Source organism: Salmo salar, chromosome ssa01 (assembly GCF_905237065.1).
Source record: "Salmo salar chromosome ssa01, Ssal_v3.1, whole genome shotgun sequence".
Taxonomy (NCBI): domain Eukaryota; kingdom Metazoa; phylum Chordata; class Actinopteri; order Salmoniformes; family Salmonidae; genus Salmo; species Salmo salar.
In genome coordinates, this window is record NC_059442.1 from 143316010 (window position 1) to 143604367 (window position 288358).

The 288358-nt window shown below is 41.6% G+C and overlaps 8 protein-coding genes and 7 long non-coding RNA genes across 30 annotated transcripts in view; 1 reads left to right on the forward strand and 14 right to left on the reverse strand.

Annotated features, from left to right (window-relative positions):
- The first annotated feature begins 26524 nt into the window (after positions 1-26524).
- LOC106566171 (nodal homolog) lies at positions 26525-32795 on the forward strand. The gene is given in 4 exon segments (XM_074112237.1): positions 26525-26608; positions 31412-32161; positions 32295-32373; positions 32376-32795. Coding segments are annotated over 4 exon segments (984 nt in total). The 3' UTR covers positions 32447-32795.
- A 12382-nt stretch (positions 32796-45177) lies between these two features.
- ank1b (ankyrin 1, erythrocytic b) lies at positions 45178-156556 on the reverse strand. Of its 11 annotated transcripts, none has more exons than XM_045691524.1 (45): positions 155876-156556; positions 84813-84911; positions 76274-76375; positions 72922-73020; positions 72285-72383; positions 72072-72170; positions 71447-71632; positions 70925-71023; positions 70695-70793; positions 70485-70583; positions 69994-70191; positions 69622-69720; positions 69315-69413; positions 68935-69033; positions 68482-68679; positions 68042-68140; positions 67661-67759; positions 67318-67515; positions 66924-67022; positions 66479-66577; positions 66181-66279; positions 65879-65971; positions 65661-65733; positions 65264-65284; positions 64223-64346; positions 64007-64070; positions 63768-63880; positions 63288-63512; positions 56992-57146; positions 56580-56791; positions 55468-55672; positions 55110-55206; positions 54608-54836; positions 54314-54442; positions 53133-53252; positions 52357-52441; positions 51350-51418; positions 51117-51248; positions 50637-50792; positions 50349-50420; positions 46834-47470; positions 46435-46591; positions 45971-46057; positions 45699-45790; positions 45178-45289 (listed from the first exon to the last, which is right to left on the reverse strand). In XM_045691524.1, the coding sequence occupies exons 1-44, from the start codon at positions 155999-156001 to the stop codon at positions 45722-45724; spliced, it is 5817 nt and encodes a 1938-aa protein (XP_045547480.1). In that variant the 5' UTR covers positions 156002-156556; the 3' UTR covers positions 45178-45289; positions 45699-45721. The 11 variants fall into 11 exon arrangements, with proteins under 11 accessions (XP_045547480.1, XP_045547477.1, XP_045547479.1 ...); XM_045691521.1 differs by having other exon boundaries at positions 67661-67762; XM_045691523.1 differs by having other exon boundaries at positions 68042-68143.
- A 4207-nt stretch (positions 156557-160763) lies between these two features.
- LOC123726097 (uncharacterized) lies at positions 160764-161437 on the reverse strand. Its single transcript, XR_006758396.1, has 3 exons — positions 161423-161437; positions 161279-161322; positions 160764-160900 (listed from the first exon to the last, which is right to left on the reverse strand). It is a non-coding gene; the product is annotated as an uncharacterized lncRNA (long non-coding RNA).
- A 4256-nt stretch (positions 161438-165693) lies between these two features.
- On the reverse strand, positions 165694-169596 carry LOC106567203 (uncharacterized). The gene is made up of 10 exons (XM_045692473.1): positions 169313-169596; positions 169099-169134; positions 168527-168826; positions 168133-168426; positions 167909-168007; positions 167565-167667; positions 167430-167457; positions 167297-167337; positions 167178-167209; positions 165694-167038 (listed from the first exon to the last, which is right to left on the reverse strand). Exons 1-8 carry the CDS (start codon positions 169338-169340, stop codon positions 167326-167328), a joined length of 900 nt encoding a protein of 299 aa, XP_045548429.1. The 5' UTR covers positions 169341-169596; the 3' UTR covers positions 165694-167038; positions 167178-167209; positions 167297-167325.
- Positions 169597-173151: 3555 nt separating this feature from the next.
- On the reverse strand, positions 173152-173785 carry LOC106567198 (uncharacterized). The gene is made up of 3 exons (XR_001320015.2): positions 173677-173785; positions 173463-173498; positions 173152-173196 (listed from the first exon to the last, which is right to left on the reverse strand). It is a non-coding gene; the product is annotated as an uncharacterized lncRNA (long non-coding RNA).
- A 2305-nt stretch (positions 173786-176090) lies between these two features.
- LOC106567191 (uncharacterized) lies at positions 176091-178164 on the reverse strand. Its single transcript, XM_045701068.1, has 6 exons — positions 178049-178164; positions 177835-177870; positions 177269-177568; positions 176875-177168; positions 176651-176734; positions 176091-176323 (listed from the first exon to the last, which is right to left on the reverse strand). The coding sequence occupies exons 1-6, from the start codon at positions 178074-178076 to the stop codon at positions 176091-176093; spliced, it is 975 nt and encodes a 324-aa protein (XP_045557024.1). The 5' UTR covers positions 178077-178164.
- A 19005-nt stretch (positions 178165-197169) lies between these two features.
- On the reverse strand, positions 197170-198125 carry LOC123725527 (uncharacterized). Its single transcript, XR_006758044.1, has 4 exons — positions 198108-198125; positions 197990-198014; positions 197846-197889; positions 197170-197459 (listed from the first exon to the last, which is right to left on the reverse strand). It is a non-coding gene; the product is annotated as an uncharacterized lncRNA (long non-coding RNA).
- Positions 198126-198452: 327 nt separating this feature from the next.
- On the reverse strand, positions 198453-200193 carry LOC123725525 (uncharacterized). Its single transcript, XR_006758042.1, has 3 exons — positions 199101-200193; positions 198945-198974; positions 198453-198651 (listed from the first exon to the last, which is right to left on the reverse strand). It is a non-coding gene; the product is annotated as an uncharacterized lncRNA (long non-coding RNA).
- Positions 200194-201020: 827 nt separating this feature from the next.
- Positions 201021-201758, reverse strand: LOC123725526 (uncharacterized). Its single transcript, XR_006758043.1, has 5 exons — positions 201685-201758; positions 201550-201577; positions 201417-201457; positions 201298-201329; positions 201021-201158 (listed from the first exon to the last, which is right to left on the reverse strand). It is a non-coding gene; the product is annotated as an uncharacterized lncRNA (long non-coding RNA).
- A 22415-nt stretch (positions 201759-224173) lies between these two features.
- On the reverse strand, positions 224174-224704 carry LOC123725528 (uncharacterized). Its single transcript, XR_006758046.1, has 3 exons — positions 224439-224704; positions 224304-224331; positions 224174-224211 (listed from the first exon to the last, which is right to left on the reverse strand). It is a non-coding gene; the product is annotated as an uncharacterized lncRNA (long non-coding RNA).
- A 524-nt stretch (positions 224705-225228) lies between these two features.
- On the reverse strand, positions 225229-228545 carry LOC106566474 (uncharacterized). Of its 4 annotated transcripts, none has more exons than XM_045691576.1 (10): positions 228402-228545; positions 228188-228223; positions 227621-227920; positions 227227-227355; positions 227011-227094; positions 226655-226744; positions 226520-226547; positions 226395-226435; positions 226276-226307; positions 225229-226136 (listed from the first exon to the last, which is right to left on the reverse strand). In XM_045691576.1, the coding sequence occupies exons 1-10, from the start codon at positions 228427-228429 to the stop codon at positions 225975-225977; spliced, it is 930 nt and encodes a 309-aa protein (XP_045547532.1). In that variant the 5' UTR covers positions 228430-228545; the 3' UTR covers positions 225229-225974. The 4 variants fall into 4 exon arrangements, with proteins under 4 accessions (XP_045547532.1, XP_045547526.1, XP_013990023.1 ...); XM_045691570.1 differs by having other exon boundaries at positions 227011-227109; XM_014134548.2 differs by having other exon boundaries at positions 225442-226136; positions 227227-227523.
- An 18051-nt stretch (positions 228546-246596) lies between these two features.
- Positions 246597-253209, reverse strand: LOC106566501 (uncharacterized). Of its 2 annotated transcripts, none has more exons than XR_006758049.1 (16): positions 252800-253209; positions 252581-252616; positions 252009-252308; positions 251615-251908; positions 251390-251473; positions 251047-251151; positions 250912-250939; positions 250779-250819; positions 250660-250691; positions 250384-250520; positions 248433-248501; positions 247664-247998; positions 247465-247572; positions 247347-247371; positions 247203-247246; positions 246597-246818 (listed from the first exon to the last, which is right to left on the reverse strand). It is a non-coding gene; the product is annotated as an uncharacterized lncRNA (long non-coding RNA). The 2 variants fall into 2 exon arrangements; XR_006758048.1 differs by having other exon boundaries at positions 251390-251488; positions 252800-253202.
- Positions 253210-254794: 1585 nt separating this feature from the next.
- Positions 254795-257486, reverse strand: LOC106597681 (uncharacterized). Of its 2 annotated transcripts, none has more exons than XM_045691596.1 (6): positions 257347-257486; positions 257133-257168; positions 256560-256859; positions 256166-256459; positions 255942-256025; positions 254795-255614 (listed from the first exon to the last, which is right to left on the reverse strand). In XM_045691596.1, the coding sequence occupies exons 1-6, from the start codon at positions 257372-257374 to the stop codon at positions 255472-255474; spliced, it is 885 nt and encodes a 294-aa protein (XP_045547552.1). In that variant the 5' UTR covers positions 257375-257486; the 3' UTR covers positions 254795-255471. The 2 variants fall into 2 exon arrangements, with proteins under 2 accessions (XP_045547552.1, XP_045547551.1); XM_045691595.1 differs by having other exon boundaries at positions 255942-256040.
- A 14320-nt stretch (positions 257487-271806) lies between these two features.
- LOC106567175 (uncharacterized) lies at positions 271807-274367 on the reverse strand. Its single transcript, XM_045692523.1, has 9 exons — positions 274104-274367; positions 273937-273972; positions 273537-273824; positions 273163-273459; positions 272996-273070; positions 272741-272842; positions 272584-272611; positions 272449-272480; positions 271807-272352 (listed from the first exon to the last, which is right to left on the reverse strand). Exons 1-9 carry the CDS (start codon positions 274129-274131, stop codon positions 272303-272305), a joined length of 936 nt encoding a protein of 311 aa, XP_045548479.1. The 5' UTR covers positions 274132-274367; the 3' UTR covers positions 271807-272302.
- Positions 274368-279610: 5243 nt separating this feature from the next.
- The window catches only part of LOC106566467 (putative tRNA (cytidine(32)/guanosine(34)-2'-O)-methyltransferase), a 10001-nt gene continuing 1253 nt past the window's right edge, over positions 279611-288358 (reverse strand). The window contains exons 4-11 of the mRNA XM_045691597.1: positions 288233-288335; positions 287013-287091; positions 286790-286842; positions 286628-286685; positions 284744-284845; positions 284511-284594; positions 284307-284410; positions 279611-280303 (exon numbers count right to left, since the gene is read on the reverse strand). Of these exons, the coding sequence (XP_045547553.1) occupies positions 280124-280303; positions 284307-284410; positions 284511-284594; positions 284744-284845; positions 286628-286685; positions 286790-286842; positions 287013-287091; positions 288233-288335 (763 nt within the window). The 3' untranslated portion in view covers positions 279611-280123. The remainder of the gene's footprint in view (positions 280304-284306; positions 284411-284510; positions 284595-284743; positions 284846-286627; positions 286686-286789; positions 286843-287012; positions 287092-288232; positions 288336-288358) is intronic.

A 288358-nucleotide genomic window follows, 5' to 3' on the forward strand; every position in this document is an offset into this window, starting at 1 on the left:
TGAGTAATCCAGGAGACGGAGCGGCAGTGGAGGTGAGTTGATGAGAGTAAATGGGTTGATCCAATGAAGTCACTGTATCCACCGACGGCCAGGCAAGGGAGTTGAATGTTCCGGGAGAAAGACTGTAGACAGAGTAAACGGGAGAGTAACCAGTAACAACTACAAAACAAACTCAGGAAACATGATGCTGATACGCTGACACAACATACTGTTCGTTGCTAACGATCCGGCAGGGAATGGATGTCAGCTCAGGGCTTAAGAACAGGTGATGATCAGGACCAGGTGTGCAGAAGGTTGATGAGATGCAGGTGCGGGTAATTACTAGATCTCCTGCCTAACTTCGTTGCCTAGCAACCAGACAGGGTGCGTTCAGGAACCTTAAACAACACACCAAACAAAAAAAACTGTCAGCTCAGGCAGAAACAGACTTAGGAAGCGGGATTCCTGACAATACCTGTTACAAGTGTACAGAAATTCTAGTTAAATATCTATCTATCGAATTTGACTGAATTCGCCTGCTGCTGTGTGGAGAATTTAGCCAACGTAAACTAGTTTATCGGATCGGGAGCTGCTTTGTCCGAGAGAAGTAAGGACTTTCATGATGCTGGACATCTCTTCTGTTGCATGCAGGCCATGAATTACAGATAGGCATTGGCCTTGGAATGATTGATTCAGGGGGGTTTGCTATGGTACTGTGAATAACACTGGATTTGCTGAATTCGTCATACCTTCATTGAGCTCCAACACCAGCTAACGCTAGTGACTGAGTTTTAAGAGTACACTCTATACCCAGGGTTTTTGTTTTATTTCTACATTGTGAATGATTGTATTTGTGTGCCTGATCATTTATTTATAATAAGTTCAAGTTAAATTGCATTCCATGTGTGGTTGTATTTTCTTTGAGTCATTTATTCTTGTTGCATGGGGGAACATTCTGGAAATAGTTATCTAGTAATAGTCACTCGTGTTTCCCCTAGTGAGTGAATACCATACAAGTTAATTTACTGAGATGTCCTTTTCACCAATATTCCCATACTGATCTATCCGAGTCTGTGGTGAGAGGGTTATATCTTCTTTCAGCATGCGGAGTAGGAAATGCCACTAACGCCTAACACAATCACAGACACGGTGGACTGATGAGGCTCCAGATATAAGAGGGTTGAAAGACGTGTTATACCCCCACCCATCCTACCCGACCAACCTCCCTCCTTGTGTAACCATACTCATTTGAAAGTCACATATTTACATTAACTATGTTACGTCTAGTCTTTGAGGCCAGGCTGTTTAATCTGGAGTTTAATAATTATGACTGATAACTGAACTCACTCAAGCAAGAAACACTGCCCATGAGAGAAAATAATGACCTGCTATGAAAAACAGGGAAAAGGGGGAATACATTCTGGTAAATAATCCATAAGTATAAATGTATTTATGAGTCTCTAGTGAGGAGTAACCCAGAGGTTTTGCATCTAAGCTGGTGTGCTGTGGCTCAGAGGGGCCAAGGATAATTGGGAGGCTGATTGCGCTATGTCCTGTCTGCATCTGAAGACAGCTCCACAGTTAATACCAACCAGCCAGTGCTGACGCCATAGGCACAGTCTCTACACATGTGTGTGTTTCTGTGTACATGAATGGCTTTGGGGGTCTATTATCTGTAAATACAGTGGCAAGAAAAAGTATGTGAATCCTTTGGAATTACCTGGATTTCTGCATAAAATGTGATCTTGTCTTCATCTAAGTCACAACAATAGACAAACACAGTCTGCTTAAACTAATAACACAAACAATTATACGTTTTCATGTCTTTATTGAACACACTGTGTAAACATTCAGAGTGCAGGGTGCAAAAAGCATGTGAACCCTTGGATTTGATAACTGGTTGACCCTCCTTTGGCAGCAATAACCTCAACCAAACGTTTTATGTAGTTGCGGATCAGACCTGCACAACGGTCAGGAGGAATTTTGGTCCATTCCTCTTTAAAAAACTGTTTCAGTTCAGCAATATTCTTGGGATGTCTGGTGTGAACCACTCTCTTGAGGTCATGCCACAGCATCTCAATCGGGTTGAGGTCAGGAGTCTGACTGGGCGACTCCAGAAGGCGTATTTTCTTCTGTTGAAGCCATTTTGTTGTTGATTTACGTCTGTGTTTTGGGTCGTTGTCCTGTTGCATCACCCAACTTCTGTTGAGCTTCAGTTCGCGGACAGATAGCCTTATATTCTCCTGCAAAATGTCTTGATAAACTTGGGAATTCATGTTTCTGTTGATGATAGCAAGCTATCCAGGGCCCTAAAGCAGCAAAGCAGCCCCAAACCATGATGCTACCTCCACCATACTTTACAGTTGGGATGAGGTTTAGATGTTGGTGTGCTGTGCCTTTTTTTCTCCACACATAGTGTTGTGTGTTCCTTCCAAACAACTAAAATGTAGTTTAATCTGTCCACAGAATATTTTGCCAGTAGCGGTGTGGAACATCCAGCTGCTCTTTTGCGAACTTCAGAAGTGCAGCAATGTTTTTTTTTGGACAGCAGTGGCTTCTTCCGTGGTGTCCTCCCATGAACACCATTCTTGTTTAGTGTTTTACGTATCGTAGACTCGTCAACAAAGATGTTAGCATGTTCCAGAGATTCCTGTAAGTCTTTAGCTGACACTCTAGGATTCTTCTTAACCTCATTGAGCATTCTGCGCTGTGCTCTTGCAGTCATCTTTGCAGGACGGCCACTCCTAGGGAGAGTAGCAACAGTGCTGAACTTTCTCCATTTATAGACAATTTGTCTTACCCTGGACTGATGAACATCAAGGCTTTTAGAGATACTTTCCAGCTTATGCGAGTCAGCAATTCTTAATATTAGGCCTTCTGAGATCTCTTTTGTTTGAGGCATATTTCACATAAGGCAATGGCTCTTGTGAATAGCAAACTCAAATTTTGTGAGTGTTTTTTATAGGGCAGGGCAGCTCTTAACCAACATCTCCAATCTCGTCTCATTGATTGGACTCTAGGTTAGCTGACTCCTGACTCCAATTAGCTTTTGGAGAAGTCATTAGCCTAGGAGTTCACATACTTTTTCCAACCTACACTGTGAATGTTTAAATGATGTATTCAATATAGACAAGAAAAATACAATAATTTGTGTGTTATTAGTTTAAGCACACTGTGTTTGCCTATTGTTGTGACATAGATGAAGATCAGATCAAATTGTAATACCAATTTATGCAGAAATCCAGGTAATTCCAAAGGGTTCACATACTTTTTCTTGCCACTGTATATTAACCGACTGAGATGAGTCTGCCACTCTGTCTCTTAGGTAATCTACAAGGATTTATCTGATTTAAACTTCTCTAGAAAGTTGTGTTATCTCAAAATCATGGCAAACAGTGGCTTCCAACCGGTATTGTAATTAGATGACAGCCAGTCTGTCTTGTGATTGACAGAACCTTCAAAACTAATTTGTGTAAATCTGTCTGAACTATCAAAGTTAATTAAACAACATGTAAATTAGAATGTTCAATTTGCAGTCTGAATTTGAATTTTATTCGCATACTGCAAATGTTCCTGTTAATTGATTTACCATCATTACAGTCAATCAGTGGCATGTCATAAAAACAAATCAAAATCTGAGACAATGTAACAGAGGATGCGCAGTATGTCTCACTTAGGATGGTTATAGTGCACATTAAAGTGAACATTTCAAAACCCTGAAATTAAAATACCTTACAAAAATATTCCTTCCTTGGTTATTAACAGTCAGGTAATGACCTTCTAGAAATGTATTTATCTGTGTGTTTGAGTGTGTGTGTGTTCGTGCGTGTGTCTGTCCGTCTGTCCAGAGACTGCAGGCTGTCTGTCTGGGACCTGCTGGTTGTGCTTTCAAACGTGGGCCCAGGGCTCTGAGCAGAGTGCTGTCAGATCAGCTTTACAGACAACAGATAGGCAGTCTGGACAGCAAGGTTATGAGAGGAGCACCCATGGCCAGGCCTGCCCCGCGGCCTCCCAGCTGTCTGGAGACATCCTCACACAGTCATTGACTGCTCACCGGCTGGGGGCACGCGCCCCATCTAACATTCTTCCATCCCAATGACCCACCCACCACAAACCACCCACCACCAGCCGCCCAAACCCTGACAACCCCAGACATACAGTCATGAAACAGCTTAACTACGTTAATATGGCTTTTACAAAATCCTTTACAACATGTGGATCTCAAATACCAGAGTTGGCCACTCCTGCTTTAAATTGTAAAAAACATACAAAACTGTACTGAAATATTTGTAAAGAAACTTGGTAGAGTGAGCTGCATGTAGCCAAGTACTGTATGTCACTTTAGCTGTGCAGATACACCTTCAATGAATAATCAGCTTTGATTCTAGTATGAGGACCGACACTGGAGGGTGAGAATATAGAATAGACACTTGATAGTCAAGAGGAACACGAGAGTGTAATTTGAGACGTTTAGTGGCAATCAGCAATCTTAGATGGAAATGTGTGTGTGTTTGTGTGCTGGTTAAATGTCTCCACAGGGGCAGAACTGATGACCACTTTACTTCTCAATGAACACACACAGACACAGATGCATACATAGGCAACCACACACACACACACACACACACACACACACACACACACACACACACACACACACACACACACACACACACACACACACACACACACACACACACACACACACACACACACACACACAGTGACTGTGGCTATGGAGTCAGCACTGGCTGGGTGTTTGACCTCTGTGATTTGTCAAGGAGTGGGTCCAGAGTCATGTTTCAGCTGCCTCTTCTCCTCTCCTCCTCTCGCTCATCCATATTCATCTCATCAGTGAGAAAGGGCACCTTCTCACATTAGTCACACTCCACAAAATTCAGTCAGAATAGTGTGTGTGTGTGTGTGTGTGTGTGTGTGTGTGTGTGTGTGTGTGTGTGTGTGTGTGTGTGTGTGTGTGTGTGTGTGTGTGTGTGTGTGTGTGTGTGTGTGTGTGTGTGTGTGTGTGTGTGAAGATAATAATCAGATTTGATACATCCAAGAGGAAATAAGGAATAGATTCAATTGCATATTCTCCTACTTAAAACACAGCCAACTCCCTCCCTCCAGACAGCATGCATCATCTCAGCATCTCTTCTACTAGTCTTTATGTTTCCACCACATCCTACAGTTCATTTCCTGTTCAGACCTTTCCTATACTCCAGCTATAGTGAACCTCTCCACTAATAAGTCAGAATCAAACCACACTGCATAGGGCATTAACTAAGAGAAGAAAAAGCTGCAATATGAAATCCGAGGAGACGAGAGCGAGGAGTTATTTCAGTCTCAGCATCTTGGCTGTCAAGTCAGTTGGTGTGAGGCTGTGTTGGATTCAGCCCGAGGACGAGACGGTGGCTAAAAGCCTTTCATTTGTCCCAATGAAATGCCACAGACTCTTCATGCAAACTTTTAAGCAACTTCCTAAATCAGAGCAGATTTCTATATTCATGATGCTGAGACAAAGGCCAGCATTTGAGTATGTGCTGAAATGTTCTTCTGCATTGAAAAACTGATCAATACTATCAACGTAAGGGAATTTCATATTTTATTCACCGAACTTTTAATTCACGTTAGTTGAAAACTCAACCAAATGTAAATTCGCTACACTGCTGAATCGTGACAGAACAATGTCCAGAAAAGTCATTGTCTTAGTTTGACTATTAGTGAAAACGGTTCTTTGAACTCTCAATTGCTTTTACTAGATGTAGGTTAATCTCCATGCAACCACTACCATATGATGAATAACTCAAATTCACATATTTCACATATTAGGATATCATGTATGTGTCGTTGTCACGTCCATTCTCGCTCCCCCGCTCCGGAGTTCAACGTCACCGGTGTACTAACCATCCGTCCTGGCAACCCATCTTTACGCACACCTGGCAACCATCATTACGCTCACCTGCTTCTCATCATCAGTCACACCTGTACTTCATTACTCCTTTTATTTCCAACCCTTTATTTAGCACTCTTTTGTTATCAATCAGCAGGTAGAATTGGTTGTTTCCATGTCAGATGCTGCTCGTGGGTTGTATCGGTCCATGTTCATTGTGATTAAACTCATTAACTGCACCTGCTTCCTGACTGCCTGTGTCTACATTACATAATACTACCTCAACAAATGGAAGCTGCAGTTAACCTTTTCATGCGTGAGTTCCAAATATCTCTAACCGTCACCCCAGTGTGAGTTAAAAAAATAAAATAATTATGCACATGATGTTAGAACGTTCTCTCCATTCCAGAATGTGATTGTTACGCAATAATACATTTAATCCGCGCTGCCCTCAAACCAAGGCACGCAGCCTGTTTTTATTTATAGGCTGTTTTCAACTTGTCAATTTCAAATTAGTTTCTAACAAGTTTTTTTATTTTTTTAAGAACAGTTTGAATTGAGGTGTGTTCCGCCTCATTCATTCACATAAAAGTATTAATTTATTTTACTTTTGTGGACCAATTAAATTTTTGGGACATTTCTGACCTGGACAAAATTACCCAAACACTTCCCAATTGTTTGTGCCGTTTTTGGTGGCTAATTTATGCATTACCAAATGAGGAGAGTTAAACACACCAGTCCGAGTTAACTACATCTTTAATAATTAAGATACTTTTGCAAAAGCACTTGACCTTCAATAATGCACTCTCTTGAATGAACCATTGAATAAGGTGACAACACCTTCAATACAAAGAGCTTTTATACCCATGGTCCACCCCTTTCTATGTACATGACAAATCACAGATACATAGAATGGGTCACAAGGTTAAGTTTTGTATGACAGATATCCATAAAACACAGCAGGCAGTAACTGCTATCTCAACAGGGTTCATTGTCCTCCATGTAATGCAGCATTAACGTTTGCATCCTGACTGACATCCCGTTTACTCTTAAACACCGCCACTCTCTTGTGAGAACCTGGACAAATGTAAAAAAAAATCTTACAGGTTGACAAATGCTTTTAGTAACCATGGAAACGGTGAGAGGAATGGTACATGTCCCATAAAAGACATGTAAACCAACGTTCCTAGAATCTAGGCCAAGTGGGAGAAATACCGTGATGAGAGTAGGCTACACGTAAATGATGTTCTAAGGAAACATACAGTATGTCGGAAGAACCATTAGGCCATGTAAGAGCACTTATCCGTGTGATTGGCTGATGGCTGTGGGTTTGTCAGTAGCTCTGTAGGTGGTTATGAATGTGCCAAGGACTAAAACCACAGTCAGCCTGAAGACATTTTTATTTAACTAGGCAAGTGAGTTAAGAACAAATTCTTATTTACAATGACGGCCTACTGGGGAACAGTGGAGTAACTGCCTTGTTCAGGTGCAGAACAACAGATTTGTACCTCGTCAGCTCAGGGATTCAATCCAGGAACCTTTTGGTTACTGTCCCAATACTCTAACCACTAGGATACCTGCCGCCCCATAAACATATAAACACAGTAATGAGCTACAGTAGCAAACCTAATGACAACAAGGTCAGTGCAGTGGTCTCACATAGAAAGGAGACTACAAAAAACAAGAGCACTGGAGAAAAGGAGTCATGAAATAAATTAGATGCAGTCCAATGTTAGCCTGCTGACTCTCACTAAATTATTCTGCTGCTCTTTCATTCGCTACATACTTTAGTCTGAGACTGCCATCATTGAAGTCGTTTGTGGTGACGAAGGGCACCAAGGGCATTGTACGAAACAAACTCCTCAGCAATTGGATCGTCTCTAACCAATCAGAGAATCAAAGCCAAAGACTCATTTTCAAGGTGCTGCTTTAGCCACATGTGTTCTGGCTCTGGCCCAACCCATCGGTTTCTGGACCAATCAGATGGCCTCTAATGTGTTCACATTCAGTAAAGGGTTGTGGAGGTACTCAGATCTAGACTCATTACTGAGAAGAAAACGAATGTCCGTGGGCGTGGCGTTTGGCCGGAGCAAGGAGTGTGGGTAGCCAGGCAAGTCCATTGTGCCCTGAGATGTAAAGAGCAACAGCTAGAAAACCCGTAGAGGTGGAAGATGGATCCTGCCCAAAGCAGTCTCTCAAGGCTTGGAGCAAAATCAGTATTCATCGACAGACAGGCACACAGATTAATTAAGATGGTCAATGAACAAAAAGGTTGATTATGATGATGCAAGAGGGGGTTTGACACCTTATTAACAAATGCTATATGAATGTCTCATCAGCAGGACAGAATATAGATTGTTACAGTGAGTAATGAGTAAAGAATAAAGCATTCCATAAAACAATCCCAAACATTATCTAATGGAGTCACAGCACAACAAGAACATATGGACCCACTGTGTCAATTGATCTACCTTTCTTTGTAAATATAGAGGGAAGAGAGCATAAAAACACTGAAAATGTATAGATTTATTTTAATCTGGGACTGAAACTGGCATATACCTGGTAATACCACAGAGACTTTCTATCGATCCAAAAGTGCAGTCTGGGGAAGGATTCAGAGGCTCATGTGTATTTTGTGTTGAGCTAGATGATATTTCTTAATGTTGGGAGGTTACAGGGGGGAACGGTTTGTTCCTTTATCTTGTCTGGAAAGATTCAGCAGATGGCCTGTTTCTGAAAGACAGAGATATATCATTGTTACAGGTGATGAGATGGCATAACTGCCACTCCAAGCTCAAGTTTGGACGACTATCACAAACTACCCCAAAACACCCCCGAAATACCTTTAAAAACACCACAGAATACCACAAACTATCATAAATGCCCCTAACGACCGCAAGCTACCTGAAAATCTCCCCCCAAAATACACCATGAATAAGTTTGAGTGATTGACAGTGTGTGAGTGACTGAAAAAGAGAAAGTGATGTCACTGTCAAAGGCTGTCTGTGTCCTGATCAGGAACAGGAAACTAATTTTCCCTGAGATGAGTAAGCCACAGGAGAATGATGACATATCTCTTCCCCTGTGGTGTAATTCAAATTGTTGAAGCTTTAATGAGCTCTGTTGAGTTTGAAGAGCTGCCAGAGCTGCCAGACTGCAATGGCTGCCAGTTGACTGCAATGGCTACCATGGATAGTTATCACTGATAATTCCTCTGGGTCTGATTGCACTGCTTCATTGTGTAACACCCACAGGCACTCACCTACTCTTACCATTACACTGCCTGATAATTAGGCTGTCATCACAACTGACACATCCTATCACTGATCTGAGACTGACAACCATAACACCTGTATCTACACAAACACACACACACACACACAGACACACATGCAAGCACACACACGCCGCGTTCGTGCACACACACACACACACACACACACACACACACACACACACACACACACACACACACACACACACACACACACACACACACACACACACACACGCATACTCACTCTGAATAAGTAAACTTCTCAGACACATAACTTCCCAGACCCTACCAAATTAGTAACAAAAGCACAAACATGACATTTGCATAAATCAGGCTGTGCCTTTCATACTGTCTCTAAGAAATGTTTAGACATCTGAAGCAAGTTCATTCTAGTTCTCATTACTTTTATCTACAGATATGCTATAACAGAATGCAGGAGCAAAGCAGTTTCAGTTTGAATATAAACCCAGGTAAATGCTAATTTAAGAGATGAGAGTCGGGCAGCTCACCCACACACCGCCCAGCATTATAGCTGCAATCAGGAGAAGGAGGAAAAGGACACTGAAGAGGCTGATCATTGTGTCTGACATGGCCTTTTACTGCTCGCCAACACTGACTGAGTCTGGGCACTTGGAAGGTACTGTAATGATAGTCTTCTGAGATAATGTGTGTGTCTGTGTCTGTGTGTGCACGAGATAGAGAGAGGGGAGTGTGAAGACTGTTAACACAATTTCTCACAGTTTCTTCATTGAGCAAATGCACATAACATCAATACACAAAAGTAACAAACCTACAAACCGTTCTCTCAATGAAATCAATGTGTGAAACTTAATGCTCCATTTTCACCTAAGACACTCTCATCTCTGTGACAGTGAGAGACAGAGAGATTGAGACAGGGAAGTTTGCACTCATTGTTCTATTTTAGAAAGGTGCTGCAGAGCTGAGGAAATATTCTCTTTGACTGCTGACTGAATGTGGATCATGGTGTACACAAGTTCTGACTTGCGTTTGGCAGCAGAGCAGATTAGAAACCTCTCTGGCGTCAGGAGCTGTCAATGGAGAAAATCAGAAGCACATGAGCACACTGCTAGCAGTCTTACTTAAGGGAAAGCTGAGATGCAGTTAAATATGAATTAGACAGAAGTAGAGGTTTGTTTGGCATTTTATTCCTATCATTAGCGGAGTGATGAAGACCAAAAGAAATTGCTTTTGCCTTGCCTAAGCAGAATCCAAGAACAACATGCTAGGGGACATCATTTCTTGATTTTAGCCTGCTTATCATCAAAGGAAGTTATCAGTACATATACACATGCATAAACAGTGCATGAACTATTCATAGGGAATTCCTTTCCCAGTGGTTGGGTGGTCAACTGGTAGAAATGGGTTTGAGTCACATTCAATATGTCAGCAATCAATAAGGACCATGCGGATAGAAATACAGTACAGACAATCACGACTCAGAAAATTAAAATACACACAAAGAGAGATATTGTAACAGGCTTAAGGCAGAGTGAATGGATACATCGTGAACTGTACAGCTGAGGCTCAACCAACCCAAGATCAGTGGTCGACAGACAACAGTAGGATGAGGGAAAATGAGAAGATTTCTTGGAGAGGAGTACTTTTTACGTTCAGCATTTCAAATTCAGATTTGTTTGGTCCTCCGGGTAAATTTTCTCTTCACTTTACTCTCAAAGTTTCTCAAGTCACTTGAAATTTCTCCTCTGCTCAGATATGGAAATGACGGGGTGTTAGAATATTTTATAGACTCACTAGTAATCCTAAAGAGTTTTACAGGTCTGTGGAAATGATATTGCATTTCAAACACTGGCAAGATTTGAGATCTAGGCCTTCATCTCTACAGTATTTGTCTTTTTCTAACTGCATAAGTCATTATTATCAGGCATGCTGTGAATGATATCAAAAGGCCATGAGATGACACAAAAATAATATTATATCGTTACTTTACTCTACTGGAAATGTCTTACGATGTGCTGCCCCAGTGGCTGGTCATTTTATTGAGGGACAAAGCTCTGTGGCGATCTCTCTATCGAACACACTTGCATGCACGTACGCACACACGCATACAGTACACACAGAGACACACACACACAAACTGAAAATTCATGTGGATATATAGTATTTGATGATCACCACAAAGGGTAGGCTGTAGGTACCTAAACAAATAACAGATAAATAAACTTTTTTCAGAAGGACGCTCCGCTATTTGGGTTGGATAGAGTGTTTGAATGAAAGACAAATCTCTTGATTTTGAAAATAGGCTGGGTCCTTTCATCTTTGGAAGCTCAGAGGAGGTTAGAACTCTAGATTACTAGTATATGGGGTGGCAGGCAGCCTAGTGGTTAGAGCGTTGGACCAGTAACCAAAAGCTTGTTGGATCGATTCCCTGAGCTGACTGTTGTGCTCCTGAACAAGACAGTTGACCTGCTGTTCCCCGTTAGGCCGTCATTGTAAAATAAGAATTTGTTCTTAACTGGCTTGCCTAGTTAAAAAATATATATATGTTTACACTTCAAATGGCACTCTTCAGATACAAAGCTTTGACAAACAGGTGGGAAATGATGATTCATCTGAACAAAGGACAAACTACAAACAATAAACCTGGCACTCTAGATTTGTTTAATGTTTTATTTAACCAGGTAAGATCCAATGAGGTTAAAAACCTTTTTGAGAGGGCGACCTGGCAAGAAGGCAAAACAGGGAAATATCAGCGTGTACATAAAATATTGTAAAAAAATACAAAATACACACAAAAGACAAAGTGTCACAAGTTACACATACTGAGAGGTTTCTCCAGAAGTTCCACTAGATGTTCCATCTATCCATCTCACTACAGAGAGTCCATTCTTCTGGTAGTGTACTGTACTTAAGGTAAAGCTAGTCTTATCTATGATATACTTCATGACCAAAAGTATGTGGACACCTCCTCGTCAAACATCTCATTCCAAAATCATGGGCATTATTCTGCGTTTTAATCTTTTGGCCAAGGACCTTTTGATTTGGCGCCATCCAATGGCTGTTTTGTGTAGCTGCAGCTAACATGTACTATGCCAAGGGGGGCAAAGTACGGCCCGCTGAGTACTTCAATCCAGCCCGCGAGACATAATTTCATGGTATCCGACTGGTAGTTACAGTCTTGTCCCATCGCTGCAACTCCCGTACAGACTCGGGAGAGGCAAAGGTCGAGAGCCGCGCGTCCTCCTAAACACAACCCAGCCAAGCCGCACTGCTTCTTGACACAATGCCTGCTTAAACCAATGTGTCAGAGGAAACACTGTACACCTGGCGACCGCATCAGCGTGCATACGCCTGGCCCGCCACAGGAGTCGCTAGAGCGCGATGGGACAAAGAAATCTCAGCCTGCCAAATTCTCTCCTATGCTGGGCCAATTGTGCACTGCCTTATAGGTCTCCCAGTCATGGCCAGCTATGACACAGCCTGGGATCAAACCCAGGTCTGTAATGACACCTCAAGCACTGCGATACAGTGCCCTAGACTGCTGCGCCACTCGGGAGGCCACCGGAAATTGATTTTAACAAACAATTGCTCCCCCAAAAATGCATCCCTCTGTTGAATTTCAAAATCCCGATGTGGCCCTCGAGCCAAAACATTTGCCCACCCCTGTCACTATGCTGTGCTACATCTTTTTTGGTGGTAAAACAGGAAATAGGAAATTATGCAGTTCAGCCTCATTGTTGGAAAACAGCGATGTACAGTGCCTTCGGAACGTATTCAGACCCCTTTTTCCACATTTTTGTTAGGTTACAGCCTTATTCTAAAATGGATTAAATGTTGTTGTTTTTTCATCAATTTACACACAATACCCGATAATGACAAAGCAAAAAATGGATTTTAGAAATGTTTGCTAATTTATTAAATATAAAAAAATATTACAGGTTTCCGTCTGGACACTCTACCATAAAGACCTGATTAGTGGAGGGCTGTAGAGATGGTTGTCCTTCTGGAAGGTTCTCCCATCTCCACAGAGGAACTCTGGAGCTCTGTCAGAGTGACCATCGGGTTCTTGGTCATCTCTCTGACCGAGACCCTTCTCCCCCGATTGCTCAGTTTGGCTGGACGGCCAGCTCTAGGAAGAGTATTTGTCATTCCAAAGCTAAGTTTTTTGGTACCCTTCCCCAGATCTGTGCTTCGACACAATCCTGTCTCGGCGCTCTACGGACAATTCCTTCGACCTCATGGCTTCGTTTTTGCTCTGACATGCACTGTCAACTGTGGGACCTTATATAGACAGCCGTGTGCCTTTCCAAATCATGTCCAATCAAATTAATTTACTACACCCCTAAGCAAAACACAGCTATAGGAGACCAGACTCAAGCTCCTAACATGATAAATATCTAGCACATCGTGAGTTGGTTAACACAGGACTCACACAGTTTTAGGACCAGCCTGAGAGCTTTAGGGCATGGCATTACTCATTCAACAATGCTACTAAGGGCCTGGACCTCACCGCTAGTGAGGAGCTGGATCTGCTAACAAAATGGCTGGGTAAGAAGTCGTCACAACATGTAAAGAGGGTCCACTCAGTTCACGTAACGTGCAGCCCTGAAAAAGGCCTGGGACAGACTGAAGCAGTGTTACGGCTCATCAGTAGTCATAGAAACTGAACTCTTTAAGAAGTTGGACATCTTCCCCAGAATCTCTAGCAAAGACTATTCTAAGCTAATGGAACTTGGATATCTCCTGATGGAAGTTCTGTCTGCAAAAGAAGATGGAGCTGCGCTAACTGACCTCGACACCGCCAGTGGTATCAGCCCCATAGTGGAAAAATTGCCACACAGCCTTCAGGAAAGATGGATTTCCCATGGTTCAAAGTACAAAAACGAAAACAACCAGTGCTTTTCTTCCATTCTCCTTCTTTTCAAAGTTCATATGCAATGAAGCAAGAACTAGAAACGACCTGAGCCTTGCCCTTTCTAATAGTGGCGGCAGTGGACCTGTGAGAAGCGAGTACCCAGCCATGAGGAACACCTATATCGGTATACAAAACGGACGTCGCCACCGCTGCTGACCCCAACACAGTAACCACAGAAAATAAAGAAGATTGCTCCATCCACAATAAACCACATCTGCTCAGAAAATGCAGATGATTCATCGATGAGTGCAAGGCCTTTCTCAAAGAGAAGGAAATATGCTTAAATTGCTGTACTTCATCCTCCCACCTGGCAAAAGACTGCACCATAGCATTGAAATGCAAAGAGTGTGAAAGCGAATGGCACAGCAATGCATCCAGGCCCTGCCCCCTGGACCAGTCTGAGAATGGCAGGGAGGGGGAAGGAAACCCAACCAATGCACCGGCAATCAGCTCCCAATGTACTGAGGTATGTGGTAAGGGTCAAAGATTTGCCTAGTGAGAGTATAACCCAAGGGGCAGCGTGAAAGCGCTTTCAAGCTGTACTTTATACTAGTTGACCAGAGCAACTGCTCATTGGAAAGATCAGACTTCTTCAATCTGTTCAGTATTCAGGGCAACCCATCTGCCTACTCACTGAGGACCTGCGCTGGAGTCATGGAAACAGCAGGAAGAAAGGCGGACAGCTTCCAGATCGAGGCAGAAAATGGAGGGGTAAGCCTAGCCCTTCCTTCACTCATCGAATGCAATGAGATCCTCAATAACAGATCAGGAATACCAACCCCCAGAGGTAGCCCTTCACCACGCTCACTTCAAGTCTGTGGCCACCCAGCCAAGAGACAGCCTACTGGGAGGAGGTGAGGGCTCTCGGAGTGTGGTTCCAGGAAAATAACCTCTCACTCAACATCAACAAAGCTAAGGAGATGATGGTGGACTTCAGGAAACAGCAGAGGGAGCACCCCCCTATCTACATCGATGGGACCGCAGTGGAGAAGATGGAAAGCTTCAAGTTCCTTGGCGTACACATCACTGACAAACTGAAATGGTCCACCCACACAGACAGTGTGGTGAAGAAGGCGCAACAGCGCCTCTTCAACCTCAGGAGGCTGAAAAAATTTGGCTTAACACCTAAAACCCTCACAAACTTTTACAGATGCACAATTGAGAGCATCCTGTCGGGCTGTATCACCGCCTGGTACGGAAACGGCACTGCCCACAACCGCAATGCTCTCCAGAGGGTGGTGCGGTCTGCCCAACGCATTACTGGGGACAAACATCCCGCCCTCCTGGACACCTACAGCACCCGATGCCATAGGAAGGCCATAATGATCATCAAGGACATCAACCACCTGAGCCACTGCCTGTTCACCCCACTATCATCCAGAAGGCGAGGTCAGTACAGGTGCATCAAAGCTGGGACCGAGAGACTGAAAAACAGCTTCTATCTCAAGGCCATCAGACTGTTAAACAGCCATCACTAGAACATCAGAGGCGGCTGCCTATAGACATACATTAGGAATCACTGGCCACTTTTAGAAATGGATCAGTAGCCACTTTAATAATATTTCTGTCTAGCATTACTCCTCTCATATATATAAACTGCACTCCACACTATTATACGGTATCTTAGTCACTTTCACATTGTGTTTACTGTACATATAGCATCACCCATCTCATATGAAAATACTGTATTTTATTCTATACTACACCACTGACTGTTAAACAGCCATCTCCATTACATCAGAGACTGTTGCCTATAGACATAGATTAGGAATCACTGCCCACTTTAAGGAAATTAAATACTAGCCACTTTAATAATGTCTCCGTATCTTGCATTACTTATCTCATATGTATAAACTGTACTCTATACTATTCTACAGTATCCTAGTCACTTTAGTTGTGTGTAAATATTGCATCTGTCACATGAGTTGACGCTGGAGAGACGAAGCAGGTACGGGGAGTAAAACATTTAATAAAGAACGGACATGGAACGAGATAGGAACAGCGTAAGCAAACTAAGAATACAGACAAAAAACAATCAATGCAGAAGCGGGGAACAGAGCTGGGGAACTGACAAATATAGGGGAGGTAATAATAGATAATGAGTGAGTCCAGGTGAGTCCAATATCGCTGATGCGCGTGGTGAGGGAAGGCAGGTGTGCGTAATGGATGATAGGAGTGCGTGATGCAGGGCAGCCTGGTGCCCTCAAGCGCCAGGGGGAGGGGAGAGTGGGAGCAGACGTGACAGTACACCCCCCTCTAGGGGCGCCACCTGGCGTCCCACCTGGGCGAACCAGCTGAGACATGGGCGCTGGGCAAGCCAGTTTGGGCATGGAAGCCCAATGAACCGGCAGGAGCGTGAGAGCCTGGCGAGCTGGCTGAGGCATGGAAGCCCAACGATCAGGCTGAGGCAAGACGCCTGTCGATCCCGCTGCAGAGAGGGAGCCCGAAGATCCGGTGGAGTGTAACGTGGGACGGGAAGCCGCCGAGCCAACCGAGGCAAGGAAACCTCTCGAGCCAGCCAGGGTGTGAAAGCCCGATGGGCTGGCTTAGGCACCCCCGGTTCCATCGGTGGCGACCCAGAGCCGATGCCACCATACCAACCAGAACGCCAGTACTCCCCGATGCTTCGTGTGACGGCTTCTGCATTCTGTCACATGGAATTGACGCTGGAGATGTCCAATCTCTAGATAACAAGGTGGATGACATTAGGGCATGAGTTGCCTTCTAGAGAGACATCAGAGATTGCAACATTCTCTGTTCCACGGAAACATGGCTCACTCGGGATATGTTGACAGAGTCGGTACAGCCACCCGGTTTCTTCATATCACGCCGACAAAAACAAACATCTCTCTGGTAAGAAGAAGGGCGGGGGTGTATGCCTTATGATTAACGACTCATGGTGTAATCACAACAACATACAGGAACTCAAGTCCTTTTGTACACCCGACCTAGAATTCCTTACAATCAAATGCCGACTGCATTATCTTCCAAGAGAATTATCTTCAATTATAGTCACAGCTGTGTATATCCCCCCAAGCAGATCCCTCATCGGCCCTGAAATAACTTCACTGGACTCTATGTAAACTGGAAACAATACATCCTGAGGCTGCATTTATTGTAGCTGGGGATTTTAACAAAGCTAACCTAAGCTAACCAAATTCTATCAGCATATCGAATGCGCGACAAGAGCTGGTAGCTTTCTGGATCGTTGCTACTCGAACTTCTGCGATGCATACAAAGCCCTCCCCCACCCTGCCTTTGGCAAATCTGACTATGACTCCATTTTGTTGCTCCCAGCCTACAGACAGAAACTAAAACAGGAAACGCCCATGCTCAGGTCAATACAACGCTGGTCTGGTGGTGCGGTCTGCACAACGCATCACTGGGGGAAAACTACCTGCCCTCCAGGACACCTACACCACCCGATGTCACAGGAAGGCCAAAAAGATCATCAAGGACAACAACCACCCGAGCCACTGCCTGTTCACCCCGCTACCATCCAGAAGGTGAGGTCAGTACAGGTGCATCAAAACTGGGACCGAGAGACTGAAAAACAGCTTCTATCTCAAGGCCATCAGACTGTTAAACAGCCATCACTAACATAGAGAGGCTGCTGCCAACATACAGACTCAAATCTCTGGCCAATTAAATAAACAGACTTAATAAAGGTATCACTAGTCACTTTAAATAACGCCACTTTAATAACGTTTACATAGAGGTATCACTAGTTACTTTAAATAATGCCACTTTAATAATGTTTACATATCCTACATTACTCATCTCATATGTTTATACTGTATTCTACATCATCTACTGCATCTTGCCTATGCCGCACGCCATCGCTCATCCATATATTGTATGCTGTAGCATTAAGATTTCCTGTGACTGGAACTAAGGCGCCTAGCCTGAACCATAAAAAAACAGCCCAGACCATTATTCCTCCTCCACCAAACTTTACAGTTTGCATTGGGGCAGGTAGCGTTTTTCTAGGATCCACCAAACCCAGATTTGTCCGTCGGACTGCCAGATGGTGAAATGTGATTCATCACTCCAGAGAGTGCGTTTCCACTGCTCCAGAGTCCTCAACCTTCACGCCACTCCAGCCGACGCTTGGCATTGTGCACGGTAATCTTAGGCTTGTGTGTTGCTTCTCGGCCATGAAAACGCATTTCATTAAGCTCCCGACAAACAGTTCTTGTACTGACATTGCTTCTAGAGGCAGTTCGGAACTCGGTAGTGAGTGTTGCAACCGGGGACAGACAATTTTTACATGCTACGCGCTTCAGCACTCAGCGGTCCCGTTCTGTGAGCTTCTATGGCCTAACACTTCCAGACGTTTCCACTTCACAATAACAGCACTTACAGTTGACTGGGGCCGCTCTAGCGTGTCAGAAATGTGATGATCTGACTTGTTAGAAAGGTGGTATTCTTTGACAGTGCCACGTTGAAAGTCACTGAGCTGTTCAGGAAGGCCAATCTACTGCCAATGTTTGTCTATGAAGATTGCATGGCTGTGTGCTCGATCTTATACACCTGTCAGCGATGTGTGTGACTGAAATAGCTGAATCCACTAATTTGAATGGGTGTCCACATACTTTTGTATATATAGTGTATATTTTGTGTTTCGAAAACTACACCATGCATTTGTCTACACTATAAATGCACTGAAATTGGGTACCTTGCCTAACCTCAAAATAATGTGCAACTGACCTCTCTTGAGACATAACCCAGATTGACATACACAGAAAGACTTTCAACAACACTTCTAGACATATGCATCACGGACCCCTTTTCAACTGACAGCAAACAATCTTTTTCAACCTTGGCTTGTGAAGTTCCTAGCTCGGAGGTCACAAATCTTTTTCCCTTTTTGAGCGACTGAAAAATAGATGAGTAGAAGAGGTGAGATCCTCTATCCTCATCATCATACATGTCATAGCGCTGACATTTTTATTCATGTTCATCTGTCTCCCTTGGCGATGTCTTGAAAATGCATGTATCACTGTCAGCCACCAGTTCTCTCTGTTACCTAACACAGTCTCACGGAGCTCTTCATCATAGATTCAACAGGAAAGACACCTTAACAGACAATACATCTCCCAAAACAAGTAGTAGGAGATCAGCTAAATTCTCGAAGGTTTGGATAAATAAGAAAAATAAAGTAAATGAAGGTCTTCCAAATCAAATCACTAATATTTTCTGGTCCATACGACACAGTGCAGCGCATAGCAACCCATTGGCAAACATCTCTAGTGATTCAAGGGTCAATGAGAGTTATCTACAAAAGGTGCTGCTGAGAATCAGGAATCAGATAGGACTCATATTATGAGAGCTCTTAAAACTAGAAAGTCAGATCAAAGAGATTCAAAGAGGGAATCACAGGGAGTGGGGGTGCTTGTTTACCAGGGTGACTATACCGTACTGTCTACATGGCAAACTGCCATTAAAAAGAGTCTGAAAACACAGATACATGGGAGAATTCTCCCATTATGTCAATTAGCCCCATACTACGAGAGAGAGAGAGAGAGAGAGAGATAGAGAGAGAGAATTACTAAGTGGATGTTGAGCTAAACCATAATGGGTGTGTGGTTGACCAGGGTCAGCTGGCCTGATGCAGTCATGTTAGCTGTTTTGCTGAAAGTGTGTGTGTTTAGGGATGTCCATCACTTTGACAAGCAGAGAGAGTAGAGGAGGGCCCAGGGGTGTTGTAGTGGTGCTGGAAGGGTGGGCAGCTGTGGTCAGATCAGGGTTCAGTGTGAGAGATTAAAATCTACTGGAGTGAGACCTACAGCTGAGACGCACACATACAGTTGAAGTCTGAAGTTTACATACACCTTAGCTAAATACATTTAAACTCAGTTTTACACAATTTCTGACATTTAATCCTAGTAAAAATTCCATGTCTTAGGTCAGTTAAGATCACCACTTCATTTTAAGAATATGAAATGTTAGAATAATAGTAGAGATAATGATTTATTTCAGGGTTTCTTTCTTTCATCACATTCCCAGTGGGTCAGAAGTTTACATACACTCAATTAGTATTTGGTAGCATTGCCTTTAAATTGTTTAACTTGGGTGTAACTGAGTCAGGTTTGTAGGCCTCCTTGCTCGCCCATGCTTTTTCAGTTCTGCCCACATATTTTCTATAGGATTAAGGTCAGGGATTTGTGATGGCCACTCCAATACCTTGACTTTGTTGTCCTGAAGCCATTTTTCCACAACTTTGGAAGTATGCTTGGGGTCATTGTCCATTTGGAAGACCCATTTGCGACCAAGCGTTAACTTCCTGACTGATGTCTTGAGATGTTGCTTCAATAAATCCACATAATTTTCCTCCCTCATGAGGCCATCTATTTTGTGAAGTGCACCAGTCCCTCCTGCAGCAAAGCACCCCCACAACATGATGCTGCCACCCCCGTACTTCACGGTTGGGATGGTGTTCTTCGGCTTGCAAGGCTCCCCCTTTTTCCTTCAAACATAACGATGGTCATTATGGCCAAACCGTTCTATTTTTGTTTCATCAGACCAGAGGACATTTCTTCAAAAAGTATGATCTTTGTCCTCATGTGCAATTGCAAACCGTAGTCTGGCTTTTTTTTATGCCGGTTTTGGAGCAGCGGCTTCTTACTTGCTGAGCGGCCTTTCAGGTTATGTCAACATAGGACTCGTTTTACTGTGGATATAGATACTTTTGTACCTGTTTCCTCCACAAGGTCCTTTGCAGTTGTTCTGGGACTGATTTGCACTTTTCGCATCAAAGTACGTTCATTTCTAGCAGACAGAACGCCAGGGGCGGAAATCCCAGGGGGGACGGGGGGGGACACGGCCCCCCCATCCTGGGAAAAATATGATTTGTCCCCCCCAATATATCACTGAAACATAACTATGTAATTTAAATAATATTAATAATACGCAATGAAAGCAATTGTGCTGATTATAGACACTTAATAGCGCGTTTTTAAGTTTCAAAAGATTGCGACCCCCACCCTTTGCCTCACAATGGTTTGATCCACTGCCAGTTCCTTAGCTTGCTAGGTAACAGAGAGGTCGTATCTACTGTCTGAAAGGCACTCAATGCACGTAACTGACGTGAGGTTAATCCAGTCAATCGCGCACACACACTAGCTGAATATGCAGAGCTAGCACGCACATATTAACTATTAAGCTAGCTAGTACCTATTCCATTTATGTGGCGTCGTCAAAGATGGAATCTTTGCTATCGTCAATTTATTCCAAGATCAGCATGCAGATGATGTAAGTTATTGCTTCAAAGTCCCTGTGATAAGGTTAGCGATAAACTGAAATCCAAACTGAACAGAACTACACTCTCTTCTACCATTGTCTTAAATATATTTAATGGTCTCGATGCAAAAGCTAAATTGTCGCAAGGGAACTTTTATTTATTTATTTTATTTCACCTTTATTTAACCCGGGTAGCAAAGATTATAGCAAACACCACTGAAACTGAATTGGTGCTCGCTAGCTTTGCAAATTCAGCTATTGTTGGAAGCCAGCCTATATGAAACAAACTATTAAAATTACAAAAGGTTGCAGCATATGTTGTGTAAATGGTGAACTCATACAGCTGTCAACTCTTGTCATTTTAATCCGTTTCACATTTGCTAGCTACCTTTTAGATCGAAGCCCAAATAGAATGATTGAAGATGATAGAAGCCCATCTCCTACTGTAAATAACCTACACACTGTGTGTGTAGCCAGCCAGCCAGCCAGGTAGAAAAATGGCAGAAAAATAAAAGACGGACATCAGAGTACATTTACATTTAAGTCATTTAGCAGACGCTCTTATCCAGAGCGACTTACAAATTGGTGCATTCACCTTATGATATCCAGTGGAACAACCACTTTACAATAGTGCATCTAAATCTTTTAAGGGGGAGGGTTAGAAGGATTTTTCAATACACCAAAACGCATAGCAAGAACCCTAGTAGCCTAATATCTCGAAGACTAGTTGATAAAATGTTCAAAAGAAAGAAATGAAATTCTAATGGAAATGTTTCACAATGATGTCTTTAGGCAGAGCAGGCAACAGATGGCACACAGACAGCAGAGTTGGGGACAGATATGCAGGGACAGACTGGCAGAGACAGGGAGTCTCAGGTAAGTTTGTTGAGTCTTTGTTTGGCAACATTATGAAAGGTTCTCAATTTTTTTGACTTGTAAAATAGGAACATAATTGGAAAATGCCATGGATACCCCCACTCTCAACTTAAACTGGTGACTGAACAAAGATTTGTTAAAGGCAATGGTATTGCTGTTGTGATTAGTTGTGTAGTTTTGGGTACCGGTAGTTAGGAGTACGGCAAACACCTTATTTCTTTGGTTCCTCAATATACATTTACCATATTACAATGTAGGCTATGTGTTACAGCACTACTTTTGGTGTCCCCCTCAGGAATTGCTCTTGAGAAAATTTCATGTAATTGTCCCCTCCAAAGTTGATATCAGATTTTTGCCCCTGCAGAACGCGTCTCCTTCCTGAGCGGTATGATGGCTGCGTGATCCCATGGTGTTTATACTTGCATACTATTGTTTGTACAGATGAACGTGGTGCCTTCAGGCGTTTGGAAATTGCTCCCAAGGATGAACCAGACTTGTGGAGGTCTACAATTTGTTTTGTGAGGTTTTGGCTGATTTCTTTGGATTATCCCATGATGTCAAGCAAAGAGGCACTGAGTTTGAAGGTAGGCCTTTAAAAACATCCACAGGTACACCTCCAATTGACTCAAATTTTGTCAGTTAGCCTATCAGAAGCTTCTAAAGCCATGACATATTTTCTGGAATTTTCCAAGCTGTTTAAAGTCACAGTCAACTTAGTATATGTAAACTTCTGAACCACTGGAATTGTGATACAGTGAATTATAAGTGAAATAATCTGTCTGTAACAATTGTTGGTAAAATTACTTGTGTCATGTACAAAGTAGACGTCCTAACCGATTTGCCAAAACTATAGTTTCTTAACAAGAAATGTGTGGAGTGGTTGAAAAACGAGTTTTAATGACTCCAACCTAAGTGTATGTAAACTTCCGACTTCAACTGTACATACTGTTGGGTTCTAATTTTCAGAGTAAATAACTTACGGACACTAGAAAAGCTTGACCAAGTTTAATTCTTCCCAAAGGGTCGATACTGCTGGATTCAGACAAAATACATTTCACACAAACACTGATATTTAGCCCTTTCTCCTAGGCTGAGTCTCCTCCTACTCATCTGTACAAACATTGTTCTTTACTGCAGGACACTAGTGATACAGGCCATAAACTTCTCCTTCTCCATTAAGGTGACCTGACCTCAACCCCCCTCCATCACTAATCCATGGCTCTCTCCCCTTATCAATTCCTGCCACATGTAATCGCTTCCCTGCACTCAACACATTCCAAGCTAAGTTGCACACATTATATACCTTCCTCCTATAACCATTAACTTCTGGTGTAGATCCTCTAACCCTCAGCACTCCATCAGTGACATGAATAATTATATTTTCATATTCTTAGAATCAACAACACAAACTAATGTGCACCTGACCACATGCTTGCACATACAAGTCCAAAAAGATGCACAAACACACACACACACACACATACACACACACACCTTATCAAATTTCATCAAATCATACAGTCCTCAAAATCCCTCTCATAAACAACCATTCCAAAAGTCACCTGTCCCCTCAGATGGCAGCCTGAAAGCCCCAGGGTGTGAGAGAGGACCCTCTCACGGTCGCAGTGACAGGCAATATCAGAGGCAGCTATCTCTCAGGCCAGTCCTTCCCAGCAGCAAATTCATCAGGAGTTGACAGGTCTTGCTCCGCTTGGCTATATCACTGGAACCTGTGGCTCCAGATCAGAACATTGTTTAATGCAGGTATTAATGATCCATGTGATGACCTTGACTGAGCTGATACAGACAGTGCCAGGGAGACTAGTACTTCTCTGCACAGATATGACTGCTTTACCATAGATCCACTATGGATCAACTTCTAACCAGCAGCAGCTTGGAGAGCAGCATGATATACAAAGACATGACTCATTTTCATCTGTTTTGTATTTGAAATATATATTTAAAAAGAATGCAAAGAAATTATACAGTTCCCTTACAATTCCATCTGTCAAATACTTGTTATTACCAATACTGATAGTCCCTATGATTCAGGATATACTGAAAGAAAAAAAGCACCTATTTCCTGTGAAAAAGTGTTTCTAACACATATCCTTTCCCTGCAATTTCCTCCTTGAGATTTACACCATCCTGTTGTGTTTTCTCTGAACTGTCTCTGTTCTCTAGGTCCAAGCCACCTGGACAATTACAATAGACCCCTCGTCTATTATTGGGAACCTTTCCTATAAATACACAGCCAAAATAAATGATCACCAAGCAGGGTTGGTTGGGATCATTTATTTGAACTTACTCACTTTGAAAAAAATACAAATGAAATGAATGAGACGAGATGGTATTGACAACAACTCTGTCTCGTGAAAAACAAAGAGTCTGTGATGTCACAGATATGCGGACAAACCATCATATAATTTAATATCTGGGGGCCTGGATATGACTAAGTTAAGCATAAACAAGATTGGCATAACATGACTCATGTCAGACTAGTTTGTTCAGAACATTGTTAGCCCGTCTAGAAAGAGATACACTAAGCACACGGCTGAGTGTGGTTGCTCTAATGGCCTTTAGGTTTTCATCAAAAAGCCCTCCAAATAGATCAACAAGTGAGAAAAACATGTTTGATTCCGACCAGTGTCTCCAAGAAGCTCCAAGACACTCCAAACACCACTTAACAGACTTTGGCCAGACTGCAGACACTATCAGCTATGCTACTGCTACAATCATCATATTCCTCCCATCAATATAAATGCAAATTGTACGGCCTGGGGGCTGTGGATTATGGGTTATAAATTGTGTGTGACGCTGTAAAAGATTGTTGACTCATTAAAAGTAAAGGCAATTGGCAGGACTAACAAGACTGGTATAGTTCAGAAAACTTTCAGAAACATTGCTGGGAGTCTCGCAAAGCTTGCAGAATGCTTGCAAACTACATACAGAGAAACCTTATAACTTTTCTGAGGCAAAGAAAGATACTTCCCACTGTGCACAAACTGGTTAAATCAATGTTGTTTCAATGTAATTTGTCAATGTATTGGAAAATATATTGGATTTCATAAAAGTCATCAACGTAAACTGTTGTTTTGATGGTGAAATTTCAACCACAGGATTATGTCATCATGGTAAGCAATTTTCAACATTGACAAACCTTGTGTAAAATATGTTGAATTTGTACTTTAGAAACAACGTCAGATCTTCAATGTAATATCCACTATAAGTGTCACGCCCTGACCATAGAGAGCCCTCTGGGTTCTCTATGGTGTTAGTTCAGGGCGTGACTGTTTTTTTCCAGGTATTGTGTTTCTATGTTGGTAGGTGTGTATGGTTCCCAATTGGAGGCAGCTGATAATCGTTACCTCTAATTGGGGATCATACTTAGTGTTTCCTTTTTCCCACCTGCAATGTGGGATATTGTTTTGTATGAGTGCCTATGTGCGCTACATTTTTCACGATCATTATATCTTTGTTGTTTTGGAAGTTTCACTATTATTAAAATGTGGAACTCTACTCACGCTGCGCCTTGGTCCAATTATTTATACAACGATCGTGACAGAATATCTCACCATTACAGGACCAAGCAGCGTGCCCAGGGGGTGAAGTAGAGTTGGACATGGGAAGAGATACAGGGTGGATGTGAGACCCTTCCTTGGCGGAAGTCGCCGAGGAGTAAAGGAGGACAGCGACGACGCCGGGGTCCGTAGCCACAAACAGCCCAAGGGCAACCCCAAGTTTTTTTGGCGGGGGGGGGGGCACAAGGGGTGGTCGGCCGAGGAGAGAGCCAGAGGCCATCTGGGAGTCGATGGAGCAATTTCAGGAGGGTTATCGGAGAGAGGTGTTGGCTAGGAGTATGCTGCAGCGCAGGTGTTTTGAGGAGCGTGTCATCAGTCCGGTGCAACCTGTGCCGGCTCCACGCACCAGGCCTTCAGTGCGCCTCCCCAGTCTGGTACGTCCTGTGCCGACTCCCCGCACTCGCCCTGAAGAGCGTGTCATCAGTCCGGTGCAACCTGTGCCGGCTCCACGCACCAGGCCTCCAGTGCGCCTACCCAGTCTGGTACGTCCTGTGCCGACTCCCCGCACTCGCCCTGAAGAGCGTGTCATCAGTCCAGTGCAACCTGTGCCGGCTCCACGCACCAGGCCTCCAGTGCGCCTCCCCAGCCCTCCAGTGCGCCTCCCCAGCCCGGTACGTCCTGTGCCGGCTCCCCGCACTCGTCCACCAGTGCGTGTGTACGGTACGGAACCTCCAGCGACGGTTCACAGTCCAGAGCTTCCAGCGACGGTTCACGGTCCAGAGCTTCCAGAGACGGTTCACGGTCCGGAGCTTCCAGCGACGGTTCACGGTTCGGAGCTTCCAGCGATGGTTCACGGTCTGGAGCTTCCAGCGACGGTTCACGATCCGGAGACTCCAGCGACGGTCCACGGCCTGGAGCTTCCTGCGCTGGTGCCATGGCCGGAGCCTTCCACTGTGCCGATGCCCAGTCCAGGCACGGCGTCAAGTCCCGCTTCATGGTCGGAGCCTTCCTGTGTGCCGGTGCCCAGTCCGGGCACGGCGTCCAGTCCCGCTCCATGGCCGGAGCCTTCCTCTGCACCGGTACCCAGTCCGGGCATGGCGTTCACCCCGGCTCCATGGCCAGATCTGCGGTCTGAGCGACTGCAACGTCCCGCACCGGAGCCGTCACCGACGCTAGTTGCCCACAATAACCCCCCCCCCCATCTAGTTTCAGGTTTTGCGGTCGGAGTCCGCACCTTTGGGGGGAAGTACTGTCACACCCTGACCATAGAGAGCCCTCGGGGTTCTCTATGGTGTTTTAGGTCAGGGCGTGACTGTTTTTTTTCCCTAGGTATTGTGTTTCTATGTTGGTGTGTGTGTATGGTTCCCAATTGGAGGCAGCTGATAATCGTTACCTCTAATTGGGGATCATACTTAGTGATTTCTTTTTCCCACCTGCGATGTGGGATATTGTTTTGTATGAGTGCCTATGTGCGCTACATTTTTCACGATCGTAAATAAATATGTTGGGTTCACATCTCCATCTCAACCAACAATTCCCTGTGGCTCACTTGGTAGAGCATGGTGTTTGCAACGCCAGCATGGTGTTTGCAACGCCAGGGTTGTGGGTTTGATTCCCACGGGGGGCCAGTACAGAAAAAATAAATATATATATATATATAAAAAAAAAAGAAAATGCATGGTATGAAATGTATGTATTCACTACTGTAAGTTGCTCTGGATAATAGCATCTGCTGAATGACTAAAATGTAAGAATATGACTCAATCAAATCAAACTGTATTTAAAGTGCATTTAAGTTTGATTTGATTTAGTCCTATTAATTAACTTGACGTGAATCCAACATATCAATTTTTAGTTTGTAGACAAAATGGAAATAAAGCCGGACTCAGTGGCACAGACGGAATTATCCAAGCACACATCTTCAAATGTTGATATTTGGTTGCGTTGACAACCAAACTCAATATCACTTTTGCAATACAGTAAATATCCATTAACTTGTCATTAATTTAACAAATTATATGATGGATTCAGGTCTCCATCTCAACCAAAAATAAAAGTTAAAGAATAGGATTAAGCCAGTGGCTCAGATGAAACTATACAAACAGTAGATACATCTCCTTTAAATGTTGATATTTGGTTTCATTGTCAACGAAACAGAATTCAATATTACTTTTGGTAATACAGTAAATAGCCTAAAGTTAAGACTATCTGACAAGCTAATGTAACAGTATTTACTCAACTTTTAAATGAGTAACACATCCCTGGCCACATTGAGGTTACTGTAACAATAAATGTCTTATGTAATCATAGAAAGCGTACATTTTCAACATAGCATGCAAATGTCGCAGGTCTGTGGAGATCTTCACAAATGCTATAATAATCTTTGCAGAATCTCCAACGGCATTGACCACTTGTACCTAAATTATCTAAATTGCAATCCAGGTAATTTGGTTGTGCTATTAGATGAACCACAGTGATAACACATAAAATTGTATAAATAAACAAAATATCTAACGTTATATTCAGATTTGGACTTTGTTGTGTTTTTAAATTGTTGAAAGCGTAGTGATATCACATTTAGGTGACAACTAAACCAAAAATCAGACATAGATTTTTCATTGGAATTTGTTTTTGCTTTTTAGATGGTTGAAAGCATAGTGATAACACATTGGGAATTCAACTAACTTTTGACTGTATTTTTGAGTGTGTGAAAATAGGTTGTAATCTCATTCAACGTACCAACCAAATATTACTCAATTCTCCATGTTGAAATGAAGTGGTGTGCCCAGTGGGTTTGTTCTCTGGGGTTGAGGACGTACATGTAGTGAACATGTCTCAGCTCTGTAATCTCAGCTCTCTACAGAATCGTGACAGTGGGGCACCTAGTGATAATAGCTCAGTTACTCACTAGAGGAACAATTAATGATAGTCATGAATATGATACACTGAGTGTACAAAACATTAGGAGAACCTGCTCTTTCCATGACATAGACTGACCAGGTGAATCCAGGTTAAAGCCATGATCCCTTATTGATGTCACTTGTTAAATCCACTTCAATCAGGGTAAATAAATGGGAGGAGACAAGTTAAAGAAGGATTTTTAAGCCTTGAGACAATTGAGACATGAACTGTGTATGCGGTGCCATTCAGAGGGTGAATGGGTAAGACAAAATATTTAAGTGCCTTTGAATGGGGTATGGTAGTAGGTGCAAGGCACACCGGTTTGTGTCAAGAACTGCAACGCTGCTGGGTTTTTCATGCTCAACAGTTTCCTGTGTGTATCAAGAATGGTCAACTAACCAAAGGACATCCAGCCAACTTGACACAACTGTGAGAAGCATTAGAGTCAAAATGGGCCAGCATCCCTGTGGAACACTTGACACCTTGTAGAGGCCATGCCCCGACGAATTGAGGCTGTTCTGATGGCAAAAGACGGGGGTTACAACTCAATATTAGGAAGGTGTTCCTAATGTTTCGTATACTCAGTTTACACACACACACAAACACCACTCCCTCCCAAATGAATCTTTATCAAACAGCGGTCTAACTGAATTGAAGTTCCTATCAAAGGGCCCAGTTTCAATTGGCTGCTCCTCTCCGCTCAGTAGATAATTATCCCTATTATTCTGTTGAAGCAGGGGCCACAGGAAAGCCCTTTAATATTTTATAGCCTAGCCCCCACCCACCACCACTATAACTGGTTCTGTCCATGGAAATGTAACCCATTGTAAATAAGTATTGGTCAGTTCACCAGCGCATATTATAGCACTGTAGAAGCTTTCATAATCCCCTGGGCCCCTCACTCCTTCCAATGAACACACACATACTCTCTCTTTCTCTCTCTAAATTACTCATCAGAGAGGATTAGTAATGCTTCATGAAAACTAATAAAGATTTAAATGTATTTATAAAGCCCTTTATACATCAGCAGATGTCACAAAGTGCAATACAGAAACCTAACCTAAAACCCCAAACAGCAAGCAATGCAGATGTAGAAGCACGGTGGCTAGGAAAAACTCGAGGGTGCAACAGGTCAGCACCTCAGGAGTAAATGTCAGTTGGCTTTTCATAGCCAAGCATTCAGGTTTCGAGAAAGCAGGTGCGTTAGAGAGTGAGAGTAGAAATCAGCAGGTCTGGGACAGGTAGCATGTCCGGTGAACAGGTCAGGGTTCCATAGCTGCAGGCAGAACAGTTGAAACTGGAACAGTAGCATGACCAGGTGGACTGGGGACAGCAAGGAGTCATCAGGCCAGCTAGTCCTAAGGCATGGTCCTAGGGCTCAGATCCTCCGGGAGAGGGAGAGAGAATTAGAGGCAGCATACTTAAATTCACACAGGACACCAGATAAGACAGGAGAATTACACCAGATATAACAGACTGACCCTAGCCCCCCGACACACTATTGCAGCATAGATAGTGGAGGCTGAGACAGAAGGGGTCGGGAGTTACTGTGGCCCCGTCAGATGATACCCTCGGACAGGGCCAACCAGGCAGGATATAACCCCGCCCACTTTGCCAAAGCACAGCCCCCACACCACTAGAGGGATTTGCACAGACCACCAACCTACTACCCTGAGACAAGGTTGAGTATAGCCAATGAAGATCTCCTCCACCGCACGAGCCCGATTCCAATATGAACTGAACTGTGATTTCAGTTTATGGAGAATAGTGTGCAAAATTACAGAACATCACAAACAGGCAGCAGTAATACACACACAGGGTGTGGCTGACTGCTCATCAGATTGTTGTTGACTCATAGCCACACATTGCCCCCTGCTGGATAGATCCGATAATAGATGGATCAGATGCCACATCCGTTCAGATCAAGGTGTAGCTTACATGTATGCCTGTGTGTGAGGTGGGCCTATGGGTGAAACAATAGCCTCTCACCATACAACTCACAAAACTGATTTAACATGATTTATTGAGCTCATATTAAGGATCCTTGGCTCGGTCTATACCTGTATCACAATTAGGCCTACAATTTGTTTTTATTGACCATGAATAATTGTTTTTTTATTGTCCACTGAACAGTAGCCTAGCACATATTGCAGATTGTTGATTTGATCATTGATTAAATATAGTCCAACACAAGACAAGCTATAAAAATATATTTGTAATTTTAATTAATTTTTTATCATGCGAGGACCATAGAATTTTATCTGTGATGGGATAAAATAGGTTATAAATACTGTGGTTATAATTAGCCTATCATATTGTACGCCTAGTGTAGGCCATAACTCTGCGCCCTGACATTTTATTTTCGTAAAGAGAAGTTGGGTAAATTGTTGTCAGCTTTCTCGATTTCCTAACTAGGTGAAAAAGAGATGACTTTCTTTTATGACGCGTCATCTAATAAAAGTGGCATGGAGTGATCAACTCACGTGTTGTTTAGTCCCCATTAATCAAAGTGCAATGTTCAACTACTAATCTGTTTAACTAATTGTCGCGGTTCCTTACCAAAGAGATCTCTAATTTACAACACTCAACGCAGAAGTATTTAAGTTTTCACACGTTTCCCACTCCAAAGAGCCGTTGGTTTTGATACACAACACTTTGACAGATTTAACCCTTTGAGCTCTCTGTTCTCCGCTGATCACACCATCTCTCAGCAGACAAGTAGGATAGAGCTCCTTCTCCCAGCTTGTCTCCCAGTTGAGAACACCTCAGGTGAGATATGCTGTCTGCTGGAGTAAGAACACTTATAACAACCCTGTGTCTTTCTTTGCAAGTTCTGTCATGCGACGGGCTTTTGCCTGCAAGTTTTGCGTGCAAGTGAGAACATCAAGCGCTCCGAGCTGCGGATCCGCCTGCCTACCTTCTCTACCTCTGAGCATGTCACTGTGGACTTGTACCCCTCTCAGAGTGACCGCTGCTCCAGCCCACCGTGCCCAGAGAGCCTCTTCCTAGGATGACTGAGGGCAGAGCCCAGCTCCCTGACCGCCACATCCAACTGGAGGGTGTTCAACGTCACCACCCTGCTCCGCTACTACTGGCTGCACCAGGGAGGCTCCGCACCTGGCCATGAAGAGGGAAGAGCAGAGAGAGAGGAGGGTCTGGAGAGCGTCCTGCACCACACAGCCGACCGGGTCATGATGGTGGTCTTCTCCAAGCACCAGACAAAGAATAGGGCCCCCACCCTCATCCGCACCGCTGAACATTCCAAGTACGTCACTCTGGACCGGGAGCGAGCTGGAGCTGGCCCTGCTGTCAGCGTAGAGGGAGGAAAGGGAGCCCGGCGCAGTAAGAGGCACGGGCATCACCAGAGAGCAGGAGCGGCTGGGGTGGCCCCTGGCGTGGCCCACACGGAGAAGAGGAAGGGCCCGCTGTGCAAGAAGGTAGACATGTGGGTGGACTTTGACCAGATAGCCTAGAGCGAGTGGATTCTTTACCCCAAGCGCTATAATGCCTACCGCTGTGAGGGCAGCTGCCCTACCCCAGTGGACGAGACCTTCACCCCCACCAACCATGCTTACATGCAGGTAAGACTACCAACATTACATTATCACTGCTGAAAATGTACATGCTTGATTTGTTTCCTATTACAATATTGTATGATTTCCTGTTTGTTTGTGAATTCACTTGTACTAACATCTCTTTTTCTTCTCTTTCCAGAGTCTACTGAAGCTTCACCGCTCAGACCGGTTCCCGTGCCCGTCCTGTGTGCCCACCCGCCTGGTCCCTCTGTCCATCTTGTATACGAAAACAGCGAGGTGCTGATGCAGCACTTTGAGGGCATGGTGGTGGACGAGTGTGGCTGCCACTAATCAGCGTCTGCCAACATGAACACCCCATAGGCACTTTCCTTCCCAGAGAACATCACTCTGTACCCGTTTCTGCTCGACCTGCAGGCCTCACAAAGACAGTTGGGGTGCAAATGTGTGGGCTCACTCTGAGTGTAGCCTCAAAGTTCAGGGCTATTCTAGTAGGGCAGCTGCTGCCTTCAGCCATGCTAAACTATATGGGTGTACTGGACACTGAAGCAGACTCTGAACACAAGCACTGAAAAGGATCAAGAGAATCACTCAAAAGGATTTTAAACTGAGATCTCCTGACTGCATACATGTATTATGCATAAGGACTCATGATTGAGACAATAGCAGATACAAGGACAAATTTAAGTTGCCATTGTCTATGCTGACCCCTAAAGCGCTTTAATTCCACTGTGTGACCTGGTAATCATATGGTATAAAAAAAGAGTACATATTCATATTATTTCATAAAAGATTAAATATCTTTAAAATGTCACTTGAACCTTTTGTTTAATAAATCCTCAATTTATTTCAGTCTGCGTCTATGGTTTTCACAGGACTTGTATTTTTTAACAACATGGGATATTTTTGAAAGTCGCATACTCTTATTATATTTAATAGTAACACGAAAGGATAGTTGAAAGTATGTTTGTCTTTTATTAGTTCCTCTGGAGAAAAATAATTCTGCAAAATGTAGCCCTAGTTTTACAATCAACAACGTATTACACGAATACAACTTAACAAAGAACCAGACAAAGAACAAGCCTGAGAATGGTATGCTTACAAAATGCTACTGGAGAAGACTGAAACATATCATTCAAATGCTTCATCTTTAAGACAGGATAATGACTAACAATTAATAAATAATATTAAATCAATAGAGGAGAGATTGTATGTACATTTTTTCCCTTCCTGAGCGATTAGAATTATGACTGCACATAATAATGCAGCACTTCAATAATGCAGTCGTCATTCATTTCAGTATGCTGTGATGTTTCCAAAAAGACCGTTTAAACATGAGTCACGCTTTCATTGTCATCCTCAAGGCTCCAGATCCAGCAGATCCATCAAATGGCTAAATGTCCATTTCAAATTGAGCATCCTCCCCTGCAAAAACAAGATGAAAGCAAAAACATGATGAAAATACTCATCACAAATGACACAAAATCTCATACACACACACACTCACACCTACCCTTAGACTCTTACCTGCACTCTTGTCCGCTGGGGGATTGTGGTTGTTGGGGATCTGTTTGGGGTGGGCTGTGTCATTCGTAGTGTTGTTTGAGAGGGGGTTAGTTACCCCTGGAATATCAGGAAGACAGAGAGGGGTGCGTGTCAGAGGGGAGGCTTGACACTACAGGAGGAACTTCCGGTCGTAGATGATTTGTGTACCTGGGTGGGTTTGGTGGAGGTCGATCGACAGTGAGAGAGATCACAAACAGGATTCTGTGTTTCACGTCATGGCAGCAGTGTACCTGTGAATGTGTTACTGACCCACATTGGATCTCTGTCAGGCTTCAACAACCAGTCACCATTTATCTGTTCAGCATGTGGCCAGATGAGTTAAGTGCCAACATTCCCACAACCTGCTAATGAAAGGGGATTGGTTAGAGACCATGCTCTGAGCTATATTCTTTATATCTGTTGTCTTTCACCTTGAAATAGTGCCTTAAACAGGATACAGAAACTTGTAATTGTTCACAGAGAAAGGTTTTAGCACTTTGAGTGTTTGTTTGGTAGCCAAGTGCTTGACAGTAAGCCAACATATTTCCATAGTGTGTCAATGGCAGTGGAAGGAAATATATAAATAGGATAGAAGTTTAGAGTAATAAACAAGGTGCTAATTAAGCATACTGTCACAGGGGTCGTGAAATGGAGACCAAGATTGCTTCATCTGTGGATCTGTTGGGTTGGTATGCCAATTGGAGTGGGTCTAGGGGTCATACTAAAGAGTGTTCCTCCTGGTGTTGTAGAATACTCTTGATGTAAGGGGTGCGTAACCGGTGGCAGGGAAGTCAGACGCAGGAGAGCAGAACTAGGTAATAGCCGAAGCAGTTTAATAGCAAAAACCAACGGCTTAAAAAGTAACAGGACATGGGTACAAAACCCGTCGCGCACCAGTCAAAATGTGCACAAGCACTTACAATAAACAATCTCACACAAAGACATGGGGGGAACAGAGGGTTAAATACACAACAAGTAATTGAGGGAATTGAAACCAGGTGTGAGGATAAACAAGACAAAACACATGGAAAATTAAAAGTGGATCGATGATGGCTAGAAGACCGGTGACGCCAACCGCCGAGCGCCGCCTGAACAATGAGAGGACCCGACTTCGGCGGAAGTCGTGACACTTTGTATTCTTGATGGTGACACTGTGGGTGATAGGGATTCCCCAACTAGTAGTCTGACTCCCAGTACCTGAAGACATCCTTCAAACGATGAAGACAAACTACTAAACAGCTGTAAACCATGCACTTCGTAAACAAGATCAAATGTAGGCCTATAGCTGCTGACGGCGAGAAAAATGTGCATCTAAATGTCACCGTTTTTCTTGACATTCAATTGTTCATGATCTGTCGTAACTGCTTGCCCTCCACGTGCCTCCAATACACAAACAGCAAGTGGCGCTCCTCAAAACAACACTGCCAGGAGTGCCAGCTTTGATTGGCTGAAATACTGGAGATGTCATTCATGTTTAAACCAAAGAAGGGAGAGGTTACAGCAAGTTGTAGTTTTATTTAATCCTCTAACTGTCACACCCTGATCTGTTTCACCTGTCCTTGTTATTGTCTCCACCCCCTCCAGGTGTCACTTGTTTTCCCCAGTGTATTTATCCCTGTGTTTCCTGTCTCTCTGTGCCAGTTCATCTTGTATGTTCCAAGTCAACCAATTTTTTCCCGTTCTCCTAACTTTGCTATTCTCCTTTTTCTAGTCCTCCCGGTTTTCTAGTCCTCCTGTTTCTTGGCTCTGTACCCGCCTGCTTGACCATTCTGCCTGCCTTGACCTCGAGCCTGTCTGCCACTCTGTACCTCCTGGACTCTGAACTGGTTTTGACCTTTTGCCTGTCCAGGACCATTCTCTTGCCTACTCCTTTTTTGGATCATTAAACATCTTAGACTCCAACCACCTGGCTCCCGTGTCTGGGTCTTGCCTTGTGTCATGATACTAACACCCATGTAGAGGAATATAAAATAGCCTAAATAACTATGTAAACTGGAAAAATGAAGATAACAATATCCCTGTGAGAGTATATGTATAGCCTATGTGGGCTATACATAGTCTTTGAAACAAGAATAAGATCCACTCTCTGCCTGAAATGTTTTGCACCAATGTAATTACCTTTATACCAGTGGAGGCCATCCTTTTCAGTGAATTTCATTTAAAAAAATTGTACATTTAAAAAGTTATCCTTTTTAGATAAAACTATCCTAAATATAATCACTTCACCCAATAATTGATTAAAACACACTATTTTGCAATGAAGGTCTACAGTAGCCTCAACAGCACTCTGTTAGGTAGCACCCTGGTGTAGCCAGAGGACAGCTAGCTTCCGTCCTCCTCTGGGTACATTGACTTCAATACAAAACCTAGGAGGCTCATGGTTCTCACCCACTTCCGTAGACATAATTAACACAGTAATTATAACAACTTCCAGAGGACATCTCCAGCCTATTAGAGCTCCTGCAGCACGAACTGACATGTTGTCCACCCAATCAATGGATCAGAGAACGAATCTAGTACTGAAAGCATAAGCTACCGCTAGCTAGCACTGCAGTGCATAACATGTGGTGAGTAGTTAACTGAAAGAGAGAGAAAGACAATAGTTAAGCAGTTCTGGACAAATGAATTTCTTCCATAATGAAGGAGAAGCAAGCAAGAGAGAGATGCGAGAGACTCCATCATGTTTTTCACTTACTTAGCTAGCAAATGCGGCTAGCTAGTTTAGCCTACTCAAACACCCTGCTCAAATAGAGGGATACTATGTTAGCTAGCTGGCTATGACTATCCAACACAACACTGGAACTTTTCTAAGTCAAGGTAAGCTTTTGGTTTGACCAATTTATTGCCACCGGGGCCCGCCGGTGTAAGTGCTAAACTGCTTACTGACTGTACACTGTAACGTTACTGCATGATTGTAGCGGATTTACTAACTCGTTAGTTCTATTAGCTATGTTGACTATGACTTTACTTTAGATAATATGGTGACAACGATGTAGGCTGTGTGTACCGGTTATAATATGGTTTGGCTTGGAAAGTTTGTTTCGCCTGGTCACATACAGCTGATGTGTTGTGCATTGAAGTCCACAAATGAAAGGAAAAGGTGAGAGGAGGAGAGTGCATAGATGTGAGAAGAAATACAACGTGGCTGCTATGAAAGTGTACTGTGTTTACGTGTGATCAGGGGTGTATTTATTCCACCGATTCTGTTGAAAAACGTTTCTTAAACGGAAGTAAATGGAACAAAACATACCTGAAATTGTCCAATAAAAACTCTTGTTTGCAACTGTTGGACTAATGATTACAGCCTATATCAGCTAGATGCAGGCAAGAGTGTGCAAAGCGGTATTGAATGTGTCACTGTCTGTGCATGTGTCACTGTTTGTCACCTCAAATCTTTCTCTCGACCGGTGTGCACCTACGTTGTAAACTTTCATTCATAGGCTAGGTTGTAGCAACCTCATGATGGGTATAAGGAAAATTAGAGTATCATGTAGTAGCCTAAACCTATCACTGTTACATTGAATTGGGTGAATGGAAAATGAATGACAGTCATCCAATATGCTGTAAAAGAAATACGACCATGCTCATGAAAAAAAGAATTGTCCTCCCTCATCTTAAACGGCACCGACTGCCACTGCTTTATACTGTACACATGCCCATAGAGTTACATTTCCAAACGTACATCAATTTACATTTGATTCTCAAACACATCAAAGTGTGTAAGACAACACATTAGTTATGTTCACATCTTTCTTTATTAATTTCTGTAAATGGTTGGAGCTGATGTACATGGTAAATGATCTACACCAGGGCTCATCAACTAGGATTCAGCCGCGGGCCAATTTTTTTCTTGAACGGATGGTCAAGGGGCCAGAACATATTAAAAGATCATTTGTAGACTGCAAATTGACCGCAAGAAACCCAAACAGATATAACATTTGACTAAAACATAATAATTTCAAACCTTACTTACATTTGTATATGATCACATCTACACTACCAGTAAAACGTTTGGACACACCTACTCATTCCAGGGTTTTTCTTTATTTTTACTATTATTCTACAATGTAGAAAATAGTACAAATAAAGAAAAACCCTTGAACGAGTAGGTGTCCAAACGTTGTTCTGGTACTGTATCTCTATTATGCGTGGGAATACTTGGGAACACATTTCCAAAATTAAAATCACTTGGAGCTGATTTGCTGGTGTTTTTACACTTTTATGTCCAAACAAAAAAATTAAACGTGTCTGAGCTCAGAAAAATGTGTGTGTGTGTGTGTGTGTGTGTGTGTGTGGGGGGGGGCAAATAAAATCACCCGCAGGCCACAAGTTGGGGAACACTGATCTATACGTATCTTGTCAGAATGAATCTGATTGAAACAAAGGTTTGTATACATATTCATGTTTGTTTTTCCCGCTCTCCATGACAATAAAAAAGAAAAGTAAACAAGTTGAAATACCCACAAAGCCTCTACAGTCCCCATGATGTGGGCATTTGCCTATAGTCTAGTTAATATGCTTAAAAGAACACCTATAACAACTCTATAAGGGTGCATAGCATTCTAATTCAATATATTTTGTAATATATTTTCATAAAAACATTTTCTGTGCATGTGCGCAGTTGCATTCCTTAGTAGAGAGTAATATGATATTGCGTTAATATTGTCATGTATCCATTCTAAAGGAGTATAGGTGATCTCTATTCTTTGCAACAGTTAACAGTTAACCCTCCCATCAACCTCTTGAACACAGCAAGCACACACACACACACACACACACACACACACACACACACACACACACACACACAAACACGCACAGGTGGAGTCTACAGTTCTCACAGTGTAAAGGGTTGTGGACCGGCTCAGTTTGATCTTGGAAATTAAAAAATCCAAAACCTCTAAGCCAACACACAGTTACCCTTAATCTGAGACTCATCCATTTTAAATCCATTTCAGACTGTGGTCTCTATATTTCATCCATATCCGGTCTCAGTGTCTTGTTGTTGTGGAAAATCTGATTGATACATTAATTGACTTATCCATTGCTGATTGAGAGTTTCACTTGTATTCATCATCAGCCTATTCAGACCCAAAGCAGCAACATAAGTCAATCATCTCCACTGCTGTTTAAACAGAAAAATGACCTGGAGAGTGGAGGCTCACCTGTAACCCATGACATCTCACACACACACACACACACACACACACACACACACACACACACACACACACACACACACACACACACACACACACACACACACACACACACACACACACACAGAGCTAGGATCCTGCTAGAACTGAAACCTGAGTTGAATAAGAGTGAACGATAAGTTATATGTGATAAATCTGGCATAACAGATGAGGTTTTAATGTGCACTGATTGGCAGGTAATATGTGTCTGTGATGTGTTACTAATCTATTCACTCAGTCATTCATGTGACACAAAAAAGGAACTGTACTATGAAGCAAAGATCAATTATATAAATAATGATAGTAAAATGCTTTGGAGCACCTTAAATGAAATTTTGGGCAAAATTGCGAACTCGACAACATCATTCATTGAATCAGATGGCTCATGCATCACAAAAGCCACTGATATCGCCAACTACTTTAATGACTTTTTCATTGGCAAGATTAGCAAACTTAAGCCTGACATGCCAACAACAAATTCTGAACCTATACATCCATGCATAACTGACAAAATTATGAAAGACAAGCGTTGTAATTTTGAATTCCGTAAAGTGAATGTGGAAGAGGTGAAAACATTATTGTCGTCTATCAACAATGACAAGCCAGCTGGGTCTGACAAAATTGGATGGACAATGACTGAGGATGATAGTGGACGACATTGCTACTCCTATTTGCCATCTCTTCAATCTATGCCAACAGGAAAGTGAAGCAAAAGTAATTCCGCTACCCAAGAATAGCAAAGCACCCTTTACCGGCTCAAATAGCCGACCAATCAGCCTGTTACCAACCCTTAGTAAACTTTGCGAAAAAAATAGTGTTTGACCAGATACAATGCTATTTCACAGTAACAACAGATTTTCAGCATGCTTATAGAGAAGGGCATAAGGGCATTCAAAATGTACGACACTTACACAAATGTCGCTATCAACAAGGCAGGTCCTACAGGCTCCAGTTTTGTCGCACCTGGACTACTGTCCAGTCATGTGGTCAGGTGTCACAAAGAGGGACATGCCACCAGAGGCAGAACAGACTATGGGAGGCACACAGTACTACATAGAGTCAGTCCTACATGAAACTCTATTCTACAAGTAACTCGTGCATGCAGTAAAATCTGATTAAAAAAAAGAAAACTGGAACAGCAGGGACTGTGAAGAGACACACACACAGGCACATGTACACATTGATTTTGTGTTGTAGATATGTGGTAGTACAGTAGTGGTCTGAGGGCACACACTTCATCTGTTGAGAAATATGTTGTGAAATGTCATGTAATAATTTGAATTGTATATAAATGCCTTCATTTTGCTGGACCCCAGGAAGAGTAGCTACCTTGGCAGCAGCTAATGGGGATCCATTATAAATACAAATACCAAATTCAGTGTCTTTTTTTACTCCAGCTACAGTGGTTATGATACATATTCTATTTTTCTCAGCAAATGAGTGCTACCCCGAGCGATTCATTCCCAAGATGCAATGGATGAAGTTAGCATATCCTGGATAATATCTGCTACGTTAAGTGCTGGACCAAACCATTTTCTGATTCAGAGGGGTTGGGTTAAATGGGGAAGACACATTTCAGTTGAATGCATTCAGTTGTACAACTGACTTGGTATCCCCCTTTCCCCCCATACAACCATTATGTAGTCTGTGATACCTCTTTACGACACCAGGTGGGAGTGCCACCACACTAATACATCAACATCAATGCAACTCAGGAGATACGTTGTTGAATGACATTGGTGAATACATTGAAAGGATCACATTTGTGAGGGGAAAACCATTTGCATACAGTCTTGGATTGTACCTTTTGTATACAAGCAAGAGAGAGAAATGCTTTTAATGCTACCATAATGTGTAGATACAGAACACCCACCCAACCACCATACACATACTGTATATACAGTACCAGTCAAAAATGTGGACACACCTACTCATTCAAGGGTTTTTCTTTATTTTTTAATTTCTCTTTATTGTTGTGTTGTGATAAGATAGGGGTGGTATACAGAAGATAGCCCTATTTGGTAAAAGACCAAGTCCATATTATGGCAAGAACAGCTCAAATAAGCAAAGAGAAACGTCAGTCCATCGTTACTTTAAGACATGAAGGTCAGTCAATATGGAGAATTTCAAGAACTTCAAGTGCAGTCGCAAAAATCATCAAGCGCTATGATGAAACTGGCTCTCATGAGGACCGCCACAGGAAAAGAAGACCCAGAGTTACTTCTGCTGCAGAGGATAAGTTCATTAGAGTTACCAGCCTCAGAAATTGCAGCCCAAATAAATGCTTCACAGAGTTCAAGTAACAGACACATCTCAACATCAACTGTTCAGAGGAGACTGCGTGAATCAGGCCTTCATGGTCAAATTGCTGCAAAGAAACCACTACTAAAGAACACCAATAAGAAGAAGAGACTTGCTTGGGCCAAGAAACATGAGCAATGGACATTACACCGGTGGACCTTTGGTCTGATTAGTCTAAATTTGAGATTTTTGGTTCCAACCGCTGTGTTTTTGTTAGACGCAGAGTAGGTTAACGGATGATCTCCGCGTGTGTAGTTCCCACCAGGAAGCATGGAGGAGGAGGTGTGATGTTGCTTTGCTGGTGACACTGTCTGATTACCGTTAGTGGGACTATCCATTTTTTTTGTTGAACAGGACAATGACCCAGCACACCTCCAGTCTGTGTAAGGGCGATTTGACCAAGAAGGAGAGGGATGGAGTGCTGCATCAGATTACCTGGCCTCCACAATCAGCTGAACTCAACCCAATTGAGATGGTTTGGGTTGAGTTGGACCACAGTGTGAAGGAAAAGCAGCCAACAAGTGCTCAGCATATGTGGGAACGCCTTCAAGATTGTTGGAAAAGCATTCCAGGTGAAGCAGGTTGAGAGAATGCCAAGAGTGTGCAAAGCTTTCATCAAGGCAAAGGGTGGCTACTTTGAAGAATGTAAAATGTAAAATATATTTTTATTTGTTGAACACTTTTGGTTACTACATGATTCCATATGTGATATTTCATAGTTTTGATGTCTTCACTATTATTCTACAATGTAAAAACTAGTACAAATAAAGAAAAATCCTTGAATGAGTAGGCGTGTTCAACATTTTGACTGGTTCTATATGTATACATACATACATACATACATACATACATACATACATACATACATACATACCATACCCACCTATATATACATATACATATACACACACACATATATATATACACATATACACACACACAAACACATATATATATACACACACACACACAATACTGTATCTACAGTTGAAGTCAGAAGTTTATATACACCTTAGCCAACTACATTTCAACTCAGTTTTTCACAATTCCTGACATTTAATCCTATCAAAATACGCTGTCTTAGGTCAGTTAGGATCACCACTTTATTTTAAGAATGTGAAATGTCAGAATATTAGTAGAGAGGATGATTTATTTCAGCTTTTATTTCTATCATCACATTCTCAGTGGGTAAGAAGTTTACATACATTCAATTAGTATTTGGTAGCGTTGCCTTTACATTTTTTTACTTGGGTCAAACGTTTCGGGTAGCCTTCCACAAGCTTCCCACAATAAGTTGGGTGAATTTTGGCCCATTCCTCCTGACCTAGCTGGTGTAACTGAGTTAGGTGTGTAGGCCTCCTTGCTCGCACACACTTTTTTAGTTCTGCCCACACATTTTCTATAAGATTGAGGTCAGGGCTTTGTGATGGCCACTCCAATACCTTGACTTTGTTGTACTTAGGCCATTTTGCCACAACTTTGGAAGTATGCTTGGGTTCATTGTCCATTTGGAAGACCCATTTGCGGCCAAGCTTTAACTTCCTGACTGATGTCTTGAGATGTTGCTTCAACGTATCCACATAATCTTCCTCCCTCATGATGCCATTTATTTTGTGAAGTGCACCAGTCCCACATGCAGCAAAGCACCCCGACAACATGATGCTGCCACCCCCGTGCTTCACGGTTGGGATGGTGTTCTTCGGCTTGCAAGCCTCCCCTTTTTTCCTCCAAACATAACGATGATCATTATGGCCAAACAGTTCTATTTTTGTTTCATCAGACCAGAGGACATTTCTCCAAAAAGTTTGATCTTTGTCCCCATGTGCAGTTGCAAACTGTAGTCTGGCTTTTTTATGGTGGTTTTGGAGCAGTGGCTTCTTCCTTGCTGAGCGGCCTATCAGGTTATGTTGATATAGGACTGGTTTTACTGTGGATAAAGATACTTTGTACCTGTTTCCTCCAGCATCTTCACAAGGTCCTTTGCTGTTGTTCTGGGATTGATTTGCACTTTTCGCACCAAAGTACGTTCATCTCTAGGAGACAGAACGCGTCTCCTTCCTGAGCGGAATTCTGGCTGCGTGGTCCCATGGCGTTTATACTTGCGTACTATTGTTTGTACAAATGAACATGGTACCTTCAGATGTTTGGAAATTGCTCCCAAGGATGAACCAAATCTTGTCTGATTTCTTTTGATTTTCCCATGATGTCAAGCAAAGAGGCGCTGAGTTTGAAGGTAGGCCTTGAAATACATCCACAGGTACACCTCCAATTGACTCAAATGACGTCAATTAGCCTATCAGAAGCTTCTATAGCCATGACATAATTTTCTGGAATTTTCCAAGCTGTTTAAAGGCACAGTCAACTTAGTGTATGTACACTTCTGGCCCACTGGAATTGTGATACAGTGAATTATAAGTGAAATAATCTTCAAGAAATTTGTGGAGAGGTTGAAAAAAAAGTTAATGGATTCCAACCTAAGTGTATGTAAACTTCTGACTTCAACTGTATATATCCCTCTGTGTTCTCCTCGTCGGATATTATTGCTGTGGCAGACGCCAAAGTACATCATCTGAGCCTGACCTGGCTTCTCATAACAACTAGGGCACAATAGATCAATTACTGTATGTGCATGTGTGTATTAGTGCATGTGCGAGTGTGTATAATGGTTATGTGTGTGTTTGTATGTATGCATGTATGAGGTGTGTGTAAGTTCACAGTACAAGGTACATGGGCTCAGGGGTCAGTGTTAAGTTGGGCGGTCACAGTGCTATCTGTCAGTATGTCCTTACTTGATTAGCTACGCTAGTCTCTAGTATCTCATCTAAACTTCCACATATACCTCCATCTCGTTCCCATAAATATGATTATACACACTGTTCATTATGCCCCTATCTTCTTCACCCCCTAAAACCAAAAGCACAATCTAATGTGAACCATAAAAGAACGAAGCCATGAGGTGCTACAGCCAAAGCAAACAGAGAGGATGAGAGAAAAGAGAGAGAGAGAGAGCAAAGGAGGAAGCTGATAGGCTAGAGACATAAGTTGGAGCTACAGGAGTTGATGGAGAGGAGTGTGGTGTCAACATATCGGAGAGGAGGGTGGTATGAGGGGAAGGGCACATCATGCTACAGTAAATCAGGGATGTGTTGGGTAAAAATCTTAGAGTCCACTGGCTGCCACACAATGCTATCAATCAACTAACCATATCTGAAGAAAAAAACCTTTGTCTGAGTATAACAGAGGGAGAAAGTGATTCCCTATCAAAGTTAGATAAAATGGAACTGGGGTTGACAGCACTAAAGAAACACAAGAAGCGCATTCACAAAGGAAAGACGGCACACGCACACAGACGCTCACGAGCAGGGGAGAACAGTGGCTTTCTCATTCCCACACTGAGCACGCCGTGACATCACAGGAGCACCGACCAACCAGGACAAGGCTCAGTGCCAAGCCTGAAGCGAGAGAACACGTGCAGTAAAGGTACACACACAGACACACATCCACAAAGCATAGAGCATATATCACATAGCATAACAGGGAAATAGGGTCCAAGTGAATGAAGCATTGGTAGGCTCAGCATTGGCTTCGCTGTATCGTACCAATCAGTTGTGGGAAAAAATACTTGCTTTTTTGGCTGTAGTGTTAGCAGACTCAACTTGCTTACACAACCACTCCCTTTTGGGGGGGAAAAGTATCCTTAAACTCACCCCTGACCCAGTCCTGGGTTGGCCGTGTACCTTGTACCCCTTCAGTTTGTAGATAATGACAGTTCAAAGGTCATGCACCATCAGTGAATCATGCGGTTACAGTTGACAGGAAGCACTTTTTTGTTGCATTTTTTGGGGGTTGGATTTTCTCATGTTTTTCATAGAAAAAAAATCATGCTCTACTCTAGTTTAGTATCTTTTTCTTTAAAAAAATGTTACAAAACTACAAGTAGATCTCTGTCTATTTTCCTCTTGCTGTGGAACTCCAGGGTCGTTCTGCAGATGATTTTGTGTTTGTATTTGTTGTTTGCAGATCTTAGTCTTTCTATCAGTCTTCGTTCCCTCTTCTCTCCTCTCAATCCTTTCCTCATTTCCCTCTGTCACCTGGCTTTGTGTTTGTGGAGGATAGTTTGGCAGTGGATGTCCTAGGGGACAGAAAAGAAAACTGAATTCAGTAAAAAGGGAATTGTTTTTAACTACTACAATCTCATCACATTTAAAGAGATGGGCAGAGGTATCCAGAAAAGACGATGAAATAACAAGTAACTGATTAAATGAAAAATGAACAACACCTAAAGATAACAAGTGATGTATTTTCATTCAGAAGTGGTGGAATATTATGTACACATACATGCTCTATTGAGAGCTGTCGGACAAAGATTCTTTAATCTTTCACTTTGTAACATTATTTCAAAGGATTAGTGTGCAGGGGTTGTCATTTACATTAGCCAGTTTAACTTCAACCCTCTCTGGTTGACCAGGGTCTGATAGACACTTCTAAAAGCATCTATCCAAGCACTGGAATATTTACACGAGAGCTTGTGTGTTCCGTACCTTGAGGACTGGGTATGTGTGTTTCAGTGTTTAACTCTCCGCAGACTGGTGCGCTTCACTGACTGAGCACCCTTCCTCACATCCACCCCCACCTACAGTACAGCAAGGAGGGAGGGAGCAGGGTAGGAGAAAACACTCAGAGGAGTTAACACTGATCTATGTGATGTGTATTTGCAAGCATGCGTGTTTCTGTATGTATGTTTGTATGTGTCTATTTGTGAGTGTGTGAGTCTATTTGTTGGAAATAGTTGTGCAGAAGAAGACAAACCAACATTTCTAGTGACGACTTTTCCATGTTCATCCACAAACTCCTCCTCAGCCAGAAACTCAACAGCATAGTCCTCTTTATCAACATGAATCTGTGTCAAAACATCAGGATATAACACATTAAATTACCAAATGACATTAGGACACAGGTTTACAAACCATGCAACACAACTTTATCCCATTAACCCAATTTCAGGTGATGTTGTAGCATAACATCATAGACATGTTGATGGTTGGAATTTTGATGATTGAAACCAAATTAAAAGATTGTCCTATCTATCGCAGGCATGGACAGGAAGTCCCTCCTCCAGGCACAGGAAGCAGCAGGTGGTCAGTCGGCGTGACAACCTGACCTGGCCCCGCCTCCGCTCCTGCTCCCAGGCCCGCCTCCTGATGAAAGAAGCCCAGCCCCTTGTCAAAGGGCTGCGTGCCAAACAGTTGCCTGCACAGCATGCCCCATGTCACACACCGGCGTCAAGATAGCCTCCTGGGCTTCGCGTGACCCTGGTAACATCATCAGCGTCTCCACACTCTGCCGGGGCATCCTGGGTGTCTGCAACCCTGCCCAGCCATGCAGGGAGTCCTTTTCGGGTAGGTATGGCTGGAATGCACTGCCTCCCACCACCCTGAGAGAGAGGGGGAGACAGGGACAGAGAGATGGAGTGGACAGAGGAGCAGAGAGTCAGAGTGACAGAGACAGAGGTGCGAGTAGGAAAGAGAAGACAGACAGACAAAATACACAAAAAAAGAATGCCATAAGGTATTCATGGAATTGAGTATTGAGTATGGATTCAGTACAGACATAGAGTATAAGGTTGAGAGCAGGACTGTCTGACTAGACCAGTCTGAACCCCTGACTGAGTCTCACCTGTTGTCTCCGTTGTGCTCCATGGTTCGGCTCAGTCCTGACATCTCACACAGCTGGGCGTAGACCTGCTGTCCTGAAACAACAGAAAGCCCTTCCTCTGAACTCTGCCCTACTCCTCCTCCTCCTCCAGTCACACTGCTGCCCGCCACTGATGCTGCTACCTCCACCCTCCTGCCCTCCGACCTCTGACCTCCCAGCTGGCCATTCAGGTTGACCTTTGGCACCGCACCGCTGGCCCTCACCCTGTCCCTGTCTGCCGGCTCCTGCCGCGCCTCCTCTACCTCCCCTTCCTCTTCCTCTTCCTCCTCCAGCTCCATGATGGAGCAACTGGCCCCGCTTGCCCCACTGCTGGGGCGCCCCAGGCTGAAGGGAAGGGACAGGGTGGCCCCCTCTGAGTCGTCAGCCCGGCTGCTACCATCCAGGGATGAGTCCTCCACTGTGACCAGGGAGGGGCTGACCCCCGAGGGCCACACCTGCACGTCAGACATTTCCATCAGGATGTCTTCTTCGGTGGTGGCGATTGGGGCACACTCCAGGCTGGAGACCTCCTGCCAGTAGGGCTCAGCACCCAGCGGAGAGGGCAGGCTGTACTGCAAGGAGGCCGGGGAGAGCAGCTCCTCCTGCACCAGCCCGTAACCTGGGAGGGAGGCGAGATAAAGAGAGAGGGAGACTAACACCACGCAGGCACAGGGATGGGGGAGTTAGGGGAGGGGAGAGGAGGATTAGACAGGGATGTGGGAGTAGTGGGACTGTTTCTCTGCCCTATAGGAAACAGTGGGGCTCAGTCCTGTGTCATAATATGCTGGGTAAGAGAAAGTGACTAGATTTGTTTTCACTACTTCCAGTTCTAAGGAGGCACACACACTCACTGGCACCTTCTTGGAATCAGTAGTAGTGAAAAAATTGTCTCACATTCCATGAAAAACGGTGATTTTGCAGACCACTGATCTAGTGATATGTCAGTGGTTCTAATGGAGGCTGCATGGAAGGAAGCAGTTATACAGTATTGTGACATGTGACAGGATTTTCACCCTGAGAGCAGCAGGTGTTCTATAGGGAATACAGGCTTAGACATGGAGTCTTATTTATTGTCTGTCCATTGTCTATGGGAAAGGGGTGAAGTGGTAGAAGGTTTTCTTAATAAGTAAGAATGTGGAGTGGCAGTTGAAACTGTCATCCAAGATATTAAGAGAGAGCAGGTGAGTGGGGTGTTTGGGGTAAGTTGGGTTGGCACGATAATCAATACTACCAAATTATCACGATACGCATGTTCAATGATACCTGTAATATTGAATTTAATTGTGTCCATGTTTATCGCAATATAATTGTTCTCAATTAGTTATTGGCAACAACATTTAGATTTAAACACATCCACCTTCATGATAGGCTCCAATGTCTATTATCGTGATAAAAACATTTTATTGTGATACTATAATCATTGAGATACAAATTCCATTATCGTTCCAAACCTAATCACAAGTGAGAGGGTCAGGAAGCTGCTGGGAAAATGACAAGTTACTTGCACTCACCTTCACACACACATATGCACAAGTGCACATACACACAGGCACACATACAAATACGTCTGTCTGTCTGTCTGTCTGTCTGTCTGTCTGTCTGTCTGTCTGTCTGTCTGTCTGTCTGTCTGTCTGTCTGTCTGTCTGTCTGTCTGTCTGTCTGTCTGTCTGTCTGTCTGTCTGTCTGTCTGCCTGCCTGCCTGCCTGCCTGCCTGTCTGTCCATCTTAAAAGGCTTTCAGTGTGACTTCTTTGTATATTTACATCTTGACAGTCTGTGTTCTAGGTGGTAATGAGTATGATTTAATGTGGTACTAAGGTGGAGAAGGAACTGAAGTGTTCATGGGCACTGGACTAATGAATGAAGTCTGGCTTTATTTCTTTCAGAGTGGTGATGCCTATGGAGAATAGTTTAACTGTAAAAGTGTGTTAGTGTATGTGAGTGTGCATGTGTGTTTCTGCGATGCTATAGTGATGATGCACTACAGAGACAGTAGAGGTGAGGATGAAGAGGGGTAGAGGTGTTCTGAATAAAACGGATGTTGAAGAAATGAGTTGGAATGGCGATGGTTTATCTGGGTTAGTCCTTACTGTACCTCCCAATTTAAAGACAAAAGTGTAAAAATAACATTACAACATATAGTGAAGCACAACAACTCCACATAGATTGTCAATGTACAAACCCACAAATAAAATGCACAGCACTGTCCACCTATGAACAACACACACATGAACATACAGAGACACATGAAAACACACACACGGTTCACAGGTCACTGTACTCAGGAACACACACACCCAGGCCCACACACTCCTCCACACCATCGAACCCATTAGCTGGCACATAACATTCTAACAATGTATCTGTAACATTACGACAACATTGTCTTAATGACAAAGCTGTCATGTCACAGCTACATTATTTTTTAGAACATTATGTGCTTTTCGGTCAACTTTGGGTTACAGCCTAGCATTAAACCAACACCATAGAATTCACAGAAACCCCACTGAGATTTAAGGAGTTAATACAGCATTTAAAACAAGTTCGACAAAAAGCAGAGAAACAAGAAAAAGTAAAATACACATAAGGAAATAGTCATAGAGAAAGCATGCCATGCAAATACACAGTTCTTATTCCAAAACAGCAAATGTTTATTTTGATAGCAAGAACTTTATTTTGATACCCCTTCACCCCACCCCACATCAACACTGACCTTCCCAGACCTATAGAAACACACCTTTCCCTGATGCGAGCCACAGCGAGAGGTACAGTGAGTCAGGCAGCATGCACATGCATAGACACAGAGCTACATCGAGAGAGGAGGACAGCGTCCCCCGCTTGACTGAACACGTGAGCACGGGAAAATCAGATGACAGGAGAGAGGAGAGGCCCAGAGGTCAATATGAGGTCAGAGGTCGGAGAGGAAGAGCTTTGAGGAGGAGGAAGAGGAGGGTGGCTGGGCGGCAGATATGACATGTCACAGACACAGAGAGAAAAACAGACAGATTTAGGAGAGACAGAGGGGAGTAACAAAGGAACAAGGTATGGAGGCCCAGAGCATACAAACTGTGTGCAAACTGTGTACTAGTGCCACTTACTGTTCACCCCCCCCCCCCCACACACACGCATATCCAACTCATCCATATACTAGACTAAAACATAAACACACAGAGGTTAAATGTATATTTTAGTCTTTCCTAATTAACTCAATGTGTAGAACTTTCATTTCAAATGACATATGTCTTCAAGTTGTGTTTATTTGAGGTTTTATCCTCACATCTCCTATGACGTCATGTGAGAACCATTATGTTCCGGCATAAAGCATGAGGTGTCAGAACAGTGAAACTGGAATGACGGCTGTCACCAAAATGCAATAAGGAAATGCTCACATTACATGCTCACACATCACTGGGTTATGGTGGAAATCGCACCCTTCCTCAGACGTGACTCAAAATCCTTTGAGAATCATCAGAAGAAATCAACCATGCAGCCCACTTACCCCTTCTGAAAAATGGGTGCCTAATAACTCGTGGCTTGTAGACTACAGGTGGACGACCTGTGTCCGTGATCTCTTGTGGAGCAACAGAGATAAGGTTCAATCTGTGTTACCAAGATACACTTGGGAAGAGTGTTGGTCTTCTCATTGATCTTGTTTTCACCATTGACATTACTAGGGGCAAGTATGGTCTATTCATACTACTGATCACATTGGTGGAATGTGTGTGTGTGTGAGCGCAACTGTATGTGTATGTGTGGGTATGCACATCTCTGTGCATGCGTCTCTTACCATTGATAACACTGGGGGAGAGCAGGGTGGAGTCGCGGTCGGCCAGTCTGCAGGCCCCCTCCTCTGAGGCCCCGGCCTCTGCCTGTGGCTGGCCCTCCACTGAACTCACAATGTCTGAACGGTCAATGTTTTTGAGAGCCCCATACACACTCTCCACTGACAGAGGGAAAGAGGAAGGAAAGGAGAGAGAGAGGGCAGAAAATAGGGAAAGGAATGAAGAGAGTTGTGCTGGGGGACTGTAGTAAGACACAGACAGACAGACAGACAGACAGACAGACAGACAGACAGACAGACAGACAGACAGACAGACAGACAGACAGACAGACAGACAGACAGACAGACAGACAGACAGACAGACAGACAGACAGACAGACAGACAGACAGACAGACAGACAGACAGACAGACAGACAGACAGACAGACAGACAGACAGACAGACAGACAGACAGACAGACAGACAGACAGACAGACAGAGACTCACTCTTGGCCCTCTTGCCCTCCCGGCCGGCCCACAGATTTAGCAAGGCTGAACTCTGGTCCAGGAGGGAGTTAGGATTCTCCACCCTGATTCTGTTAATGTCATCCACACCAAAATGCAGCTCCCGCGCCAACTCTGAGAGAATAAATAATTAGGTAAATCAAATACGTATGTAAGTTTATCTTACCAAATATAGTAGACTGTATACAGTATCACCCATGTAGAGGAGCACTGACCTGCCCAGCTCAAGCCCAGCTGTTCAGATATGAGGGAGATCTTGAGCTCTGTCCTCTCCATGGCATTCACTGTAAAAAAAGACAACTTCAGAAACAGAACAGTCTCAGAGCTAAATATACTTTACAAGCACAACTGTGTCTGACTCAGAACATCTACTGCAAATGAATTACTCAATCCCGACTTTACAACTGAACACTGTATACTGCATAAACAGTATAGAACAACAACTAACATTTTTACACAATTTTCCATGTTACTCATTAAAGGAGACCAAACGAACCACCAAAATACCCAATATATCAAACCCATTAAAATCAGTTGCTTTTAAAAAAGATAATAGCAAACTTACCTTGACACATTACCCACAGAGTATAGTGTTTTTGCCCATACGATCCATGTGTGTTAGCAGACTATAGGCAGGGTAGGTTAGAGGTAGGTAGAGTATTGGAGGCATTCATTCAGACACCAGTCCATTCTGTTAGCGTAACATAACCATGAGGAACTGAGGTGCAAGGTAGCAGTGCTGTGTTTCACCATGTAACCAATGAGCACTCCTTCCTTTCTCTGCTCATCTACCATGGGCCAATCAGAGGGTTCCTCTGTCTGGCTCCACTGTGAGGACCCTCCCATTCCCAGCGCTAAGCTAAATGCTAAATATCCGCCATGCTAACAGGACTCGCAGTGGAGCGACCAGCACCAGCGGCATGCAATCCATAACAGGTCATTCAGTACTAATGTTACCAGAACTCTGGAAGGGTTATAGTTTTCCATGGAGCTGTTTGGATGTGTAGGTATTAGCTAATCTTTGGCACATAATCAATATAGCGCCCTCATCACACTGCTGTGTATTATGGGGCATAGTAGTGCAGTGCATCCAAGGCTCATGCGTGCACGAATTAGAGAGAGTAGTAGACTGGGAAGCAGGGGAGAAGGGGTGCAACATTCAGGCCCTGTCTCCTCCTGTATAGTGGGGAGAGGGCTTCTGGACAGGCATGGTATGACTTACCGAGACCGGGCTCGTTCAGCACGCTGTAGCGCTCCCTCAGGGCCAGCGGGGTCAGAGTTCGCCTGCGCTCCTCACTCCCCACAACCTGGATCACACACAAGGGACACAGTCACAAAGCACACACACATCAGTGACTAGATATGGCTACTATCTCTGAAATACTAGCAACTTCTCCCAAGGTTGCCTAATGATATGTTTGAATGTGCTTTCTTGTATCTATGCTGCTTTTGTGACTATTACTTTGTACTGTACTATCTTAGTGGAAATAAAACTGATTTTGAGATTTAAAAAAATGCTTAAAATAGCACTGGGTTGATAGCAGGACATCTAAATATTTGGTTCATCTTTGCTTTTAAACCGCCAATCAACAGACTGACTAGTCTCTTTAGATACGGTATCTCTTAAAGTGTGTATTTCAGGTCTTTATTTCAGGTCTTTTTTAAGCCTTCAAAGCTCAACTGATCATTCATCAGCTGAGGAAGGTGCAGACAGAGCTCCCTAAGAGGTACTGCAACATCTTTTGTTACGACTGAGAACCAATCAATCAACAGCAACATTAAAGCAAAAAAACACCCCATTCAAAATGTCAATTCAATTAATGACTGTAATGATATCTGCTAATGTAGAACGGAAATAAGATATTTTTGTATTGGCAAGGTTAAGAGGGGTTGTGAGTGTGTAATGTTGGTAGTGGAGTGTGGTTTAGAAGGGTTCAAAGGGTTCAAAGGGGTTGCATATGAGTAGTTTAGTGGGTGTATGAGAGACTGTGTGTGTACCTTGACACAGGGTGGCATGGTGATGTTGAGGTTACACAGCACATGCTGGGAGTCTTCATACTTGGTAGACTTCCGCAGGAAAGAAAGGAACCCAGAGGCCTCCTTATTGCTGTCTCTAACCTGATAGATACACAGAGACAGAGTCAGAGAGAGAGAGAGAGAGAAAGAGAGAGAGAGAGAGACAGAGAGAGAGCGAGACAGAGACAGAGAGCGAGAGTGAGAGAGAAGCAGGAAAACCAGAAGAGGTGGATTCGAGGAGGAGAGACAAGAGAGAGTGACAGAGGTAAGAGGAGCAGATATGAAGGATAAAGAAGAGGATGGGCAAGAGGATAGGGTGAAAAATAATGAAAAAAGAGAGGGGGAAGAAGAACAGAGCAAAGGTGGGAATTAGACAACCTGCAGTGTAGTGGGTCTGTCAAGCAGAAACACAGGGGGGAAGGGATGGAAGCAGTCCATAGGCAGGCGAGAGAGAGAGATTTACCTGCTCATTTACCTGGGCGTCTGTCAGATCAGACAGTAACAGAGACCGTGAGAGAGAGAAAGAGAGACAGTGAGACAGACATACAGACAGGCAGGCAAGAAGGTGAAAGAGCTAAAGGACGTGCACACAGTTACAGCTAGGGAGAGAGTCGGTAGGTACACCACAGTGGAGAATACACCACAACACACTCAAAGCCACACAGACAGATTTATTGGTATACAAACATATGGCCGCACACGCAGACACATACCATAGACACACAAACAGAGAGGAACACAGACAGCCACACAGATAGAGGGACAGGGTGTATGTGATAGAAAAGTGTTGGTTGGAACTCAACACAGTTAAACAAGGAGAGAAAGATAGATTTGAAACAGCTGGAGAGATGGAGTGATAGAGATGGGAGAAGGTACACAATGATTGTAATAAACGTATAAAAAGATAAAGAAATAGATGGACGGGACAGATGTACACACAGACATGTAGATTGGATCAAAAGACCGACTGACTGTCGACCGACCAACTGCTGATTCAACACAAAACCTGTCTGACTAACATGTTAAATGCATAAACAGACAGTTTGACAGACTGACATGTCCTGGAAGGAATAAAACAGACTGACTGACAGATGGACATTTCAATTAAATTGACTGGATCACAATTCCTATGGGAAAACATAGAGAACAAGTGGGAGACGGACCTTGACCGAGACAGGCAGTCTGTTGTCTCTGAAGGCTTGGAAGCTGAAGCTACGTGGCTGCTGAGTGGCCTTCCTCACAGGCACCAGGTTCCCAGAGCACTCCAGGTGCAGCGGCATGCCCTCCATCACCTTAGGGGGGCGATGGAGAGTCAGGGGAGATAAATCCTCCATTGCCTTCAATGGATTATTTACACAAATGTCTGAGTTATGTGAACATCTTTAAATACAGTAGAATCTACTGACACACACACTAAAACCCTTTCCCCTGACCCCTGATCCTTGCCCCTTGCTGACCTCTATATCCCTGCTCCGTGCCACCTCGCTGAAGTTCTCGTGCAGCTCCAGGGTTTTGTCCATCTTGTCGTCGGTCATGCAGTAGCAGCGTAGGCGGCCCTCGCGCGCCTCGTTCATTTTTGCAAATATCACAAACTTTGCCATGTAGGGCACTGCCATCAGCTCCCGGTACAGCAGGTTGGCGAAGGTCACTGCCTCGGCCGTGCGAGGGCAGTCTGCCAGCCAGAACCTGGGCAGAGGATGAGAGGAGAGATGACGCACAGAAAAGGGTGAGGGATAGTCGTTAGAGAGAGTGTGTGTTGTGTTAAAGAGTACAGGTAATGGAAAGTCAGGTGTTCCATATCGTCAGTGGATGGAACTCAATATGGTTTGGCACAGGATGAGGTTACATCTGGCTATATGCATTGGGTAAATAGTATAAGGGTATTCTGCTTCATACATTTTGTATAACCTCTATAGGAGAGAGCATGGCTGACTGTTGTGAGTGTGAATTAGGACACACCTTGCGGAGACATTGGTGGTGAAGTTGGCGCAGTTGTTGGTGTACATCAGCTTGGTGGTGCCAGTGATATCCTCCCATTGGGCAGGTGCTGTTCCACCTGGGAGACAAAGGACTGTTTCATCTCTCTCTTTTTATACACCTCCACTTACTCATTCCCTCTCTTTCCCCTCAGAGACCTGCTATTGTTCCCGTACCGCTTTCATAAAACTGACTGGCTTGGCTCGTGATGCTTTTTGTTGGTCAGCACTAGTTCTCTCGCCTTCACCCCTGTCCTAACACTCACTTATGTTGGCAATGAATGCTTTTGGCCATGAATCAGTTGTTAAGGGTATAAAGTAAACTCCACACTGGACCGTACCAATGACACTGCAGAGGAGGCGCAGGCTGGTGGTGTCCCCCTCCCCAGCGTCACGTGGACTCTCCCTCCAAGAAGGGGGCAGTGGGATACGTAATCCGATTGGCCGGTGGAACTTGCGTCGTCGTGGCTCTACCGTGACCACTGGACTGAAGGTCGCTTGGTTACCAAGCTGTTGAGTCAGCAGCTCATCTGGGATTGGCTGAGCCTGAAGAGGGAGAGGAAAGAAGGGAGAGGAGAAAGAGTGAGAGAAAAGAGAAAGGGATAAAGGAGAAAGGACAGGTGATGCATTAAAATGGGAGACAAAAATAGGAATAAATATAACAAAATTAGTTGCGAACTTTCTGTCTCACATTACTCGCCCTCCGGAGCACAGTGAACAAACTATTATTAAGACAAACTCACACATATTCAGACAACATAATACATAGTCCTACCATAGTCCTACTCTTTTCTCTAACCAATGGACAAAAAGTGCACACAATCATACTCACACATAAAACCAAGTAACATGCACATTTGAATATCAGTTCATCATCTTTGTCAGCATAGCAGGATTTAGCTCAGGGAACTGAAGTGTGAAGAAAGGCTGGATAAAGAAAAAAGAAAAAGACAACATTCATACATGCAAAAATGCTATATGACAAATACAGTGTACAAACAATTAAGCGATATGGGACACAGATTCAGCAAGAAATAAAAGAACAAACTGTGGTCATGGAAAAATAAACGAAACCAGCTTCAGTATTTGGAGGTAGTCAGCATTCCTGAGTGCCAGTTTCTATGTGTATATGCCATAGTCAGTTTGATGCATTAGCCAGCTCCATTGTTGCTGTGGTGCCAACCTTGCTTGTTTGGCAGGGCAGACAGCACTGATTGAGTAAGCTAAACAGAGCAGCTACCTGCCAAGATGTCCCATTCAATCAAACTTGATTGAATACAGTCCTGGGACAGCTCTTTGTAAGAGCAGGGCAGAAAGCATTATTCACTCCTGCATGAAAACCTGCATTTCCATAAAGTCCTCTTTAAAAAGACAGAACCCAGAGGAGGGATGTTCGGTGTGTGAAACTGCTGGTCTCTCCCCTCCTCTTTATCTTCCTCATCCTCTTCCTCACCTGCAGCCCCAGCCGAACTCTCTTGGTGACTGCTGTCTCAGGGAAGATGGCCTGGACATGAGGGACCAGGTTACTGGTCAGCTGACCTCCCTCTGGGCCAATCAGGTCGCTCTCCTGCTGGACGCGGGACACCACAGCGAAGTAGAGGGGGAAGTCAGTGGAGATGATTCGGCGGATTCTCTTCTTCTCCAACTCCTCGTGACTCTCCAGGTCTGAGGGAGGGGTGGCAGAGAGAGAGGCATATGGATTAGGTATGTTTTTGTGTGTATAACATTGTTGTTCAAATGATATACTGTAGACTACTTAAATGTGTGGTACATGTGAATAGTCTGTCCTTAGATAGACAGGATAGTGCATGAAGATACAGCTGGCTCTGCTGTAGGGGGATGACATTTATCATTGTTACACTGACCTTCATCCATGCCATTCAAAATGGTCTCCAGCACCTCGTCGCCATAGCGATTGCGATGCTCCTTCCAGACAGAGCCGTTCTCACTGCGCAGAACCACCAGCTCCCGGTCCCCTCGACCCAGAGCAGCAAAGTGGGGAATCTCCACTATCACTGGCCTATAGAGACATTACCACTCTACATTAACATACTATTATTATATTATTCAGGGCTTGACATTAACTTTTTTTGCCACTTGTAGGACTGATTTTGTACTTGTCCAAATGCTCAAGTCACTTGGTCTGTAACACCATTTTTACATCATTGTATGATGCAAGGAACCACTTTACAAAATAAAATGCATTACTACCTTTTTTACCATAGAGAATCAGGCAAAAATGTAGGCTACACTCCGCCTATTGGCTTCTTTGCATATTCAAGCCTGTCTCAAAATACAACACTGCCCCTTTAAGGCTCTCCTGGAGGATGGTTGGCCACCCTTGATAGCCTATAAAATTACATTTACAATCAAATATGACCCGTTTCAGGAAGCTAGTCATATGTCGAACGTCACTACTTCACAGGAGAGGCATTTGAACGTTTTTTTGCCAGAAATCCCTTCATGTGTCTAAACCTGTTGGGGGTAGGGGGCAGTATTTACACGGCCGGATAAAAAACGTACCCGATTTAATCTGGTTATTACTACTGCCCAGAAATTAGAATATGCATATAATTATTGGCTTTGGATAGAAAACACCCTAAAGTTTCTAAAACTGTTTGAATGGTGTCTGTGAGTATAACAGAACTCATATGGCAGGCAAAAACCTGAGAAGATTCCTTACAGGAAGTGCCCTCTCTGACCATTCCTTGAGCTTCTTGACTCTGTTTATTGAAGACTGAGGATCTTTGCTATAACGTGACACTTCCTACGGCTCCCATAGGCTCTCAGAAGGCGGGAAAAAGCTGAATGATGTAATTCCAGCCCCAGGCTGAAACACATTAGCGCTTTTGGCAAGTGCTCTATCAGAGGACAATGGGCTGAGGCGCGTGCACGAGTCGACCCCATGTTTTTATTTTCTATCGTCTTTGAACCTAAACACAGATTCCCGGTCGGAATATTATCGCTTTTTTTACGAGAAAAATGGCATAAAAATTGATTTTAAACAGCGGTTGACATGCTTCGAAGTACGGTAATGGAATATTTAGAATTTTTTGGTCACGAAATGCGTCGTGCGCGTCACCCTTCTTTACCATTCGGATAGTGTCTTGAACGCACGAACAAAACAGAGGATATTTGAACATAACTATGGATTATTTTGAACCAAACCAACATTTGTTATTGAAGTAGACGTCCTGGGAGTGCATTCTGATGAAGAACAGCAAAGGTAATAACATTTTTCTTATAGTAAATCTGATTTTGATGAGTGCTAAACTTGGTGGGTGTCTAAATAGCTAGCCCTGTGATGCCGGGCTATCTACTGAGAATATTGCAAAATGTGCTTTCACCGAAAAGCTATTTTAAAATCGGACATAGCGAGTGCATAGAGGAGTTCTGTATCTATAATTCTTAAAATAATTGTTATGTTTTTTGTGAACGTTTATCGTGAGTAATTTAGTAAATTCACTGGAAGTATGCTAGTTCTGAACGTCACATGCTAATGTAAAAAGCTGTTTTTTGATATAAATATGAACTTGATTGAACAAAACATGCATGTATTGTATAACATAATGTCCTAGGGTTTTCATCTGATGATGATCCTCAAAGGTTAGTGCTGCATTTAGCTGTGGTTTGGGTTTATGTGACATTATATGCTAGCTTGAAAAATGGGTGTCTGATTATTTCTGGCTGGGTACTCTGCTGACATAATCTAATGTTTTGCTTTCGTTGTAAAGCCTTTTTGAAATCGGACAGTGTGGTTAGATTAACGAGAGTCTTGTCTTTAAAATGGTGTAAAATAGTCATATGTTTGAGAAATTGAAGTAATAGCATTTCTAAGGTATTTGAATAACGCGCCACGGGATACAACTGGCTGTTGAGTAGGTGGGACGATTTCGTCCCGCCGACCCTAGAGAGGTTAATAACAAACGTGTATGCCATCTGTAAATACAAATAAAATTGTTAAATTACGAGCCTAGTTGTTTTAGCCACGGAAAAAGATAGGAACCTCCTACCTAGCCATGATTGGCTGAGAAAATGGATGGGCTGGACATGCTGAGAGATGAGATCGGATTGGTCTTCCATGTAGCATGCTGCTGTTTATAACATGAGCTGCATAGTATGTGTTGATAATCCTTTCTACAGCAGCTTTTCTGAAAGATATAAAGTTAGCCATGAAGAACACAGAGACGGTCATGTGAAGAACAACATGACCTGCACCAAAGTCAGATTGGGATATAGGCCAAGGACTAGATCAAGTGTATTTTTACATGGAGTTTTTCCATATTGTTAGCTACTACTTTCACCAATTTTAGTCTTGACATCTTTGGTTGTTTACTGCACTACCTTACCCACTCTGTTTACCACATGGCCTCACATGTGAATACTTAAAGAGATGGGTGGGGCTAAGGCTTAACAGGGTGTGAACGATGCTGAATAGGTGTAGACAAAGAGGAGGTCTCCAGTAGGTGTACCAGAACATTGAAGGGCCGTTTTCTCAAAAGTGGGGTTAAAAGTTTAGCAACTTTCAAAGCAGAATTACTTTCCCATTGTTCCTCAACTGCATTATATGATATACAATTTTGTAGCTCTGAGTCTGTACTTTTATTCAATGGAAAAAAACACAATTTCAAATTTTGCAACATATGACCGAATCGAGGTCGGTCACAAATACTTGTAATGTCTTTTTAAAATAATTCCCCCCAGGGCTTGAAATTAAGGGCATCCCGTCATCCCTGGGATGATAAAAAAATATGTATACAGTTCAAAACAGTCTTCTGGGACAGTTCTGGGATGACAGATCCAAAATTCAAACCACTGCAAATAACAAAAATTAAAAAAGCAATGAGGCTGATGCAACAAATCAGACCGTTTAGCTTAACATTTTGATAAAGTTTTATTTGTTCATTTTATAAGCTCAACAATGCACACATGGCTGTAGGCTATGCGCAAATGTTCCAAAATACAATTACTGCACGCGCGAGAGGTTTCGTGTGACAGATGAAAATATCCATTCGAAATTAATAAAGAGGGGAGATCTAAAGATGCATCAACTAGCATGGGTTACTAGGATTATGAAAGTAAAGGAAAGTTGATTTGAAAACCAATAGAAAACCAATAGAAAAAAATGCTAGTTTCAAAGGCATATTAAGTGTTTAAAGTAACTCCCTCAACATTTCTATAGTCGTATTTTGTCAAGGCTATTTTAAAACAAGGTAAGATATGCTTCGAAAAATGACAAAACATCCTAGTTTTAAACAATTAAGTTTATGGTTTTAAATTGTTTCAAAATGCTGATCGCCTCTGCCGTCCCTAGGAGGGGTGCGTCACTTGAGTGGGTTGAGTCACTGACGTGATCTTCCTGTCTGGGTTGGGTTGTGCTGTGGCGAAGATCTTTGTGGGCTATACTCGGCCTTGTCTCAGGATGGTAAGTTGGTGGTTGAAGCTATCCCTCAAGTGGTGTGGGGGCTGTGCTTTGGCAAAGTGGGTGGGGTTATATCCAGCCTGTTTGGCCCTGTCCGGGGGTATCGTCGGATGGGGCCACAGTGTCTCCCGACCCCTCCTGTCTCAGCCTCCAGTATTTATGCTGCAGTAGTTTATGTGTCGGGGGCTAGGGTTAGTCTGTTATATCTGGAGGATTTCTCCTGTCTTATCCGGTGTCCTGTGTGAATTTAAGTATGCTCTTTCTTTCTTTCTTTCTTTCTTTCTTTCTTTCTTTCTTTCTTTCTTTCTTTCTTTCTTTCTTTCTTTCTTTCTTTCTTTCTTTCTTTCTTTCTTTCGGAGGAGGAGGAGGAGGAGGAGGAGGAGGACCTGAGCCCTAGGACCATGCCTCAGGACTATCTGGCCTGATGACTCCTTGCTGTCCCCAGTCCACCTGGCTGTGCTGCTGCTCCAGTTTCAACTGTTCTGCCTGCGGCTATGGAACCCTGACCTGTTCACGTACTACCTGTCCCGGACGTACTACCTGTCCCGGACGTACTACCTGTCCTAGACCTGCTGTTTTCAACTCTCTAGAGACAGCAGGAGCGGTAGAGATACTCTGAAATCGGCTATGAAAAGCCAACTGACATTTACTCCTAAGGTGCTGACCTGTTGCACCTTTGACAACCACTGTGATTATTATTATTTGACCCTGCTGGTCATCTATGAACATTTGAACATTTTATCTTGGCCATGTTCTGTTATAATCTTCACCCGGCACAGCCAGAAGAGGACTGGCCACCCCTCATAGCCTGGTTCCTCTCTCGGTTTCTTCCTAAGTTCTGGCCTTTCTAGGGAGTTTTTCCTAGCCACCGTGCTTCTACACCTGCTTGCTGTTTGGGGTTTTAGGCTGGGTTTCTGTACAGCACTTTGTGACATCATATCACGCTCTAACCATAGAGAGCCCTCTGGGTTCTCTATGGTGTATAGGTCAGAGCATGACTAGGGGGGTTTCTAACATTTCTATTTCTATGTTGGTATTTGTATGGTTCCCAATTAAAGGCAGCTGATTATCGTTGTCTCTAATTGGGGATCATATTTAACCTGTTATGGATAGGGGGCAGTATTTTCACGGCCGGATAAAAAACGTACCCGATTTAATCTGTTTATTACTCCTGCCCATAAACTAGAATATGCATATAATTGTTTGATTTGGATAGAAAACACCCTAAAGTTTCTAAAACTGTTTGAATGGTGTCTGTGAGTATAACAGAACTCATATGGCAGGCCAAAACCTGAGAAGATTCCAAACAGGAAGTGCCCTCTCTGACCATTTCTTGGCCTTCTTTAGCCTCTTTATTGAAAACAGAGGATCTCTGCTGTAACGTGACACTTTCTAAGGCTCCCATAGGCTCTCAGAAGGCGCCAGAACGTTGAATGATGACTCTACAGTCCATGGCTGAAAAACAGTAGCGCACGGCCCGGAGCTTCTCTGCGCCGGTGCCCAGTCCAGGCATGGCATCCAGTCCCGCTCCATGGCCGGAGCCTTCCTCTGTGCCGGTGCCCAGTCCAGGCACGGCGTCCAGTCCTGCTCCATGGCCGGAGCCTTCTTCTGCGCCGGTGCCCAGTCCAGGCACGGCGTCCAGTCCTGCTCCATGGCCGGAGCCTTCCTCTGCTCCCATTCTAACCCTTCCCATCTAGGTTCAGGTTTTTGTGGTCGGAGTCCGCACCTTTGGCGGGGGGGGGTTGGGGGGGGACGGGTACTGTCACGCCCTGACCATAGAGAGCCCTCTGGGTTCTCTATGGTGTATAGGTCAGAGCGTGACTAGGGGGTCTCTAGCGTTTCTATTTCTATGTTGGTATTTGTATGGTTCCCAATTAGAGGCAGCTGATTATCGTTGTCTCTAATTGGGGATCATACTTAAGTAGCCCATTGTTCCCACCTGTGTTGTGGGATATTGTTTTCAGTTAGTGCCTTAGTGCGCTCTGTACTGGACGTTCGTTGTTTCTTGTTGTTTTTGTTAAGGTTTACTTTGAAATAAAATATGTGGAACTATACGCACGCTGCACCTTGGTCCTCTCCTTTCGATGATCGGGACACATCAGCTGATGTAAGAAGGGCTTCATAAATACATTTGATTGATTGCTCAGATTCCAGGTGGGTGATGTGCAGTGCACAACAGGCACTATCCTTCACTCTCCAGCCTTGTGACCATTTGATCCGAACGAACCGTGCCTAGAGTATTTTGACAGAATCAAGCCTTTAGACGCTAATTATCCTTCATTATATTTTTCAAACATGACATTAGCCTATATTTATGTAATTAAAAGTCTCATTAAAGTTTGGCTACATTTTCTGGCGCCTCATGTCAGCATCGGTTTTGACATGAGGCTGTGGTCAATATGCATATAAACTACACTTTGACATATAGGCTTTTTTTATTTATTATTTATTTACATTTATTTGAAAATTATTCCAATGTTTGCCTCTCTGATCCTAATTGTTTGACATTGTGATTTTTGTGTGATTAATGTCGAGCCCTGCTATTAGTATTTGAATCTTTTGTGATTAATGCTCCTAAAAAATTTTTTTCCCCCTATAAAACAATCGTCACTATCACTCTCCACTGGACAGTGAAATGCAAGATCCCCACTGTCCCATCAAATACAGGGTGATTGACTGACATATAAACATATACATATACACATACATACATATGCACACATTTGCACACACACTTACTCTAAGAAGTGCATACTGGAGGGCCCCAGGGAGATGATACGGCTGGCCAGGCCCTCTCCCTCCACTAGCGGGGGAGGGGTGGTGAGTTTCTGGGGTTTGACCAGACGACAGGTGATGCGGGTGGGGGCTGCACAGGTCCGAGGGGGGATGATGACACGCAGCCCGTGGTGTCTGCTGCCACGCATGGAGCCCCCCCGGGCATCCACCATGAAACTGACCAGGAACCTGAACAGCAACCAATGAGAACCACCATTATTGAGAGAATAACTGTCCAACCGTGCTTCATTCAACATCATCCTGATCAAACTAAATCACAAAACAGTCATAATGACCTCGTAAAAGAGATGTAATCACACTGAATAGAAGAAATATGAAGAAAGCTGCAGATTTGTTATGCTTGTAATGTGTTAGTATTGTGTGTAATAGGGTGTACACCTCTATTTTTGTAGTGCGTAAGCACTGTAGAGGGAGTAAACTGACCCTGTGTGTATAGGGCTGGCCACTGGGCTGACGTTGTCAGAGGTCTCTGTAGCAGGACTGCTGGGGATCAGAGAGTCCTCATCATAGTCCTTAGGCAGGGGGACAGGGGTGTGCTGTGGAGACAGAGGGAGGGAGAGAGAGAGCGAGAGAGAGCACTTTCTAATCATCAGCAATTGCATTTGATGAGATACATCTACCACCTGTATCCAATCATAATTAATAAATCCTTTAAACATTACCCCCTCCAGCAGGATGGTCTCAGGGGACACACATGGGATTCTGGGAATTGCAGGAGAGTATGGCCTACACCAAAAAAAAAGAAAGAGATAAAAGAAGTGAGTGGGCCAAAGAGGAATATGGTGGAAAATCCTTTCCCTCACATTTCAGGACATTTCCTCAGATGACTGGACTCTGATGCACAACGTGTTCAGACCGACCCTGGCATTGTCACTTACGTGGTACCCAGTCCACCCTCAAAGTCTCTCAGGGTCTTCTTAGGGGACAGGAAATCATCATCCTGGTCCTTGAGGTCATCAAGCTTCAGGTAGCGAGCACCATCCATCCCCAGCAACTCATCACCTGCAGAGCACAGACAGACAGACAGACAGACAGACAGACAGACAGACAGACAGACAGACAGACAGACAGACAGACAGACAGACAGACAGACAGACAGACAGACAGACAGACAGACAGACAGACAGACAGACAGACAGACAGACAGACAGACAGACAGACAGACAGAAACAAGTCAATAGAGAGTCTACACAGTCATATTAGCCACAATACCACTACCCACTGCCTCCCACCATCCATCCATTTCCACATATAGTAACATCACCAAGCAGTTTCAGATCGATCAAAGCAATGGAGTCAAACCGACAACAACCACAGCCCATGGAGACCAATGGAAAAACAAGACGATTGACAACACAGAATAGAACACACTGCATGGTCCCCAGCATGGCACCCGGTTACAGCTTTAGTGAGCATGCCCGTTAGAGATTGGATTTCTGTATGGGAGGGAATGCCTTGGTTACTGAAAAAGGTTCATATAACTACAAGCTGTTACAGAGGGGTATACACACAGTCACTGTGTTTTTGCTGTTCCTTGAGTGCTTCTCAGCTGGACTTGTATCTATGTAATTAGTCTGTTGATCAATTAAGCACTGCAGGACTGGATCCCTCAGTGGCAGAACGGTAAAGGCAAATGTCATGACCACATCACATGCCAATAAAACACTGACTTTGTTGTTACATTGAGCATAGAGGAAGAGAGAGAGAAAAGAGAGGGGAAAGAGAGAGAGAGAGAGAGAGAGAGAGAGAGAGAGAGAGAGAGAGAAAGAGAACAGGATAGCAGGAAAAATGTATGAGAAAGTGAGAGTTATAAAGAGAGATTGATAGAGAATAGAGAATGAGAAAGTGCTTGCAATGAAGGCACAATTGCACGAGCCACCAGATGACCGGACAAAACAGAGAGACGGACACTGTCCTACCTAATGTTAGCGCTGCAATACCTACAAAACAAATGGAAAAAGGCATTGTTTAGGCTAGTCATCTAACCACTAGGCAGGTAGCCTAGTGATTAGAGCGTCGGACTAGTAACGAAAGGTAAAAATCTGTCGTTCTGCCCCTGAACAAGGCAGTTAACCCACTGTTCCTAGGTCGTCATTAAAAATAAGGATTTGTTCTTAACTGACTTGCCTAGTTAAATAAAGGTAATAAAATAAAAGGTTCAGCCTCATGGCAGTGCTTGACCTTTTTCTCTAGTCTTCGGTCCTCTGCCATGACACTGAACCGGGGCTGACAATCACAAGACACACAGAAGTACTATTTCTGACAGAAAGCCTTACGAGCTAAGAATAAACGTGTCTCGGGAGTGCACCAACCTACCCTCATCCTCTGAAACGTCCAATATCTCATCCACTGTCTCAGGGAAACTCATCCGATGTTTCTCTGTGGTGATCTGGGAAAAGTCAAGAGAAGGAGAGAGAAATGAGTGCTATCATCTGACATGCTCAAATACATCATTCCAGTTAACATGTTGTACTGTAGGTCAGCGACTCACAGAATACACAAACACACTAGTAACCATGTGAAGTGCTGCTCACCACGGAAACGGCCTCCTCTGTGACCAACTTCAGCACATCAATGACAGAGATGTAACCCAGACGCTTGGCGATGCCCAGAGGAGAAGTCCCATTCTACCACAGAGAACAGAGACAGACAGGAGACACACAGTTCAGACACCAGAAGAAGCCTGTAGATGGAAGCCTGATGGAAGGAGAGTAGAGGAAAGCAATGAGGGGATAATGTGAAGAAGTGAAGAAGAGAATATATAGTAAAGGAAAAGCAGATCTAGAGGAGAAGGGTGGAATGGAGGGATGAGGAAAAGAAAGAAGGGTGTGTTTACAGTGGTGATGTCGTTGGGCTGGGCTCCGTGTTTGAGCAGCAGGGTAACGATGTCAGTATGACCCTGCTGGGCGGCCTGGTGCAGGGGAGTGTAGCCCACCTAGATAGGGGGGTGGAGAGAGGGAGCATAGAGAGAGAGAGAGTTTGAGTGCTACAGTAAATGCAAGATTGCTGACATTGACAATAAATTCCATGTCCAATCTAATGTAATTGGAGTGAAGGCGGAAGTGACGTGAGGCAGGGCAGAGCCACACTAACAGGTGCCATGTGTAAGGAGGAGTGTAGCAGCAGCGTCTCACTCTGGTCTTGCTGTTCACATGAGCCTGCTGCTGCAGGAGGAACTTCACCATCTTGATGTTGCCATAGTGACAGGCCACGTGAAGTGCTGTGTAGCCCATCTGAAAGAAAGATGGAGAGCGAGAGAGGGAGGGAGGGAGGGAGAGAGAGACAGAGAGAAAATAGTGAGAGTTGGCAGTGTTTCAATGGCCTCATTACTGCCTCATTATAAACAGCTTGGTGGCTTTGTTGTACCAGTCCTAGCAGTAAAACATATTTGAGAGTGTGGATGCTGTATGAAAGTATTGGATATGACATGACATCATAGTGTGTGGTACATTATACTGCTTATATTGAACCCCACTCTACTGAATGTAACAAAAAGTCTACATTACACTACATTACAAAACTGTTCTGTTTTTATACTCTATTATGAGGTGTGTGGTTGATATCATATGTATGCCTTACCCGTGAGGCTGCGTAGACTGATGCCCCCTGTTTGACCAGGGTGTCTGCTATCCCTACGTGACCTTCCTGGGCCACCAGGTGCAGAGGGGTCAGTCCATTCTGATAGACACAGGGGGAACAGGAGGCAGTTGGTCAGTCTGTTCACTAACCAGCTCTGAGTCAGTCTGAGTCACAGTGGACCGTCAAATATGTACCACAGCATGCATGCTATACTAGTAGGTAATTACAGTAACCTGTTTGACACAGTGATGAAAACATCATGCCCTGTAGCCCTCAACACTTTATCTTACCATAGCTCTATCAAACCCTGTGTAACTTAGCTAGCTATCCCTGAAAGCTTGCCTCAAACCCTGCTAAGGTCAGAGATGAATTGTTCCTCTCTCTGGTCCAGTACCTTGTTCCCCAGGTTGACGTTAGCCTGTTTGGAGATGAGCAGGGCCACCATGTCCGGCCGGCCCTCCTGGGAGGCCAGGTGGAGGGGCGTGACCCCCTGAAGGGACTCAGCGTTGGCAGAGGCTCCGTACTGCAGCAGGCACCCGGCCACCTCCACCTGGTTCTGCTTGGCTGCAATGTGCAGGGGAGTGTATCCATTCTATAGACAGACACAGGAGTCAGCAGGGGTAATACACTGGATCATCAATGGGTGGGTCATATTATCATATTGAACAATGATCCTGAAAAGGGGGGGAGGTATACAGTATACGTGTGGTGTGTGTGTGTTACATTGTTCCTCATACCCGGGCAGTGCTGTGTGCGTTGCCTCCCTTGCTAACCAGCAGCTTGGCCACGTCCAGGTTGTTGTGATGGACGGCCACATGTAGAGGAGTCAAGCCATTCTGCTTGGACACACATACACACACCTACTGTCACTAGCTATTGAAATAACAGAATATCAGCCTGCCTTTGTGGGCGCATAATGTTTCTAAAATGGTGGGATACAGTGATTCCTTTTGGGCTGTGATTAAAGACAGTCAGTGCTAAGAAAATAAGGTTTATTTGTTACTTGGGTCACAGGAAAGATCCATAAGCTTTAGGTGGGTCACACCATTGAGCAGTATGCCTAACACTGATAAAAAGCACAGGACAGTCCATGCTGTGTTGCAGTGTGTTCTTCATACCTTTCCAGCCGCATTGGGGTTGGCTCCTCTCTCCAGCAGCAGCTCAACCACATCCACCTTGCCATACTTACAGGCCACATGGAGAGGAGTGAAGCCTTTCTGCTTGGACACACAAACACAGATTCAGCATGAGCAGGAGAACTAAAAGAGGTCAGGTGTGAAGGGATTAGGATTGAGATTGAATGAGTTTGAGAGAGAAATGGGGTTAGAGAGAATGAGAAAGAGAGAGAGAGTGAGAGAGACATAGAGAGATAGAAAGAGAGAGACAAAGACAGAGAGAGAGAGAGAGAGAGAGAGACAGAAAGACAGAGAAAGAGAGAGAGAGAGAGAGAAGACAGAAAGACAGAGACAGAGAGAGAGAGAGAGAGACAAAGACAGAGAAAGAGAGAGAGAGAGAGAGATACAGAGACAGAGAAAAAGTCAGTAAATTAAAGGAGAACCTTTGTCATCTTGGTTTGTTGGGCCCCCCCGTCCAGGAGGATGCGGGTGGTGTGGGTGTGTCCCTCGCGGGCGGCGATGTGTAAGGGGGTGTGGCCAGCGGTGGTAGCCGAGTCGGGATTGGCCTTGTGCTCCAGGAGCAGCTTGACCAGCTCCTTATGTCCCATACGGGCCGCACAGTGCAGAGGGGTCTGGTCATCCTAGAGAGACAGGGATGGAGAGAGAGACTGAGAGTGAGGAGAAACAGAGGTTGGAATGATAATTGTATTTAGCGAGCAGTAACAGTGAGGTATTTGTGCAGTGTATGCTGTTGTAGACTGTAGCTGAAGAAAATAAATGTGCGTTGGTGGTTTGAATGTGTATTCCAGCCAGGACAGAGTTTGTTGTAAAACATTATGACGTACACACAGTAGATGTGTGCAGTATGTATGGTTACATGACAGTGTGTGCAGTACCTTAGCCTTGGCATCCACCTGTGCTGTGTTCTGCAACAGGAACAGAGCCACCTCACAGTGGCCTGCCCTGGACGCCATGTGGAGGGGCGTCTCCACTTTCTGTTACACAAACCCAGGTCAGAGGTCACATAGCCTGTCACAACCACTCTGCCATTAAACACATGACTATGCTATGTAATATCAATAGCACACATAAAATATCACTTCATACACACAGAGAACAGCCATTCAATTATTATTAATGCACGGACCAGATACCAATCCATTTACCATAACCTTTGCTGGTGTTCATTTCAACAAGTTACTTCTAGTCAATCAGAGTGTGATGGAAATGTCCCCCCCTGTGTCAGGAATAAAGGTTATAAAGGGGGTTCTCTCACCACATTGGAGGCGTTGGGTGAAGCTCCTCTATGGAGCAGGTTCTTCACAATGTTCAGGTGCCCCATGAAGGCTGCTACATGAAGAGGGGTCAGACCAGACTAATGGGAGAGAGAAACAGCATATGAAGAGAGGAGAGTTAAGGGTTAAGGTTTTATAACAATTCATCACCATTAGGCTTACATTGACACCTCCAGACATTTTATAATGACAGAATTGACACCCAACAATTGCAACAATAACAAAAAGTACAGCTTGTCCTGAGAACCCCAACAAGTCCTATTGCTCTTCAAAAGAGTGTTATCTCACCTCTGTGACGGCCTCTAGGGAGGCAGAGTGTTTCAGCAGAAGGTCCATGGAGCGGATGTGGTTCTTCTTACAGGCAATGTGGAGGGGAGTGAACCCATTCTGAACACAATAGGAACACAGACCGAAAATGTAGCAAATTCAGCATAGGGTTTGCGTTTAGTATGCACAAAATGGGAGAACACATTCGGAAATGTTACTGCCTGTACTTCTTGTGTGCTTATTCGTATCTCATAATGTTTTCTACTCTTTGTGCCTGCTGTACGCAACCCAGTTATAAAAGTTCAGTAACCTGACCAACGGACATCTCCAGTACACCTCACACACTAAGTACCAGTATACAGAAATAGAAGGACACTTAGAAGAGCTGCTGACCAGTGCACGTGCGTTGGCCTTGGCCCCCTTGTCCAGCAGCACTTTGGCCATGCGGTGGTGACCACAGTGGGCCGCCACGTGTAGAGGGGTTAGGTGGTCCAGCGTGATGTCATCAATCTCAGCGTCGTACTGAAGGAGCTGCCTCACACAGTCCATGTGGTCTCCCTGGGCCGCCATGTGAATGGGGGACAGGCCATTCTGGAGGGGAGAGAGGGAGGACCGGGAAAGATATAAAAGGAATGAAAGAGAAACAAAGAGAAGAGCAGTGTAAGACCTTTGAGAGAAGAAAGCATCTATAAATTCATAATACTGAAATAAGTGACGCATCAGCGTAGTTGGCAGAGGATCATTTGGCATTGGTTACTGCAAAAATTGCAAGTGAGTGTGATATCGTGCCAAAGTGGCCTTAAGGGTGTGATATATGTGCCAAAGTGGCCATAAAGTATGGCCCTTTATTTTCCCTAGTGGGCCACGAGAGGCCTCTGGCTGACCTTGGTCTTGGCCTGGATGGGAGCCCCCAGATCCAGCAGGAGATCGATGATCCTGACATGACCGTTCCTGGCCGCACAGTGCAGAGGGGTCAGCTCATCCTAAATAGATGGAAGGAGCCAGGTAAGGTCCATAAGCTTTCAAGTCAAATGGCAGAAAGAGGAGGAGGAGGAGGAGGAAGAAGAGGAAGAGCAGGTGTAGGGTTACAGTACCTTGGTCATGGCGTCTATCTGGGCCCCTCTGTCCAGCAAAAGTCGAACCATGATCGCATTACCCCTCCTGGAGGCTATGTGTAGGGGGGTGATACCATTCTGAGAAAGGGGAAAGAACAATTTCTAAATCAATTTAATCAAAGACTCTCCTGTTAGGAAATGGGGTCTTTGAGGGACTATGTTATCAATGTCATGGTTAAGGCAGTAGCGGTGAGGGTTAATGGACTGACCTTGGGAGTAAAGTTGACATTGGCGCCTCTGTTTATCAGCAGTTGGGCCACACTCAGGTTCTCATAGTGAGCCGCAATGTGGAGAGGAGTGAAGCCAGTCTACAGACAGACAAAGATAGAGAGAGAAACAGAGAGACAGAGTGAGAAACAGAGATAGAAAGAAAAAGAGAGAGAGAGATAAAAGAGATAGAGACAGAAAGAGAGAGAGAGAGAGATAAAGAGACAGAAAAAGAGACAAGGAGAGAGAGATAAAGAGACAGAAAAATATATAGAGAGAGACACACAGAAAGAGATTTTTTTAATGTTATTTTCATAATCCATGTTTGCAGGCATCTTTTTTGTTTATTCATGTAATCACTTTTGTTGCTATTGTTTTTCTCCAAGTCAACACAACAGTGTTATGACTGATTACTTCAGCTAACGACATCAGCATATTAAGCCTTAATGAGTCATCACAGACACGCACACACACACATACTCACACACACATACTCACACACACACACACACACTGAATAGTACCTTGCTGAGGACATCGGGGTTAGGGTCGTTCTGCAGCAGCACGGCGGCAGTGCGTGTGTCGTCGTTGCGTGCAGCGATGTGCAGGGCGGGCAGACGGACCTTGCCCTTGGTGCCGTAGTTGATGAGCAGGGCCACCACGTTCTCATGACCCTGCTGAAGAGCCACTGCCAGCGGCGTGAACCCATCCTGACAGACAGGGTGAGAGAGGGGAGGGAGAAGAAGGGATAGAGGGAGGGGTGGCCAGGGTAAAAAGGGAGGAAGGGGGAGAGGAAAGGACAGAGGGAGAGGTAGTGAGATAGTAAAGTAAGAAGGGGTAAAGAGGAGGAGGGGAGGGAGAAGGTAAGCAAGGTCAACAAGAGACAGCAAGGGAGTAGGAGGAAAAGAGGGAGAGGGGGAAAGGGAGACAAGCCAAATGATAATGGAGGGGGTGAGAGATGGGTAAGTAGAGGGAGAGGAAGAGAGAGAGAAAGAAAATAAAGATAGTGGCAAATTTGAGACAATGTACATTGAGATTACTGTAATAGAAAGATGAGAGAAAGTTAATGTAGCATTGTCTATTGGACTGAATCCAATACACATCTAAGAAACAACTAAATGTCTGTTTGCTCCGTGGGCTTTCACTCACCTCTGTTGGAAGGCTCTGATTGGCTCCGTTCTCTAGCAGAAACTTTACTACATCTAAGTGGTTCTCTTGTGCAGCCATGTATAGGGGACTGAAGCCTTTCTGTAATGAAGAGGCACATGGCGCATGGTTACCAGCAACACACACAAATATACATGCACACAACTCCCCCCCCAGGTAACTGTAATGTGCAGTATAATGTCCCAGATGAATCACCTGTGACTGGGAATTGACGTTGGCTCCATAGTTGACGAGCTCAGCCACCACTCTCTCCTGGCCTGCCAATGCAGCGATATGGAGGGCAGTGTTCCCTTTCTGGAGGTGACAGACACACATACACAAACATTGTTTCATTCATTAAGGTTGTGAATGACTGGCACGTTAGTGCCACATTAAACACGGCTGGAGTGGCATGACACAGGAACACAGGGAGCTATGTTCTGTACACACACACACACACACACACACACACACACACACACACACACACACACACACACACACACACACACACACACACACACACACACACACACACACAGGGAGCAGAGAGCAGCCTAATGACCAAAATCTCTATTTAAAAAGCTTCCTTTATGAAACACAGCTCAGAAATAATTAGTTATGACATATTAGATAGATATATGTTTACAGGCCAATCAAATGAGCGGAATAAGTCATAAGCATGTGTATAAGCTTATAATACATGTGGTGGATCCTGTCTGTGAACAGTCTGTTATATAGCTAGCTGGTGAATATCTCAATCAGTCAGAGGTAAGTCAGAGGTAGGTGCTATGCACCTGTGGTACTATGTGGGTGGAGTCATGGTAAGCAGTGAGCAGTGTGTGAGTAGTACCTTAGTCGTGGTCTCCAGGACAATGCCAGCGTGTAGTAGCCCCAGGACCATCTTGACGTGGCCTTCTTTAGAGGCCAGATGCAAACCGTTGAGCCCATTCTGCAGTGACAGCAGTGGAAGTCAGCGGTGACCACACAGAACCATCAGAACAAATCGTCAGCCTACAGAGTGAGCTCCAATAGAATCTGTCAGCCTTTTAATCCATCTATAACATGGATTTCTGAGCAGTAGATATACAGTACTAAGAATAACAAGCAGAGAAACTCAAAACCCACAGTGGTTACAGAAGCAACACAAAAATATTTCAGAAGATAAACAACCTTAAGACTTTTTCAGTCGGGTCCCAAAGGAAGCAGAGAGCATGGATTTATTTCAGGCTTGTCTGGGTGTACAGCTGCAGAATCAGACTGTCTAACAGTACAGTCTGTGCCTGTCTCTGCTGTGCCAGCCTGCAGTACCATGACTGGCCACAGTTTGCAAAGCACACTGGTCCCTCTACTGCCCTCAAACTGCAGTGTCACTCAATTCACGTGGATATCACACGCATGGGGGAGACAAACACAGATGCACGAACGCGCAAACGCACACACACGCAAACAAGTGTGTGAATCAGCGGTGTGTTTCTGTGAGCTGGTTGGAGTCTGCTGGATTGTAGATAGGGCAGGGGCAGGTTGGCAGGCTGAAATGTAAAACCCTGAATCCTAGGATTTTCTAGAACAGCAGCGGTAGCACCAAATTTTAGCATAGCTATATGCTCTACTTCAACTCCAATCCTAATTTTAACACATATACAAAACATAGAAAATGTGTATGTTTACATACACACATCACATACCCACATACAGTGCATTCGTAAAGTATTCAGACCCCTTGACTTTTTCCACATTTTGTTATGTTACAGCCTTATTCAAAAATGGATAGTTTTTTTCCACTGATCAATCTACACATAATACCCCTAATGACAAAGCAAAAACTGATTTTTAGACATTTTTGCAAATGTATTAAAAAACCCCCCGAAATATCACTTTTACATAAGTATTCAGAACCTTTACTCAGTACTTTGTTGAAGCACCTTTGACAGAGATTACAGCCTCGGGTCTTCTTGGGTATGACGCTACAAGCTTGGTACACCTGTATTTGGGGATTTTCTCCCATTCTTCTCTGCAGATCCTCTCAAGCTCTGTCAGGTTGGATGGGGAGCATTGCTGCACAGCTATTTTAAGGTCTCTCCAGAGATGTTATTGTAGATCGGGTTCATGTCCGGGCTCTGGCTCAGCCACTCAATGACATACAGAGACTTGTCCTGAAGCCACTCCAGCGTTGTCTTGGCTGTGTGCTTAGGGTCGTTGTCCTGTTGGAAAGTAAAACTTCGCCCCATTCTGAGGTAGTCTTCATCAAGGATCTCTCTGTATTTTGATCCGTTCATCTGTCTCTTGATCCTGACTAGTCTCCCAGTCCCTGCTGCTGAAAAACATCCCCACAGCATGATGCTACCACCACCATGCTTCATCGTAGGGATGGTGCCAGGTTTCCTCCAGACGTGACGCTTGGCATTCAGGCCAAAGAGTTCAATCTTGGTCTCATCAGACCAGACAAGCTTGTTTCTCATGGTCTGAGAGTCCTTTAGGTGCCTTTTGGCAAACTCCAAGCGGGCCATCACGTGCTTTTTACTGAGGAGTGGTTTCCGTCTGGCCACGCTACCATAAAGGCCTGATTGTTGGGGTGCTGCGGAGATGGTTGTCCTTCTGGAAGGTTCTCCCATCTCCACAGAGGATGTCTGGAGCTCGATCAGAGTGACTATCGGGTTCTTGGTCACCTTCCTGACCAAGGCCCTTCTCCGCCGATTGCTCTAGAAAGAGTCTTAGTGGTTCCAAACTTCTTCCATTTAAGAATGATGGAGGCTATGGTGTTCTTGGGGACCTTCAATGCTGCAGAAATTTTTTGGTACATTTCCCCAGATCTGTGCCTCGACACAATCCTGTCTTGGAGCTCTATGGACAATTCCTTCAACCTCATGGCTTGGTTTTTGCTCGGACATGCACTGTCCACTGGGACCTTATATAGACAGGTGTGTGCCTTTCCAAATCATGTCCAATCAATTGAATTTACCACAGGTGGACTCCAATGAAGTTGTAGAAACATCAAGGATGATGAATGCACCTGAGCTCAATTTTGATTCTCATTGCAAAGGGTCTGAATACTTATGTAAATCAGGTATCTGATTTTTATCTTTAATAAATTTGCTAAACATTTCTACTTTTTTTTTGCTTTGTCATTATGGGGTTGTGTGTGTAGATTGATGAGGGGAATTTAAAAAAAAAATGATTTTAGAATAAGGCTGTAACATGACAGAATGTGGAAAAAGGGAAGGGGTCTGAATACTTTCCGAAGGCAGTGTATACACACATGCAGCAATGAATGCACACTAAAGCATACATCCTCACTTGTATGATAGCTCTACCTCTGATTCTAGCCTTAGCCAGTAGTGGTATTATTATAGTGGCAGTATTATCTGGTGTAGAGATAGTGGTATTAGTTTTATTGTCGGCTTGGTGCCATGGTTGTTTCTGTGAATGGTGCTGAGGGGTTGCAGTAGCAGGCTGCAGGCTGTAGGCTTACAGAGTGGGTGTGCATTCCCCAAGCTGCCCTAAGTGGTTATGTGTACAAACTGAACTCCCTTCCATTCACCAAAGTACTGATGAAAAATACATAACAGATTCACTTCAACTTGAGCTTGCGTTCACTCACAAATGTAACACATTTGTATGTTCAAAACAGGAACTAAAACTACATGCTTAGCTATTCTTTACATGTGATGTTATTTAGACTATGTGCTTCTCTCATGATGCAACAAGGTGCCATGGGACAGATTGAGGAGAGGAGTGGGAGGAGAAGAGAGAGGGTCTGGATATATGGTTAATTATATATATTTTTTCATTAAGGTTGTGAATGACTGGAATTAGTGCCACAGTAAACACGGCTGGAGTAGCATGACACAGGAACACAGGGGGTAATGTGGTGACATGGTTATACATGCGTGTATACACACACACACACACACACACACACACACACACACACACACACACACACACACACACACACACACACACACACACACACACACACACACACACACACAGAGACAATGACCTACACGTTTATCTAGGCTAGACTTGACTGTTAATGACTGTGTTTGGCCGAAAACAAATAATGTCATCTATGAAAACCACATCTATAATTTCATATTAATAAAGTCTGATTAAATAAATGTTTTACGAGACAACACATTAACTCTCTTGCCTGTGTACCAGACAGTGACCTTGGGCAGCATGAGGGATCTCTGATGTACCTGATTGGATGTGTTGATGTCTATTCCATTCTTGATGTGGTCAAGAGCCTTGTCCAGGTTCCCTGAACGGGCCGCACGGAGGAAACTGGTGGCAGCATCCGCCTGGAGGGGAAGAGAACACAATCAGAGATAGACAATGACAAAGATAAATAGAGAGAGAGAGAGAGAGAGAGAGAGAGAGAGAGAGAGAGAGAGAGAGAGAGAGAGAGAGAGAGAGAAGAAGTGAGAGACAGAAAATTAGTCTGGTTGTACATTCCAGGGCTAACACGAGACAAAAAAGTTCACATTAACCAATTCTATTTTCTGCCAAAAAAAACAAAAAACATAGGCATAACAGTATAACAGCTGCTTGGTCATCCATGATCTACAATAGTAAGTCAGAGACATTCTTCAATATCAGTCTATTCTTCGAAACTACTCAGTATTCTGCTGTCTGAGAGTCTAAAAATGTCTGACAATCAAAACTGGTGAGGCTGCCCCTCACTAGGAGTTTGGCAGCTATCCATAGCAGAGAACATGCTGTCTGACTTTCTTTCATCACATTCTCAGTGGATCAGAAGTTTACATACACTCAATTGGTATTTGGTAGTATTGCCTTTAAATTGTTTAACTTGGGTCTCGGGTAGCCTTCCACAAGCTTCCCACAATAAGTTGGGTGAATTTTGGCCCATTCCTCCTGACAGAGCTGGTGTAACTGAGTCAGGTTTGTAAGCCTCGTTGCTCGCACACGCGTTTACAGTTCTGCCCACACATTTTCTATGGGATTGAGGTCAGCGCTTTGTGATGGCCACTCCAATACCTTGACTTTCTTGTCCTTAAGCCATTTTGGTACAACTTTGGAAGTATGCTTGGGGTCATTGTGCATTTGAAGACCCATTTGCGACCAAGCTTTAACTTCTTGACTGATGTCTTGAGATGTTGCTTCAATATATCCACATCATTTTCTTCCCTCATTATGCCATCTATTTTGTGAAGTGCACCAGTCCCTCCTGCAGAAAAGCACCCCCACAACATGATGCTACCACCCCCGTGCTTCACGGTTGGGATGATGTTCTTCAGCTTGCAAGCCTCCCCCTTTTTCCTCCGAACATAACGTTGGTCATTATGGCCAAACAGTTCAATTTTTGAGGACATTTCTCCAAAAAGTACAATCTTTGTCCCCATGTGCAGTTGCAAACTGTAGTCTGTCTTTTTTATGGCGGTTTTGGAGCAGTGGCTTCTTCCTTGCTGAGCGGCCTTTCAGGTTATGTCGATATAGGACTCGTTTTACTGTGGATATAGAAACTTTTGTACCTGTTTCCTCCAGCATCTTCACAAGGTCCTTTGCTGTTGTTCTGGAATTGATTTGCACTTTTCGCACCAAAGTACGTTCATCTTTAGGAGACAGAACGCGTCTCCTTCCTGAGCGGTTGTCATAGTCGTGTGTGTAGGTGGCAGGGAAGTCAGGCGCAGGAGAAACCAACTTGGTTAAACTGGAGTAGTTTTATTAACAAAAAACGAACTCCAAAACCAACATACAAACATAACATGGATAAAAATAACCCGTCGCACACCGATACAAAATACACGAGTACATAACATACGAACAATCACTGACAAGGACATGAGGGGAAACAGAGGGTTAAATACACAACATGCAATGAATGGGATTGGAACCAGGTGTGTAGGAAGACAAGACAAAACCAATGGAAAATGAAAAACTGATCAATGATGGCTAGAAGACCGGTGACATCGACTGCCGAGCACCACCCAAACAAGGAGGGGCATCGACTTCGGTAGAAGTCATGACAGCGGTATGACGGCTGCATGGTCCCATGGTGTTTATACTTACGTAATATTGTTTGTACAGATGAATGTGGTACCTTCAGGCGTTTGGAAATTGCTCCCAAGGATGAACCAGACTTGTGGAGGTCTACAATTTCTTTTCTGAGGTCTTGACTGATTTCTTTTGATTTTCTCATGATGTGAAGCAAAGAGGCACTGGGTTTGAAGGTAGGCCTTGAAATAAATCCACAGGTACACCTCCAATTGACTCAAATGATGTCAATTAGCCTATCACAACTCCTAAAGCCATGACAATGACATAATTTTCTGGAATTTTCCAAGCTGTTTAAAGGCACAGTCAATTTAGTGTATGTAAACTTCAGACCCACTGGAATTGTGATACAGTGAATTATAAGTGAAATAATCTGTCTGTAAACAATTGTTGGAAAAATTACTTGTGTCATGCACAAAGTAGATGTCCTGACCAACTTGCCAAAACTATAGTTTGTTAACAAGACATTTGTGGAGTGGTTGAAAAACAAGTTTTAATGACTCCAACCTAAGTGTATGTAAACTTCCGACTTCAACTGTTTGTATTTAACAACTTGTCATCTTAGACCCCACCCTCTGTTCTGTGAGTTGACGGAGGACATTTGGAAGACCTATGTCACTGAGTCAAGGTTCCCCTGTAACAAACCAATATTATACTACATATAGGATGTTTTCACATGTGAAGCCTCATGCTGCAGCTCTGAGTGCCCATGCCAACTTGTCGGCAAATGTTCAGCATTTTTATGCTCCGATTTTCATTCTGCGGCCCTTCGGCCATCTTGTTATGGGATTTCACAGCTGTTGATTGATACGATGGATGTTTCTGCTCCTTCTAAGTAGGCCATATGTGAGCAGAATACTGAGGATAACGTCTCCAGACGACCACCTCCCCCAGTCTCCATCAGTCTCTGAATGGATTGATAAGTGCATCTATGATCTTCAATGTGGGTTTCTTAACATGATTGTCTGAGGGGGGGGGGTATGGGTCAATCAACGCTCGTGTTTGCGCATGATTGTGCTTGAAAGTGTGTGTGTGTGTGTGTGTGTGTGTGTGTGTGCGTGTGCGTTTTCATATATTCCTAGAAATGGAAATGAACTAGAACTGCTTTGCAATCACATTCTGTCAACTGGTGCTTGTGCTTATGCTGTGAGGCACAAATCGATTTTCCTTCTCATGTCCCTCTCTCCATCCCTCTCTCCACCTTCCCCTCCATCCCTCTCTCCACCTTCCCCGCAATCTCTTTCTCCATCCTCATTTCCATCCCCCTCTCCCGCTGTCTGTGATATGCGGTCAGTTTAAATCAATGCATCCCATCCCTGTCTGTTCATTTGTAATTGTCATATGCAGTCGGTGCATCAATTTTACTCAGTAATTAGATCCTCAAGCCAAACATGGTGATTTACACTCAGCACGCCGCCTTCCCATCGCTCACGTGCCCCCAGCCCTCTCTCTCTTTATCTCATTTTCCCTCTTGCACTCTCTCTCTTCTTCCCTGGCATGGCAGGCTCCCTGCCTCATTCTCTCACACCCTCCATCTCTCTTCCCTTCCTCCTTCTCCCCCTCCCTTCCCTGCTTTTCCTCAGATCACTGTGTCCCTCTGGTGTCATATTGATGTGATGCTGTGTAATCATGGTATGCTGCAGTATGGCGTGACATATCACAAGTATTCCTACAGTGACGGCCAGTGGAAGAGAGGAGGGTTGAGAGATCAGAGAGAGGACATGTCCGTGTTAACGCAGATTCAATTAAAGCCTTTAATCTCATATCTGTGGAGGAATCTAATACTGTATCATATCGCTGTGTTTAGCTGCTTGCTTCTCTCCAGTGCTATCACAATGCTCTGTAGTGTACGGGTGAGGCTGTGTGTGCATCTGTAGTCTTTACCTGTGCAGTACACAAATCTGTCTGCCCTACCAAGGCCATTTATTTTCCTTCTAGAAGGAAAATCTGTTTCCAGAGGGTGTGTGCATATACAGGGCTCTACTGGAGTTGAATGGATTACGTTCATTTGGAAGAAAAAATGTATGTGATTCAAGGTGAGTGGATGTAAAGATGTGTACACTGCAGTGAGTGGGCTCTTAAAGTAAATACAAATATCCTAAAGGGTCAAGTCAATGTCAGATGTTGAGAAATTCTTCACTTTAACTCAAACACACTCATACATAGGAGTGGTCGACAGGACAGCACACCCAGCAAACAAAAATTGGTTCTGTGAAAGTTCCCAGAACATTAGTTAGGTTGTGGAAATGTTATAATAAGACAAACACTGTCCAGTCGTGGTGATGATTATAGAATGTTTGAAAAAAGCATTTACGTGATGTTGCAAGAACGTCCGTAGAACACATTTAATCTGTTCTTTAAAGGTTCCCAGAATGTTTCATTAGGTTGTGGGAACAGTCTGGTGAGAACATTGTGAGGACATCAGAAAATACATGTTTATTTGATATACAGTGCCTTCGGAAAGTATTCAGACCCCTTGACATTTTACACATTTCGTTACGTTACAGCCTTATTCTAAAATGGATTAAATAAAAAAAAATCCTCAGCAATCTACACACAATACCTCATAATGACAAAGTGAAAACAGGTTTTTAGACAATGTTGGAAGCGTATTAAAATAATAAAACAGAAATACCTGATTTACATAAGTATTCAGACCCTTTGCTATGAGGCTTGAAATTGAGCTCAGGTGCATCCTGTTTCCATTGATCATCCTTGAGATCATCCTTTTGCTTTGTCATTATGGGGTATTGTATGTAGATTGATTAAGAAAAAAAAAACAATTGAATCAATTTTAGAATAAAGCTGTAACGTAACAAAATGTGGAAAAAGTCCAGGGGTCTGAATACTTTCCAAAGGCACTGTATTTACACTTGATATGTTTACAAAATTTAATTTAACTAGGTAAGTCAATTAAGAACAAATTCTTATTTACAATGACAGCCTACCCTGGCCAAACCCTAACGACGCTAGGCCAATTGGGATACAGTCTGGAATCTAACTAGGGTATGTAGTGAAACATCTAGCGCTGAGACACAGTGCTCTAGACCACCACGCCACCTTCAGGACCTCAAGATGACATGTTGGGTTTGAAGCTGCAATGTTCAGTTCCCAAGCCAGGGCTCTTAACCTCTGCGCCACCATGGAAGCATTCTCACATACTAATTTTTCAGTATATAGCCATGGCAGTATGGTCAATCAGGAAATACATGCTTCCTTTTGTTTTGTCTTCTTAGACATACCCAGGGAAATACTGGTAACTGGGTTATCCACCATCATTTTACCCATCCTCTTTATATGCTGCGTACTTCTGGGCCCATATTTACAAGGTATGCAAGACTATGAGTGCTGATCTACGATAACTTTTGCTTTTCAGATAATGACAAATAAGACAGGGAGGACCATATCAAGCGTCTCAAAGTAGGAATTATATTGGATGCCTTTCGGGCTGGATTTATGAATCTGGATGAAATAAAGACATCCTCTCTTTTAGTAGATTATATCAGGGCCTCAATTTCATCGGGTTTTTTTCTCTCCAAAAGAAACATGGTTAAAGAATATGTCAGATTAAACCTGCAATCTTCAGCTCTGCAGTCAGATCATTAACCCTTTGTGCCAGCAATGGATAATCAAATCAAATCAAAGTTTATTTGTCACGTGCGCTGAATACAACAGATGTAGACCTTTCAGTGAAATGCTAACTTACAGGCTCTAACCAACAGTGCAAAAAAGGTATTAGGTGAACAATAGGTAAGTAAAGAAATAAAAACAACAGTAAAAAGACAGTGAAAAATAACAGTAGCGAGGCTATATACAGGCACCGGTTACTCAGGCTGATTGAGGTAGTATGTACATGTAGGTATGGTTAAAGTGACTATGCATATATGATAAACAGAGAGTAGCAGTAGCGTAAAAGAGGGGTTGGCGGGTGGTGGGTGGCGGGACAGAATGCAGATAGCCTGGTTAGCCAATGTGCGGGGGCACTGGTTGGTCGGGTCTACTAAGGAAGTATGAACTGAATGTATAGTTAAAGTGACTATGCATATATGATAAACAGAGAGTAGCAGCAGCGTAAAAGAGGGGTTGGGGTGGGGGGGCACACAATGCAAATAGTCCGGGTAGCCATTTGATTACCTGTTCAGGAGTCTTATGGCTTGGGGGTAAAAACTGTTGAGAAGCCTTTTTGTCCTAGACTTGGCACTCAGGTACCACTTGCCATGCGGTAGTAGAGAGAACAGTCCATGACTGGGGTCGCTGGGGTCTTTGACAATTTCTAGGGCCTTCCTCTGACACTGCCTGGTATAGAGGTCCTGGATGGCAGGCAGCTTAGCCCCAGTGATGTACTGGGAAATACGCACTACCCTCTGTAGTGCCTTGCGGTCGGAGGCAGAGCAGTTGCCGTACCAGGCAGTGATGCAACCAGTCAGGATGCTCTCGATGTTGCAGCTATAGAACCTTTTGAGGATTTGAGGTCACATGCCAAATTTTTTTAGTTTCCTGAGGGGGAATAGGCGTTGTCATGCCCTCTTCATGACTGTCTTGGTGTGTTTGGACCATTCTAGTTTGTTGGTGATGTGGACACCAAGGAACTTGAAGCTCTCAACCTGCTCCACTACAGCCCCGTCGATGAAAAGGGGGGCGTGCTCGGTCCTCCTTTTCCTGTAGTCCACAATCATCTCCTTAGTCTTGGTTACGTTGAGGGATAGGTTGTTATTCTGGCACCACCCGGCCAGGTCTCTGACCTCCTCCCTATAGGCTGTCTCGTCATTGTCGTTGATCACTGTGGCATTGTGGGAGGGTTTCAGGTGAATCAGATCACAGAACACAATTTTTGAGTTATTAAAATGTTCCCATCCTCTTCATATGCTGCATACTTATAACACTGTGTTAAAATGTCCTATGGATGAAATAATGTGCAGATTGCCAACATATGAAATGTAAAAAATATGGTTGTTTTTGTTCAAATGTCCTTCGAATTAAATTAAAATGCTCTGTGTCTACAGTATATCACCTTGTAGGGCCTACAATACAGTACTCAAATGCGAATTGCCATTACATCTGGAGAGAAATATAATGGGGATGTATTCCATTATGCTTTAAGGAGCTACAAATTTGCATGCTGAGAATGTTGTGGTAATATTCTGTAAAAATGGAATATATAATTTTCTAAATGTTCTTTAAATGTTCTGAGGACCACCAACAAGATATAATGTATATTGCGTGAGCGTCATTGGAATATTATTTTAAACTAAAACAAATACTGTACACTATGAACGTCAGAAAAACTGACTTTTTTGGAAATTGTGGAACATTATGCAACATTGTGGGAATGTCCTCTGCAACTATCGTCAATATCACAATAATATTCTTGCAACATTAAGGGAATGTTCTGTGCAACGTAACTTAAATGAATGTCATCACAACTGTTTTGGGAACCTACAATATCTCTTGTATTGTATCCACACTGTTCCCACAACCTAATTAAATGTTCTGGGAACCTTTAAAGATTTCCGAAAGGCTTTTCTGTCAACATTCTTGTAATGTCAAATTAATGTTTTTTGCACCGTGATACAAACATTATCTGAATGTACTGTAGTGTTTTGGGAATCCATCTGTTCTCATCTCCCCACAATGTTCACACAACCTAATGAAACATTCTTGGAACCTTTAAAGAACAGACAGAATGTGTTCTGGGAACGTTCTTGTAACATCAAGTGAAAGTTTTTTGTACCCTAAAAGAAACATTGTAGAATCATCTGCACAACTGGCAGTTTTTGTGTTTTGGGAACATATCTTTTGTGATGTCCCCACAATGTTCTCACCAGACTGTTCCCACAACCTAATGAAACATTCTGGGAACCTTTAAAGAACAGATTAAATGTGTTCTAGGAACATTCTCGCAACATCAGGTGAATGTTTTATACAAACATTATAATCATCAGCACAACTGGACAGTTTTTGGGTAATGAAAACATTTGCTGCGAACTAACAATTATTCTAGGAACTTTTACAGAACCAATTTTGGTTTGCTGGGAAAACATTTATTACTTGGAGAACTTTGGGGGAACTTTGGGAGAATGTTCTGTGGGGGTTGTTTCAGATGTTGTGTACAACATTATAGTGAACGTTAGGAGAATAATCCAAGAATATTTAATTTAAAACATTTTTTGAAAAAAAATGCAGTCATCAAAACATTCTCTGATAAACCCTAACTAGAACGTAATAGGAATCTTAGCTAATGTTCTGGGAATGTTTCCGGTTTGCTTGGCACACTCATAAAGAGTTATAAAACAGACATACATAAAGAGTGTCCACGTACGGTTTACCTAGGGATGAGGCTTATTTATTAGATAGCACAAGGGGCCTCCAAGAACACACAAATGTGCACCAAATAAACACCACATACTCTTGCACACCCACAGTGAAAAGAATTGTCCACCAAACAAACATAAAGACAAACAAGTACTACAGAAAAGGAGATAAAGAGAAGAAAGCGGTGAAAATAGATACATGGTGTTGCAAAGAACCACCAAACCTAACTATAATGCCCAGACACATCACAACAACACACACGTACAGAGAGCTCAAGAAGCCACAAGAGATCACGAGAGGAAGATCCCAAAGAAGAAGCAACGACACAAACCACGACTACATAGAGCTGCCATAGAGATATATAGAGAGAAAGTGTTGAAGTATACAGCGTGTGTATCGGATGATATTTACTCTGTCATCATAGTACCATATTCCCCGTGCTCGATTGGCCGACCTCTCAGAGCTCACACTACTGTCCTGATGGACAAGCCAGCGCTGAACCACATGAGCCTAGAAGACACATCAACACAAAGACAAGGCCTGTTAATGTGACACACATACAGGTACACACACACATACATACAAACAGATACCGTACGCAGACTGCATGACATATACTACATGTTAGTCTTGAAGACTCTTGATGAAGTCAAAGCCTTTTACTTTAATGTGATATACTGACATGTAAAAACACACATAATAAGAACTAACACACTCAAACACAATAATAAAGTACACATGTACCATACCAGCTGACACAAGAATGAGTCTGAGGACACAGAGATGAAGCTTGTATGGAAATATAAATAAAACACACATTCATCTTTGTACATAACACATCTAAATCTAAAGGATAAAAGCATATATATATTTTTTATATTCAAATGATGTTGATGTAAAAGGCATACACTTCCAAATACTGTGTACAGCACACACACACACACACACACAATCCTACAACAAGACCACCTATTTTGTAACACAAAGAAAGAAACCAATAGACATCCATAAGCCTGGAAGACTCCCTACAAGAGACACAAAACATGCTAATGTAATCCATGCACCTTGGCAAAAAAATAACTAAATAACACAATCACACAACCAAAAAACACACCAAGCAATCATGAAGACACAGTCACACGCTGTACAAGATGCAGCCAAACGTAGGGTGGCTTTAGGAAAACATTAATGCACACTCAAAGGCAAGTAGCCTAAAATGAGCATGAAAATATAAATATAACCACTGGAACAGGGCCCGTATCCACAAAACATCTCAGAGTAGGAGTGCTGATCAAATATTATATGGACAGGTGGAGACCTGATCCTAGATCAGCACTCCTACTCTGAGATGCTTTGTGGATATGGGCCCAGGAGTCTCCAGGACCCCACTGGCCATTGATGCGGCAAATTTAATGAACCAAGACTACAACAGCAGACAGCAGGTATTCACAAACAGGGGTACAACAATGCCGTCGGGGGTCGCCAAATAAAAATGTGATTCACATTTTTGTTTGTATTATAATAATAATAATTGGGAAAAAAAATAAATTTTTTTTCTTCACATTTTCAAACCGTACATTTCTGTTTTCCAACGGGGCTATATATTTGGGTGAGATTTTTTTCTCACCTGAGAAGCCTCGTTTCACTGCCCAAAATAAAATGAATCTACTGAATCTACTGTTCAGCAAAATCACAACACAATGTCAAATACAGGTAGCCTAGTCAAATAATTAAAATCCAATCACATTAACTGTTACTCTCTCGCGGGAAATCTTCACTCTTGCGCAGATATTTAAAAACGAAACATGACAATTTGAAAAATAAGCCATGGGAGATTTTTGAGCGAGAATAAAGATGACTTTCGAGTAGTAAGACATGAATAAAAGCAACAGATACCATTAATAAGAAGGGGCTAGATGTGTCTTATATGGTGAGCTACCGAGTGGCTAGGACAGGCAGGCCCCATACTATTGTGGAGGACGTAATTCTTCCTGCTGCCGCAGATATAGCTGGTACAATGCTGGGGGAAAAGGCCCAAAAAAACTATACAGACAATGTCTTCATCAAACAACACTGTTTCACGATGCATCAGTGACATAGCAGGAGATGTTTTGAATAAATCACATACAAGCCAGTGAATTATGTGCATTACAGTTGGATGAGTCAACAGACGTGGCGGGCCTGGCACAGCTCCTGGTATATGTCCGTTACGTTTATGGAGGGTCAACTAAGGAAGACATCCTCTTCTGCAAACCACTGGAAAACCAGGACAACGTGAGAGGATATTTTTTAAGTACTGGACAGCTTTGCAACATCAAATGGACTTTGGTGGTCAAGATGTGTTGGTATCTGTACTGATGACACAAAAGGCATGACAGGGAGACATAGTGGAGTGGTAACGGGCGTGCAAGCAGGTGCTCCCGACGCCACTTTATTATTTAAAAATATATATATATATATATTCACCTTTATTTAACCAGGTAGGCCAGTTGAGAACAAGTTCTCAATTACAACTGCGACCTGGCCAAGATAAAGCAAAGCAGTGTGACAAAAACAACATCACAGAGTTACACATGGGATAAACAAACGTACAGTCAACAACACAATAGAAAATCTGTATAAAGTGTGTGCAAATGAATTAAGGAGGTAAGGCAATAAATAGGCCATAGTGGCAAAATAATTACTATTTAGCAATTAACCCCGGAGTGACAGATGTGCAGATGAGGATGTGCAATTAGAAATACTGGTGTGCAAAAGAGCGGAATTAAAAAAATAAAAAAAATATGGGGATGAGGTAAGTAGTTGGTTGGATGGGCTATTTACAGATGAGCTGTGTACAGCTGCAGCGATCGGTAAGCTGCTCTGACAGCTGATGCTTGAAGTTAGTGAGGCAGATATAAGTCTCCAACTTCAGTGATTTTTGCAATTTGTTCCAGTCATTGGCAGCAGAGAACTGGAAGGAAAGGTGGCCAAAGTAGGAGTTGGCTTTGGGGATGACCAGTGAAACATACCTGCTGGAGCGCGAGCTACGGGTGGGTGTTGCTATGGTGACCAGTGAGCTGAGATAAGGCGGAGCTTTACCTAGCAAAGACTTATAGACGACCTGGAGCCAATGGGTTTGGCGACGAATATGTAGCGAGGACCAGCCAACGAGAGCATACAGGTTGCAATTGTGGGTAGTATATGGGGCTTTGGTGACAAAACGGATGGCACTGTGATAGACCGCATCCAATTTGCTGAGTAGAGTGTTGGAGGCTAATTTGTAAATGCCAAGGGAATGCCATCCACAGAGAGGCTCTTGCTGCCAAGGGAATGTCTGACGGCTTAAAAGACGTTTTGGACACTACAGTGAAAATGGTTAACTTTGTTAAAGCAAGGCCCCTGAACTCTCGTGTATTTTCTGCATTATGCAATGATATGGGCAGTGACCATGTAACGCTTTTACAACATGCACTGCTTATCAAGGGGCAAAGTATTGACACGTTTTTTTTTTTTTAATTGAGAGACGAGCTTAAAGTTTTCTTTACTGACCATAATTTACACTTGCCTGACCGTTTGCATGATGATGAGTTTCTCACATGACTGGCCTATCTGGGTGATGTTTTTTTTCTCACCTGAATGATCTGAATCTAGGATTACAGGGATTCTCCGCAACTATATTCAATGTGCGCGTCAAAATGTAGGCTATGATTAAGAAGTTGGAGCTCTTTTCTGTCTGCATCAATTAACAAGGACAACACACAGGTCTTTCCATCATTGTATGATTTTTTTTGTGTGCAAATGAACTCAAGCTTACGGACAATGTCAAATGTGATATAGCGAAACACCTGAGTGAGCTGGGTGCGCAATTACGCAGGTACTTTCCCGAAACGGACGACACAAACAACTGGATTCGTTATCCCTTTCATGCCCTGCCTCCAGTCCACTTACCGATGTCTGAACAAGGGAGCCTCATCGAAATTGCAACAAGCGGTTCTGTGAAAATGTAAATGAATCAGAAGCCACTGCAAGATTTATGGATAGGGCTGCGCTCAGAGTTTTTGCCTTGGCAAATGGCGCTGTTAAGACACTGAAACCCTTTGCAACCACGAACCTATGTAAGAGTGGATTCTCAGCCCTCACTAGCATGAAAACTAAATACAGGCACAGAAAGTGTGTGGAAAATGATTTAAGAGTGAGACTCTCTCCAATACAACCCAACATTGCCAAGTTACAGTGAGGGAAAAAAGTATTTGATCCCCTACTGATTTTGTACGTTTGCACATTGACAAAGAAATGATCAGTCTAAAATTTTAATGGTAGGTTTATTTGAACAGTGAGAGACAAAATAACAACAAAAAAATCCAGAAAAACGCAAGTAAAAAATGTTATAAATTGATTTGCATTTTAATGAGGAAAATAAGTATTTGACCCCTCTGCAAAACATGACTTAGTACTTGGTGGCAAAACCCTTGTTGGCAATCACAGAGGTCACACGTTTCTTGTAGTTGGCCACCAGGTTTGCACACATCTCAGGAGGGATTTTGTCCCACTCCTCTTTGGAGATCTTCTCCAAGTCATTAAGGTTTCGAGGCTGACGTTTGGCAACTCAAACCTTCAGCTCCCTCCACAGATTTTCTATGGGATTAAGGTCTGGAGACTGGCTAGGCCACTCCAGGACCTTAATGTGCTTCTTCTTGAGCCACTCCTTTGTTGCCTTGGCCGTGTGTTTTGGGTCATTGTCATGCTGGAATACCCATCCACGACCCATTTTCAATGCCCTGGATGAGGGAAGGAGGTTCTCACCCAAGATTTGACGGTACATGGCCCTGCCCATCGTCCCTTTGATGCGGTGAAGTTGTCCTGTCCCTTTAGCAGAAAAACACCCCCAAAGCATAATGTTTCCACCTCCATGTTTGACGGTGGAGATGGTGTTCTTGGGGTCATAGGCAGCATTCCTCCTCCTCCAAACACGGCGAGTTGAGTTGATGTCAAAGAGCTCCATTTTGGTCTCATCTGACCACAACACTTTCACCCAGTTGTCCTCTGAATCATTCAGATGTTCATTGGCAAACTTCAGACGGGCATGTATATGTGCTTTCTTAAGCAGGGGGACCTTGCGAGCGCTGCAGGATTTCAGTCCTTCACGGCGTAGTGTGTTACCAATTGTTTTCTTGGTGACTATGGTCCCAGCTGCCTTGAGATCATTGACAAGATCCTCCCGTGTATTTCTGGGCTGATTCCTTACCATTCTCATGATCATTGCAACTCCACGAGGTGAGATCTTGCATGGAGCCCCAGGCCGAGGGATAGTTCTTTTGTGTTTCTTCCATTTGCGAATAATCGCACCAACTGTTGTCCCCTTCTCATCAAGCTGCTTGGCGATGGTCTTGTAGCCCATTCCAGCCTTGTGTAGGTCTACAATCCTGTCCCTGACATCCTTGGAGAGCTCTTTGGTCTTGGCCATGGTGGAGAGTTTGGAATCTGATTGATTGATTGCTTCTGTGGACAGGTGTCTTTTATACAGGTAACAAACTGAGATTAGGAGCACTCCCTTTAAGAGTGTGCTCCTAATCTCAGCTTGTTACCTATATAAAAGACACCTGGGAGCCAGAAATCTTTCTGATTGAGAGGGGGTCAAATACTTATTTCCCTCATTAAAATGCAAATCAATTTATAAAGTTTTTGACATGCGTTTTTCTGGATTTTTTGTTGTTGTTATTCTGTCTCTCACTGTTCAAATAAACCTACCATTAAAATTATAGACTCATCATTTCTTTGTCAGTGGGCAAACGTACAAAATCAGCAGGGGATCAAATACTTTTTTCCCTCACTGTATGTGCATCCTTTCAAGCACACCCTCCTCATTAACCTGTGGTGAGTTATTCACAATTTCTTATGAACAAAGAACGTGTTATATGTAAGATTGCTAAATAAAGAGCAAAATGATTGATTATTATTATATTATTATTTGTGCCCTGGTCCTATAAGAGCTCTTTGTCACTTCCCACGAGCCGGGTTGTGACAAAAACTCACACTCTTTCTTATGTTTAACAAATATATCGTATAGTGTGTGTGTGGCAGGCTTACAATGATGGCAAAAAACAACATTTGAGAGTGAGCTGACCCTGGTGCTAGAGGGGGTATGCAGCTGGAGGTTGAATGTTTGAAGGGGTACGGGACTATAAAAAGTTTGGGAACCACTGGCATACAGGAATGACACACACCATCAAAACAGGACGGTTACTAATAATAAGAAAATGGCAGCAGCAGCTCCAACATGGAGGCCGGGTCTAACGTGACAAAGACAGGCAGAAGATATCACAGCCCATGAGGACTGGAGTTCTGCTCCACTAAGCTACAGCCAACCGAGTGACTACAGAGCCAAACACACAGGGTGACGGCACGCTAACACTCATTTCAACTAAAGACTACACAAACACAGACACATTTTAGCCAAAACACACGAACACAAAAACAAAGTGCTATATCCAAATAAAAGCTATGCCACAATAAATCTACAGAAATGCCGCTTGGCAAAAAAAGATGACTACAATTACACACTTATTTAAACACATTGCATTCAAAGACTAAATACTCCACAATATGTGAATAAATACATTATTAGGAACAAGCTCCATGACATACAATCACAGCAGGGTAACTGAAGAAGAGGAGTTGGAAACTGATATGTTACAGAAACTGGAAAATTATTTTGTACACTGTAAATATATTTGGTCATTGTAGCTGTTTCTAGAATGTTAAGAGTCATTATTTATTTTTCTAAAGGTAAGAGTCATGTGTTTCCTTGGTCAGTCGCTGGAGCCATACCAGTGTGGAGCATCCCCCACTGCTATACAATCTCCTGTGGGGGAGTCAAAACTGTCCATTCAGCAAGTTTAGCCTACTAATCATACATTTCAAAATGATAGGAAAAGTTCAGCAATGTGGTAGCCAAAACAAATCTTTAAACACTGTCTCGGTCTGGGATGTCAAAACACATTGACAGAAGAGCGGTTAGAAGTCGTTACTGTAGCGACAGCACCTGTCACTGGTGATTTAGATTCAGAAACGTGTCCTCACTTCACTTACAAAGACTTCCTCACCAAATTCAATTAAGAGTTCCACTTTATATTTAAACTTCTGGTACTATAGAGTTAGTTCAGAAAAGGTACAATTGAGATAAGTAGATTGACTTTCAACATCTGAGACAGACCTTTTATATGTATTCCTCTCACATCTAGCCTATTGTCAGCAGCAAATCTTCAACAGGAACCTGAGAGGAGCATGCTAGGATAAAATGGATTAGAGAAGAACACAGACAGCAGTGAACACGTCTTTGGAATTCAGTAACACAGAGGTAACTGGTTCTCAGGTCAAGAATTTAGATGCTTTAAAATAGATGGACATGCTCCAGCTTCTCTCAGCTCAGTTCCACTTAGGCAGCAGAGAGAGGGGGACATGCAGACAGACAAAACTCTTAAGGCAGACGCCACTCCACCTTAATCTCCACCGACGAGGCATAGTGGAGAGGGCCATTCAATTAGGGAATCAGCCAAACCATAATGATTCCAGGATGAGGTTGGAGGTACTGTAGGTTGTTGACTGGGATGTGTTATATGATTGATGTACTGGTACGTTGTCCCTGTTCAAACCCAGGTCTGGCACGTTTTCATAATCTGTGAAAGCTGTGAATGTTCTGCCATGTAGTAGCATGCATGCACAAATTCACACACAAATACTTCCCCTGAAGACACACACAACACATACCCACACCAAAAATAGCTGCACAGACCTCATGCAGTGTTAACGTAACCCTCCTGGGTTTACTCAAAGACCCACTTCCATGAGCAAGACGCAGACCGACACACACACACACACACACACACACACACACACACACACACACACACACACACACACACACACACACACAATGATGAGGCTCAGTTGTTAGCAGTAGATGGGGCGATGAGGTTTTGAATGGTGGCAGTCTCATCGGTCCCTGGACAGTCAGGCTTAGCTACAGCACAGAAGCCTATGGGAGCTCAGCAGTAGAAGAAGGAAACAGAGAAACACATCCTGTGAAAACAATTGTTGGATCTGGAAGGTCATTGTGTTCTGCTCAGCTATAAATATACTAGACTCTATAATTATCACCACTGTTCTTATCTGGTCTGGCTCCTCATGTCATTCTTCACTCATTCCATTCACATTTCTAGTTCCTTTCATCATGAGACGTCTAATTGAAAAACATCACCTACTAGTGTCCTCTCTGCATCTCTCTCTATTCCTATGCTGGTAAATGGCATGGAGATAGGTATTTTCTGCAAATGGTGTGCTGTGTACAAATTTTTTACCTTGGATTTGTTACGTCTTACACTTTTGTTTTAGGAGCTAATTTCCCAGAAAGCATTGCATCCCATCTGCATGACTGGCAAGATGGAGTCGTGGCCTAGAGATTGAGAAATCAATCACTAGCCCAGGAGGCGCTCAAGAGTGGGAGTTTATCAAATATTGATGGAGGATATGGGTGTTGGAATGAGGCACTCAAACACAAACACACACAGACATGCAGGTATATATACATTACACAGTCATACACACTTACACGGACACACACACACACACACACACACACACACACACACACACACACACACACACACACACACACACACACACACACACACACACACACACACACACACACACACACACAGACTCCCATATGTTAACCTAGAAGCAACATGCAGTAAAAGCACAGTTAAGACACATATAACCAACTATTTGAAGATGAAGAGGAGCACGCCAAAAAGCCACAAAATTCCTCCCTCCTCATGAATAAGTAATGAGACATCAAAATAAGGAGCTTCATGTTGTCTCCTCTCCCTCCTGTGCTAAAACGGAGGCCCTGAAATATTTATAGTTTCTGTCAGGCCACTGCCTCTGCGCTCCATTACAATCAAAGCATACTCTATCTTACGTTTATCTCTCACTCTCCTTCTCTCTCTGTCTTAACACAGTCACATACATACATACTATGGCACATGCTAGGAGCAGGTGCTAGGAGGAGTGGAAGTCTGTGTGTCTGAGAGTCGTGTGGCAGCAAGTTCTATAAAGAGCACTCAGCACCACACGGTCAATGACTCCATCAGCTCCCACAGGCCCAATACACCATCACTGTGACAGGGAGAGGAGGAGAGAGGGAGTGAGAGAGGGAGGGGGAGGGCGAGGAGAAGAGAGGCAGAAGGAAAGGACAGAAGGGGGATGGATAAGGTAGAGGGGAGGAGGACGGAAGAGCACAGAAAGGTAGTGACAGGAGGAGGGGAGAGAGGGAGGTGTTAGCAGTTGATATTCTTTAATAACACAGACCCCAAATCAAATCAGGGGGAGGAAAATAGGTTTATTCAAAGAGGATGAATCAAAGATTTTATGCTGAGAGCTAGATGGTCGTTCCTTCCCTGTCCTCAGTGATTCTCCCCTCAATGATTCTCTCCTGTGATTCTATCCACAGAACAAAGGGACAGGATGTAGTTTTATAACCCAGCCCTAGCCTGTGGTTGACCAATTAGAATTCCTTGCAATAAAACTGGGAAATGGCCAAATAACAAGTATCCTAAATCAGGCTCAATGCCTAGACAAATTCCTCCCATGTCTCTGACCCATTGATCAATAATTCCCTATTACAGAAAAAAACACTATTTCTATTGATTGTTAGTTCTCTATTGACTTTCGTCCTCTGTCTTTAGTACTGTTTTAACCTCTCGTCTTCTGTCTCTGCGGTTTGTATTTATCTTCTAAATATTCTTATACTCTGCCCTAGATCATTTAAAAAATAAATATACTTAAAATGTATTTTTTAGAAAACAATAGAAAACATGAAAAAATAGACAGTATAAAAAACATTAGCTGTAAGCATAAAATCACTAATATTAAAACACCTTGCATTTCTATAAAACACAAAGGGCATATTGTACTTCCTGTTACAATAAGAAATAGACTTAAAAAATGTATAGAAAATAAGTATTAAAAGGTGTAATGATGATGTCCTTTACAATTCCCACCACATCCTGTATTAGGAGGAAACTCACACAAAAATAATATTCAATCGTACTATTGGCAAGGTAATCATTCACCATGTCCTTTAAAAGTGACCAGCTCTTCCACACTGGTATCAGTCCCACATAGATAACTATTAGAAATGATGTTCTGGCAGTCTGCCGGTAGTGAGGAATTCTTCTTCTGTTCCATGGGTTAAGGACTTTTCTAATGAAAACTTCACCGGTGATCTTGTATCATTTCAGGTAGAGTCCTTGGTTCAAGGGATATTGCTTCAGCTTCAGACTGTAGATTCTCATAACCTGTAATGAAGGAAACAAAAAAGTGAAAGTAACATGTCCTGGTTTCAAGATAAATTAATATTTCACATAGATTTCGCTAATTAAGCATGCCCCGATTTTCAGGAAAAAGTTGGACATTTCACCTAGATATCCCTAATATGATGACTGCGGTGTACAACATAGAAGCTTATCAGCTTCTGATCATCTTACTATGCTTCTTCACCTGAGATTGGACCCTGATTGCTAATCAATCAGTTCTTTATTCTCCAGGCTCCGCTTTGTCATCAAAATAGACAACCCTGCAATGAGTGACATGTATCCATCGTGATTTTCCCTGGACTTTTACTGCTGACCTCGTTATGAGCTAAACTTGATAAGGACCTTTCCATTTTGGCCCTAATGTCTCTGTTACATATTTTTTTACCATCACCCACTGGTACTACGTCATGTCCCCCCTCTGAAGTTATTCCCCACGCCTCTTTAACTTGTCTGTCTGCTTCCCCTACTGCATTAGAGAGTTGTATAAAATAATTAAGCATTGTGTCCCTCAAAGTGAACGTCTGCTTTTCTCAAATCTAAGGTGCCTGGTACTATCACATTGTCCATTGTAGTAACTTCCCATGCCCAGCCTGCCTTCCTCACACCCCCCTCCACAATGCTTGAACCATCTGTGTATAAGATAAACTCAGGGTTTTCAAACGGATGACTCTTAATAAACCCATCAGAAAGCTGATCCAAAACAACTCACAACAGTCATGTTCAAGTAATGTGGTATCTGGAGGAAGCATCAGAGTAGCTGGATTACATGGTGTGCCACGTTGTATGATGACGTTAGGAGCCTACACTACTTTAGTAGCGTCCATAGCTTCTTTGCTAGCACACTGGTTCCATATCCAAAGTTCCACACTCATTTCTCTTCGTAGTCCAAATAGCATGGTTCTGAACTGTAGATTCCTGCAGTTGCCTAATTTGCCACGTCACCTTCCCTTCAGAAATGTTCAGTGTAGAGTCAAGTTGCATAATAACATCAAGGCCTAAAATAGGTTGTTCAAGTGAGCCCATCCACACCCCTGCATCAATCTTCAATGGACCAATAGAAACTGATAATGGTTTGGTCTGTTTCATATCTGTCCCCCCCCACTCCTGTTGCTCTCATCTTCTTGCCCGTGTACTGAGGACATATATGTTTTGCATTAGATATGGGCAATACAGTGACTTCAGCACCCGTATCTACTAAATAATCTACTGCAAAGTTGTTAACCATCATGTTCACATATATTCCACATATATTCCATCCGATTTCATATGTACACCCGCTGAGATGGGATGTAAGAGGGGGTCTATTAGTTTCCCTCCACAGCATCCAGCAAACTCTGCTGCTGAGCTGGAGAGAGCTTCTTACATTTCTGCGTCAGCATTGTATCATTGGGGCTGTTGTCCTGTATCCATTTTCCCTTAGAAGGACCCTGCTTCTCCTGGCCATTCCTCATAAGAACACATTTTCTTTTCCGACAGTCTTCTTGCCAGTGACCAGAAATCCAGCAATAATGACATTCACCAGATTTATCTTCTGCTGAACAAATAATGTTGTTGATTTCATTCGAAACCTGCACAACTCTGATAACAGCTGGTTTATTATGTTGATTGATGTCTCTGTCCAGTCGTGACAACCTGTCAATTAAGTCGCCATAGTTTTATCTCTCCCAGTCATTAGTTGTGGAAACATTTTTTTGTTGCAAATCATCATGTATGGATTGCATCAGCTGATGAGTGATTGCCTCCATTTTTGGAGGAATTGAGTGTATCTTCATCTTCCATGTCAGGTAACCCACTGTGTCTAACCACCTCTGCTCTAAACCTTTCTTCAATTCAACAAACGGTTATTTCGGTTTTTGAACACATTTGGTATCTCTCCCCAATTGGTGGTTGCATTGATCAGACCCTTAAGGAAAACATGTATGGCTCTCCATCCATCAGCCACATCTTGCTCTTCACCACCCACAGCTCTATAAACCTTTTCTTCATGTACACCATGTTCACGGTTGTTCAAAACAAAGGCTAGTAACTGTAACCCATCATAAGGTTGTAGATTGTAGAGTTTCTTATAACGCTTCAAATGGTCCCACGTTTTCATAGCCACTTCTAGGGGATGTTTCAAAGTTTTTGACCATTCATCCAACTGTTTTGGAGATGCTGATTTGTGTGATTACTGTCACCGGAGGTTTGTCTTTACTACCTTTTACAGACTGTGTTCTGGTTGGCCTAAGACATCATTCGTCACCGCTGTCAGAATCTGTTGACCCAAAGCCAGGCAGTGCTGACCAGATGCTTGAAACCTGATCTGCCTGCTTAACTTAGCCTGAGGATATATTAAGGGAACAAAGAGTCCACAGGTGGAGGTCAAGTCTGTTTTTACAACCCTTGCCTGTAATTGTTGAATTTCTTCTTTCAAGATTTTGATCTGTTCACCAAGAGCTTTCAAACTATCCTCATCTCTCTGCAATGTCCTGTCATGATTCTCTTGTTTCCTTACTTTGGCTAAAACAGTTAAAGACCATTGTGTCTTTGTCAAGGAATTAGACATTCTCTGTATTTTTCCCCAAGCTTTTTGTATATCAGATAGATTCCATATTCCATCTTTGTCAACAATGACGGAATATTTATTTATTATCTCTTGCCTACTCTTCTCTACTTTGAAATGGTTCTTCAAATCACTAGACAGTGAATTTAAAATCTGTTTCATGCTCACATCCGGAGGATATCACGTCCTGACCAGTAAAAGGGGTTACTTGACATTATAGTATGGTCAGGGCGTGGCAGGGGGTGTTTGTTTTGTGTGTTTTGGTGTTTTTGAGTTTTGTTCTATGTTTTCAATATCTATGGTAAAATTCTAGTTTTCTATTTCTATGTTGGTTTTTGGGCATGACCTCCAATTAGAGGAAGCTGGTTGTAGTTGTCTCTAATTGGAGGCCATATTTAGTTGATGTTGTTTCACTTGTGTTTTGTGGGTGGTTATTTTCTGTATAGTCTGGATGCCTTATGGAACTGTTTTTCGTCGTTTGTTTATTTTGTTTAAGTGTTTTCATCGAATAAATGAGGTATGAGCACTTTACCCGCTGCGCCTTGGTCCTATCCTTATGACACCCATGACATATATATATATATATATATACACACACACACACACGTGTGTATTTAACCCCTTTTGAGGACTCAAACCTCTTCTAGAACACAAATTGTCTCTGTAGGACCTGGCTACCAATAAAACGTATGTTCACTTCAAAAAACTTGTTGAAGGCTTACATTAACCACACGTGTAAAAATTGCTACTCAACTAGCAAGTCACTTCTATGCAACAAGGTTTCACAAAAAGAAAGGAGTCTAACCTTTTAATAGAGGGCTTGAACCCCTATAATAGAAAGCAAAGCTGTAAGAGGACTCAAACCACTAACTGAGCAAACAAAGGACTAAAATCTATAACAGAGAACAAAGGACTTGAACCTTATGCATCACAGATATATATCACTCATTGCATGCACTAATTTTAACCTGATTTGGTTCTTGTAAAATGATATTGGTCTAGACTCACCCAGCAATTATGCCATCAATCAGGAGATTAAGAGTTGACTCCCCAAAGTGGGTTGTGCTCAGCCTTCTCTCTTTCTTCTGGAGCAACACACAGTTGATACGTTTTCTCTTGTTGTTCAGACCAATTCATCCGGGTCACGGCACCAAATGTTAGAAATGGAAGTTATTCTTTAACACAGACCCCAAAGCAAATCAGGTGGAGGAAAATAGGTTTATTCAGATAGGATAAATCATAGATGTTATGCTGAGAGGTAGATGGTTGTTCCTTCTCTGTCCTCTGTGATTCTCCTCTCAGGGATTCTCTCCTGTGATTCTATCCACAGAACAAAGGGACAGGATGTAGTTTATAACCCAGCCCTAGCCTGTGGTTGTCCAATTAGAATTCCTTGCAATAAAACTGGGCCAATGGCCAAATAACAAGTATCCTAATTCAGGCTCGATGCCTAGACAAATTCCTCCCATGTCTCTGACCCATTGATCAATATTTCCCTATAACAGAAAGAACACTATTTCCATTGATCGTTAGTACTCTGACTTTCGTCCTCTGTCTTTATTTCTGTATTGACCTCTCGTCCTCTGTCTTTGCGTTGTGTATTTATCTAATAAATATTCTTATAGACGGAAGAAGCAGAGCTAGCAAGAGGGAGTGGGAGGGGAGGTAAATAGACAAGATATGGAGATGGGGGAGCTAAACAGTTGGAGATGTGGGATAAAGGGAGAGAGAGAGAGAGGGGTCAAGTGAAAGTGCTGATGACAGAGAAGGAAACTAAAGGAGAGGAACATAAGAGAGAGAGAGGGGAAAGGAAAGAGATAGAGAGGATATTTTGTTGTGTCAGAGGACACAAGGCAAGGGCAAGGTAAATCCTTAAAAACATTACTATCATGGCTTGTCTCTCTGAAACAAACTAGAGGACAGCCAGGGCCAATTTTTACATCCCTTACATCAATGAAATTGGGACAAGATATAATAAGGTTTCTTTTCCATCGTTGTGAGTGGGAATAACTCCACTCACTTATTTCTGACAGTTTGAGCTGGTGAGGAGGGCGGTAAGACAACTTTGCCTGACATGCCATCAATAATGAAGAGGTCATGGTAATATATGAGCCCTCCTTTCTCTCTCCTGTCCTACCGAGTCTTTTCCCTTCATACAAACTGACACACACACAAGAGAGAATAAAGTAGACGGCATCGGTCAAAATCGTGATTTATGACACTATGTCCGGATGACGCGTACATGCCCAAACAAGGGCATCCGGTCAAGACATCCTGGCGGGAAGGTGTCACGTGGTTAGGGCCATATAGTTGCATCCTGTTCTGTCACGTGTTAGAGTGTGTGTTATTTTATGTCTATATTGCATCTATTCCTTTGAAGTTGTCATGATGATTGATGTGTAGGGACCTCGTTGAACTGGGGGGGTTGTGTTTGAACATTTCAAAGAGGATGGCCCCACACCCCACCTATTTTATTGCTCTTAGGGTTGTTGTCTATGAAGTAGGAATGTCCGGGGGGGACTGTGTTGGCGGCAGACGCCTTATAAATAAGACCCAGCACAACACATGCGGCCCCAGAACACTAAACAAGATTTTAAAAATAAACATGGATTTTGTGATCAGTGGCAAAGCAGTGATGACCGTAACAACGGAAGCAGGACCGCGGCTGAAACATAGAGAAAAGACCAAGTATAAAGCAACAAGATACGATGCGCCAAAAAAGAGGTTTCTAAGTGTGTATAGAACCCAAATACCGCCCGCAACTGCCCTGAAAGATCAAGTGATGATGTCTAATGGACAGCATCGGGGGTATCAGTTTCATTACCAGGCCTGTAGAGTGAAACTCTATACCGTAGCCGAAGGTGAAGAATATACAGACCAGACTTTAGGAGTGGACTACGGGGTTGAAGACTGGTCGGCTTTTCGCAAGGTTGTGTGTCCCGAACTGAGAGTTATCACCAAGGGGTATAGCTTGTTCACGGGCTACGAGACCCATTGGGAAGGTACCCCAGACTCCTCAGGAAGAGTATTTCACAGGGTGAAAATACAGAGAAAGAATGGAATTCCTTGTGGATGCGTGGAGTTCTATATCAGCAACGAGGAAACCCGCAACCAAAACATTCGTGACGGTGGCCTGACTGGGGATTTTAGGTTGCACATGCTTATTCCTTTTAAAAGTTGGGATCTAATGGAATTGAAAATGTTAGAGTTGTTGGACGCTCTTTTTGTACAGAGCCAACAGCGGCAGAGCATTGTTCGGCTAGGGAAGTGCATAATATATACGAATCCTGAGGATTATGATTCAAAGGAACCCCAAGAATGGTCATCCTCAGAAGGGTCAGCCCCCGAAGAAAACTAAGTACGCGGCTGCGTTAACCACACCCTGACCCCCCCAAAGGACTGGTTCAACAATGAAAGGAGTGCCCTTAAATCCTCCGGTTCTTCATTTCAGCATATACCATGGATATTCATACAACATACCAGGACTCCGATACGTCATGGGGGCCAGACCCTAAGGACTTTATGCCTCGCAGCCAACCATTCTACTCCCCCCAGCCAAGACCCCCGACACCCCCTACATGTACACAGCCTGAGGATGTGTTTGATGGGGTGGTCAGTACTATTTTTGTGGACACCATCAAGGCCTCTGTAGCCACACTTTTAAACGTGGTGATTGGAGAGTATATACGAGAAAAATGCATCGGTTGTGAGATCAATCCCCCCAGCCAGCGCCGGCATCCGTGTTTATACGAGCCCCCAAGATTCTACTTCTTCAACCATTTTGAGGAGCTGGTGAAAAGACTGTGGTCCTGCAGGTTTATACCTTCGCTGGCCAGAGCCCTGGAGTCTATGGGTCTTGTGCGGTCTATTCCCAGAGTTTACGGGGTAACCGAGGCTTTCCTACATGAACTGAAGGAGGCGATCTGCATCCACGAGAAACTCAAAGAAATCCGACACACCCTGCTGGACGACAACAAATACAGGGAAGCTGTGGTGGATGATGTGTTGACTTTCTGCCTCAACAAAACCCAAGAGAACGAGTGACAATACATATTTGTTATTTAGATGTAAAGCAATGGGGAACTATATACATACGATGTTAGAGAGAATAAATACATTTTTTTCTTTTGAGAGAACTTACAAATGTGATGCATCAAATTATTGAAAATAAAGTGAACAATGTATCGTTCTACACAACCCATAATACATGGGCTAATGTAGAGTGTGTGCTACAAATGGAGCAAATCATGAATCATGTACGACATACGGATGAGAGTCTACAATGGACACAACTGGTCTCACGTCTTGTGGATGATTCTGAAGAACTAGAAACAACCTTGTCTAAGATTTTACTTTATTTGTTTGAAACACGTTTAATTGTAACATGTATCATATTTCTTGTTTATATACTTATATAGCGGATATGTGTGTTTTAAAAATTCAGCGACACAAGCCTGTAAATCTAAACCAAATATACAGGGTGTTGCATGCTTGGATCGTTGAGAAAACGGGGACAAGTATCCTTCAACGAATCCTGAATTGCCTGTATACGTAATACTTGATGTTTGCAAAAATAAAAATACAAAATGAAAATTAAATGTTGTCGTTATTTGAAAGTGGCTCATTAACGTTATTGTACCTCAGAGAGGCAAGAAGGATGGCGGAGCAGCTGTTGAAAAACATGTATTATACCCCCTCTAAACCTGGGTCTTATGGGGGTAAGGAGCATTTACAGAGAGCTATAGCCGAAGAAACAGGTAGCCGGTTAGGTGTTGCTCAAGTGAATGAGTGGTTAGCCGAGCAGGATGCTTATACTCTGCATAAACCTGTACGAAAACAATTTCCAAGAAATATAGTTTTTTCTACTCATCCCTTGTCCCAGTTTCAGGTGGATCTATGTGACATGCGGGCCCTTGCAGATAAAAATGATGGAAATCGATACATGCTAATGGTTATAGATATTTTCTCTAAACTGGCCTTTGTAAGGGTCTTAAAAAATAAGAGCGGGGTGGAGTTGACCAGGGCCTTTGACATTATCTTGAAGGAAGGAGGAGTCCCCAAGAAAGTGCAGACGGATGGCGGAAAATAATTTCTTAATAATACTTTTCAGAAACTCATGAAGAAGCACAATATAGTACATTTTGCTACAGGCTCGGATTTAAAAGGTTCAGTTGTTGAACGCTTTAACAGAACTCTGAAGGAGCGGATGTGGAGATATTTTACAGCTCACAACACGCATAGACATATCGATATAGTTCAAGATTTAGTAAAGGGTTACAACTACAGCTACCATAAGAGTATAAGGATGAAGCCCAGAGAGGTCTCTTCTGAAAACTCTTTTCAAGTCTTTAAAAATCTGTATGGTTTGTTCCCCCTTCGCCGTAAGAAAAAAAAAAGATTTTAAATTCATAGTGGGGGACTTGGTACGTATATCCAAGTTGAGGGGTGTTTTCGCCAAAATATATGAGCAAGGTTACAGCGATGAGGTGTTCACCGTTACCGAATGTCTACCTCGCATACCCCCTGTCTACAAGTTAAAAGATTATGACGGGGAGCTTATAGAGGGATCGTTTTATGAGAAGGAACTACAGAAGGTACAGATGAGTAAAGACAAAGTCTTTCACGTGGAGGAGATTCTAGATCATAAGAGAGAAAAAGGTAAAAAATGGGTGTTGGTCCGTTGGAAAAACTGGTCAAAAAAGTTCAACTGTTGTGAACGATGTGGTGGAGGCATCGGGGGTTAACTTAAACCCTCATAAATGATAAATACAACATCATTCGCGTGTACACAGGAGTGCATCATGGAACACAGTGGCTTCTACCTGACCCTCCCCAGTAATGCGTCAGCACATATATATCGCAATAACCAAAGTTCGAATTATACAACCAATTTTCCAAAGCCTATAGAGTTATCCGAGGCGTGGGAAGTAGCTCTCAGCGAGATTACATACCCACATAGTTGGTATAATATCAAGGATAAGGACCGGGATTTTTATTGCAAAAGGATATCGGAACCTGCGAAACTTATAAAGATTAAAAAAGGGTTCTATAGAACCGTCGACAGGATCGTCTCAGAGTTGAACGAACTCCTAACCCAGAACAATACGGAAATACTCTTGAGCTACAACCCTATTCATAAACGTGTACAAATCTCAGGGGCTGCGGATAGGGGTATAAAGACCACCGGTAATTTAGCCTACATGTTGGGGATGGTTCCCAATAAATGGACGTATGTGAAAGATAAATTAGCCCCATTCCCTGCAGATATACATGCAGGGTTTTACAACATATTTGTGTATACCGACATCATATCCTATCAAAGGGTAGGAGACAGTTGTGTGCCCCTCCTGAGAACAGTTCATATTGAGGGAAAGGATGGAGGGATAGTCACTGTCACCTACGACAAGCCACACTACGTACCTGTAAGCAAGAAATATATTGAAAACATTCTGGTGGAGCTCAAAACGGATCAGAACGAAAACATCGAATTTACTTATGGTAAAACGATTGTAAAACTCCACTTTAGGCCCTCCAAAGCCTCTCTACATATATTATTAGTATATATATATATATATATATATACATATATTTTTTTTTTTATAAACATAATACAAATAAATTAAAATGGTTATGGAACACAACCACCATCTCGACCCTAACCGCTATGTCTCATATTATGTTCATCAAGTGGGTAATGGGTTACCCGGCTATCATGGATCCCCGACCATGTATGGTTCGGGGATAGGAGGTATATTTCGTAACCTCTTTAGGATGGTTTTACTGTTTATGAAGAGAGGCCTCAGCATAGCCAAACCCCATTTAAAATCAGCGGCTAAAAATATAGTAAGTGAGGTTGTAGCCAATGCTATGACCCGAAGGGCGTCACCAGATGCCGAGCATCAAGAAGGCTCGGGGCTTATGATGTTGTCTCGAAGACCAAAAAAGAGACCTCCGGGTATAAGGCGCAGGCCTGCCCCTAAAAAGTGGAGGTTAACCATTAAAAGAAACTCAGTAACTAAGACGTGGTAAAGTGAGGAGGTCTGGACCAAAAACGGCAAAAAGAATACTCTGAAGTATTTTCTAAAAGAACAAGCAACATGTCTCTTTTACACTCTATCTTTTCACGGCCCCCTTAACCCAACATTCAATAGACAGGTCCAGTTATGTGGAGATAGCCCCACTCTCTGCCATTACCGACAACGGTCCTATAGAATTTTTCATACCATGCCACGGTGACAACTATCAGGACCTCAACAACACCTTGGTGCATTTACGTCCAAAAGTGACCAAAAGAGATCGTACTAATATTGCAAACGATGCCAAAGTGAGTCTCATTAATTACCCCTTGGCCACCATCTTCTCCCAAGTGGATGTGACTTTGGGTGAACGCCTAATCAGTCAAAGCAGTGCCACATACCCCTATAGGGCCATCATAGAGTGTTTACTCAACTACTCCGAAGACACTCTCAAGACACAATTCAGCGCCGGGCTGTTTAACAAGGATACTGCAGGAGTCTCTATGGAATCGATAGACCCTTCCACCGGTGCAAACAAAGGACTGGAGGCACGCGCTCACAACTGTGCCGAATCTCGAGAGTTTCATCTGCTAGGGCCTATACACTCTGACATTTTCTTTCAAGAACGTTTACTTTTAAATTCGGTTGATTTAAGACTAAAATTAACCAGGGCCAAGGATGAGTTTTGTCTGATGTCTGCCCAAGACGGTGACTTTAGTTTAAAAGTGTTGGGGGCAACGCTTTTTATTAAAAGTATCTCCGGCAGTTCGTCTGGGTCACTCACAGGCTTTGATGAAAGGAAATGCCCTTTACCCTCTCCAAAGAATTACCAAGAAAACCTTTAGCATACCTGTGGGCAGTAGAATCTGCAGTCAAGAAAACCTTTTTCTAGGCCCTTTACCCCGCTACATGGTTATAGGTTTGGTTGATCACGCCTCTAATACGGGCAGCTTACATAAAAACCCATTTAATTTTCAACACTTCAATGCAGAGTATGTAGCTCTCTGTCAGGACGGGCGTCAGGTCCATGCTAAGGCTTTCCAACCGCAATTTAATAACAACATATCTGTGCGAGAATTTTACAATCTATTCCTGGCTACCGGGAGGCATCTAAAAGATCTCTCCTTACCTATTGACAGAAATGATTTTGCACAGGGTTACACATTGTATGCTTTCAATTTATCCCCTGATGATGACACCTCAGGAAATCTGTCTGTGGTGTCCCAAGGTAACCTCAGGCTGGAAATGTGTTTCCGTACACCTTTAGCCTGTACAGTTAGCATGAGTGTTTATGAATGCTCTGATTCAATCTTGGAAGTGAATGCCCGAAGACAAGTCTTAGTGGATTATTATTAGGGATCGTTGAGCAAAGACATGAATACCCAAGAGTTGGAAGGGCTCAAGACCCGCTTGATTGGAAAACAATTTTGTGGAGTGTGGGCTTGTGATGAATTACCTATTGAGAAATGGCCTGAGCGGCCAGCCATGTTTATTGTCAATACCCATCCTAAATACATGCCTGGTGAACATTGGCTAGCAGTGACCTTAGAAGATGAAGGAGGAAGAAAAATCTCAACTTTTTTGATTCCTACGGCTTTCCCCCTGGTTTTTCACATTTCCACAAATCTATTACCTCTTGGCGTTCCCCTAGGATAGGGTGCGCTAAAGCGATTTTTGAAAAAAATTAGTGCCCATTTTAAACGGCCTCCTACTCAAATCAGAAGCTAGGATATGCATATAATTAATACCTGTGGATAGAAAACACCCTAAAGTTTCTAAAACTGTTTGAATGGTGTCTGTGAGTATAACAGAACTCATATGGCAGTCAAAACCCCGAGACAGATGGAAACAGGAAGTGGAATTCTGAATTGCGAACTCAACTTCACCACGTTGCCTATTAATCACACCGTGAGCTATGGTTCATTGAGCACTTCCTATTGCTTCCACTAGATGTCCCCAGTCTTCACAAATTGGTTTGAGCCTCTACTGTTAAAATTGAATGAATGAGACGCTGTGGAACGTGGTCACACGGAGAGGGCCATCACCATTATGACGCCGGCGCCCCTGGTTACCCTCCCCTTTCGAAACGTTTTGAAACACAATGCAATCGTCCCCCTCGAATCTTATTGGCTCTCTTGTTGAAAAACGCCCTGAAGATTTATGTTATACAACGTTTGACATGTTTGAACGAACCTGTCCAGTGGCCGACGAAGCATTTGGATCAGCCTTCAGACGCGCTAACAAGAACAAGCTCTTGGAACATAAAGGAGTCATTTTTTCGAACAAAAATACATTTGTTGTGTACCTGGGATCCCTGGAAGTGCTTTCTGATGAAGACAACCAAAGGTAAGGGATTATTGACAATAGTATACAAGACTAGATGTGATATGCGATTGTTCCAAGATGGCTAGCCTATTGCTATTGCTAGACTATTGTTCTGAGTATCGCATCCCCTTTTATCGCAGTGTGATTACCCAGTAAAGTTATTTTTAAATCTGGCATTACAGGTGCTTTCAAGAGATATTCATCTATACATCTTAGAATGACAATATTACATTTAAAAATGTTTTCGAATAGTAATTTAGTAAATTGTAGCTCTGTTTCATCGGATGCATTTGAGGGAAAATAGTTAGTCAACGTTACGCACCGATGTAAAATGCTGTTTTTATATATAAATATGAACTTTATCGAACAAAAGAATGCATGTATTGTGTAACATGATGTCCTAGGTGTGTCATCTGATGAAGATTGTCAAAGGTTAGTGCTGCATTTAGCTGTTTTTTGGTTATTTGTGATGCATGTGGTTGGTCGGAAAATGGCTATGTGGCTACTTTTACGATATACTCCTCTAACATAATCTAATGTTTTGCTTTTGCTGTAAAGCCTTTTTGAAATCGGACAACGTGGTTCGATTCAGGAGAGGTGTATCTATAAAACGATATAATTTTTTTTTTTTTTTTAATTATTATTAAATTTTGTTATGCTAATGGCGATATGATTTTTCGCTGGATATCCGTCCGCATACGGGACGGAGGCCGCACAGGGGTTAAAGAATTTATGACCAAAAACGGATAAAAAATCTACTACAGCATCAAACAAGTGCAAGATAACCTTTCCACTAAATGTGGTCAACACTGTGTATTCTACCTATGCCAAAGAACCCGTGGAGTTTCTTTTGAAGATGTTATGTCTCTTTATAATGATGATTTAAGAAGTAATGATACCGTTGTAGCTTGTTTTGTTAGAAAATATCAAAAGTGTTCAAGTATGTGTCCTTTAAGACCGTATAATCAAGGCGTATGCTCACGTCAAATGTTTCAAGAATGCCACAAATGTTAAATTGCTTAATTTTTCTAATAAAATGTATTGAATTTAATCATAGTCATTCAAAAGTCATTCAAAAGTCTAACCACCCCGAGAGATCGGGATTAGGAAAAGGTCCGGAGGTGTTCATGGGGGTAAATGAGTTATCATCATCATCCCCTTCATTGGGGGGAGGGGTTGTTGGGACATCTTTAGGGGTGCTGTAGCTCGGTGAAGGTTTTTGTTTTAAAGCTTGAATCTGTTGACGAAGCTTATAGTTGGGTACCCCCGAAAGGGGAATGTTGAGGATTGCCAGGGCTTTAAGAAACTGACGCCACCCTGGAGGTCTTCTGTCATCAGCAACCTTGTGGGCTGCCATGGTACTTTTAAGCAAGTCAAGCATATGTGAACCCTTGACAACAGCGCCCTGAAGGATAAACTCTCCTTTGTCATTCCAAGTAGCGGTCCCCTTTGAGTCTTTTATCTTGTTCATAATGTATCCGGAACATGTGTCAACATGTCATGCATAACATTATCTTCAACATGCATTTGATCTTCAGCCGGTAAGATCGCAGGTACAGGCATTACAGGGGCTTGGCTCTCTCTAGGCGAGTCATCTTTTAAAGGTTCCGGTAGGGAAAGCGTTAAATGGTTGGTCTCTCTCTCACCTTGTTTTACCAAGGCCAAATACCTTTGCAAGAGGTTTGTGTATTTTTGGACCTTATTATAGCGGTTCAATCCTTTTCGGTTCAAAATATCCTTCATGGCCATATCCAAATCATTTTCCACTGTTTGTCTGATATTTTCAGGACCCTGCATTTGTTTTTTAAGTCTATCCAACTCTTGTTGAGGTACCAAGTACATTTTATTTGCCATCACACTCTGTGTTCAACCCCCACGTCTGGCAGCAATAAGGCTGGTGATGAAGGGCACAGCTATAGTTAGCAACGGCAGAAGAAAACCCCCAGACTGTTGTAGGCAATGTCTTTTCTTTTGAAGACTGGCTCTTTTATTGGCAAAGATTGGGTCAGGTGGGTGGAATGCGCCCTTTGAGGAGATTCAAAGCAATCTCACATAGGGATAATATGAGATCTGAAGAACAGTGACCCAAGATGGCCTTCCGTTCTTTAGCTGTAGCCCCAACTAAGCTTCTCAAGAGGGGCAGGTTTCTTTTTAAACACAGAGAACAATACCATGTAATTGGCATTCAAACTAATGGTACGGCTATTTTTACCTTGGTGAAACACATTCTGCACCAAGTAAAGCACGGACAGGTTTCTATGATGAGTATATTGGGTAAAAGCTTGTGCAATTTCAGGATGTTCGCTACCTGCAAATAGCATATCGTCCAAAACCAGCAGACTGTTTTTATGAGGAGGTAAAAGTTCATCATCAGACAGGGATTCAAGTATTCCTTCAACAAACTTGATTTTTATTTTCTTCAACAGTTCATCATACAAAGGCTGATAACACGAATAACACCACACAATATTGTCAGGCTTCTGAGATAACACATGTTCAGAATTCTCTAAAATACTTTTTACAAAACAAGTTTTACCACTGTTGGAGGGGCCTGCGATTAAGGCCAAAAATGGTAGTTGCAACCGGGGGTCAAAACCTTCTACAGCAGCCATTATATCTTAAGCTTTAAGACACACTGGGGCTTGTAGCATAAGTCAGTAGCCAAAGGGCAATGTGGTCCCATCAGGTAAAAGCAGTCTCGTCATAGACTACCCTGAATCTTTTAGTAAGTGGGGCATTCCTTAGATGGAAGCCCTTTTTATCCCTAAAATTTTTTTTGTAGGAGCTCAAAATCTCCAAGTCAATATTCCGGTCGTTTATGAACCCCTCGACCAAGCGTGTGATTGATTCCAAGTTTACACGCAGGGATTTTTCGTAGTTTTGAGTCACGCCTTTGGCTTTCAACACCACGTGAAAGCCAAAGGCTTTGGTAGAACCCTCTTCTTGTTATGTCTCCATTGCACCAGGGCAATGTCTTGACTCAAGAATGAAAAATGTGAAATTTCGTATTGGTCCGAAAAAACAAATTCCAAAACTTCTTCGGGGTCTTTAATGATCGACGTTGTTAGCATATTGCATCTCTGCGAAAGCTTCCCCCAAAGAGAGTTTAAGTACAATTTCGACATATTTATTTTCCTTTTGTTGACCTCTAGTCTGTCAGGGTCAAGAAGTATGCCTTCTCTGTCGTGATAGTCTTGAATGTACTTGTCTTTGCTCTCTTGATCTGTGACCGATGCAGGATAGCCTGAAGCCATTCGCTTGCATCTCAAGAAGGTCTTGATGCACTCTTTAAAAAGAGTGTCTGATTTCCTGGAAAAGTTCCACACTTCAAAGATTTTGGCCACACGATACCCCATCTCTAGAGCCTTAGAGAATTCAACTGTGACCCATACACCTGTCAGGGCTCTTTCTTGAGCTGAGTGATCACAAGGCTTTTCCTGGTTGTTGTTTTCACTGCAGGTGCGACATAAGGGAAAGAAAAGTTTTCCTTGAGGGCCCTTGTAAAGCAACACTGGTATAAACAAACCCCTAGGAGGGTAGACAGTTGCTTTGATCAGACCAAAATAGTTTTGGGGTAAGTCAAAGTCGCGGTGAATAATTTCAGGATGCCCCATAGGATAGCATGAGGAACTCAGTACATGAGGATAAAGGGATGTAAAATCTACATATCCTCTTGTCTCGTCGGGTTGCGCTACATACCGCAATGTCAAAGCATTGGTACGGCCTCCATACAAGGCCTGTCGTGATTCCAAGGGATCTGGTGTGTCAAAGCTGGAAAGGAAGGCTCGAACATGAGGATCAGACTTTTTGAGTGCGGTACACTCATGCTCCCACATCACATTCACTTTCAAACTGTAAGTAGCCTGTAAAGATTCCAATTTGTCTTGAAACTCTTGGTACATTTCCCCAAAAGACAGGCCACTTCCTGCATGGAATCTTCTCAGGTTTTTGCCTGCCATATGAGTTCTGTTATACTCACAGACACCATTCAAACAGTTTTAGAACCTTTAGAGTGTTTTCTATCCAAATCTACTAATTATATGCATATTCTCGTTTCTGGGCAAGAGTAGTAACCAGTTTAATTCGGGTACGTTTTTTATCCGGCCGTGAAATTACTGCCCCCTAGCCCCAACGGAGAAAGCACACTTTGCAATAATCTGAGTACGGCGCTCAGAAAACAACAACCACCATTATAGAAAGCCGCCATGTTGGAGTCAAAAGTCAGAAATAGTGTTATAAATATTCACTTACCTTTGATGATCTTTGTCGGAATGCACTCCCAGGAATCCCAGTTCCACCATAAATGTTCGTTTTGGTTCGATAATGTCCATATTAATATCCAAATACCTCCGTTTTGTTCGCGCGTTCAGATGAGTTATCCAAATGCGCCATGCTCGCGCATTTTGTTGAGACGAAAAGTTATACTACAGTTTGTAGAAACATGTCAAACGATGTATAGCATCAATCTTTAGGATGTTTTTATCATACATCTTCGATAATATCTCAACCGGACAAATCCTTTGTCTTCAGAAACGAAAAAGCAAGCACCTCGCACTGACGGCCACGTGCATGAATGATCTAATGGCACTCAGCCAGACACCTGATACAAATGTATCTCATTCCCTTCCAGGTCACAATAGAAGCCTAAAACAACGTTCTAAAGACTGTTGACATCTAGTGGAAGCCTTAGGAACTGCAAAATGCCCCTAAGTCACTGTAGTTTGACTAGGGAATTAATTAAAAAAACTACAAGCCTCAGATTTTCAACTTCCTGGTTGGATTTTTCTCAGGGTTTTGCCTGCCATATGAGTTCTGTTATACTCACAGACATCATTCAAACAGTTTTAGAAACTTCAGAGTGTTTTCTATCCACATTTACTAATAATATGCATATCCTACCTTCTGGTTCTGGGTAGCAGGCAGTTTACTACGGGCACACTTTTCATCCGGACGTCAAAATACTGCCCCCTACCCTAGAGAGGTTTTAAGGATAGAAGCGGCCAGCGACGTAATTGTTCACGATTTTGGAAAAGACTTTCCAGCTTATTCATCAGGGTTATGAATATAGGGTAATCCCTCCATTTAAAGCTAAACACAGGCATAAAAAAGTTCACATCCTTGCAGGCTTTGGAAAATACATATACAAACCAAAATACATAACTGCGACGAAGTCTATCAAAATGTTCACATGCTAAAATTGTCACTTTGGAGTCGGGGCTATAAGCCATTGAAGAGATCCTTATGGCTTTCAAATCATTGCGCCCTCACAAATGCTCTTCAAATGCATAGCCTGGCACGTTTGTACCACTCAGGGCCTGTTCAATTTTACAGAGTGCTAGCCATATCTTAAGCCATTCTCTCATACGCAGCGCAGGAGAAGAACTCCCGGGTTTTGCATGATAAAGGGGTTTGGGACCGCTGTCTGTGAAAATCTTCACAGTTGAATCCTCAGGTTGGAATATGTAAGTCATATGGCCATCACTCGTTTCCAAAACTCCTTTAAAACCTTCCGGTGCCTCACCCAAAAGGTCCTCGATGCTTTTATCATTGGGTTCGCGACAAGAGGCGCATAGTACCCCGAGAATTGTCCTAGGAGACATATTTTTCATGTTCAGGGTTTTATTTTTAAAATCTTTTTTAGTGTTCTGGGGTCGCATGTGTTGTTCTGGGTCTTATTTATAAGGCGTCTGCCGCCAACACAATCCCCCCGGACATTCCTACTTCATAGACAACAACCCTAAGAGCAATAAAATAGGTGGGGTGTGGCGCCATCCTCTTTGAAATGTTCAAACACAACCCCCCCAGTTCAACGAAGTCCCTACACATCAATCATCATGACAACTTCAAAGGAATAGATGCAATATAGACATAAAATAACACACACTCTAACACGTGACAGAACAGGATGAAACTATATGGCCCTAACCACGTGACACCTTCCCGCCAGGATGTCCTGACCGGATGCCCTTATTTGGGCATGTACGCGTCATCCGGACATAGGGTCATAAATCACAATTTTGACCGATGCCGTCTACTTTATTCTCTCTCACACACACTCACGTCTGCAGCTGTTCTGCGCCGTCTCCCCACAGGCGATTCTGTCGCACTCCTCTTTTGAGAGGTGTGAGGTCATCATCCCTCCATAATCCTCTCCTCTGTGTGACTGTAGATTCATAATCTGTTCATGTGCAGGTGACCTCAGTCAAGCCAAGGCCAGGTACTGTCTCAACCTGATCACTGTCACAACAATGAATTACTCAGCTCTGACAAGGTTTTCCATTAGCCGGCATTTGCCGACTGTTAGCCGCATTTTTTTTTTTACGCCGATAAATAAAAATGTTGCTGGCCGAAATGACAAAGAAAAAAATCCCATTGCAAAATAATGCTTTCTATTCATTGATAGAAATACCAGTCGATGTAAATACATTTGACCATCATGCTTATCGGTCTATGGGTTAATTTTCATAATATAGTGGAATTAAATTGGTGTGCGTGTGTATTTTCATTAATCATCATGCATACAGAGCCGATTTGGAGCAGGATTTCACCTGCAGCTCCTCAGCTGATTGCTGCTAGGCTGAAACATGCTTTTATAAGTCCATTCATTGAGCAACAATTCTTTATGCAAATTGTATGTTAAAAAAAGTTTAGTGCACGATAAAAAATAGCCATTACCTTTATTTCTCAACTGGTAATTAAAGCGCGCCTTCCATTGCCCATTCAAGTGCAGGCAACAGGCTATCAGCGCGTCACCACTGCTTCACAATGTGAGCTGGGGGCAGTCTGCATTTTGAATATATATACAGTGCATTTCGGAAAGTATTCATACCTCCCGACTTTTTCCACATTTTGTTCCATTACAGCCTTATTCTAAAATGTATAAAAAAAATATTCCTCATCAATCTACACACAATACCCCAAAATGCTCTTCAGAGGGTGGTGCGGTCTGCCCAACGCATTACCGGGGGCAAACTTCCCGCCCTAATGGACACCTAAAGCCCCCGATGTCATAGGAAGGCCAAAAAGATCATCAAGGACATCAACCACCCAAGCCACTGCCTGTTCACCCCGCTATCATCCAGAAGGCGAGGTCAGTACAGGTGCATCAAAGCTGGGACCAAGAGACTGAAAAACAGCTTTAATCTCAAGGCCATCAGACTGCTAAACAGCCATCACTAGCACATCAGAGGCGGCTTAGAAATGGATCACTAGCCACTTGAATAATGTTTACTTATCTAGCGTTAGTCATCTCATATGTATAAACTGCACTCCACAATATTCTACGGTATCTTCGTCACTTTTAAATTGTGTTTACATATTGCATCACCCATCTCATATGTATATACTGTATTCTATACTATGCCACTGTCCAATGCCGCTCTGACATATGTACAGTTGAAGTCAGAAGTTTACATACACTTAGATTGGAATCATAAAAACTTGTTTTTCAACCACTCCACAAATTTCTTGTTAACCTGTTGGGTCTAGGGGGCAGCATTTGCACGTCTGGATAAAAAAAATGTACCCGATTTAATCTGGTTACTAATCCTACCCAGTAACTAGAATATGCATATACTTATTATATATGGATAGAAAACACTCTAAAGTTTCCAAAACTGTTTGAATGGTGTCTGTGAGTATAACAGAACTCATTTGGCAGGCAAAACCCTGAGACATTTTCTGACAGGAAGTGGATACCTGATGTGTTGTATTGACTTTAAACCTATCCCATTGAAAAACACAGGGGTTTAGGAATATTTTGGCACTTCCTATTGCTTCCACTAGATGTCACCAGCCTTTACAAAGTGTTTTGAGTCTTCTGGAGGGAGATCTGACCGAACAAGAGCCATGGAACGGTGATGTCCCATTAGACACCTGGCGCGCTACTTCATGTTGGGTACCCTCGTTCCAATACGTTATAAAAGACTATGCATTCGTCCACCTTGAATATTATTCATGTTCTGGTTAAAAAAGGCCCTAATGATTTATGCTATACAACGTTTGACATGTTTGAACGAACGGAAATATATTTTTTCCCCTCGTTCATGACGACAAGTCCGGCTGGCTTACATCATGTGCTAACGAGACGGAGATTTTTGGACATAAATGATGAGCTTTTTTGAACAAAACTACATTCGTTATGGACCTGTGATACCTGGAAGTGACATCTGATGAAGAGAATCAAAGTTAATGGATTATTTACATAGTATTTTCGATTTTAGATCTCCCCAACATGACGTCTAGTCTGTATCGCAACGCGTATTTTTCTGGGCACAGTGCTCAGATTATTGCAAAGTGTGATTTCCCAGTAAGGTTATTTTTAAATCTGGCAAGTTGATTGCGTTCAAAAGATGTAAATCTATAATTCTTTAAATGACAATATAATATTTTACCAATGTTTTCTAATTTTAATTATTTAATTTGTGACGCTGACTTGACTGCCGGTTATTGGAGGGAAACGATTTCCTCAACATCAATGCCATAGTAAAACGCTGTTTTTGGATATAAATATCAACTTGATAGAACTAAAAATGCATGCATTGTCTAACATAATGTCCTAGGAGTGTCATCTGATGGAGATTGTAAAAGGTTAGTGTATCATTTTAGCTGGTTTTATGGTTTTGGTGACCCTGTCTTTGACTTGACAAAACATTACACACAACTCTTGTAAATGTACTGTCCTAACATACTCTAAATTTATGCTTTCGCCGTAAAACCTTTTTGAAATCGTAAAACGTGGTTAGATTAAGGAGATGTTTATCTTTCAAATGGTGTAACATAGTTGTATTTTTGAAAAATTTGAATTTTGACATTTATTTGGATTCAAATTTGCCGCTCTTGAAATGCACCTGCTGTTGATGGAGTGCACCACGGGTGGCACGCTAGCGTCCCACCTAGCCCCAAGAGGTTAACAAACTATAGTTTCAGCAAGTCGGTTAGGACATCTACTTTGTGCATGACACAAGTAATTTTTCCAACAACTGTTTACAGACCGATTATTTCACTTATAATTCACTGTATCATAATTCCAGTGGGCCAGAAGTGTACATACACTAAGTTGACTGTGCCTTTAAACAGCTTAGAAAATTCCAGAAAATTATGTCATGGCTATAGAAGCTTCTGATAGGCTAATTGACGTCATTTGAGTCAATTGGAGGTGTACCTGTGGATGTATTTCAAGGCCTACCTTCAAACTCAGTGCCTCTTTGCTTGACATCATGGGAAAATCAAAAGAAATCAGCCAAGACCTCAGAAAAAGAATTGTGGACCTCCACAAGTCTGGTTCATCTTTGGGAGCAATTTCCAAATGCCTGAAGGTACCACGTTCATCTGTACAAACAATAGTACGCAAGTATAAACACCATGGGACCACACAGCCGTCATACCGCTCAGGAAGGAGACGCGTTCTGTCTCCTAGACATGAACGTACTTTGGTGTGAAAAGTGCAAATCAGTCCCAGAACAGCAAAGGACCTTGTGAAGATGCTGGAGGAAACAGGTACAAAAGTATCTTTATCCACAGTAAAACGAGTCCAATATCGACATAACCTGAAAGGCCGCTCAGTAAGGAAGAAGCCGCTGCTCTAAAACCGCCATAAAAAAGCCAGACTACGGTTTGCATCCGCACATGGGGACAAAGATCATACTTTTTGGAGAAATGTCCTCTGGTCTGATGAAACAAAAATAGAACTGTTTGGCCATAATGAACATCGTTATGTTTGGAAGAAAAAGGGGGATGCTTGCAAGCTGAAGAACACCATCCCAACCGTGAAGCACGGGGGTGGCAGCATCATGTTGTGGGGGTGCTTTTCTGCAGGAGGGACTGGTGCCCTTCACAAAATAGATGGCATGATGAGGGAGGAAAATTATGTGGATATATTGAAGCAACATCTCAAGACATCAGTCAAGAAGTTAAAGCTTGGTCGCAAATGGGTCTTGAAATGGACAATGACCCCAAGCATACTTCCAAAGTTGTGGCAAAATGGCTTAAGGACAACAAAGTCAAGGTATTGGAGAGCCATCACAAAGCCCTGACCTCAATCCAATAGAAAATGTGTGGGCAGAACTGAAAAAGCATGTGCGAGCAAGGAGGCCTACAAACCTGACTCAGTTACACCAGCTCTGTCAGGAGGAATGGGCAAAAATTCACCCAACTTATTGTGGGAAGCTTGTGGAAGGCTACCCAAAACGCTTGACCCAAGTTAAACAATTTAAAGGCAACACTACCAAATAGTAATTGAGTGTATGTAAACTTCTGACCCACTGGGAATGTGATGAAAGAAATAAAAGCTGAAATAAATAATTCCCGCTACTATTATTCTGACATTTCACATTCTTAAAATAAAGTGGTGATCCTAACTTACCTAAGACAGGGAATTTTTACTAGGATTAAATGTCAGGAATTGTGAAAAACTGAGTTTAAATGTATTTGGCTAAGGTGTATGTAAACTTCCGAATTCAACTGTATATACTCTTAATCCATTCCTTACTTAGATTTACGTGTGTTTTGGGTATATGTTGTGAAACTGTTAGATATTAATTGTTAGATATTACTGCACTGTCGGAGCTAGAAGCACAAGCATTTCACTACAGCCTCAATAACATCTGCTAAACACGTGTATGTTGACCAATACATTTGTTTTGATTTGAATGACAAAGTGAAAACAGGTTTATAGACATTTCTGCAAATGTATAAAAATAAAAAACAGAAATACCTTATTTACATAAGTATTCAGACCCCTTGCTATGAGACTCGAAATTGAGCTCAGGGGCATCCTGTTTCCATTGATCTTCCTTGAGATGTTTCTACAACGTGATTGAAGTCCACCTGTTGTAAATTCAATTGATTGGACAAGATTTGGAAATGCACACACCTGTCTACATAAGGTCGACAGTTGACAGTGCATGTCAGAGCAAAAACCAAGCCATGAGGTCGAAGGAATTGTCCGTAGATCTCCAAGACAAGATTGTGTTGAGGCACAGATATGGAGAAGGGTACCAAAACCTTTCTGCAGCATTGAAGGTCCCAAAGAACACAGTGGCCTCCATAATTCTTAAATGGAAGAAGTTTGGAACCACCAAGACTCTTTGAAACCACCAAGACTTTTGCCACCTGGCCAAACTGAGCAATCTGGGGAGAAGGGCCTTGGTTAGGGACGTGACCAAGAACCCGATGGTCACTCTGACAGAGCTCCAGACTTCCTCTGTGGAGATGGGAGAACCTTCCAGAAGGACAGCCGTCTCTGCAGCACTCTACCAATCAGGCCTTTATGATAGAATGGCCAGACGGAAGCCACTCCTCAGTAAAAGGCACATGACAGCCCCATTGAAGTTTGTCAAAAGGTACCGAAAGGAACACTATGAACACTATGGTCCTCAGATCCTCAAGGCACTACAGAGGGTAGTGCGTACGGCACAGTACATCAAGCTTCCTGCCATCCAGAACCTCTATACCAGGCAGTGTCAGAGGAAGGCCCTAAAAACTACCAAAGACTCCAGCTACCCTAGTCATAGACTGTTCTCTCTGCTACCGCACAGCAAGCGGTACCGGAGCGCCAAGTCTAGGTCCAAAAGGCTTCTTAACAGCTTCTACCCCAAGCCATAAGACTCCTGAACAGCTAATCAAATGGCTACCCAGACTATTTGCATTGAACCCCCCCCTCGCATTTTTACGCTGCTGCTACTCTCTGTTTATTAACTATGCATAGTCACTTTACCTCTACCTACATATACATTAACTCTGTACCGGTACCCCCTGTATATAACCTCGTTACTTTAATTTTATAGTTGGTCTTTAATTATTATTATTTAATTGTTTTATGTAAATACTTTAACACTTATTTTTCTTAAAAATGCATTGTTAGTTAAGGGCTTGTAAGTAAGCATTTAACTGTAAGGTCTACACCTGTTGTAGTCGGTGCATGTGACAAATACAATTTGATTTGATTTTGATTTAAATATAACAATTGTATGTCAAAATGTGTACTTCATTTACACTTTCAGTAGTGTAGCAGCACATGCTCCCATCCAGAGCAGCCTCCTTTAGCAGCCGCAGGGCTTACTAGATGATTAACTACTACAACATGGTTGTTATCAAGCTACAACATGGCAGTGACCTACAACATGGTTGTTATCAAGCTACAACATGGCAGTGACCTACAACATGGTCATAGCGGTAAGTTGCCATACTGTTAGAGGCCAGAGGAGAAATATAGTCAATCTCTATTACTGTATAGCAGCCAGCGTGTACCAGGGGAAGGTCAGTTATAAGTCAACCTGGTCCTCTATAATGAAAACTCAGGACAGGAAGTCAACTTGGCAGAAAAAAGCTTCAGTACTCTATAGGGTTGGGTGATATTTGGGGACACCTTTTCTACACCAAATACTGCGATATCCGATATAATTGTTGTGCGCCATTAATGACAAAATGTTTTTTTTGGCTTATTTACAAAATTAGAGTCACATTCTCATTAAATAATCTTTGTGTGCCGAAAGAATTCATCTTAGTTAATTCATTTTGACTTCATTTGACATATAGATACAGCTTAACTGATACAACTGCACAGTTTTGAGTTGAAATAGATTATAGTCTTGCACATCACAATATATCTTCTTGCGCGTCACAATATATCATCAATGTCAAAAATTAACGATATTCTATTTATTTATCTATCGTCCCAACCCTAGTATTGGGTGACTTTGTTTGGTAAGGTCATTGTGGGATGTAACATGTCGCTGAGGCTTCTTGTAGGAAGAGGTAGAAGTGGGGCACGTGCTCCTGTCCTGTTCTGTATTGACATTGACTGACTGACTACCAAATTACCCCTGTCACATCTCTGTCACCGCAGAGTGCTCTAAAGCTGACACAGACACACACATACCCACAAAATACCCACACAAGCACACACACATGCATGCACACACATTCAAAGACGGACACAACACACCCTTCTATGCGAGCAGGCACACATAAAGTATCATACAGTCAGCACACACTACACTACATCAACCTAGCCCTGCTACCAACAGCCACTCCCAGGACATGTTGTTCACTTCTAATCACACACATGCACACGCCATCCCACATAACACATAGGCTACAATACACACAACATGCTACACATACGGTGCATTCGGAAAGTTTTCAGACCCCTTATTCTAAAATTGATCAAATTGTTTTTTTTCTCATCGATCTACACACAATACCCCATAATGACAACGCAAAAACAGGTTTTTAGAATATCTTCCAAAATGTATAAAAAATAAAAACTGAACATAAGTATTCAGACCCTTTACTCAGTACTTTGTTGAAGCACCTTTGGAAGTGATTGCAGCCTCAAGTCTTCTTGGGTATGATGCTACAAGCTTGGCACACCTGTATTTGTGGAGTTTCTCCCATTCTTCTCTGCAGATCCTCTCAAGCTCTGTCAGGTTGGATGGGGAGCGTTGTTGCACAGCTATTTTCAGGTCTCTCCAGAGATGTTCGATCTGGTTCAAGTCCGGGCTCTGGCTGGGACACTCAAGGACATTCAGAGACTTATTATATATGGATAGAAAACACTCTAAAGTTTCTAAAACTGTTTGAATGGTGTCTGTGAGTATAACAGAACTCATTTGGCAGGCAAAACCCTGAGACATTTTCTGACAGGAAGTGGATACCTGATGTGTTGTATTGACTTTAAACCTATCCCATTGAAAAACACAGGGGTTTAGGAATATTTTGGCACTTCCTATTGCTTCCACTAGATGTCACCAGCCTTTACAAAGTGTTTTGAGTCTTCTGGAGGGAGATCTGACCGAACAAGAGCCATGGAACGATGATGTCCCATTAGACACCTGGCGCGAGTTCATGTTGGGTACCCTCGTTCCAATACGTTATAAAAGAGTATGCATTCGTCCACCTTGAATATTATTCATGTTCTGGTTAAAAAGGCCCTAATGATTTATGCTATACAACGTTTGACATGTTTGAACGAACGGAAATATATTTTTTCCCCTCGTTCATGACGAGAAGTCCGGCTGGCTTACATCATGTGCTAACGAGACGGAGATTTTTGGACATAAATGATGAGCTTTTTTGAACAAAACTACATTCGTTATGGACCTGTGATACCTGGAAGTGACATCTGATGAAGAGAATCAAAGGTAATGGATTATTTACATAGTATTTTCGATTTTAGATCTCCCCAACATGACGTCTAGTCTGTATCGCAACGCGTATTTTTCTGGGCGCAGTGCTCAGATTATTGCAAAGTGTGATTTCCCAGTAAGGTTATTTTTAAATCTGGCAAGTTGATTGCGTTCAAGAGATGTAAATCTATAATTCTTTAAATGACAATATAATATTTTACCAATGTTTTCTAATTTTAATTATTTAATTTCTGACGCTGACTTGACTGCCGGTTATTGGAGGGAAACGATTTCCTCAACATCAATGCCATAGTAAAACGCTGTTTTTGGATATAAATATGAACTTGATAGAACTAAAAATGCATGCATTGTCTAACATAATGTCCTAGGAGTGTCATCTGATGGAGATTGTAAAAGGTTAGTGCATCATTTTAGCTGGTTTTATGGTTTTGGTGACCCTGTCTTTGACTTGACAAAACATTACACACAACTCTTGTAAATGTACTGTCCTAACATACTCTCAATTTATGCTTTCGCCGTAAAACCTTTTTGAAATCGTAAAACGTGGTTAGATTAAGGAGATGTTTATCTTTCAAATGGTGTAAAATAGTTGTATTTTTGAAAAATTTGAATTTTGACATTTATTTGGATTCAAATTTGCCGCTCTTGAAATGCACCTGCTGTTGATGGAGTGCACCACGGGTGGCACGCTAGCGTCCCACCTAGCCCCAAGAGGTTAAAAATGGGCACATATTTTTTCCAAAATTCTCAATACTGCCCCCTAGCCCAAACAGGTTAAGTGGTCTATCAGAGGACAATGAGCTGAGGCGCGTGCACGGGGCGACACCATGTTTTTAGTTTCTCTCTCTTTGTACTAAAACACAGATTCCCGGTCGGAATATTATCACTTTTTTACGAGAAAAATGGCATAAAAATTGATTTTAAACAGCGGTTGACATGCTTCGAAGTACGGTAATGGAATATTTAGATTTTTTTTGTCACGAAACACGTCGGGCGCGTAACCCTTATTTACCCTTTCGGATAGTGTCTTGAACGCATGAACAAAACGCCGCTATTTGGATATAATTATGGATTATTTGGGACCAAACCAACATTTGTTATTGAAGTAGAAGTCTTGGGAGTGCATTCTGACGAAGAACAGCAAAGGTAATAACATTTTTCTTATAGTAAATCTGACTTTGGAGAGGGCTAAACTTGGTGGGTGTGTAAATAGCTAGCCCTGTGATGCCGGGCTATCTACTTAGAATATTGCAAAATGTGCTTTCACCGAAAAGCTATTTTAAAATCGGACATAGCGAGTGCATAGAGGAGTTCTGTATCTATAATTCTTAAAATAATTGTTATGTTTTTTGTGAACGTTTATCGTGAGTAATTTAGTAAATTCACCGGAAGTTTGCGGGGGTATGCTAGTTCTGAACGTCACATGCTAATGTAAAAAGCTGGTTTTTTATATAAATATGAACTTGATTGAACAAAACATGCATGTATTGTATAACATAATGTCCTAGAAGTGTCATCTGATGAAGATCATCAAAGGTTAGTGCTGCATTTAGCTGTGGTTTGGGTTTATGTGACATTATATGCTAGCTTGAAAAATGGGTGTCTGATTATTTCTGGCTGGGTACTCTGCTGACATAATCTAATGTTTTGCTTTCGTTGTAAAGCCTTTTTGAAATCGGACAGTGTGGTTAGATTAAAAATGGGCACATATTTTTTCCAAAATTCTCAATACTGCCCCCTAGCCCAAACAGGTTAAGTGGTCTATCAGAGGACAATGAGCTGAGGCGCGTGCACGGGGCGACACCATGTTTTTAGTTTCTCTCTCTTTGTACTAAAACACAGATTCCCGGTCGGAATATTATAACTTTTTTACGAGAAAAATGGCATAAAAATTGATTTTAAACAGCGGTTGACATGCTTCGAAGTACGGTAATGGAATATTTAGATTTTTTTTGTCACGAAACACGTCGGGCGCGTAACCCTTATTTACCCTTTCGGATAGTGTCTTGAACGCATGAACAAAACGCCGCTATTTGGATATAATTATGGATTATTTGGGACCAAACCAACATTTGTTATTGAAGTAGAAGTCTTGGGAGTGCATTCTGACGAAGAACAGCAAAGGTAATAACATTTTTCTTATAGTAAATCTGACTTTGGAGAGGGCTAAACTTGGTGGGTGTGTAAATAGCTAGCCCTGTGATGCCGGGCTATCTACTTAGAATATTGCAAAATGTGCTTTCACCAAAAAGCTATTTTAAAATCGGACATAGCGAGTGCATAGAGGAGTTCTGTATCTATACTTCTTAAAATAATTGTTATGTTTTTTGTGAACGTTTATCGTGAGTAATTTAGTAAATTCACCGGAAGTTTGCGGGGGTATGCTAGTTCTGAAAAATTTGAATTTTGACATTTATTTGGATTCAAATTTGCCGCTCTTGAAATGCACCTGCTGTTGATGGAGTGCACCACGGGTGGCACGCTAGCGTCCCACCTAGCCCATAGAGGTTAACGAGAGTCTTGTATTTAAATTGGTGTAAAATAGTCATATGTTTGAGAAATTGAAGTAATAGTATTTCTAAGGTATTTGAATAACGCGCCACAGGATTCCACTGGCTGTTACGTAGGTGGGACGATTTCGTCCCACCGACCCCAGAGAGGTTAAATAAAGATAATTGTCTGAAGAAATGAAGTCTCTCTCAGTATGGTTTTCCACGACAGGTGTCTTTTGGAAAACTCCAAGCGAGCGGTCATGTGCCTTTTATGGTGAAGTGGCTTCCATCTGGCCAATCTACCATAAAGGCCTGATTGGTGGAGTGCTGCAGAGATGGTTGTCCTTCTGGAAGGTTCTCCCATCTCCACAGAGGAACTCTGGAACTCAGTCAGAGTGACCATTGGGTTCTTGTTCACCTCCCTGACCAAGGCCCTTCTCCGCCGATTGCTCTAGAAAGAGTCTTGGTGGTTCCAAACTTCTTCCATTTAAGAATGATGGAGGCCGCTGTGTTCTTGGGGACCTTCAATGCTGCAGAAATGTTTTGGTACCCTTCCCCAGATCTGTGCCTCGACACAATCCTGTCTTGGAGCTCTATGGACAATTCCTTCGACCTCATGGCTTGGTCTTTGCTCTGACATGCAATGTCAACTGTGGGACCTTAAATAGACAGGCATGCGCCTTTCCAAATCATGTCCAATCAATTGAATTTACCACAGGTGGACTCCAATGAAGTTGTAGGAACATCTCAAGGATGATCAAAGGGTCTGAATACTTATGTAAAATTTGCAAACTTAAAAAATAAATCATGCCAAATTGTCATTATGGGGTATTGTGTGTAGATTGATGATCACTATTTTTATTTAATCCATTTTAGAATAAGGCTGTAACATAACAAAATGTGAAAAAAGGGAAGGGGTCTGAATAATTTCTGAATGCACCATATATCACACACAACCATGAATAGGTCACACACGAAGTACACACTACCCATCGTCCCTTCCTCCACACACACACAGTCTGACTGGCCCCCTCCCACACCCCCATCTCCCAGCAGCCCGCCCTTGCAGCAGGTCCCAGGATGAGGAATTGCCTTAGCGCATTCACAACGAGGTGGAAGAAGGGATCACAGTAAGGAGTGATGGATGGAGCACAAATAGGGGCAGGACGTGAGGAGCGAGGGAGTGTGGAAGAGACAGAGGAGAGGAAAAGGAGTGCAGGGCAATGATTTGGCCAAGCTGCTGGGTATAGAGAGAAACACAGAGTGTGATATTAAAGAGAGGAGTAAGAGCCAGGTGTGGAATGAGAAGAGAGGGAGAGGGGGAAAGAGGTAGAAGACAGACGTGTAATGAGTACCCTGCAAAGTGAATCTTCACTCACTGAGACCAAGGCTCTGCAATCTTTGAATACATATGACAGCTCGAGACAGGAGCACTCCTGGGAACATGCTTGGTATCAGTATTGATAAACATGAATATAAACTAAACTTATTTGACGATCTCCTGATAAACCTGACTAATATTGAAAACTCAAACTGGATTTGTATCAATTCGCCACCCAAGGTTTTGACTTGTTAAATTCACTGAAGAGGAACAACAGGTACAGTCGTGGCCAAAAGTTTTGAGAATGACACAAATATTAATTTTCACAAAGTTTGCTGCTTCAGTGTGTTTAGATATTTTTGTCAGATGTTACTATGGAATACTGAAGTATAATTACAAGCATTTCATAGGTGTCAAAGGCTTTTATTGACAATTACATAAAGTTGATGCAAAGAGTCAATATTTGCAGTGTTGACCCTTCTTCAAGACCTCTGCAATCCGCCCTGGCATGCTGTCAATCAACTTCTGGGCCACATCCTGACTGATGGCACCCCATTCTTGCATAATCAATGCTTGGAGTTTGTCAGAATTTGTGGGGTTTTGTTTGTCCACCTGCCTCTTGAGGATTGACCACAAGTTCTCAATGGGATTAAAGTCTGTGGAGTTTCCTTGGACCCAAAATATCGATGTTTTGTTCCCCGAGCCACTTAGTTATCACTTTTGCCTTATGTCAAGGTGCTCCATCATGCTGGAAAAGGTATTGTTTGTCACCAAACTGTTCCTGGATGGTTGGGAGAAGTTGCTCTCGGAGGATGTGTTGGTACCATTCTTTATTCATGGCTGTGTTCTTAGGCAAAATTGTGAGTGAGCCCACTCCCTTGGCTGAGAAGCAACCCCACACATGAATGATCTCAGGATGCTTTACTGTTGGCATGACACAGGACTGATGGTAGCGCTCACCTTGTCTTCTCCGGACAAGCTTTTTTCCGGATGCCCCAAACAATCGGAAAGGGGATTCATCAGAGAAAATGACTTTACCCCAGTCCTCAGCAGTCCAATCCCTGTACCTTTTGCAGAATATCAGTCTGTCACTGATGATTTTACTGGAGAGAAGTGGCTTCTTTGCTGCCCTTCTTGACACCAGGCCATCCTCCAAAAGATGCACTCGCACCTGCCTGCTGCCATTCCTGAGCAAGCTCTGTACTGGTGGTGCCCCAATCCCACAGCTGAATCAACTTTAGGAGACGGTCCTGGCGCTTGCTGGACTTTCTTGGGCGACCTGAAGCCTTCTTCACAACAATTGAATCGCTCTCCTTGAAGTTCTTGATGATCCGATAAATGGTTGATTTAGGTGCAATCTTACTGGCAGCAATATCCTTGCCTGTGAATCCCTTTTTGTGCAAAGCAATGATGACGGCACGTGTTTCCTTGCAGGTAACCATGATTGACAGAGGAAGAACAATGATTCCAAGCACTACCCTTCTTTTGAAGCTTCCAGTCTGTTATTCGAACTCAATCAGCATGACAGCGTGATCTCCAGCCTTGTCCTCGTCAACTCTTATACCTGTGTTAACGAGAGAATCACTGACATGATGTCAGCTGGTCCTTTTGTGGCAGGGCTGAAATGCAGTGGAAATGTTTTTGGGGGATTCAGTTAATTTGCATGGCAAAGAGGGACTTTGCAATTAATTGCAATTCATCTGATCACTCTTCATAACATTCTGGAGTATATGCAAATTGCGATCATATAAACTGAGGCAGCAGACTTTGTGAAAATTAATATTTGTGTCATCCTCAAAACTTTTGGCCACGACTGTTCATACTGAAGATGTGTATGCTCATCCCCAGAATATTTTCACGTGTCTGTTTTCAAAGGATGGAGATAAGAATATTAACAACTTTATAGTTAAGAACACTAGAACAACATGGAAGAAAATTAAACGGATTCTACAAGAACCAATATCACTCCCTAAAAACACACCCCTAAGGAACAATCCTTCGATAGCTTTTCATAATTCACCGATACATTGGCTCACATGGAAAACTAAAGGCATCGAAACTGTATATGACGTGGTAGAATTAAAAAGACATTTGGACTGCTCAATGTAGACATTTTCAAATATATGTAACTTAAAAGTTGTCCAAAACCTTTTAGGTGGAAATTTGGTGATATACATCACAGCAATGTTGAGGGAATCCAATTTGAGTCAGAAACAGATACTCATATGATAAGTAAAATATACAAAACTTTGCAGAGAGGCTATCCAACTAACAATCTCTTAAAAATATATATAAACTATTGGAACGAAGAATTAAAAAAAAACAGATATTGGATCAAGATGGAGGGAGTTGGAACATATTGAACTAAATTATACACTTAATCCAGTATAAACTAATGTATACAATGCATTATACATGACACAAAATTGACAAATTCTACAGCACAACGGCAGAGTCATGTCTTAAGTGTAAATCTAACAAGGACTCAATAATTCATGCCTTCTGGGAGTGCTATAAAATCCAAAAGTAATGGGCAGGGTTAGAAAGATGGCTGTCAGAAGTTTTACAATGTAAATGTATTTTTAATCTGTCTATCTGCATATTTCAAGACATGGTATATGGAGGTGCAGTGAGATTTTTGTCAGTTATATTGAAAAAGCTATTACTTAAATACTGGAAGTCAAATGATTGTAACGGTTGTTGAAGGGAGTAGACCAAGGCGCAGCGTGTTGAGTGCTCATCATGTATTTATTGTACTGAGAACACATAAACAAAGAAACAAAACGACAGCCAAACAGTTCTGTCAGGTAAGCAACACTAAACAGAAATTAACCACCCACAAAACCCAAAGGAAAACAGGCTCCCTAAGTATGGCTCCCAATCAGAGACAACGATATACAGCTGTCCCTGATTGAGAACCATACCCGGCCAAAACAAAGAAATACAAAACATAGAAAAAAGGACATAGAATGCCCACCCTAGTCACACCCTGGCCTAACCAAAATAGAGAATAAAACCCTCTCTATGGCCAGGGCGTGACAGTAACCCCCCCCCTCCAAAGGTGCGGACTCCGGCCGCAAAACCTGACTCTAAAGGGGAGGGTCCGGGTGGGCCTTCCTTATGGCGGCGGCTCTGGTGCGGGACGTGGACCCCGCTCCACCTTCGGCTTGGCCCACTTAGGTGGCGCCTCTGGAGTGGGGACCCTCGCCGCCGACCCCGGACTGTGGACCCTCGCAGCGGGCCCCGGACAGGCGGGCGACTCTGGCAGCTCCGGACTGGCGGGCGACTCTGGCAGCTCCGGACTGGCGGGCGACTCTGGCAGCTCCGGACTGGCGGGCGACTCTGGCAGCTCCGGACTGGCGGGCGACTCTGGCAGCTCCGGACTGGCGGGCGACTCTGGCAGCTCCGGACTTGCGGGCGACTCTGGCAGCTCCAGACAGAGAATGCACACTGGAGGCCTGATGCGTGGGACTGGCTTTGGAGGTGCCAGACTACTAACACGCACCTTAGGGCTAGTGCGAGGAGCAGGAACAGGACGTACTGGGCTGGACAGGCGACACTGGAGGCCTGATGCGTGGGACTGGCTTACACCGTCCTGGCTGGATGGTCACTATAGCCCGGCACGGGCAGAGCGCTGGCACAGGGCGAACTGGGCTGTGCTGGGGAATGATGGCTGCCGTGCGTAGAGCAGGCGCAGGGTAGGCTGGACCTAGGAGATGCACTGGTGGCCAGATGTGCTGCGCCGGCGCACTTCTCCCTGGCTGAGTGCCAACTCTAGCATGGCAACACTGAGGAGCCCGTATCGACCGCACCGGGCTATAGCTGCGCACTGGTGACACAGTGCGTAACTCAGCATAACAGGGTGCCTGCTTGATCCGTCAATCCCCATAATAAGCACGGGGAGTTGGCTCAGGTCTCCAACCTGACTTACCCCAACTCCCCGTGTGCCCCCCAAAAAATGTTTTGGGGGGGGCTGCCTCTCAGGCTCCTTTAGCTCCCTTAACTTGTCCTCCCAGAATCGACGTTCCGACTTCCATGTCCATCCTTCTCCCCGGTGCTCCAATCCACACTGCTTGGTATTCTTTTGGTGGGTGGTTCTATAACGGTTGTCGAAGGGAGTAGACCAAGGCGCAGCGTGTTGAGTGCTCATCATGTATTTATTGTACTGAGAACACATAAACAAAGAAACAAAACGACAGCCAAACAGTTCTGTCAGGTAAGCAACACTAAACAGAAATTAACCACCCACAAAACCCAAAGGAAAACAGTCTCCCTAAGTATGGCTCCCAATCAGAGACAACGATATATAGCTGTCCCTGATTGAGAACCATACCCGGCCAAAACAAAGAAATACAAAACATAGAAAAAAGGACATATAATGCCCACCCTAGTCACACCCTGGCCTAACCAAAATAGAGAATAAAACCCTCTCTATGGCCAGGGTGTGACAATGATACCCCAATGTAAAGAGAATGTAAGAATCAAAATGCTTAATGATTTAAATATTGAAAATCTGGCTACAGACAGAAACAACATAACATTTAAAGTCATATGAGGTAGAGTCTTACAAGCATTGGAAACAACATTGGGTGTGGATATGGTGTTAACGTGGGTCTGAGCAAGTGGGATATCATTCATGTCTGTGGAAATGTATGTAAATGCTAAGTTGTCTATTGTTTTTGTCTATTGATTTTGTCTACTGTATGTATCTTTTTGTTTATTGTAAAAAAGGACAATATTTCAAAAAAGGAATAGGCCTGTGGTTTGTGTGCATGAACTTGTGTGCGTGTGTAGCTGATCCCACTACTTCTGTCTGTGTTTCTGACAGCAGGTCATCACTAATCACTCAGTGGGTGTTGTCTTACAACTCAGGGCCATGCTGAGTGATGGGAGAGGGGGGGAGAGAGGGGAGGTGAGGGGGACACGAGGAGGTTGCAAGGTGGGGCAGAGGACAAGATCAGTACATCAAGCCACCCCCACATGCACATGTCATATCTACAGCCCAAATCCCTCTTGCTCCATGGGACTCCAGCAGACTTTTAATATGATTATGACCACTCTATGTGACCGTCGATAGCCGTTCTGAATCAGCATTATCATCAGGTCCCATTCATCAGATAGATTGTTGGTGCCAGGGTCAACGATAAGCCTTAACGTCCAAGGGGTTAACACATTATTTGTTGCTTTCTAAACTGATGCCTAGGGCTGGGGATATTTTCTAAAAACGGGATCTAGCAGCAGTGAGTCAGAGAGGCAGAGTGGAATACTAAATAAGGTTCTGATCTAAACTCATTAAACTAGTGTTTAAAGCAGCCAAACACCCCCAGGCCTAACCAGCTACTGAGACAATCACAGTGACACACACATAGACACCGTGAGATTACCATAATCAGGCCAAAATGTTTTATAGTGATCCACTCTCTCGCTGTTGTCTGTAGCATAGCTAACACAGAATTACAGCCAAGACACTGGTAATATGTGTGCATGACAAAATCATACAGCCCATTTAACAAACGAACAGTGGTGTGGCAACATTATTGTGACATATATCATATGATGGTGGCATGTTGAGAACTCAGCACCCCCATCCTCCATGACACATGCTGTAATACATTGGATACACAAGGAGTCCTAAGAACATAGACCAGACAGACGTGTTGACATATCATGCCCCCAAAATATAGCGTTCTCATTGAGCCCACCATAAATAATTTAATACATCCACATTAACCAGCTACTGATGCTGATATACAGCACAGATTTAAACTGATTTGTAGGATTTCCAGACGCTTTACTTAAGTGTAGAAATCCTGATTTCCGTTCACTCTCACACACTGCTGGCCGGTGGGCTTTAGGACAGTCAGTCAGTGGTCAGGTGTGTAGTATGGTGGTTATTGTCCTTCTCTGTGTTTGTTTCTCTCACCTGTTACGCACGCCTCTAGAAAGAGGGAACGCAACACCCTGCTACAACTCAACTCTCCTTGTTGTGAATAAGGTAGGGAAGTGTAGGTGTGAACAAGTATGACGAATAGGCAGAGAATACCGTTAACAGGGAATTTATTCCTTCACGTGGTAAGGTTTGGGAAAAAGGGGCTGGACGGAACCAAAGCAAAGAAAGTAAATATCAAAGCCCCCTCTCCTACCTTACCTGACTACCCACTACTTACCTATCTAGCACCACCTGGTGCACTAACCAAAATACAGGGGATGGTCCGCCCAGGTCTTTCCTAGTGTGCATAGACAGCAAACTACTACGGGTATATGTATGCCCGCGGGCCTCTTGCCTAAACACTCCCTAGGTGCCTTCCCCTTCCCCCCTGGGAACAAATGAAACAGAATTACACAAATGTAAGTCAATAATCAAAACACTGCATCCTATTGACACACACAACCAATCAGCTCCCTCAGCAACAACGGACACAGTACATACCAAAATTCTTGGAAACAACCAACATGCTATAACCCTCAGCCATTAGCCTTGTCTCTCAGCAATCATCTCCCTTCTGAGCAACAGAACTGGGGCTTATATAGCTTCAGAAGAAGTTAGTAATTGGAGACAGCTGCGTCCTGATGAGGGGGCGGGGTCAGCTCTCCAAACAATCAATGTTGATTGACCAATCAGCTGCTCGTTGAGAACTTCAGGAATCCATCTCCTGAAATACATACATGATAATACACAAACCACAACAGAAACTGGGGAACGTAACACATCTTGCTACCCCTACTCAAGGGCTGCTGTGTCGAGCCAGTACTGCACTGTCACTCTGTCACTCTGTCACCCTGTCACCCTCCCAAACCAGCTGAGTCAGACTCCATGATTCACTATTACAGTATGTGTCCATCTTCGAAAATAAAGAAATGTGTGTCCAATGTGTGAATAACATGGAAATTGAGCAGGGAACGTGTGAATAACATGGAAAATGTGTGAATAACATGGCAATTGTGTGAATAACATGGCAATTGTTTGAATAACATGGCAATTGTGTGAGAAAGAGAGGATTTGCCAGTTTTTCGTCATAATGAATTAATTGTAACGAGACGAGACCTAAGGTCCTTCTGGGGTTAAGCGACCGTGATGTTTACATAGAGAGATAGAGGAGCTGGAGGCACTTAGCTGGTCTGTGATGCTGCCCTATGAGCTGTGTGGGCTTTGTGGTGACTCGGTGTGGTGACTGTTGGTCCTCTGTGGCCTGGAAGAGGGTGGCTAACCCAGGTCTCATCAGTAAACAGCCAATTGAGGGAGATGAGAGCTGAGAGAGGGCTGGGGCAACTGGGAAAGAGGGACTGATTGGGACAGGGAGTGTGGGCCCACTGTTAGTCACTCCATGACAGAGTCTGCCACACACATAAACAATGATTAATACACACAGAACAGCGAGAGAGAGAGAGAGAGAGAGAGAGAGAGAGAGAGAGAGAGAGAGAGAGAGAGAGAGAGAGAGAGAGAGAGAGAGAGAGAGAGAGAGAGAGAGAGAGAGAGAGAGAGAGAGATGGTGAGGAGCTGACAAGGTTAAAATCACATAGTCACAGGAAAGAGGAGACATTGACCTTGGCGAGGAGGGCACATCAATGCTCACAACTTGTGATGTACAACTCCTCCATCTTCAACGGCTAACTCTGGAGATCCCTTCAAATCTCCACTTAGTTAGGTAAATCTGCTTGTGGTTTTTTGCACCTTGTAGAATAATCTCCCAAACTCTCTTAAACTGTATGATTTGGTGCCTCTAGGGTTCAGATGGCTGATTGAGGACCTTTTGACTGAAGAATGTGTTTGTTTTCTATTATTGTTTTTTGTATCTGTTTTGCTTTTCGTCGTTTATTGATGTGTATATTTGTTTAAATTATAGGGCTCATCTGTAAAATATACCTTGGATTCAGCATGACTCCTTGTCAAAATAAAGGTTCAATCAAATAAAACACCATGGTACCTTCCCCACTCCTTCACACTGTCTATTTCCTGACCCAACCTCTCCTACACCTCACACTATCAAGTTTAGATTTGTATTTCACCACCCCTCAATTCAGCCCCCTCTAGCCCTCTGACTCCCTCATTTTCAATCTCCTCAGAGATCCAGACGCTTCTGTAGACGCGAGTCATAGAAGGATCCATCTTATTCCTTATCAACCTTACCAGACAAAACCCATCGGTCTCCTTCGCTCTGCCTCTCCTACTTTCTCTCTCCTTCTCCAGATGCTGTATCTCTCTCAGATTACAGATAGGCATGGGAGAGACTGAGCAATGGGGATACACTCACAGTGCATGGGAAGGTCGCTTGACTCACTGGCTTCGAGTCCCTTTGGTTCAAATCAAATGTACATCATTCAAAAGATGCTGTTCCTGAGTATGCAGAATGAGCAGGAAATGGGGTAAACATTAAGCTTGGTTCAATGGATCACGGTGGATAATCATTATTAACTCCATCATCAGAGGCAGGGAAGAGGCAGCGTACTTAGCCTTTCCACTGAGGAACATCCCCATGTCAGTTAATTAGGCAGAATGTGGACACCACACAGGAATTTGGTACGGTGCAGAGCACACGCACATCTTAACCAGTTGATAACAACACATTGCCTCAACCTCAGTCAGACTCACACACACAATTCCAGTAGCCTACAAACGTGCGTGCGCACACACACACACACACACACACACACACACACACACACACACACACACACACACACACACACACACACACACACACACACACACAGACCCCTGGCAAACAAATTAACATATGTAAATTGGTTTCAATATCAACGTCCATGGTCAGACTGCCTTCTTAAACTTGCATTGGGAATCATTCAGAAATATTTGTTGAATGCCAAGCCAAGCAAATGGAGTAGACCCAGCTTCCTGCCAGAGGATTCCCAACTTCATTTACATATTGGTTCCACCAAGTGTGGCAGTTATTCTATATTCATCATCTCACTTCCTGTTGGCTGGCACGGGAGAGTGTTCATCAGCATTCACCACAGGTATCTAAACAGGGAGGATTGCCATAGGTACACGGCTGGGGGCGACAAACCGCCTATCAGTCTGTCGATAGTGTCACTCCTTTCGCTCTCCCTTCCCCTCTTTCTCTCCCTGTGCCTGTAAGTGTTTCCAGTCTGTGTGTGCTATTGCGTCTGTAGCAAATAAACAGAGAATAATCAAAAAGAGAGCAACCAACTGTGCTACATCCCAGATATAGTCTCTCTCTCTTTTCTAAGTGTAGAAGACATTTTCCTCTGCTCTTTGCTTCTCTTTCTCACCCATCTCTCTCTACCTCTATACCACTCCCCTCTATCTCCTTCCTGCAACCCATCTCTCTGCATCCCTTTATCTACCTTCTCTCTCCTTTTCCTTGTGTTCTTCTCCCCCCCAGCCCCCTTGTGGGAATGGGTGTAAGCTGCTCCTTTCTCCCACTCCCCCTCTCCTCGCTCTCTCTCTCTCTTCCTCAGTAATGTGCTCCATGCTACACCATTAGAGGCTAGCCAGAGAGCAGGGCTAGGGTCAGGGGGAGGAGAGAGGGATAGGGCAGAGGGGATTGAGACAAAGGGGCTGGAGAGAGGAAGAGGTTGAGGGCGAAGGAGTGAGGGATGGGGAGCTGGTTGGCAGAGGAGGGTAAGGGAAGAGAGGGATACTAGAGGGTTGGAAAAATGAGGAGGAGAAGGAATGAGAGGAGCGAGTGACAGATGGGAGCTGTTTGTGTGTGTGCGTGTGTATAAAACTCCCTGGGCCTTGTTCTGTCAGGGAGCCAGCTGATGGAGCTACCCCTCCCTGATCAAACACATCAATCAATAACACAGCATCAACACGACCACTAGAGGAGCACAGCGACACAGACATGATTACTTAAAGTGCACTGCACACATACCCTCTACTACCACTACAAGGACATTACTGTATACGCCCCAGCCAAGCCAACTATCCCTCAACGATTATCTCCATTATAACATTGCTAGTGTATCAACCTCATGCAAAATCTCCCATATACCTTTGCTACAGTATGTTTTGTCTCTCAACAATACTTCCTCTGCCCTTGCTAGATCCATCTCCTCTCAACAATCTTCTACAAGGTATCTGGCCTTTCTAGGGATACCATTTGAATTTCCCTTTGTTTACATCCCAAGGACAATTGTTCTCAACTGTCTCAGTGGCCTCCACTTGTCCCCAGCAGCACATACTGTACATATAGTCCAGTATGAGTGGTACATGGAGTGTCACTGACGGGATGTAGGGTGTTGCTAAGGCCACATGATCCACACAGGCCTTGAGGAGCTCTGATTCCATTACATAACCTGGCTTGCTGTCTCGGTCTGATAATGAGAGGGCTGTGTAGCAGAGATCTAATGGCCAGCCCCTGCAGCGGATCTGGGGGTATAGTAATCGAGATCAGATGAAAACAGCCCCAATCCGTGAGGAGCCGATTTCTCTTGTAGTAGCAGCATGTTAGTTGAAATGAAGGTCAATTAAAAGACTATGGAATCCAGTTGCAGCTGATGTGTGTTGTTGGGCTTACTCTCAGGACTCAATCTCTGTATGGTTGGTGTGCAGCGTCAATATGTCACACTGTAATCACCATGGCAAAACTCTGTCACTGCAGATGCCTGCCTCTTGACCCAAGGTCAAAATAAACTTTGCAGATGCGATTTACTGCCATTACCCATCCCCTGCACTAGAAGGGCTCTGATTGGCTAGTTCCTCTAGAGAGGCGATGTTCTGATTAACGGGCAGGATGATAGATTGGTAAGACAATATATCTATCTGAATGGCATTGGCAGACTGGCTCCCTCATTTCAAACAGGGAACACACAGGAGCTAGGTATCAGGTCCCAACAGCCTTAAAAAGTCACTGGTGTTCTCTCCATCCCGGCTCCAGGTGGATATCTTCCGTCCCAGAGCTCTCACTCCATCCAGTCCCTTTCAGACCAGTGGGCTAGAGAGAGATTGCCAGAGAGGGGTCAACTCTCCACCAAAAACAGGCTTGTCCATAGTCCCTATAATACTACAGTGAGGTGGAAGTGATTGGGGAGAGGATAACTCAGGAACAAACAGAAGCTGTGGAGGACGCCATACCCCTTCCCCGGCCTAACTCCCCTCATTCTGTGCCTTAGGTTGGCAGGGTGTCTGTTGGCAGCAGGACAGAGTTTGGGCTGAGGTATAAAATTAGCTCAGACAAAGATTCAGTGGTTACACGCTTCTAATGAAGCTATTGATTTTTGATGAGCCAAAACAGAGCGCTTTTGTCTTTGAGCTGTCAGTGGATCTCTTATCGTGACTTCACTGCATCATATTACCCAGCAGTGAGACAAGCCAGAGACAAACCTCGAACCAAAGCAGGATTGGTCCAAGACACATCAAGGAACCATTCCACACAATACATGCAGAAACACCATGTCATGTCACCGTCAGCTAGCAAAGTAGACACACATCCTGTAGACATGTGATGAGATGTACACACACACACACACACACACACACACACACACACACACACACACACACACACACACACACACACGCACAGAGAGAAAGAGACACTCACACTATGCCGTGAGAACCCTGGGGTTGAGACAGCTGTGAGTCCATCTGCAGATAAAAACATGTGGAAGAGGCCCCTAGGCTGGGCATCCACCCTTCTCACCGCTCATCTGCCCTCCACACCACTCCCCTTTTTCTCTCTCTATTCCTCCCTCTCCACAGCAACTTGCATTAATCAGTAGATTTGGTATTATTAACTACGCCACATACAGTATGAGACGCTAAAGAACAGATATAGCACAGTCAAGTCAACCTACTTTTCATACTGAGTCATGGTGCCATAATCAGAATTTTTCCAGCTAATGTCTCAAAAGTACTAATCATAAAGGGCCCCCTCTCCATTACTTTATGGCTAATCCAGTCGGTTAAGCTCTTAACATGGTGCTAACAGTCCTTCCCAGAGGCCTCTCTAAGAGCTTATAATAATGGATCTCCAGTTGAAGTGCTGTAGTAAGTAGGAGATGTAATCCACCCAAAACGACCGGATGTGCTGGGAAAATATCTTATACTGGTACTTGACTTTACAGTGGCCAAAACACCTTTCCATAACCAATAAAGGTGAAGGCATTTTGTAACACTGAATTAAACAACCCAGTTAATTGTTTAATTTGACATGAAGTAGTTTATTAGCATGTTCGCAGATCTGTATGTGCGTGCCTTAGCCAATTGTTTTTTCGCTCGTTGTCAAGTCGTACATAATGTTTGGCATAACAACAAACAACAGGGGATTTGGCTAAATTGCTAATTGATCTGCTACCGGACTAGTAGTTTATATTCCATTCTATTCATTTACACACACGTGATGGTTTCAGATGCCAATGGAACTACAACCTGCACATCAAAACCTGGCAGATCCAGCCTCTGGTCCTATCTGTCCTTCACACCTTCAGTTGCCATGGGGAACCACATCCAAGGTCTGACAGCAGTGATGCTGAGACAGCTACTGTTTGTGTGCAAGGACACACAACATGCATGTGTGTATGAACACACTCACGTAGTACAGACATACAATACACACCAACACACGGCCCATTCACATTGACAAAACAGTGCAATCTGGCATTTTTCTTTAAGTCAGCTATGCTTTATTACTTATTCTAAGCACTTAAATGTCACTTTTCACAACGGCAATTAGAGCAAAATAATTCTGACTGCAGTTGGCAATTAGCCACCCGTCAGCAGAACAAGTCTCATTGAGCTGTTGTGTTTGATAAATGTGTCACCAGATCCCAGTAAACATCATCTTCCACTATTATCAGGGTTGCAGGTAAGTTTGATAGATGAGATGAACAAGGTCCTTAATCCACATTGACAACCATAGTCTATGTTCAGTGACATGTTAGACCATGTTAAGGCCCAGGTGCCTTTTAATAGGCTGGTACTTAAGATCTTAATTGAATTTGAAGAAATATAACATGGCTGGCACTAAACGAGATGGGCGTCTAGCGGATTGATATTTCTAGCCATCAAAGTCAGGTGATTTTGGGTAATAAAGGCAAGCATGGTAGATGGGATGGCCATCTTGGATTGAGGTAATAGCCCTGCTGAAACCTGGCTAAGCCCTACACTGAGGATAACCTCCACCTCTAACTTCTTACTGTAATATTTCATACAATCCTATAAACTGCAATTTCATCCCTATCTGTCTCTCTGTGACTGATGCCTCTACTTGGCACCTGTTTTACACTGCAGGTACCTGTCATAAAGACAGCAGACTGTATGTTCCCGTTTCAGAATGTTCTTCCAGCATGGCGGTGGCTGGGATGAGGGGTGCTTACACATTAGCCCGACCTTGCCTCATCCTGCCTACTCCTCTGAGATGCATACAGACACACACAGGTCCCTCGGAATCTGGGACACTTCGGTTTGCGCCCCACAAACACGTAAACATGCTCACGCACATACATTGCTGTTCTTTTCATATATCAGCTTAGCAGGAAGACTGAATATAGGGCAGAATGCTTACACACAATAAACACCATGGTCTGTGCAGTTCCGGCCGACTGGGCTAGGGTAGACCTTTACACTCATACCCATATACGAGTTGAAAATGGCAGATTTGGACACTGAGAAGTGCCTAAATTAGAACGCAATGGCTGCACAGTAAGATGCTATACATGACGTTAGAGCTCAGGGTTTCCGCCTCACAGATATGGATGGGTTTTGACTGAGATCCATTCTGAGAACCGCGCACGACAAGATCTCAGAAATGTTCGTTACTCAGATAAATCTTAATTCTCACAATTTCTTTGCACAATTGCTATTTTATTTACATTTTTAACAAAAAAAAATAAATGTTACCCCTTTTTCGCCCCAATTTCGTGGTATTCAATTGGTTGTTACAGTCTTGTCCCATTGCTGCAACTCCCGTACGAACTCGGGAGAGGCAAAGGTTGAAAGCCGTGTGTCCTCCGAAACACAACACAGCCAAGCCGCACTGCTTCATGGCACAATGCCCACTTAACCCAGAAGCCAGCTTCACCAATGTGTCGGAGGAAACATTGTACACCTGGTGATCGAGTCAGCGTGTACTGCGCAGGACCCGCCACAGGAGTCGCTAGTGCGCGATGGGACAACTCTGCCGGCCAAACCCTCCCCTAACCTGGACAATGCTGGGCCAATTGTGCGCCGCCCCATGGGTCTCCCGGTTGCGGCCGGCTGCAACAGAGCCTAGACTCGAACCAGGACCTCTAGTGGCACAGCTAGCACCGCGATACAGTGCCTTAGACCACTGCGCCACTCGGGAGGCCCACAAATTTGTTTACATTCCTGTTAGTGAGCATTTGTCCTTTTCCAAGATAATCCATCCGTCTGACAGCTGTGGTGTATCAATAAGCTGATTAAACAGCATGATCATTACACAGGTGCACCTTGTGCTGGGGACAATAAAAGGCCACTCTAAAATGTGCAAACAACACAATACCACAAATGTTTAAAGTTTTGAGGCAGTGTGCAATTGGCATGCTGACTGCAAGAATGTCCACCAGAGCTTTTTCCTAGAGAATTTTATGTTCATTTCTCTACCATAAGCCGCCTCCAACGTTGTTTTAGAGAATTTGACAGTACGTCTAACCTGTCTCACAATCGCAGACCATGTGTAACCACGCCAGCCCAGGACCTCCACATCCAGCTTCTTCACCTGCGGGATCGTCTGAGACCAGCCACCCGGACAGCTCATGAAACTGTGGGTTTGCTCAAACAAATAATTTATGCACAAACTGTCAGAAACCGTCTCAGAGAAGCTCATCTGAGTGCTCGTCGTTCTCACCAGGGTCTTGACCTGACTGCAGTTCAGCGTCATAACCGACTTCAGTGGGCAAATGCTCACCTTCAATGGCCACTGACACACTAGAGAAGTGTGCTCTTCACGGATGAATCCCGGTTTCAAATGTACCGGGCAGATGGCAGGCGGGTGGTTTGCTGATGTCAACGTTGTGAACGGAGTGCCCCATGGTGGTGGTGGTGTTATGGTATGGGCAGGTATAAGCTACGGACAACGAACACAATTGCATTTTATTTGAATTTGAATGCACAGAGATAACTTGACGAGATCCTCAGGCCCATTGCCGTGCCTTTCATCCGCCGTGCCATTCACTTCGCACATGTTTCAGCATGATAATGCATGGCCCCATGTCGCAAGGATCTGTACACAATTCCTTGAAGCTGAAAATGTCCCAGTTCTTCCACGGCCTGCATACTCACCAGACAGGTCACCCATTGAGCATGTTTGGGATGCTCTGGATCGACGTATACGACAGCGGGTTCCAGTTCCCACCAATATCCAGAAACTTTGCACACCCATTAAATAGGAGTGGGACAACATTCCACAGGCCACAATCAACAGCCTGATCAACTCTATGTAAAGGAGATGTGTCGCGCAGCATGAAGCAAATGGTGGTCACACCAGATACTAACTGGTTTTCCGATCCACGCCCCTACCTTTTTTTAAGGTATCTGTGACCAACAGATGCATATCTGTATTCCCAGTGATGTGAAATCCATTGATTAGGGCCTAATGAATTTATTTCAATTGACTGATTTCCTTACATGAACTGTAGCTATTAGATGTTGCATTTATATTTTTGTTCAGTGTATTTTGAAAGAAATACCACTTTGATGTCATACAAGCAAGCAAACACCTGAGTCTAAATGTGCACTTCACATTTCCATATCATAAAACTCATGTAATATATGTCAACATTTACACTGAGTGTACAAAACATCAGGAATACCTCCACTTTCCATGACATAGACTGGCCAGGTGATCCCTTATTGATGTCACCCTTAGATATAATGGCAAAATGTAGATTTCTGCCTAAACAGACAAACCCAAAAGTAACTGCTATTCATGTGTAACTACACGATTCTGAAATGCCAAAACGTGGTATATTTGGAAAAAATACATCTGGGAGATTATGACAAAATGATCAGAAGATAGGAGTTAGTTCAGAATACACAAGATCAAGCACACACAAAATAACTGTTTTTTTTGTTTTTTATTTTGAAAATCATCTTTCATTGACAAAATACAAGTGAATTATTAGAAACACATCAGATGGCTTCCACAACATGGGGAAAATATCTGAAAAAAATTGATAGACCTAACAGCTAGAAATGGGCAGATGTTTAGTAAGTGGTGTCAGGTGTGATCTCGGGACGTTTCCATGTGTCCCTAAACCTCTCCAAAGTGGAATATGTCTGTAAATTAGATAATTCCAGTGCTATTACATAGTTGCAATCCCTAAATGCTATTTGTTCAGTATAAAAACACAATTTCTACCATATCAACCTCACTCAAACATTGTGGTAGTGTTATGTGGTATCCAGGGTACATTCAAGTGCCCTTTAACTTCTCCAAAGTGTCTGAATGTGGTAATTGCACTATTTTTGCACACTGGATGTGCCTAAAAGTTATTGTTCACTATAAAAACAAAATTTCTACAACACCAACCTCTCTCAAACACGGTTGTGGTGTCAGGGGATATCCAAGTGTTTTCATCATATTTTTCATGTGCAAAGATATAGTCACTCATTCGATGTTGCCATTAAGTCATACATCATAAGATAACATTGACAATAGACTAGATTTGTTCATAACAACCTAAGGATGAATTTCATACCCCCCCATGTAGCTATAGCTCAAACACAGACCACATCGAAGCGTGTGGGTATAATTTGTGTAACGTTCCAACAGTAATCTGTTCCAAAAACTTCGTAAATAACAAGGATGCCAACAAACAACGCATACAAAGTTGAATAGCGGCCAAATAAGATAACGGGTAGACTCAATAAACTCACCACGTTTATTACGAAAAACGTCTGTCCTCACTCTGGTAGCCTATGGACAAAAATTATAAATAAGCTACGTGGTGAGTTGATGCCTATTCGGCAGCTAGTTAGGTGAATTGATCATGCTACTTTGTATGCGTTGTTTGTTGGCAACCTTGTACTTTACAAAGTTTTTGGAACAGATTCCTGTTGGAACGTTACACAAATTATACCCACGCATTCGAAGCTTACCTTGTGAGATGTTTGCTGTGTAAAATAACCTTGTGAGACGAACCTTGTGAGATGAAAACGTTGTGTATAATAAATATTTTGACTCTCGGTGCTGGTGATAAATAATGGTAGGTCACAGGCAGACAAATTAGACAGTCTCATAATCTATGGAGTTCCGGCTTTCGGTGTGAATTAACGCATTCTGTGTTTATTTTGTTTATACATCAATGCTAACCGGAACGTAGGTAGCAGCCATCTTGAAATGAGGTCATCGGCTCGGCCTGCCCTTATACATTTGTATGCCCATATATGGTAGTAGATCACACCAAACATTTTAAGGCACAGATCAATAGCCAAGATACTCAGCTTTCCGCAGACACCCTACTTTTGCAGATAGGGGCTACCGTTCTCATACAAGACTGAATTGAATAGGGTCCCCAAATATGGGAACTTTACATTTAAGAGGATTTATCCACTTCAAATCAGTGTAGAGGAATGGGAGGAGACAGGTTAAAGAAGGCTTTTTAAGCAATTGAGACATAGATTGTGTATCCAGCCAACTTGACACAACTGTGGGAAGCATTGGAATCAACATGGGTCAGCATCTCTGTGGAACGCTTTCAAAACTTTGAGGCCGTTTTGAGGGCAAAAGGGGGTGCAACTCAATATTAGGAAGTTCCTAATGTTTTGTACACTCAGTGTATGATCTCTATGTTTGATGTACAGTTACAATAAGACATGGCATTATAACCTGGGTTGTCCTGAACAGAATGAGCCCATGTTTATTGTATTGTGAAGAAAATTTGCCGCAGACCATACATTTGAATGCACTCATGACATTATATGCGCATCAAAATAACGATCTGCTTCTCTGAATTGCCTACTGAAAGCCTAACACTGTAAGATCCTATTTTATAATTTAGCTAGTCATGTTGGCAATAGAACAAGCTTTCAAATTATGCCCACCTGACCCAGATTGTGATTTATACGTTTTTGGATTGCTTAAATAACAACAGCAATTGTGTAAAGGCGGGGATGCAGGGCTGTGTTCCAAAGAAAACAACTACAAGTGTGCTTGCTCTAGTTCCCCAATGGCACAGCTAGGAGAGATAAAAAAAAACGTATATTTGAAGACTCTTCTTTGAGTCAAAAGTGTATTTAAATTAATCAGGAACTGTGGAGGTGTGTGGCCACTTGGAAAAAACACTTAGACCTCTCACTCAAATCCTTTTAATTGTTTTTCTTATGTTGCACCTACCCCAAATATTCCAAGAATTTTCTCATCATGTTACTACTGAATGTATCCAGAGTATTTTCAGATTTCATGATCAACAAATGCAGCGAAAGGTACAGTAAATGTAAAATGCACATGAAATCAACAGTGTAATGTTTGGATTCAGTCTTGTCAGGTAAACTGTTGTCTCCTCACCTTTAGTCTAATCATTTCCCCATAATCTCCTAACTGTTCCCTTTTAATTGTTACCATGGTTATGCATATACTTTCCGTATTTTTTCTGTAAGAAACATTTCAATTTAGCCCTATCCATACAGGCCAATTCCCACGAGTATACATTAATTAAATACCCCAATGCATGGTTATTAGTGAGTGAGCTTTCTGGATTACATCTACCAGCTCTGTAGTGTGAGTGATAGACTTCTGTAATCAGCGCTCCACACTATAGGCCAAAAGTTAATTGACCCTTTGCTAAGCCCCGCCCCCCTTGGTTACTGTTGCAACCTCGGTCAACATTTTCCCAGAAAGCCCTATTCCCCTGTAAAACCACTGGAGAAGACTCATCACAATGATCTCAAACTGTGTTTATAATTCACAATGAGATTAAACACAGACTACCCCTTGCTGATCAGGAGACTTTAGGGTATGCTGTGGTGAACTGTCATTACAATTGCTTCCTGGGAACCTGGACCACTTTTGGAGCGAACAAGTGCTCTCAAATCGTTTGTTGATGTCGAACACAGATGACAATTATATTCCTAATAAAGCCAATTTAGCTAGCTAACATACATCTGGAGAATACAAGTTATATTCACTATGGCTAGCTAGCGTTAGCAACGTTTTCAATGAGAGCTAACTAACCAGCAAGCTAGCAAACAATGAAAATAGTATAATTTCATAATTTGAAAAACACTTCAACAGGCTCTGTTTCATGTTTCATAGTTGCAAGTACCCCTAGCGCACCGTTCAATTATTTAGTCTTTTAAACTAGGGATACAACGATATGGTATTTTTGGCCGATACCGATATCCAATATTTTGCTTGCCAAAAAAAATGATACCGATAACCGATATAAAAAGACATGTGCGACCTTTAAAGTATTCTAGTACAGTTAAATAGTTGAAACACACACACACACACACTGACCAAAAAGTTGTTTTGTTGGCATTTACGTATGTCCCCATTACCAGTAAAACATAATCAAAACCTTTCTTTCACTTACTTGCTGTGATGTTTCGTTGTTCATTTGTTCAGTCTCAACCAGGATTTCATCATACATGTCAAGCAGTGCAGTTTCAGCTCTGTCTGTCCGTGGCCTCTCTTCCTCGGTGCGCATTGTGACTGTATCCATTTCCATCTTGTCCAGCTGTGTCTGTAACATTTAACGTAAACCCTGTTTCTTGTCTGCATCGAAGTAGCGATCCTTGTACCTAGCATCGAGCATGGTGGCGACTCAGTAAAGAGGGTCAGAGAGAATGCCACCAAATCGCTTGTTCACAGCCTCTTGTAGAGTACTTTTGCAAGTTTTAACCCCACGGTCTGTGTCGACAGTTTTGTTGAGCAGGTGTTTCAATGCCATGACCGAGGGTATCACGTCTGCTGCAGACACAGTTGATGAGCTTATTTCTCCAGTCTGTTGTTTGAATGGAGCTAGGAGTGTGTTCATGTTTCCAAGTTTCAAACATGTTCTCAAATGCCATTGAAATGGCAGCAGCGGTATGAGAACCAGCACATTGTTGAGCATGCAATACAGCTTTCCTCAGTACAAAATTCTCGTCGACCCACTGTGCTGTCAGACTCAGCATGCTTATGGGGCTAACATCGCTGGTCCAAATATCAGTTGTGAAGCTAATGGCAGTGATGCCTATAGTAAGTAGCTCCTGGATGTGCGTTTCAACAATACTGTGTAACTCCGGTAGGGCAACATCTGAAAAACATAGAATGGTTGATTGTCAAGGGAAATGAATTCCATTATCTTGGCATTAATGGATTTTGCCTTTGAGTTGTCTCACTGAAATGTTCTTACTCTTTCAAATGACTGCTCAACTTGAACTTGTTTAGTTGTTGGAAGTTGGCGCTTAGTATTTTTCTGCTTTTGTTCTGTATAGCGCTGTATTTTCCGTGGCGTCATTACGTCATCTACCTACGTTATATAGGTATGCACGTCAGCTTCGACATCAGTTTTGCACGTCGGCGTTAAATTAGACATCGGGCCGATGTCGATGTTGGCATTTTTAACTAATATCGTCCGGGAACAAAATGGCGCCGTAGAGAGAACACGGTGTTTCAGCGAGCTCCCGCGGTATCCGTAAATTTATATTCTTTCATTAATCTCCTAGCTTGAAAAAGTGGTAGAATTGGCTAAATAAGTTACCCTACAATGAGTCTTGGCGACTATTTCTCAAAAATCTCCGACAACATGCCCAACAGAGCTACTAAGAAGTCGACCAAAACCGCCATCCATGTAGATGTGCAGGAGGAGCTAGCTAACGTTAGCGAATCTAACAACATTGCGGATCCAGGCACAATGGACCTGGTGATTCAAAGGATGACGGATAACATTACTAAAGTGATCGATGTTAAGATAGGAACGGTCCTGGAAGCAATAGCAGGCCATTCAGCTGAACTGCAGAGGGTTGTCAAACGTGTTGATGAGGCGGAAGGAAGAATTGCTACTGTGGAAACTTCAACTACATCCATGGACACTAAGATAAAAGCACTTGAGAAACAGGTGCCCCAAATGGCGGAGCACATTGACGACTTGGATAATCGAGGACGCAGATGCAATATACGTGTTGTGGGACTCCCGGAAAATTCTGAAGGGACACGTTCAGTAACATTTTTTGAGGAATGGATCCCTGGCTACCTACAAATGGACACTAAGGCTGGTCGGGTGAAGCTAGACAGAGCACATCGCTCTCAAGCACCGATACCTGGTCCCAATCAGCGCCCACGACCAGTGGTTATAAAGTTCCACAACTTTACCGACAAGCAGCGCGTCATGGATGCGGCTAGAAACATCGGTTCTGATGGTAGTCAACGTAAAGGTCCAAAGGTCTCATTCTTCAATGATTATTCCACAGCAGTTGTACGAAGGCGCAAAGCGTTTGATGAGGTGAAGGCCCGACTCAAGAGAATGAAGATCGACTACGCACTGCTGTACCCGGCCACATTGAAGATTATGGTCAACGGATCGCCTAAAAAACTCTACACATCTGAAGAGGCTGCTGCGTTTATTGACTCTCTCGGGTAAATAACCTTAAGCTGCACCTCCGCAGCATTGGATAATGTCTTATTTTATTTTTAATCTGATCATGAAACAGGGGTGTAAGTTCTCATGTGCTCCTGTTCAGTGACATTCGTATCGTTATTATTTTTCTTGCTAAAGTAACTGCCGCCTTAGCTCAGACTGAGATATGTGTGAACCTATATTGGTGCCCAGGCTTGGTTTTAGGTGGAATAGCCTCAATCTTCTATTGATTTTAATTTCCACATATATAAAGGATGAGGCTATTGAGTGGCAATGCGGACTTAAGAGTCTACATTTGAAAGTTGAAATCCCCTGCATGTTAGCTAGTGGGAAAACCCCCTTTTGGATCTTTTCATGTTTAATTTTTGGGTTTAGTATAGTTCGAGTTCAGGGTTCATATCGTTTGTTTATGCTCAGTGAGATAGAGGAGAGTTCAACACATGGAAAAAGGTACCACCCCATTTTTACAGTAGGATTCAGTCTGGATATTGAATGGTCAAAGCGCAATGGCAGGTAACAGATTACGTATATGTACATGGAACATTAGAGGGAGCCATAACCCCATTAAAAGGAAGAAGATACTGTCCTTTTTGAAAAAATAAAATATTGATATTGCCCTATTACAAGAAACTCATTTGAATGATAAGGAGCATCTGAAATTACAACAAGGGGGGTATGGTCAAGTGTTTTTCTCATCATTTACATCCAGAAGTAGAGGTGTAGCAATTCTTGTGAAAAAGAACCTACCACTTAAGGTCTTGAAGTGTGTGAAAGATAAATTGGGTCGCTTTGTTATAATTAATGGTACTTTACAAGGGCAGAGCATTTCCATAATGAATATTTACTTCCCCCCTGCCCACCCCCCTGACTTCCTCACTAAGGTATTTCTAGACTTTTCAGAATTAAACTCAGACACTGCAGTGGTTGGAGGAGATTTTAACTGTTTGTTGAACCCCCTTATTGATAAGCTTCCCAGTGGTATAGCCTCACTCTCTCCTCAAGCTAAGTCACTTACAGCTATTTGTGACGATCTGGGGTATGCTGATGTTTGGAGAGCTTTTCATCCCTCCAACAGAGAGTTCACTTTTTTCTCTGCACCTCATGGATGTCAGACTAGAATAGATTACTTTTTTATGCCCAGGACGTCACTGCAGTCGGTTTTATCCGCTAGGATAGGAAGCATAGTCATATCTGATCATGCGGAGGTGATCCTGGACATAAAACTCAACGGGGCATTCAATCAGTCAAGACACTGGAGGTTGAATACAACCATTCTTAACCTGTTAGGGCTAGGGGGCAGTATTGACACGGCTGGATAAAAAAACATACCCGATTTAATCTGGTTACCACTCCTACCCAGTAACTAGAATATGCATATACTTATTACATATGGATAGAAAACACCCTAAATTTTCTAAAACTGTTTGAATGGTGTCTGTGAGTATAACAGAACTCATTTGGCAGGCAAAACCCTGAGACATTTTCTGACAGGAAATGGATACCTGATGTGTTGTATTACCTTTAAACCTATCCCATTGAAAAACACAGGGGCTGAGGAATATTTTGGCACTTCCTATTGCTTCCACTAGATGTCACCAGCCTTTACAAAGTGTTTTGAGTCTTCCGGAGGGAGATCTGACCGAACAAGAGCCATGGAACGATGATGGCCCATTAGACACCTGGCGCGCGAGTTCATGTTGGGTACCCTCGTTCCAATACGTTATAAAAGAGTATGCATTCGTCCACCTTGAATATTATTCATGTTCTGGTTAGAAAAGGCCCTAATGATTTATGCTATACAACGTTTGACATGTTTGAACGAACGGAAATATATTTTTTCCCCTCGTTCATGACGAGAAGTCCGGCTGGCTTAGATCATGTGCTAACAAGACGGAGATTTTTGGACATAAATGATGAGCTTTTTTGAACAAAACTACATTCGTTATGGACCTGTGATACCTGGAAGTGACATCTGATGAAGAGAATCAAAGGTAATGGATTATTTACATAGTATTTTCGATTTTAGATCTCCCCAACATGACGTCTAGTCTGTATCGCAACGCGTATTTTTCTGGGCGCAGTGCTCAGATTATTGCAAAGTGTGATTTCCCAGTAAGGTTATTTTTAAATCTGGCAAGTTGATTGCGTTCAAGAGATATAAATCTATAATTCTTTAAATGACAATATAATATTTTACCAATGTTTTCTAATTTTAATTATTTAATTTGTGACGCTGACTTGACTGCCGGTTATTGGAGGGAAACGATTTCCTCAACATCAATGCCATAGTAAAACGCTGTTTTTGGATATAAATATGAACTTGATAGAACTAAAAATGCATGCATTGTCTAACATAATGTCCTAGGAGTGTCATCTGATGGAGATTGTAAAAGGTTAGTGCATCATTTTAGCTGGTTTTATGGTTTTGGTGACCCTGTCTTTGAATTGACAAAACATTACACACAACTCTTGTAAATGTACTGTCCTAACATACTCTAAATTTATGCTTTCGCCGTAAAACCTTTTTGAAATCGTAAAACGTGGTTAGATTAAGGAGATGTTTATCTTTCAAAGGGTGTAAAATAGTTGTATGTTTGAAAAATTTGAATTTTGACATTTATTTGGATTCAAATTTGCCGCTCTTGAAATGCACCTGCTGTTGATGGAGTGCACCACGGGTGGCACGCTAGCGTCCCACCTAGCCCATAGAGGTTAAAGACCATACATTCACATCATATTTTATTACAGAGTTTAAGGCATTTTTCTCTATTAACTCTCAATCAACAGATAACCCCTCACTCCTTTGGGAAACCTGTAAAGCGTACGCCAGGGGTCTGATTATGTCATATGCAGCCACTAAGAGGCGGAAAAAGCGTGAAAAGCAAAAAACACTAGAGGGTGAATTAGGAACTAAAGAGAAGGACTACATTAAAACTCCCACTCCTGCCCTATTAAAGGAAATATCAGTCATTAGATCAACGTTGGACTCCCTCCTAACACAGGACGCTGAAAAGAAAATGAGATTTGTCAAGCAAAAGCTATATGAACATGGCGATAAGCCAGGAAAGTACTTGGCGTACCTAGCTAAAAAGAGAGCTGACTCACAGTCAATTGCAGCTATTACTGATTCTGATGGCAATCATTTATATGAAAATAAATTGATAAATGACTCATTTAAGAAATTCTATGCAAATCTTTATGCCTCAGAACTGCCAAATGACGCACCCAAGTTAATGGAGAACTTCTTTTCTAAGATTGAGCTCCCTACTATCTCCGAAGAACAGAGGTCTCTCCTTAATGCTCCTATTACTGAGGAAGAGATAATGTCCGCAATTAAGAATCTGCAAAATGGTAAGGCCCCAGGACCGGACGGGTTTTGTAGTGAGTTCTATAAAGAATTCCATGGCCTGATCCTTGATATGTTTAACCACTCATTTTCAAATGACCAGCTCCCCCAAACGCTGCGAGAAGCCAACATATCACTTATTCTCAAAAAGGGAAAATGCCCGGAGTCTTGTTCCTCGTACAGGCCAATTTCCCTTCTGAATGTGGATAGAAAATTGCTTTCTAAAATTCTAGCCACAAGATTAGAGGACTCACTGCCGCTAATTGTGAAAGGAGACCAAACTGGCTTCATTAAGGGACGTAGGTCATGTAACAATGTCAGACGGCTTCTTAATGTAATTGAAGTCTACCAACGAAGTGCTATGGATGGTCTTGTGCTCTCCCTAGATGCTGAGAAAGCATTTGATCGTGTGGAGTGGTCTTACCTATTCTTTGCTCTAAATAAATTCGGACTGGGGGACAACTTTATAAAATGGGTGAAAGTTTTATATGATGACCCTCAGGCTGCTGTCCTTACTAATGGACTACGGTCAAATAGCTTCCCTATACACAGAGGTACCAGACAGGGCTGTCCTTTGTCCCCCCTCCTATTCGCACTTCAATCACATCTCTTATTAATATTATTGAGTTATTCAGCGAATTCTCAGGCTACAAGATTAACCTAACTAAATCGGAGGCTATGCCACTTGGTAACCTTCACTCTGTACCTAATATTTCTCCCCCCTTCCCTTTTAAATGGTCTCCCTCAGGTTTTACATATCTGGGTATATCTGTAACTCCTAAATTCCAACAAATGTACAAAGCCAATTTTCCCTTGTTCGACACAATTAGACAGGATCTGGAGCGCTGGAACTCTCTTCCGATTTCATGGTTGGGTAGAATATCCCTCTTGAAAATGAACATTTTACCTAGGCTACTCTACCCAATCCAAATGATCCCAGTATTACTCTCCAATAAGGTAATAAAGGATGTAAATGGATGGCTAAGTTCCTTTATATGGAGTAAACGCAAGCCAAGACTTAAGATGGCAATATTGCAGCTGCCAAATTCTATGGGTGGCTTGGATCTGCCCAATATCAGGTTCTATCAGTGGTGTGCCCACCTATGTTATATTTCAGACTGGATCACAAACGATGACTCCTCTATTTGGTTAGACATTGAGACTTCTCTTTCAAAATACCCTTTACAGGATCTTCTGTTTTTCACAAGTTTCAAGTCTGTAAAAGATCATTGTAACAACCCCATTACACTTAACACACTCAAAGTATGGAAGTCAGTTCAACGTTTCCTGGGAAGGTCCAAACTAACCTCTGCTCTTACCCCAATTCTTAACAACCCAGATTTTGCCCCAGGATTGCTGGATGCTGGCTTTAACGTTTGGCTTAATAAGGGCATACGCAGACTAAATGACTTATTTGCAGATAAGATTTTATTGTCATTTGAGCAGATGGTCGAGAAATATCAACTCCCAAAGCAGGACTTTTTCCGTTTCCTACAAGTAAGGCATTATATTCTGAAGAGCACCACCTTAATTGGCAACCCTGATATGTCTGTCATTGAAAGAATGCTTTTTTTCCCACAAAGGAAAATGTCTGTAAGTCTGCTTTATGATGCTTTAAGGTCCTTTTCCGCTGTCGATACACAGAGGGTGAAACAAGTGTGGGAGAAAGAACTGTCTGTTACTATTGATGAAGAGATGTGGGAGGACATTTGGAAATATGCAAAAACAATATCTATATGTAATCGTACTAGAGCAATTCAATTAAGAATAATACACAGATTGCATATATCCCCAAATCGCAGACATGCTTTTAGCCCCTCTTCCTCCTCTCCTCAGTGTCTTACATGTAAAACTGATACAGGCACCCTAACACATTGTTTATGGTCATGTACCAAAATACAAAGATATTGGTCTGGTGTTCTGCAAGAAATTGAAAAGATCCTAGGGGTCGATCTAGAATTGGACCCAGTCTCTCTACTGTTGGGTCTACCTAGTAGGCATGTAACTTCTGTGGGTAAGAGGAGGCTTTACAACATCCCCACCTTCGCAGCAAGGAAAAACATACTTTTACAGTGGATTAGTGATAAGGTTCCCTCTATTAAAGATTGGCATAAGATACTATTTGAATGGGTACCGCTGGAATATCTGACATGTACATTGCATTCTAAGACAGATCAGTTCTACAAAGTATGGGAACCTTACCTAAATTACCTAGAACCTGAAGTATCAGCTATTATGCTGCAAGGATTCTCTTAGAATGGTGATCTATGCATTTCAGAATTACACTATACGTTCCATGTGGGGAACTCAACTTCTTGGTTTAAACTGAGCTTTTTATTTTCATTTATTTTTTATTTTTTTTGTATATATATTTTTTTTTTTATTATTATTTTTTTCTGTTCATGTTTGATTAAATGTATGTATTGAGAGACGCAATGGGGGGGATGGGGTGAGAGAAGCGCTGAGCGGGGAGAGGAAAATGGTGGGTGTGTATGTGTGTGTGTGTGTGTGTGTGTGTGTGTGTGTGTGTGTGTGTGTGTGTGTGTGTGTGTGTGTGTGTGTGTGTGTGTGTGTGTGTGCATGCATACATACGGATATGTGTAAGTGAGTGCGTTTTTTTTTTCTCCCTTGTCCTTGTTGTTGTATCTCTTAATATGGGTGAAAATTGTGAAACTCCAATAAAAATACTGTTACAAAAAAAAAAACTAATATCGTCCGATTCCGATATGCTTACCGATATATCGCGCATCCCTAATTTAAAATATTTATTTTTGATGAAAACTCTCAGTTTTTGCCATAGCCCTTCTTGGCTTCCATAGGTTTGAAACATGAGCAAGCCTGTTCGAGGTGTCAGACTTGACGACAGTTGCAATCCATCGGAGTATTGTGATTGGTTGAGGCAGGGCTTAGCGAAGGGTCAATTGGCACACACAGATATAGCACAGCCATTATGCAAGCAGTACATAGCAGTTTCAGCAAGGCTTCTAAAAATGTTAATGCAAAATGTTAACAGCTTGGAATTCTACTTACAGAAGGTCTAAGACAGTGCACATCCCTGGTCACCGAAACATTTATTTTGTCATTTTTAGTCATCTCGTGCCTCCACCTATGAAGGAAGAGATCATCCTCAAGGCCAAAGCAATACTAGAGATAGTGAAAGCCTCTGAGCTCACATTTTAATGGTTTTATCATTAGAGGACTGCATCCAGGAGGATATATAAAAGAGGAATGAGGTAACATGAAGCCATATCATCTCACACACACACGCACAATTGCACATACAAACGGACACGTGCTCACACACACACACAACGCATTAGCAGGTCTTGAGTCTAGTATTGTATTAAGTCCACACCCTGTGGAAATAGGAAAATGTACTACAGCCCAATGCATTGCAATGAAAACACACAAAACATTCTACAGCATCCCTACATTTGATAATACTTTCTCCACTTTTCTCAGCCAACCTAAAACCCTAACAGATCTTTAAATTGTGATGATTGAGAAGATACGGTGCATTCGGAAAGTATTCAGACCCCTTGACTTTTTCCACATTTTGATACGTTACAGCCTTATTTTAAAATTGATTAAGTATTTTTTCCCCTCATCAATTTACACACAATACCCCACAATGACAAAGCGTAAACAGGTTTTTAGAAACGTTTGCATTTCTTCAGACCTTTTTCTATGAGACTCGAAGTTGAGCTCAGGTGCATCCTGTTTCCATTGAACATCCTTGAGATGTTTCTACAACTTGATTGTAAGTCCACCTGTTGTAAATTCAATTGATTGGACATTATTTGGAAAGGCACACCTGTCTATGTAAGGTCCCACAGTTGACAGTGCATGTCAGAGCAAAAACCAAGCCATGAGGTCAAAGGACCTGTCCGTAGAGCTCCAAGACAGGATTGTGTCGAGGCACAGATCTGGGGAAGGGTACCAAAATATTTCTGCAGCATTGAAGGTCCCCAAGAACACAGTGGCCTCCATGATTCTTAAATGGAAGAAGTTTGGAACCACCAAGACTCTTCCTAGAGCTGAGCAATTGGGGGAGAAGGACCACGGTCATGGAGGTAACCAAGAACCCGATGGTCACTCTGACAGAGATCCAGAGTTCCTCTGTGGAGATGGGAGAACCTTCCATAAGGACAACCATCGCTGCAGCACTCCACCAATCAGGCCTTTATTGTAGAGTGTTCAGACGGAAGCTAATCCTCAGTAAAAGGCATATGACAGCCCGCTTGGAGTTTTCCAAAAGGCACCTAAAGGACTCTCAGACCATGGGAAACAAGATTCTCTGGTCTGATGAAACCAAGATTGAACTCTTTGACCTGAGTGCCAAGCGTCACGTCTGGAGGAAACCTGGCACCATCTCTACGGTGAAGCAATGTGGTGGCAGCATCATGCTGTCGGGATGATTTTTCAGGGGCAGAACTGGGAGACTAGTTAGGATCGAGGGAAAGATGAACGGAGCAAAGTACAGAGAGATCCTTGATGAAAACCTGCTCCAGTGCTCTCAGGACCTCAGACTAGGGTGAAGGTTCACCTTCCAACAGGACAACGACCCTAAGCACACAGCCAAGACAACGCCGGAGTGGCTTCGGGACAAGTCTCTGAATGTCCTTGAGTGGCCCAGCCAGAGCCCGGACTTGAACCCGATCGAACATCTCTTGAGAAACCTGAAAATAGCTGTTCAGTGACGCTCCCCATCCAACCTGACAGAGCTTGAGAAGATCTGCAGAGAAGAATGAGAGAAACTCCCCAAATACAAGTGTGCCAAGCTTGTAGCGTCTTACCCAAGAAGACTTGAGGCTGTAATCGCTGCCAAAGGTGCTTCAACAAAGTACTGAATAAAGGGTCTGAATACTTATGTAAATATGTTATTTAATTGATTTATTTGTATAAATTTGCACACATATAAAATTAAACGTGTTTTGCTTTGTCATTATGGGGTATTTTGTGTAAACTGATGAGGATTTTTTTTTAATCCATTTTAGAATAAGGCTGTAACGTAACAAAATTTGGAAACAGTCAAGGGATCTGAATACCTTCTGAATGCACTGTATGCATGAAGATATTGTAGTGTAGACACCTTTTCTTTTACACATACTGACAGGGTAGATCATCACATTATGGAAGGGTTATCATTAATTCATTATGCCGCTGTCTCAACCTTATTCCAATGCCAACCTTGGCATACAGCAAGCAATATGATGTTTCAAATGTGTGTGTTGTATTGAAATGATTGCAGCCAACAATTGCTATTAATTGGTATTGCAGAGGTATCCTCTCCTTCTCTCCTCCCTCTCTTTTGCCGTCTCTCATTTGGATGGTGTTGATGTGGAGGTCAGAGATAAAAGCTGGCCTGTGACAGATGTTTTGAACAGGATATCCTCCATGTAAGACGCCCCTGACATTGCTGAGACTGTTTGCCATGGTATGAACAACCGTCACGTGGAGATACCGGCTCCTCTCTCCATCCTCAGCCTTCTCCAAGATCCCACAACTCTACACACCGACCTCACGTTGTCTTATAGTGATGATAATACACACACAAGACATCAACAATGAGGTGTCATGTCACCATCATTACCCAGGTAATGAGCAAATCAGCCATGATAATTCAAGGAGCAGGTGGAGATGTCACTGTAGCCTACAGCACAGAACACTGACTCAAGAGATAGAGGCAGCTGCAGTGCACCCTATTGGAGAACATCCTTAACCCTTAATCTCACAGGTAGAGCTGGGAGGTTTACATTAAAACAGGCTGTTCTTTATAGGTGGAATATTAAGTTTAGCAAATATGGGAAGGAGAGAAGAGATCACTCTTTCCATCTCAGCCGAGGATGGATGAACAGTCTCTCACACACTCATCTAGGAAAGTGACTATAAAAGCCAGCCTATCAGAGATATGTGGCACATACTACAGCAGATCCACAGGAGGGGAAAACAATAGAACCTGAAAGGCACATTAAACCCAGCCAACAGGACATAACGACTCAGCTACGAGATTAGGAGAGGGGAAGAGTGGAGGGAGACAGAGGATCCCTGCCTGTCTCCCCACACCGCCACCGACCCTCTGTGACGCCACCCTCCAAGAGAAATGACATATGGGGAAAAGACCAGAGTAAAGAGCATGACACCCTCCCGGGGAGAAGCGGGCAGGGCATGTCTGACTGAACAAACACAACCTGTGCATGAGCAGCTGTGCATGACTGGTTAACACATGGCGGGTGTGCGCGTGACTGTGTGTGTAATTATATTGTTAAGCATTCCTAACCTGTCCTGTACAATGGAGGGAGGGAGACAGGTTGAGAAATGGAGGAAATTAACGAAAAGGAGAGAGAGGGGAACATAGAGAGAGAGAGAGAACAAAGACAGAGAGAAATTGACACCATCCTCAGTCAGCCATACCTTGCGTCTGCGGTCCCTCGATCGATTCCTCTTCTTGTTCTTCTCCTCCTCCTTATCCTTCAGCTCCTGAGCTGCGAGCTCCGCTAGGTCCTTGTTCTTGCGTAGCTGCTTGGCGGCTTGCGCCATGGTGCCGCAGCTGCTATCGCCGTAGCTCCAGTCGTCACAGTAGCGGTCCCTGCCCCAGCCCAGGCTCTAACGACGGCTGTGGCTGCCACTGCGTGTGTGTGGCGGTGGCGCTGGGAGCGCCTGTATGTGTGTGTGTGAGCGGGAGCGCCGTGCTCTAGCGACCGAGTTCCCAGCAGCCACAAATGAGATGCTGCTAGTGTTACTGCTGCTGCTGCAACTCATCCAGTAAGGCTGTGTTGCACTGATATGCCTCGCCTCCCCTCCCCCTCACCCAGCACAGACCAGTCACGCAGTCCTGGGCTCAGCACGATGGGGATCCTGCTGCAGAGCTCCCTCTCTCTTTCTCCCTCTGTTATGCCCTCCTCTGCTTCTCTCTACCCTCCTCTACTGTCCTCTACTTCACCGACCAAGCTGCTGAGAACTGTGTGTGTAAAATACAATTGCAAGGGCACACGAACTGCAGATTCCTTCAAATAATTTTGTCACCTCTTGCTTTTTCTTGCCTCTTCCACAGTTCCACGATTCCTCAAAGGAAAAGGACAACAATCCTGCAGCACAGCAGAAATGTTGTTATTCTTCAATCAAATATATAAACTGGGTGGTTTAAGCCCTGAATGCTGATTGGCTGACAGCCGTGGCATATCAGGTCATATACCATGGGTATGACAAAACATTTATTTTCACTGCTCTAATTACATTGACTACCAGTTTATAATAGCAATAAGGCACCTCGGGGGTTTGTGGTATATGGCCAATATACCACGGCTAAGGGCTTTGTACAGGCACTCCGAGATGCGTCGTGCTTAAGAACAGCCCTTAGCAGTGGCATATTGGCTATATACCACACCCCCTTGGGCATTATTGCTTAAATATACAGCCTTTTCTTCCTCTGCTCTAAAGGCTATTCTATATATCTTTTGGTTTTCAAAGATGTATAGAGAATTGTTGGTATGTATTTCTCTGTGTGATTTATTGACATGGAGGAGTACACAAGCAGTAAGATGGGGCTGTGTTCACCCTAGCTAATCAGGTTCTGTTATATTTTACAGTCAGCAACAGACAAGGAATAAACATCAAAAACGTGTGTTTCATAAAAATTGCATGCACTTCTCCCTTTCCTTTTCACTGTAGAACAAATAATGAATCATTCCAGAACCAATAAGGACCTCACACAAGCATTGATCGAGGGAAAAGAGAGCAAGGGCAACATGGAAATGGAAGTAAAAGGCATATTCTAGTCGCTCCATTTATTTATATTCCAGTCACACTAAATGTAATCTCAGCGCTATATGTGGGATCCTTCTCAACGCCAGAGACATAGAAACAAAGGAATTACACTGACATCATGGTGGGGGTCTCACTCTCTCTGCATAGTCTTAAGACAGCAGCCACCTGACTGGAAACACATTAGTCATATTTATTTACGGTTTCTATGAGCCAATATACCAGCACACCTGCATTCAACTGCCTGGCTTGAGAATGCAACTGAATTGCTTTGCTCATTCCAGTTAGCCTACCTGCAAAATGAAGCATTCAATCAATACTGTGCATAGGGAACACAAGCATTTTTATTTTAAAAAGTAATAGAGTAATTAAAAGTGTTTCCCATTAAGGACTCATAGATGAATAGGGGATGTCTCCCTGGTGACCAAGCAATTTATCTATTGAGTGTGTGTGTGTGTACAGTATGTCAATAAAACCTGCATTGATTTGGGGTCTTTCCATTAATCGCTTCTTCATGCGTCATTCAACACGGTACAAACTCCACCTACTACTACTGACACCAAGCAGGGAGGGAAATTCTTTTGGTGTGATTGAGAGCTTTGGACTTTATTTTGACTTATGGTAACGGTCCCCATTCAACTGGAGGAACTAAACACTCCAAAATATAGTTCAGTAGCCCCAGGAATAGAATGGGGGTTTATTCTGTGTTCAGCACAAATGTCAAATGGGAAATGACATACTAGGCACATCTACGTAGGCTAGGCAGTATTCCACTCTAACTGATGGGGCAGGATCCAATTCAGTTTTTTTTCCATGTGTCAAAAATGTCAGTACAACTATGAGAATATATTTTCTAGCTGCAAAAAGTCTGGAATACTAAAATGTGCATAATACTGCCACCTACTGAAATGTTGGTGAATGCTATCATATAAATCATTTCAATAATGACAATGCATTTTAATCTACAACAATAAGACTGCTGAACCTATACTCATACCTCAATAGTGCAGACTAATGTTGCCAGATCTCCGAAAATCAACATCCGACATTCCAAAATATAGATAGGCCAAACTGTAAGCCTTCTATAAATTCTCATCCAACCAAAAATGCCACAGCCCAAACGTTTCACCCTGTTATATTGATTTCAGCACGATATCGATGGAAGTGGTAAAAAAAAGTGTTGCATTACACTTAACGCGTTGGAGACCCACTTGAATCAAAATAGTAGTCGGATGTTATAGATATTTTCTGTTTAAGCACCCAACTTCTCCCCAGCCATGTTACGGACTCGGGAGAGGCGAAGGTCGAGAGCCATGCATCCTTTGAAACACGACCCTGCCAAGCCGCACTGTTCGCTTAACCCGGAAGCCAGCCGCACCAATGTGTCGGAGGAAACACTGTCCAGCTGGCGACTGAAGTCTGCTTGCAGGCGCCTGGCCTCCACAAGGAGTCTCTAGAGCGCAATGGACAAGGAAATCAGGTCAGCCAAACCCTCCCCTAACCTGGAAGACTCTTGGCCAATTGTGCTGCGCCACTCGGGAGGCCCTGGTCTCTTGGTCTCTATTAAAGTCGCTTGACGAAAATCAACATCCGACAATCCAAAATATAGATAGGCCAATACTGTATGCCTTCTATAAGTTCTCATCTAACCAACAACGCTACAGCTCAAACGTTTGACCCTGTTCTTTTGATTTCAGCATGAAATGAAAAAGTGTTGCATTACACTTACCTCGTTGGCGACCCACTTGAATCAAAATGCAACACTTCAAAATGTAGCTAGCTGTCTTCTACAAATTGTAGGCAACACATTATTACCAGATTCCGTGTAGTTTTTGATCTGTGTTAGTTTTAACAGGACTTGCAACCTTATCTCCCCCTCGTGCAATTGATTTCAATGTGATATCAATATGAGTGATTGGAAAATAAGTGTAGCGTTTCTCTTTCTGTTTTGGCGACCCCCAAATCAAATTGCCTCACTCCAAAATGTAGCTGATTTATGACTTCTGCATGTTGTTCTCTAACCAGTGACGTAAAAAATATCTCCAGTTTCCATGTGTTGTTTTAGTTGTGTTAGTTTCAACAGCGCTACAACCTTAATCCCTCCCACCTATTCGATATCAGTTATTTATTGCCACTTGTCAAAACACCAGGGTTTTGGTGCGTGTGCAGTTTATAAGGTGCTAGTTTAAAACGTACAAGTAATATGATTACAATTGCTGCACATGTGTAGATAGTAGATTTTAGGTTTTCAATATGTAACGAACTGTTTCTGCATATTGCTTATTGATTTGGACACCTACAACACCAAGTGTCGCTGGAAGGCAAAGAAGATAATCAGGGACCCCAGCATCCTGAGCCACGGCCTGTCCTCCCCGTTCTATCACTCAGACGCAGGCAGTATAGGAGCATCATGGTAAAAACTGTAAGACTGGCCAATAGCTTCTACTCCCAGACCATCAGGCTTCTACCCCCCACCTCAAAGGACATTTTTACCCTGCCCTCCCCAATACACATGTATTATGCTGAATAGTCACGACTAGTCACCTACTCACCCTGCTGCTCCTCCTGTGGACATTTCCCATCCCCTCTAACGGACGTTAACCCTGTCCCCACCCCCAATGGACATCTATCAATGACACAGTTGTTAAAATGTATTTATTATTATGTATATTTGTATTATTCTATTTGTATTATTTTATTTCACTTTGTCCTGCATTGTTGGAGCTCGTGCCCTGTAATTACATCTGCAACCCTGTGCATGATGTGACTATTAAACTCTCTAATCTCTAATGTCTAATCTAATCTCTAAATTTTGTTTTGACATTGGGCTATTTATCAAAATGGCTTGTCAACAGGAAGCAGCGACAATACATTTTCCATTAAAATTTTGGGAACATGAATGTAACTTTCAACATTAATTTCCAATGGTATTGTACGATTGATTTATTTTGATGATAGCCTATTCCAATAACAGAAATGTCCAAAAAGGGTTTTCCTTGCCTACGAGGAGCTCTTAAAATTGTTGCAAAACAGGATTCAACATTGCCATCTTGTGGTTTAAACGTGTCTTGTATTGCTACGGCCGGGTAGTAGTAGAGTAGTTTGTAACCACAACAACGTGAGAAAACGGTTAGAAAACTTGCCAATTTATCCACGGACCGTGCACATTTGGAGTAGACTTAACCCTCGTGGAATTTATAAAAGCTGCTGACTTAACATGTGATTTCAATTTAATTGAGAAACGAGAGAGTAGCCTAATAAGTAATTATTACTTTAAGTCAATGGCTTACATTTAGAAGCTTTCAGCAGGTAAGCAAAGATGAGTGCCTGGTCAGCGAAAAGCAGCGTGTTACTGTTTCCTGCGACTGGGACTGACAGGTGCACACGAGACAAACAGAAATTAAGCGGATGGTGGAATACAAAAACTTAATTGTTCTCTTAAAGTGACAAATTGGATGATCAAAACTACATTGCAAATAGATTTATGCAATTGATTTCTTGGAAAGAAAATTGAAATGGAGGTGTGGAAGTCCTTTCATGTCTTTTCAGGTCGGCACATGCTGGTCAGTATATGACCATTGTGGCATAGTCATGGCCTTGCTCAAACTTGACTCAGTAGGATGGAGGAGCACCAGCATGGGACACGGTGGCATAGCACCAATCATCTTCACCTTCCTGTTATTGCAGCAAAGGAATGAGGACAAATCACTATTTGAAATAAAACATCAAATCATAATATCCTTACAATAAACCACAATGGTTTTCATTTATAACATGCTTATGTGTTGTGTGCCAGCCCACTGTACTGTTTATGCACAGAAAACCAAAAAAAGCACTATGGTGGTAAAGTAGAGGAAGAGCGTGAGGCAGCTACATAAAAACATAATTATGTCATGGTATTGCCTTCTTTTCCTGTGGAGATTCTACAGGATTTGTTGTGTCACTTGCTGTGTTAACAGAATCACAGAAATGTGCTGTTAAAACGGGACTGTGGTAAATATCTCTATAATAATAGGCCTACACACGTACACTTCACTGTGGCATCATACATACTTGTTACGGTAGGGTCTCCTGGCAATGTCTGGTCACTGGGCGATCTGAAAGACATGGTTAGGTGAGACAGGCATTCACATTTAAACTGTATGTTCTGTATGCTGTCATAATCATGCTGTTCAACACACAGCCAACACTATTCACCTTGTTATGATGAGGCGTCCGTTCCCTATGACAGTAAAACAATGGAATAAATGAGTGATTCTGTCTGATCGGTTTTGCTAATACGTTTAAAAGGCTGTTAGATACCAGGTTCATATACTCTTTGCTTTCAGTGAGAGGAGACAGGTGATGCAGAATATGAATACTGCAAGTAGAATCATGAATCCTATCAGGGCCATACATCCGATGATGTACTTAGTCAGCATGTCTGTAACAGAGTAAAATGTATTTTTGACCAAATGGATGAATGACCTAAATCAGGAATCTATGCATTACATTTCTCATGTAATCTTTCTTACTTGTGTTCCACACCACCACTGTGACATTTTTGCTGGGAGGTGAGTCCTCTTCGTAATGACACTGGACGGTGACCTTTGACCACAGCCCTCTGGGCTTCCACCCAAGCAGCTCTGACCCTTTTACTGGGTGGGATCATTGGTTGGGCTGGCATTTGAGCGACCAAGCTCCTTGAGTTTAGAATCCACATAGAACAAACACTGCTGACCCTCTACAAGGGCAGAGGACTCGCAGCTCAGCTCAACCACTTCAGTCAGGGTCACAAACTTCAGGCTTACTGAGATCTGGTGCTTCTTCTCCTGGGTATTCCAAGTGTTTGTCTGATTCTCCTTGTCCCCTTGAAGGATGAGGAATGAGAGAGATAGTTGAGGAAAGAGAGAGATAGTTGAGGAAAGAGAGAGATAGCTGAGGATAGGAATGATAACATTATAGTGAAAAAACTAAGATTTGTGTCCGTTCTAAAACTAATTCAAAATGCAAGATTATTCCCTTTTTAAAACCTCTTACAACAGGATTGAGTTTGACAATAGCCAGTGAAAAATCAGAGCGGCATATTCATAACCACAAATCTAATAATATCTATTTCTCAAACATAGGACTATTTTATACCATTTTATAGATACACTTCTCCTGAATCGAACCACGTTGTCCGATTTCAAAAAGGCTTTACAGCGAAAGCAAAACATTAGATTATGTTAGGAGAGTACATCGACAAAAATAACCACACAGCCATTTTCCAAGCAACTAGCATGCATCACAAATACCCAAATACCCAACAGCTAAATGCAGCACTAACCTTTGACGATCTTCATCAGATGACACTCCTAGGACATCATGTTACACAATACATGCATTTTTTTGTTCGATAAAGTTCATATTTATATATAAAAACAGCATTTTACATTGGCGCGTGACGTTCAGAAAATATTTTTCCTCAAATACTGCCAGTGAATCAGCACCACAATTTACAAAAATACTTGTCATAAACGTTAATAAAATATTAAACTGTCATTCAAAGAATTATAGATGAACATCTCCTTTATGCTAACGCTGTGAAAGATTTCAAAAAAGCTTCACGAGGAAAGCACTCTTTGCAATAATCTAAGTACTGAGCTCAGAAAAATACACTAGGCTATACAGATAGCTGCCATCTTGGAGTCATCTAAAATCATAAATTGCATTAGAAATATTCCCTTACCTTTGATGATCTTCATCAGAAGGCACTTCCAGGAATCCCAGGTCCACAATAAATGTTCATAATATGTCCAAATAACTCCTTGTTGTTTGTGCGTTCAGTTCAGCTACTCCAAATGTAGGAAGCGCGCGGACAATGTCACGACGAAAAGTAAAAAAAAGTTGTATTTACGTTCGTTCAAACATGTCAAACGTTGTAAAACATCAAGCCTTAGGGCCTTTAGAACGTGAAGATTCAGTAATATTTCAACCGGACGGTACCTGTGTCTTGAAAAACATTTAGGAACAGAGGATCCACCCTCGTGAATGCGCACCAATGAAGTGATGTCATTCCCTGGGTGACCAAATTCCCCACCTTCTCATTCGGTCTTTGTTCATCGTAGACGCCTCAAAAAACTTTGTAAAGACTGTTGACATCTAGTGGAAGCCTTAGGAAGTGCACAATTATTACTATGTCACTGTGTGTTCAATAGGAAATGACTTGAAGAGATCCCATGCATCCAGATTTCCACTTCCTGGTAGGATTTCTCTCAGGTTTTTGCTTGCCATATGAGTTCTGTTATACTCACAGACACCATTCAAACAGTTTTAGAAACTTCAGAGTGTTTTCTATCCAAATCTACTAATAATATGCATATCCTAGCTTCTGAGTTTGAGTAGGAGGCAGTTTAATATGGGCACATATTTTTTTCCGAAATTGTCAATACTGCCCCCTATCCTTAAAGAGCTGTAAGAAGAGCTCAACATTTATTTCCCAGCCATTGATAACCATGCAAATCACAAAAGTGCATCCCTAATGTTGAATGACAAAACAAGCAAGAGAAGGGAAGAAACGCACCTGCATCAGTTAATTGTAGGTCAAGAGAGACTACAAGAAATGTAGTTCATTGTTATTCCAAGCAAAAGTACAATTAGGGATATTGTTATGAAAGTAAATTATTTTACATTTTATTATACAGTACAATAATTATATTATTAATAATACATAACGCACAGATAAGGCACCAGCAGCACATTCATTGGATCATGGTTAAGAATTCTTTGAAGGTCCCAAACCTGCCACCTGTTATTATTATAATGCAGAGAGAGAAGTGAAACAGCATATATCCAAATGAAAGATGCTTTCGGGGTCGACTATTTTCACATGCTCTCGAAAATGTTTTTAGAAATATACACAGGAGCTGTTGGCTGTAGATAATGACTCAGGCAATGCCACAGTAGTGAGTGTGAGTGACACACTGTATTTTCTGTCTCCCCTCTCTACCTTTATGGTGAAACAATAGCTCCCACCTATGACCCTTCTGTGATGGTGCATAGTTTTCATATACACTATCATACCTGTAGCTGTCATAGGTTTGTAATGTGCTCCAATTGCAGGTTTAGATAAGACTGATCTGGCTGGGCCTATTCTGTCCTAAGATCCGTAACAAACATGTTACCTCTGTTGGGAGCACAGGGGTTATGAGAGTTATGTTCATGTAATATTTTGTTCTGGGTTTTAGACATTAGGTTGGGCCTAACCAGGAGGAACCACTTGTAGTTGCAAAAAAGTCAATTTAAAATATTATTTAAATGTTGCAATTATCATGTGGGTTTAATTTGTCTCTTGTTGAAGCTTTGCACATGAATAATTTACTTATTCATCAAGAAAGCTGTTCATTTACACATGCATCAAGTATACTTGTTCAAATGAATCACATCTTAAAACCTTTGCACATCTATTTATAGCCCAGTATGAGAATGCAATTGGTCTGAGAGGAACAGATGTTGACAGACTACAGGAGGAGGTGGGGTCCACAGAGTATCAGATATTACCAACAACGACGAGACGGCCTACAGGGAGGAGGTGAGGGTCCTTGGAGTGTGGTGTCAGGAAAATAACTTCACACTCACTGTCAACAAAACAAAGGAGATGATCGTGAACATCAGGAAACAGCAGAGAGAGCATCCCTTTACGGATAAATGGAAATTTAATCTCTCTTGACAAATTTCCCCACAACAGCATTAGAAGGCACAACAGCGCCTCTTAACCATCAGAATGCTGAAGAAATTTGGCTTGTCACCAAAAACACTCACAAACTTTTACAGAAGCACAATCGAGAGCATCCTGTCGGGCTGTATCATCGCCTGGTGCGGCAACTGCTCTGCCCACAATCGCAAAGCTCTCCGGAAGGTAGTGAGGTCTGCACAACGCATCACCGGGGGCAAACTACCTGCCCTCCAGGACACCTACACCACCTGATGTCACAGGAAGGCCAAAAAGATCATCAAGGACAACAACCACCCGAGTCACTGCCTGTTCACCCCGCTACCATCCAGAAGGCGAGGTCAGTACAGGTGCATCAAAGCTGACACCGAGAGACTGAAAAACAGCTTCTATCTCAAGGCCATCATATTGTTAAACAGCCATCACTAACATTGAGCGGCTGCTGCTAACATACTGACTCAAATCTCTAGCCACTTTAATAATAAAAAATTGGATGTAATAAATGTATCACTAGTCACTTTAAACAATGCCACTTTATATAATGTTTACATACCCTACATTCCTCATCTCATAGGTATATAGTGTACTCTATACCATTTACTGCATCTTGCCTATGCCGTTCGGCCATTGCTCATCCATATATTTACATGTACATATTCTTATTCATTCCTATACACTTGTGTGTAAAAGGTAGATGTTGTGAACTTGTTAGATTACTTGTTAGATATGACTGGATGGTCAGAAGTAGAAGCACAAGCATTTCGCTACACTCGCATTAACATCTGCTAACCATGTGTATGTGACCAATAACATTTGATTTGATTTGATTTGTGAATCAGGAATCAGAGAGAGGAAAAATGGAGGTAGTGTATCAACAGGTGGAAGTAAAGACACATACTGTAATTAAACCATCATAATAACAAAACATATTTTTTTTCAACTAATGGAAGTGTAAAGTACTTAAGTAAAAAATACTTTATAGTAACACTTAAGTAGCTTTTTGGGGTATCTACACTTTACTATTTATATTTTTGACTGCTTTTACTTTTAGTTCACTACATTCTTAAGAAAATATTGTACTTTTTACTCCATACATTTTCATTGACACCCAAAAGTACTCATTACATTTTGAATGCTTAGCAGGCCAGGAAGATAGTGACATTCACAGACTTATCAACCGAACATCCCTGGTCATCCCTACTGCTTCTGATCTGGCGGACTCACTAAACTGACATGATTTGTTTGTAAATGATGGCTGAGTGTTGGAGTGTGCCCCTGGCATTCCGTAAAAAAAAGAGAAAAAAAAGAAAATGGTGGACTCTGGTTTGCTTAAAATAAGGAATTTGAAATTATTTATACTTTTATTTTTCATACTTAAGTATATTTTAAACCAAATACTTATAGACTTTTACTCAAGTAGAATTTTACTGGGTGACTTTTACTTTTACTTGGGTCATTTTCTATGAAGGTATCTTTACTTTTACTCAAGTATGACAGTTGAGTACCTTTTCCCCCACTGAAAACTAATATACACCAGACAAGGTTAAAGAGAGAGATGTAGAGAGCGAGAGATCAGAAAGGGAGAGAGAGATGTGAGATGTAACAAGCAAAGTTTGACATGTGTTCTACCCTCTTGTGGATTTGAGACTCTATTGACTCTTGTCAATGAGTGAAATAGATTGGTGAATACTGATTTGTGACTGCTGACTACATTGAGTAACTCAATTTAGAAAAATATTTATTTTATGTTTCAGATAGAGTTAATTTTTTTATTTATTTAATTTAACCTAAAATGCAAATAGTTGAAACTGCTTGTTTTCAGAAATTAGTAGATATCTTTGTTGTTGTGGCAGTGTTCTTTGTGCTATGACTAAATTATGATCCAATATGAAGAAAAAAAGATAGGATTGTAACTGTAAACTATGGCAAAACATGTTATCCAGTAAATGTTTCTTCTTCTATGATTCTGCTAAGAGGGCGTACTCTCCAGCTATTTCAAACTTGATCTTGCTGCGCCCAGGTCCAACTTGGTTACCGGTAGATGTCACTGTTGCATATTGAAGACTAGCTCGGTCACTGGTATATGTCACAGTAGCGTATTGCAGACTACTGTCCTCTTCCTGTAAGAGAGAGATCAAGTCACTTTGAGCTGTGTGCACAGTAGGGTTGTCATTGGTGCTATTGGCAATATTGCTTGATATCGTAGAAGTAAAGTGCATATTAGGCTACTTCACACTGCACTGGTTCAAACCAACTCACCTCATCCCTAGACGGCTTTGTGATGACAGAATCTGTTTGAAATGAGAGAATGAGGGAAAATAAAACACTGAACAAAAGAAGATAAAGGCAGTGGTGATTTAGTTAACTCTCATACTCACAGACACAAGGTGGGGTTTGGTCTTGCTGATCAGGTGGGCTTCTGTCGAGACAATGCAGTACAGTCAGAAAGATATAGCCGTGCATGAAGAAAGAAAAAATTATGTGAATCTAAAATGAATACACCAGTCTTACCCAGTATTTACAGGCCTGCATTGAACCCCTTCAAAAGATATATAGAGATAATTTAGCAACTTTGAGAATAACTTGAAGTAGCATTTGGAACAAAATAAGAATGTGTTATGAGTAGACCTATCTGAAAGCACGCACCACAATTGCTTTGGAGAACACACAGCACAGACCCAGCTAGCAGAACCAGGAAAAGGGAACCAGCACCCAGACTGATGATGATGGAACACTGGACCTGAAGAAACTGAATGAAGGCTCACAGTGATCAGTGAGTCATCTGTACAGTATAACCTGACCTTACAATGACTAGAATGTTTGTGCAAATTACCCTTACTAACAGTGACTATCGAGATACTTAACAGGTTAGAGATGTTAGAGACGTATCAAAAGCTGTACATTTAGAAGCAGAGTCATTCACTGAACTTGCAATTTGAAGTTCTTAGGACTACTAACAGTTAATCTAAAACTCAACCAATGTTACTCACCTCTTCCTTGGGCTGTGACATTGCTGCTTGTCTCCTCCTGACCAGTTATGATTAAACTGAACTCTGATGGGGAACTCGTAGCTCTTGGAGGATTTAACACTGAAATGAATAAAGCATTGATATGTGTACAATAATAATATATTTGTCTTGCAATACAACAATAGACCAACAGAAGATTGACACATTTGAAATCACAGAAATTGATGGGCTCTAGTCTTCCTCACCATCTATGGTGATACCGAAAGGTTCACTATGCTGTGATGTCACAGTATCTTCACCCTCTACCACCAGCTCCACAGCACAGGTGATGAAGATCTCTCCAGCACCGCTCCTCTTCCTCTGCAGTTCCTCTTCTGCCACTCTCCCCACACAGACATTGTCTTTGTAGGGTAGTTTATTAAAGTGTGAGTCACCATTGTTCAGATAAAAGTAGCATGAGGTGCCAGCCTTGGCCTCACATCGAAGACCGAGGTAATTCCCAATCTTCTCCACATGAACACTGGGCTTTGCAATTGGATCTGTTTGTAAATTGTGAAAGTCATTTATGAAGTCAGTTAACAAGTGGGAAGTGTACTCTGGTAAACATGTGCTTTGGAGTACTGTAAAATTGTCACTTACCACCCACATTAAGTCTTCGAGCATCACTAGGTTTTGAGGTTTTGATCGTTTTACCTTCTCTGTTCTGTTGAATTACACAGCTGAGATCTACTTCAGTCTTGTTCCACTTTTTGAACTCATTCCATAACAACTTGAACTGGCAAGCACCCTGCTTGTAATCTACTTTTCTTATAGGGTTGGGGTCGTGATCTCTGTAGAAATTGCACTCTGTGCCTTCTGGTGACTCACAGCGTACTGTAACAGGTGTTGCTACATTGATGTACTCAGGGGAAAATACAATAGTGGGAGTGGGAACCGAATCTGTTTAGAGAAATAGAGAGAATCTATGAAATTGTGAGTGATAAGAATCTTGGTTCAGAATGTGTTTGTATGTGGAGTATCACTTCCTTGTCTCTCTATTTGCAACTAAATACATTTCTTAATAAAGATATGGCACTTTTAGCATTGTGCTACTCTATATTAGTTGTGAAAAGTAGTGTACAAATCTGTCATCAAAAAATATGTTTATGCCTGAAATAAATTAATAGCTGTTGAGCTGGACAATTAATGAAGTGACATTTGGTAATATGTACCTGCACAACTTTCTTTTACCGCAACACCGGCAACATCTTCGAACAAGGTAAAAACAACTTAGTGAGACATTTTACAAGCATTACTATAAGGCATAATAAAGGCTCATACATACTTAGAACAAGTTATAAAGCATACATTATGTAACATATTACCAAAACTTAAAATCAGTGTAAAGACATATTGATCCAAAGACCAAAATAATTGAATACTCACAAATGAGAAGAATATAAGACAAAGACATATTTTCCACTTTCTTCCGTCAGTGAAGTGAACTCCACACATAGATTGTCATGTGAGAAAACTGATGTGTGTTTGGTAGGACACAGAAAAACCTACAGAGGAGGATATGGAGACTCACGTCTGATGTTGTGACAGATCATTAGTGACGCTGAAGAAAATGTCCTTATTTTCATTGACCACTAAGGAGCTGTCCATGTGGTCCACCCTACATTAAACTTCCTGAAAATATAGGTAACTACAGCACAGCTATTTGAAATATGAGACCTCTAGTGAATAATTGATCAAATAAACTTGTTGACTTTTCATAGTTACTTTAAACTATACACACACAAATAAACAAAACCAGAACTAAATACACAGTAGCTTAACAGCAACATCACCCTAACAACTGCTAGGCAGGACACAAGAGATACGGGCCATAAACTTATATTTAAGGTGACCTGACTTGACCTCAACACCCCTCTATCAGTAATCCATGGCTCTCTCCCTTCATCAATGCCTGCCACATGTAATTGCTTCCCTGCACTCAACACATTCCAAGCTTAATTGCTCACACTATATAGCTTCCTCCTATAACCATTCACTTCTGGTGTAGACCCTCTAAACCTCAGCACTCCATCAGTGACATGAATAAGTATATTTTCATATTCTCAGATCCCAACACAACACACACATTGACATGATCAAATGAGTTCAGTTACTGACCTATTGGGTTTATTTGAAGTTGGACAATTTGATGGATAGTTTCTTGTTTGAGCTTTTTCACCCCACAACTTTTATAGCTTTGTAATGGAGGTGACTAATGCTTCTCCAAATGAGGAAATGGCAGGTACCTTGATCCATGTCTGTTTAGTTTACATAATACATTTTTCCAGTCAGAGTAATCACTCTGTGCCAACTAAGATAAGGCTTGGATTGCATCCACAGATCACATTACTTTTGTGGATTTTTGGCGAACTTCGTTTTTTGGAAGCAAATCCAAGCATTGAAGAAATGCAAAACAGGAATCCAAATATATTTTAGTTGTTTTTTACTTCATCACCACCAATAAATTGTTTCACATGTTTTGGTAAACCACAGGTGGAAAGGTTATGGATTGTTTCTCAAATAATTAAGATTTCTGTAAGAGTACTGGATATTGCTGGATAACATTGACATCAACTCCTTGTAGGACGCACCAGTTTCTTTTTAAAGGTTGGACATTTTTTTAATGTGAATCTTGCAATATATCTGGAAATTATACAACTGGCATTTTATTTATTTAAATTGTTGAATGATAGATGTTTTTCTCATCCATCTGGTTTTGAGGGCTAGGGACAGAGTGTTAGGGGACCAGTTGCAGCACAATGGCTCATTATAGCACATCTCAGCCTAGATCATCACCACAATTCCATTACTGTGTCTTTCCACACCGCTTCATGTTCTCTGACAAGTCATTTCTATTGATGGAAATAGACATGAGCTTCATACAGTATGAAGATATGTATTGCAAGCCGTATGCGGTGTTGTTTGCAGGGGTGATGTTGGTGTCTTCTTCTCATCTCTAGAAATAGAAGTGTACCTGCAATATTAGTACCCTCACTGTGGTCACATCTACGTGACAAACAGACTCGACACACTCTGCTAAATCTCAGGTACAACAGTGAACATCATGAGTCATTGGACCGTTGAACATCGTTGAAGACCTTTGAAACTCAACTGCTGTGTAATCTAAACACAATGCTGTCTCCTCTCAGAGTGGCTCCTCAACTTCCAAATAAATTAAACATTTCCAACAAGATTTACAATATAATGTACAAGCTTTATTTCCACTGGAAAACACAACATCCATGAGCAGAAAAAAATGAAATGCTAATAAAATAGCTGTATTTTAGACATATAAACTCATTACACATGAAACACTTCGCATAATATAAAATACATTAACAAGCAATGGGGAGTAAAGAGCATTGTTCTACACACACATATTGCATCTTAGATGGGTTTTGGTCAAGACACGACAATTCACCAGTACATCAACCAGATAATCGAAAAAAAATGCATGAGTAAATATTTATGAATAAATAGACCACTGTTACCTCCGTTTGACATTGCCTTGTGGATCAACTTCAGAGATAAAAGTATGATGAAAACAAATCATACCGCCAGGTTGTATAGCTAATAAAAGACATGACAAAAGCCTTCGGAACAACAAAAAGATGTAGGATCTTAATTTGAGCCAGTTTGCTACAGCAGGAAAATAATCCTGCAGGAACAGGAAATGTGAATTATTATGTGGATGATAATTAATGGATATTTTTGTTGGGGTTGATACATTTCTTTTAGGAAAATCAAGTTTGAAAAATTCAACGCGGAAATTACAAACGTTAGAAGCATTTTTAATGCTCAAATGCACTGCAAGTTTGCATTTCCTGCTGTGCAGTAAAATTCTCAGAAATAAAAGAGTAATCAAATGAAGTTCCTACATCCGTTACAATTTGTGTGAGTATGAGAAGGCATGCACCACGTCTATACCAGAGAAGACACAGAACAGATTCCATCAGCAGAATGATAACATAGACAACAGCACGAAGACTGGTGTACTGGTAGAAGGGGATCACTGAGACGGATTCTGGAAGGGAAAGGGACATCACTCTCAAAAACAGTATCTGAATAGGCACTTGCTGATGTATTTCGACAAACTGAGCTCACAATAACCATGTTTATTTAATACACCTTCTCCTTGTGTAGTTATACTACTGACTGACCAATCCTCTCCAAGTGGGATGGAACTGGTGGCTCCAGGAGGATTTACAACCAAAGTAAATAAAACAATGATATACACAGTATGTACAATAATTATATACAGTATTAGTCTTGCAATACAGTAATAGACAAACAGAGGATTGTCATAATAATATTTTCACAGTTAATCTAAAACTCAACCAATGTTACTCACCTCTTCCTTGGGCTGTGACATTGCTGCTTGTCTCCTCCTGACCAGTTATGATTAAACTGAACACTGATGGGGAACTAGTAGCTCCTGGAGGATTTACAATTGAAATAATTAAAACATTGATATGTGTACAATAATAATATACTAGTCTTGCACTACAACAACAGCCCAACAGAAGATTGACACATTTGAAATCACAGAAATTGATGGGCTCTAGTCTTCCTCACCATCTATGGTGATACCGAGGGGTTCACTATGCTGTGATGTCACAGTATCTTCACCCTCTACCACCAGCTCCACGGCACAGGTGATGAAGATCTCTCTAGCACTGCTCCTCTTCCTCTGCAGTTCCTCTTCTGCGACTCTCCCCACACAGACATTGCCATTGTAGGGTAGTTTTTTTGAAGTGTGAGTCACCATTGTTCAGATAAAAGTAGCATGAGGTGCCAGCCTTGGCCTCACATCGAAGATTGAGGTAATTCCCAATCTTCTCCACATGAACACTGGGCTTTCCAATTGGATCTGTTTGTAAATTGTGAATGTAATTTATGAAGTCAGTTAACAAGTGGGAAGTGTACTCTGGTAAACATGTGCTTTGGAGTACTGTAAAACTGTCACTTACCACTCACTATAAGTCTTCGAGCATCACTAGGTTTTGAGGTTTTGATCGTTTTACCTTCTCTGTTCTGTAGAATTACACAGCTGAGATCTACTTCAGTCTTGTTCCACTTTTTGAACTCATTCCACAACAACTTGAACTGGCAAGCACCCTGCTTGTAATCCAGTTTTCTTATAGGGTTGGGGTGGTGATCTCTGTAGAAAATGCACTCTGTGCCTTCTGGTGACTCACAGCGTACTGTAACTGTTGTAGCTACTTTGATGTACCCAGAGGAAAATACAATAGTGGGAGTGGGAACCGAATCTGTTTAGAGAAATAGAGAGAATCTATGAAATTGTGAGTGATAAGAATCTTGGTTCAGAATGTGTTTGTATGTGGAGTATCACTTCCTTGTCTCTCTATTTGCAACTAAATACATTTCTTATTAAAGATGTGGCACTTTAAGCATTGTGCTACTCTATTGTGAAAAGTAGTGTACAAATCTGTCATCAAAAAATACTTCTATGCCTGAAATAAATCAATAGCTGTTGAGCTGGACAATTAATGAAGTGACATTTGGTAATATGTACCTGCACAACTTTCTTTTACCGCAACACCGGCAACATCTTCGAACAAGGTAAAAACAACTTAGTGAGACATTTTACAAGCCTTACTATAATGCATAATAAAGGCTCATACATACTTAGAACAAGTTATAAAGCATACATTAAGTAACATATTACCAAAACTTAAAATCAGTGTAAAGACGTATTGATCCAAAGACTAAAATAATTGAATACTCACAAATGAGAAGAATATAAGACAAAGACATATTTTCCACTTTCTTCCGTCAGTGAAGTGAACTCCACACATAGATTGTCATGTGAGAAAACTGATGTGTGTTTGGTAGGACACAGAAAAACCTACAGAGGAGGAAATGGAGACTCACGTGTGATGTTGTGTGACAGATCACTAGTGACACTGAAGAAAATGACCTTATTTTCATTGACCACTAAGGAGCTGTCCATGTGGTCCACCCTACATTAAACTTCCTGAAAATATAGGTAACTACAGCACAGCTATTTGAAATATGAGACCTCTAGTGAATAATTGATCAAATAAACTTGTTGACTTTTCATAGTTACTTTAAAATCTACACACACAAATAAACAAAACCAGAACTAAATACGCAGTAGCTTAACAGCAACATCACCCTAACAACTGCTAGGCAGGACACAAGAGATACGGGCCATAAACTTATAATTCTCCTTTAAGGTGACCTGACTTGACCTCAACACCCCTCTATCAGTAATCCACGGCTCTCTCCCTTCATCAATGCCTGCCACATGTAATTGCTTCCCTGCACTCAACACATTCCAAGCTTAATTGCTCACACTATATAGCTTCCTCCTATAACCATTCACTTCTGGTGTAGACCCTCTAAACCTCAGCACTCCATCATTGACATGAATATGTATATTTTCATTTTCTCAGATCCCAACACAACACACACATTGACATGATCAAATGAGTTCAGTTACTGACCTATTGGGTTTATTTGAAGTTGGACAATTTGATGGATAGTTTCTTGTTTGAGCTTTTTCACCCCACAACTTTTATAGCTTTGTAATGGAGGTGACTAATGCTTCTCCAAATGAGGAAATGGCAGGTACCTTGATCCATGTCTGTTTAGTTTACATAATACATATTTCCAGTCAGAGTAACCAGTCTGTGCCAACTAAGATATGGCTTGGATTGCATCCACAGATCACATTACTTTTGTGGATTTTTGGCTAACTTCGTTTTTTGGAAGCAAATCCAAGCATTGAAGAAATGCAAAACAGGAATCCAAATATATTTTAGTTGTTTTTTACTTCATCACCACCAATAAATTGTTTCACATGTTTTGGTAAACCACAGGTGGAAAGGTTATGGATTGTTTCTCAAATAATTAAGATTTCTGTAAGAGTACTGGATAGTGCTGGATAACATTGACATCAACTCCTTGTAGGACGCACCAGTTTCTTTTTAAAGGTTGGACATTTTTTTAATGTGAATCTTGCAATATATCTGGAAATTATACAACTGGCATTTTATTTATTTAAATTGTTGAATGATAGATGTTTTTCTCATCCATCTGGTTTTGAGGGCTAGGGACAGAGTGTTAGGGGACCAGTTGCAGCACAATGGCTCATTATAGCACATCTCAGCCTAGATCATCACCACAATTCCATTACTGTGTCTTTCCACACCGCTTCATGTTCTCTGACAGGTCATTTCTATTGATGGATATAGACATGAGCTTCATACAGTATGAAGATATGTATTGCAAGCCGTATGCGGTGTTGTTTGCAGGGGTGATGTTGGTGCCTTCTTCTCATCTCTAGAAATAGAAGTGTACCTGCAATATCAGTACCCTCACTGTGGTCACATCTGCGTGACAAACAGACTCGACACACTCTGCTAAAGCTCAGGTACAACAGTGAACATCATGAGTCATTGGACCGCTGAACATCGTTGAAGACCTTTGAAACTCAACTGCTGTGTAATCTAAACACAATGCTGTCTCCTCTCAGAGTGGCTCCTCAATTTCCAAATAAATTAAACATTTCCAACAAGATTTACAATATAATGTACAAGCTTTATTTCCCCTGGAAAACACAACATCCATGAGCAGAAAAAAATGAAATGCTAATAAAATAGCTCTATTTTAGACATATAAACTCATTACACATGAAACACTTCGCATAATATAAAATACATTAACAAGCAGTGGGGAGTAAAGAGCTTTGTTCTACACACACAAATTGCATCTTAGATGGGTTTTGGTCAAGACACGACAATTCACCAGTACATCAACCAGATAATCCCCAAAAAATGCATGAGTAAATATTTATGAATAAATAGACCACTCTTACCTCCGTTTGACATTGCCTTGCGGATCAACTTCAGAGATAAAAGTATGATGAAAACAAATCATACCGCCAGGTTGTATAGCTAATAAAAGACATGACAAAAGCCTTCGGAACAACAAAAAGATGTAGGATCTTAATTTGAGCCAGTTTGCTACAGCAGGAAAATAATCCTGCAGGAACAGGAAATGTGAATTATTATGTGGATGATAATTAATGGATATTTTTGTTGGGGTTGATACATTTCTTTTAGGGAAATCAAGTTTGAAAATTTCAAAGCAGATATTACAAACGTTAGAAGCATTTTTAATGCTCAAATGCACTGCAAGTTTGCATTTCCTGCTGTGCAGTAAAATTCTCAGAAATAAAAGAGTAATCAAATGAAGTTCCTACATCCGTTACAATTTGTGTGAGTATGAGAAGGCATGCACCACGTCTATACCAGAGAAGACACAGAACAGATTCCATCAGCAGAATGATAACATAGACAACAGCACGAAGACTGGTGTACTGGTAGAAGGGGATCACTGAGACGGATTCTGGAAGGGAAAGGGACATCACTCTCAAAAACAGTATCTGAATAGGCACTTGCTGATGTATTTCAACAATCTGAGCTCACAATAACCATGTTTATTTAATACACCTTCTCCTTGTGTAGTTATACTACTGACTGACCAATCCTCTCCAAGTGGGATGGAACTGGTGGCTCCAGGAGGATTTACAACCAAAGTAAATAAAACAATGATATACACAGTATGTACAATAATTATATACAGTATTAGTCTTGCAATACAGTAATAGACAAACAGAGGATTGTCATAATAATATTTTCACAGTTAATCTAAAACTCAACCAATGTTACTCACCTCTTCCTTGGGCTGTGACATTGCTGCTTGTCTCCTCCTGACCAGTTATGATTAAACTGAACACTGATGGGGAACTAGTAGCTCCTGGAGGATTTACAATTGAAATAATTAAAACATTGATATGTGTACAATAATAATATACTAGTCTTGCAATACAACAATAGACCAACAGAAGATAGATACACTTGAAATCACAGAAATTGATGGGCTCTAGTCTTCCTCACCATCTATGGTGATACCGAGGGGTTCACTATGCTGTGATGTCACAGTATCTTCACCTTCTACCACCAGCTCCACAGCACAGGTGATGAAGATCTCTCCAACACTGCTCCTCTTCCTCTGCAGTTCCTCTTCTGCCACTCTCCCCACACAGACATTGTCTTTGTAGGGTAGTTTTTTGAAGTGTGAGTCACCATTGTTCAGATAAAAGTAGCATGAGGTGCCAGCCTTGGCCTCACATCGAAGATTGAGGTAATTCCCAGTCTTCTCCACATGAACACTGGGCTTTCCAATTGGATCTGTTTGTAAATTGTGAATGTAATTTATGAAGTCAGTTAACAAGTGGGAAGTGTACCCTGGTAAACATGTGCTTTGGAGTACTGTAAAACTGTCACTTACCACTCACTTTAAGTCTTCGAGCATCACTAGGTTTTAAGGTTTTAATCGATTTATCTTCTCTGTTCTGTAGAATTACACAGCTGAGATCTACTTCAGTCTTGTTCCACTTTTTGAACTCATTCCACAACAACTTGAACTGGCAAGCACCCTGCTTGTAATCCACTGTTCTTATAGGTTTGGGGTGGTGATCTCTGTAGAAAATGCACTCTGTGCCTTCTGGTGACTCACAGCGTACTGTAACTGTTGTAGCTACTTTGATGTACTCAGGGGAAAATACAATAGTGGGAGTGGGAACCGAATCTGTTTAGAGAAATAGAGAGCATCTATGAAATTGTGAAAGATAAGAATCTTGGTTCAGAATGTGTTTGTATGTGGAGTATCACTTCCTTGTCTCTCTATTTGCAACTAAATACATTTCTTATTAAAGATGTGGCACTTTAAGCATTGTGCTACTCTATTGTGAAAAGTAGTGTACAAATCTGTCATCAAAAAATACTTCTATGCCTGAAATAAATTAATAGCTGTTGAGCTGGACAATTAATGTAGTGACTTTTGGTAATATGTACCTGCACAACTTTCTTTTACCGCAACACCGGCAACATCTTCGAACAAGGTAAAAACAACTTAGTGAGACATTTTACAAGCCTTACTATAATGCATAATAAAGGCTCATACATACTTAGAACAAGTTATAAAGCATACATTAAGTAACATATTACCAAAACTTAAAATCAGTGTAAAGACGTATTGATCCAAAGACTAAAATAATTGAATACTCACAAATGAGAAGAATATAAGACAAAGACATATTTTCCACTTTCTTCCGTCAGTGAAGTGAACTCCACACATAGATTGTCATGTGAGAAAACTGATGTGTGTTTGGTAGGACACAGAAAAACCTACAGAGGAGGAAATGGAGACTCACGTGTGATGTTGTGTGACAGATCACTAGTGACACTGAAGAAAATGACCTTATTTTCATTGACCACTAAGGAGCTGTCCATGTGGTCCACCCTACATTAAACTTCCTGAAAATATAGGTAAATACAGCACAGCTATTTCAAATATGAGATCTCTTGTGATTAATTGATCAAATAAACTTGTTGACTTTTCATAGTTACTTTAAACTATACACACACAAATAAACAAAACCAGAACTAAATACGCAGTAGCTTAACAGCAACATCACCCTAACAACTGCTAGGCAGGACACAAGAGATACGGGCCATAAACTTATAATTCTCCTTTAAGGTGACCTGACTTGACCTCAACACCCCTCCATCAGTAATCCATGGCTCTCTCCCTTCATCAATGCCTGCCACATGTAATTGCTTCCCTGCACTCAACACATTCCAAGCTTAATTGCTCACACTATATAGCTTTCTCCTATAACCATTCACTTCTGGTGTAGACCCTCTAAAACTCAGCACTCCATCAGTGACATGAATAAGTATATTTTCATTTTCTCAGAAGCCAACACAACACACACATTGACATGATCAAATGAGTTCAGTTACTGATCTATTGGGTTTATTTGAAGTTGGACAATTTGATGGATAGTTTCTTGTTTGAGCTTTTTCACCCCACGACTTTTATAGCTTTGTAATGGAGGTGACTAATGCTTCTCCAAATGAGGAAATGGCAGGTACCTTGATCCATGTCTGTTTAGTTTACATAATAAATATTTCCAGTCAGAGTAACCAGTCTGTGCCAACTAAGTTATGGATTGGATTGCATCCATAGATCATATTACTTTTGTGGATTTTTGGCTAACTTCGTTTTTTAGAAGCAAATCCAAGCATTGAAGAAATGGAAAACAGGAATGCAAATATATTTAGTTGTTTTTTATTTCATCACCACCAATAAATTGTTTCACATGTTTTGGTAATCCACAGGAGGAAAGTTTATGGATTGTTCCTCAAACAATGCCTTCTGGTAACTCACAGTGTACTGTAATAGGCGCAGTAGCTACACTGATGTACCAAGGGGATAATACAATGGTTGGAGTGGGAACAGAATCTGTTTAGAGCGAAAGAGAATCTATGAAACCTTGAATTGTTCCTTGATTTAAAAGGTGTTTGGCATGTGGAGTATCACTTCCGTATTTCTCTATTTGCAACTATAAAACATTATTATTCAAGTCATAATTCTTAACTGACTCCATAGCTGTACAAAAGTTCTGTTGACAAGAAAGGCTTTTGTGCCTCAAAGACACTGATTATATTTAATGGCTGAGATTGAGCTGGACAATCATAAGGAGTGTCATTCTGTAATTCATACATACCTGCACAACCTTTTTCTGCAACACCAGCCACATCTGTAAAACCAAATAAGGTGTTTCAGTCTAACATATGGAATGGGCTACTTAAAATATCTGATTAAATAGATCATTGATCAAAAATAAAAGTAATAATTGAAAACTCACAAATGAATAGAAGATAAGATTATATTTTCCACTTTCTTCCTTCAATAAAAAGGTGAACACATAGACTATAATGTTTAAAAAAATATGTGTGCTTAAGACACAGCGCAACCTAGAAAGCAGGATATGGAGACTCAGAAGTAATGTTGTAACAGATCACTAGTGACGTTGAATAAATGTACATTATTTGACTGACCACTAAAGGACTGTCCCTGATGTGCACCTCAATTGATTTTAGTCAAAATATAGATAACTAGAGCACAACTATTTCAAATGTGAGAACCCACGTGATTAAGATTTCATTGCTTGCCATTAAAGTTGACTTTTCAAACAAGACAGTAACTGTGTACACCTTGCACATACAGTTCACATACACAAACAACAAACTTAACCTAAATATACATTTTTATCATACACTCTTATCCAGAGTAACTTAAAGAACGTGAGTGCATACATTTTCATTCATACTTGTCCCCCATGGGAATCAAACCCACAAACCTGGTGTTGCAAGTGCCATGCTCTACCAACTGAGCCACATAACAGAGACATGATCAAAAATAGTTTAGTCACTGATTTATTTGGTTTTATTAGTAGTCGGATGTAGTAGATATTTTCTGTTTAAGCACCCAACTTCTCCCCAGCCATGTTACGGACTCGGGAGAGGCGAAGGTCGAGAGCCATGCGTCCTTCGAAACACGACCCTGCCAAGCCGCACTGCTCGCTTAACCCGGAAGCCAGCCGCACCAATGTGTCGGAGGAAACACTGTCCAGCTGGCGACTGAAGTCTGCTTGCAGGCGCCTGGCCTCCACAAGGAGTCTCTAGAGCGCAATGGACAAGGAAATCAGGTCATCCAAACCCTCCCCTAACCTGGACGACTCTTGGACAATTGTGCTGCGCCACTCGGGAGGCCCTGGTCTCTTGGTCTCTATTAAAGTCGCTTGCCGAAAATCAACATCCGACATTCCAAAATATAGATAGGCCAATACTGTAATCCAACTATAAGTTCTCATCTAACCAACAACGCTACAGCTCAAACGTTTGACCCTGTTCTTTTGATTTCAGCATGAAATGAAAAAGTGTTGCATTACCCTTACCGCGTTGGCGACCCACTTGTATCAAAATGCAACGCAAAATTCTACAAATAGTAGGCAACACATTATTAGCAGATTCCGTGTAGTTTTTGATCTGTGTTAGTTTTAACAGGACTTGCAACCTTATCTCCCCCCTCGTGCAATTGATTTCAATGTGATATCAATATCAGTGATTGGAAAATAAGTGTTGCGTTTCTCTTCCTGTTTTGGAGACCCCCAAATCAAATAGCCTCACTCCAAAATGTAGGTGATTAATGACTTCTGACGTTTAGGTTCTCGAACCAGTAACGTAACAAACTCCAGTTTCCATGTGTTTTTTTTAGTTGTGTTAGTTTCAACACCCTACAACACTCTGAGCAAAGAAGATAATCAGGGACACCAGCCACCTGAGCCACGGCCTGTCCTCCCCGTTCTATCACTCAGACGCAGGCAGTATAGGAGCATCACGGTAAAAACTGTAAGACTGGCCAATAGCTTCTACCCCCAGACCATCAGGCTTCTACCCCCCACCTCAAAGGACATTTTTACCCTGCCCTCACCCCAATACACATGTATTATGCTGAATAGTCACGACTAGTCACCTACTCACCCTGCTGCTCCTCCTGTGGACATTTCCCATCCCCTCTAATGGACGTTAACCCTGTCCCCACCCCCAATGGACATTTATCAATGACACATTGTTAAAATGTATTTATTTATATTTGTATTATTCTATTTTTATTTCACTTTGTCCTGCATTGTTGGAGCTCGTGCCCTGTAATTACATCTGCAACCCTGTGTACGATGTGACTATTAAACTCTCTAATCTCTAATGTCTAATCTAATCTCTAAACTGTGTTTTGACATTGGGCTATTTATCAAAATGGCTTGTCAACAGGAAGCAGCGACAATACCTTTTCAATTTACATTTTAGGAACACAAATGATTCAATTATTAACAAAAAAGTTTTACGGAGCCTTAAAATTCTCAACATTGCCATCTAGTGGTGTGTTGCTGTATGTGACCAACCCTCGTGGAATTTATAAAAGCAGCTGACTTAAAATGTGATTTCAAATTAATTGAGAAACGAGAGAGTAGCATAAGAAGTAATTATTACTTTAAGTCAATGGCTTACATTTAGAAGCATTCAGCAGGTAAGCAAAGATGAATGCCTGGTCAGCGAAAAGTAGCGTGCGCTATGTTGTTTCCTGCGACTGGGACTGACAGGTGCACACGAGACAAACAGAAATTAAGCGGATGGTGGAATACAAAAACTTTATTGTTCTCTTAAAGTGACAAATTGGATGTTCAAAACTACATTGCAAATAGATTTATGCAATTGATTTCTTGGAAAGAAAATTGAAATGGAGGTGTTAAAGTCAAGCAATCTATCTATGTGGAAGTCCATTCATGTCCATTCAGGTCGGCACATGCTGGTCAGTATATGACCACTGGGCTCAAACTTGACTGAGTAGGATGGAGGAGCACCAGCATGGGACACGGTGGCATTGCACCAATCATCTTCACCTTCCTGTTATTGCAACAAAGGGATGAGGACAAATCACTATTAGAAAGAAAACATCAAATCATCAAATCCTTCAATAAACCACCATTCCAACTGTTTTTCATTTATAACATGCTTATGTGTTGTGTGCCAACCCACTGTACTGTTTATGCACAGAAAACCAAAAAAGCACTATGGTGGCAAAGTAGAGGAAGAGCGTGAGGCAGCTACATAAAAACATAATTATGTCATGATATTGCCTTCTTTTCATGTTGAGATTCTACAGGATTTGTTGTGTCACTTGCTGTGTAAACAGAATCACAGAAATGTGCTGTTAAAACGGGACTGTGGTAAATATCTCTATAATAATAGGCCTACACACGTACACTTCACTGTGGCATCATACATACTTGTTACGGTAGGGTCTCCTGGCAATGTCTGGTCACTGGGCGATCTGAAAGACATGGTTAGGTGAGACAGGCATTCACATTTAAACTGTATGTTCTGTATGCTGTCATAATCATGCTGTTCAACACACAACCAACACTATTCACCTTGTTATGACGAGGCGTCCGTTCCCTATGACAGTAAAACAATGGAATAAATGAGTGATTCTGTCTGATCGGTTTTGCTAATACGTTTAAAAGGCTGTTAGATACCAGGTTCACATACTCTTTGCTTTCAGTGAGAGGAGACAGGTGATGCAGAATATGAATACTGCAAGTAGATTTATGAATCCTATCAGGGCCATACATCCGATGATGTACTTAGTCAGCATGTCTGTAACAGAGTAAAATGTATTTTTGACCAAATGGATGAATGACCTAAATCAGGAATCTATGCAATACAGTTCTCATGTAATCTTTCTTACTTATGTTCCACACCACCACTGTGACATTTTTGCTGGGAGGTGAGTGGACGCCCCTCCTCCTCTTCGTAATGACACTGGACGGTGACCTTTGACCACAGCCCTCTGGGCTTCCACCCAAGCAGCTCTGACCCCTTTACTGGGTGGGATCATTGGTTGGGCTGGCATTTGAGCGACCAAGCTCCTTGCGTTTAGAATCCACATAGAACAAACACTGCTGACCCTCTACAAAGGCAGAGGACTCGCAGCTCAGCTCAACCACTTCAGTCAGGGTCACAAACTTCAGGCTTACTGAGATCTGGTGCTTCTTCTCCTGGGTAATCCAAGTGTTTGTCTGATTCTCCTTGTCCCCTTGAAGGATGAGGAAAGAGAGAGATAGTTGATGAAAGATAGGAATGAAAACCTCTACGGGACCCCCTTCCCGTTCTCATCCCGGTAACGGGATTGCTTGAAAAGATAGCAAAAATCTAATTATTTCAATTTTTCAAACAATCAACTATATTACACCATTTTAAAGATAAACATCTCCTTAATCCAACCACGTTGTCCGATTTCAAAAAGGCTTTTCGGCGAAAGCATAAAGTTAGATTATGTTAGGAGAGTACATAGACAAAAAATTACACACAGCCATTTTCAATGCAAGGACAGGCATCACCAAAAGCAGAAAACCAGCTAAAATTATGCACTAACCTTTGACAATCATCAGATGACACTTCTAGGACATTATGCTAGACAATACATGCATTTATTGTTCTATCAGGTTCATATTTATATCCAAAAACAGCATTTTACATCGGCGCGTGACGTTCAGAAAATGTATTTCCCCCAAAACTTCCGGTGAATCAGTACTACAATTTACAAAAATACTCGTCATAAACGTTGATAAAATATTAAACTGTTATTCAAAGAATTATAGATTAACATCTCCTGAATGCAACCGCATTGACAGATTTCAAAATAACTTTACTGGGAAAGCACACTTTGCAATAATCTGAGTACTGTGCTCAGAAAAATACACTACGCAATACAGATAGCCGCCATTTTGGAGTCATCTAAATGCATAAATAGCATTAGAAATATTTACTTACCTTTAATAATCTTCATCAGAAGGCAATTCCAGGAATCCCAGGTCCACAACAAATGTTGTTTGTTCGATAAAGTTCATAATTTATGTCCAAATAACCGCGCGTTCAGTTCAGCTACTCCGAATGTAGGAAGTGCGCGGAAAATGTGACGACGAAAAGTAAAACAAAAATCTATTTACGTTCGTTCAAACATGTTAAACGTTGTATAGCATCAATCTTTAGGGCCTTTAGAACGTGAAGATTCCCTAATATTTCAACCGGACGGTTCCTGTGTCTTGAAAAACATTTTGGAACAGAGCTACCTCTCTCGTGAACGTGCGCCAAGGAAGTGATGTCATTCCCTGGGTGACCAACTTCCCAGCATTCTCATTCGGTCTCTGTTCATCATAGACACCTCAAACAACTTTCTAAAGACTGTTGACATCTAGTGGAAGCGTTAGGAAGTGCAAAATGAGTCCTTAGTCACTGTGTGTTCCATTGGCAATGACTTGAAAAATGTACAGGCACAAGATTTTCATTTCCTGCTTGTATTTTTCTCAGGTTTTTGCCTGCCATATGAGTTCTGTTATACTTACACAACTTCAGAGTGTTTTCTATCCAAATCTACTAATAATATGCATATTCTAGTTTCTGGGCCAGAGTAGTAACCTGTTCAAATTGGGTACGTTTTTCATCCGGCCGTGAAAATACTGCCCCCTAGCCCAGACATAGTAAAAAAACTACGTTTTGTGTCCGTTCTAAAACTAATTCAAAATGCAAGATTATTCCCTTCTTAAGAGCTCAACATTTATTTCCCAGCCATTGATAACCATGCAAATCACAAAAGTGCATCCCTAATGTTGAATGACAAAAATAGCAAGAGAAGGGGAGAAACCCTGTTGGGGGTAGGGGGGCAGTATTGACACGGCCGGATAAAAAACGTACCCGATTTAATCTGGTTACTACTCCTGCCCAGTAACTAGAATATGCATATAATGATTGGCTTTGGATAGAAAACACCCTAAAGTTTCTAAAACTGTTTGAATGGTGTCTTTGAGTATAACAGAACTCATATGGCAGGCAAAAACCTAAGAAGATTCCCTAACAGGAAGTGCCCTCTCTGACAAGATCTTGTTCTTCTTTTCTCTGTTTATTGAAGACTGAGGATCTTTGCTGTAACGTGACACTTCCTACGGCTCCCATAGGCTCTCAGAGCCCGGGAAAAGCTGAATGATATCGAGGCAGCCCCAGGCTGAAACACATTATCGCTTTTGGCAAGTGGCCGATCAGAGGACAATGGGCTTAGGCGCGTGCACGAGTCGACCCCGTGCTTTATTTTCTTTCGTCTTTTTACCTAAACGCAGATTCCCGGTCGGAATATTATCGCTTTTTACGAGAACGACTTGAAGAGAGCCCATGCATCCAGATTTCCACTTCCTGGTAGGATTTCTCTCAGGTTTTTGCTTGCCATATGAGTTCTGTTATACTCACAGACATCATTCAAACAGTTTTAGAAACTTCAGAGTGTTTTCTATCCAAATCTACTAATAATATGCATATCCTAGCTTCTGAGTTTGAGTAGGAGGCAGTTTAATATGGGCACATATTTTTTCCGAAATTGTCAATACTGCCCCCTATCCTTAAAGAGCTGTAAGAAGAGCTCACTATTCCCAGCCATTGATAACCATGCAAATCACAAAAGTGCATCCCTAATGTTGAATGACAAAACAAGCAAGAGAAGGGGAGAAACACACCTGCATCAGTTAATTGTAGGTCAAGAGAGACTACAAGAAATGTAGTTCATTGTTATTCCAACCAAAAGTACAACTAGGGATATTGTTATGAAAGTAAACTATTTTACTTTGTATTATACAGTACAATAATTATATTATGAATAATACATGACTCACACATATGGAACCAGTAGCACATTAATTGGATCATGGTTAAGAGTTCTTTGAAGGTCCCAAACCTGCCACCTGTTATTATTATAATGCAGAGAGAGAAGTGAAACAGCATATATCCAAATGAAAGATGCTTTCGGGGCCAACTATTTTCACATGCTCTCGAAAATGTTTTTAGAAATATACACAGGAGCTGTTGGCTGTAGATAATGACTCAGGCAATGCCACAGTTGTGAGTGTGAGAGTGACACACTGTATTTTGTGTCTCCCCTCTCTACCTTTATGGTGAAACAATAGCTCCCACCTATAACCCTTCTGTGATGGTGCATAATTTTCATACACACTTTCATACCTGTAGCTGTCATAGGTTTGTAATATGCTCCAATTGCAGGTGTAGATAAGACTGATCTGGGTGGGCCTATTCTGTCCTAAGATCCGTAACAAACATGTTACCTCTGTTGGGAGACAGGGGTTATGAGAGTTATGTTCATGCAAGATTTTGTTCATGGGTTTTCGAGATTATGTTGGGCCTAACCAGGCCTAACTGGCAGGAACCACTTGTAGTTGCAAAAAAATCAATTTAAAATATTATTGAATTGTTGCAATTATCATGTGGGTTTAATTTGTCTCTAGTTGAAGCTTTGCACATGAATAATTTACTTATTCATCAAGAAAGCTGTTCATTTACACATGCATCAAGTATACTTGTTCAAATGAATCACATCTTAAAACTTTTGCACATCTATTTATAGCCCAGTATGAGAATGCAATTGGTCTAAGAGGAACAGATGTTGACAGACTACAGGAGGAGGTGGGGTCCACAGAGTATCAGATATTACCAACAACGACGAGACGGCCTACAGGAAGGAGGTGAGGGTCCACAGAGTATCAGATATTACCAACAACGATGAGACGGCCTACAGGAAGGAGGTGAGGGTCCACAGAGTATCAGATATTACCAACAACGACGAGACGGCCTAGAGGGAGGAGATGAGGGTCCTCGGAGTGTGGTGTCAGGAAAATAACTTCACACTCACTGTCAACAAAACAAAGGAGATGATCGTGAACATCAGGAAACAGCTGAGGGAACATCCCCCTATCCACATCGATGGGACAGTAGTGGAGAAGGTGGAAAGTTATAAGTTCCTTGGCGTACACATCATGGACAAACTGAAATGGTCCACCCACACAGACAGCGTGGTGAAGAATGCGCAATAGCGCATCTTCAACCTCAGGAGGCTGAAGAAACACTAAAAACACTCAAACTTTTACAGATGCACAATCGAGAGCATTCTGTCGGGCTGTATCACCAACTGGTACGGCAACTGCTCCGCCCACAACCGTAAGGCTCTCTAGAGGGTAGTGAGGTCAGCACAACGCATCACCGGGGGCAAACTACCTGCCCTCCAGGACACTTACACCACCCGATGTCACAGGAAGGCCAAAAGATCATCAAGGACAACAACCACCCGAGCCACTGCCTGTTCACCCCGCTATCATCCAGAAGGCGAGGTCAGTACAGGTGCATCAAAGCTGGGACCGAGAGACTGAAAAACAGCTTCTATCTCAAGGCCATCAGACTGTTAAACAGCCATCATTAACATTGAGTGGCTGCTGCCAACATACTGACTCAAATCTCTAGCCACTTTAATAATAAAAAATTTGATGTAATAAATGTATCACTAGTCACTTTAGACAATGCCACGTTATATAATGTTTACATACCCTACATTACTAATCTCATAGGTATATAGAGTACTCTATACCATCTATTGCATCTTGCCTATGCCGTTCGGCCATTGCTCATCCATATATTTATATGTACATATTCTTATTCATTCCTTTACACTTGTGTGTAAATGGAATTTGTTGTGAAATTGTTAGATTACTTGTTAGATATTACTGCATGGTCGGAACTAGAAGCACAAGCATTTCGCTACACTCACATTAACATCTGCTAAACATGTGTATGTGACCAAGAAGATTTGATTTGATTTGATATGTAAATCAGGAAGCAGAGAGAGGAAATATGGAGGTGGTGTATCAACAGGTGGAAGTCAAGGCACATACTGTAAGTAAACCATTTTATTAACAAAACATATTTTTTAAACTAACAGTGGTGTAAAGTACTTAAGTAAAAATACTTTAAAATAATACTTAAGTAGCTTTTGGGGTATCTATACTTTACTATTTATATTTTTGACTACTTTACCTTTTGGTTCACTGCATTCTTAAGAAAATATTGTACTTTTTACTCCATGCATTTTCCTTGAGACCCAAAAGTACTCATTACATTTTGAATGCTTAGCAGGCCAGGAAGATAGTGACATTCACAGACTTATCAACCGAACATCCCTGGTCATCCCTACTGCTTCTGATCTGGCGGACTCACTAAACTGACATGATTTGTTTGTAAATGATGGCTGAGTGTTGGAGTGTGCCCCTGGCATTCCGTAAAAAGAGAAAAAAAAGAAAATGGTGGACTCTGGTTTGCTTAAAATAAGGAATTTGAAATTATTTATACTTTTATTTTTCATACTTAAGTATATTTTTGTCACGGGCTGGCTCAAGAAAGCAGGAGAGGTAGAGTCAGGCGCAGAGACAGAGAATTCTTTGACCACACTTCTTTATTCCAGAAAGTGAATTAATTGGTCGCCAAAAATAGGGACGAAGCCCTTAAATACTTCTGCGGTGGTAACACAAAGAAACCAACCACAGGCAGAGGAAAACCAGCACACGTTCCTCAAGCACACGAAATGGACAAGAAAACATAATCACGCACAAACGACATCCTACGCTAAATTAAATAACCCCCCCACTAATAATTAACACTTCCAACCGGTGCGTGCCTACCTAGACCCAACCAACAGAAAGTGAAACAAAAAGGATCGATGGCAGCTAGCAGGCCGGCGACGACCAGCCGAGCTCCGCCCGGCCGAGGAGGGGCACCACCATCCGTCGGTGTCGTGACAATTTTAAACCAAATACTTATAGAGTTTTACTCTCGGTAGAATTTTACCTGGGTGACTTTACTTGAGTCATTTTCATGAAGGTATCTTTACTTTTCCTCAAGTATGACAGTTGGAGTAATTTTCCACCACTGAAAACTGATATACACCAGACAAGGTTAAAGAGAGAGATGTAGAGAGCGAGAGATCAGAAAGGGAGAGAGAGATGTAGAGATGTAACAAGCAAAGTTTGACATGTGTTCTACCCTCTTGTGGATTTGAGTCTCTATTGACTCTTGTCAAGGAGTGAAATAGATTGGTGACTACTGATTGGTGACTGCTGACTAGATTGGGTAACTCAATATAGGAAAATATTTCTTCTATGTTTCATACAAAGTTTATTTTTCATTTATTTCATTTAACCTAAAATGCAAATAGTTGAAGCTGCTTGTTTTCAGAAATTAGTAGATATCTTTGTTGTTGTGGCAGTGTTCTTTGTGCTATGAGTAAATTATGATCCAATATGAAGAAAAAAAGATAGGATTGTAACTGTAAACTATGGCAAAACATGTTATCCAGTAAATGTTTCTTCTTCTACAGCTATTTCAAACTTGATCTGTTGCTGCTCCAGGTCCAACTTGGTTACCGGTAGATGTCACTGTTGCATATTGAAGACTAGCTCGGTCACTGGTATATGTCACTGAAGCGTATTGCAGACTACTGTCCTCTTCCTGTAAGAGAGAGCTCAAGTCACTTTGAGCTGTGTGTACAGTAGGGTTGTCATTGGTGCTATTGGCAATATTGCTTGATATCGTGGGTAGTAAAGTGCATATTAGGCTACTTCACACTGCACTGGTTCAAACCAACTCACCTCATCCCTAGACAGCTTTGTGATGACAGAATCTGTTTGAAATGAGAGAATGATGGATAATAAAACACTGAACAAAAGAAGATAAAGGCAGTGGTGGTTTAGTTAACTCTCATACTCACAGACACAAGGTGGGGGTTTGGTCTTGCTGCTCAGGTGGGCTTCTGTCAAGACAATGCAGTTCAGTCAGAAAGATATAGAGCTGTACATGAAAAATAATGTGAATCTAAAATGAATACACCAGTCTTACCCAGTATTTACAGGCCTGCCTTGAACCCTTCAAAAGATACATAGAGATAATTTTGCGATTTTGAAAATAACTCAAAGTAGCCTTTGGAACACAATAAGAATGTGTTATGACTAAACCTATCTGAAAGCACGCACCACACTTGCGTTGGAGAACACACAGCACAGACCCAGCTAGCAGAACCAGGAAAAGGGAACCAGCACCCAGACTGATGATGACGAGGAACCCTGGATGTGAAGAAACGATTAGTGAATGTGGCTCCTGACAAAACTGACAGTGGAGTCATCTGTACAGGATAACCTGACCTTACAATGACTAGTATGTTTGTGAAAATAAGCCTTACTAATAGTGACTATCGAGATACTTAACAGTTTAGAGATGTTAGAGGCGATCAATAGCTGTACATTTACAAGCAGAGTCATTCACTGAACTTGCAATTTGAAGTTCTTAGGGACTACTAACAGTTAATCTCAAACCAAAACAATGTCACTCAACTCTTCCTTGGGCTGTGACATTGCTGCTTGTCTCCTCCTGAACAGGTTTGATTAAACTGAACTCTGATGGGGAAACTCGTAGCTCCTGGAGGATTTACAACTGAAATAATTAAAACATTGATATGTGTACAATAATAATATATTAGTCTTGCTATACAACAATAGACCAACAGAAGATTGACACATTTGAAATCAACAGAAATTGATGGGCTCTAGTCTTCCTCACCATCTATGGTGATACCGAGGGATTCACTACGCTGTGATGTCACAGTATCTTCACCCTCTACCAACAGCTCCACAGAACAGGTGATAAAGATCTCTTCAGCACTGCTCCTCTTCCTCTGCATTTCCTCTTCTGCCACTCTCCCCACACAGACATTGTCAATTAAGGGTAGTTTTTTGAAGTTTGAGTCACCATTGTTCAGATAAAAGTAGCATGAGGTGCCAGCCTTGGCCTCACATCGAAGATTGAGGTAATTCCCAATCTTCTCCACATGAACACTGGGCTTTCTTATTGGATCTGCTAGTAAATTGTGAATGTAATTTATAAAGTCAGTTAACAAGTGGGAAGTGTACTCTGGTAAACATGTGCTTTGGAGTACTGTAAAACAGTCACTTACCACTCACTATAAGTCTTCGAGCATCGCTAGGTTTTGAGGTTTTAATCGATTTATCTTCTCTCTTCTGTAGAATTACACAGCTGAGATCTACTTCAGTCTTGTTCCACTTTTGAACTCATTCCACAACAACTTGAACTGGCAAGCACCCTGCTTGTAATCCACTGTTCTTATAGGGTTGGGGTCATGATCTCTGTAGAAATTGCACTCTGTGCCTTCTGGTGACTCACAGCGTACTGTAACAGGGTGTAGCTACATTGATGTACCCAGAGGAAAATACAATAGTGGGAGTGGGGAACCGAATCTGTTTAGAGAAATAGAGAGAATCTATGAAATTGTGAGTGATAAGAATTTTGATTCAGAATATATTTGTATGTGGAGTATCACTTCCTTGTCTCTCTTTTTGCAACAAAATACATTTCTTAATAAAGATATGGCAGTTCAAGCATTGTGCTACTCTATTGTGAAAAGTAGTGTACAAATCTCTCATCAAAAAAAAGTATTTTATGCCTGAAATAAATCAATAGCTGTTGAGCTGGACGATTAATGAAGTGACTTTTTGGTAACATGTACCTGCACAACTTCCGTTTACCGCAACACCGGCAACATCTTCGAACAAGGTAAAAATAACTTAGTGAGACATTTTACAAGCCTTACTATAAGGCATAATAAAGGGCTCATACATACTTAGAACAAGTTATAAAGCATACATTAAGTAACACATTAACAAAGCTTATAATCAGTGTAAAGAGATTTTGATCCAAAGACCAAAATAATTGAATACTCACAAATGAGAAGAATATAAGACAAAGACATATTTTCCACTTTCTTCCGTCAGTGAAGTGAACTCCACACATAGATTGTCATGTGAGAAAACTGATGTGTGCTTGGTAGGACACAGAAACCTACATAGGAGGATATGGAGACTCACGTCTGATGTTGTGACAGATCACCTGTGACGCTGAAGAAAATTACCTTGTTTTCATTGACCACTAAGGAGCTGTCCATGTGGTCCACCCTACATTAAACTTCCCGAAAATATAGGTAACTACAGCACAGCTATTTCCAAATATGAGAACTCTTGTGATTAATTGATCAAATTAACTAGTTGACTTTTCAAAGAGTAACTTTAAACTCTTCCCACACAAATAAACAAAACCAAAACTAAATATGCAGTAGCTTAACAGCAACATCACCCATACAAATGTTAGGTTATATTTCTCAGTGGAAAAATCTCCACGGACATAAAAGCTTAACCAAGATTTCACAAAAGCACTGACCATTCCTCATTTTCTGAGTCTCCTCCTACATATCTGTACAAACATCGTTCTTTCCTGCTAGGCAGGGACACTAGTGATACGAGCCATGTACTTTTATTTCTCCATTAAGGTGACTTGACCTCAACCCCCCCTCCATCAGTAATCCATGGCTCCCTCCCCTTATCAATTCCTGCCACATGTAATCGCTCCCTGCACTCAACACATTCCAAGCTTAATTTCACACACTATTTACCTTCCTCCTATAACCATAAACTTCTGGTGTAGACCCTCTACACCTCAGCACTCCATCAGTGACATGAATATGTATATTTTCATATTCTCAGAACCCAACACAACACACACATTGACATGATCAAATGAGTTCAGTTACTGATCTATTGGGTTTATTTGAAGTTGGACAATTTGATGGATAGTTTCTTGTTTGAGCATTTTCACCCCACGACTTTTATAGCATTGTAATGGAGGTCACTAATGCTTCTCCAAATGAGGAAATGGCAGGTACCTTGATCCATGTCTATTTAGTTTACATAATACATATTTCCTGTCAGAGTAACCAGTCTGTGTCAACTAAGTTATGGCTTGGATTGCATCCATAGATCACATTACTTTTGTGGATTTATGGCTAACTTCTGTTTTTGGGAAGCAAATCCAAGTATTGAAGAAATGGAAAACAGGAATCCAAATATATATATATATTTTTATCACCACCAATAAATTGTTTCACATGTTTTGGTAAACCACAGGAGGAAAGTTTATGGATTGATCCTCAAACAATGCCTTCTGGTAACTCACAGTGTACTGTAATAGGCGGAGTAGCTACACTGATGTACCAAGGGGATAATACAATGGTTGGAGTGGAAACAGAATCTGTTCAGCGTGAAAGACATTCTAGAAAACTTGAATTGTTCCTTGATTTAAAAGGTGTTTTGCATGTGGAGTATCACCTCCGTATTTCTCTATTTGCAACTATAAAACGTTATTATTCAAGTCAAAATTCTTAACTGACTCCATAGCTGTACAAAACTTCTGTCGACAAGAAAGGCTTTTGTGCTTCAAAGACACTGATTATATTTAATGGCTGACATTGAGCTGGACAATCATAAGGAGTGTCATTCTGTAATTCATACATACCTGCACAACCTTTTTCTGCAACACCAGCCACATCTGTAAAACCAAATAAGGTGGTTCAGTCTAACATATGGAATGGGCTAATTAAAATATCTGTGTAAATAGATCATTGATAAAAAATTTAAGTAATAATTGAAAACTCACAAATGAATAGAAGATAAGATCATATTTTCCACTTTCTTTTCAGTAAATGGGTGAACACATAGATTATAATGTGTAAAAAAGTATGTGTGCTTAGGACACAGAGCAACCTAGAAAGCAGGATATGGAGACTCAGAAGTGATGTTGTAACAGATCACTAGTGACGTTGAATAAATGTACCTTATTTGACTGACCACTAAAGGACTGTCCCTGATGTGCACCTTAATTGAATTTAGTCAAAATATAGGTAACTAGAGCACAACTATTTCCAATGTGAGAACCCATGTTAAGATTTAATTGCATGCCATTAAAGTTGACTTTTCCAACAAGACAGTAACTGTGTGCACCTTGCACATACAGTACACATACAGAAACAACAAAGTTAACCTAAATATACATTTTCATCATACACTCTTATCCAGAGCGACTTATAGACTTACTGTGCGTGCATACATTTTCATTCATACTTGTCCCCCCCATGGGAATCAAACCCCACAAACCTGGTGTTGCAAGTGCCATGCTCTACCAAATGAGCCACATAACAGAGACATGATCAAAAATAGTTCGGAAACTGATTTATTGGGTTTTATTAGTAGTCGGATGTTATAGATATTTTCTGTTTAAGCACCCAACTTTTCCCCAGCCATGATACGAAATTGGGAGAGGCGAAGGTCGAGAGCCATGTCATCCTTCGAAACACGACCCTGCCAAGTCGCACTGCTCGCTAACCCGAAAGCCAGCCGCACTAATGTCGGAGGAAACACTGTCCAGCTGGCGACTGAAGTCAGCCTGAAGGCACCTGGCCGCCACAAAGAGTCTCTACAGCCCAATGGGACAAGGAAATCAGGTCAGCCAAACCATCCCCTAACCAAACCCCCCCCTAACCTCTCCCTACTCTTGGCAAATTGTGCTGCACCACTCGGGAGTCCCTGGTCTCTTGGTCTCTATAAAAGTCGCTTGCCGAAAATCAACATCCGACTTTCCTAAATATAGATAGGCCAATACTGTAAGCCTTTTATAAGTTCTCATCTAACCAACAACGCCACAGCCCAAACGTTTGACCCTGTTCTTTTGATTTCAGCATGATATCGATGGAAGTGGTAAAAATAAAAAGTGTTGCATTACACTTACCTCATTGGCGACCCACTTGAATCAAAATGCAACACTTCAATATGTAGCTAGAGGTCTTCTAGAAATTGTAGGCAACACATTATTACCAGATTCCGTGTAGTTTTTTATCTGTGTTAGTTTAAACAGGACTTGCAACCTTACCTCCCCCTCATGCAATTGATTTCAATGTGATATCAATATGAGTGATTGGAAAAATAAGTGTAGCGTTTCTCTTTCTGTTTTTGAGACCCCCAAATCAAATTGCCTCACTCCAAAATGTAGCTGATTTCTGACTTCTGCAGGTTGTTCTCTAACCAGTGATGTAATAAATATCTGTCACGTCCCGACCAGTAAAGGGGTTATTTGTTCTTGTAGTTTGGTCAGGGCGTGCCATGGGGTATTTGTTTTATGTGGTTCAAGGTGTGTTTGTGTATGTGTTCATGTAGAGGGGGTATTTGGTTTTTATGGTTCGGGGGGTGGTTATGTATGTAGAGGGGTATTTGATTTATTACTCCAGGGTTTTGGTTATTGTTCTATGTTAGTTTTTCTATGTTTCTTTCTAGGTGTTTGTATTTCTATGTTTTCGTAATGGGGCTGGGGCCTTCAATTGGAGGCAGCTGTCTATCGTTGCCTCTGATTGAAGGTCCTATATTTAGAAGTGTTTTTGTCATGGGATTTTTGTGGGAGAATTGTTGCTGTGTATAGCTTTAATGCCTTACCGGCCTGTTCTTTGTCGTCGTGGTTTTTTGTATACGTGTTTGTTTTGGGTTTTCCTTCTTTGTCCTTTAATAAAAGAAGATGAGTATACATTTTCCTGCTGCCTCTTGGTCTAAACCCTACGACACCCGTGACAATATCTCCAGTTTCCATGTGTTGTTTTAGTTGTGTTAGTTTCAACAGCGCTAACAACCTTTATCCCTCCCACCTTACCGATATCAGTTATTTATTGCCACTTGTCAAAACACCAGGGTTTTTGGTGCATGTGCAGTTTATAAGGTGCTAGTTTAAAAAAATACAAGTAATATGATTACAATTGCTGCACATGTGTAGATAGTAGATTTTAGGTTTTCAATATATAACGAACTGTTTCTGCATATTGCTTATTGATTTGGACACCTACAACACCAAGTGTCGCTGGAAGGCAAAGAAGATAATCAGGGACCCCGGCCACATGAGCCATGGTCTGTCCTCCCCGTTCTATCACTCAGACGCAGGCAGTATAGGAGCATCACGGTAAAAACAGTAAGACTGGCCAATAGCTTCTTCCCCCAGACCATCAGGCTTCTACCCCCCACCTCAAAGGACATTTTTACCCTGCCCTCACCCCAATACACATGTATTATGCTGAATAGTCACGACTAGTCACCTACTCACCCTGCAGCTCCTCCTGTGGACATTTCCCATCCCCTCTAACGGACGTTAACCCTGTCCCCACCCCCAATGGACATCTATCAATTACACAGTTGTTAAAATGTAATTATTATTTTTTATATTTGTATTATTATCTATTTGTATTATTTTATTTCACTTTGTCCTGCATTGTTGGAGCTCGTAGCCCTGTAATTACATCTGCAACCCCTGTGTATTATGTGACTATTAAACTCTCTAATCTCTAATGTCTAATCTAATCTCTAAATTGTGTTTTTGACATTGGGCTATTTATCAAAATGGCTTGTCAAAGGGAAGCAGCGACAATACCTTTTCAATTTACATTTTAGGAACACAAATGCTACGTTCAACATTAATTTCCAATGGTATTGTACGATTGATTTATTTTGATGATAGCCTATTCCAATAACAGAAATGTCCAAAAGGGTTTTCCCTGCCTACGAGGAGCTCTTAAAATTGTTGCAAAACTGGATTCAACATTGCCATCTAGTGGTATAATCATGTCTTGTATTGCTACGTTGGGGCAGAAGTAGAGTAGTTTGTAACCACCACACCGTGAGAAAACGGTTAGAAAACTTGCCAATTCATCCACGGACCGTGCACATTTGGAGTAGACTGAACCCTTATGGATTTTATAAAAGTAGGTTACTTAACATGTGATTTCAATTTAATTGAGAAACCAGAGAGTAGCCTAAGAAGTAATTATTACTTTAAGTCAATGGCTTACATTTAGAAGCATTCAGCAGGTAAGCAAAGATGAGTGCCTGGTCAGCGAAAAGCAGCGTGTTACTGTTTCCTGCGAATAGGACTGACAGGTGCACTACGGACAAACAGTAATTAAGCGGATGGTGGAATACAAAAACTTTATTGTTCTCTTAAAGTGACAAATTGGATGATCAAAACTACATTGCAAATAGACGCATGCAATTGATTTCTTGGAAAGAAAATTGAAATGGAGGTGTTAAAATCAAACAATCTATCTATGTGGAAGTCCTTTCATGTCCTTTCAGGTCGGCACATGCTGGTCAGTATATGACCATTGTGGCATAGTCATGGCCTTCCTCAAACTTGACTGAGTAGGATGGAGGAGCACCAGCATGGGACACGGTGGCATAGCACCAATCATCTTCACCTTCCTGTTATTGCAACAAAGGGATGAGGACAAATCACGATTTGATAGAAAACATCAAATCATCAAATCCTTTTCAATAAACCACCATTCCAACTGTTTTTCATTTATAACATGCTTATGTGTTGTGTGCCAGCCAAATGTACTGTTTATGCACAGACATCCAAAAAAGCACTATGGTGGCAAAGTAGAGGGAAGAGCGTGAGGCAGCTACATAAAAACATAATTATGTCATGGTATTGCCTTCTTTTCCTGTGGAGATTCTACAGGATTTGTTGTGTCACTTGCTGTGTTAACAGAATCACAGAAATGTGCTGTTAAAACGGGACTGTGGTAAATATCTCTATAATAATAGGCCTACACACGTACACTTCACTGTGGCATCATACATACTTGTTACGGTAGGGTCTCCTGGCAATGTCTGGTCACTGGGCGATCTGAAAGACATGGTTAGGTGAGACAGGCATTCACATTTGAACTGTATGTTCTGTATGCTGTCATAATCATGCTGTTCAACACACAACCAACACTATTCACCTTGTTATGATGAGGTGTCCGTTCCCTATGACAGTAAAACAATGGAATACATGAGTGATTCTGTCTGATCGGTTTTGATAATACGTTTAAAAGGCTGTTAGATACTAGGTTCACATACTCTTTGCTTTCAGTGAGAGGAGAGACAGGTGATGCAGAATATGAATACTGCAAGTAGAATCATGAATCCTATCAGGGCCATACATCCGATGATGTACTTAGTCAGCATGTCTGTAACAGAGTAAAATGTATTTTTTGACCAAATGGATGAATGACCTAAATCAGGAATCTATGCATTACATTTCTCATGTAACCTTTCTTACTTGTGTTCCACACCACATTTTTTGCTGGGAGGTGAGTGAACGCCCTCCTCCTCTTCGTAATGACACTGGACGGTGACCTTTGACCACAGCCCTCTCTGGGCTTCCACCCAAGCAGCTCTGACCTCTTTACTGGGGAGGGAGCATTGGTTGGCATGGCATTTGAGCGACCAAACTCCTTGAGTTTAGAATCCACCTAGAACAAACACTGCTGACCCTCTACAAGGACAGAGGACTCACAGCTCAGCTCAACCACTTCAGTCAGGGTCACAAACTTCAGGCTTACTGAGATCTGGTGCTTCTTCTCCTGGGTATTCCAAGTGTTTGTCTGATTCTCCTTGTCCCCTTGAAGGATGAGGAAAGAGAGAGATAGTTGAGGAAAGAGAGAGATAGTTGAGGAAAAGAGAGAGATAGTTGAGGAAAGAGAGAGATAGTTGAGGAAAGACAGGAATGATAACATTATGGTGAAAAAAAACTAAGATTTGTGTCCGTTCTAAAACTAATTCAAAATGCAAGATTATTCCCCTTCTTAAAGAGACTTCAACATTTATTTCCCTGCCATTGATAACCATGCAAATCACAAAAGTGCATCCCTAATGTTGAATGACAAAACAAGCAAGAGAAGGGGAGAAACATACCTGCATCTGTTAATTGTAGGTCAAGAGAGACTACAAGAAATGTAGTTCATTGTTATTCCAACCAAAAGTACAATTAGGGAAATTGTTATGAAAGTAAATTATTTTACATTTTATTATACAGTACAATAATTATATTATTAATAATACAAAACTCACACATAAAGGCACCAGCAGCACATTCATTGGATCATGGTTAGGAGTTCTTTGAAGGTCCCAAACCTGCCACCTGTTATTATGCATAATGCAGAGAGAGAAGTGAAACAGGATATATGGAAATGAGATTTGCTTTCGGGGTCGACTGTTTTCACATGCTTTCAAAAATGTTTTTAGAAATATACACAGGAGCTGTTGGCTGTAGATAATGACTCAGGCAATGCCACAGTAGTGAGTGTGAGAGTGACACACTGTATTTTGTGTCTCTCCTCTCTCCTTTTATGGTGAAACAATATCTCCCACCTATGACCCTTCTGTGATGGTGCATAATTTTCATATACACTTTCATACCTGTAGCTGTCATAGGTGTGTAATGTGCTCCAATTGCAGGTGTAGATAAGACTGATCTGGGTGGGCCTATTCTGTCCTAAGATCAGTTACCTCTGTTGGGAGACAGGGGTTATGAGAGTTATGTTCATGCAAGATTTTGTTCATGGGTTTTCGAGATTTGGTTGGGCCTAACCAGGCCTAACTGGCAGGAACCACTTCTAACTGCAAAAAAAATAAACGATTTAAAATATTATTTAAATGTTGCAATTATCATGTGGGTTTCATTAGTCTCTAGTTGAAGCTTTGCACATGAATAATTTACTTATAAATCAAGAAAGGTGTTCATTTACACATGCATACTTGTTTAAGTATACTTGTTTAAATGAATCATATCTTAAAACCTTTGCACATCTATTTATAGCCCAGTATGAGAATGAAATTGGTCTGAGAGGAACAGATGTTGACAGACTACAGGAAGAGGTTGGGTCCATAGAGTAGCAGATCTGTAAATCAGGAAGCAGGGAGAGGAAATGTGGAGGTAGTGTATCATCAGGCGGAAGTAAAGTACTTAAGTAAAAATACTTTAAAGTAATACTTAAGTAGTTTTTTGGGGTATCTATACTTTACTATTCATATTTTTGACTTCTTTTACTTTTAGTTAACTACATTTCTTAAGAAAACATTGTAATTTTTACTCCATACATTTTCATTGACACCCAAAAGTACTCATTACATTTTGAATGCTTAGTAGGACAGGAAAATAGTCAAATTCCTGCACTTATCAACCGAACATCCCTGGTCATCCCTACTGCTTCTGATCTGGCGGACTCACTAAACTGACATGGATTTGTTTGTAAATGATAGCTGAGTGTGGAAGTGGTCCCAAGGCCTTCCGTAAAAATAAGAAAAAAGAAAATGGTGCATTCTGGTTTGCTTAATATAAGGAATTTGACATTAGTTGTACATTCACTTTTGATACTTAAGTATATTTTAAACCAAATACTTATAGACTTTTACTCAAGTAGAATTTTACTGGGTGACTTTCATTTTTACTTGAGTCATTTTCTATTAAGGTATCTTTACTTTTACTTAAGTATGACAGTTGGGTACTTTTTCCACCACTGAAAACTAATTTACACCAGACATGGTTAAAGAGAGAGATGTAGGAGAGCGAGAGATCAGAAAAGGAGAGAGATGTAGAGATGTAACAAGCAAAGTTTGACATGTGTTCTACCCTCTTGTGGATTTGAGTCTCTATTGACTCTTGTCAAGGAGTGAAATAGATCGGTGACTACTGATTGGTGACTGCTGACTAGATTGGGTAACTCAATTTAGGAAAATATTTATTTTATATTTCAGACAAAGTTTATTTTTTAATTTATTTATATGAACCTAAAATGCAAATAGTTGAAGATGCTTGTTTTCAGAAATGAGTAGATATCTTTAGTCTTTGTTGTTGTGGCAGTATTTTTTTGTACAATGACTAAATTATGATCCAATACGAAGAAAAAAGACAGGATTGTAACTGTAAACTATGGCAGAACATGTTATCCAGTAAATGTTTCTTCTTCTATGATTCTGCTAAGAGGCGTACTCTCCAGCTATTTCAAACTTGATCTTGGTGCTCCCAGGTCCAACTTGGTTACCGGTAGATGTCACTGTTGCATATTGAAGACTAGCTTGGTCACTGGTAGATGTCACAGTAGCATATTGCAGACTACTGTCCTCTTCCTGTAAGAGAGAGCTCAAGTCACTTTGAGCTGTGTGCACAGTAGGGTTGTCATTGGTGCTATTGGCAATATTGCTTGATATCGTGGTAGTAAAGTGCATATTAGGTTACTTCACACTGCACTGGTTCAAACCAACTCACCTCATCCCTAGACTGCTTTGTGATGACAGAATCTGTTTGAAATGAGAGAATGATGGATAATAAAACACTGAACAAAAGAAGATAAAGGCAGTGGTGGTTTAGTTAACTCTCATACTCACAGACACAAGGTGGGGTTTGGTCTTGCTGCTCAGGTGGGCTTCTGTCAAGACAATGCAGTACAGTCAGAAAGATATAGCCGTGCATGAATAAAGAAAAAATATTGTGAATCTAAAATGAATACACCAGTCTTACCCAGTATTTACAGGCCTGCATTGAACCCCTTCAAAAGATAAATTGAGATAATTTAGCAATTTTGAAAATAACTCAAAGTAGCATTTGGAACAAAATAAGAATGTATTATGAGTAGACCGATCTGAAAGTACGCACCACAATTGCTTTGGAGAACACACAGCACAGACCCAGCTAGCAGAACCAGGAAAAGGGAACCAGCACCCAGACTGGATGATGAGGAACACTGGACCTGAAGAAACTGAATGAAGGCTCACAGTGAGTCAGTGAGTCATCTGTACAGTATAACCTGACCTTACAATGACTAGAATGTTTGTGCAAATTAGCTTTACTAACAGTGACTATCGAGATACTTAACAGGTTAGAGATGTTAGAGACGTATCAAAAGCTGTACATTTAGAAGCAGAGTCATTCACTGAACTTGCAATTTGGAAGTTCTTAGGACTACTAACAGTTAATTTAAAACCAAACCAATGCTACTTACCTCTTCCTTGGGTTGTGACATTGCTGCTTGTCTCCTCCTGAACAGGTTTGATTATACTGAACGCTGATGGGGAACTAAGTAGCTCCTGGAGGATTTACAACTGAAATAAATAAAACATTGATATGTGTACAATAATAATATACAAGTCTTGCAATAAAACATTAGACCAACAGAAAGATTGATACATTTGAAATCACAGAAATTGATGGGCTCTAGTCTTCCTCACCATCTATGGTGATACCGAGGGGTTCACTATGCTGTGATGTCACAGTATCTTCACCCTCTACCACCAGCTCCACAGCACAGATGATGAAGATCTCTTCCAGCACTGCTGCTCTTCCTCTGCAGTTCCTCTTCTGCCACTCTCCCCCACACAGACATTTTCTACGAAGGGTAGTTTTTTTTTAAGTTTGAGTCACCATTGTTCAGATAAAAGTAGCATGAGGTGCCAGCCTTGGCATCACATCGAAAGATTGAGGTAATTCCCAGTCTTCTCCACACTTGAACACTGGGCTTTCCAATTGGATCTGTTAGTAAATTGTGAAAGTAATTTATGCGGAATTCAGTTAACAAGTGGGAAGTGTACCCTGGTAAACATGTGCTTTGGAGTACTGTAAAACTGTCACTTACCACTCACTATAAGTCTTGAGCATCACTAGGTTTTTGGAGGTTTTGATAGTTTTATCTTCTCTGTTCTGTAGAATTACACAGCTGAGATCTACTTCAGTCTTAGAGTTCCACTTTTTGAACTCATTCCATAACAAATTGGAAACTGGCAAGCACCCCCTGCTTGTAATTCCCACTTTCTTATAGGGTTGGGGTAGCCGGTGATCTCTGTGGAAAATGCACTCTGGTTGCCTTCTGGTGACTCACAGCGTACTGTAACAGGTGTAGCTACATTGATGTACCCAGAGGAAAAATACAATAGTGGGAGTGGGATCCGAATCTGTTTCGAAAAAAAAAAAAAAATGGAGAGAATATAAAATAGTTTTTTGAGAATCTTGATACAGAATGTATTTGTATATGGATATCACTTCCTTGTCTCTCTATTTGCAACTAAATACATTTCTTAATAAAGATATGGCACTTTAAGCATTGTGCTACTCTATATTACTTGTGAAACAGTAGTGTACAAATCTGTCATCAAAAAATAATTTTATGCCTGAAATAAATCAATAGCTGTTGAGCTGGATAATTAATGAAGTAACTTTTTGGTAATATGTACCTGCACAACTTTCTTTTACCGCAACACACTGGCAACATCTTTGAACAAGGTAAAAACAACTTAGTGAGACATTTTACAAGCATTACTATTAGGCATAATAAAGGCTCATACATACTTAGAACAAGTTATAAAGCATACATTAAGTAACATATTACCAAAACTTAAAATCAGTGTAAAGACATATTGATCCAAAGACTAAAATAATTGAATACTCGACAAATGAGAAGAATATAAGACAAAGACATATTTTCCACTTTCTTCCGTCAGTGAAGTGAACTGCCACACACATGATTGTCATGTGAGAAAACTGATGTGTGTTTGGTAGGACACAGAAAGGGAAAAAAAAACCTAACAGAGGAGGAGGATATGGAGACTCACGTCTGATGTTGTGACAGATCATTAGTGACGCTGAAAGAAAATGACCTTATTTTCATTGACCACTAAGGAGCTGTCCATGTGGTCCACCTGCTCAACAAACTTCCTGAAAATATAGGTAACTACAGCACAGCTAATTCTCAAATATGAGACCTCTTGTAATTAATTGATCAAATAATCTTGTTGACTTTTCAAAGAGTTACTTTAAACTATACACACACAAATACAAAACCAAAAACTAAATATGCAGTAGCTTAACAGCAACATCACCCTAACAACTGTGGTTCTAATTCTCAAAGTAAAACATCTCAACAGACATTATGAAAGCTTAACCAAGTTTATTCTTCCCAGAAGTATCAATACAGCTGCATTAGACAAAGACATTTTCACAGCAAGCACTGATATTTAACCTTTCCTCATGGGCTGAGTCTCCTTCTACATATCCTCTGTACAAACATCGTTCTTTACTGCTACAGGGGCAGGACACTAGTGATACGGGCCAAAAACGTCTATTTCTCCCTTTTTCATGACCTGACCTGACATCAACCCCCCTCCATCAGTAATCCATGGCTCTCTCCCCTTATCAATGCCTGCCACATGTAATCGCTTCCCTGCACTCAACACATTCCAAGCTTAATTGCTCACACTATATAGCTTCCTCCTATAACCATTCACTTCTGGTGTAGACCCTCTAAACCTCAGCACTCCATCAGTGACATGAATATGTATATTGTCATATTCTCGGATCCCCCCCAACACAACACACACATTGATATGATCAAATGAGTTCAGTTACTGATCTATTGGGTTTATTTGAAGTTTGACAATTTGATGGATAGTTTCTTGTTTGAGCTTTTTTCACCCCACGACTTTCACTTAGCTTTGTAATGGAGGTGACTAATGCTTCTCCAAATGAGGAAATGGCTACCTTGATCCATGTCTATTTAGTTTACATAATACATATTTCCAGTCAGAATAAACAGTCTGTGCCAACTAATTTTTTGGCTTCGATTGCATACATGGATCACATTACTTTGTGGTGTTTTGGCTAACCTTAGTTTTTTGGAAGCAAATCCAACAGGCATGTTATTTTTTTAAATTGTTGAATGATAGATCTCCATTCTCATCCATCTGGGTTTGAGGGCTAGGGACAGCGTGTTAGGGGACCAGTTGCAGCATCAATGGCTTATTACTGTAGCACATCTCAGCCCTGGTCTTCCCTGTGGCTCAGTTGGTAGAGCTGGTGTTTGAACGCCAGCATGGTGTGTGCAACACCAGAGTTGTGGAGTTTAATTCCCATGGGGGAGCTTTTTTAGTCAGTACAACAACAAAAAATAACAAATGCACGAAATTAAATATACGCAGATTCACTACTGTAAGTAACTCTGGATAAGGGCATCTGCTAAATGACTAAAATGTAAAATGTAGATCATGACCACAATTCCATTACTGTGTCTTTCCACACCTCTTCATGTTCTCTCGACAAGTCATTTATATTGATGAAATAGACATGAGCTTCAAACAGTATGAAGATATGTATAGCAAGTTGTTTGCAGGGGGTGATGTTGGTGCCCTTCTACTCATCTCTAGAAATAGAAGTGTACCTGTATGATCACTGTGAGTCACATCTACGATGAAAGGGGACAAACAGACTCGACACACTCTGCATAAAGCTCAGGTACAACAGTGAACATCATGAGTCGTTCGGATCGTTGAAGACCTTTGAATCTCAACTGCTGTGTAATCTAAACACAATGCTGTCTCCTCTCAGAGTGGCTCCTCAACTTCCAAGAAAATAAACATTTCCAACAAGATTTACAATAAAATGTACAAACTTTATTTCCACAGGAAAACACAACATCCATGAGCAGAAAAAAATGAAATGCTAATAAAATAGCTGTATTTTTTAGGACATATAAACTCTATTACACATGAAACACTTTGCATAATATAAAATACATTAACAAGCAATGGGGGAGTAAAGAGCATTGTTCTACACACACATATTGCAGCTTAGTTGGGTTTTTGGTCAAGACCCGACAATTCACACAGTACATTCAAAGAGGTAATATTAAAAACATGCATGAGTAAATATTTATTAATAAATAGACCACTATTACCTCCGTTTGAAATTGCCTTCCGGATAAACTTCGCAGAGATAAAAAGTATGATGAAAAGAAATCATACAGCCAGGTTGTATAGCTAGTAAAAGACATGACAAAAAAGCCTCCTGGAACAACAAACAGATGTAGGATCTTAATTTGAGCCAGTTTGCTACAGCAGGAAAATAATCCTGCAGCAACAGGAAATGTGAATTATTATGTGGGGATGATAATTAATGGATATTTTTTTTAGGATTCTGATACATTTCTTTTTAGGGCAAATCAAGTTTGAAATTACAAAGCCGGAATTACAACGTTTAGAGGCTTTTTTAAAGCTCAAATGCACTGCCAAGTTTGCATTTCCTGCTGTGCGGAACATCCTCAGAAACAAAAGAGTAATGAAATGAAGTTCCTACATCCATTACAATTTGTGTATGAGAAGGCATCACCACGTCTATACTGCCACTCTCTGTTGTCATCTATGCATAGTCACTTCAATTAACTCAACATGCATCGACATACTACCTCAACTTTTTAACTGTTGCCCCCGCACATTGACCTTTTTTTCTGTACCGGCACCCCCCCTCCCGTATATATATATTTTGTTTTACTGCTCCTCTTAAATTACTTGTTACTTTTGCTCTATTATTTCCTATCCGTATTTTTTTCCAACTGCACTGTCGGTTTTGGGCGCTCGTGTAAGCATTTCACTGTAAGGTCTACACCTGTTGTATTCTGCGCATGTGACTTATAACATTTGATTTGATTTAATTTGAGAAGACACAGAACAAATTCCAACAGCAGGATGATCACCCCGATAAATCCACTATAATTGAGAAATTTCAACAAGCATTTCTCTACACGGGCTGGCCATACTTTCCACCTGGCGACCCCCCCTACCCGGTCAACTGCCCGGCACCCTACACAGCAACCCGCCAAAGCCCCCCCACCATTTCTCCTTCACCCAAATCCAGATAGCTGATGTTTTGAAAGAGCTGCAAAAAAATGTGGACCCTTACAAATCAGCAAAGGATAGACAATCTGGACCCTCTCTTTCTAAACCTATCTGCGAAATTGTTGCAACCCCCTATTATCTAGCCTGTTCAACCTCTCTTTCGTGTCGTCTGAGATTCCCAAAGATTGGAAAGCTGCCCGCAGTCATCCCCCTCTTCAAAGGGGTGACACTCCTAGACCCAAACTGCTAAGCAGACCTATATCTTTCATTACCCCCTGTCTTTCTAAGGTCTTTGAAAGCCAAGTTAACAAACAGATTACGGACCATTTCGAATCCCATCGTACCTTCTCCGCTATGCAAGCTGGTTTCAGAGCTGGTCATGGGTGCACCTCAACAACGCTCAAGGTCCTAAATGACATCGAGTAACCGCGTATCGAGCAAGAGACATTACTGTGCCGCCATATTCATTGACCTGGCAAAGGCTTTCGACTCTGTCAATCACATTCTTATTGGCAGACTCCGTTTACAGCCGTGGTTTCTCAAACGATTGCCTTTGCCTGGTTTACCAACCCTACTTTTCTGATAGAGTTCAGTGTGTCAAATCAGAGGGCCTGTTGTCCGGACCTCTACGGTCTCTTAATTTGTAGTGCCACGGGGTTCAGCTCTCCGGGCCGACTCTCTTCTCTGTACCATCAACTATGTTGCTCTTGCTGCTTTGTGATTCTCTCAGTCCACCTCTACGCCCAGCGACACCATTCTGTATACTTCTGGACCCTCTTTGACACTGTGTTAACTAACCTCCAGGCGAGCTTCAATGCCACACAACTCTCCTTCCGTGACCTCCAACAGCTCTTAAATGCAAGTAAAACTAAATGCATGCTATTCAATCGATCACTGCCCGCACCTGCCCGCCCGTCTCCAGCATCCCACTACTCACAGACCCTGGCTCTACTAAGAATCGTGAAACAACTACAAATACCTAGTGTCTGGTTAACTGTAAACTCTCCTTCCAACTCACAACAAGCATCTCTTCAAATCCAAAAATTGAATCAAGAATTCTGTATCCCTCAAACATCCTTCACTCACATGCTGCCAAACATACCCTCTAAAACTACCATCCTACCGATCCTCACTTTCGAGTGTCATCCTATAAAATACCTCCAACCTCTACTCAACAAATTGGATGCAGTCTATCACAGTGCCATTTTTTCACCAAACCCCATTCACTACCCCCACCGCGGCCTATACACTCCTCGTTGGTTTGGCCCTCGCTTCATACTCGAAGTCCATACCCACTGGTACAGGTTATCTACAAGTTTCTACTAGTAAATCCCCCTTTATCTCAGCTCACTGGTCACCATAGCAGCACCCACTCGTAGCACGTGCTCCAGCGTATATTCGTCACCCCCAAAGCATATTCCTCCTTTGGTGCCTTTCCTTCCAGTTCTCTGCTGCCAATGGCCCCCGGAGAATCTTAACTCCAATCCACAGCCACTATTATATCTCCCCTCACTAGCTTCAAGCACCAGCTGTCAGGAGCAGCTCACAGATCCTGCACCTTTACACGGCCCATCTCTGTAAACAGCCCATCCATCTACCTCATCCCCTTACTGTATTTATTTTATTTATCTTGCTCCCTTTGCACAACAGTATCTCTACTTGCACATTTCATCTTCTGCAAATCTACCATTCCAGTGTTTAATTGCTATATTGTAATTCTTACACCCAGGGGCCTATTTATTGCCTTATTTCGTTATCTTACCTCATTTACCTCACTGTATATAGACTTTTTGTTTTCTTTTTTTTTACTGTATTATTGACTATATGTTTTGTTTTAATCCATTTAACTTGTTTTTATTGTGCTATACTTTATCGTATGGCCAGCGGTTACATAAATGGTTCAACTATCCTAACCTGGTTAAATAAAAGGTGAAATAAAATGTTTTAAAAAAATGATAGCACAGACAACGACATGAAGACAGGTATACTGGTAGAAGGGGATCTCTGGGCCGGATTCTGGAAGGAAAGGGACATAACTAACAAAAACAGTGTCTGGGAATAGGCACTTGCTGATGTATTTAGACAAACTGAGCTCACAATAACCATGTTTATTTAACCACCTTCTCCTTTGTGTAGTTATACTACTGACTGACCTATCCTCTCCAAGTGGGATGGAACTGGTGGCCCAGGAAGATTTACAACCAAAATAAATAAAACAATCGATATGTACACAGTATGTAACAATAATTATATACAGTATTAGTCTTGCAATGCAGTAATACACGACAGAGGATTGTCATGATAATATTTTCAAAGTAAATCTAAAACCAAACCAATTTCATTTCCACCTCTTCCTTGGGCTGTGACATTGCTGCTTGTCTTCTCCTCACCAGGTTTGATTAAATTCAACACTGATGAGGAGCTAGTTAATCCTGGAGGATTTACAACTGAAATAAATAAAACATTGATATGTGTACAATAATAATATATTAGTTTTGCAATACAACAATAGACCAACAGAAAATTGACACATTTGAAATCACAGAAATTGATGGGCTCTCCAGTCTTCCTCACCATCTATGGTGATACCGAGGGTTCACTATGCTGTGATGTCACAGTATCTTCGCCCTCTATCACCAGCTCCACAGCACAGGTGATGAAGATCTCTCCAGCAAGCTCCACTTCCTCTGCAGTTCCTCTTCTGCCACTCTCCCCCACACAGACTATTGTCTTTGTAGGGGAGTTTAATAAAGTGTGAGTAACCATTGTGGCGATAAGAATAGCATGAGGTGCCAGCCTTGGCCTCACATCGAAGATTGAGGTAATTCCCAGTCTTCTCCACATGAAAACTGGGCTTTCCAATTGGATCTGTTTGTAAATTGTGAAAGTAATTTATCAAGTCAATTTACAAGTGGGATGTGTACTATGGTAAACATGTGCTTTGGAGTACTGCAAAACTGTCACTTACCACCCACATTAAGTCTTCGGGCATTACTAGGTTGAGGTTTTGGAGTTTTACCTTCTCTGTTCTGTAGAATTACACAGCTGAGACTCTACCTCAAGTCTTGTTCCACTTTTTTAAACTCATTCCATAACAAACTGAACTGACAAGCACCCTGCTTGTAACTCCCTTTTCTTATAGGGCTGGGGTCGAGATCTCTGTAGAACTTGCACTCTGTGCTTTTTGGTGACTCCACAGCCTTCTCGTAACAGGTGTAGCTACATTGATGTACCCAGGGGAAAATACAATAGTGGGAGTGGGAACCCGAATCGGTTTAGGGAAATAGAGAGAATATAAAATATTGTGAAGATAAGAATCACGTATTCAGAATGTATTTGTATGCGGAGCACTCACCTAAATGTCTCTATTTGCAACTAAAAATGTATTGTTTTTAATTAAAGATATGACACTTTAAGCATTGTCTACTCTATATTAGTTGTGAAAAGTAGTGTACACATCTGTCATCAAAAAATACTTTGGTGCCTGAAATAAATCAATAGCTGTTGAGCTGGACAATTAATGAAGTGACATTTGGTAATATGTACCTGCACAACTTTCTTTTACCAACACATGGCAACATCTTTGAACAAGGTAAAAACAACTTAGTGGACATTTTACAAGCCTTATTATAAGGACGTAATAAACGCTCATACCATACTTAGAACAATTATAAAGCATAATTTACATAACATATGACCAAAAAATCGGGTGTAGAGAGATATTGGTCCCAAGACCAAAATGCTTTTTTATTGAATACAACGAACACCAAATGAGATGAATATAAAAGACAAAGAATATTTTCCTTTCTTTGGTAAGTGACGTGGAACTCCTCAGCAGGCGCACGGGTACCACCAGCTGTGCAAGCAGAGAGAACAGTCTGTGACTTGGGGGTTGACTGGAGTCTTTGACAATTTTGGGCCTCCCCTCTGACACCGCCTTCTATATGCGTCCTGGATGGCAGGAAGCTTGGCCCCAGTGATGTACTGGGTCATACACACTACAACTCTTTAATGCCTTACGTGTTTGATGCCGAGCAGTTACCATACCAGGACGGTGATGCAACCAGTCAGGATGCTCTTGATGGTGCAGCTGTAGAACTTTTTAAGGATCTGTGGACCCATGCCATATCTTTTCAGTCTCCTGATGGGGAAATTTTACCCTCCTCACGTGCACGACTGTCTTAGTGTGTTTGGACAATGATAATTTGTTGGTGATGAGGACACCGAGAATTTGAAACTCTTGACCCGCTCAACTACAGCCCCGTCGGACCTGTTCGCGCCACCCTTTTTCTGTGGTCCACCTATCAGTTCCTTTGTCTTGCTCACATTGAGATGTTGTTGTCCTGGCACCACACTGCCTGGCACACCTTCTCCCTATAGGCTGGTCCATCATTGTGAGTCAGTGATCAGGCCTACCACCTTGTGTCAGTCAGGAAACTTAATGATGGAGTTCGTGCTTGGTCACGCAGTCGTGCGTGAACAGGAGTATAGGAGGGGACTAAGCACGCACCCGGAGGGTCCCGGGTGTTTGAGGATCAGCATGGCAGATGTGTTGTTGCCTACCCACTCTACAACCTGTGGGGCGTCCGGTCAGGAAGTCCAGGACCCAGGTGCAGAGGAAGTTGTTAAGTCCCAGGGTCCTTAGCTTAGTGATGACCTTTGTGGCAACTACGGTGTTGAACGGCTGAGCTATTGTCAATGAATCGAATCAATTCAAATGTATTTATATCCTTCTTACATCAGCTGATATCTCAAAGTGCTGTACAGAAACCCAAAGCTTAAATCCCCAAACAGCAAGCAATGCAGGTGTAGGAAGCACAGTGGCTAGGAATAACTCCTTAGAAAGGCCAAAACCTAGGAAGAAACCTAGAGAGGAACCAGGCTATGAGGTGGCCAGTCCTCTTTGACTGTGCAGAAGTTGGAGATTATAACAGAACATGGCCAAGATGTTCAAATGTTCATAAATGACCAGCATGGTCAAATAATAATAATCACAGTAGTTGTCGAGGTGCAACAAATCAACACCTCAAGAGTAAATGTCAGTTGGCTTTTCATAGCCTATCATTGAGAGTATCTCTATCGCTCCTGCTGTCCCTAGAGATTGAAAACAGCAGGTCTGGGACAGGTAGCACATCCGGTGAACAGGTCAGGGTTCCATAGCCGCAGGCACATGTTGAAATTGGAGCAGCAGCAAGGGCCAGGTGATACTGGGGACAGCAAGGAGTCATCATGCCAGGTAGTCCTGAGGCATGGTCCTAGAGAGAGAAACAGAATTAGAGAGCATACTTAAATTCACACAGGACACTGGATAAGACAGGAGAAATACAAGATATAACAGACTGAAACCTAGCCCCCACGCAAACTACTGCAGCATAAATACTGCAGGCTGAGACAGGAGGGTCAGGAGACACTGTGGCCCCATCCAATGCCCCCAGACAGGGCCAAACAGGCAGGATATAACCACACCCACTTTGCCAAAGCACAGCCCCCACACCACTAGAGGGAAATCTTCAACCACCAACTTACCATCCTGAGATAAGGCCAGTATAGCACACAAAGATCTCCGCCACGACACAACCCAAGGGGGGCATGAACAGCTTCTCACATAGGTGTTCTTTGGTGTCCAGGTGGGAAAGGGCAGTGTGGAGGCGATTGAGATTAGTCATCTGTTAGGTGTTAATGCGAACTGGAGTGGTCTCGTCTATCCAGGAGGATGCTGTTGATGTGAGCCTTTCAAAGCACTTCATGGCTACTGATGAGTGCTACAGTATGGTAATACATTTAAGCAGGCTACCGTCACTTCCTTGGGCACAGGGACTATGGTGGTCTGCTTTAAACATGGGGTATTACAGATTCGGTCAGGAGAGGTTGAAAATGTCAGTGAAGACCTTACCAGTTGTTCCGCACATGCTCTGAGTACACGTCCTGGTAATCCGTTGACAACACACACATTGACATGAGATCAAATGAGTTCAGTTACTGATCTATTGGGTTTATTTGAAGTTGGACAATTTGATGGATAGTTTCTTGTTTGAGCTTTTTTTTTCACCTAATGACTTTTATAGCTTTGTAATGGAGGTGACTAATGCTTCTCCAAATGAGGAAATTGCAGGTACCTTGATCCATGTCTGTTTAGTTTACATAATAAATATTTTCAGTCAGAGTAACCAGTCTGTGCCAACTAAGTTAATGGCTTGGATTGCATCCATAGATCACATTACGTTTGTGGATTTGCATGGCTAACTTCGTTTTGGAAGCAAATCCATGCATTGAAGAAATGGAAAACAGGAATCCAAATATATTTGAGTTGTTTTTTTATTTCATCGCCACCGATTAATTGTTTCACATGTTTTGGTAAACCACAGGAGGAAAGTTTATGGATTGTTCCTCAAACAATGCCTTCTGGTAACTCACAGTATACTGTAATAGGCGGAGTAGCTAGCACTGATGTACCAAGGGGATAATACAATGGTTGGAGTGGGAACAGAATCTGTTTAGAGCGAAAGAGAATCTACGAAAACTTGAATTGTTCCTTGATTTAAAAGGTGTTTTGCATGTGGAGTATCACTTCCATATTTCTCTATTTGCAACTATAAAACATTATTATTCAAGTAAAAATTCTTAACTGGACTCCCATAGCTGTACAAAACTTCTGTCGACAAGAAAGGCTTTTGTGCCTCAAAGACACTGATTATATTTAATGGCTGACATTGAGCTGGACAATCATAAGGAGTGTCATTATGTAATTCATACATACCTGCACAACCTTTTTCTGGAACACTAGCCACATCTGTAAAACCAAAAAAGTTTTTCAGTCTAACATATGGAATGGGCTACTTATCTGTGTAAATAGATCATTGATCAAAAATAAAAGTAACAATTGAAAACACAAATGAATAGAAGATAGTGGAAAATATGATATTTTCTTCCTTCAATAAAAAGGTGAACACAGATTATGTGTAAAAAATGATGTGTGCTTAGGACACAGTGCAACCTAGAAAGCAGGATATGGAGACTCAGAAGTGATGTTGTGACAGATCACTAGTGACGTTGAATAAATGTACCTTATTTGACTGACCACTAAAGGACTGTCCCTGATGTGCACCTTAATTGATTTTAGTGAAAATATAGGTAACTAGAGCACAACAATTTCAAATGTGAGAACCCTTGTGATTAAGATTTAATTGCTTGCCATTAAAGTGGACTTTTCAAACAAGACAGTAACTGTGTACACCTTGCACATACAGTACACATACACAAACAAAAATGTAACCTAAATATACATTTTCATCATACACTCTTATCCAGAGCAACTTAGTGAGTGCATACATTTTCATTCATACTTGTCCCCCATGGGAATCAAACCCACAAACCTGGTGATGCAAGTGCCATGCTCTACCAACTGAGCCACATAACGGAGACATGATCAAAAATAGTTCAGTAACTGATTTATTGGGTTTTATTAGTAGTCGGATGTTATAGATATTTTGTGTTTCAGTACCCAACTTCTCCCCAGCCAGTTACGGACTCGGAGAGGCGAAGGTCGAGAGCCATGCATCCTTCGAAACACGACCCTGCCAAGCCGCACTGCCCGCTTAACCGGAAGCCAGCCGCACCAATGTGTCGGAGGAAACACTGTCCAGCTGGCGACTGAAGTCAGCCTGAAGGCACCTGGCCGCCACAAGGAGTCTCTAGAGCCCAATGGGACAAGGAAATCCGGTCAGCCAAACCATCCCCTAACCTGGACGACGCTCCCAATTGTGCTGCACCACTCGGGAGTCCCTGGTCTCTTGGTCTCTATAAAAGTACGCTTGACGAAAATCAACATCCGACATTCCAAAATATAGATAGGCCAATACTGTAAGCCTTCTATAAGTTCTCATCTAACCAACAACGCTACAGCACAAACATTTGACCCTGTTCTTTTGATTTCAGCATGATATTGATGGAAGTGGTAAAAGAAAAAGTGTTGCATTACACTTACCTCGTTAGCGACCCACTTGAATCAAAATGCAACACTTCAAAATGTAGCTAGCTGACTTCTACAAATTGTAGGCAACACATTATCACCAGATTCCATGTAGTTTTTGATCTGTGTTAGTTTAAACAGGACTTGCAACCTTATCTCCCCCTCGTTCAACTGATTTCAATGTGATATCAATATGAGTGATTGGAAAATAAGTTAGCGTTTCTCTTTCTGTTTGAGACCCCCTATATCAAATTGCCTCACTCCAAAATATAGCTGATTTGTTACGCTCGTCTGAAGAACTGGACCAAGGTGCAGCGTGGTAGGCGTACATTTTCTTTTTTAATAAAAATGAAAACGGCAAAAAACAACAGAAAACGAATGTAAAGCTATATGCAGTGCAGAAAGCAACTACACACAAACAAGATCATACAATCACAGGTGGGAAAAAGGGCTGCCTAAGTATGATCCCCAATCAGAGACAACAATGAACAGCTGCCTCTGATTGGTAACCATACTAGGCCAACAAAGAAATAGAAACATAGATATGCCCAACCAAGTCACACCCTGACCTAACAAAATAGAGAATAAAAAAGGCTCTCTAAGGTCAGGGCGTGACATGATTTCTGACTTCTACAATTAGAGTGATTGGAAATAAGTGTAGCGTTTCTCTTTCTGTTTTGGAGACCCCCAAATTAAATTGCCTCACTCCAAAATGTAGCTGATTCATGACTTCTGCAGGTTGTTCTCTAACCAGTGATGTAATTAAATATCTCCAGTTTCCATGTGTTGTTTTTTAGTTGTGTTAGTTTCAACACCGCTACAACCTTTATCCCTCCCACCTAATTGATATCAGTGATTTATTGCCACTTGTCAAAACACCAGGGTTTTGGTGCGTGTCGCAATTTATAAGGTGCTTCGTTTAAAAAAATACAAGTAATATGATTACAATTGCTGCACATGTGTAGATAGTAGATTTGAGGTTTAGGTTTTCAATATGTAACGAACTGTTTCTGCATATTGCTTATTGATTTGGACACCTACAACACCAAGTGTCACTGGAAGGCAAAAGAAGATAATCAGGAACCCCAGCCACCTGAGCCACGGCCTGTCCTCCCCGTTCTATCACTCAGACGCAGGCAGTATAGGAGCATCACGGTAAAAACTGTAAGACTGGCCAATAGCTTCTACCCCCAGACCATCAGGCTTCTACTCCCCACCTCAAAGGACATTTTTTACCCTGCCCTCACCCCAATACACATGTATTATGCTGAATAGTCACAACTAGTCACCTACTCACCCTGCTGCTCCTCCTGTGGACATTTCTCATCCCCCTCTAACGGACGTTAACCCTGTCCCCACCCCCCAATGGACATCTATCAATTACACAGTTGTTAAAATGTAATTATTATTTTTATATTTGTATTATTATCTATTTGTATTATTTTATTTCACTTTGTCCTGCATTGTTGGAGCTCGTGCCTGTAATTACATCTGCAACCCTGTGCATGATTTGTCTATTAAACTCTCAAATCTCTAATGTCTAATCAAATCTCTAAACTGTGTTTTGGCATTGGGCTATTTATCAAAATGGCTTGTCAACAGGAAGCAGTGATAATACCTTTTCAATTTACATTTTAGGAACACAAATGCAACTTTCAACATTAATTTCCAATGGTATTGTACAATTGATTTATTTTGATGATAGCCTATTCCAATAACAGAAATATCCAAAAAGGGTTTTCCCCTGCCTACGAGGAGCTCTTAAAATTGTTGCAAAACAGGATTCAACATTGCCATCTAGTGGTATAAACGTGTCTTGTATTGCTACGTTGGGGTAGTAGTAGAGTAGTTTGTAACCACCACACCGTGAGAAAACGGTTTGAAAACTTGCCAATTCATCCACGGACCGTGCACATTTGGAGTAGACTTAACCCTTGTGGAATTTATAAAAGTAGCTGACTTAACATGTGATTTCAATTTAATTGAGAAAGCGAGAGAGTAGCCTAAGAAGTAATTATTGCTTTAAGTCAATGGCTTACATTTAGAAGCATTAGGCAGGTAAGCAAAGATGAATGCCTGGTCAGCGAAAAGTAGCGGCGCTATGTTACTGTTTCCTGCGACTGGGACTGACAAGTGCACACGACAAACAGAAATTAAGCGGATGGTGGAATACAAAAACGTAATTGTTCTCTTAAAGTGACAAATTGGATGATCAAAACTACATTGCAAATAGATTAGTGCAATTGATTTATTGGAAAGAAAATTGAAATGGAGGCGTTAAAGTCAAACAATCTATCTATGTGGAAGTCCTTTCATGTCCATTCAGGTCGGCACATGCTGGTCAGTATATGACCACTGTGGCATAGTCATGGCCTTGCTCAAACTTGACTGAGTAGGATGGAGGAGCACCAGCATGACCACGGTGGCATAGCACCAATCATCTTCACCTTCCTGTTATTGCAGCAAAGGGATGAGGACAAATCACTATTTGAAAGAAAACATCAAATCATCAAATCCTTCAATAAACCACCATTCCAACTGTTTTTCATTTATAACATACTTATGTGTTGTGTGCCAGCCCACTGTACTGTTTATGCGCAGAAAACCAACAAAGCACTATGGTGGCAAAGTAGAGGAAGAGCGTGAGGTCTCCTGGCAATGTCTGGTCACTGGGCGATCTGAAAGACATGGTTAGGTGAGACAGGCATTCACATTTGAACTGTATGTTCTGTATGCTGTCATAATCATGCTGTTCAACACACAACCAACACTATTCACCTTGTTATGACGAGGTGTCCGTTCCCTATGACAGTAAAACAATGGAATAAATGAATGATTCTGTCTGATCGGTTTTGCTAATATGTTTAAAAGGCTGTTAGATACTAGGTTCACATATTCTTTGCTTTCAGTGAGAGGAGACAGGTGATGCAGAATATGAATACTGTAAGTAGAATCATGAATCCTATCAGGGCCATACATCCGATGATGTACTTAGTGAGCATGTCTGTAACAGAGTAAAATGTATTTTTGACCAAATGGATGAATCACAAAAATCAGGAATCTATGCGTTACATTTCTCATGTAATCTTTCTTACTTGTGTTCCACACCACCACTGTGACATTTTTGCTGGGAGGTGAGTGACGCCCTCCCTCCTCTCTCTCGTAATGACACATGGACGGTGACCTTTGACCACAGCCCTCTGGGCTTCCACCCAAGCAGCTCTGGCCCCTTTACTGGGTGGGATCATTGGTTGTGGCTGGCATTTGAGCGACCAAGCTCCTTGAGTTTAGAATCCACATAGAACAAACCCTGCTGACCCTCTACAAGGGCAGAGGACTCGCAGCTCAGCTCAACCACTTCGAGTCAGGGTCACAAACTTCAGGCTTACTGAGATCTGGTGCTTCTTCTCCTGGGTATTCCAAGTGTTTGTCTGATTCTCCTTGTCCCCTTGAAGGATGAGGAATGAGAGAGATAGTTGAGGAAAGAGAGAGATAGTTGAGGAAAGAGAGAGATAGTTGAGGATAGGAATGATAACATTATAGTGAAAAAACTAAGATTTGTGTCCGTTCCTAAAACTAATTCAAAATGCAAGATTATTCCCTTTTAAAACCTCTTACAACAGGATTGAGTTTGACAATAGCCAGTGAAAAATCAGAGCGCCATATTCATAACCACAAATCTAATAATATCTATTTCTCAAACATAGGACTATTTTATACCATTTTATAGATACACTTCTCCTGAATTGAACCACGTTGTCCGATTTCAAAAAGGCTTTACAGCGAAAGCAAAACATTAGATTATGTTAGGAGAGTACATCGACAAAAATAACCACACAGCCATTTTCCAAGCAACTAGCATGCATCACAAATACCCAAATACCCAACAGCTAAATGCAGCACTAACCTTTGACGATCTTCATCAGATGACACTCCTAGGACATCATGTTACACAATACATGCATTTTTTTGTTCGATAAAGTTCATATTTATATATAAAAACAGCATTTTACATTGGCGCGTGACGTTCAGAAAATATTTTTCCTCAAATACTGCCAGTGAATCAGCACCAGAATTTACAAAAATACTTGTCATAAACGTTAATAAAATATTAAACTGTCATTCAAAGAATTATAGATGAACATCTCCTTTATGCTAACGCTGTGAAAGATTTCAAAAAGCTTCACGAGGAAAGCACTCTTTGCAATAATCTAAGTACTGAGCTCAGAAAAATACACTAGGCTATACAGATAGCTGCCATCTTGGAGTCATCTAAAATCATAAATTGCATTAGAAATATTCCCTTACCTTTGATGATCTTCATCAGAAGGCACTTCCAGGAATCCCAGGTCCACAATAAATGTTGTTTTGTTTGATAAAGTTCATAATTTATGTCCAAATAACTCCTTGTTGTTTGTGCATTCAGTTCAGCTACTCCAAATGTAGGAAGCGCCGGACAATGTCACGACGAAAAGTAAAAAAAGTTGTATTTACGTTCGTTCAAACATGTCAAACGTTGTAAAACATCAATCCTTAGGGCCTTTAGAACATGAAGATTCAGTAATATTTCAACCGGACGGTACCTGTGTCTTGAAAAACATTTAGGAACAGAGGATCCACCCTCGTGAATGCGCACCAATGAAGTGATGTCATTCCCTGGGTGACCAAATTCCCCCACCTTCTCATTCGGTCTTTGTTCATCGTAAGACGCCTCAAAAACTTTGTAAAGACTGTTGACATCTAGTGGAAGCCTTAGGAAGTGCACAATTATTACTATGTCACTGTGTGTTCAATAGGAAATGACTTGAAGAGATCCCATGTATCCAGATTTCCACTTCCTGGTAGGATTTCTCTCAGGTTTTTGCTTGCCATATGACTTCTGTTATACTCACAGACATCATTCAAACAGTTTTAGAAACTTCAGAGTGTTTTCTATCCAAATCTACTAATAATATGCATATCCTAGCTTCTGAGTTTGAGTAGGAGGCAGTTTATTATGGGCACATATTTTTTCTGAAATTGTCAATACTGCCCCCTATCCTTAAAGAGCTGTAAGAAGAGCTCAACATTTATTTCCCAGCCATTGATAACCATGCAAATCACAAAAGTGCATCCCCTAATGTTGAATGACGAAACAAGCAAGAGAAGGGAAGAAACGCACCTGCATCAAGTTAATTGTAGGTCAAGAGAGACTACAAGAAATGTAGTTCATTGTTATTCCAAGCAAAAGTACAATTAGGGATATTGTTATGAAAGTAAATTATTTTACATTTTATTAAACAGTACAATAATTATATTATTAATAATACATAACGCACAGATAAGGCACCAGCAGCACATTCATTGGATCATGGTTAAGAATTCTTTGAAGGTCCCAAACCTGCCACCTGTTATTATTATAATTCAGAGAGAGAAGTGAAACAGCATATATCCAAATGAAAGATGCTTTCGGGGCGACTATTTTCACATGCTCTCAAAAATGTTTTTAGAAATATACACAGGAGCTGTTGGCTGTAGATGATGACTCAGGCAATGCCACAGTAGTGATTGTGAGAGTGACACACTGTATTTTGTGTCTCCCCTCTCTACCTTTATGGTGAAACAATAGCTCCCACCTATAAACCTTCTGTGATGGTGCATAATTTTCATACACACTTTCATAGCTGTAGCTGTCATAGGTTTGTAATATGCTCCAATTGCAGGTGTAGATAAGACTGATCTGGGTGGGCCTATTCTGTCCTAAGATCCGTAACAAACATGTTACCTCTGTTGGGAGACAGGGGTTATGAGAGTTATGTTCATGCAAGATTTTGTTCTGGGTTTTCGAGATTATGTTGGGCCTAACCAGGCCTAACTGGCAGGAACCACTTGTAGTTGCAAAAAATCAATTTAAAATATTATTGAATTGTTGCAATTATCATGTGGGTTTAATTTATCTCTTGTTGAAGCTTTGCACATGAATAATTTACTTATTCATCAAGAAAGCTGTTCATTTACACATGCATCAAGTATACTTGTTCAAATGAATCACATCTTAAAACTTTTGCACATCTATTTATAGCCCAGTATGAGAATGCAATTGGTCTGAGAGGAACAGATGTTGACAGACTACAGGAGGAGGTGGGGTCCACAGAGTATCAGATATTACCAACAACGACGAGACGGCCTACAGGAAGGAGTGAGGGTCCACAGAGTATCAGATATTACCAACAACGACGAGACGGCCTACAGGAAGGAGGTGAGGGTCCACAGAGTATCAGATATTACCAACAACGACGAGACGGCCTACAGGAAGGAGGTGAGGGTCCACAGAGTATCAGATATTACCAACAACGACGAGACGGCCTACAGGAAGGAGGTGAGGGTCCACAGAGTATCAGATATTACCAACAACGACGAGACGGCCTACAGGAAGGAGGTGAGGGTCCACAGAGTATCAGATATTACCAACAACGACGAGACGGCCTACAGGAAGGGAGGTGAGGGTCCACAGAGTATCAGATATTACCAACAACGACGAGACGGCCTAGAGGGGAGGAGATGAGGGTCCTCGGAGTGTGGTGTCAGGAAAATAACTTCACACTCACTGTCAACAAAACAAAGGAGATGATCGTGAACATCAGAAACAGCTGAGGGAACATCCCCCTATCCACATCGATGGGACAGTAGTGGAGAAGGTGAAAGTTATAAGTTCCTTGGCGTACACATCATGGACAAACTGAAATGGTCCACCCACACAGACAGCGTGGTGAAGAATGCGCATAGCGCATCTTCAACCTCAGGAGGCTGAAGAAACACTAAAAACACTCAAACTTTTTACAGATGCACAATCGAGAGCATTCTGTCGGGCTGTATCACCAACTGGTACGGCAACTGCTCCGCCCACAACCGTAAGGCTCTCTAGAGGGTAGTGAGGTCAGCACAACGCATCACCGGGGCAAACTACCTGCCCTCCAGGACACTTACACCACCCGATGTCACAGGAAGGCCAAAAGATCATCAAGGACAACAACCACCCGAGCCACTGCCTGTTCACCCCGCTATCATCCAGAAGGCGAGGTCAGTACAGGTGCATCAAAGCTGGGACCGAGAGACTGAAAAACAGCTTCTATCTCAAGGCCATCAGACTGTTAAACAGCCATCATTAACATTGAGTGGCTGCTGCCAACATACTGACTCAAATCTCTAGCCACTTTAATAATAAAAATTGGATGTAATAAATGTATCACTAGTCACTTTAAACAATGCCACGTTATATAATGTTTACATACCCTACATTACTCATCTCATAGGTATATAGAGTACTCTATACCATCTATTGCATCTTGCCTATGCCGTTCGGCCATTGCTCATCCATATATTTATATGTACATATTCTTATTCATTCCTTTACACTTGTGTGTAAATGGAATTTGTTGTGAAAATTGTTAGATTACTTGTTAGATATTACTGCATGGTCGGAACTAGAAGCACAAGCATTTCGCTACACTCACATTAACATCTGCTAAACATGTGTATGTGACCAAGAAGATTTGATTTGATTTGATATGTAAATCAGGAAGCAGAGAGAGGAAATATGGAGGTGGTGTATCAACAGGTGGAAGTCAAGGCACATACTGTAAGTAAACCATTTTATTAACAAAACATATTTTTTTAAACTAACAGTGGTGTAAAGTACTTAAGTAAAAATACTTTAAAATAATACTTAAGTAGCTTTTTGGGGTATCTATACTTTACTATTTATATTTTTGACTACTTTACCTTTTGGTTCACTGCATTCTTAAGAAAATATTGTACTTTTTACTCCATGCATTTTCCTTGAGACCCAAAAGTACTCATTACATTTTGAATGCTTAGCAGGCCAGGAAGATAGTGACATTCACAGACTTATCAACCGAACATCCCTGGTCATCCCTACTGCTTCTGATCTGGCGGACTCACTAAACTGACATGATTTGTTTGTAAATGATGGCTGAGTGTTGGAGTGTGCCCCTGGCATTCCGTAAAAAAAGAGAAAAAATGAAAATGGTGGACTCTGGTTTGCTTAAAATAAGGAATTTGAAATTATTTATACTTTTATTTTTCATACTTAAGTATATTTTTGTCACGGGCTGGCTCAAGAAAGCAGGAGAGGTAGAGTCAGGCGCAGGAGACAGAGAGATTCTTGACCACACTTCTTTATTCCAGAAAGTAGATATGGTCGCCAAAAAATAGGGACGCAGCCCTTAAATACTTCTGCGGTGGTGAACACAAAGAAACCAACCACAGGCAGAGGAAAACCAGCACACGTTCCTCAAGCACACGAAACGGACAAGAAACATAATCACGCACAAACACAGACATCCCTACGCTAAATTAAATAACCCCCTACTAATAACTAACCCAAAACCGGTGCGTGCCTACCTAGACCTAACCAACAGAAAGTGAAACAAAAAAGGATCGATGGCAGCTAGTAGGCCGGCGACGACGACCGCCGAGCTCCGCCCGGCCGAGGAGGGGCGCCACCATCCGTCGGTGTCGTGACAATTTTAAACCAAATACTTATAGAGTTTTACTCTAGTAGAATTTTACTGGGTGACTTTTACTTGAGTCATTTTCTATGAAGGTATCTTTACTTTTCCTCAAGTATGACAGTTGAGTAATTTTCCACCACTGAAAACTGATATACACCAGACAAGGTTAAAGAGAGAGATGTAGAAAGCGAGAGATCAGAAAGGGAGAGAGAGATGTAGAGATGTAACAAGCAAAGTTTGACATGTGTTCTACCCTCTTGTGGATTTGAGTCTCTATTGACTCTTGTCAAGGAGTGAAATAGATTGGTGACTACTGATTGGTGACTGCTGACTAGATTGGGTAACTCAATATAGGAAAATATTTCTTCTATGTTTCATACAAAGTTTATTTTTCATTTATTTCATTTAACCTAAAATGCAAATAGTTGAAGCTGCTTGTTTTCAGAAATTAGTAGATATCTTTGTTGTTGTGGCAGTGTTCTTTGTGCTATGAGTAAATTATGATCCAATATGAAGAAAAAAAGATAGGATTGTAACTGTAAACTATGGCAAAACATGTTATCCAGTAAATGTTTCTTCTTCTATGATTCTGCTAAGAGGGCGTACTCTCCAGCTATTTCAAACTTGATCTTGCTGCGCCCAGGTCCAACTTGGTTACCGGTAGATGTCACTGTTGCATATTGAAGACTAGCTCGGTCACTGGTATATGTCACAGTAGCGTATTGCAGACTACTGTCCTCTTCCTGTAAGAGAGAGATCAAGTCACTTTGAGCTGTGTGCACAGTAGGGTTGTCATTGGTGCTATTGGCAATATTGCTTGATATCGTGGAAGTAAAGTGCATAGTAGGCTACTTCACACTGCACTGGTTCAAACCAACTCACCTCATTCCTAGACGGCTTTGTGATGACAGAATCTGTTTAAAATGAGAGAATGATGGATAATAAAACACTGAACAAAAGAAGATAAAGGCAGTGGTGGTTTAGTTAACTCTCATACTCACAGACACAAGGTGGGGTTTGGTCTTGCTGATCAGGTGGGCTTCTGTCAAGACAATGCAGTACAGTCAGAAAGATATAGCTGTGCATGAATGAAGAAAAAAATATGTGAATCTAAAATGAATACACCAGTCTTACCCAGTATTTACATGCCTGCCTTGAACCCCTTCAAAAGATGCATAGAGATAATTTAGCAATTTTGAAAATAACTCAAAGTAGCCTTTGGAACAAAATAAGAATGTATTATGAGTAGACCTATGTGAAAGCACGCACCACACTTGCGTTGGAGAACACACAGCACAGACCCAGCTAGCAGAACCAGGAAAAGGGAACCAGCACCCAGACTGATGATGACGAGGAACACTGGACCTGAAGAAACTGAATGAAGGCTCAATGACAGTGAGTCATCTGTACAGTATAACCTGACCTTACAATGACTAGAATGTTTGTGCAAATAAGCTTTACTAACAGTGACTATCCAGATACTTAACAGGTTAGAGATGTTAGAAATGTATTAATAGCTGTACATTTAGAAGCTTTTAAAAATCCATCTCTCTAAAAACAAGTCTCTCACCGTTGCCGCCTGCTATAGACCACCCTCTGCCCCCAGCTGTGCTCTAGAATCCATATGTGAACTGATTGCCCCCCATCTATCTTCAGAACTCGTGCTGCTAGGTGACCTAAACTGGGACATGCTTAACACCCCAGCCATCCTACAATCTAAGTTTGATGCCCTCAGTCTCACACAAATTATCAATGAACCTGCCAGGTACCACCCCAAAGCCGTAAACACAGGCACCCTCATAGATATCATCCTAACCAACTTGTCCTCTAAATACACCTCTGCTGTTTTCAACCAAGATCTCAGCGATCACTGCCTCATTGCCTGCATCCGTAATGGGTCAGCGGTCAAACGACCTCCACTCATCATTGTCAAATGCTCCCTGAAACATTTCAGTGAGCAAGCCTTTCTAATCGACCTGGCCCGGGTATCCTGGAAGGATATTGACCTCATCCCATCAGTAGAGGATGCCTGGTTATTTAAAAAAAAAATGCCTTCCTCACCATCTTAAATAAGCATGCCCCATTCAAGAAATGTAGAACCAGGAACAGATATAGCCCTTGGTTTGTAAATGATAGCTGAGTGTGGAAGTGGTCCCCTGGCCTTCCATAAAAAAAGAAAAAAAAAGAAAATGGTGCATTCTGGTTTGCTTAATATAAGGAATTTGAAATTAGTTATACTTTCACTTTTGATACTTAAGTACATTTTAAACCAAATACTTATAGACTTTTACTCAAGTAGAATTTTACTGGGTGGCTTTTACTTTTACTCCAGTCATTTTCTATTAAGAAATCTTTCCTTTTACTCAAGTATGACAGTTGGGTACATGGATAAAGAGAGAGATGTAGAGAGCGAGAGATCAGAAAAGGAGAGAGAGATGTAGAGATGTAACATGCAAAGTTTGACATGTGTTCTACCCTCTTGAGTCTCTATTGACACTTGTCAAGGAGTGAAATAGATTGGTGACTACTGATTGGTGACTACTGACTAGATTGGGTAACTCAATTTAGGAAAATATTTCTTCTATGTTTCATACAAAGTTTATTTTTCATTTATTTCATTTAACCTAAAATGCAAATAGTTGAAACTGCTTGTTTTCAGAAATGAGTAGATATCTTTAGTCTTTGTTATTGTGGCAGGATTTGTTTTTGTACTATGAGTAAATTATGATCCAATATGAAGAAAAAAAGATAGGATTGTAACTGTAAACTATGGCAAAACATGTTATCCAGAAAATCTTTCTTCTTCTATGATTCTGCTAAGAGGGCGTACTCTCCAGCTATTTCAAACTTGATCTTGCTGCGCCCAGGTCCAACTTGGTTACCGGTAGATGTCACTGTTGCATATTGAAGACTAGCTCGGTCACTGGTATATGTCACTGTAGCGTATTGCAGACTACTGTCCTCTTCCTGTAAGAGAGAGCTCAAGTCACTTTGAGCTGTGTGTACAGTAGGGTTGTCATTGGTGCTATTGGCAATATTGCTTGATATCGTGGTAGTAAAGTGCATATTAGGCTACTTCACACTGCACTGGTTCAAACCAACTCACCTCATCCCTAGACAGCTTTGTGATGACAGAATCTGTTTAAAATGAGAGAATGATGGATAATAAAACACTGAACAAAAGAAGATAAAGGCAGTTGTGGTTTAGTTAACTCTCATACTCACAGACACAAGGTGGGGTTTGGTCTTGCTGCTCAGGTGGGCTTCTGTCAAGACAATGCAGTACAGTCAGAAAGATATAGCTGTACATGAAAAATAATGTGAATCTAAAATGAATACACCAGTCTTACCCAGTATTTACAGGCCTGCCTTGAACCCCTTCAAAAGATACATAGAGATAATTTTGCGATTTTGAAAATAACTCAAAGTAGCCTTTGGAACACAATAAGAATGTGTTATGACTAAACCTATCTGAAAGCACGCACCACACTTGCGTTGGAGAACACACAGCACAGACCCAGCTAGCAGAACCAGGAAAAGGGAACCAGCACCCAGACTGATGATGACGAGGAACCCTGGACGTGAAGAAACGATTAGTGAATGTGGCTCCTGACAAAACTGACAGTGAGTCATCTGTACAGTATAACCTGACCTTACAATGACTAGTATGTTTGTGAAAATAAGCCTTACTAATAGTGACTATCGAGATACTTAACAGTTTAGAGATGTTAGAGACGTATCAATAGCTGTACATTTACAAGCAGAGTCATTCACTGAACTTGCAATTTGAAGTTCTTAGGACTACTAACAGTTAATCTCAAACCAAAACAATGTCACTCACCTCTTCCTTGGGCTGTGACATTGCTGCTTGTCTCCTCCTGAACAGGTTTGATTAAACTGAACTCTGATGGGGAACTCGTAGCTCCTGGAGGATTTACAACTGAAATAATTAAAACATTGATATGTGTACAATAATAATATTGCTATACAACAATAGACCAACAGAAGATTGACACATTTGAAATCACAGAAATTGATGGGCTCTAGTCTTCCTCACCATCTATGGTGATACCGAGGGATTCACTACGCTGTGATGTCACAGTATCTTCACCCTCTACCAACAGCTCCACAGAACAGGTGATAAAGATCTCTTCAGCACTGCTCCTCTTCCTCTGCATTTCCTCTTCTGCCACTCTCCCCACACAGACATTGTCAATTAAGGGTAGTTTTTTGAAGTTTGAGTCACCATTGTTCAGATAAAAGTAGCATGAGGTGCCAGCCTTGGCCTCACATCGAAGATTGAGGTAATTCCCAATCTTCTCCACATGAACACTGGGCTTTCTTATTGGATCTGCTAGTAAATTGTGAATGTAATTTATAAAGTCAGTTAACAAGTGGGTAGTGTACTCTGGTAAACATGTGCTTTGGAGTACTGTAAAACAGTCACTTACCACTCACTATAAGTCTTCGAGCATCGCTAGGTTTTGAGGTTTTAATCGATTTATCTTCTCTCTTCTGTAGAATTACACAGCTGAGATCTACTTCAGTCTTGTTCCACTTTTTGAACTCATTCCACAACAACTTGAACTGGCAAGCACCCTGCTTGTAATCCAGTTTTCTTATAGGTTTGGGGTCATGATCTCTGTAGAAATTGCACTCTGTGCCTTCTGGTGACTCACAGCGTACTGTAACAGGTGTAGCTACATTGATGTACCCAGAGGAAAATACAATAGTGGGAGTGGGAACCGAATCTGTTTAGAGAAATAGAGAGAATCTATGAAATTGTGAGTGATAAGAATTTTGATTCAGAATATATTTGTATGTGGAGTATCACTTCCTTGTCTCTCTTTTTGCAACAAAATACATTTCTTAATAAAGATATGGCAGTTCAAGCATTGTGCTACTCTATTGTGAAAAGTAGTGTACAAATCTCTCATCAAAAAAAGTATTTTATGCCTGAAATAAATCAATAGCTGTTGAGCTGGACGATTAATGAAGTGACTTTTGGTAATATGTACCTGCACAACTTCCGTTTACCGCAACACCGGCAACATCTTCGAACAAGGTAAAAATAACTTAGTGAGACATTTTACAAGCCTTACTATAAGGCATAATAAAGGCTCATACATACTTAGAACAAGTTATAAAGCATACATTAAGTAACACATTAACAAAGCTTATAATCAGTGTAAAGAGATTTTGATCCAAAGACCAAAATAATTGAATACTCACAAATGAGAAGAATATAAGACAAAGACATATTTTCCACGTTCTTCCGTCAGTGAAGTGAACTCCACACATAGATTGTCATGTGAGAAAACTGATGTGTGCTTGGTAGGACACAGAAACCTACATAGGAGGATATGGAGACTCACGTCTGATGTTGTGACAGATCACCTGTGACGCTGAAGAAAATTACCTTGTTTTCATTGACCACTAAGGAGCTGTCCATGTGGTCCACCCTACATTAAACTTCCTGAAAATATAGGTAACTACAGCACAGCTATTTCAAATATGAGAACTCTTGTGATTAATTGATCAAATTAACTAGTTGACTTTTCAAAGAGTAACTTTAAACTCTTCCCACACAAATAAACAAAACCAAAACTAAATATGCAGTAGCTTAACAGCAACATCACCCATACAAATGTTAGGTTATATTTCTCAGTGGAAAAATCTCCACGGACATAAAAGCTTAACCAAGATTTCACAAAAGCACTGACCATTCCTCATTTTCTGAGTCTCCTCCTACATATCTGTACAAACATCGTTCTTTCCTGCTAGGCAGGACACTAGTGATACGAGCCATGTACTTTTATTTCTCCATTAAGGTGACTTGACCTCAACCCCCCTCCATCAGTAATCCATGGCTCCCTCCCCTTATCAATTCCTGCCACATGTAATCGCTTCCCTGCACTCAACACATTCCAAGCTTAATTTCACACACTATTTACCTTCCTCCTATAACCATAAACTTCTGGTGTAGACCCTCTACACCTCAGCACTCCATCAGTGACATGAATATGTATATTTTCATATTCTCAGAACCCAACACAACACACACATTGACATGATCAAATGAGTTCAGTTACTGATCTATTGGGTTTATTTGAAGTTGGACAATTTGATGGATAGTTTCTTGTTTGAGCATTTTCACCCCACGACTTTTATAGCATTGTAATGGAGGTCACTAATGCTTCTCCAAATGAGGAAATGGCAGGTACCTTGATCAATGTCTATTTAGTTTACATAATACATATTTCCTGTCAGAGTAACCAGTCTGTGTCAACTAAGTTATGGCTTGGATTGCATCCATAGATCACATTACGTTTGTGGATTTATGGCTAACTTCGTTTTTTGAAAGCAAATCCATGCATTGAAGAAATCGAAAACAGGAATCCAAATATATTTGAGTTGTTTTTTATTTCATCACCACCAATAAATTCTTTGACTTGTTTTGGTAAACCACAGGAGGAAAGTTTATGGATTGTTCATCAAACAATGCCTTCTGGTAACTCACAGTGTACTGTAATAGGCGGAGTAGCTACACTGATGTACCAAGGGGATAATACAATGGTTGGAGTGGGAACAGAATCTGTTTAGAGCGAAAGAGAATCTATGAAACCTTGAATTGTTCCTTGATTTAAAAGGTGTTTTGCATGTGGAGTATCACCTCCGTATTTCTCTATTTGCAACTATAAAACGTTATTATTCAAGTCAAAATTCTTAACTGACTCCATAGCTGTACAAAACTTCTGTCGACAAGAAAGGCTTTTGTGCTTCAAAGACACTGATTATATTTAATGGCTGACATTGAGCTGGACAATCATAAGGAGTGTCATTCTGTAATTCATACATACCTGCACAACCTTTTTCTGCATCACCAGCCACATCTGTAAAACCAAATAAGGTGGTTCAGTCTAACATATGGAATGGGCTAATTAAAATATCTGTGTAAATAGATCATTGATAAAAAATAAAAGTAATAATTGAAAACTCACAAATGAATAGAAGATAAGATCATATTTTCCACTTTCTTTTTCAGTAAATGGGTGAACACATAGATTATAATGTGTAAAAAAGTATGTGTGCTTAGGACACAGAGCAACCTAGAAAGCAGGATATGGAGACTCAGAAGTGATGTTGTAACAGATCACTAGTGACGTTGAATAAATGTACCTTATTTGACTGACCACTAAAGGACTGTCCCTGATGTGCACCTTAATTGAATTTAGTGAAAATATAGGTAACTAGAGCACAAATATTTCCAATGTGAGAACCCATGTGATTAAGATTTAATTGCATGCCATTAAAGTTGACTTTTCCAACAAGACAGTAACTGTGTGCACCTTGCACATACAGTACACATACAGAAACAACAAAGTTAACCTAAATATACATTTTCATCATACACTCTTATCCAGAGCGACTTATAGACTTACTGTGCGTGCATACATTTTCATTCATACTTGTCCCCCATGGGAATCAAACCCACAAACCTGGTGTTGCAAGTGCCATGCTCTACCAAATGAGCCACATAACAGAGACATGATCAAAAATAGTTCGGAAACTGATTTATTGGGTTTTATTAGTAGTCGGATGTTATAGATATTTTCTGTTTAAGCACCCAACTTTTCCCCAGCCATGATACGAAATCGGGAGAGGCGAAGGTCGAGAGCCATGCATCCTTCGAAACACGACCCTGCCAAGTCGCACTGCTCGCTTAACCCGAAAGCCAGCCGCACCAATGTGTCGGAGGAAACACTGTCCAGCTGGCGACTGAAGTCAGCCTGAAGGCACCTGGCCGCCACAAAGAGTCTCTAGAGCACGGTGGGACAAGGAAATCAGGTCAGCCAAACCATCCCCTAACCAAACCCTCCCCTAACCTCCCCTACTCTTGGCCAATTGTGCTGCACCACTCGGGAGTCCCTGGTCTCTTGGTCTCTATAAAAGTCGCTTGCCGAAAATCAACATCCGACTTTCCTAAATATAGATAGGCCAATACTGTAAGCCTTTTATAAGTTCTCATCTAACCAACAACGCTACAGCCCAAACGTTTGACCCTGTTCTTTTGATTTCAGCATGATATCGATGGAAGTGGTAAAAATAAAAAGTGTTGCATTACACTTACCTCATTGGCGACCCACTTGAATCAAAATGCAACACTTCAATATGTAGCTAGAGGTCTTCTAGAAATTGTAGGCAACACATTATTACCAGATTCCGTGTAGTTTTTGATCTGTGTTAGTTTAAACAGGACTTGCAACCTTACCTCCCCCTCATGCAATTGATTTCAATGTGATATCAATATGAGTGATTGGAAAATAAGTGTAGCGTTTCTCTTTCTGTTTTTGAGACCCCCAAATCAAATTGCCTCACTCCAAAATGTAGCTGATTTCTGACTTCTGCAGGTTGTTCTCTAACCAGTGATGTAATAAATATCTGTCACGTCCTGACCAGTAAAGGGGTTATTTGTTCTTGTAGTTTGGTCAGGGCGTGCCATGGGGTATTTGTTTTATGTGGTTCAAGGTGTGTTTGTGTATGTGTTCATGTAGAGGGGTATTTGGTTTTTATGGTTCGGGGTGGTTATGTATGTAGAGGGGTATTTGATTTATTACTCCAGGGTTTTGGTTATTGTTCTATGTTAGTTTTTCTATGTTCTTTCTAGGTGTTTGTATTTCTATGTTTTCGTAATGGGGCTGGGGCCTTCAATTGGAGGCAGCTGTCTATCGTTGCCTCTGATTGAAGGTCCTATATTTAGAAGTGTTTTTGTCATGGGATTTTTGTGGGAGATTGTTGCTGTGTATAGCTTTATGCCTTACCGGCCTGTTCTTTGTCGTCGTGGTTTTTTGTATACGTGTTTGTTTTGGGTTTTCCTTCTTTGTCCTTTAATAAAAGAAGATGAGTATACATTTTCCTGCTGCCTCTTGGTCTAAACCCTACGACACCCGTGACAATATCTCCAGTTTCCATGTGTTGTTTTAGTTGTGTTAGTTTCAACAGCGCTACAACCTTTATCCCTCCCACCTTACCGATATCAGTTATTTATTGCCACTTGTCAAAACACCAGGGTTTTGGTGCATGTGCAGTTTATAAGGTGCTAGTTTAAAAAAATACAAGTAATATGATTACAATTGCTGCACATGTGTAGATAGTAGATTTTAGGTTTTCAATATATAACGAACTGTTTCTGCATATTGCTTATTGATTTGGACACCTACAACACCAAGTGTCACTGGAAGGCAAAGAAGATAATCAGGGACCCCGGCCACATGAGCCATGGCCTGTCCTCCCCGTTCTATCACTCAGACGCAGGCAGTATAGGAGCATCACGGTAAAAACAGTAAGACTGGCCAATAGCTTCTACCCCCAGACCATCAGGCTTCTACCCCCCACCTCAAAGGACATTTTTACCCTGCCCTCACCCCAATACACATGTATTATGCTGAATAGTCACGACTAGTCACCTACTCACCCTGCTGCTCCTCCTGTGGACATTTCTCATCCCCTCTAATGGACGTTAACCCTGTCCCCACCCCCAATGGACATTTATCAATGACAAATTGTTAAAATGTATTTATTTATATTTGTATTATTTTATTTCACTTTGTCCTGCATTGTTGGAGCTCGTGCCCTGTAATTACATCTGCAACCCTGTGCATTATGTGACTATTAAACTCTCTAATCTCTAATGTCTAATCTAATCTCTAAATTGTGTTTTGACATTGGGCTATTTATCAAAATGGCTTGTCAAAAGGAAGCAGCGACAATACCTTTTCAATTTACATTTTAGGAACACAAATGCTACGTTCAACATTAATTTCCAATGGTATTGTACGATTGATTTATTTTGATGATAGCCTATTCCAATAACAGAAATGTCCAAAAAGGGTTTTCCCTGCCTACGAGGAGCTCTTAAAATTGTTGCAAAACTGGATTCAACATTGCCATCTAGTGGTATAATCATGTCTTGTATTGCTACGTTGGGGCAGAAGTAGAGTAGTTTGTAACCACCACACCGTGAGAAAACGGTTAGAAAACTTGCCAATTCATCCACGGACCGTGCACATTTGGAGTAGACTGAACCCTTATGGATTTTATAAAAGTAGGTTACTTAACATGTGATTTCAATTTAATTGAGAAACCAGAGAGTAGCCTAAGAAGTAATTATTACTTTAAGTCAATGGCTTACATTTAGAAGCATTCAGCAGGTAAGCAAAGATGAGTGCCTGGTCAGCGAAAAGCAGCGTGTTACTGTTTCCTGCGAATAGGACTGACAGGTGCACACGAGACAAACAGAAATTAAGCGGATGGTGGAATACAAAAACTTTATTGTTCTCTTAAAGTGACAAATTGGATGATCAAAACTACATTGCAAATAGACGCATGCAATTGATTTCTTGGAAAGGCGTTAAAATCAAACAATCTATCTATGTGGAAGTCCTTTCATGTCCTTTCAGGTCGGCACATGCTGGTCAGTATATGACCATTGTGGCATAGTCATGGCCTTGCTCAAACTTGACTCAGTAGGATGGAGGAGCACCAGCATGGGACACGGTGGCATAGCACCAATCATCTTCACCTTCCTGTTATTGCAACAAAGGGATGAGGACAAATCACGATTTGAAAGAAAACATCAAATCATCAAATCCTTTCAATAAACCACCATTCCAACTGTTTTTCATTTATAACATGCTTATGTGTTGTGTGCCAGCCAAATGTACTGTTTATGCACAGACATCCAAAAAAGCACTATGGTGGCAAAGTAGAGGAAGAGCGTGAGGCAGCTACATAAAAACATAATTATGTCATGGTATTGCCTTCTTTTCCTGTGGAGATTCTACAGGATTTGTTGTGTCACTTGCTGTGTTAACAGAATCACAGAAATGTGCTGTTAAAACGGGAGTGTGGTAAATATCTCTATAATAATAGGCCTACACACGTACACTTCACTGTGGCATCATACATACTTGTTACGGTAGGGTCTCCTGGCAATGTCTGGTCACTGGGCGATCTGAAAGACATGGTTAGGTGAGACAGGCATTCACATTTAAACTGTATGTTCTGTATGCTGTCATAATCATGCTGTTCAACACACAACCAACACTATTCACCTTGTTATGATGAGGTGTCCGTTCCCTATGACAGTAAAACAATGGAATACATGAGTGATTCTGTCTGATCGGTTTTGCTAATACGTTTAAAAGGCTGTTAGATACTAGGTTCACATACTCTTTGCTTTCAGTGAGAGGAGACAGGTGATGCAGAATATGAATACTGCAAGTAGAATCATGAATCCTATCAAGGCCATACATCCGATGATGTACTTAGTCAGCATGTCTGTAACAGAGTAAAATGTATTTTTGACCAAATGGATGAATGACCTAAATCAGGAATCTATGCATTACATTTCTCATGTAACCTTTCTTACTTGTGTTCCACACCACATTTTTGCTGGGAGGTGAGTGGACGCCCTCCTCCTCTTCGTAATGACACTGGACGGTGACCATTGACCACAGCCCTCTGGGCTTCCACCCAAGCAGCTCTGACCCCTTTACTGGGAGGGAGCATCGGTTGGCATGGCATTTGAGCGACCAAGCTCCTTGAGTTTAGAATCCACCTAGAACAAACACTGCTGACCCTCTACAAGGACAGAGGACTCACAGCTCAGCTCAACCACTTCAGTCAGGGTCACAAACTTCAGGCTTACTGAGATCTGGTGCTTCTTCTCCTGGGTATTCCAAGTGTTTGTCTGATTCTCCTTGTCCCCTTGAAGGATGAGGAAAGAGAGAGATAGTTGAGGAAAGAGAGAGATAGTTGAGGAAAGACAGGAATGATAACATTATGGTGAAAAAACTAAGATTTGTGTCCGTTCTAAAACTAATTCAAAATGCAAGATTATTCCCTTCTTAAAGAGCTCAACATTTATTTCCCTGCCATTGATAACCATGCAAATCACAAAAGTGCATCCCTAATGTTGAATGACAAAACAAGCAAGAGAAGGGGAGAAACATACCTGCATCTGTTAATTGTAGGTCAAGAGAGACTACAAGAAATGTAGTTCATTGTTATTCCAACCAAAAGTACAATTAGGGAAATTGTTATGAAAGTAAATTATTTTACATTTTATTATACAGTACAATAATTATATTATTAATAATACAAAACTCACACATAAAGGCACCAGCAGCACATTCATTGGATCATGGTTAGGAGTTCTTTGAAGGTCCCAAACCTGCCACCTGTTATTATGCATAATGCAGAGAGAGAAGTGAAACAGGATATATGGAAATGAGATTTGCTTTCGGGGTCGACTGTTTTCACATGCTCTCAAAAATGTTTTTAGAAATATACACAGGAGCTGTTGGCTGTAGATAATGACTCAGGCAATGCCACAGTAGTGAGTGTGAGAGTGACACACTGTATTTTCTGTCTCTCCTCTCTCCTTTTATGGTGAAACAATAGCTCCCACCTATGACCCTTCTGTGATGGTGCATAATTTTCATATACACTTTCATACCTGTAGCTGTCATAGGTGTGTAATGTGCTCCAATTGCAGGTGTAGATAAGACTGATCTGGGTGGGCCTATTCTGTCCTAAGATCAGTTACAAACATGTTACCTCTGTTGGGAGACAGGCGTTATAAGAGTTATGTTCATGCAAGATTTTGTTCATGGGTTTTCGAGATTTGGTTGGGCCTAACCAGGCCTAACTGGCAGGAACCACTTCTAACTGCAAAAAAAACCCGATTTAAAATATTATTTAAATGTTGCAATTATCATGTGGGTTTCATTAGTCTCTAGTTGAAGCTTTGCACATGAATAATTTACTTATAAATCAAGAAAGGTGTTCATTTACACATGCATACTTGTTTAAGTATACTTGTTTAAATGAATCATATCTTAAAACCTTTGCACATCTATTTATAGCCCAGTATGAGAATGAAATTTGTCTGAGAGGAACAGATGTTGACAGACTACAGGAAGAGGTTGGGTCCATAGAGTAGCAGATCTGTAAATCAGGAAGCAGGGAGAGGAAATGTGGAGGTAGTGTATCATCAGGCGGAAGTAAAGGCACATACTGTAAGTAAACCGTGATAATAACAAAAAATATTTTTTTCAACCAACAGTGGTGTAAAGTACTTAAGTAAAAATACTTTAAAGTAATACTTAAGTAGTTTTTTGGGGTATCTATACTTTACTATTCATATTTTTGACTTCTTTTACTTTTAGTTAACAACATTTCTTAAGAAAACATTGTAATTTTTACTCCATACATTTTCATTGACACCCAAAAGTACTCATTACATTTTGAATGCTTAGTAGGACAGGAAAATAGTCAAATTCACGCACTTATCAACCGAACATCCCTGGTCATCCCTACTGCTTCTGATCTGGCGGACTCACTAAACTGACATGATTTGTTTGTAAATGATAGCTGAGTGTGGAAGTGGTCCCAAGGCCTTCCGTAAAAAATAAGAAAAAAAAGAAAATGGTGCATTCTGGTTTGCTTAATATAAGGAATTTGAAATTATTTATACTTTTATTTTTCATACTTAAGTATATTTTAAACCAAATACTTATAGACTTTTACTCAAGTAGAATTTTACTGGGTGACTTTCATTTTTACTTGAGTCATTTTCTATTAAGGTATCTTTACTTTTACTTAAGTATGACAGTTGGGTACTTTTTCCACCACTGAAAACTAATTTACACCAGACATGGTTAAAGAGAGATGTAGAGAGCGAGAGATCAGAAAAGGAGAGAGAGATGTAGAGATGTAACAAGCAAAGTTTGACATGTGTTCTACCCTCTTGTGGCTTTGTGTCTCTATTGACTCTTGTCAAGGAGTGAAATAGATTGGTGACTACTGATTGGTGACTGCTGACTAGATTGGGTAACTCAATTTAGGAAAATATTTATTTTATATTTCAGACAAAGTTTATTTTTAATTTATTTATATTAACCTAAAATGCAAATAGTTGAAGATGCTTGTTTTCAGAAAGGAGTAGATATCTTTAGTCTTTGTTGTTGTGGCAGTATTTTTTTGTACAATGACTAAATTATGATCCAATACGAAGAAAAAAAGACAGGATTGTAACTGTAAACTATGGCAGAACATGTTATCCAGAAAATGTTTCTTCTTCTATGATTCTGCTAAGAGGGCGTACTCTCCAGCTATTTCCATGGCTCTCTCCCCTTATCAATGCCTTCCACATGTAATTACTTCCCTGCACTAAACACATTCCAAGCTTAATTGCTCACACTATATACCTTCCTCCTATAACCATTCACTTCTGGTGTAGACCCTCTAAACCTTATCATTCCATCAGTGACATTAATATGTATATTTTCATATTCTCAAAACCCAAAACAACACACACATTGACATGATCAAATGAGTTCAGTTACTGATCTATTGGGTTTATTTGAAGTTGGACAATTTGATGGATAGTTTCTTGTTTGAGCTTTTTCACCCCATGACTTTCATAGCTTTGTAATGGAGGTGACTAATGCTTCTCCAAATGAGGAAATGGCAGATACCTTGATCCATGTCTATTTAGTTTACATAATACATATTTCCAGTCAGAGTAAACAGTCTGTGCCAACTAATTTTTGGTTTGGATTGCATACATGGATCACATTACTTTGTGGTGTTTTGGCGAACTTCGTTTCTTGGAAGCAAATCCAAGCATTGAAGAAATGGAAAACAGGAATCCAAATATATTTTTGTTGTTTTTTATTTCATCACCACCAATAAATTGTTTCACATTTTTTGGTAAACCACAGGTGGAAAGGTTATGGATTGTTTCTCAAATAAATAACATTTCTGTAAGAGTACTGGATAGTGCTGGATAACATTGACATAAACTCCTTGTTGGACGCACCAGTTTCTTTTTAAAGGTTGGACATTTTTTTATGTGAATCTTGCAATATATCCAGAAATTATTCAACAGGCATGTTATTTATTTAAATTGTTGAATGATAGATGTTTTTCTCATCCATCTGGGTTTGAGGGCTAGGGACAGAGTGTTAGGGGACCAGTTGCAGCACAATGGCTCATTGTAGCACATCTCAGCCTAGATCATCACCACAATTCCATTACTGTGTCTTTCCACACCTCTTCATGTTCTTTGACAGGTCATTTATATTGATGGATATAGACATGAGCTTCATACAGTATGAAGATATGTATTGCAAGCCGTTTGCGGTGTTGTTTGCAGGGGTGATGTTGGTGCCTTCTCATCTCCAGAAATAGAAGTGTACCTGCATTATCAGTACCCTCACTGTGGTCACATCTACGTGACAAACAGACTCGACACACTCTGCTAAATCTCATGTACAACAGTGAACATCATGAGTCATCGGACCGCTGAAGATCGTTGAAGACCTTTGAAACTCAACTGCTGTCTAATCTAAACACAATGCTGTCTCCTCTCAGAGTGGCTCCTCAACTTCCAAATAAATTAAACATTTCCAACAAGATTTACAATATACTGTACAACCTTTATTTCCACTGGGAAAACACAACATCCATGAGAAGAAAAAATTAAATGCTAATAAAATAGCTGTATTTTAGACATATAAACTCATTACACATGAAACACTTTGCATAATATAAAATACATTAACAAGCAGTGGGGAGTAAAGAGCATTATTCTACACACTCATATTGCAGCTTAGTTGGGTTTTGGTCAAGACACGACAATTCACCAGTACATTCAAACAGATAATATAAAAACATGCATGAGTAAATATTTATGAAAAAATGGACCACTCTTATCTCCGAGTGACATTGCCTTGTGGATCAACTTCAGAGATAAAAGTATGATGAAAACAAATCATACCGCCAGGTTGTATAGCTAATAAAAGACATGACAAAAGCCTTCGGGCTCTAGTCTTCCTCACCATCTATGGTGATACCGAGGGGTTCACTATGCTGTGATGTCACAGTATCTTCACCCTCTATCACCAGCTCCACAGCACAGGTGATGAAGATCTCTCCAGCACTGCTCCTCTTCCTCTGCAGTTCCTCTTCTGCCACTCTCTCCACACAGACATTGTCTTTGTAGGGTTGTTTAATAAAGTGTGAGTAACCATTGTTCAGATAAAAGTAGCATGAGGTGCCAGCCTTGGCCTCACATCGAAGATTGAGGTAATTCCCAGTCTTCTCCACATGAACACTGGGCTTTCCAATTGGATCTGTTTGTAAATTGTGAAAGTAATTTATCAAGTCAATTTACAAGTGGGATGTGTACTATGGTAAACATGTGCTTTGGAGTACTGTAAAACTGTCACTTACCACCCACATTAAGTCTTCGAGCATCACTAGGTTTTGAGGTTTTGATCGTATTATCTTCTCTATTCTGTAGAATTACACAGCTGAGATCTACTTCAGTCTTGTTCCACTTTTTGAACTCATTCCATAACAAATTGAACTGGCAAGCACCCTGCTTGTAATCTACTTTTCTTATAGGGCTGGGGTCGAGATCTCTGTAGAACTTGCACTCTGTGCTTTTTGGTGACTCACAGCGTTCTGTAACAGGTGTAGCTACATTGATGTACCCAGGGGAAAATACAATAGTGGGAGTGGGAACCGAATCTGTTTAGAGAAATAGAGAGAATATAAGATATTGTGAAAGATAAGAATCATATTCATAATGTATTTGTATGCTGAGCATCACCTAAATGTCTCTATTTGCAACTAAAAATGTATTGTTTTTAATTAAAGATATGACACTTTAAGCATTGTGCTACTCTATATTAGTTGTGAAAAGTAGTGTACACATCTGTCATCAAAAAAAATTAAATCAATAGCTGTTGAGCTGGATAATTAATGAAGTGACATTTGGTAATATGTACCTGCACAACTTTCTTTTAGCGCAACACAGGCAACATCTTTGAACAAGGTAAAAACAACTTAGTGAGACATTTTACAAGCCTTATTATAAGACGTAATAAAGGCTCATACATACTTAGAACAATTATAAAGCATAATTTACATAACATACTACCAAAATCGGTGTAAAGACATATTGGTCCAAAGATCAAAAATATTGAATACTCACAAATGAGAAGAATATAAGACAAAGACATATTTTCCACTTTCTTTGGTAAGTGAAGTGAACTCCTCAGCAGGCGCACCGGTACCACCTGCTGTGCAGTAGCAGAGAGAACAGTCTGTGACTTGGGTGACTGGAGTCTTTGACAATTTTGGGCCTCCCTCTGACACCGCCTTGTATATGGTCCTGGATGGCAGGAAGCTTGGCCCCAGTGATGTACTGGGTCGTACACACTACCCTCTTTAACGCCTTACAGTTTGATGCCGAGCAGTTGCCATACCAGGTGGTGATGCAACCAGTCAGGATGCTCTTGATGGTACAGCTGTAGAACTTTTTAAGGATCTGTGGACCGATGACCAATCTTTTCAGTCTCCTGACGGGGAAAAGGCGTTGCCATGCCCTCTTCACAACTGTCTTAGTGTGTTTGGACAATGATAGTTTGTTGGTGATGAGGACACCGAGGAATTTGAAACTCTTGACCCGCTCAACTACAGCCCCGTTGATTTTAATGAGGACCTGTTCGGCCACCCTTTTTCTGTGGTCCACGATCATTTCCTTTGTCTTGCTCACATTGAGAGGTTGTTGTCCTGGCACCACACTGCCTGGCACACCTCCTCCCTATAGGCTGTCTCATTGTGGTCGGTGATCAGGCCTACCACCTATGTGTCATCAGAAAACTTAATGATGGAGTCGTGCTTGGTCACGCAGTCGTGCGTGAACAGGGAGTATAGGAGGGGACTAAGCATGCACCCCGGAGGGTCCCAAGTGTTGAGGATCAGCATGGCAGATGTGTTGTTGCCTACCCTTACAACCTGTGGGCGTCCGGTCAGGAAGTCCAGGACCCAGATGCAGAGGGAGTTGTTAAGTCCCAGGGTCCTTAGCTTAGTGATGAGCTTTGTGGCAACTACGGTGTTGAACGCTGAGCTATTGTCAATGAATCGAATCAATTCAAATGTATTTATATAGCCCTTCTTACATCAGCTGATATCTCAAAGTGCTGTACAGAAACCCAGCTTAAATCCCCAAACAGCAAGCAATTCAGGTGTAGAAGCACGGTGGCTAGGAATAACTCCCTAGAAAGGCCAAAACCTAGGAAGAAACCTAGAGAGGAACCAGGCTATGAGGGGTGGCCAGTCCTCTTCTGGCTGTGCAGGTTGGAGATTATAACAGAACATGGCCAAGATGTTCAAATGTTCATAAATGACCAGCATGGTCAAATAATAATCACAGTAGTTGTCGAGGGTGCAACAAGTCAGCACCTCAAGAGTAAATGTCAGTTGGCTTTTCATAGCCTATCATTGAGAGTATCTCTACCGCTCCTGCTGTCCCTAGAGAGTTGAAAACAGCAGGTCTGGGACAGGTAGCACATCCGGTGAACAGGTCAGGGTTCCATAGCCGCAGGCAGAACAGTTGAAACTGGAGCAGCAGCACGGCCAGGTGGACTGGGGACAGCAAGGAGTCATCATGCCAGGTAGTCCTGAGGCATGGTCCTAGGGAGAGAGAAAGAGAGAATTAGAGAGAGCATACTTAAATTCACACAGGACACCGGATAAGACAGGAGAAATACTACAGATGTAACAGACTGACCCTAGCCCCCCGACGCAAACTACTGCAGCATAAATACTGGAGGCTGAGGCAGGAGGGGTCAGGAGACACTGTGGCCCCATCCAATGATACCCCCAGACAGGGCCAAACAGGCAGGATATAACCACACCCACTTTGCCAAAGCACAGCCCCCACACCACAAGAGGGAAATCTTCAACCACCAACTTGCCATCCTGAGACAAGGCCGAGTATAGCCCACAAAGATCTCCGCCACGACACAACCCAAGGGGGGCATGAACAGCATTCTCACATAGGTGTTCCTTTTGTCCAGGTGGGAAAGGGCAGTGTGGAGTGCGATTGAGATTGCGTCATCTGTTAGGGTGTTATGCGAACTGGAGTGGGTCTCGTCTATCCGGGAGGATGCTGTTGATGTGAGCCTTTCAAAGCACTTCATGGCTACCGACGTGAGTGCTACAGTATGGTAATCATTTAAGCAGGCTACCGTCACTTCCTTGGGCACAGGGACTATGGTGGTCTGCTTTAAACATGTAGGTATTACAGATTCGGTCAGGGAGAGGTTGAAAATGTCAGTGAAGACACTTGCCAGTTGTTCCGCACATGCTCTGAGTACACGTCCTGGTAATCCGTTGACAACACACACATTGACATGATCAAATGAGTTCAGTTACTGATCTATTGAGTTTATTTGAAGTTGGACAATTTGATGGATAGTTTCTTGTTTGAGCTTTTTCACCTAATGACTTTTATAGCTTTGTAATGGAGGTGACTAATGCTTCTCCAAATGAGGAAATTGCAGGTACCTTGAGCCATGTCTGTTTAGTTTACATAATAAATATTTTCAGTCAGAGTAACCAGTCTGTGCCAACTAAGTTATAGCTTGGATTGCATCCATAGATCACATTACGTTTGTGGATTTATGGCTAACTTCGTTTTTTGAAAGCAAATCCATGCATTGAAGAAATCGAAAACAGGAATCCAAATATATTTGAGTTGTTTTTTATTTCATCACCACCAATAAATTCTTTGACTTGTTTTGGTAAACCACAGGAGGAAAGTTTATGGATTGTTCATCAAACAATGCCTTCTGGTAACTCACAGTGTACTGTAATAGGCGTAGTAGCTACACTGATGTACCAAGGGGATAATACAATGGTTGGAGTGGGAACAGAATCTGATTAGAGCGAAAGAGAATCTATGAAACCTTGAATTGTTCCTTGATTTAAAAGGTGTTTTGCATGTGGAGTATCACTTCCATATTTCTCTATTTGCGACTATAAAACATTATTATTCCAGTCAAAATTCTTAACTACCTCCATAGCTGTACAAAACTCCGGCGACAAGAAAGGCTTTTGTGCCTCAAAGACACTGATTATATTTAATGGCTGACATTGAGCTGGACAATCATAAGGAGTGTCATTCTGTAATTCATACATACCTGCACAACCTTTTTCTGCAACACTAGCCACATCTGTAAAACCAAAAAAAGTGTTTCCGTCTAAAATATGGAATGGGCTACTTAAAATATCTGTGTAAATAGATCATTGATCAAAAATAAAAGTAACAATTGAAAACTCAAGTGAATAGAAGATCGTGGAAAATATGATATTTTCTTCCAATAAAAAGGTGAACACAGATTATGTGTAAAAAATGATGTGTGCTTAGGACACAGAGCAACCTAGAAAGCAGGATATGGAGACTCAGAAGTGATGTTGTAACAGATCACTAGTGACGTTGAATAAATTTACCTTATTTGACTGACCACTAAAGGACTGTCCCTGATGTGCACCTTAATTGATTTTAGTGAAAATATAGGTAACTAGAGCACAACTATTTCAAATGTGAGAACCCATGTGATTAAGATTTCATTGCTTGCCATTAAAGTTGACTTTTCAAACAAGACAGTAACTGTGTACACCTTGCACATACAGTACACATACACAAACAAAAATGTAACCTAAATATACATTTTCATCATACACTCTTATCCAGAGCAACTTAGTGAGTGCATACATTTTCATTCATACTTGTCCCCCATGGGAATCAAACCCACAAACCTGGTGATGCAAGTGCCATGCTCTACCAACTGAGACACATAACGGAGACATGATCAAAAATAGTTCAGTATCTGATTTATTGGGTTTTATTAGTAGTCGGATGTTATAGATATTTTCTGTTTAAGCACCCAACTTCTCCCCAGCCATGTTACGGACTCGGGAGAGGCGAAGGTCGAGAGCCATGCATCCTTCGAAACACGACCCTGCCAAGCCACCCTGCTCGCTTAACCCGGAAACCAGCCGCACCAATGTGTCGGAGGAAACACTGTCCAGCTGGCGACTGAAGTCAGCTTGAAGGCACCTGGCCGCCACAAGGAGTCTCTAGAGCACGGTGGGACAAGGAAATCAGGTCAGCCAAACCATCCCCTAACCTGGACGACGCTTGGCCAATTGTGCTGCACCACTCGGGACTCCATGATCTCTTGGTCTCTATAAAAGTCGCTTGACGAAAATCAACATCCGACATTCCTAAATATAGATAGGCCAATACTGTAAGCCTTCTAAGTTCTCATCTAACCAACAACGCTACAGCCCAAACATTTGACCGTGTTCTTTTGATTTCAGCATGATATTGATGGAAGTGGTAAAAAGAAAAAGTGTTGCATTACACTTACCTCGTTGGCGACCCACTTGAATCAAAATGCAACACTTCAAAATGTAGCTAGCTGTCTTCTACAAATTGTAGGCAACACATTATTAGCAGATTCCGTGTAGTTTTTGATCTGTGTTAGTTTTAACAGGACTTGCAACCTTATCTTCCCCTCGTGCAACTGATTTCAATATGATATCAATATGAGTGATTGGAAAATAAGTGGAGCGTTTCTCTTTCTGTTTGAGACCCCCATATCAAATTGCCTCACTCCAAAATATAGCTGATTTGTTACGCTCGTCTGAAGAACTGGACCAAGGTGCAGCGTGGTAGGCGTACATTTTCTTTTTTAATAAAAATGAAAACGGGAAAAAACAACAGAAAACAAATGTAAAGCTATATGCAGTGCAGAAAGCAACTACACACAAACAAGATCCCACAATCACAGGTGGGAAAAAGGGCTGCCTAAGTATGATCCCCAATCAGAGACAACGATGAACAGCTGCCTCTGATTGGAAACCATACTAGGCCAACAAAGAAATAGAAACATAGATATGCCCATCCAAGTCACACCCTGACCTAACAAAATAGAGAATAAAAAAGGCTCTCTAAGGTCAGGGTGTGACATGATTTCTGACTTCTACAATTATGAGTGATTGGAAATAAGTGTAGCGTTTCTCTTTCTGTTTTGGAGACCCCCAAATCAAATTGCCTCACTCTAAAATGTAGATGATTTCTGACTTCTGCATGTTGTTCTCTAACCAGTGATGTAATTAAATATCTCCAGTTTCCATGTGTTGTTTTTAGTTGTGTTAGTTTCAACAGCGCTACAACCTTAATCCCTCCCACCTAATTGATATCAGTGATTTATTGCCACTTGTCAAAACACCAGGGTTTGGAGTGCGTGTGCAGTTTATAAGGTGCTCGTTTAAAAAAATACAAGTAATATGATTACAATTGGTGCACATGTGTAGATAGTAGATTTTAGGTTTAGGTTTTCAATATGTAACGAACTGTTTCTGCATATTGCTTATTGATTTGGACACCTACAACACCAAGTGTCGCTGGAAGGCAAAGAAGATAATCAGGGACCCCAGCATCCTGAGCCATGGCCTGTTCTCCCCGTTCTATCACTCAGACGCAGGCAGTATAGGAGCATCATGGTAAAAACTGTAAGACTGGCCAATAGCTTCTACCCCCAGACCATCAGGCTTCTACCCCCCACCTCAAAGGACATTTTTACCCTGCCCTCCCCCCAATAGACATGTATTATGCTGAATAGTCACAACTAGTCACCTACTCACCCTGCTGCTCCTCCTGTGGACATTTCTCATCCCCTCTAATGGACGTTAACACTGTCCCCACCCCCAATGGACATTTATCAATGACAAATTGTTAAAATGTATTTATTTATATTTGTATTATTTTATTTCACTTTGTCCTGCATTGTTGGAGCTCGTGCCCTGTAATTACATCTGCAACCCTGTGCATGATTTGACTATTAAACTCTCTAATCTCTAGTGTCTAATCAATCTCTAAACTGTGTTTTGACATTAGGCTATTTATCAAAATGGCTTGTCAACAGGAAGCAGTGATAATACCTTTTCAATTTACATTTTAGGAACACAAATGCAACTTTCAACATTAATTTCCAATGGTATTGTACAATTGATTTATTTTGATGATAGCCTATTCCAATAACAGAAATGTCCAAAAAGGGTTTTCCCTGCCTACGAGGAGCTCTTAAAATTGTTGCAAAACAGGATTCAACATTGCCATCTAGTGGTATAAACGTGTCTTGTATTGCTACGGACGGGTAGTAGTGGAGTAGTTTGTAACCACCACACCGTGAGAAAACGGGTTGAAAACTTGCCAATTCATCCACGGACCGTGCACATTTGGAGTAGACTTAACCCTCGTGGAATTTAAGTAAGTAATTCTTGATTTAAGTCAATGGCTTACATTTAGAAGCATTAGGCAGGTAAGCAAAGATGAATGCCTGGTCAGCGAAAAGTAGCGAGCGCTATGTTACTGTTTCCTGCGACTGGGACTGACAGGTGCACACGAGACAAACAGAAATTAAGCGGATGGTGGAATACAAAAACTTAATTGTTCTCTTAAAGTGACAAATTGGATGATCAAAACTACATTGCAAATAGATTAGTGCAATTGATTTATTGGAAAGAAAATTTAAATGGAGGTGTTAAAGTCAAACAATCTATCTATGTGGAAGTCCTTTCATGTCCATTCAGGTCGGCACATGCTGGTCAGTATATGACCATTGTGGCATAGTCATGGCCTTCCTCAAACTTGACTGAGTAGGATGGAGGAGCATCAGCATGGGACACGGTGGCATAGCACCAATCATCTTCACCTTCCTGTTATTGCAACAAAGGGATGAGGACAAATCACTATTTGAAAGAAAACATCAAATCATCAAATCCTTCAATAAACCACCATTCCAACTGTTTTTCATTTATAACATACTTATGTGTTGTGTGCCAGCCCACTGTACTGTTTATGCACAGAAAACCAAAAAAAAGCACTATGGTGGTAAAGTAGAGGAAGAGCGTGAGGCAGCTACATAAAAACATAATTATGTCATGGTATTGCCTTCTTTTCCTGTGGAGATTCTACAGGATTTGTGGGGTCACTTGCTGTGTTAACAGAATCACAGAAATGTGCTGTTAAACGGGACTGTGGTAAATATCTCTATAATTATAGGCCAACACACGTACACTTCACTGTGGCATCATACATACTTGTTACGGTAGTGTCTCCTGGCAATGTCTGGTCACTGGGCGATCTGAAAGACATGGTTAGGTGAGACAGGCATTCACATTTAAACTGTATGTTCTGTATGCTGTCATAATCATGCGGTTCAACACACAACCAACACTATTCACCTTGTTATGACGAGGTGTCCGTTCCCTATGACAGTAAAACAATGGAATAAATGAGTGATTCTGTCTGATCGGTTTTGCTAATACGTTTAAAAGGCTGTTAGATACCAGGTTCACATACTCTTTGCTTTCAGTGAGAGGAGACAGGTGATGTAGAATATGAATACTGCAGGTAGAATCATGAATCCTATCAGGGCCATACATCCGATGATGTACTTAGTCAGCATGTCTGTAACAGAGTAAAATGTATTTTTGACCAAATGGATGAATCACCTAAATCAGGAATCTATGCATTAAATTTCTCATGTAATCTTTCTTACTTGTGTTCCACACCACCACTGTGACATTTTTGCTGGGAGGTGAGTCCTTTTCGTAATGACACTGGATGGTGACTTTTGACCACAGCCCTCTGGCTTCCACCCAAGCAGCTCTGACCCCTTAACTGGGAGGGAGCATTGGTTGTGGCTGGCATTTGAGCGACCAAGCTCCTTGAGTTTAGAATCCACATAGAACAATCACTGCTGACCCTCTACAAGGGCAGAGGACTCGCAGCTCAGCTCAACCACTTCAGTCAGGGTCACAAACTTCAGGCTTACTGAGATCTGGTGCTTCTTCTCCTGGGTAATCCAAGTGTTTGTCTGATTCTCCTTGTCCCCTTGAAGGATGAGGAAAGAGAGAGATAGTTGAGGAAAGAGAGAGATAGTTGAGGAAAGAGAGAGATAGTTGAGGAAAGAGAGAGATAGTTGAGGAAAGATAGGAATGATAACATCAAAGTGAAAAAAACTAAGATTTGTGTCCATTCTAAAACTAATTCAAAATGCAAGATTATTCACTTCTTAAGAGCTCAACATTTATTTCCCAGCCTTTGATAACCATGCAAATCACAAAAGTGCATTCCTAATGTTGAATGACAAAATAGCAAGAGAAACGCACCTGCATCTGTTAATTGTAGGTCAAGAGAGACTACAAGCAATGTAGTTCATTGTTATTCCAACCAAAAGTACAATTAGGGATATTGTTATGAAAGTAAATTATTTAACATTTTATTATACAGTACAATAATTATATTATTAATAATACATAACTCACACATAAGGCACCAGCAGCACATTCATTGGATCATGGTTAGGAGTTCTTTGAAGGTCCCAAACCTGCCACCTGTTATTATGCATAATGCAGAGAGAGAAGTGAAACAGGATATATGGAAATGAGATTTGCTTTCGGGGTCGACTGTTTTCACATGCTCTCAAAATGTTTTTTGAAATATACACAGGAGCTGTTGGCTGTAGATAATGACTCAGGCAATGCCATAGTAGTGAGTGTGAGAGTGACACACTGTATTTTGTGTCTCTCCTCTCTCCTTTTATGGTGAAACAATAGCTCCCACCTATGACCCTTCTGTGATGGTGCATAATTGTCATATCCACTTTCATACCTATAGCTGTCATAGGTTTGTAATGTGCTCCAATTGCAGGTGTAGATAAGACTGATCTGGGTGGGCCTATTCTGTCCTAAGATCAGTAACAAACATGTTTTTGTCTGTCGGGGAGCACAGGCGTTATAAGAGTTATGTTCATGCAAGATTTTGTTCTGGGTTTTCGAGATTTGGTTGGGCCTAACCAGGCCTAACTGGCAGGAACCACTTGTAAGAAAAAAAAAATGATTTGAAATATGATTTAAATGTTGCAATTATCATGTGGGTTTCATTAGTCTCTAGTTGAAGCTTTGCACATGAATAATTTACTTATAAATCAAGAAAGGTGTTTATTTACACATGCATCAAGTATACTTGTTTAAATGAATCCTATCGTAAAACCTTTGCACATCTATTTATAGCCCAGTGTGAGAATGAAATTGTTCTGAGAGGAACAGATGTTGACAGACTACAGGAAGAGGTGGGGTCCATAGAGTAGCAGATCTGTAAATCAGGAAGCAGGGAGAGGAAATGTGGAGGTAGTGTATCATCAGGTGGAAGTAAAGGCAAATACTGTAAGTGAACCGTGATAATAACAAAACATATTTTTTCAACCAACAGTGGTGTAAAGTACCTAAGTAAAAATACTTTAAAGTAATACTTAAGTCGTTTTTTTGGGTATCTATACTTTACTATTCATATTTTTGACTTCTTTTACTTTTAGTTAACTACATTACTTTAGAAAACAGTGTAATTTTTACTCCATACATTTTCATTGACACCCAAAAGTACTAGCTACATTTTGAATGCTTAGTAGGACAGGAAAATAGTCAAATTCACGCACTTATCAACCGAACATCCCTGGTCATCCCTACTGCTTCTGATCTGGCGGACTCACTAAACTGACATGATTTGTTTGTAAATGATAGCTGAGTGTGGAAGTGGTCCCAAGGCCTTCCGTAAAAAATAAGAAAAAAAAGAAAATGGTGCATTCTGGTTTGCTTAATATAAGGAATTTGAAATTAGTTATACTTTCTCTTTTGATACTTAAGAATATATTAAACCAAATACTTTCATTTTTACTTGAGTCATTTTCTATTCAGGTATCTTTACTTTTACTTAAGTATGACAGTTGGGTACTTTTTCCACCACTGAAAACTAATATACTCCAGACATGTTTAAAGAGAGAGATGTAAAGAGCGAGAGATCAGAAAAGGAGAGAGAGATGTAGAGATGTAACAAGCAAAGTTTGACATGTGTTCTACCCTCTTGTGGATTTGAGTCTCTCTTGACTCTTGTCAAGGAGTGAAATAGATTGGTGACTACTGATTGGTGACTGCTGACTAGATTGGGTAACTCAATTTAGGAAAATATTTATTTTATATTTCAGACAGTTTATTTTTAATTTATTTATATTAACCTAAAATGCAAATAGTTGAAGCTGCTTGTTTTCAGAAAGGAGTAGATATCTTTAGTCTTTGTTATTGTGGCAGGATTTGTTTTTGGACTATGAGTAAATTATGATCCAATACGAAGAAAAAAAGATAGGATTGTAACTGTAAACTATAGCAAAACATGTAATCCAGTAAATGTTTCTTCTTCTATGATTCTGCTAAGAGGGCGTACTCTCCAGCTTTTTCAAACTTGATCTTGGTGCGCCCAGGTCCAACTTGGTTACCGGTAGATGTCACTGTTGCATATTGAAGACTAGCTTGGTCACTGGTAGATGTCACAGTAGCGTATTGCAGACTACTGTCCTCTTCCTGTAAGAGAGAGCTCAAGTCACTTTGAGCTGTGTGCACAGTAGGGTTGTAATTGGTGCTATTGGCAATATTACTTGATATCGTGGTAGTAAAGTGCATATTAGGCTACTTCACACTGCACTGGTTCAAACCAACTCACCTCATCCCTAGACGGCTTTGTGATGACAGAATCTGTTTAAAATGAGAGAATGAGGGAAAATAAAACACTGAACAAAAGAAGATAAAGGCAGTGGTGGTTTAGCTAACTCTCATACTCACAGACACAAGGTGGGGTTTGGTCTTGCTGCTCAGGTGGGCTTCTGTCGAGACAATGCAGTACAGTCAGAAAGATATAGCTGTGCATGAATAAAGAAAATATATTGTGAATCTAAAATGAATACACCAGTCTTACCCAGTATTTACAGGCCTGCATTGAACCCCTTCAAAATATGCATAGAGATAATTTAGAAATTTTGAAAATAACTCAAAGTAGCATTTGGAACATAATAAGAATGTGTTATGACTAAACCTATCTGAAAGCACGCACCACAATTGCGTTGGAGAACACACAGCACAGACCCAGCTAGCAGAACCAGGAAAAGGGAACCAGCACCCAGACTGATGATGACGAGGAACACTGGACCTGAAGAAACTGAATGAAGGCTCAATGACAGTGAGTCATCTGTACAGTATAACCTGACCTTACAATGACTAGAATGTTTGTGCAAATTAGCTTTACTAACAGTGACTATCGAGATACTTAACAGGTTAGAGATGTCAGAAACGTATCAATAGTTGTACATTTAGAAGCAGAGTCATTCACTAAACTTGCAATTTGAAGTTCTTAGGACTATTAACAGTTAATTTAAAACCAAAACAATGTTACTCACCTCTTCCTTGGGCTGTGACATTGCTGCTTGTCTCCTCCTGACCAGTTATGATTAAACTGAACGCTGATGGGGAACTAGTAGCTCCTGGAGGATTTACAACTGAAATAATTAAAACATTGATATGTGTACAATAATAATATATTATTCTTGCAATACAACAAATAGACCAACAGTAGACTGACACATTTGAAATCACAGAAATTGATGGGCTCTAGTCTTCCTCACCATCTATGGTGATACCGAGGGATTCACTACGCTGTGATGTCACAGTATCTTCACCCTCTACCAACAGCTCCACAGCACAGGTGATGAAGATCTCTCCAGCACTGCTCCTCTTCCTCTGCAGTTCCTCTTCTGCCACTCTCCCCACACAGACATTGTCTTTGTAGGGTAGTTTTTTGAAGTGTGAGTCACCATTGTTCAGATAAAAGTAGCATGAGGTGCCAGCCTTGCACTCACATCGAAGATTGAGGTAATTCCCGATCTTCTCCACATGAACACTGGGCATTCCAATTGGATCTGTTAGTAAATCGTGAAAGTAATTTATGAAGTCAATTAACAAGTGGGAAGTGTACTCTGGTAAACATGTGCTTTGGAGTACTGTAAAACAGTCACTTACCACCCACATTAAGTCTTCGAGCATCACTAGGTTTTGAGGTTTTGATCGTTTTATCTTCTCTGTTCTGTAGAATTACACAGCTGAGATCTACTTCAGTCTTGTTCCACTTTTTGAACTCATTCCATAACAACTTGAACTGGCAAGCACCCTGCTTGTAATCCACTGTTCTTATAGGTTTGGGGTCGTGATCTCTGTAGAAAATGCACTCTGTGCCTTCTGGTGACTCACAGCGTACTGTAACAGGTGTAGCTACATTGATGTAATCAGGGGAAAATACAATAGTGGGAGTGGGAACCGAATCTGTTTAGAGAAATAGAGGGAATCTATGAAATTGTGAGTGATAAGAATCTTGATTCAGAACGTATTTGTATGTGGAGTATCACTTCCTCGTCTCTCTATTTGCAACTAAATACATTGATTAATAAAGATAATGCACTTTTAGCATTGTGCTACTCTATATTAGTTGTGAAAAGTAGTGTACAAATCTGTCATCAAAAAATACTTTTATACCTGAAATAAATCAATAGCTGTTGAGCTGGACAATTAATGAAGTGCCATTTGGTAATATGTACCTGCACAACTTTCTTTTACCGCAACTCCGGCAACATCTTCGAACAAGGTAAAAACAACTTAGTGAGACATTTTACAAGCCTTACTATAAGACATAATAAAGGCTCATACATACTTAGAACAAGTTATAAAGCATACAGTACATTAAGTAACATATTATCAAAACTTAAAATCAGTGTAAACAGATATTGATCCAAAGACTAAAATAATTGAATACTCACAAATGAGAAGAATATAAGACAAAGACATATTTTCCACGTTCTTCCGTCAGTGAAGTGAACTCCACACAAAGATTGTCATGTGAGAAAACTGATGTGTGCTTGGTAGGACACAGAAAAACCTACAGAGGAGGATATGGAGACTCACGTCTGATGTTGTGACAGATCATTAGTGACGCTGAAGAAAATGTCCTTATTTTCATTGACCACTAAGGAGCTGTCCATGTGGTCCACCCTACATTAAACTTCCTGAAAATATAGGTAACTACAGCACAGCTATTTCAAATATGAGAACTCATGTGATTAATTGATCAAATAAACTTGTTGACTTTTCAGAGTTACTTTAAACTATACACACACAAATAAACAAAACCAAAACTAAATATGCAGAAGCTTAAAAGCAACATCACCCTAACAACTGTTAGGTTCTAATTCTCAGAGTAAAAAAACTGAAAAGACATTATGAAAGCTTAACCTTGTTTATTCTTCCCAGAGGATCAATACAGCTGCATTAGACAAAAACAGTTTCACACAAGCACTGATATTTAACTGTTCCTCATAGGCTGAGTCTCCTTCTCCATATCTGTACAAACATCGTTTCTTTACTGCTAGGCAGGACACTAGTGATACGGGCCATATACTTTTACTTCTCCCTAAAGTGACCTGACCTGACCTCAACCCCCCTCCATCACTAATCCATGGCTCTCTCCCCTTATCAATGCCTTCCACATGTAATTACTTCCCTGCACTAAACACATTCCAAGCTTAATTGCTCACACTATATACCTTCCTCCTATAACCATTCACTTCTGGTGTAGACCCTCTAAACCTTATCATTCCATCAGTGACATTAATATGTATATTTTCATATTCTCAAAACCCAAAACAACACACACATTGACATGATCAAATGAGTTCAGTTACTGATCTATTGGGTTTATTTGAAGTTGGACAATTTGATGGATAGTTTCTTGTTTGAGCTTTTTCACCCCATGACTTTCATAGCTTTGTAATGGAGGTGACTAACGCTTCTCCAAATGAGGAAATGGCAGATACCTTGATCCATGTCTATTTAGTTTACATAATACATATTTCCAGTCAGAGTAAACAGTCTGTGCCAACTAATTTTTGGTTTGGATTGCATACATGGATCACATTACTTTGTGGTGTTTTGGCGAACTTCGTTTCTTGGAAGCAAATCCAAGCATTGAAGAAATGGAAAACAGGAATCCAAATATATTTTTGTTGTTTTTTATTTCATCACCACCAATAAATTGTTTCACATTTTTTGGTAAACCACAGGTGGAAAGGTTATGGATTGTTTCTCAAATAAATAACATTTCTGTAAGAGTACTGGATAGTGCTGGATAACATTGACATAAACTCCTTGTTGGACGCACCAGTTTCTTTTTAAAGGTTGGACATTTTTTTATGTGAATCTTGCAATATATCCAGAAATTATTCAACAGGCATGTTATTTATTTAAATTGTTGAATGATAGATGTTTTTCTCATCCATCTGGGTTTGAGGGCTAGGGACAGAGTGTTAGGGGACCAGTTGCAGCACAATGGCTCATTGTAGCACATCTCAGCCTAGATCATCACCACAATTCCATTACTGTGTCTTTCCACACCTCTTCATGTTCTCTGACAAGTCATTTCTATTGATGGATATAGACATGAGCTTCATACAGTATGAAGATATGTATTGCAAGCCGTTTGCGGTGTTGTTTGCAGGGGTGATGTTGGTGCCTTCTCATCTCCAGAAATAGAAGTGTACCTGCATTATCAGTACCCTCACTGTGGTCACATCTACGTGACAAACAGACTCGACACACTCTGCTAAATCTCATGTACAACAGTGAACATCATGAGTCATCGGACCGCTGAAGATCGTTGAAGACCTTTGAAACTCAACTGCTGTCTAATCTAAACACAATGCTGTCTCCTCTCAGAGTGGCTCCTCAACTTCCAAATAAATTAAACATTTCCAACAAGATTTACAATATACTGTACAACCTTTATTTCCACTGGGAAAACACAACATCCATGAGAAGAAAAAATTAAATGCTAATAAAATAGCTGTATTTTAGACATATAAACTCATTACACATGAAACACTTTGCATAATATAAAATACATTAACAAGCAGTGGGGAGTAAAGAGCATTATTCTACACACTCATATTGCAGCTTAGTTGGGTTTTGGTCAAGACACGACAATTCACCAGTACATTCAAACAGATAATATAAAAACATGCATGAGTAAATATTTATGAAAAAATGGACCACTCTTATCTCCGAGTGACATTGCCTTGTGGATCAACTTCAGAGATAAAAGTATGATGAAAACAAATCATACCGCCAGGTTGTATAGCTAATAAAAGACATGACAAAAGCCTTCGGAACAACAAACAGATGTAGGATCTTAATTTGAGCCAGTTTGCTACAGCAGGAAATTAATTCTTCAGCAAAAGGAAATGTGAATTATTATGTGGATGATAATTAATGGATATTTTTGGTGGGGTTGATACATTTCTTTTCGGGCAAATCAAGTCTGACATTTCAAAGCAGAAATTACAAACATGAGAGGCATTTTTAATGCTCAAATGCACTGCAAGTCTGCATTTCCTGCTGTGAAAATTCTCATTTCAATCAAATGAAGTTTCTACATCCCTTACATGTTGTGTATGAGTATGAGAAGGCATGTACCACGTCTATACCAGAGAAGACACAGAACAAATTCCATCAGCAGAATGATAACATAGACAACAGCACGAAGACTGGTATATTGGTAGAAGGGGATCTCTGAGACGGATTCTGGAAGGGAAAGGGACATCACTCTCAAAAACAGTATCTGAATAGGCACTTGCTGATGTATTTAGACAAACTTAGCTCACAATAACCATGTTTATTTAATACACCTTCTCCTTGTGTAGTTATACTACTGACTGACCTATCCTCTCCAAGTGGGATGGAACTGGTGGCTCCAGGAGGATTTACAACCAAAGTAAATAAAACAATGATATACACAGTATGTACAATAATTATATACAGTTTTAGTCTTGCAATACAGTAATACACAGACAGAGGATTGTCATGATAATATTTTCACAGTTAATCTTAAACTTAACCAATGTTACTCACCTCTTTCTTGGGATGTGACATTGCTGCTTGTCTCCTCCTGGCCAGTTATGATTAAACTGAACGCTGATGGGGAACTAGTAGCTCCTGGAGGATTTACAACTGAAATAATTAAAACATTGATATGTGTAAAATAATAATATACTAGTATTGCAATACAACAATAGACCAACAGAAGATTGACACATTTAAAAACACAGAAATTGATGGGCACTAGTCTTCCTCACCATCTATGGTGATACCGAGGGGTTCACTATGCTGTGATGTCACAGTATCTTCACCCTCTACCACCAGCTCCACAGCACAGGTGATGAAGATCTCTCCAGCACTGCTCCTCTTCCTCTGCAGTTCCTCTTCTGCCACTCTCCCCACACAGACATTGTCTTTGTAGGGTTGTTTATTAAAGTGTGAGTAACCATTGTTCAGATAAAAGTAGCATGAGGTGCCAGCCTTGGCCTCACATCGAAGATTGAGGTAATTCCCGATCTTCTCCACATGAACACTGGGCATTTCAATTGGATCTGTTAGTAAATTGTGAAAGTAATTTATGAAGTCAATTAACAAGTGGGAAGTGTACTCTGGTAAACATGTGCTTTGGAGTACTGTAAAACAGTCACTTACCACCCACATTAAGTCTTCGAGCATCACTAGGTTTTGAGGTTTTGATCGTTTTATCTTCTCTGTTCTGTAGAATTACACAGCTGAGATCTACTTCAGTCTTGTTCCACTTTTTGAACTCATTCCACAACAACTTGAACTGGCAAGCACCCTGCTTGTAATCCACTGTTCTTATAGGGTTGGGGTCGTGATCTCTGTAGAAATTGCACTCTGTGCCTTCTGGTGACTCACAGCGTACTGTAACAGGTGTAGCTACATTGATGTACCCAGAGGAAAATACAATAGTGGGAGTGGGAACCGAATCTGTTTAGAGAAATAGAGAGAATCTATGAAATTGTGAGTGATAATAATCTTGATTCAGAACGTATTTGTATGTGGAGTATCACTTCCTCGTCTCTCTATTTGCAACTAAATACATTGATTAATAAAGATAATGCACTTTAAGCATTGTGCTACTCTATATTAGTTGTGAAAAGTAGTGTACAAATCTGTCATCAAAAAAATACTTTTATACCTGAAATAAATCAATAGCTGTTGAGCTGGATAATTAATGAAGTGCCATTTGGTAATATGTACCTGCACAACTTTCTTTTACCGCAACACCGGCAACATCTTTGAACAAGGTAAAAACAACTTAGTGAGACATTTTACAAGCATTACTATAAGGCATAATAAAGGCTCATACATACTTAGAACAAGTTATAAAGCATACATTAAGTAACATATTACCAAAACTTAAAATCAGTGTAAAGACATATTGATCCAAAGACTAAAATAATTGAATACTCACAAATGAGAAGAATATAAGACAAAGACATATTTTCCACTTTCTTCCGTCAGTGAAGTGAACTCCACACATAGATTGTCATGTGAGAAAACTGATGTGTGTTTGGTAGGACACAGAAAAACCTACATAGGGGGATATGGAGACTCACGTGTGATGTTGTGACAGATCACTAGTGACGCTGAAGAAAATGACCATATTTTCATTGACCACTAAGGAGCTGTCCATGTGGTCCACCCTACTTTAAACTTCCTGAAAATATAGGTAACTACAGCACAGCTATATCAAATATGAGAACTCCTGTGATTAATTGATCAAAAAAACTTGTTGACTTTTCAAAGAGTTACTTTAAACTATACACACACAAATAAACAAAACCAAATGTAAATATGCAGTAGCTTAACAGCAACATCACCCTAACAACTGTTAGGTTCTAATTCTCAGAGTAAAAAAACTGAAAAGACATTATGAAAGCTTAACCTTGTTTATTCTTCCCAGAGGATCAATACAGCTGCATTAGACAAAAACAGTTTCACACAAGCACTGATATTTAACTGTTCCTCATAGGCTGACTCTCCTTCTCCATATCTGTACAAACATCGTTCTTTACTGCTAGGCAGGACACTAGTGATACGGCCCATAAACTTTTACTTCTCCCTAAAGTGACCTGACCTGACCTCAACCCCCCCCCCATCCATAATCCATGGCCCTCTCCCCTTATCAATGCCTTCCACATGTAATTACTTCCCTGCACTAAACACATTCCAAGCTTAATTGCTCACACTATATACCTTCCTCCTATAACCATTAACTTCTGGTGTAGACCCTCTAAACCTCAGCACTCCATCAGTGACATTAATATGTATATTTTCATATTCTCAAAACCCAACACAACACACACATTGACATGATCAAATGAGTTCAGTTACTGACCTATTGGGTTTATTTGAAGTTGGACAATTTGATGGATAGTTTCTTGTTTGAGCTTTTTCACCCCACGACTTTTATAGCTTTGTAATGGAGGTGACTAATGCTTCTCCAAATGAGGAAATGGCAGATACCTTGATCCATGTCTGTTTAGTTTACATAATAAATATTTCCAGTCAGAGTAACCAGTCTGTGTCAACTAAATTATGGCTTGGATTGCATCCACAGATCATATTACTTTTGTGGATTTTTGGCGAACTTCGTTTTTTGGAAGCAAATCCAAGCATTTAAGAAATTGAAAACAGGAATCCAAATATATACTGCTCAAAAAAATAAAGGGAACACTTAAACAACACATCCTAGATCTGAATGAAATAAATAATCTTATTAAATACTTTTTTCTTTACATAGTTGAATGTGCTTAAAACAAAATCACAAAAAAATAATCAATGGAAATCCAATTTATCAACCCATGGAGGTCTGGATTTGGAGTCACACTCAAAATTCAAGTGGAAAACCACACTACAGGCTGATCCAACTTTGATGTAATGTCCTTAAAACAAGTCAAAATTAGGCTCAGTGGTGTGTGTGGCCTCCACGTGCCTGTATGACCTCCCTACAACGCCTGGGCATGCTCCTGATGAGGTGGCGGATGGTCTCCTGAGGGATCTCCTCCCAGACCTGGACTAAAGCATCCGCCAACTCCTGGACAGTCTGTGGTGCAACGTGGCATTGGTGGATGGAGCGAGACATGATGTCCCAGATGTGCTCAATTGGATTCAGGTCTGGGGAAGGGGCGGGCCAGTCCATAGCATCAATGCCTTCCTCTTGCAGGAACTGCTGACACTCTCCAGCCACATGAGGTCTAGCATTGTCTTGCATTAGGAGGAACCCAGGGCCAACCGCACCTGTATATGGTCTCACAAGGGGTCTGAGGATCTCATCTCGGTACCTAATGGCAGTCAGGCTACCTCTGGCGAGCACATGGAGGGCTGTGCAGCCCCCCAAAGAAATGCCACCCACACCATGACTGACCCACCGTCAAACCGGTCATGCTGGAGGATGTTGCAGGCAGCAGAACGTTCTCCACGGCGTCTCCAGACTCTGTCACGTCTGTCACATGTGCTCAGTGTGAAGCTGCTTTCATCTGTGAAGAGCACCGGGCGCCAGTGGCGAATTTGCCAATCTTGGTGTTCTCTGGCAAATGCCAAATGTCCTGCACGGTGTTGGGCTGTAAGCACAACCCCCACCTGTGGACGTCGGGCCCTCATACCACCCTCATGGAGTCTGTTTCTGACCGTTTGAGCAGACACATGCACATTTGTGGCCTGCTGGAGGTCATTTTGCAGGGCTCTGGCAGTGCTTCTCCTGCTCCTCATTGCACAAAGGCGGAGGTAGCGGTCCTGCTGCTGGGTTGTTGCTTTCCTACGGCCTCCTCCACGTCTCCTGATGTACTGGCCTGTCTTCTGGTAGCGCCTCCATGCTCTGGACACTACGCTGACATACACAGCAAACCTTCTTGCCACAGCTCGCATTGATGTGCCATCCTGGATGAGCTGCACTACCTGAGCCACTTGTGTGGGTTGTAGACTCCGTCTCATGCTACCACTAGAGTGAAAGCACCGCCAGCATTCAAAAGTGACCAAAACATCAGCCAGGAAGCATAGGAACTGAGAAGTGGTCTGTGGTACCCACCTGCAGAACCACTCCTTTATTGGGGGTGCCTTGCTAATTGCCTATAATTTCCACCTGTTGTCTATTCCATTTGCACAACAGCATGTGAAATGTATTGTCAATCAGTGTTGCTTCCTAAGGGGACAGTTTGATTTCACAGAAGTGTGATTGACTTGGAGTTACATTGTGTTGTTTAAGTGTTCCCTTTATTTTTTTGAGCAGTGTATTTTAGTTGTTTTTTATTTCATCACCACCAATTAATTGTTTCACATTTTTTGGTAAATGTAATGGCTTCGGTAGTCGGGTAGGAGGAATGAGGCGCAGGAAGCAGCGAACACAGGGAGTGGTGTTTTTAATAACACTGGATAATAAACAAAAGTTCCCAAACATAGGGAATAAATACAAATAGGCGACCAGGTAAAGCCGACGAACAACACGTCGTCAATGAACAAAATGAATCCCGCACAAACAACGGACGGGCCAGCTAAACTAAATACCCCCTCTAATAGCTAATTGGCCACAGGTGCCCAAAACCAAAAAAAAGGAAAACCAAAAAGGGGATCGGTAGTAGCTAATAGGCCGGTGACGACGACCGCCGAGCGCCACCCGAGCAGGAGGGGGCGCCACCGTCGGTGGGAATCGTGACAGTAAACCCCAGGTGGAAAGGTTATGGATTGTTTCTCAAATAAATAAGATTTCTGTAAGAGTACTGGATAGTACTGGATAACATTGACATCAACTCCTTGTTGGACGCACGAGTTTCTTTTTAAAGGTTGGACATTTTTTTATGTGAATCTTGCAATATATCCAGAAATTATACAACTGGCATTTTATTTATTTAAATTGTTTAATGATAGATGTTTTTCTCATCCATCTGGGTTTGAGGGCTAGGGACAGAGTGTTAGGGGACCAGTTGCAGCACAATGGCTCATTGTAGCACATCTCAGCCTAGATCATCACCACAATTCCATTACTGTGTCTTTCCACACCTCTGCACCTATGCATGTTCTCTGACAAGTCATTGTATATTGATAGATATAGACATGAGCTTCATATGAATAGATGTATTGAGAGCCCTTTGTGGTGTTGTTTTTCAGGGGTGATGTTGGTGTAGATGTGGGTCACCCATTTCTACTCTGCCTTCTCCTCATCTATAGAAATAGAGCTGTATCTGTATTAGTGTAATGAATACTCAGGGCAAAAAAGGTGTAGATTCACGCGCAGAGCGCAGCAGATGTTTATTAGGCCTTCGCAGAAGGCAGGAATCGTGGTCACAGGCAATGATCAAACACAGGTAGGCAGTCAAAAACAAACAATACCTCACAACGATACAAACAGAAAGAACTGAACTAAATACCGAGCTGATGAGACCAGGTGAGAAACGAACACAGGTGAAATCGATGAACAAAAATGAAAGACAGGGCTACGTTCCAGAACACAAAGTAACAGTGCTACGTTCAAGAACACAAAGAAAAAGAACACAAGGTTGACTAAAGAAAGTGAAGCAGAACCTTACAATGAGCACTACCCCCACTGTGGTCACGTCTACATGACAAACAGACACAAAACACCCAGCTAAAGCTCAGGTACAACAGTGAACATCATGAGACAGACCATTGAAACACAACGGCTGTGTAATCTAAACAACACAATTTCTCTTCCAGAGAAAAGAAACATTTCCAACAAGATTTACAACATACTGTACAAGCTTTATTTCCACTGGAAAACACAACATACAAGAGCAGAAAAAAATGTAATGCTAATAAAATTGCTATATTTAACATATACAAACACATTACACATTAAACACTGTGCATAATATAAAAATTCATTCACAAGGTGCATGAAATTGCAACTTGTTCGAATTTAATAACTTCTACTCCTATTGACTTCTGGTTTATAAAAACATTGACACATCATACTCTCCAGCCATATCCAACTTGAACTCCCCAGCAAGGTCACATCCTCATAGCATAGAGCAGACTTGAGTTCTCTTCCTGTAAGAGAGCGAAAACATACCATAATGCACCATAAGCAGTGAACAGTTACACCATAATACACTCTAACCATAGTGGATAGTAAAGAGTATAGTTATACTCTACACACACCATTTGCAGCTCATATGGGTTTTGCCAGTCAAGAGCAGTTTCCAGCACATTCAAACAGATGATATGAAAATGTACAGTTAAATAAATAGATCACTCTCACCTCCTACTGTTATTTCCTCGTTCATCACCTTCAGAAACAAAAGTATAATGAGAGCGTAACTAACAGGCCCTGATTGTATAGCTGACAACAGCCTTTGGAACAACATACAACTTGCCATGTCTACACCAGAGAAAACACAGAAGAGATTCCACCAGAAGGATGAGAACATAGATACCGGCACAGAGACCGATGTAGAGGGGGATCATTGAGGAAGGGTCTGGAAGGGAAAAGGACATCATGTATCATGTTCATTTCACATCAATGTTCATAATGTCCTGCAATTGTGAGCATCTATGTCTAAACCACCTAAATGTACATACCTTCTTCTTGGGTAGTTAGGCTGATGACTTCACTGACTGCCTTCTCTCCAGGTGGGATGGAACTGAAGTCTGCTATGGAACCTGTGGCTCCTGTAGGATTTACAGCTGAAAATATGATTCAAATATGAACAATTATTCATCAGCCATGCACTGCAGCTGCAGCAATAGATAGATTTCACTGAAATGGATGGGATCCTCACCATCTACGGTGATACTGAGAGGTTCACTGTGCTGTGATGTCACAGAATTCCCCTTTATCACCATCTCCACAGCACATGTGATGAAAATCTCTCCAGGGCTGCTCCTCTTCATCATCGTCAGTAGCTCCTCTTGGGCAACTCTCCCCACGCAAACATTATCTTTGTAGGGTTGCTTTTTGAAGTGTAAGTCACCATTGTTCAGGTAAAAGTAATATATGAGGTGCCATGTTGAGCCTCACACCTGAGATTGAGGTAATTCCCTCTCTGCTCCACGTCAACACTGGGTTTCCCAATTGGATCTGTTTGAAAAAAGTAAGATAATAGATACAATATGAGTGAACCCAGTGTGTTCTGGGTAACAATAACTGAACAAGTTCCCGAGGACCTAATTTAGGCCCTAGGGTAAAATTGTTACTCACCACTCACATGAAGTCTTCGAGTGTCACTACGTTCTGAAGATATCGTTTTCCCTTCTCTCTTCTGTAGAATAGCACAGCTGAGATCTACTTCACTCTTGTTCCAGGTTTTGAACTCATCCCAGAACAATGTGAATTGGCAAACACTGTTGTAGTCCACTTTTCTTATTGGGGTTGGATCCTGGTCTCTGTAAAAACAGCACTCTGTACCTTCTGTTGATTCACAGCGTCCTTTGACAGATCTGGCTGCATTGATGTACCCAGGGGATAATAAAATGCTTGAACTGGAGACAGAATCTGTTTGGATTTAAATATATAAATAGTGAGAATTCAAATTGTTAAAGCTGTCAATCGTAGACTGAAATCTATGTATGTTTCTGAAACTGTTGTGGCTAAATAATGTACATTTAAAGAACGAGTTGTAGAAACGGTATCACCAAACTGCTGTAGTGACAAATCGTATATGAAAGACAATAGCCTATCTCTAATATCATTCCTCAACTAATGACATGATGTAATACATACCTGCAGAACATTTTCTAACTGCAACACCGGCCACAACTTTAACAAGGATAACAGGAAGACATTTTAAACAAGGGATTTCAGTTAACATAAGATACACACTATACACTCTAAATATAAATGGGTTGAAATAAGGGACAATTGAATACTCACAAATCATTAGAAAATAAGATGGAGACATATTTTCCTCTTTCTGCCGTCAACGAATAAGATTCTGAGGTGAGAGCTGATCTGTGCTTAGGACAAAGAACAGCCCAAAGAGGATATGGAGACTCTGGGCAGGTCTGAAGTCACGTTGAATTAGAGCTGGGCGATATGGACAACAATCCTTATCAGCATAAATGTACTGGATTATCACAATAACGGTAAATTGAACGATAAGTTTAGAACATAATGTGCACCACAGTAATTGTTTTATATTACCCTGAATACTATTACTACTTTGAATGTTGTAGCTATCAATTGTCCTATTAACAATTAAACGTATTTCATTTTAAACTTCAGATTTCTCTAGTAGGGCCCTATAGATTATTTATCGTAATGAACAATATCAGCTAAATGTCCACGATAAGTGTCAGTTTGGTTGGTGTCGATAATTTTAGGTTTATGATCCCAGCTCTATGTTGAAATGTATGACTTTTTTCATTGTCCACTAAATTGCTGCCCATGTAATGAACCCTCAATACTGCTTACTGAAACTATAGATGAACAGTAAAGTGATGAGTAAAGAACGCATTTTAACTAGTCAAAGGTAATTTATTGCATCTAAGCTATTGTTTAGACACATTATTCAGGTGGCTAATGCATCTCCAACAGAGAGAATTTAATAATCCACGGTGGGGGACCAAGGATATCTCTACGCCACCTTTACCGTTGTGGATTCATTTGAACAGTTGAACAAATGATAAGTTACCAATTCCAGATGTTCAAACTAACATACATGTTTCACATTTCAGGGACCCTGAACAGATTTCCAGTTTCAGAATATAAATAATTAGAAGCAACTTTGAGTAGCCATTATTTGAAAATCAGGATCTCAAAATCATGACATGGACTCGTAGATCTTAAAATACCCCTTCTCATTGGACAAAATGATATAGAAACAGCTAATAAAACATCTGGTGGAGGGGCAGACCTATTGGCTATGCAGTTTCTGGTTGTCTGTAAAAAGAAATGGGTAATTGAAAATGTTGGCTATTTTAAGAAGTGGGTATCTGGGTGTGTGCTTTCCAGTGCCTTCAGAAAGTATTCATAGCCCTAGACTTATTCCACATTTTGACAGAACTACATAGTTCCTTGGTTGAGATGGGAGAACATGCCAGAAGTATAACATTCTCTACAGCACTTCACCAATCTGGCCTTTATGGGAGAGTGGCCAGACAGAAGCCACTCCTGAGAAAAAGGCACATAACCCCATGCCTTTACATTTTACATTTTAGTCATTTAGCAGACACTCTTATCCAGAGCAACTTACAGTAGCGAATGCATACATTTCATTTCATGCATTTATTTTGTACTGGCCCCCCGTGGGAATCAAACCCACAACCCTGGTGTTGCACACACCATGCTGGCATTGCAAACACCATGCTCTACCAACTGAGCCACAGGGAAATCACAAAGTTTGCCAAAAGACATGTGAAAGATCATACCGCAAAAGATTCTGTGGTCTAATGAGAACAAAAATGCACTCTTTGGCCTCCTTGGCAGCCCTTAGGCCGTTTTGGGCGCAGTGTAAACTGCCACCGCTATTTAAGAAAACATTCTTGGAGTTCCCCCCTCACTCCAGGTTCCACCTTTTGCTGTGGGGATGTTATTCAGCGGCAGGGACTGGGAGACTAATCAGGATAGAGGGAAAGATGAACGGAGCAAAGCTTGTAGCATCATACACAAGAAGACTCCAGGCTGTAATCGCTGCCAAAGGTGCTTCAACAAAGTACTGAGTAAAGGGTCTGAATGCTTATGTAAATGTGATATTTATGTTTTTAAAAATCTGTTTTTGCTTTGTCATAATGGGGTATTGTGTGTAGATTGATGAGGGAAAAAAACAATTTTATTCATTTTAGAATAAGGCTTCAATGTAACAAAATGTTGAAAAAGTCAAGGGGTGTGAATACTTTCCGAATGCACTGTATATCTAAGTGTGATACGTGCTGCTTTGTTCTGTACCAACTGCAATTTACCTATGTCCCTCTTTGCCACACATGCCCACACAGCTGGACAGTAGTCCAGGTGCAACACAACTATAGCCTGTAGGACCTGTCTGGTTGACTGAGATGTCAAAAAGGCAGAGCAATGGATACAAACTCCAGTTCCGAGGCCGACCGCCACCCTACAGGGGTATCTGGGTCACCTCAGTGACTGACGGGGTGAGAAAGGAGGCACTTTTTGGGATATAAAGAAGGATTTTATCTAACTAAACAACACTACATGTTATAGCTGGGACCCTTTGGATTACAAATCAGAGGAAGATTTTCAAAAAGTAGGTGAATATTTAATCGCTATTTGTGAATTTATGAAACTAGTGCCGGTGGAAAAATATTTTGATGTGGGGCGCCGTCCTCTAACAATCGCATGGCATGCTTTCGCTGTTATAGCTATTGTAAATCGGACAGTGCAGTTAGATTAACAAGAATTTAAGCTTTCAACCGATATTAGACACGTATATGTACCCAAATGTTTAATATCCATAATTTGTATGATTATTTATTTGAATTGCGCCCCCTCCAGTTTCACGGGAAGTTGTCCCGCTAGCGGGAAGCCTAGGCTTAAGAAGTTTTAATCAAAATCACTGGCTTATGAATTCAAAGTTCTCCCTGGCGCTGCATACATTCACAAAGTGCATGGACACAGTTCCATCATCTATCACGTCCCAGGGCATTCTAGTGCTCAAATACTTGGCTGGTGTGTGCTCAAGTGTGTGCCAGAAGTTCCTCAGCCTACTTACTTCGGCTGCTCTGTTGAGTGCCAGAAGTTCCTTGGCCTAATCACTTCGGCTGCTCTGTTGATTCCGCTGGGCCTTCTGCACCTTCACTCCAGCGATGGTTCAACTCTCACCATCTACACCCGAGACGACACAGACATCGTCAGCTGTCAGTGACAAATGCATGGGTGAGGACTCTGTTGAAGTGGCACCCTCACTCCTTCTTGTCAGAGGGAGTTCACAACTCCATTTTTCTCCTCCCTTCCTATACGCAGAAACTCAAACAGAAAGTAACCGTGCTACGGACTATTCAAAGCTGGTCTGACCAATCGGAATCCATGCTTCAAGATTGTTTTGATCACGAGGACTGGGATATGTTCCGGGTAGCCTCTGACAATAATATTGACGAATACTGAGTTAATCAGGAAATGTATAGGAGATGTTGTACCCACTGTGACTATTAAAACCTACCCAAACCAGAAACTGTGGATAGATGGCAGCATTCGGGCAATACTGAAAGCGCAAACCACCGCATTTAACCATGGCAAGGTGATTGGGAATATGGCCGAATACAAACAGCGTAGTTATTCCCTCCGTAAAGCAATCAAACAAGAAAAACGTCAGTACAGAGACAAAGTGGAGTCTCAATTCAACGGCTCAGACACAAGACATATGTGGCAGGGTCGACAGACCATCATGGACTACAAAGGGAAAACCAGCCACGTCGCGGACACCAACATCTTGCTTCCGGATAAGCCAAACATCTTTTTTTCTTCACTTTAATAATTAGAACACTAGTCATTTTAATGTTTACATATTTTGCACTACTCATCTCATATTCTATTCTATTCTACTGTATTTTAGACTATACCAGTCCAGCATTGCACGTCCAAATATTGATATATTCTTAACTCCATTCCTTTACTTTAAATGTGTGTGTATTGTTGTGAAATTGTTAGATATTACTTGCTAGATATTACTGCCCTGTTGGAGCTAGAAACACAAGCATTTTGCTACACCTGCAATATTATCTGCTACACATCTGTATGTGACCAATCAAATTTGATTTGATTTGGAGAGCACAGGTGGACCTGTTCGCATCTCAGAAGAACACTCGTTGCCCCAGCTGGTTCTCGGTGTCAGACCTTCCAGGCCCTCTGAGTCTGGATGCCCTCGCTCACGATTGGCCGGCTACGACACTTTATGTGTTCCCACCATTTCCCCTGATCACATCTATGCTAGATAGGGTCAGCTTGACGGGCCACCTGCTGCTCCTTATAGCCCCATACTGGCTGAGACGACCATGGTTCAGCCTCCTGTTGTCCCTCCTGTCAGGGACCCCATGGCAGCTACCGCAGAGGACCGACCTGCTCTCTCAGGCTCAGAAGACACTGTGGCATCCGGACCTGCACCCCCTCCAGCTTTGGGCTTGGCCTCTAAGAGGTGTAAATGGGCCAGTCTAGGCATTCAGGACATTGTGGTGAACATGCTGCAGAACGTCAGGGCTTCCTCCATCAACTCGTCATATCAGATGCTGTGGGACATATTATGTACTTGGTTTGAGGGTCATAATGTTGCCCCCAAGTCGGGTGATGGACAAACAGTTAAAAAATGTTTTACAATCACTGCTTGATGCAGCCTGAGCGGAGTCCACTTTGAGTGTATTTAGCCGCAATCTCTTCATGCCATGATGATGGCCTAGAGGGACCCATGGGTGGCCACCTATTGCTCTCCAAGTTAATGGAGTTCGACATCTGCATCCAGCAAAGGCCCGTTCGGTGCTAAGCTGGGACCTTGACATGGTGCTGTTAGCACTTACTAAGCCACCCTTCGAGCCCCTGGGGTTAATGTCTTTGAAGCACCTATCCATAAAGGTGGAATTCCTGTTGCCTATTACCTCCACTAAGAGGGCCAGTGAATGTCATGCTCTTTCGGTGAGTGCTATCCACTGGCCTAACCCATCTTTCTTGCCGAAAGTCCTGTCTGACTGGCATGTGAACCGTGCTTGATGCACCGGGCACAGCACATTGGACACTTGAGTTACACAGACAAAGACAATACGACAGTCTGATCAGCTGTGCGTTTGCTATGGTCAGAGAGTTCTGGGGAAGAGCCTATCGAAACAGAGATTCTCAAATTGGATTGTGGACACTATACCTACAGCATCTCAGCTGGCTGGGCGGCCTCTGCCATCTGCTGTAGTGGCGCATTCTACTAGAGGAGTAACTCCATCGTGGGCCCTTCTCCAAGGAGTTCCCCTTGATGACATTTGTGCCTCGGCCAGTTGGGCATCGTCTAGCACCTTTGCTAGGTACTATCGAGTCAATATTGCCGCAGCCAATGAGGTCGGGACGGCCATGTTGGGTGTTGTCTCCACTTCCCTGGATGGGGACGGAGGGACACAGCAATCATGATTGCCCGAGCTCAGTCCTATGGGACTTCGCTCTTTGCTTGGCCATGACTACTTCATCAATTAATCTGGAATTGTGATACCATATTGGAGGGATCCAATATAGTGCTACATAACGAAGGTTACATATGTAACCACGGTTATGTGAGCAATTGGATCACTCCAATCCTTGTGCCTCAAAAAAGACACGAGGTGGAAGTAGTGTGACGGTAGCTATTTAAGGGGGTCAGCCACAGCACTACCCAGTACACGGGACTAATCTGAAATCCTTACTCGGAATGTATCCTGCTGCACGGAAGGATACGATATCGATACAGCCACTACCCATCTAAGTTAACAGAGTTTGACAAAATCTGCAAGGAATATTGGGAGAAAATCCCCAAATCCAGATGTACAAAGCTGTTACAGACATACCCAAGATGTCTAAAAGCTGTAATTGCCGCCAAAGGTGCTTCTACAAAGTATTGACAGGGTTGTGAATACTTACAGTGGGGGGAAAAAGTATTTGATCCCCTGCTGATTTTGTACGTTTGCCCACTGACAAAGAAATGATCAGTCTATAATTTTAATGGTAGGTTTATTTGAACAGTGAGAGACAGAATAACAACAAAAATATCCAGAAAAAAGCATGTCAGAAATGTTAAAAATTGATTTGCATTTTAATGAGGGAAATAAGTATTTGACCCCCTCTCAATCAGAAAGATTTCTGGCTTCCAGGTGTCTTTTATACAGATAACGAGCTGAGATTAGGAGCACACTCTTATAGGGAGTGCTCCTAACCGCACCTTGTTACCTGTAAAAAAGACACCTGTCCACAGAAGCAATTAATCAATCAGATTCCAAACTCTCCACCATGGCCAAGACCAAAGAGCTCTCCAAGGATGTCAGGGACAAGATTGTAGACCTACACAAGGCTGGAATGGGCTACAAGACCATCGCCAAGCAGCTTGGTGAGAAGGTGACAACATTTGGTGCGATTATTCGCAAATGGAAGAAACACAAAAGAACTGTCAATATCCCTCGGCCTGGGGCTCCATGCAAGATCTCACCTCGTGGAGTTGCAATGATCATGAGAACGGTGAGGAATCAGCCCAGAACTACACGGGAGGATCTTGTCAATGATCTCAAGGCAGCTGGGACCATAGTCAACAAGAAAACAATTGGTAACACACTACGCCGTGAAGGACTGAAATCCTGCAGCGCCCGCAAGGTCCTCCTGCTCAAGAATACATATACATGCCTGTCTGAAGTTTGCCAATGAACATCTGAATGACTCAGAGGACAACTGGTGAATGTGTTGTGGTCAGATGAGACCAAAATGGAGCTATTTGACATCAACTCTACTCGCCGTGTTTGGAGGAGGAGGAATGCTGCCTATGACCCCAAGAACACCATCTCCACCGTCAAACATGGAGGTGGAAACATTATGCTTTGGGGGTGTTTTTCTGCTAAGGGGACAGGACAACTTCACTGCATCAAAGGGACGATGGACAGGGCCATGTACTGTCAAATCTTGGGTGAGAACCTCCTTCCCTGAGCCAGGGCATTGAAAATGGGTCGTGGATGGGTATTCCAGCATGACAATGACCCAAAACACACGGCCAAGGCAACAAAGGAGTTGCTCAAGAAGAAGCACATTAAGGTCCTGGAGTGGCCTAGCCAGTCTCCAGACCTTAATCCCATAGAAAATCTGTGGAGAGAGCTGAAGATTCGAGTTGCCAAACATCAGCCTCGAAACCTTAATGACTTGGAGAAGATCTGCAGAGGAGTGGGACAAAATCCCTCCTGAGATGTGTGCAAACCTGGTGGCCAACTACAAGAAACGTCTGACCTCTGTGATTGCCAACAAGGGTTTTGCCACCAAGTACTAAGTCATGTTTTGCAGAGGGGTCAAATACTTATTTCTCTCATTAAAATGCAAATCATTTTATAACATTTTTGACATGCGTTTTTCTGGATTTTTTGTTGTTATTCTGTCTCTCACTGTTCAAATAAACCTACCATTAAAATTATAGACTGATCATTTCTTCGTAAGTGGGAAAAGGTACAAAATCAGCAGGGGATCAAATACTTTTTTCCCTCACTGTATGTAAATTAGATATTTCTGTATTTCATTTTCAATAAATTTGCTAACATTTCTAAAAACATGTTTTCACTTTGTCATTATGGGGCATTGTGTGTAGATGGGTGAGGGAAATGTAATTAATCAATGTTGATTTCAGGCTGTAACACAACAAAATGTGGAATAAGTCAAGAGGTATGAATACTTTCTGAAGTCACTGTACACCTCTGTAAGAAATTATCATGCACACAATGTTTTCTGAGAAGTCATTTCTATTGATAACTACCTGAGCTTCATATGAGATGTGTTGAAAGCCTTTTGAGCTTAATTGTGGTTAAGTCAAAAACAGTTTATGCTGCTTTGTTTGCGTCTCGTCTCTGGAAATACACGAGTGTGAGTGAACGATCAGTACACCCCACATGTGGTCACTTCTACTTGACAAACAGAAGCACAAACAATCAGGCATCAAAAGACATCAGCCAGTTTAGTTACTGTGTTTATCACACTGTGTCACCACAAACTAGTTGTTAGAGTTTACCCCGATCTCTACGATCCCCCTCCTCCATTTCTAACCTCTGTTATTTCTCTAACTCACACAATCTTTCAGCCCCTTCTACTGGGCAAAAATGGTACCAACCATCCAAGGACTAATACAGTGATGATCCCTTCTGATTTCTTCCTCCATATCAACATAATCCAGGATGGGGAGAAAAAGCCCCTGAACTGCCTGAAAACTGAAATGATCTAACCTGTATTTCCTTAGGAAAACAGAACCACAAATAGCAGCATAAAATGGGAATGCTGTAATACAATACATGTATTTAATTTATTCAAAACAGAATTACATATTAAAAACTGTACAGAATAGGAAAATTGCATACCAGTATGTTAAAACTAATCTACACAATCTTCACATTAAATCAATGTTTATTTGTCACATGCACAGAGTACAGAAGGTGGAATGGCACAGTGAAATGCTTACTTTCAGCTCTTCCTCAACTGTGCAGAATAAATGTAAAGTAGCAAAACTATCAATATACAAAGTAGATAAAAAATAGTAATAACAAAAGCGTAAAAAAAAAGACAAGGTAATAAAAGAACACAGGAATTTACCCTTATATACAAACAATGTGAAACTTCAAATGGATCATGTCTTAAAACCCTATGCACATGTATTTCTTGCCCAGTAAGATATTACACCATTCATCTGAGAGGAACAGATGGCGTCAGAAAGCAGAGAAAGGATGTGGAGGAAGTTCATCAACAGGTGGAAGTACACTTGAACTAGTACTACGCAGCATGGTCACATCCCCACATTCAGACCGCCTTGTTGAAATAATGAAGCATTTGCATCTGTTTCAAATAAGAGAAAGGTGAAATGTAGAGCACTGAATATTACCACTTTTCTGAGAAATGAATATGTTGTAGTAGGTTTCCTTTCATACTTACAGATACCTTCTTTGTTCTGGTTCCATTGGAATCTGTTGAGACAATTTACCCAGTACATTTAGATATGACACTGTATAATGATGTGTATGAAGACAAATATAATGTAATTATAATACAAATAAACCACTCACTTACCTATCGGCAGACCAGTCTTGTTGATCACCTGCAGAAATAAATATGAAATGATAATAGATTAAACCAGCCCCGATTTTACATGTATAATACACAAATAACTCAAAATGGACATTGGAACAAATTAAGCCTTGAAGTATCAGTATTTGAATGCATGTACCTCGCTTGTACCGGAGAAAACACAGGACACATACAACCAGCAGAATAAGGCTAAAGGCCCCAACACTCAGACTGATGTAGAGGGGGAACTCTGAGGAGGACTCTAAAGGGGGAGATGACTTTCAGATCAAGTTGAAATCGTTTGTTGAATTAGATTAAACAGAACAGCAACAGAATCAGTCAATGTTATCTTGAAATGCTCTTAAGTGGGTGGGTCTATCAACAGTAAGTTTAAAAACATTTTAAGGTTACTCACCTTCTTCTTTAGTTACCCTGGTTTTGTTGGTACTGAATGTTGATAAGGAAGTGGTGGGCCCAGGAGAGTCTATAACTGGAGGAAGAATATGACATATGCATCAGTATTGCAATACAGACAGATGATTGTCATGTTAGATTGCACAATAATTTAAATGATGGTCTCACCATCTATGGCAATCTTGAACGGTTCACTATGCTGTGATTTCACAGTATTTTCACCCTCCATTACCAGCTCCACAGCACAGGTGATGAAGAGCTCTCCGGCACTGCTCCTCTTCCTCAGCAGTTCCTTTTCCGCCACTTTCCCCACACAGACATTGTCTTTGTAGGGCTGACTTTTAAAGGGGGAGTCACTGTTGTTCAGGTAATAGTAGCATGAGGTACCAGCATGCTTGGCCTCACATCGAAGACTTAAGTAAGTTCCTGTATTTTCCACAAAAATCCTGGGTATTCCAATGGAATCTGTTTGTAAATTAGAAACAAATGATGTAGTCAATCAAGCAAATGTGATACTGCCTGGTAATAAAATGGTCACTTACCACTTACATGAAGTCTTCGAGCGTCACTAAATTTTGGGATTATTTTTCCTTCTCCCTTCTGTAGAATAGCACAGCTGAGATCTACTTCAGTCTTGTTCCACTTTTTGAACTCATTCCAGAACAATATGAATTGGCAAACACCGGAATTTACTTCTCTTATTGGGTTGGGGTCGTGGTCTTTGTAGAATTGGCACTTTGTGCCTCCTGTTGACTCACAGCGAACTACGACAGGCATAGCTACATTGATGTACCCAGGGTCTAACACAATGGTGGGAGTAGGGACAGAATCTGTTTAGAGTTAAAGAGAGAAACTATGAGAACACACATTTTAATTGTTAGAAATAGAATGATTGAGGAAATATTCTTATGTGGTAATACATTACAGTAATACATTACATACCTGCACAATCTTCTTTAACTGCAACAGCAGCCATACCTTTAAACATGGCAAAACATTAAAAAAAGGCTTTTATGTGAAGTCCTACATATTAAACCTACATCATCTAAATGAATTACTTTGTTACAATTAATTAATATTATTAAAATAATAGATCATTGAATACTCACAAATGAAGAGAAAATAAGATGGAGACATCCTTTCAACTTGTTGATGTTCATGAAGGAGTGAACACACTTAGATAATGAAGTGAAAAAAACTGGCAGCCTATGCTTAGGAGGCACAACAACTTAGAGGCGCCGATCATTTACAAACAGGGCTCCCGAGTGACGCAGCGGTCTAAGGCACTGCATCTCAGTGCAAGAGGCATCATTACAGTCCCTGGTTCAAATCCAGGCTGTGTCACATCTGGCCATGATTGGGAGTCCCATAGGGCGGTGTACAATTGGCCCAGCGTTGTCCGGGTTTGGCCAGGGTAGGCCATCATTGTACATAAGAATTTGTTCTTAACTGACTTGCCTAGTTATATAAAGGTACATTTTTTAAATTAAATATGGAAACGGGCAGCCTATGTTTAGGAGGCAGAACAACCTAGAGGCAGATATGGAAACTGGCCAGGTTACAAATTACGCTATAGACAATATGAAAAGGCTACTGCACCCTTTCTGTAAATATAGCCAATTATGAGAAACCAGAGAGCTGTTTACAGTTTCTGTGAAGATTCAACAATTTGTCATCGGCTAATATCCCTTAATAACCTCTCTGGGCTAGGCGGGACGAAATCGTCCCAGCTACGCAACAGCCAGTGTAATCCCGCGGCGCGATTTTCAAATACCTTAGAAATGCTATTACTTCAATTTCTCAAACATATGACTATTTTACACCATTTTAAAGACAAGACTCTCGTTAATCTAACCACACTGTCCGATTTCAAAAAGGCTTTACAACGAAAGCAAAACATTAGATTATGTCAGCAGAGTACCCAGCCAGAAATAATCAGACACCCATTTTTCAAGCTAGCATATAATGTCACAAAAACCCAGAAGACAGCTAAATGCAGCACTAACCTTTGATGATCTTCATCAGATGACACACCTAGGACATTATGTTATACAATACATGCATGTTTTGTTCAATTTCATATTTATTTATTTGGGCTTTATTTATATCAAAAACCAGCTTTTTACATTAGCATGTGACGTTCAGAACTAGCATACCCCCCGCAAACCTCCGGTGAATTTACTAAATTACTCACGATAAACGTTCACAAAAAACATAACAATTATTTTAAGAATTATAGATACAGAACTCCCTTTGTGCAATCGAGGTGTCCAATTTTAAAATAGCTTTTCGGTGAAAGCACATTTTGCAATATTCTGAGTACATAGCCCAGCCATCACGGCTAGCTATTTAGACACCCACCAAGTTTAGCCCTGACCAAACTCCGATTTACTATTACAAAAGTTTGATTACCTTTGATGTTCTTCGTCAGAATGCACTCCCAGGACTGCTACTTCAATAACAAATGTTGGTTTGGTCCAAAATAATCCATCGTTATATCCAAATAGCGGCGTTTTGTTCGATGCGTTCAAGACACTATCCGAAGTGTAAATAAGGGTCACGAGCATGGCGCAATTCGTGACAAAAAATTCTAAATATTCCATTACCGTACTTCGAAGCATGTCAACCGCTGTTTAAAATCCATTTTTATGCCATTTTTCTCGTAAAAAAGCGATAATATTCCGACCGGGAATCTGCGTTTAGGTAAACAGACAAAAGAAAACAAAGCATTCTGTCGACGCGAGCACGCGCCTGAGTCTCACAGTACTGTAACTAGCCACTACCCAAACGCGCACATTTTTTTCAACCAGAGCCTGCAAAGCCACGATTCAGCTTTTTGCCGCCTTCTGAGAGCCCATGGGAGCCGTAGGAAGTGTCACGTAACAGCAGAGATCCTCTGTAATGGATAGAGATAATCAAGAAGGGCAAGAAATTGTCAGACAGGCCACTTCCTGCATGGAATCTTCTCAGGTTTTGGCCTGCCATATGAGTTCTGTTATACTCACAGACACCATTCAAACAGTTTTAGAAACTTTAGGGTGTTTTCTATCCAAAGCCAATAATTATATGCATATTCTAGTTACTGGGCAGGAGTAGTAACCAGATTAAATCGGGTACGTTTTTTATCCAGCCGTGTCAATACTACCCCCTAGCCCTAACAGGTTTTAAACAATGTATTGCCAACTCATTGGACAGTTTAAAGACACACTCCAGCAATTTTTTAACTGTTCCTGTTGAAAAACAATAGAGGAGCAATAGAGGACAAAAGAGGAAAGGTCCACCCCCCACATGTGCCATGTCATGTCATACCTGGACCACCTATTGAGATGTGCCTTTTGTGAAGTAAATAAGGTGAAAATGAGACTGGGGCGGGTCTTTAAGGTATACGTTGTTTGGCATGTTTGGCAAACATTTTAAACTACAGGAAAACCTACTGTTTAGGTAATCGTCTGCTTTCAGTCTTACTTTATTGAACAAAGGTAGTAGCACACTTCCATGACCAGAAAATTCACATGTACAGTGCCTTGCAAAAGTATTCACCCCCTTGGCATTTTTCCTATTTTGTTGCCTTACAACCTGGAATTAAAATAGATTTTTGGGGGGTTTGTATCATTTGATTTACACAACATGCCTAACACTTTGAAGATGCAAAATATGTTTTATTGCGAAACAAACAAGAAATAAGACAACAAAAACTGAACTTGAGCGTGCATAACTATTCACCCCCCCTCCCCCCAAAGTCAATACTTTGTAGAGCCACCTTTTGCAGCAACTACAGCTGCAAGTCTCTTGGGATATGTCTCTATAAGCTTGGCACATCCGGCCACTGGGATTTTTGCCTATTTTTCAGGGCAAAACTGCTCCAGCTCCTTCAAGTTGGATGGGTTCCTGCTGGTGTACAGCAATCTTTAAGTCATACCACAGATTCTCAATTGGATTGACGTCTGGGCTTTGACTAGGCCATTCCAAGACTTTTAAATGTTTCCCCTTAAACCACTCGAGTGTTGCTTTAGCAGTATGCTTAGGGTCATTGTCCTGCTGGAAAGTGAACCTCCGACCCACTCTCAAATCTCCTGAAGACAAACAGGTTTCCCTCAAGAATTTCCCTGTATTTAGCGCCATTCATCATTCCTTCAATTCTGACCAGTTTCCCAGTCCCTGCCGATAAAAAACATCCCCACAGCATGGTGGTGGCAGGATGATATTCTCGGGGTGATGAGAGGTGTTGGGTTTGTGCCAGACATGGTGTTTTCCTTGATGGCCAAAAAGCTAAATTTTTGTCTCATCTGACCAGAGTACCTTCTTCCATATGTTTGGGGAGTCTCCCACATGCCTTTTGGTGAACACCAAACGTGTTTGCTTATTTTTTTCTTTAAGCAATGGCTTTTTTCTGGCCACTCTTCCGTAAAGCCCAGCTCTGTGGAGTGTACAATAAAGGTGAAAGTAAAAGTACGGCTTAAAGTGGTCCTATGGATAGACACTCCAATCTCCTCTGTGGAGCTTTGCAGCTCCTTCAGGGTTATCTTTGGTCTCTTTGTTGCCTCTCTGATTAATGCCCTCCTTGCCTGGTCCATGAGTTTTGGTGGGCAGCCCTCTCTTGGCAGGTTTCTTGTGGTGCCATATTCTTTCCATTTTTTATAATCGGATTTAATGGATACAGGATCACATTTCATCATGTGATAATTTAGGGGTTTTCCACTTTTTTTTTTAAACACCACTCCTGAATAAGAAACAATGTAATTAACAATTAATTAACAATTTCTTGTGGTGCCATATTCTTTCCATTTTTTCTAATCGGATTTAATGGATACAGGATCACATTTCATCATGTGATAATTTAGGGGTTTTCCACTTTTTTTTTTAAACACCACTCCTGAATAAGAAACAATGTAATTAACAATGTTTCGGGATGTTTCGGATATTTTTTTATAACCCAACCATGATCTGTACTTCTCCACAACTTTGTCCCTGACCTGTTCGGCGAGCTCCTTGGTCTTCATGGTGCCGCTTGCTTGGTGGTGCCGCTTGCTTAGTGGTGTTACAGACTCTGGGGCCTTTCAGAACAGGTGTATGTATACTTAGATCATGTGACAGATCATGTGACACTTAGATTGCACACAGGTGGACTTTATGTAATTAATTATGTGACTTCTGAAGGTAAATGGTTGCACCAGATCTTATTTAGGGGCTTCATAGCAAAGGGGGTGAATACATATGCACGCACCATTTTTCCGTTTTTTTATTTCTTAGAATGTTTTTAAATCAAGTAATTTTTTTCATTTCACTTCACCAATTTGGACTATTTTGTGTATGTCCATTACATGAAATCCAAATAAAAATCCATTTAAATTACAAGTTGTAATGCAACAAAATAGGAAAAATGCCAAGGGGGTGAATACTTTTGCAAGGCACTGTATGTTATCATTATCATGTATGGCTCTAATGCAATTATTTTGAGAGACTGATGTGTAAGGTTAATGTGTGGGGGACCCATCAGTCTGCCTTATGACACTTGTGGCTCATCTAGCCCTAGCTTATGACCGCAGTTCCATACTTTAACCTTCCACCTCTATATATATTCAAAGCCCTTCGGTTGTGGTTGGTCTTGACTTGTGTTCTCGTCTCTGGAATTAGGCATGTGTGTGAATGATCAGTAACCCTAGTGTGGTCCCTTATGTGCTGACCTGAATAGCAACAGGAAATACAAGCTGGTTGATGCTCAGCTACAAGTGTCCTGTGTGGCTTAGTTGGTAGAGCATGGCGCTTGCAACACCAGGGGGAGGATTTGAATTTCCACGGGGACCAGTATGGACAAAGAACATTTGAAAATGTATGCACTCACTACTCTATGCCACTCTGGATAAGTGTCTGCTAAATAATGTTAATGTAGCGCAAACGGAGAACGAAAAGTAATTGCCAACTAAATGGTTACAGAATATCTGATTTACCATCCTCTTGTTTGTCTCTCCAAACCATGTGTTTTGCCCCATCTACCAGGTCCACTGTTAGGCAATGTTCCCTTGAATTTTTTCAGGCACTGAGCACATTTTTGGTTTTGTGAGCGGAAACTTGAACATTGTGAGAATTTTGTGCAACTTCCAGCACGTTTACAGTGAACACTGAGGCTGCACCCTTACAGTTTTAGACAGTAGCCAATAGGCTATTGTGACTATTTGAGCATAATGTAGGCCTACCAACAACACCAAGGGAGCAAATCCCATAACATTTTCACATGGAAATAGCTTGTGATTTCTATGATATAGACTACAGTAGCATATATGCGGTGTTCAATGCAGGCCTACATTGCAAACTAATGGGGAGAACTCAGTGAAGTTCAATCTCTTGCGTCTCTGCGCTGCATGGCATTTCCTCTGCGAGGGAGTCATGGAGGAGGGGCGCAGTTTAGAGGAAACATTACTGGTACAGTAGGACTACCAATCACAGATTCTTGAGATTTACTTTGTTACTCTGCAATACCATGAACCCATGTGTTGTCCCTATTTCTTCATTCATATCTCAATGTCTAGCCAAAGACTAGGGAGCAGAAAGTGCTTTTTGAACCAGGTTATGTGACTTGCCATTGGAAAGCAGATCACAGAACAGAAACACATGGGAGTGCCGGAGTAAATGTTATTTATTTTAGAAGTAAAACCAGAAAATACAGAATAAAAACACGATAACAGTATAACATGACAATTGAAATTGATTGGTAAAACATGTGGCAAAAATAATCTATACACAGTCTTTCTGCATTCAAGGCTTTTCTGAACCAAATATCCTCTTTCTTTCTCTTTCTGCTCTATGAAATTCCAGTTCTCTCTGTTAGGGAAGACAACTATTGCCGCATTCAGCAGGGCTCAGTGTTCCATGGACATGGTGCTGTTCTGAACGACCAGATGAAGAATGTTGTGATTATGGTGGCCCAGAGGGTGATTGTGTATGGTGTGCTGCACAAGTTTTGAAATTACAAATGGTCATAACCATATTAATCAGGCCACAACCCTCCCACCAAATGGGAGAAAACATACCACAAAGACCGTTGAAGCACTGTGCGCTCCGTTGTGGGTAAACGTGTCGTTCAGTACAAACCGCCACACAACGTAGCAAAACGTTAAATAAACTGAACACACTATGACTCTTCCTGACTGGTTGAAATGTCCATATTTGAAAGGGCTTCATCCAATGGAAGAGAGGGGGAGTCCTCCTTGGCCAATAGGTTGTTCTTGCGTAGTTGACAGGCCTGCTGGTAGGGTGGGCGAATGGGGGGCTGGGTGGGGGGTGTGTACTTGTATTCCTTACTGGCATCCAACTATGAAGAAAAATTATATTAAGTTTAATGTGCACAGCACAAAAGTTTAATATGAACTAAGGCTGTCTCTGACAAAAACAAATGTTGGTTGACTGAAAGTCGCCTGTTCTTTCGACCAATCGATTGCTACCCTGTAATAAAATCAACTAGATTCATTGAGCTTGTCTGATGCTTTAAGATTAGTTTGATGCCCCAAGAGGGCGCCAGAGATCTAGATAACCAGAAGACAAAAACCTTAACCTGAACCAACTATTCACCTCCAACTCCTGCTGGCTTTCGAAGATTCTGCTATTACTCTCCTGAAGTTGCCGGTAATAGGCTACACGGGGAGTCTGCAACCTTTCTCATGTGGAATGCTAATTTATCTTACAATTTCTACCGATCTGCGTGCGAGTTATGGTTCATATGCACATTTTCGTGAAATACCCTAAAAAGTTACTTCTATTGCAAACTATCTAAAAATAGCCTAAATAAAGCCAACAAATAAAAACATAGCAGCTAGAAAATATCCAGAAAAAAAAAAAAATCGTATAAATCACATTGGCTACACATGGCCTGTCTGCAACATTGTATCAACTATTAACTTGGGTCCGGCTGAAAATATTCTGGGCTCTCAGTTTCCCGCGTCAGTGAGCTCGGGACCGACACAGCTGTAGGCGATTTGCACAAGGGATAAGAAGCCGTGCTTGACTTGGGCAGGAACTCACCAGAGCTGAGTACAGCACCTCAAATTGTATACTGCTTGAGCTCCTGTTCCTCTTATAGAATATTAGCTCAAACGTTTTGTGGAGCTCTTGCACCTAAATATAAACTGTACCAGCACCCAAAATGAGTACCGGAACCTATTTCAGTCCAAGTCCAACAATGATAAGAAGCCTATTTTATGACGTTTCCACTGGATCAGAGCATGGCATTTTTCAATTTCACGCTGAGTGGTTATCGAAAGGGAGAGAGCGAGAAAGATTTTTTCAAATACATTGAGGAACTATTGTAATTCTCAATGGATGTAAAAACAGACATTGTTTGCTTGCTGTTTGAGGTGAATAAAACATTACTTTGAGAAGCTCCACAGGTCATTAAGGGTGGTGCAATAAGCAGAAATACTATCAGATCCCCAAATGGACACAGGTAGGCTATAGGCCTACTTCTATGCGTGCTTCGTCCTTCATTAAAAGAAATGTACGTAACCAAAGTAACAAACATTGTAGATTAGAAATTATAGGAATTAACAGTAAATGTACTACTGGTGATACAGTGAGGGAAAAAGTATTTGATCCCCTGCTGATTTTGTACGTTTGCCCACTGACAAAGAAATGATCAGTCTATAATTTTAATGGTAGGTTTATTTGAACAGTGAAAGACAGAATAACAATAAAAAATCCAGAAAAACACATGTCAAAAATGTTATAAATTGATTTGCATTTTAATGAGGGAAAAAAGTATTTGACACCCTCTCAATCAGAAAGATTTCTGGCTCCCAGGTGTCTTTTATACAGGTAACGAGCTGAGATTAGGAGCACACTCTTAAAGGGAGTGCTCCTAATCTCAGCTTGTTACCTGTATAAAAGACACCTGTCCACAGAAGCAATTAATCAATCAGATTCCAAACTCTCCACCATGGCCAAGACCAAAGAGCTCTCCAAGGATGTCAGGGACAAGAATGTAGACCTACACAAGGCTGGAATGGGCTACAAGACCATCGCCAAGCAGCTTGGTGAGAAGGTGACAACATTTGGTGCAATTATTTGCAAATGGAAGAAACACAAAAGAACTGTCAATCTCCCTCGGCCTGGGGCTCCATGCAAGATCTCACCTCATGGAGTTGTAATGATCATGAGAACGGTGAGGAATCAGCCCAGAACTACACGGGAGGATCTTGTCAATGATCTCAAGGCAGCTGGACCATAGTCACCAAGAAAACAATTGGTAACACACTACACCGTGAAGGACTGAAATCCTGCAGTGCCCGCAAGGTCCCCCTGCTCAAGAAAGCACATATACATGCCCGTCTGAAGTTTGCCAATGAACATCTGAATGATTCAGAGGACAACTGGATGAAAGTGTTGTGGTCAGATGAGACCAAAATGGAGCTCTTTGGCATCAACTCAACTCGCCGTGTTTGGAGGAGGAGGAATGCTGCCTATGACCCCAAGAACACCATCCCCACCATCAAACATGGAGGTGGAAACATTATGCTTTGGGGGTGTTTTTCTGCTAAGGGGACAGGACAACTTCACCGCATCAAAGGGACGATGGATGGGGCCATGTACCGTCAAATCTTGGGTGAGAACCTCCTTCCCTCAGCCAGGGCATTGAAAATGGGTCGTGGATGGGTATTCCAGCATGACAATGACCCAAAACACACGGCCAAGGCAACAAAGGAGTGGCTCAAGAAGAAGCACATTAAGGTCCTGGAGTGGCCTAGCTAGTCTCCAGACCTTAATCCCATAGAAAATCTGTGGAGGGAGCTGAAGGTTCGAGTTGCCAAACGTCAGCCTTGAAACCTTAATGACTTGGAGAAGATCTGCAAAGAGGAGTGGGACAAAATCCCTCCTGAGATGTGTGCAAACCTGGTAGCCAACTACAAGAAACATCTGACCTCTGTGATTGGCAACAAGGGTTTTGCCACCAAGTACTAAGTCATGTTTTGCAGAGGGGTCAAATACTTATTTCCCTCATTAAAATGCAAATCAATTTATAACATTTGACATGCATTTTTCTGGATTTTTTTGTTGTTATTCTGTCTCTCACTGTTCAAATAAACCTACCATTAAAATTATAGACTGATCATTTCTTTGTAAGTGGGCAAACGCACAAAATCAGCAGGGGAATCAAATACTTTTTTCCCCCACTGTATGTATGTATGTACACTACCGTTCAAACGTTTGGGGGTCACTTAGAAATGTCCTTGTTTTTGTAAGAAAGGCACATTTTCTGTACATTAAAATAGCATCAAATTGATCAGAAATACAGTGTAGACATTGTAGCTGGAAACAGCTGATTTTTAATGCAATATCTACATAGGCGTACAGAGGCTCATTATCAGCAACCATCACTCCTGTGTTCCAATGGCACGTTGTGTTAGCTAATCCAAGTTTATCATTTTAAAAGGCTAATTGACCAATCGAAAACTATTTTGCAATTATGTTAGCACAGCTGAAAACTGTTATGATTAAAGAAGCAATAAAACTGGCCTTCTTTAGACTAGTTGTGTATCTGGAGCATCAGCATTTGTGGGTTCGATTACAGGCTCAAAATGGCCAGAAACAAATCATTTTCTTCTGAAACTCGTCAGTCTATTCTTGTTCTGAGAAATGAAGGCTATTCCATGCAAGAAATTGCCAAGAAACTGCCAAGAAACTGAAGATCTCATACAACGCTGTGTACTACTCCCTTCACAGAACAGAGCAAACTGGCACTAACCAGAATAGAAAGAGGAGTGGGAGGCCCCGGTGCAAAACTGAGCAAGAGGACAAGTACATTAGAGGGAACCGAGAAGAGGCGACTCCGGGATGCTGGCCTTCTAGGCAGAGTTCCTCTGTCCAATGTCTGTGTTCTTTTGCCCATCTTAATCTTTTCTTATTACTTGCCAGTCTGAGATATGGCTTTTTCTTTGCAACTCTGCCTAGAAGGCCAGCATCCCAGAGTTGCCTCTTCACTGTTGACGTTGAGACTGGTGTTTTGCGGGTTAAAATAAAAAATAACATAAATTTGATGTTATTTTAAAGGACCAAATATATATATTATTTAAAAAACAAGGACATTTCTAGGTGACCCCAAACATTTGAAAGGTAGTGTGTGTATGTATATATTTGTTACTGCTCGACTAAAACAATCTCTGTCGACCAACAGCCTAACGACCAAACAATCGACCAGTCGACTAATTGGGATCAGACATAATATGAAGTATCTTATCTATGGAGTAACAGCTTTGAGACTAGTAAAGAAAAACATTGGTCTACAATACATGTATCAGCAGAGACATGTATCTGAATATAAATACCTGGAGAGGGTAGGTCTGGTCCGAGTCAAAGGCACTCAGGTCTCCACAGGCCAAGAAAGGAACTATGATTCTGTTCGGTCCCTCCAGCTGGTTAAAATCTACATCTGAAACAGACAGAAACCAACTTGAGTACCAGTGTATAACATGACAGTATTATATGGAGTTGAAACATGAGGAACATAGAAAGCATTACTGTGTTGTTACCATATGAGTGATCCAGTAGAGGATTGGACATGTTGGGCACATATCCTACTGGAGGAGAGTAATTCTGACACATCACAAATGCCTCTGTAGAAGTGAGAGAAACAAACTAATATTAGTCTCAAGCAGCCCATCGCCTACTTAATCCTTCAACCCTTCGGTCAAAACCAGGCATTTGAATGGAAACCATCTATGATCCGGTGTGTGACCAGTGTCAGCTGTGGTCTCCAGCTCACCTATGCTGGAATTCCTGCTGCTCCGGGGCTTGGCACAGGTCACACTACTGAAGAATATCTTAAGCTGGGAGTACAGGAGGGTCACGTCCTTCCCCGGAATATCTACACAGTAACCACAGCATAAGATAACTTCCACATGACATAGGCTTCTTAGCTCATTTCCCTCCACAATTTAAAAAAAATAAGTGCAGAACTTGTTACATCAACACACACATACATTGTAATAGTGTTGGTATTATTCATTTTGTATTGTAGATATGTAGTAGAGGTCGACCGATTATGATTATTCAACACCGATACTGATTATTGGATGACCAAAAATTCCGATACCGATTAATCGGCCGGTTTGTATATATATTAATATATATTTGTAATAATGACAATTGCAACAATACTGAATGAACACTTATTTTAACTTAATATAAAATATAAATAAAATATATTTAGTCTCAAATAAATAATGAAACATGCTCAATTTGGTTTAAATAATGCAAAAAGAGTGATGGAGAAGAAAGTAAAAGTGCAATATGTGCCACGTTAAAAAGCTAACGTTTAAGTTCCTTGCTCAGAACATATGAAAGCTGGTGGTTCAATATTCCCAGTTCTTCAATATTCCCAGTTAAGAAGTTTTAGGTTGTAGTTCTTATAGGAATTATGACGTGTCGACTATTTCTCTCTATACCATTTGTATTTCATATACCTTTGACTATTGGATGTTCTAATAGGCACTTTAGAATTGCCAGCCTAATCTCAGGAGTTGATAGGCTTGAAGTCATAAACACCGCTGTGATTCAAGCATTGCTAAGAGCTGCTGGCAAATGCAGTAAAGTTTGAATGAATGCTTACGAGCCTGCTGCTGCCTACCACCGCTCAGTCAGACTGCTCTATCAAATATCAAATCAGAGACTTAATTATAATATAACAAACACAGAAATACGAGCCTTTGTTCATTAACATGGTGAAATACAGAAACTATAATTTCGAAAACAAAACGTTTATTCTTTCAGTGAAATACGGAACCGTTCCGTATTTTATCGAACGGGTGGCAACCCTAAGTCTAAATATTGCTGTTACATTGCACAACCTTCAATGTTATGTCATAATTATGTAAAATTCTGGCAAATTAGTTCCGCAACGAGCCAGGTCGGCCCAAACCGTGGCATATACCCTGACTCTGCGTGCAATGAACGCAAGAGAAGTGACACAATTTCCCTAGTTAATATTGCCTGCTAACATGATTTTTTAAAACTAAATATACAGGTTTTAAAAAATATACTTCTGTGTATTGATTTTAAGAAAGGCATTGATGTTTATGGTTAGGTACATTCGTGCAACGAATGTGCTTTTTGCTCGACTGCGCTTTTGTTAAATCATCACCCGTTTGGCGAAGTAGGCTGTGATTCAATGATAAATTAACAGGCACCGCATTGATTATATGCAACGCAGGACGAGCTAGTTAACCTAGTAATATAATCAACCATGTGTAGTTAACTAGTGATTATGTGAAGATTGATTGTTTTTTACAAGATAAGTTTAATGCTAGCTAGCACCTTACCGTGGCTCCTTGCTGCACTCGTGTAACAGGTGGTCAGCCTGCCACGCAGTCTCCTCGTGGAGCGCAAGTAATCGGCATCCAAAAATGTCGATTGCCGATTGTTATGAAAACTTGAAATCGGCCCTAATTAATCAATCATGGCGATTAATCGGTCGACCTCTAATATGTAGTGGTGTAATAATGTTATATGATGTACTGTTTTATCTTTTGTTTTATGTCTGATGTAAGTGCCTTAATGTGTTTGGACCCCAGGAAGAGAAACTGCTGCCTTGGCAGTAATTAATGGGGATCCCTAATAAATACAAACAAGTCCTCATCCAACATACAACCTACCTTTGCAACAAATGTTCCTCCAGGTTTCAGGACGTGTGTTGTAATGTTTAGGGCCTGAGACGGGATATTTAGAAATTGATTATAAAGGATAAACAAAGATAACTGATCAGCCATTTGGGATTCAACTCAATATTACAGTGTTGCAGTGTGATACTCACAGCCAATAGGAGCTGAGCTTGGATGTACTCATCCACATCATGGAGTCCTGTCACTATGTAGACAAGCCAGAAAATGACCAATAAGGAAGAGCCATACGCATATAGTGCAATGAAGAAAAGACAACAAACCCCACAGTGGCAACTAAGAGAAGAGTATGGAACTAAATGCAAGAGGACACAAACAAAACTGAAACCAGAGGGAAGAGAACACTCTCACACTCACCGTCTGGGGCTCCATCACACACTACCAGGTCTGCAGGCTGTCCTTCAAAATGCCTGATTATCTCCAGGGCAGTGGAGATCTAAAAGCAATAGATATATTTGACCCGCCAGCATTGTTGAAATACAGTTTGAGAACCTGATCCATACAATGTCTACATTCCAAACCAAACACTTACTATCCAACTCAATCATCAAGTTTGCAGACGACACTACAGTGGTAGGCTTGATTACCAACAACGACGAGACGGCCTACAGGGAGGTGAGGGCCCTCGGAGTGTGGTGTCAGGAAAATAACCTCGCACTCAATGTCAACAAAACAAAAGAGATGATCGTGGACTTCAGGAAACAGCAGAGAGAGCAGCCCCTATCTACATTGACGGGACAGTAGTGGAGAGGGTGGAGAGTTTTAAGTTCCTCGGCGTACACATCACGGACAAACTGAAATGGTCCACCTACACAGACAGCGTGGTGAAGAAGATGCAGCAGCGCCTCTTCAACCTCAGGAGGCTGAAGAAATTCGGCTTGTCACCAAAAAACACACAAACTTTTAGATGCACAATCGAGAGCATCCTGTCGGGCTGTATCACCGCCTGGTACGGCAGCTGCTCCGCCCATAACCGGAAGGCTCTCCAGAGGGTAGTGAGGTCTGCACAACGCATCACCGGGTGCAAACTACCTGCCCTCCAGGACACCTACACCACCCGATGTCACTGTACTCTATACCATCTACTGCATCTTGCCATCCTGATGTAACGTATCACTAGCCACCTTTAACAATGCTGCTTTATATGTTTTCATACCCTACAATACTCATCTCATATGTATATACTGTACTCCATACCATCTATTAAATCTTGCCTATGCCGTTCAGCCATCACTCATTTATATATTTTTATGTACATATTCGTATTCATTCCTTTACACTTGTGTGTACAAGGTAGTTGTTGTGGAATTGGTAGATAACTTGTTAGATATTACTGCATGGTCGGAACTAGAAGCACAAGCATTTCGCTACACTTGCTTTAACACCTGCTAACCATGTGTATGTGACAAATACATTTGATTTGATTTGATCCCCTTTCCTCTGCCCTTGATGACTTGCACTTCCTTCTCTGAAAGAAATCAGGCCAATACTGCAACGAATTCAGTGTTCCAGAATAGTGTTGGTATAATAGTTTCTCTATTAGTCCATGTGGGACAGGACAGACATGTCCCAGTTACCTTGGTGATGTCCCCCTGGATCTGTGTCACCCCAGGGAGAGGAGCCATGGCCTGCAGGTCCACTGCCACTATCTTTACCTCTTCACTCTTCTCCTCCTTTCCTCTGTCAAACCGTCAGATAAATTT

What these genes read in the sequence shown, in the direction of transcription:
- LOC106566474 (XM_045691562.1), bottom strand. Translation starts at nt 228,429, where the DNA reads ATGTCTTTGTCTTATATTCTTCTCATTT. An exon ending in TGTTCTCCAACGCAAGTGTG is followed by an intron (nt 226,548 to 226,654) that starts GTGCGTGCTTTC and finishes TATCTTTTGAAG; the next exon opens with GGGTTCAAGGCAGGCCTGTA. An exon ending in GGCAGGCCTGTAAATACTGG is followed by an intron (nt 226,436 to 226,519) that starts GTAAGACTGGTG and finishes TTGTCTTGACAG; the next exon opens with AAGCCCACCTGAGCAGCAAG.
- LOC106567203 (XM_045692473.1), bottom strand. Translation starts at nt 169,340, where the DNA reads ATGTCTTTGTCTTATATTCTTCTCATTT. An exon ending in TTTCGGTATCACCATAGATG is followed by an intron (nt 168,008 to 168,132) that starts GTGAGGAAGACT and finishes TATTCATTTCAG; the next exon opens with TGTTAAATCCTCCAAGAGCT. An exon ending in TGTTCTCCAAAGCAATTGTG is followed by an intron (nt 167,458 to 167,564) that starts GTGCGTGCTTTC and finishes TATCTTTTGAAG; the next exon opens with GGGTTCAATGCAGGCCTGTA.
- LOC106567175 (XM_045692523.1), bottom strand. Translation starts at nt 274,131, where the DNA reads ATGTCTCCATCTTATTTTCTCTTCATTT. An exon ending in TTTTCTCCGGTACAAGCGAG is followed by an intron (nt 272,612 to 272,740) that starts GTACATGCATTC and finishes TTATTTCTGCAG; the next exon opens with GTGATCAACAAGACTGGTCT. An exon ending in CCAGAACAAAGAAGGTATCT is followed by an intron (nt 272,353 to 272,448) that starts GTAAGTATGAAA and finishes TATTTGAAACAG; the next exon opens with ATGCAAATGCTTCATTATTT.
- LOC106567191 (XM_045701068.1), bottom strand. Translation starts at nt 178,076, where the DNA reads ATGTCTTTGTCTTATATTCTTCTCATTT. An exon ending in GGTAAAAGAAAGTTGTGCAG is followed by an intron (nt 177,569 to 177,834) that starts GTACATATTACC and finishes TTCTCTAAACAG; the next exon opens with ATTCGGTTCCCACTCCCACT. An exon ending in CCTCGGTATCACCATAGATG is followed by an intron (nt 176,735 to 176,874) that starts GTGAGGAAGACT and finishes TAAATCCTCCAG; the next exon opens with GAGCTACTAGTTCCCCATCA.
- LOC106597681 (XM_045691595.1), bottom strand. Translation starts at nt 257,374, where the DNA reads ATGTCTTTGTCTTATATTCTTCTCATTT. An exon ending in GGTAAAAGAAAGTTGTGCAG is followed by an intron (nt 256,860 to 257,132) that starts GTACATATTACC and finishes TTCTCTAAACAG; the next exon opens with ATTCGGTTCCCACTCCCACT. An exon ending in TCGAAGACTTAATGTGGGTG is followed by an intron (nt 256,460 to 256,559) that starts GTAAGTGACTGT and finishes ATTTACTAACAG; the next exon opens with ATCCAATTGAAATGCCCAGT.
- ank1b (XM_014134647.2), bottom strand. Translation starts at nt 156,001, where the DNA reads ATGGCGCAAGCCGCCAAGCAGCTACGCAAGAACAAGGACCTAGCGGAG. An exon ending in GCTGGGCTTGAGCTGGGCAG is followed by an intron (nt 51,249 to 51,349) that starts GTCAGTGCTCCT and finishes TTATTCTCTCAG; the next exon opens with AGTTGGCGCGGGAGCTGCAT. An exon ending in AGGAGGCTATCTTGACGCCG is followed by an intron (nt 46,058 to 46,434) that starts GTGTGTGACATG and finishes GTTTTGACACAG; the next exon opens with ATTCATGTTGATAAAGAGGA.